The sequence below is a fragment of the Corylus avellana genome, chromosome 1 (assembly GCF_965113065.1).
Source record: "Corylus avellana chromosome 1, dhCorAvel1.hap1.2, whole genome shotgun sequence".
Classification (NCBI taxonomy): domain Eukaryota; kingdom Viridiplantae; phylum Streptophyta; class Magnoliopsida; order Fagales; family Betulaceae; genus Corylus; species Corylus avellana.
The window spans coordinates 45625618-45864511 of record NC_142490.1 but is presented as its reverse complement, the minus strand read 5'-3'; the positions used below and the strand labels follow the sequence as shown (position 1 = coordinate 45864511).

Sequence of the window (238894 nt, the reverse complement as noted above, 5' to 3'; positions counted from 1 at the left end):
GATACAAAGGAGATACATTCATGCCTCACGGAGAATTTAATTGGGCCCAAGATGTCCAAAAAGATAAGGATTTTTTATTATTAAATAATTCGAATTTTATAAAAATTTCAGTAGCTTAAGAGAAAGAGGTTGAAGGGTCTACTTGCCTCTGACAGCTCAAAATGTAAGACCCACTTGCTCAAATCCCACAACTCCCTTTTTTACGCTACTCGAATTTTTGGCCTAATAACAAGAAATTCCAGTTCAAAGTGAAATCCTCAAAGTGTCCTGCATTTAAGGATGTAAACGAGTCAAGCTTGAACAAACTTTTTTTGTTTGGGCTCGGCTTATTTAAATTTTACTCGAACTCGAGCCGAGTTTAAGAATAAGCAAAAAAATTGAACTCAAGCTCATAATAAGTCAAGCCGAGCCGAGCTAATTCACGAGCTAGCTCTTATATTTAATTTAATTTATTAATTTATTTTTTTATTATAAATTTAAACTTTAAGTGCTCTTAAACGGCTCAAGAAGCCAGCTTACATATGAGCATTTGCTTAGTCTAGCTAGTAGAGTATGGAGCCTGAGTCAATACAGCAAGGCACTTAGTTTCGAAAAGAAAGGATATGCATCATTTTATAATAAAATGATGCTATTAGAAAAAAAAAAAAAAAAAAAAAAAAAATATATATATATATATATATATATATATATATATATATATATATCAATTTTTAATAAGGAATTGTGTGAATAACTACCAATTCGAGCCTTATACGAACTGCTCACAAGCTTAGCCGAATCAAGCCTAACTTCGTTTAATATTCGAGCCAGGATTCGTATTCACGAAACGCTTCATTTAATATTCGAGTCGAGCACGAGCCAAGCTTATGCGAGCTGAGCTTGAGCTCACTCGCGAGTGGCTTGCTCTCTTAACAGCCCTACTGCATCCAAGATGGATGGATTCAAAGTAAGCTTGACTATCATAACGTGAAATTTAGATTCAATGCAATACCTATTACACCAGTTCTCAATCCATTGGGTCTAATAGGCTTTTTGACCTAAGATCCATTGGATGGAGGCTGTTTTAGTCATTATGGAAATTTTACATTAAGATCAAAATAAAAAGAAATAGGGACAAATGTAAAATTAACCCCGTGGTTGCACCGATCTACAATTAGCTTCAAAATTGGCTAACATAGAGTTTTCTATTTGCTTTTTTTGCTTACCTTCCAACTAATTTTTATACGACAATGAGTTAATTACAAATTGGTCATATCACAATGACTAATTTTATATTTATACCTAAAAAAGAAAAAGAAAAATTTGCCTTGTTTATAATGTAGAGAAATTCTATACTTATTATTATTATTATTATTATTTTTTTTTTTTTCAAATAATGTGCCATCATCTCATAAAATCTATTATTTTAGTAACCGAAACATTTCTCTTTGTTGCCTCGGCAATGGAAGGAAGTTGAGAAGGTAGTAAATTAGTTATAGTTAGTTAGGGAAACAGCCTAAACTACCACCTCTGTGTCTCTGGAACACAAAGAAAGACAACTAAATTAAGCTTGGATGCATCAATCAGATTGGTTTCAGAAACTAACCCGAACAGAACTAACAGTCTAACAATTGTATTGTCCCCGACAAACCCGGAAAACTTGTTCAGTTTCTCATCTCTCTCAAAAATGCCATAATATTCTCTCACACACCATTTCTCTTTAATTCTGAGTACATTATTAATTTTGGGTTTGATTTGGAGTTCTTTTCCAGAGAGGGTTGATTAAGAGTTTGTACAAATGGGTTTGCCGGAGATTAACTGCCTCTCTTGTTGCAGCTCTGACTGGCCGGAGGTCCCTTTTAAGAGGAGAAAACATAGATATGCGGATGGTCGGGACACGTTTGCCTCCGTTGTTGCTAGTTTCTCGATGAAATCAGGTATAATAAAAACGCTTCTTATTAATCCATATAAAAGGATTTAACATTGGATGCAACTTTTTATCGATCATATTACTTTCATTGTATCTGTAAAGCTATTCATTTGTCATATTTATAATCAGCAATGTGGCTGCTGAAGTTTTGGAAATATGGATGGTGGTTTCAGTTATGGGGATTTTACTTTTGTTTGTGGAAACTGATTAGACGTTCTTGGAAATTTTCTAGGAGGGAAAGGTAGAGGGATTTTTGTATGGATAAAGTTGTGATTTTGAAAAGTCTTACAACAATGCTTGGTGATGCATACATTTATAATTAAGCAACTTTCTTGTTGCAGTAGCTTAGAATTACTTTTCAGCTGAATTCTTGATTTGAAACTCTTACACAGGCATGTTATCAATGTGCAGGAAGCAGCAAGTATAGGAATCTGGCTGAAGAGATACTAAAAGTTGGGCATGCACAAATTTCTGCTCAGGTTTTCAGATTCTTTGAATTGGCCTCTTCAACTGACAACTTCAATACTGAATGTCTGGTGGGCGAGGGTGGATTTGGAAGGGTGTACAAAGGGTACATAGAGAGCATTGAAAAGGTCTCTCTCTCTCTCTCTCTCTGTGTACCAGACTTGTGCAATTTCATGATCTGATTTACTGTATTTCAGGTTGTGGCTGTGAAGCAACTCGACAGGAAAGGATTGCAAGGAAGTAGAGAATTCTTTGCAGAGGTTCTGATGTTGAGTCTGGTTCATCACCCCAATCTTGTTAATTTGGTTGGCTATTGTGCAGAAGGGGATCAAAGAATATTAGTTTATGAATTCATGTCCAATGGATCTTTGGAAAACCATCTTCTAGGTATTCCCGAACATAGATTAGTTCCTTTAACTAATCACGTGGGACTTCATAGACTAGTAGCAAATATGGTAAAACAAAAGCTTTTGGGATAACGGGTGATTTAGATAACAATACCAATCGATTTCTTTGATTCTGCAGATTTACCTCCAGATCATGAGGAGCCTCTGGATTGGTATACCAGGATGAGAATAGCTGAAGGAGCAGCCAAAGGGCTTGAATACTTGCATGACTTTGCCAACCCGCCAGTGATTTATCGTGACTTTAAAGCATCAAACATATTATTAGATGAGGAATTCACTCCCAAGCTCTCTGATTTTGGACTTGCTAAGATTGGTCCAACAGGAGGCAAGGACCATGTGTCTACTAGGGTGATGGGGACCTATGGCTACTGTGCACCAGAGTATGCTTCCACAGGTCAGCTGACAAAAAAGTCTGATGTTTATAGTTTTGGCGTCGTGTTTCTGGAATTAATCACTGGTAGGAGAGCTATTGATACTTCAAGACACACTGAGGAGCAGAACCTAATTACTTGGGTATGTTTATAAGTGGAACTCAACTCCCCCAAATCTTTAACCTAACTACTTGTGTATGCGACTAAGCTTCATTTGTTAATACTTTTTAGATAGTATTTCTTGATTTTTGTTTGAAAAACTGTTGTGACGTGACATAAATATGAAAGTAATTTTGAGTGTTTTGTGTTTTGGGTTGTTTGTTAATGTTTTTATTTTGAAAACATAAAACAAAAGTGAGAATAAAAAAGCGTTAACAAACAAAGCATTTCCCACTGGGTTAGAAGAAGTAAATGTTTCATTTAATCATTTATCATAAATGACTAAAATTCAATTAGCTTAAGATTTTGTGATGAGTGGTAAATTATCAATGTTTAAAATGTTCAATAAAATGTTGTGATTAATTTTTTAGATTTTTGAGGGGGTTCATTGCTGACAACAGCTTGTTAAAAAGTCTCATTTTCATCTTGCAGGCACAGCCACTGTTTAGGGACAGAAAGAAGTTCACATTAATCGCAGACCCTTTGCTAAGAGGAGAGTACCCTGTAAAGGGTCTCTATCAAGCTCTTGCAGTTGCTGCAATGTGCATCCAAGAGGAAGCTGACACCCGACCATTGATGGGTGATGTTGTAACTGCTCTTGAGTATCTGGCCATGCCAAGAAACAATGAGAAAGGTGCCACAGATCCATCACAAAACAGTGGGGGACATGTTGAACTTGTGACCGGAGAATGTGGCACCAGAGAGAGAGAGATCAGCTGTAGTATCAAAGTGACTGAAGTTCTGGAAACTGAGGTGCAATGAGAAAACGTACGCCCTAAACTTGATATGTAGAGATAAGACCCCTTGTAAAGATCCAACAATCATGCATATTATGTGTATCACCCCATAGCTATACATAATTTTGCAAGCTATACCTAATTTAGCAGTTCAATTGATTGAACTGAAATTATACCTCTTATATTTTACCATGTTGGGTTTATCTAAGTTGTGGTTTGCGCCACTCGTAGCATTGAGACTATTTGCATGGTAAAAATGTTATATACTACACTCTTATCCTATCTTTATTTCATTGAGCTGATTTGGTAATGTTAATCGGCCCTTATTTATTTTTATTTTTTTTAATTAGAGCTAATCTAAAAGTTGATCTGATGGGTACAGTCACATTAGCTCAGTATGATAAGGATGTAATATATGCAATATATAGCATTACTCTTTGCACGGAGTGCAGAAGTGCAAGCACCAGAAAAGCAACAGTGGGATAACCTTGGTTTTAGAGGATTGGCTGTAATTTATCAGCTTTGTTTTTTTTTCTTTTCTTTCACAGGATCTTTGTTAGGCAGTTTCCGAGGCAATCTTCAGGACCTCCTCAAGAACAACCAATCTCTTCAAGCTGGAATTCATTTATTTAATCCTTGATATTATCCCAATGGCCAAACGTTTGCTTACTATTGCAAACAAGTTGTTGACAGCAAAAGTGCAGCTCTGATTCTTTATTCCATGTAATGTTACTTGTTCAAGAGAAGGCAAGAAAGAAGCAAATAAGCAACTGGTGAGATGCAAAATGCTCTGTGCAACATTCCTCTGTTTATCTCAAGGGAAAGTGTGAATTTACCAGAAAAAATTATAGTTTAAATGCCGAGCCTGGTCAGTATGGCAGCAATTTCAGCTATTCTTCATCCTTGTTAACTGATATTGTGCAAACTAAAACAGAACTTAAATAAACCTCTACTTCTATTTCTGCTTTTTTTTTTTTTGATACATGTAAACCTTCTGCAGCAATAAAAATAAATACAAACTGAGTGTCATTCCTGTATATGAGGTTCACAATCTTTTCTTTTGGCTATTGTTCACAACTCCTTTGAACACTGTCTATAGCAATCTTCATTGATCCAATCCTTCTTTCTTGTGTGGGAAGATTCTGCCGATCGCTGGACTGGTTCACCAAAATCTCCAAGAGAAAAAAATAAAATAAAATAAAATAAATCTGCAGAATTCTGTGCCACAACTCCATAAAATCAACTCTAGGAAAGCATAATCTTGATGATTAAGCCATCACCAGTCTTGAAGCATCAGAAACAGCATAACTTTCAAAAAGCTACAATCTGATAACATTATTCAAAAAGATGACACATAATGTAGAGAAATCTACCATCATAGAAGCTTTGTACTTGAAACAAACTGGCTGGCTTAGGAAGCATCATCATCTAGAGGTGCAAGTCATTCTTAAGGATCCTGTAATTGTAACCAGGGATTCTATTTAGCCTACTGCTGTCTGCAACTTCCACAGCAGAGCAAATGCTTGGGAGGATCCCACTACTGCTTCTCTGCTTCTTCCTTTTCCATGTCATCATCAAGAACCAGAAACTAGGCCTGGCGGCTGAGCGACCACTGGTGGAAGCCATGTCCACAATCTGTCCCTGAGGCTTCCGGGAGCTTCCACATCTGTCTACTTCAATCTTTCTGAAGTATTCAATTTCCTTTCTGACAAGTGATCCTACGGTGCCCCGTGTGCCTATTGCAACTGGAGCAATTGCAGGCATTTTCTCAGGAAACTTGGTGGTTGTGTGGCTGGCTTTATACTGCATTTTGTAAAAAAGTTTATGGAGGCTTGTGGTTGAAGAAAGATCGGTCCTGGGTCTTTATCAAGGTGGAAATTGCTTTGAAATTTTTTTCTTTTTTGGTCTCTTAGACATGCACAGATGCACTCATTCAACTGCTTTATTTTAGAGTGGACAGCATGAGAGTTTGCATAATTGAAGCTTTAAATGGGGCATGGCATCATTACCCTCCTTTGTTTGCAATTAAAGCATGCGTATTTTACGGATAAATTACATAAATTACTAAATCCTTTTTGACTTCTTTGTGCACAACTTTGGGGTTGGAAGCTTGGTTTATGATTGATCATGGTACGAACCAGGCAGGTTTACGCAATGTCACTCTATATAAGAAAAAATTATATACAGACAGAATTGGGGCTAATTCGTTTTCGTGTCAGATTTAGATCGTATCGAAACATAGTTATAGAATTATATATAGGTCAACACCAACTTGAAGGCGATGCTCTCCAAGTGGTGCAAGTGCTGAAAACAAAGGGAGAAAATTGAAGTCGGTATGTACATCTAATTGACAAAACTAGAGGGGTTTTGAACTCTCTACAACACTGGAAGGTCAATCATGTCAATCGAACTCTAAATGGCATGGCCCACCAGCTTGCAAAGGAAGCGTTAGCCATATGGGAGGAATATGTTCTTGTAGAAGAATTTCCCTAATGTATTTATGATATTATTTTAACTGAGGGTTGTACTTAAGTTGATTTCATATATATAAATTAGCTGGACTTCTTTCAAAAAAAAAAAACCGTCCCATTTAATTAAATGGGTCATATCACTCAACATTAACTTCCTAATTTTGTATTGAGTTTATGTCAAAATTGCAAGTCGTGTCAAAAATTGATAATCCTAAACGGAATAGAATTTCCACATGCCTTTGATTGCTTGTCATCAACTTTGGTGGGCAAACTTCTTTTCTTATGATGGCTGATTGGCTGTTAGGTAGAACTTCTTTTACTTTTTCTCTTGCCTTGAATCTTTCACCGTCTTGCTTTGCTTTATAGGTGTATGAGGTCCAAGCGTTGCTCATATGTAGATTTAGACTATCAACTGATTGAACTCGTTAAGTGAAGTGACAGAAATCATTTTCTTCATTCCGTGATAGAATTGTATTTGAATAGCTTTGGTCGTCCAACCACTGATTATGCTTTGAGCGCCTTAATTGACGAGCGTTCGGAAACACCCATAATGATGGGTCCCATTGTGTTCAAGATCGTAGTTTAAGATAAAATCTCGATGGGGCCATCTCAGACCATTGAAGCCATCGGGGTATATGCTTTAGGTTCCTTGATATAGCCGCTTTGGCTACAATTAGTTTAGCAAATTGTAGCCAATTTGAGCAGCCCCACTAGAACAGATGGCTAAGTGGGTCAGCAAATTGCAGCCAATCTTCGTCCCACGCAGCTTTCTATCCTCAAATACCAAAGTGGGTAGAGTTTTTCGCCAAATTGAATTGGAGCAAATTATTTTGAACATATAAAAAATGCATGCTTTTTTATTAGCATTAACAAAGTTAGAGAAAATACTATTAAAAAAACATATGCTTCTCACAAGGTAAAAGAAAACAATTGTATAGACCAAGTCGAAGGAAAATTCAAAATTCTTTCTTCTCAATCGTCCAAGTACACTCACATAATGACAATTTGGCCTAAGAGATACAAGACTTAAATAAAAATGAATTAGAAGAAAGAATGCATCATTCAAAATGTAGACTGCTACACTTCCATGAAATGAGTACAAACAAAACAATTTCTTTTTTTGGTAAGCCTCAAAATTGGATATTTCCTCTTATTTTCTTATGTACCACTAAATTATATTCCCCTCACTCCCCCTGATTTCATCCATGCTTTAATTTTATTTTTGTTGACTATGACTTTCATTTTTATGTATGGTATTTATTTAAGAAATTATTGTCTACTGGGGAGATGGCAGGAGTACCTTAACCTCCGATGTGAGGCCAGAGCATGTTGCAGAGCAACATCTACACTTGCACCAACCCGGAACAGAGAGTCATACAATTCACAGGCAAACTGCGACAGCTCCTCCTCATCTTCATCCCAAAAACTCTGAGAACGGTCACCATTTCTTTCAGGGTCACTGTCTTCCCAATCACTCACTGGACTGGCAGGTTCAGCTTCTTCATCTTCTGCCTCTTCCTCTCCGATCTCAAACTTACCATTTTCGAAAATATTGAACTCCCCTGATCCATTGAAGGTTGCCAGCTGCGTTTCAGGGGGTTCGGTTGAAGAACATATAACAGCTTTGGCACCAGAGTCGAGAAAGGCCTTAATCAGACTCGGATTAAGCCCATATGTTCCCGTGCAAATTATGATCCTATCCCTCCAAGCTCCAACCTACAATTAAGATGAAAGATAATGAGGAATTCTCATTATTTATCAATGATTCAATGATACATCTACACTTGTTTATATAGAGAAGCAACACACACTAATACAGGATTACAATAAATGAGAAAATGAATGGAAATGAAATCAAATCCCACATGCCTAGCTTGCACAAGGCTAGAGAACACTATTGGACACTCCGTTAAAATATCCGCTGTCTTCACATAAGGTGTACAAATCAACCTTGCACACAACTTTTCCTCAATAAAATGTCTATCAATTTCAATGTATTTAGTTCGATTATGTTGAACTGGATTATGAGCGATATTAATCGAGGCCTTATTTTCGTAGTATAGGCTCATAGGCTCCTTGCGATCATATCTAAGTTATTTCAATAAAATCTTCAACCAGAATAACTCATATGTCATGGGCCATGGCTTGGAACTCAATTTTTACACTAGATCTAACAACTACCGAGTGTTTCTTACTACAAAAACAAGATTTTCTCCCACAACAGTGCAGTATTCCGAAGTAGATCTTTGATCCATGACAACTCAGCCCAATCTGCATATGTATAACCTTATGCTTTTAGATGATAATGTCGGGCAAACAACAACCCTTTCCCAGGAAAAGAATTCAAATATCGATTTTTTTTGTAAACTACTTCCATATGAGATTTCCGGGGTGAATGCATAAACTAGCTCACTACACTTACTGTGTAGGCAATGCCTAGGCAAGTATGTGACAAATATATTAACCTGTTAACCAATCGATGGTACCTTCCTTTATCTACCAGAGAACTCTCATCACTCTCTTCTAACATTTTGTCATAATCTACAGGATTGTCAATGACCATAAAACTGAGCATCCTCATTTCTTAAGTAGATCAAGAGCATATTTACGCTGGGAGAAGAAGATACCACGTCTCAATTTGCTATTTCAATACCCATAAAGTATTCCAAATTGTCCAAGTCTTTTATCTCAAATTCACTAGGCAGAATTTTTTTCATTATGAGCAAACATGTGGTCAGCCACCATAGCATCCCTATCCCTTGCAATGCAAAATAACTCTGGAAAGTTTTCCTTCAGAGAACAATCCCCACACTAAGCATCATGTCAAAACATATCCCAGCCCTTCCTAATATTCTAGACTCACCCAATATCGCCCAGAAACAACAATAGAGCACCAACCACCCGCCAGACTACCATATTTTTTATCCACTACCTGTCGCCAAAAAGCCTCTCACCACAGCATACCTCCATAACCACTTTCCCAAAAGAACCTGATTGAAAAGGAGAAAACTCCTATTTCCCAAGCCTCAAAGTTGAAGGGGAGTACAAACCTTCTTCCAATTAACAAGATGGAACTTGTTAGTAAACTATGAGCTTGCCATCACTTCCCCTTTAATTCAAGGTTATCACTCTCTAAATCTTGTTTATAAGCCCGACAAGAATCTCCTAGAGTAATAGAGAAACACCGCATCATAAAGTATTACGGAATTGCAACATGACATAAACAATTATGCTGATGCAATGGTCCAAAGGACCACATCCAGGACTACTTTTGGAGGTACTAACAGTAGCTAATGGCCACTGACGAAAGGTAAGGTATTCCAATTGAGGAAAGCTACAGAAGTTGAACAGTGAATATATATTAAACGATTTACCATTTCTAAATCTCCTCAAAATTTAGAAGAAAACTTCAAACTATGTAAATGTTTGTGAAAGCCAAGAACATACCATCCAACGAACATCATCAGGAGTTAAGTGCATAGAAGGGACTGTTCTGCGGAACATATATGCCCCAATTTCTTGGCCATCTTCCATGACCTTCAAAAATGTGACCACCGATCAGACCATATTTAGTAGTTTGAAAATTCCTACTAATAACAAAAGAAAACATCAGGAGAGAAAAGTAAATGGCACACACTTGGGTTTGGCGTCCTATATAACGATGGACAATGCATCCAATTTGGAAGTATGGTCTAAATGCGACCAAATCAGAAACAGTTGTGATATTGGTAAGCAGTGACCCCTCCTTTCTGCGACGCCTCCGCATCATGGATAACAAGCTCAATTTAACACTCTGTACAAATTTATCTGCAAGCTCTCCCGGTTCAGCAACCACAAATACGTCATTCTGCCAACTAGAGAAATAAGTAGCCAGCAGGTTAGGAAATTATAGCTTGAACCAAATCAACATGCACAAATTGCAACTGAAACAACAGGGGCATGTTTACCTTAATATTGAACCAATCGAATCGTTTTGAAGGGACAAATGTATAATGCCCACTTGCGGTGAGTTCTGTAATTTCCCATGCAGTGATCGAACAGGTAAAGAAAGCTGCCTGGGCCCGGGAGGAGACATCGGTGGTGATGCAGCTGCTTTTCCAGATTGGCCATCTAAGCTTAAAGGTGGGACCATATCAATTCGGCCAAGCCTCTGTGGACCAAAATCAGGACTGTACAGAAGTGGGCTTGATGGGAAACTTCCAGTGAATAGCGGTGACGTAAATGGGGTTGCGAATGTTGTTGCTGGCACTGTCTTCACAGTCCCTGAAATCTCTTGCATATGGGCTAGCCGTATTCCACTACGGGAACAAAATGACTCAAGTTCTCGAGCATGGTGCATGGTTCTTCCTGAATCTGGACTATGTGAAGCTTGAACAAGTAGTACATTACGCCTCCAACCTAGCGATGGGCCATTCATATCTAGAACAGCAGAATACCAGAAGAACTTAAAGGATTATTTATTCATCCAAAAAAAAAAACTTCAAAGGACTAGAGAAAATAAATTCCTACAGAAACCAATTACAGAAATATCAGTGCCAGTACCTACAGTTGACCCCTTTGACTTGGGGTAATGCTGAATTCTCAAATTCTCTGACCACTTCTCATTTTGGTAAGGAAGAAGAAGTCTCTCACAGACATTCTTCAAGGCCTGAGAATTGTTTTGGATGTATTCCTCTACTGCAGCTTCCAACTTTAGCCAGACAGCTGGATCAGTCTCATCCAATTCCATATCACAACGTTCATCAACTACAATGGTAAAACATGTAGACTACTTCAAAACTTAAAAAAAAAATAAAAAATAAAAAACACTAAACTATTTAAGGATGATATAGGAACAAAGGAGAACATATTTTACATCCATGCATAGGCTGGATAGCTGTGTCACGTATCTGACAGCTCAAGCTCAGCTCCGTCAAAATTGAGGGAGCTCGTGCTGAGCTCCAACTCAACTCAAAGCCATAAAACTCTAGCTTGATTTTGGCTCAGCGTACACTCGCTAGAATCAATAGCTTTTATGGCTCAGGTGGCACAACATGTGCCTTTTTTCCTTCTTTTTTTTTTTTTTTTTTTTTTTTTTTTTTTTTTTCCATACATATTAAAACACAACAGAGTAGTATTTAAAGCAATAACATGGCAGAATAATGAGCTTCTCAAAAAAAAAAAAAAAAAAAAAAAAAAAGGGTCTAACCCAATTGTTGAAAAAATGCAAAGCTACACTTTCATTGAGCCTCACAAGCCAATGAGCCAGGTCAATATGGCTTGAGCTTAGCTAATTCAATGAATTAACAAAGCCAACTAAGGCTCCGGGCAAGCCAAGCCCATTTACAGAACCACCCTTTCTTTTTGTCATTATATGTAACTCCAAAGTCAACAACATACCTGGATTAAATCGAAAATATTGTATTTCAGGGAGCATAGGCAACAATGTGCTTAAAGCTTCCTCTACCCGATCCACAGAGCATGCACTCTCAATCAACACTTGTCCAGTATCCAGATAACGCCAACCACCTTTCCGTACCTACAACAGTAAAGATTTTTATGAATCAATAAAATAAAGCAACAATTATGAAGTTCAGTGACAATATAAAATTCTTTCATAGATTAGAATCACTAGTTTTTTTTTTTTTTTTGATGACGGGGAACCTCGACAAGGAAGAGCCCTTCGGACTCACCCCTGCAGAGTAAACCTTAAACCCGTGCACCGCACCCTTGGAAGTTTAGATTAGAATCACTAGTGTTCACAGTGTTGTTTGTAATGGAAATAGCTTTACAATCCCTCTTATTCTTTGAGTATGTCTAGATATTCCAGTATAGCTGTCCTTTTCAATGTCTTTTGCCAAAGGGGGGAAGAAAGTCATGCATAACTGAGTAATCCTAATAATCTAGAAGATATTTACAAATAACATGGTACTTTTGAGATACATAAGTGCATAACAGCCCACATCTCCCTATAGTATATGCACAAATGATAAATTAATGGCCACGAAAGCATGGGTTGTTCAGGTTCTCACTGTCAGGAATAGTAAAAGCAACATGGAAATCTACATCCAAGACCCTCACCCCCTCCTGAAAATGCCTCTCCACAAGATCTTGCCCAACAGGGAGTCTTCAACAAGATCTCTATAAAATTTGACTAAACGTTTGTTGTTATAAACGTTCATCACAAATACAAGACACCAGAAAGAGAAGGGCAAAAGAAAAATGTCAAAAATATAACAAAGAAACATTTTTCATCACGAACAAGCAGTCGCTCAATAGTATAGTAGGGCTTCCCAAGTAAACTCTGACTAGAGGCTATAAAAGTTTCTCTTTTATCTTTTCCTTTTTATTTGATTTTGTTATTTAGAATATCACAGTGTTGGAAGTTCAAGCGTAATAGGCATAACTTTCTGGTCTTTTTATATGAGTTGGGTGAAGAGAAAAATAAAGTCTAAATAAGATTAGGGTTCTCATAGAACAAAATTTTGCTCACCATTTCATGTTCACAAAATTATTGTGATTACTCTGAAAAAGTTGATATATAACCGATAAAGCAATAATTTCATAGCTGGCCCTTATAAAAAAAAAAAAAAAAAGAAAAAAAAAGCAGTTTGCAGTTACCTTTGTCGGAACAGAACCACACCCAATGGAAACTAAGCAGTCAATTCTTGTATCAGGCCAAAGAAGCTGTGCTTCTCTTATGGCAAAAATTGTAGGATTGTTCGCCACTATTGCACCATCTTGCCACCGGTGTACATCTAGAGAAATTGTAGGAGAAAATTACAAATTCAAGAGAAAATAGAACAAGAAAAAGGGTCCCAATACGCCCATCTTAATTAAGAAAAGAATGGTGACAATAACCAAAAGAGGAGTCTGTTTAAACAAGTACAAGAAAAGAATACCATCTGAGTAATCATCAAGATAATAAGGAGCAGCAGAAGATGCTCTTATAGCTTGCCATACTTCATGCTTACAACTTCCAATAAAAGCACTGCGCTTGTAGCCAACTTGAGCACCTGTAGTAGGTGACCCTATCGCAGAAATTCCTGAACTTTCTGAAATTGCAAGAGGCAACTCTAGAGTTCCAGCAGGGTACTGAAATTTGAAACAAAAAAAGATGATTCAAAGAAATTGCCAAAAACACACAGTTAACATGATGACCATAACTGTCATACACCTATGCAACAGTATGCCAAGCTTAAATGCCAATATTAGGGTGATAATGTGTTAGAATGAAATAACAACAGGAACTCTTGGGATCGAACCTGATAATTACGAAATATGAAAGGCTGAGCCGGCATCAAGCTCACCAAGGTTGATACAACAAACACTTTAGGAATGTTTTTCACTGCAGACTCTATTAAAAGGTCCCCATCATCATCAGCACACATTTCCTTTAATAACGTCTGAAACTGATCTGCGCTGTGCTGCAAGATAATATATTATAGTCTGTGTGCCCAAGGTGTAGGGAGCAATAAAAACACTAGATACAAAAGAACAGACGTCTTATAATATAATGAGTAGACCAATTTCAAATAAAAACATTGCTTCATCCACTAAAATTACAACCTTCTGAGAATCTAGGTGATTCACAGAAGATAAAATAATCATAGATACAATACATAATGCAAATTACTTAGATAGTTAGCAGCTTGCTGGATTAGATTTAAAAAAAGAAGAAGTTATCCTCCAACTCCCTCCCCCACCCCCAAAAGAAAAGGAATGTTGTTAAAACGAAGACAATATTGTGAAAGATATTAATTTTCTTCCAAGAAGTCTTAACCTATGCACACCTCCACATAACAACAATATCATGAAACTTTTTATTTATTTATTTATTAATTTATTTTTTGGTTGAATGAATACAAAGAAAGTAAAGCACACTTGAAATAGGAATAATCCATACTTTTGATCCATGTACAACAACTCTAAAACTCTGTGATGAACTCTTATAAAGCTGATCCAACTTTTCTCTCCAAGTTGCAGCTTCATTGTCCTTTGGCACAGGTTCAGCAAAGACAAGTTTTCCTACAATTGCCATAAATTCAGAACGAGATAACTAATTTGATAGATAAATATAAAGTTCATGTATGCTATTTCCATGTGTAGCATACCCACCAAGATTTTTGTATATTTCTTCACACTCTTCCAAGGACATTAGCTTGATACCAAGGGCAACAGCAAGCATGCCACCCGTTGATGTTCCGCATATAAGGTCAAACATCTCATGTATCTGCTTTCCAGTTCCCTTCTCAATTTCTTTAAGAATCTGAACAGTTGCCAGACCTTTCATGCCACCTCCATCCATTGAGAGTATGCGCAGTCCTTGCTTCGCTACTGGTCTCCCTCTTATTGCGCGCCGTAGATTTTCATTCTCCCCTAAACAGGCACAAAATAAACAATCCTTATCAGAATAAACAAGCTCAAAACAGAGATAAATTAGATCCAGAAACATACCAAGAATTCCCAAGGCACGAGCTGCAGCTTTATTCACACGTGGTTCAGAGGCAACTGTCATGCGCAAGAGAAGTTCCCGCAAACTTTCAGAAGTAACCAGAATACGGCGGTTCTCCAAACAGAAGGCCAAATTTCCAACAGCTAACAGAGCTAACCTTTGTACCTAATGAAAGATAAACCTTAAACATTACATGTCCATGCAATACCAGGGAACAAATTAGACCCAATATATTATGAGAAGAAGTAGAGAACTTGCCTCAGGGTTTTTATGGGCACATAACGATTTTAACGATTTCAATACATCCTTGGTCAACATCTTCTGAGCTACAGTGTCACATGCAAAAGCTAACTTCACCACAACTTGCAATACAGATATTAGTTCTTCTTCACCTACAGATTTGAGCACTGTTTCAATGGGTTGCATGATGTCAGCTTTCATCAACTGCATTGTGACAGAAACATCAGCAGCAAGAGATGAAAGAGCAGAGCATGCTTGTTCAACCTGTCAGAAGTCATAATTATTAAGACCATTCCCAACAGAGGAATATATAAAACAAATAAAAGTTTAGCCATAAAAGCAAGAATTACCAAAACATACCACATGACGGTTGTCACTACTGATCATACTTATAAGCTGCCGCACTGCATTCTCATCTTTACCAACAACCACACGATTTCCTTGGTCTTGCATTATCTTGGCTAGTGCAGATGCTAGTAAAGGGTGGTGACAAGAAGAAAAACGGAATATAAGAGAGAAGAAGGCACTTAGCTTATGTCTAGATGCAACAAAATAAGAACTGTTTTCCATCTGCAATTACCAAAAGAAGGTATTCATATTCAACTTGATATGTTATCTACACTTGAAAAGATATATCCAAAAAACTGGTACTAGTGCTGCATCATTGATACCTCTATTTGCACATTCACCGATCTTAAATTATCATCTGCTACAATCCTGATATTTGCAAGAGACAAATGGCGTAGTTTGTGCAATGGCAAAATTTCAGGAAGGAATTCAAGAGGATTACCAAAAAGCCTTAGAACCTGTAACTCGGCCATTGCCCTACCATACAAAGTTATAATAAAAAGAAGGAAGGAAGAAAAAAAAAAAATTAAACTCAGAAAGATTTATAGACTTTACAAGCTTGTGGAAACAAGAAGTAGAAAAAAGTATAGACTAAAATATGCTGATTTTATCGTAAAATGACCTGAAGTCCAGGAGAGGCCGAACAAGCTTGTTATGCTCCAATGATAATTCCACGAGTTCTACACACTGCCTCAGTTCTACTGCTTGCAATTCCAACCAAAATCAGATGAATGTGAATATTCCATGAAAACTTACTAGCCTAACCTCAATACCATGAGGTCAATTTTGTTTATTCTATGTAAAATTGACATAATTTATGATGCCGACCAGGTGGCTAACAGATTCATGCAAAAAACTGGAGAAGAGATTCTCATTCAACCAAGGTACAAGACACGATCGAGCAAGAATGCAGGGTGAGCATCAGTGTTAATTCCTGAGAGCCTTGGTAGATAGCTCGGTCGAATCTCGATCGACCGAGATGATCAGGTCCTTTCAATACTAATTCCCAAGAACTCCGGTCGATGTCTCGACCAAAGTTCGATCGACCGAGATTGGTTTAGTAGGAATTTTGCCGTGCGATTTCTATCTCGATCGACTGAGTTGTGGCAAATTATTTTTGGCTTTTTCTTCTTCTCAGGGTTGCGACCCTGTTTCTATTTAAGTTTAATAAGAACGGCTTGGCCGCCAGTTTATGATTTTTTTATTCTCAGTTTTTCAATAAGAAACTTCCTAAGGGTGGTTTTTCTTCTATTATCCTACAAATGCTTGAATTTTCTTGGTTTGGTGGAGGATATGTAAGTAGTGTGTTTTTTAATTTTGCAACCCATTACACCATGCTGCATTAATTTTAACAAGTCAATAAAGGATTCTAGTAAGATATATAAAATAATTCCATGCTTACCAGGTACTGAAACCAGCATGTTGTAATCAACCCTAAGCACTTTTAAGCTTTTTAGCTCACCAAGCTCTGATGGCAAAAGTGTTAGCTTGTTGTTATCAAGGTATAGTTTCTCAAGATGTGGTAAACGAGTTACCTCTACTGGGAATACCTGTCAATAATACACAACTAAGAGACAGTAAAATGACTAATTCAAATCAACCAAGTCTCAGTCCCAACTAACCAATACAGATTAAAAAAAAAACACACAGCTTGACATCAGCAATATTTACAAGCAGCACAAGGATTCAATTAAAATATTGAAAATAGTTAGAACCACACCATTGCCTAATAACTGCAGACTAGAAACTATCTAGCAACTTTCAGTTGCTGTTGCACCAAAGCTGAAGTGAGAAACAAGAGGAACCACAGAATCCCATTATTTACAAAAATCCCCACTTCCGCAAAGTTCACATTGCCAATTCATTTCAAGAGAAAGAAATAACAGAATCTTATTCATCAAAAAAACAACAGAATCTGTTCTTTTGCCATCTTAAACAACCCTCCCCTCCACCGCACTGCAAAAAAGTCTATGCAAGAAAATTCCATAGCAAACAAAAGAGTGTATCTTGCTATAGCATGCTGGTTTTGCTTTCCCAAAAAATGAACAAAACTAAGCCAAACATTTTATGAAGCCTGGGTCTCTCAACCCAAACATAGCAAAAAGACATCAAATCATATCATATGAATAAAACCCCACATTCCCACTTATACTGAAGCAGATACCTCTCAAAGGAAAAGATAGAAAAGAAAAAAAAAAAAAAAAAAAAAAAAATTAAGACTCACCGACAAACCACAGCCACAGAGACTGAGCAAAGTGACGCTCTTCCAATGCTCGCCGCAGTCGGAGACACCGTCGGTGACTGCGAGACCCGACCTCAGCAAGCGTGTCAACACCCCCGCCCCATCGCTCTGCTGACCCGACCCGACCGACCTGCTCATCGTCACGGCCCTCAGAGGCTCCCTCCTCTTCACCACCCTCATCTCCACGCCTACATTCGCCTCCGACGCCTCATCGGGTCGGAGGTCCACCACCACCGTGTCCTGCGGCATCGGCAGCGCCACCATGAGTTGCGACTGGAGCCTCAGCGCCACCTGGTCCTCATCGTCCCCAGCCGACCAGTCCAGCTCGATACGAAACCCTAGCTCCTGATCCTGCAACACCATCGTCGACACCGACGAAGACGAAGACGAGCTCGCCGACGACGATGAGGACATCCGACCGGGATTCTCCGCCGGCTCCTCATTGCCGTAGTTCAGCGAGAGGTGGAAGATCTCCGAGGGCCGCTTCCAGCCCAATCCCCAAGACATTGTGTAATCGGATTTGGAAATTAGCGTTTCTCGACGATCTGATCCAGCGGCTGGGAATTGAGGTTGACTGGCATTCGGGTCATACTAAAATGACATGCCGTTTATCAATTTATCATTTCTGTGTCTGAGAGAGAAGAAATTTGGGATTTTTGAATTGCAATTTGAGAAAATGGAATGTAAATTAGGGTTAGGGGTTTGAGACGAAGAGGACGCGCTAAATGGCGGGAGAGAGAGCGCCGGTGTTGAAGTTTACACAGACAAATGTAATTAAAGCTGAAACAAACCGAAGGTGTTGGTGTTTGTATAGTCGCGGCTGGTTTGTGAAACGGCCTCGTTTTATATGATACAGACACACACTTTCTCCTTATTAGTTATTACGATGTGCTTGTATTTTATCTAACCATAAACACCACATAGCAAATTTTTTTTTTTTTTTTTTTTTTAAAGATTTATTAGTTAAATGTCCTATAAATAAATTTTAATTTAATGGATCGAATTATTTTTTTAATTTAAACTTTTGAGTTAAATGATATTTTATATTTATTTTCTCAATATTAAGTATGTTCTGCTCATGCTGAATTTTTTTTTTTTTTTTTTTACTCATGCTATGGGCTTTTAGATCAAGCACTAAGATCTAATCATAAGATTGAAAGTATTTATGCTTAGAAAAAAAATAAAAATGTTTATCCATTAGTGCCTTGATTAGCATTGCTCTTTTCTAAATTTTGATTGTTTCTCCATTTCTTTTTGTTTTGTTAAAATTAGCAGAAGCATGTTTTGTTAGTCAATGCACTTGGACATAGAAATTACCCAATCACGACTTTGTTAGATTGTGTACAAGAATGGATAAATACATATTTATAGAGCTCTTATGAACAAATTTATTTACATATTTTGCTGTCCAGGTGGCCGTTGTTAGATGGACAATCCTTCGGGTTTCGGTTCGTTAGAGGAAGTCGAGCCTAAAATTCTCACCTTCCATCGAATACGATCGTACCTAGTAGACGACTAGACGTACATATTGAGTCATCGACAACATGAGTTTATTTTTTCAGTCAAAATTTAAAAACAGATAAAATCATTAAAAAAAAAAACAACAACAAATTTCACTTCTGGCGTATTTAAAGAAATAAAATTTTGAATTGATAAGTCATTAATATCAATAGTAACAACATTATATATAGAAAAGAACAAGAGAGATCACGAGTATTTCCTCTTTGCAAAATTGCATCTGAATCTCATCAAAGTTCTCTACTCATCACGTCACGTCACGTCGTACAATGGTTTATCTCACCTTTTTTTTTTTTTTTTTTTGTTGGTTCAGACCCTAAAAAAAAAGAAAAATGATTAAAAAAAAAATGGGGGAGCAGAAAAACAGAATCCAAGGGGGTTGATGTCACTAATCGGATTGAATAACAGGAGGCAGAACTAAAATGGGAATGCTTTTACTTGGATCAAAGCGAAATTATGTGCAGACTAATTGGCGTTGCAATGAACTTGACAAAATTCCCAAACTGGGATGGTTTGTAGAAGCTATGGAGATGAACAGTTCTAATTGCCGCTCGAGCGGTTGGTCCAGGTAAAGAACAGCAAACACTACAACTTGCAAAATGCAAATCACCCTACAAAAATGACACTTCTCACTTGCAAAGAATCAAAAATTTAATAAGAAAATTTTATAATTTTTTACTTGCTGAACAAGAAACAAACAAAAAATCTATAGAGAATGAGCGAAAACGTTTAACTTTTTAAGCTTGCTTCGCTATAAAACATGTACCACAAGCCACAGGACCACTAAAGGGGCTCACTAGTCTTCTAAGTCTTGGTTGTTGTAAATGTAGGGCCAACAAAGTAGATTGAAAATATTACATTGGAAGTACCTACATCATTTCATGTGGCAGCATTTTATTTTGGCTCCATTTTTGGGCCCTCCTACTAATATGGCATAAAAAGTTATCAATGTACGAAAAGGAGGTCATGCTTTATTTTCTTACGGAATATTTGGCTCCGATTGTTAAAATTATTGTTTTTTTGTCGTTTGTTTTCTCTTCTTAAAACAAAAAACATTAACAAACAACTTAAACTCAAAACACAAAAATTATTTTTCAAACTTAAAAAGCAATTCAAAACACATTAACAAACAAGGCCTGATTTTTCTAGCATAGCATAAGAAGTTATCAAGGTGGCCCGAAGAGGGCTTGATCAATGTTTCACCTGAAGGGTGGTATCCTTCTCTTTAGAGTGCCAAAACCCAAGAACAGAGCATGGATTGAAAAGAAAAATCAAGATGAATATATTAGAAATCTTGACCATGAAAATGCATGGCCATGGTCTAACTGCCAATCCTTGCTTCCTAGATCACTGAGTTACATGCTGTTCATACAGCTACTTGTAATCCCAAAAATGATCTAGCAAATCATCCAAAGACAGGGAATGACTACTTGACAAGATCAAGCTAAGGTTTCAAAGTCAAATATCATCATGATTACAAATTAAACATCTTTGCAGCTTCAACTAAGTCAAAAGGTTCTGATACCTGGCTACCTGAACCAGCAGGCTTTATTATATGCCCTCAAGGGCAATGTAATCATAAATCCATCTTATTAGAGGCCAAATCAAAAGTCCTTCTCAAATCCTGCTTAACTCCATCACTAGCAAATATATATTCAATTGCATTTTTTGCTAGCAGAAACAGTTCCCTCTTTCCAAGACCTGGGTAGTTAACAAATGAAACAAAGCAGTCAGTGAGGGTAGCTATTAAATCCAAATCCTGTTACCAGCACCACCAGATTAATACCTACCAAATGCAGAAGCAGCGAGATTATACTCGCTGGAAAGATTGGTGGAGAACACCCCAGCGTCATCGGTGCAGAGGACTAATGGATGTTTTCCACTATACAGATTAGCTGCATAATTAAATGTACTGTTATAAGAGAGAGATTTCAAATTCTATCACTAGCAAAGAAGTAAGTATGCTTTAATAACTTATGGATAAGGCTTATTTAGAAAAATTAGTCGGGCGATATTTTTAGTCTGTTTATTATTCTTCTGATTTAGAGCTTGAAGTTAACAAAGAAGAAGAAGACCTCACCAAAATGGTGAACATCTAATGAGGAAACTGATGCAGTCACGATGTTGGAAGTCAGACAAATTTCAACCTGAAGAAATGTGAATAGACACAGCGACCAGATAAGTTAGCTAGCCAAATAATTTAAAACTAAGAAATTTGTCAATGGTCCTTGAATCATGCGGCATGCCCTTCCTCCATCAGCAGGTAGAAGGTGAGATGTAAAAAAAAAAACACTTAACTTTTTAGGCCATCATCATTTAAAATCATTTTTGCAGAAAACAATGAAAATTAAGCCAATGAACTTAAAATAAAGACAACATAGATGACATGTATTCCATCATATACAGGAGTACTAAATGAAGATGTCTTTGGTTCCACACAGTGCAAACATTCTGGAGATGGCATCAAATAGAAACTCTTTAAACTCATTGGCCTAACTACAATAAGTTTCAAAACCTTTGATTGACCTAATCTCATCAATCAATCATCTATAAAAAGTTTCCAAATTGGACTGGCAAACTAATTGAACCAATGAGGCTTTTGCCTCTCTACTCCTTTGCATCCATTCAACGAAAGTTACAAGAAGGTATTATTTATCATCCTAGGGTACTGAACATCGTGATCAAACAAAGAATTAATTTCACAGACGAACTAACCGGGATATTATTGGATTTCAACTTCTTCCAATCATCCTCTTCAAAGTAACAAGCATGGCCAATCCTCCGGGGAATAAAGTCTAGCATTGCTTGTATCTCTTTCGGATTAGGTACCTACAAGCACTAAGTTACGAAAATAAGCTAGTAGGGGTAACTTCAGTAATAAAGCTGCAGGCATTAGAAAGACAAACATACCTCCCCGCAGTGAAGAGTTATATAAAGACCATGTTCTCTAGCAAACTGTAATGCTGGCAAAAATGTGTTCCTGCCTCAGACACAACGAGAACTTAAGATTATGACATCTCTGTAACAAGTAAAAGACAATGCTCATCTACTACAAAAAAACCCAGGGCAATGACTAGTGAGTATGTACCATTCACCCACAACAGGATTTCCAGAAAGGTCAATACCAACTACTCCTAAATCTTTCATTTCCAGTGCAAGCTTAACCTACAACAAGTGGAAAAGATACTTAAGCACATCGCCTGTCAACCATATGAGCTTAAAAAGAACCTCACAAACCATATATCCAGACATACAGTTTCCATTGCAGCTGCAGTGGATTCCCGACGGTCAATACTCAAAAGAAGCCTAACATATATCTTTTTTCTTGTTGGTCCATTACACATATCATTTACAGGTGGAGATTTAGTAGGACTTCCAGCATCCACGTTATGAGCAGGAAAAGCAACATCAACCGTACTAACAGCCCTTAGACCTTCCATTACTGCTTCCAAGTAAGAGCGTTTGGTCATTCCTATAGAATCATTTTTCTGTGAAAAATAAAACCCATTATTTTCTTAATCAATCAAAGACATACATCATCTTAGTAGGAATAAATCACAAGGAATATAAAGACTCAAAATTCCATTAAAGTACCTTGGGAGTGGTTCTTAACTCCAGGTATACAACATTTTCAGAGGCAAAATCTTCAATAACCTGTCTTCCAGGGGGGAGAAAAAATATATCAATGTAAAAGCATTGGAGTTAAAGAACTTTATGCATAGGGAAGTTGCCATACTTCTTTGGTAATTCTAGTAACAGTCGTGTGATCAGTAGTAAGAATGTGGATCAGGTCAAACAATTTGAACACTTCGCGTAAAGAACGGTCATCTGAACCGAAGAACGTGTAGAGTTACCAATGTCAAGATTCAATAAAATCAAAGTAACACTTCCAAGTGAGACTGAGAAGTAAGACAACTAAAAGCGAAAAGGAAGCAAAAGAAAATCATACTTTTCATCGTACATTTTTTGGCATCTGAGAAATGCAACCCCACCTCAACTAAGCCAAATGGGCTGGTACTTGGCACAATTGAGTTGAGGCTTTCCATTTCTTGGGTACCAATAATGAAAATTTAGAGATTGTAAAGTCAAAGTTCTGTTCTTTCCTAAATTTTCTCAGCAACCAAGGAGAATGAAGAACAATGGACATACTTTTCAAGATAACATGCTCCACATCTGAGAAAACTATGACACCCTTTTCACCCAGTACTCTTGCAAGTTCACTGTAGCAAAAGAAGGCCTCAGAATAAAGAAATACATAGGACTAAATGCTCTGCAGCCTAAAAACAAAGCCAAAGCTAAATACTTTAGCCACAAAAGAGAGTCGAGAGAGAGAGAGAGTAGGGAGTGCTTACAGCAGTGTGGAGTCTCTGATGGATCCATTGAGGTGAGCGTGTAGTTCCACCTTTGGCATTGAAACACACCACTCCATGTTTGTCTCTCCTTCGCTCATTTTTTCCTCTGCCTTTTTCTTCCTCTGCCTTTTGTCCTTATGCAATACAGGAAAGGTAAAAGATAGAAGGGGTCTTTCCTACCAAATCCGAACAGACGAAAGAAAAGGCGAATAGATGAGAATACTTCCAAAAAAATTTTGGATGTGACCCATTTAACAAGATGGTGTGCTTTGAAATTAGTACTCTTCAATGTCTTTGAAGTGGGTCTCCAATAATTTGATAAAAGAATTTTTGCTTCGCTTCCCCAAGGGCCCCCAACATATACAAATCTCGCTGGTGCGCGTGTAGTAGTTTGCAGTTTCTTGCAATAATAGAATTTGTGTTTGGTCATCTCTTTGAGTGTTTGGGCTAAAACTCTCTTCTGGCCCAATAAACATTTTAGAATGGGCTCCGAGATAATGGTTTTATACTTTAGGTTAAAAACTTTTTTTTTTGTACATGAGTTTTAATATTTTTTTTTTTCCTCTATATTTTAAAATATAACAAATCTAGTACCTCAAATTTTGAAAAATACCAAATTATTACCTTTATTAATTTTCATCTATCTCAATTAACGGCAGTACACATCATCTGCTCTTATATCACAACACGTGTCCCAAAAATAATAAAAAATAATAATAAACCTAAAAAAAAAATATTCTATAAGGGTGGCCGAACCACCCCCAGTTTGACCTTAGGGGTGGCTGAGCCACCTCCAAGGCCTGTCTGGGGGTGATTGAACCACCCCCAAGTCCAAAGGGGGTGGTTCGGGGGATGGCTGAACCACCCCCTTTGGCCTTGGGGGTGGTTTGGCCACCCCTAGAGGGGCCGCAGGGGGTGGTTTCGGCCACCCCCAGACCGGCCTTGGGGGTGGCTCAGTCACCCCCAAAGAATTTTTAATTTTTTTAGGTTTATTAATTTTTTATTATTTTTAGGACACGTGTCGCGATATAAGAGCATATGACGTGGACAGCCGTTAATTGGGATGGACGGAAATTAATGGAGGTGGTGATTCAGTCTTTTCCAAAATCTGTGGTACTAGATTTGTTATGTTTTAAAACCTAAGGAAAAAAAATAAAAACATTAAAACCCAGATACTAAAAAAGTTATTAACCCTTATACTTTTACTACTAAATTTAAGAAAAATAATAAACAAAAATTTATATGAAAATATGTCCTGAAATTTTCACATTTTAGGATTTGGTCTAAAAAATATACATAAAGTTTTAGTTTGTGTCTTATTTCAATGCAAACAAAACACTTTAGTGTTTGTTAAATAACACTCCATTACCATATACTATTCACTTCATTTTTTTCTTTCAAAAAAATTAACATCAAAACATTTTTACTTTTATATTACATTATTCATTTTTTATATCACATCATTTATTTTTTACTACTATTCAAATAAAAAAATAACTACAAAACAATTTTTTTTTTTTTTTCAATACCACTTTTTTACATCAATCATTATTTTATTTTTTAATTTTTTTTATTGTGAGCAGTGTCTTGAAATTCCCTTCTTGTTTAAAAAACAAGGCCCTTGGGTGTCACGCGTCTCCAAATTAACATCCTAATTTATATTTTGTGGGCACACGATATAGGAGGAAGGCTTAACTCTTCTTTCAAATTATGTTAGAGTTTTAAGAATAAACGTTAGTTTAATAGATTGGGTTGGAAGAATCCGGTCTATTAATATATTGAGTTTAATTTTGATAGGAGCCAAATTTAAGTTTTAGGCTGAAAAATATATATCTACTTAAATATGTATAAATATTTTAAGAATTTTGTTTACCTATATATAAATATTTAACCATAAATACATAAAATATTTTAATTATATATAAATTTGTAAGTAAAAGAAAAAAAGGAGACATAGCCCTTTCCCTCCTCCTCTAATTCCGTCCCTTACCACCGGCACCTTTTACATCCTTCTCCTTATTCCTTTGTCACCTTTGCCCTACCCATCATCAAAATTAACTAAATAAGAGAAGAAAAAATTAATTTCCCAAAAAATTAGTATTCATTGATGACATTTCCCAGGCTTAATTTGTTTGTTTTGATGTAAATGTTTTCGTCGAAAAATATTTTCAATGAAATTATTATTTTTTTCTTTTAAAATATTTGTTGATGTTTGGCTCATATGAAAAATAATCAACGAGAGAAAACGACGATATGCTTTTGGCCGTTTGGTAACAAAATTCAAAACTCTTTGGTAACAAAATTTATATAGTGAATATGATTAGATAAAATAGTCTTAAATCAGTCTGTTAAAATGATAAATTCAAAACTCTTTGGTAAAAAATCATGGGTGCCAGGTGGGCTCACAACACAAAGGTCTATTGTATGAAATGTCATTGATTGCATCCTCTGTTATAAACTTAACACCATTAACTCCCAACATAAATTAACTCACCTACCAATCCAAGTTGTCATATTCAAATGGAAAGTTTTTTTTTTTTTTTTAGATATCAGTTGTAACTTGTATTAATTGGTCATAGAGCATTTTGCTCCATCAAGATTATATCATAGGTGTAGTTGGGAATATCTCCCATCCAAATAGTATCAATGACATGTTGAATGGCCATTCGAGCCAACCAGTGAGCAGCATGTGAGCCAAATGGAAAGAATACTAATTTCCTTATAAATGATTTACACAAGAGCTGATCAAATTGGCTTCATTTTTCCACACCTAGTGTGCCAATCACTTCCTAGTTTTTTTTTCCTTAATAAAAGACTATTCAATGGTTGACTCGTACGGTCATGTTAGGAAGATAAGATAATAGTGAGATATAATTGTGGTTTCTAACATTACTATTTCTCAAATTATAAACTGTAAAAAAAATGCTATATACTCTACATTTAACTTAACTTGTTGATATGCCACTGCTAATCAACTTCTGAATAATTTATTTAAAAATTAACGGCTAATTGGCAATTTCACATCAACAAAATAAAATAAAAACTTAATTTATAACATTACTCTAAATTTTATAAATAATTTAATGGTAAAAATTTATAATAATCTAAACACTCTTAAATAAATCCATTTATGAATTGCAGCATAGCTAGGTAGGGGTCCGTGGGGATTTGATATAACATTACTCTAATGTTTTTTTTTTTTTTTTTTTGGAAGTTTTTGTTTTAAAAATGGAAAGAAAAGGGAGAAGGCATATTTGCCAAGTGTTGTTAAGTCTGTAGACACCATCAACCAAATTGTGTGCATTTATGAAGAATAGACTTATAGAGATTGTTCATATATGAGACTTAATACCAACTTTAAACTCTCGTTGAAAGTTGTTCATTCCAGATAGCAGATAGCTACTAAAAAAGGAAAATGAAAAAAACAAATGCTTTAAATATCAGTTTATTCAAAAAATATATCTCTTGATTGCTTGATACCATGTTTTAAGAATTTAATGTATGGACCCTGGAATACACCTGTATTCAAACCCAAGGGAGCTGCCATGCATGGCCCATTGACTTTCAAAATTATATATTTGCCCCCAAAAGGGTCTGCTCATTATTTCCAATGCAAATTACTATTATTTTAATGGCTAGTAATTTTATTTGGTAAATAAACTTTGTTCATATCTAACACAACTGTATATAACACAATTGCAACGTAATATGTGTAGATGACGTAAGAGTAAAAGCTAAGGATGACGATCACAATGAAATCCAACACCAGACGCCAGCTGGACAGAAGTCTCATTTGTCAAGACATTATACCCGTCGTTCAGCAACCCCGTGAGTATATATATCGAGTAGCTTATATATATACTTAACTCAAAATAATCTATTTTAATTTGTTGTTCTTGGTTGGTTTGGTTGTGGTTGGACCTTTGCATATTTAATCTTACCATATTTGTTGAAGTCGACTCATTGAATAAATGTATATGTATATGTATATGTGTTTGTGCATAAGTCGTGCAAATATATATGTTGAGGTTGTTTATGTGACAATCATTCGATTTTTTCTCATTTACTTGGACGTTGCTCATTTCTTAGGACTTAATAAGATTCCATCACAAGTGTCAATTTGCTGATTGATTGTTTATTTTATTATTTGCAGTTAGTGCGGAGAAGTCGGGAGATAGTGATCATGATGATATGTTCACTCGGATTTTGTCGGACTAGTGTTTCTTTGATAGTTTTTTGTGTATAATTTAAGGTTTAAGTTTTTTGTATTCGTATATAACGTAAGTTGTATTGTATTTTACTATTTCCTACGTTGATGTGTATATATTTAGAGTTAGATTATTTGTGGTAGTTGAATTATTTATATATATAGTTGAATTATTATATTTAGATTGATGTTGGATTGATAGATTATTTATATATAGATTATTGGATTTTGGATTAGTTGGATTATATAATGTAACTCGTATATCAAGTGCCGACCTGATAAAATTCTACTATAACGACCGGAGAAAATGAGAAAAAAAAAAAAATCCTGCCACAAATGGTGACGTGCCAATTATTGACACATTACCAAATGGTAACGTGTCATAATTGACACGTTACAAAACTTTTGTAACATGTCAATTATGACACGTTACTAAATTTGAAGTAGTTACGACCAATTTTTTAACCCGTCAAACACGTTACTAAATTTTAGTAACATGTTAACACCATATACACGTTACTATCGGTCCGTGACCAAAAAATATATTCTTGTAATGATAGGTCAATTACAATGGCGTATGAAATGACTAATTTTTCCCGAACAAAAGAATAATGTCCATTGAGTTGAAGAAGAGTTCGTTTGGATTTGAAAAATGTGATTTTCAAAGACAAAGTGTTTGACAAAATTGTTACTTGGCCTTTAAAATCATACATTTTAGTTTAAAAACACACGTGTTACTTGTAATTTGAAAACGCAAATTGCAATAATGGAGTTTATAGGGTTTTGCTTAAGTCAAATTTTAATTAGAATTGGGTTTGTTGAGATTGGGACACGTGTCCCATTACAATAACATAAGAGACGCTTATCCCAATTGCAACTGGTCAAGTTTCAACTAAAAATTTAACCAATTATTAGGTATAAAGATCGTCTCAATTTCACTTCAAATGAAATTTGAAAATTCTAAAAAAATATCACATCAATGAGTCCTTGAAATGGAGTAAACCTTGTCCAACTAATAATTCCCGGGTTGGTGAGGAAATTAAATAACAGCAACTAGCAATGGTTCGGGCATTAATGGCCTGTGGTATATATATATATATATATATATATATATATATATATATATGGACCTACCAACATCCCAATTATACATTTATGTGCTAACAAAATAAGGAATCGGCATCTACCACCTTAAGTTAATTATGATAACATATAGTTTGGTGATGATTTTCATGTCATGCATGAGCTAGCTAGGAGGTCTAAAGTCCGGCCATGCCCTATGTGTTTTTTTCTTTTCAATCCCTTTCCAAGTTAAGAAAGCTCATCCAAGAGATTATTCCAATATTAGTAGGTAAGTTTACTTTATAATGCATTTAATTTTTCGATTGTTTTCAGGTTGCAATAAAATTCTCTTAATTTAATTTGAAATGAATGGGGTCGATTTCTTTTTTAATAGATTTTGTCCCTATTAAATAAAAAACCGACTTCTCTCTATTTGACATGGCATGAAAACAACCGGTAGCCCAATTGAATATGATTTTGCTTTCTTGATTCTTTTTTTTTTGGTTATTATACAAATCCACGGTACAAAAAACAAAGTCAATTTAGATACATGGTATGTAGGGGTATACGAGTGTATTAACTCGATTATTGAAGTCGAATTAAGAGAAATAGGTGGCACGTGTGCTTGTGCTTGTACTTTTTGTTAACAATAAGTATATTACAAACTCAATGAATTGGGAAAGAGTTATCTCTATTTCAAATGAATGAATATTATATATATTGCTTTGGGGCACACAAACCAATGACAATTAAACCAGCCAATACATACATTTTGAAACCCACATAACAAGGATATATAGGAAAACCCAAGTAACAAGGGACATATATATGTTTGTTAATGTTAATGTGCTTGGTACTACAAAATAGAGAGAAACTTATTTATTTTTATTTTTTTATTGTTTGTGTTTTAAGTTTTTTGTTTTTGTTTTGAAGTCAAAAAACAAAAGAGTCGGAAAACAAAATCTTTAACAAGCAATACATTCTCCTCACAAAAAACAAACAAGCTAGATTAATGCACTTAAGAGCTTTCAAAATAAGGAAATAAATAAAGTTCCACTGTGTATAATTCAACCACTTATATATAAGCAAACTAGCCTAGCCCCATGGTTCTCTTTTCTTGGCCAAGCAAATGGTAGCCAACTAGCTTTCCCCTAAAAAAAAGAAGTTAATTAAGCTTATTTAACACATCCCATACCAGTAGACCAAAATTACCTCTCCCAACAACATTACCTTCAATTCATACATAGGTTTACAGTAGTTTGTTTTTTTTGTTTTTTTTTTGTTTTTTTTTGTTTTTTCTAAATTACTAGTAATTTAGATAATAAATATAAGAATTTATACGAAACTCGCTACCCTAGCAAGTAAGCGACCTCCAAAACTTAATTGGACAAGCGTGCACATATAAACTCTTACAATTATTAAAATGCTAGCAATTCGGTCGTGTCTTTGGAGTTTCATACCCTTGGCAAGATCACAGCCTTGAGAGGGTCCTTCATCACAACAGTGAAAGCAAAAGTCTCAGCCAGGTTGGGTGGGGCTCCGGGAACCGGCAACCACTTGAAAGTATGCACCATCTTTGCGAGCAGCATGAGCACATGCAGAGTCCCCAGCGTCATCGCCGGACAAATCCTCCGGCCTGCCCCGAACGGCAGCATTCTGACCCCCCTCGTCCCCGTCACATCCGTGTCGACCCCATCACCGACCAAGAACCTCTCGGGTCGGAACTCATCCGGGTCCTTCCACACAGCCGGGTCCTCGGCCACCCACGCAGTGTAGAACTCCACGCTCGCGTTTTCGGGGATGGTGTATCCTCCGAGCTCCGTCTCCTTCGTGACCGCGTGCGAGAGCGCGAAATGGCCCGGTGGGTGTCGCCGGAAAGTCTCCTTGATCACCGCATTAAGGTAGCTCATTTTCTCAACGCCGCTCTCCGTGATGACCCCATCTTTTCCGACGTGCTCCACGATTTCCCTGTACAGCTTTTCTTGAATCTCTTGATCCAGCACCAAGTGAAGCAAAGCCCACTCCAAAGTAGTCGCGCTCGTGTCGGTTCCGGCGATGATCGCCTCCGAGCAGAGAGTCACGAGCTCTTCTTCTCCCAACTTGCCCCGACCCGGCGCTTCCAGCCCGTAAAGCGAGTCGATATAGGCGGCGCCGACGGGGCTCGCCATCTCCGGACCGCCATTTCCACCGCTCTCCACGAAAGCCCTTCTGTTTCTCACGAGCGGAACCAAGCACTCCAGCTGTTTGTTTCTCAGCGCTTTCGCTTCTTTGAGTTGCTTGTGGAACAAGGGAGTGAGGACTGGCAAGAAGTCCGGGAGCTGCGGTGACGTGATCAACATCACGTCCTTCAGCACGCGTTCGATCTTTTTTATCTCATCTTCGGAGATCTTTGCGCCGAAGCAAAGGCAGATGAGGATGCTGCATATGGTGAGACGACAGTTGCTTATCGCCTCGACGAACCCTTTTTCCGACGCCTCTCTCTGGAGCCTATTTATGTGGTTTTCCATCGCCCATTTCCGTATCCAACTGCATTGCTTCACTCTCGTCGGATTTATCAGCTCCGTCACGAAGTTACGGCGTAGAGTCCTCCAGAGCGGCCCGTACTGGGCGGAGTTAATGGCGCATTTCCCGACGCTAAAAACTAACCGGATCGGGGAGTCCTCCGGCCGGCTCGCGAACGCCGGGCCTCTCTGGACCATGGCTTCGTGGATGAGCTCGGCGCTGGTGACTATCACGAGCGTGCGTTGGCCCATTTGCATGGTGAAGATTGGGCCGTATTTTTTACGTAAATCGCGTACTACAAAGACGAAATGACGGCGTTGGAGAATGACTTGGCCGAGATTACCCAAAATAGGCCATCCGGGCGGCCCCGGCGGGAGGTTTTTGGACCCACCGCCGGTGACGGACCAGCGGCGCCACCAGAAGCGGAGAAAGAGAAAAGCTAAGAAGAGGATAAGGAGGTCCATGAACGCCATATTCTCTGAGAGGAGATCGAGGAAAGCTGGAAGACGCTGAAAGCTAGGAAAATCAAAGGGAATGGTAGTTTTATGGAGTAGTGTTAAGAGAGTTTGGTATACGGAAACGGGAGGAATTGAATGATTTGATAATTGGGATGATTTAGTTTAATTTAGAGTGAGAATATGTGGCTTTAATCCCATTGTATGTATTGGCAAAATATGTTTTGGAGGAATCTTCAAATAGGGATTTGGAGTTCTAATGTGTTTTGGCTCGTATTTATGGTACAGAAAGCATGAAATGGAAAATTAATGGACCGGTGGGACTGGTCGTGGTTGAGATGCATTAACTAAAGCTTTCCCATGTTTTAACCATAACAACTACTATTCACACTTTTACCCCCATTTTGAAGTAATAAGAGTAACATTATTATTATTATTATTATTATTATTATTATGATGGAGTTTAAGAGTGGTCAAGTAAGATTCAACTTAGCGGGAGACCATGCCTAGCAGTTTTGAGGGCGGGAACATCCCTTTGGCAATTGGCCACAACAAAAATCTTAAACATAGCGGCGCATTGGTTGGTTAGCTTGCTTTACCATTTTTTTTGGCTAATCTTAATGCCGACACGTACTGATACCCAACAACAAAATTAAAGGCTACCAATGCTGTCTCTCTCCCCCTAACCATTATCCATCCATTGCTTTGGTCGTGTGACGTACTCTTGTACTCAACTATTTTCAGGTTGATTAATGCTAGCTATTCATATTTCCACTCAAATTTATTGATTTATAAACATCTCAATTTCTAATTATCATTTCTCTTTAGTTTTTAGAGGTTGATATGATCTGCAGAAAGGCAGGTAAAAGAGCATCGATTACGGTTGCAAAGTTTTATGGGGACGACGAAAAGTCAGATATATATTCTTGTGAGTTTCTAAAAACTTTATCAGGATCACGTCATTTTTTTTTTTTCATTCTGTAAATATGCTGAAGCCATGCATGTTCTGCATTTATTATTGTTGATTTCTGTCAACTGAACTAGAGTCCCACCGGCTGGCATTTAAGCGTAGCTGCCAGCTGGTGGAGCAGTTAGATCAGTGCGCCGCCCCTACCCATCAATGCCTTTCGTTGAGCATTATTGTGGCTGGTGAGCATTCACTATGCTCTATGGTGGCTACCCTCTTCTTTTATTTCCTTTATTTTGTGTCGAGAAATGTTGAGATAGTAAAAATAATCATTAAATTAAAAAAATATGCATTAAAATAACGAAAATGTAGATAATAATATTTTTTATTTTTTATTTTTGAGGGCTTAAGAGTGTGTTTGCCAAAGGACTCTACTATTCATCCCAAAATTAATCTTAATTTTTTTACTATCTACATCACATCAATAAATTTTTATTATTATTTAAATAAAAAAAATTTTATAAATTTTTTTTTTTTTTACATCAATCAAATCTACTACAATTGTATCTACTTATTTCGTCAAGTCTTTTACCAAACACATTAAGAGGAAGTTTGCCAAAAGCAACTACCTAAACACTAGGCCGTCTCAAGGAGTTCATCATAAAGGATTCCCAACCGTTTCATGCAATTTTTTCACGGAGTGTCAGGATATGCGTGTCTCTATTCTCATTGTTTTAATTCAATATTACAACCATGTAGGGCCGTAGCGCACCGGATCATAATGGTACCTAACAAGGCACATCCTTGTGAGAGTCAATAACCCAACGACATATCCAATTAGAATACTGCTTAATCATATAGGGCAACATCTGGCGAGGCTTGTCCAATAAAAAAACTATATAAAAACCTTTGAACCCAAGAACGACCAACCCCATATTGGTAATTTTATTTTCCCGGAAGGTGACTCTCAATTTGTAATGCTGGCTCTTCAACAACTCAGCATTTCATATGATTGGCAGATTTCATCTATTATCTTAAATACTCTGGATTCTATTTCAACATCTTCATTCTGGGAAGGTAGGAAGGTCACTAAAAATGCAAACTTTTGTACCCATTATGTGGCATAATGGGCCGCGACCATAAATTTTTTTGGCCGCATTTCGTGTTACCCCCTACTTTCTCTCTCGGTTCCTATTACTAGTGGGAAGGATCCTCCAATCCCTTTTATCACTTTCTTAGTTTGTGTTTTTTTTTTTTACTCAATAAAACAAATAAACAAATAAACAAAAACAAAAATAAAAATACTTCATTTCCATCTTTCTTTCTAAAAGATTACTAATTTAACTAGGCATTGGAAAGGTCCCCACCGACACACCCAATAAGTTTCCATGCTTGAGCTATCTTGAGCTCAGGGTGATCCTCTGCATCAACATATGTATCTAAACAACATTTGGCTTTGCAAATGAAATGAGGTACAATATGCAATTGTTGCTCTTTCAGCTCTTGTCTGGAAAGGGACCATTTTGATGGAGACCTTCTCTAGCACTTGACAACTATGCCTCTCCTTTCAACTGAAAACCTATCCACCCTTTTTGTTTTCTTCTCTCTCAAGAGAAAGTGTTAATTTGCTGGGATTTGGTAAGGCAAAAATTAGTTACAAATTGTTTTGTAGCTAAAAGTCTAGCAAATTTATATCTGAAAACAATTCAAGTACAACACTCAGCTGAGATAATATCATAAATACATTGTAAAAATGAAAATTCCTTTAGAATAACAAGTCATCTCTGATAGCTAACGCTTCCTTTGCAAGCCGATGAGTAGCACTATTTAGAGTTTACCATACATGCCTGCCTTTCTATTGGCGTAAAGAGTTTAAAACTCCTTTATTGCTTTCTTCTTAATACACTAAAAAAAAAAAAAAAAACATGTTATTAAAAAATATGAGGGACATGTGTTAATTTATTAGATTAATTTGTAACTAATTAATGTCAGATTTGATGTATGCGAATTTTGGTCTTCTGTCTAGACTGTCTAGTAATCTTTTCCTCACGTATTGGGGGCGGAATTAATTAACTCCTTTCACTTGAGTATCCCAACTCATTTTTTGTCGGTAGGAAAATAAATGGGAAAATTTTACTTTGCCTCTCTGAATTTTCACTCGATTTTATAAACCCCCCTGAACTTCAAAATCTCTCATTTTGAACTCATAAACTTTTAATTAATCTCAATGTGGACCCCTTCATCAGATTTTAAATGTTATATGACGTTTATACTCCTGACTTTTGTATAAAATTTCAACTTCCAAAACATTTTTTTCTTTTTTAAAAAATGAAAATCAAGAACATTTTGGTCTTTTTTTTTGTATTTTTAACTGCTAAAATTAACAGAAGGGTTGTAATTGAGAGTAATTGAAAGTTCAAAGACCTAAAATGAGAGATTTGAAAATTCAAGGAGCCAAAGTGAAGTTTTCCCAAAATAAATTTATTAAAGAACTTTATTTAGGGAGAGAATAAATTTCTCTTAAATCAATTGGAAAACAATAAATAGCATGCGTGATGTACGTGGGATGACATGATTGTTGCTATCTAGCCCCCGAACCTATATATTTTAACCCCAAAACAATTTCTTCTTAGTCATTGCACTAACATTAATTGCATATTAGACCCTATGCATCCCCAATATTCGTGGGCCTGTATCGTTAAGTTGTGGCCCTTAACGAAACAGGCCCACAAATTTTGAATGCCGTCAATCGTGGTCTTTATGAGGCCCTTTGTCGTGTGTCCAGTCGCACAAAAAGCCCTGTACACTAACCCGTCCCGGACCCGAAAAACCAACACAATCAAAATCTGTGTTAAACCTCAAACGCACGCGCGCACACACACCACAAGGATCCCAATGAAGACGGGCTCACTGAGTTTGGCTTCAATCTTAGCCAATGGCTGCCGGAGTTCCAGCTCGCGTGTGGCCCTCTTACGCACCTTATCAACCACCCATGCTGCTCTCACTAAGCACTCCAACAAGCACGTGGTGGCTTGCTCTTCTGGCTCTTCACAAAGCAAGCTGTTTGCATGTGAATCCTCAATCCCAGATGTTACCCACAACGCTCTTGTTAAAGGGTACGTGCTATTTCACATTTTTATTGCTTATATGTTGTTGGGTGCTTGTAATATTGGCTTTCTATGGGTTGCCATAAATTCTGCTTGCACTTTGGTTGGTTGCTGATAAAGCTTTGGTAAAGCACATGGATACGGACTTCTCAGTGTTATTATTTCACATTTTCATAAAAATCACTTCTTTTGTTAATGGGTAATTCAAAATTCACATCTTTACTGCTTTAAGTTCGTTTGGTGTCTGAAATTTTGGCTTGTTTCTTAGTGTGAAAGTAGATTTTTTTTTAGCTAAATTCTTGTAGAGTTAAGGTTGCACTTTTTTTTTTTTTTTTTTCGATGGTTAATCCGAGGGAAAGCTGGAGAAATGAGGTTTTGAACCTTTATATATTTTGTAATACCGTCTTTTGACTCTCTTAGTCGATGGTTGGTTTAAGAGTTTGAAATGAATTACTTTTAATTAAAGAATTTAGTAAACTCATTCTTCTTTCCTTAATCAATGTGAAAATCTTAACTTGTTTTTGTTAGATACGTTTTAGTGCCTGTTCATTGGCTTGCTGACTCTAAGACGTAAGTTTTTTTGTTGAAGATACCCTGACTATCATCGATTGCTTCCATGTCCCTCGCAAAATGGCCCGCCAAGAGTAGAACACTTGGTTGTTTCAGAAGGAGGGCCTGCTCTGGAATTTATCTGTAAAGCTCTTGATCTTCCTCCTCTGTAAGTGCTGCTCTGTCCTTTCGCTACATTAGAATTGATGGTGTGGTGTATGATTCTTCTTTATTATCTCCTATCAATCAGGATGAAGTGATAAAAAGAGAATTTCATTCTTTGAAGGTTTGTTGCAGATCTCATCCATTTTGGAGCTGTATATTATGCCCTTGTATGTCCAAAGCCTCCTCCAAGTGCCACCCCTGAGCAAATTAGGGCATTTGAAGAAGTTACAGCACCATCAGTACTGAAAAAGAGAGTTTCCATCAAAGGGAAAACAATACGAGAAGCACAAAAAACTTTTAGGATAACTCATGTAGACCAATTTATTGAAGCTGGAACATACTTACGAGTGCATGTACACCCAAAACGCTTCCCTAGGTAAAGCAAAATGTTTGGCAGAGTTTATTGTCATTTTTACTAGCATGATACTTGTTGATTTTTGAATTTTAATCAGGTGCTATGAAATTGACTGGAAATCAAGAATTATAGCTGTGGCTGAGTCCTATGTGGTTTTGGACAAACCTGCTGGTACATCAGTATGTAATCTAATTATTAATATCGCAGTTGTGTTTTTGTGACATCATCCAAGTTGTGCCTAATATTGTAGTCAGTCAATTCCAATTATATGGCACTTTTGAATTTTTTGATTAGTTCATTGATTGCTTAAGGCTCATATGATTCTATGTTAATGTTGATTAGGTGGGAGGAACTACGGACAACATTGAAGAAAGTTGTGCAACCTTTGCCACTCGCGCCTTGGGCTTGACAACCCCTTTGATGACTACCCACCAGATTGATAATTGCACAGAAGGCTGGTACTGTATCTTGCAGTCTTTATTATCTTATGGAATTTATTGTTATTGATTGCTATTGCTATTGATAAATAGGGATTAATGGCTGGTAATTTACTTGCAGTGTCGTGTTAGCAAGGACCAAGGAGTATTGTTCAGTTTTTCATGGTAAAATCAGAGTAAGTTAATATCATTCTGGTCATAGCCTGGAGTGAGCCAACCCTAATTAAACTGAGGGCAAACTCCAATTACCCTGGAGCTGCAAGTGCCTGGCACTTGGTGTCCATCACTCTGTGAGGCACCATCCTCACAGAGTAAATGCACAAAATGAAATGTATCTATATTTTCGCTTCATATTTATTTATTTAATTTCAGCTTCTTCTTTGGCTGTTGTTCTTAACTATATGATTTTTCTTGTCATCAGGAGAAAAAAGTGAAGAAGCTTTATCTTGCTCTTGCTGCTGCTCCTGTGCCAATTGGAATAATTACCCACTACATGCGTCCCATAAACATGGCTCCAAGACTCATTTCAGAAGGTAACCATCTCAATCAAGCATCACCATGGTTGTCGGAAATCTGTTCGAACCTTTGATGAGTTGCATTTTGTTATTTTGATGAAGACAGACATGCACTGTAGAGATATGTATTACTCAGTTGGCCTTCTGATGCTGGAGCATCCAAGAGGCAAGGCCACGCAGGCCCACCTATCAGCTTAGCTTGATCGCTAGTGGCATGGGGTCCGCACTTAATTTTTCTTTATTCTTGTTTGCCGCGGATGTTGACCAAGTAGTTGAAATGAATGATATGAAAAAGGAAACGTAGATCTTTGTATTCTCATTACAATGTTGTTCATATGGTATTCCTTTTATTGTTCTCCTCTTTTTGGTTCAAAATAGTGTTCTTAGTATGTTCATGAAGCTACTCTTGGTTTTAGCCAAAAAGTCAAAGAAATTTTTCTTGGAAGTTACTATGTGGCAATTAGAAAATGATAACATTTTTATCGTACTCTTGGTGAGCTTTCTAATTGATGATGATACTGATCTAATTACTTGTCCGTGTTTGGGAAAGATGAATCGCTTCCCAAAATGTATTGATTCTTTCCCTATTGTTGGACTGTAAGACTTACTTCAGAGGCAAGATATCTCTGGTTTAAGCCCAGGATGGTCCAGCTGTGCAAAAGTAAAAGAATAGAAGAAGCATTTGACTTCTTCATGCATTCTTCATTTTTTACCTTCTGTAACACAACAACTAGATTTATGAGGATTTCCTTGACAAACTCCAGTTCTTGAAACATTATTTCCAATTTCTGGGTTTGGCAAGTTCATTCTTAAAACACTTATTTCTGCATATTCTGTGTTAAGAAAGTATTCTTTGTGTTCAAAATGGCTTATGTGGTGTGGATTGACTCTAAAGATTTTGTGGCATGCAGATTTTGTTAAAGGATGGTGCATGTGTCTACTTGAGGTCTTGGAATGCAAGGAGGTTCCATGGCCAAATGCTGTCGTTGAAAAGAAATATTATATTGAAGATTGTGGCTGGCCCTCCAAACATATTGCATATGAGTGCAAAATCAACCTTCTGACTGGTCGGACACATCAGGTTCCTGACTTGTCCTTTCTTTTCTTTGTGTCCCTAACTTGATTTTTATTTTTATTTTATTTTTATAAATTTATTATTTATTTTATCAATCCTGTGGTCTAAACCATGACATTTTATAAGGAGTAGATGTTTACTCAATAATGTCAAATTTTCCTGCTCTCTTGTGAGAGTAATGGTCATTATTGCCTCTGCAATTTATTTCCAGCACTCCCAGAAATATTCTTCTTAGTGTAGCCTATTAATGAAATTGCCCTTTGGTTCTATAGGAAACGTTCAAGTTTAACTGAAAAGCAGAAATTTTCAGGGAGTGTAGGGTTTGAGATTTAGAGGATATCTACTCGAAAGGATTTCAATTATTTCAAATTCTAATTGAGCTTTTCAAGGAATTGACTCAGAATATCTGATTATGTTTACTTGGTAAAATCAATTCATGTTGGTAGGCTACTTGTTCACTTTGACTTTATGGTGCTTTGGTTTAATAATTGTTAAGGATAGAGATTTGCAAAAGAGAGGCTCAGAAATTGTTTTCTGGCCCTCACAATATATATATATAGATAGGAACAGTTGGTACATTTTTCTAGAAATAGGGACATTTGGCCATTGCCTTTTTGTTACAATATTATCATTTTTTAACTTTCTAACACTCCCCCCTTCAAGCTGAAGTTGATATATCATATAAGTTCATCTTGGAACAAATAAACTCCAACTGATTACGTACAGATTTTGAAAACACATTAGCAAGTTGGTCTCTAGACTTCACGACTGACATAGTCATATCGTCACCCAGTATCTTGAAAGGGAGTGAATCCAACAACTGCAAGAATCAAATTGAAATTGTACTGAACTGACCAAAGAACAACATAAACCAGCTGAAACTCTACAAAACTGACCAAAAACACATTGACCTGGCTGAAAAATTCAGAATTGGCTGCATCAATGCTGGACCACAACTTTATGGCAGTTAAATTTATTTTCAGGTAGCTTTATCATGTTGTTAGATGCTATCACAGTCAGAGGGAGTATACGCATCTGCAAATTTCCTTATCCTTTGGTAATATAAGTGAGAGAAGACTAGATCTATTATTTTGATAATAACTAGAATTGTGATGCAGATTCGAGCACAACTGGCTGCCTGTGGTGCACCATTAGTGGGTGACTCGATGTACATGCCAGCTACAATTGCAGAGATGACAAGTCCTGGGCTTAACCCGTTTGGCAAATGCAAGAAAGATTATACATCTGAGACTGATAAGGCAATGGCTGTTACAGAGTGGATTGCACAGCATGGAAAGGAACCAAAGGTTGCTATTGGTCTTCAAGCATCTCAGATTTCATGGGATGATGGTGAACACATGTTTGAGGCTCGGTCTCCTTGGTGGAGGTGTGAAATAGCTTAGAATAGGTACCTGAGGACAAGGATCAACTACAGGGTCCAGTAATTTCCTTCAGCTAAAACTGAGGTTCATGTCCTTGTCACTCTTACTTGAAAGTTCCAGACTTAGGCATTGCTACTGATTTTAACTCTTTTGTGATTGAATTCATTCACTGTTTTGACAATATATAAAACACGTTTAATGTGCAGGTATGGATTATTGAAGCATGAGTCAATTCAAGGAGGGTGAAAACTGAATGGCCCCTCTGGTATGTCTTGTCGTTCACTTTTGCATCTCATGAAAGCAATTTTGATGGGGTTGTAAGGAGGAAAGAGAAAGTGGTTAGCGCTCAGCTGAAAACTTACCTTGTGGCACAAGATTGTGATATTACTAGAGAGAAAGAGATCGTGCTTTGTAAGACCACCGCCCAAACCCCCCCCCTTCTCACACCAGATTTATGGATATTGCCATATGGGGATCCATTTTTATGTTCACTCTTACATTTTTACAACTAATTTTTTATTTGTGGCATGATGTTTAACCATAAATGTTTTAAAATGTAGGAACTTGGCCTTCAGATATATTGTTCTCTTTATGTAATATATGACGGATATTTGTGTTGGGATCAAGTGCCATTGCATATTTATCGAATTATCCTTATTTTTCTGGGTTTCTTTAGTTTTATACTTATTTGTTCCTTAGTAGGATCTGCAATAGAGGTTGGGTTTAATGTTTTAGATATCATCTATTTCTCGATATGCCATGTTTGTAGACTGTATTTATTGACAATATTTTCCTTTGTTTTCTTTATTTCCAACTTTTTATTTTTTATTTTATAGGTATAATTGTATTGAAGTGTTGTCTCAAAGATGCCTACGTTTATAAACCACTGGACCTGGAACCAGATTCAGCTGTTAATTAACTCAAAGTGCCAACATTAACCCACAAGTCTCAGAACCTGTTACTTTTATTTTCTATCTCAGTTTAGTAACGCTTTTTTTTTTTTTTTTTTTTTTTTTTTTTTTAATTTAATTTAATTTTTTTTTCTACAACATTTCCACTAAAGGCCTAAAGCCTTTGATAGATATGGCTGTCAAAAGGTATAGAGGAGAGTTGCATCCATTTTTATATACTTGTATCTATATGTATACTTGATTATATCAGTATGATTTTCTGTCTTACTTTCCGGTTAAGAATTCTCAATGCATGAAATATATTATACTTGCATATTTTGTATAAGGTTTTCTCATGCGTAACTTATTCATTAAGCCGTGAACTTACACATTTCTACTTATAAAACAACCATTTTACGAAGGAGAAGACTTTGAAGGACTTGGAGGTAGATGCATCTACCTAGAGACTTAATTTGATTTACACTATGCTTGATGATATTCCTGATAGGCACTCTTACATCTGTCTAGTGGGATGAGATCGAATAGAGTCTGCAGCATTTCTCATAGAAAAACAGCTTGCCATTTCTGGTTATATTAAAACTACATATAAGCGTTTATTAATTCTGCTTATAAATTGCTATAAAGGTGTCCCACCTATTTACTTTCTTGATTACAATTTGGAGCACTCAAATTTTGTACATTATGTTTAGCAATAAACTCTTTGTACCAAGTCGCTGAGAGTCTTGGAGTTCTCTTGAGAGTTGGGTAATCAACAAGATGAAGGCCAAACTGAGTGGTATATCCACTTGTCCATTCAAAGTTGTCAAGCAAGGACCACACAAAGTACCCTCTAACATCTGCTCCTTTCCTGATCATATCACCAAATTCCATACAAAAACTTCACTCATATATAGCTCAAAACATAATCAATGCAAGATCGACTTAATCAGGTTGTTATTAAATGATAGAATATTAATTTAAATGATTAAATTCACATATAGATAAGTAGTTATTTAACAATTAAGACCAGTAGTAGCTTTGTCTTTTAGTACCTCATTGCTGTTGCTAGAGTATCTAAGTAGCTGTTCATGTACTCCACTCTCTTGATATCATGAAGGAGAGTTTCCATGGTAGAATTGGGATTCTCCTGCTCACCAAACCCTATAAGATCCACCAGAACTATATAAGAATTTTTCAAACACATGGAGCCAATATTCATTTGGGATTCTGTAACCTTTGTTTGCACTCACCATTTTCTGATATAAACATTGGAATGTTATTATATCTCTCTTTTATGTATGTCACTATATTTTCCATTCCTCGAGGATAGACAAATAGCCAGTCAACCGTCGTCTGCATCAATATGATCAAGCCTTAGTAATTTGGCAAAAGGAAAGTTGTGGTGATGTTGATAAGTGAGATTACATACTGGCTCTCCAATGAAGATGCCATTCTTTTGAGCAGTTCGTAAAGCAAAACCTTCTGTTCTAGATGCTCCTGGCCCTGGTTCACACACAGAAAACATGCAGTCTTTTATGTAGAAACTGGTGTAGTGGTTGATGCCAATAAAGTCTAACCCATTCTTCAACATCTCCAAATCTTGCTTTGAAAATACAGGCAAATCAGATTGAAGAATTTCAAGCATTTCTATTGGATATTTCCCGAGTATAATTGGGTCTAAGAACCTGCATGCATTGAACTTTTGGATTAAGTAAGAGCATGGCTCTATTATGAATGCAGGAAATTTTATAGCAATCAATTTATCAGAAAGGACTTAAATTGTGGATGATTTGCTTACCAGTTCATGTAGAAAGACTGACCTCTCTCAACTGCTAACTTGTCTTCTAAGGAATTGCTAATAGGTTCGTACCATAAAGCATTCATAACAATTCCAATGCTACCTCCTTGTTTTTTCTGCATGTTGAAAGCATAGGAAACATCTTAATTTAGATTAAAGCTCGCTTTAGTGTTTCACTAATATACCTGCTGAAGAGTTTCATATCTAGAAATGTGTCATTTTGTCGTCGCTAATAAGGTCCGTCGAGAAAGATTATAAGCGGCGACCTTATAGTCATTGATGATAAAGTTTGAGGTCATCATAGATAGCGTAAAAAACTAAACCGGCATGTTGTCGCTGATGTTACGTTATCAGTGTCGACGGAAGCTGGTGGTTCTAGGATTTGAAGACATTGACTAGTATACCTGGTACTTGGTTCGGTAAATACTGACAGCAGCAGCATGAGATAGTATCATGTTATGGGCCACAATGAAAGGCTCTTTCTCTGAATCCCCTCTACTACAATTCCCAAATGGCCTGGAGCAGTGAGATGGTGGGTAAATCCCTGACCTGTACCCTCGAATGGCTACTACATTCGGTTCATTCAAAGTGACCCAATACTTAACCCGGTCTCCAAAGAATCTAAAACATGTATCTGCATAATATCTGAAATCCTCCCTGAACAAATCATGCTTAGTCCATATTAGAGGCATCCATTCCAGAAAAACCAATATACGTGTGGCCTAAAATGCTAAAACTGTTTTAGGACTACAGTAAGAGAGTATTGCCAACTTACTGCACTTTGGAACTCAGCCAAGATCCATATTTGTCTTCAAGTTTCTGAGGAATGTCATAGTGAGTCAATGTCACAAAGGGTTGGATCCCTGGAAACAGAAAAATGGAAAATGAGAATATGTTTTCCAATGACACAAAGAAAACTTCAAGAGCAGATTAATTATGAAGTGAAAATGACTTGGAAAAGCATACAAATCATGGAAGTTGAAATGACCTTTAAGCAGAAGAGCGTTTATGAAGTTGTTATAATGATCAATGCCAGCTCTATTCACGTTTCCAAACCTTCCCTCTGGTTCGAACATGGGATGGAAGTGAGTGAGATGTAAATACCAACCCCTTCAATCAACTTCGAAGGCCATCCTTTTGAAAAAATTGAATAAAGAAACTTACTGGGTAAAATTCTTGACCATGATATAGAGAAACGGTAGCTGTTGACTCCTATAGAGTCCATGAGATCTCGATCTTCCTGTTTCCTCATATCAATGCAAAGCAATTTGATCAATTTCATATTTTGATTTATATAGCTACTTAGGATTATTAGAACAAAAGCCGTAGCAGATCACTGATGACAAGTCTCATTTCAATATGAGACACCCTAGTTCTGATAACAACAGCAAAAATACCCTCTACTTCTTATGTTAGCCATATTCCTAGCTTGCTACATTGTGTTGGAAACTAAGGTTTTTGTTTATAGAAAAAGCCTGAAAGTTTTTTTTTTTTTTTTTTTTTTTTTTTTAAGTCTCATTTTCAAGCTTTTCCCAAAATGCAGGAACAAAAAAGTCAAAAAAGTGTTTTTTGACTTTTTTTTTTTGGTTTTAATCTACAACTTTTTATGTACTAAAAACCTTTTTTATACTCCTTAACGTAATTTCAAACAGACTTTGCTTTTAGGCAAAAATTGCTTAAAAGCAGATGCAGAGTTCTCTTTGATGGAATCATGACTAGTTTCATTTTGCATGCCTTCACTGTGTGAAACATTTTCTAGCTCTTTCAAACAAGTCCTGATGTATTTTTCTCTTACATGTGGTGAAATCACTTTGGCAGTGTTCAGGGGCGGAACCAGGATTTTGAGTGTGGGGGGACGATTTTTTTTTTTTTTTAATTGAAAGAGTAGGCCGGAGAGACTAATTATGGCTATCCTACCTGGACGTGACCATAATAGCACTTACCGAATACGTAGATATAATTTCATAGTAAATTACAAGTCATTTTTGTTAAAATTTTATTATAGTTACTTATTACCACTAACAAGTGAAAGAATGCCAAATAAATTAATGAATCCAAACTCATCAAATATTTAAGTTAATTAACAACAATGAAAGCTAAAAACAAAGTCTTGTTGCAGACAAACACAAGGGAGTAAAAAATTAATTTGGGGGGACAAATTTCTAAATTTGGAGAGACAAATTTCTAAATTTAAGAACCAAATATATAAATATACCTATTTTAATGAAAATTTCAAAAAATTTGGGGGGACGAATGTTGTATGTAGTTCCGCCCTTGGCAGTGTTTGCCAATATCCTGAGCTGATACTGTACCAGGGCCGGTATTGTAGCATTTTTTTAGGAATATGTGTTTGATTAGTTTTAGTGAAAATGTTTGGTGGGGAAAAGTGAAAAAATATATTTTATATGGAAAAATGTAAAAAATTTGTTTTGTAGTAATTTTTTTATTTGAATAATAATAAAAAAAAAATGATTGATGTGGTATAAAAAGTAGAGATGTTGAAATTAATTTTGAAGTAAAAATATTTTTTTTTGGGGATTGAGGGAGGGCCTGGTACAGTACTAGCCCAGGCCATTGGCAAACAATGCCTTTATGAGCCCATCATGAACTATAAAAATAAAAAATAAAAGACCTCTAATGCCAAGAAAATAAAATGAGACTGGAAAGTATATGACAAAGACATGTGGGGTTCATAATTTGTCAATCAATTATACTAGGTATATGCTTCTAGAGGTGGGCTCAAGACCACAAATTAGCTGTCTTTGTTGAAAATTTGGAAGGAACCAGATGTATCAATTAGCAGCCATGGCGGAACTAGAATTTTAGATGTGAAGGAAAAAATTAAAAAATAAAAATAAAATTAGGGGGTAAAACTTGATTTTAAAAGAATTATAGAGGTATTTTAAAAATAAAAAAAAAATATTGAAGAAAATTTTGAGACTTGGGTCTTACTAGCTCTGCCCCTGCTAGCAGCTCTTTGCACCTATATATATATTATGATTATTTTATATAGATATATACAAGCATGCATGTGTATATATGTATTTCTATTAGGATTTTTTGATTACTTGTAAAAAAAATCATGTCCATAAAATTCTCCCTAAATAATTTGAAGTCACTTAGAGAATACTCGGAGTGTCAGGTGAGTTACCAGATATCGATGGTAATGATCATCAGCAACATCTCCATTACTTCCATCTGTGATCTTATCTGCAAAAAACAACTCAGACCATCAGGGGAAAAGACTGGAGACAGGGGAAGAAAGTTGGGAAGTTGAAGAGCATCAGAGCAGTAAGATGTTTGCTAATTAACCAGGCTCATGAGTGAAAACATCCCAGTTGCTGGGGCCTTTACCATCGCTCGAGAAAGCTCCTTCAAACTGCAAGAAATAGAACATGACAATAAATATTGATAACTAAAACAATATGATTCTTAAGTGTGTTTGAATGAACTTGAGAGAGAAGGGAGAGAAAGGCAAAAAAACCTGATAAGAAGAAGAAGCTGTTCCGAAGAGGAAGCTGCTTGGGAATGGAGATGAGTCCATGCTTCCTTTTAGAGATATGGGATCATGTGATGCCATCAGAATTGAAAAGCACAGCTGAAACACAAAGAGAGCGTGCCATACTAATGAAAGCTCCATGGCAATGATGATAAGTCCTCTGCTCCAGATAGAATGAAACCTCTCTGAGGGAAGAGGAAGAAGTTACACTAGAGAACTTAAGTTCTATTCTTTGATAAATAAGAGCTTATATGGTTCAGATGGGAACAATCTAAACTCCAAGTATTAGGCGAAACTGCCATCTAGATAGCCAGGGGCAGAACTAGGATTTATAGTGTTGGGGGACAAATTTTTTTTGTTTTTTGGTTGGAGAGATAGACCAATTTATATAAATATAAAATCACATAGATACATATAATATTTTTATATGTGTTTGTGTATGTTTATATAAAATAAAGTATATAAATCTTAAGTAGAAACCCCTGTAGATGACCCGGAAGAATCAATTAATCACACGCCAAATCCTAAATTGAAATAATCTGCGAAGATAATGAATATCAAGTTCTGCCATAAGTATCAGCTAGAAAGTCGTTATAAACTAAATAAGTTAGACATTCTAACACGTATATGGATAAGCATGATAACTATAGTTAACAAGATGTTTCATTATTTCTTCATCTTCAATCAATATGAGACTAGTATAACATACAAAGTCAATAGCCCACCATTAAGGCTACAGAAGCAACTAGCAAAGCCATGCGGTAATCAACAGAAGTTGTGTAGCTTGTGTGACTACTGGCTAGGTGTTGAACTCTGTGATTTCCTGCAAATAATGTAGGTGTGGGGATCACATACATCTTAGACAAGACAAAATGATTGAGAGATGCGATGTCAACGAATGAGAGAAAACGAAATGGTTGCCTAGACTGACAAGAAAAAAAGGCTGCGTTTGGCAAAGAGTTGAACGGACCAAAAACCTCAAAAAATTCTTCTCAAAATCAACCATAACATTATTATTTTATTCTTCATATCAATCACTTTTTATTACTATTCAAATAAAGAAATACTACAAAATAAATTTTTTTCACTTTTTTATACAAAACATTCTTACTTTTTTCTTTTGTATCAATCAAATCTGCTACAGTATTGTTTCACTCCATTTTTCCATTCCATTGCGAAACACGGTCAAAAGGTTTGCAACATAAGCGATAGCGTGATGAAATATACCATGATGTCACTCTGCAATAACTGAGGGCAGTTCTTGGCTCTTATGTACCGCAAAGTCCCATCAATTAGATTTTCAAATCGTTCTAATTGGGGGCATAGACCAATGACTACCCAATAATGTAATAGTAGAGAAGTGATTATAATGATAGGAGAAATCACTAGTCATATTTGTGTTAATCAAAAAAACTAGTTAATTTAGAATATTTTTAGCAGTTTTACTAAATTTTATATACCAAAATAACTAAAAGTATTTTTTTTTCTTTCTATTTTAACAATTTACTTTTTTTAGAGCACTTTAGTAGCCTCACTATTTTAACAATCAACTGTCACTATTTTATTTAAATATTATTTTTTAAAGATTTGTTTATTATTTTTTAATTATTAAAGGAAGAGAGAGAAACGAAAAACAAAAAGAAATAGAAAAAAATGAGTTGTTTAATCAATATGTGAGTAAATAGTACTTTTAATATTTGGTGAGTATTGTTCACTTCACTATTTTTTTATTGTTGTTAAAATAGTGAGTCTAAGAAGTGGAAATTTAAGCCACTTTTGTTAAATTGCTTCACCAAAATAACCAAAAAATGGTTTTGGTGAAGTTGCAAGTAGTGCTCTTAGAGCATTCTTAGCAGTCTCACCAAATTTTACTCACCAAAATAACCAAAAGTATACTTTTAGTTATTTTAACAACTCACATCTTTAGAACACTCACAGTAATCCCACTACTTTAACAATCAACTTTCACTATTTCATTTAAATATTATTTTTCAAATATTTGTTTATTCTTTCTCTAACTTTTATATTTTTGAATGGTTGTTAATGGTCTATTTTAAGAATGTTTGTCTTATTCTAATGGTAATATTTTTAAAAATTTGTAATATTTCCTTCATTTTCTTAGTTTTAATTTCTATTGGAAGAAGATAATGTTTTTCATGATTGATTTTGGATTGCTAGTAACGTCGGCTTATTTCCACTCCCATATCAATTCTAGAAAGTTTTTTTTTTTTTTTTTTTTTGACAAAAAATTTTCGTCTTTACTATCAGTTAGCAGTAATAATATTTAATACAACTATATGGTGTAATATATACTTTGATTTCATTGAAGAGGGAGAGAGAAGGAAAGAGAAGGGAGAGAGGCTACTGAGAAAAGGGAAAGAAAAAGAAAAAAAAAAAAAAAGAGAAATGAGTTGTTTAATCAATAGGTGAGTGAATAATATACATTTTATATATGATGAGACTGATGAATACTGTTTACTTCACTATTTTTTTTAATTTTTTTTAGTTAAAATAGTGAGTCTGAAAAATTGAGATTTAGATCATTTTTGTTAAATTGTCTCACCAAAATAATCGAAAAATAATTTTGATGAAGCTTCAAGACTTCAAGTAGTGCTCTTACCATTAAAGTTTCTTTGAAATTATTTATAACTTATCCAATGAGAATCTTTATAACTCACCTACTTAATGAAAGCAATCTACGCACCTGATAAAGTACTGCTAGCTTTTTGAAGTTTCACAAAATTTCTGACACTTACTTGACATGACAGATTCCAAATGGTCTGCCCATAAAGCTCAAAATATCACTAACATTCCAAACAATGTCAAGGTTATCATTGAGTAGGAGTTTGCTGTCTTCACAAATGGAGATAAAATAAAATTGCAGGAAGAAATTATTGCACTTCCTGGGCTAGAATTCCTTACAATTTTCTTTTTTTTTTTTGTTTGTTTGGATTGTAGGGTTCTCTTACAATTGTAAGTGAGAGGTCCCAAGGAGGCTCATCTGCTCAAACAAGGAGATGGGTTGCTCGAGCACTTGCTTGGACGAATGGGCCCTTTGCTCGAGTAGATGGACCTTATTAAGAGCCTCTCACTGTTAACCACCCAATTATAGGGGGCAAACAATTATAAGGAGTAAAGAATTCATATCTATGCTATCTCGTGAGTTTCAAGTGCATGTTGAGAGACCTTAACTCTAGGCCTAATTTTGTTTTATAGAACAATCTCTAATTTGTGGTTCAGGTTTAAAGTCCAGACTGATAAATACATGTTGGCCCAATTCAAAGACCATAGGTCCAGTGGCAAGTTTAAACCAAGACCACAAAGCCAAGAAGCTAGGGATAAGATATGTTGTGTTTCTTTATGTTAAATCACTAGTTGATAGGAAACAATGAACTTAGTTGTTTAGTTTAACATTATGTTAAATCACCAGTTATTTCAAAAGCTGTAATTGATAATAATCTTTATTAATACGAAATCCCCATGAAATGATAACAAAGCAAGCCTCAACATTACTATGCCTCAAAACATAACAGGTCTCGAACATTGACCTTATTTACTACAATAAATTTTCTCACTTGTGAACAGAGGAAAGGAATATAATCATCTACAGTCACCCATGTTATAATATGATCAAATACGTCATTCCCTATGATCTTGAAGAAGAAAAGCCATGAAGTCCAATTGACCAAAAATAATGTTAGTGACTCTTAATCAACTGTCATCGCCCATGCTTGCAGCTCCAGCCCTTCTATCATCAGCTATCTTCTCTCATCCATGTTGCACGATTACCATGAAATCCTTAACTCCCTCACAGCTTGGCCTGCTCACAAATATAATGGAAAATTTTCAGCATATGCAGACAATTTAGCATAACACTAATTCAACTATATATAAAATGATTCGATCATTGGTCACTATGGGAGCCTTGCACTTACAAAGTAAATGTTCTTAAGGCTTGTAAGGATATTAATTAAATAGCTAAATTCATCAATTCCTATCAATTTAAGCTTTTGGAATAAGTGGTGATTTCACATAATATTATAGCCAAAAGTTATAAGCTTGAACCTTGACTCTATAAAACATTCCACATGTTGGGCCTCATTTGTTAATGGAGAGTATTAATTAAATAGTTAAATTCATCATTTTCTATTAGTTTAAGCTTTTGAGATAAATGGTGGTTTAACAAGAGAGTTCAATAAGCAAGAAAGATGATCATTCTGGCTCTTCCCCAATTGTTTAGTGGCCCTTCACGACAAGGGAAGGCTGTTCTGCAGTGTTTTTTTTGTCTCCATACAAGCAAGTGGCACATGAAGAATGCAAACAAAAAGCAACTTTGTCCATACATTATGCATTTTGGTCCCAAGAGCAATCTCAAGATCTCTAAACTATCTAACTTAATCTATAAGGAGAGGATAATGTACCTGTGAGTAGAGGAAGGTGCCAAGAATTGCAATGGCAGCTCCAACAGCATTGATGGGTTGGACGGGTGTATGGAAGATTATGATGGAGGAGACTATGACAGATATCCGCTTCATTGTGTTTCCTATGCTGAATGTCAAGGGAGAAATCTGATCGAGTGACATGTATGAAACTTGGTTATACAAGTGGTAGAAGACACTTTGGGCAGCCACCCACCTGCAAAAATTCAGAGCCACATACTCTTTTCTTAGTCAAACATCGACGATGAAAGCACGTTAATCATGTCGAACAGATCAGTACTGTATAAACAAAACCATCACGCTATGATTGCTACTTCAATCATCCAAAACCAAAGTAAATAAGGGGAGAATAGAAACATGCCCACTTATGAGCTGACAGAAAAGAAGATCCAAGATATCGAGTTATTTTGTATCTAGTAATCAGTTTGTAGTCATGATATCAGATATTCTACCACTGGCTAGGATGTCATTCAAATTTCACCAGCATGTATTTGATCTAAAAGCAATAATAATGACAACAAAAAGAAATGAAAAAAAAATAAAAATTACTTCATATATTTGAAAAGCGTCATACTCAAAGACTATTATTTGGATCATCAGATAATTTTACCCATTCAATGTGGACTTTTTTATTCAAACTGCTTCTATGCACCTATAAGCTAACGAAATCAGGCTTGGTTTTAGGGCACACAGAAAATCAGACCACCCATACCGCAACTTCATCATCTCATGCTTCATATATAATTTAAGTTGAAGTTAGTTCTCCATATTTAGGGTCTTCTAAACTGATAATAGATTTACAGCTAAAACAAGTTAATTGTGTCCATGACTTGTATCTATTCGGTTTGCCAAAGACGAGGTAAAGTAACTCTAAAAAGGAAGTTAAGGGCCTATTTGGGATTGTGTTTGAGGGGTGTAAAAATGTTTTTAACACTCAAAAAGTTAAAAAGTACTCGTTTGGTAAAAAAAATTAAAACGCTTTTCAGGTTACAAGAAGCCTACAAACAGCCAAAACGCACTTTGGGCAAAAGTTTTACCAAAAACTCTTTTTGACTTAAAAGCTCTATTTCTCAAACGCCATCCCAAACATGCTCTAATTCTCTCTTGAAGACTGATCAAATGAGATGAAAACAATCAGACAATTGAAAAGTGCAATGTCTTAGATAAGAAAAATGGTGACAGTTCAATGAGATTAGTATGCAATTGTGATTACCATATGAAATGTGGTCCAATCTGAGAGATGGCGTTTTCCCAGCCAGCAGCCCACATCTTGGGGCCCTCCACGGCAATGGCAAAAGGTGTAAGAATCAATAGAGACAACATAGACAGACAAGCATAGTAATTCATCCCACTAACAGATTTCCCCTTCATCCCTTTCTTTGAGAATATGTTCCGAAACACAAATGCCAAATTCGATATCATAGCCCCCATAAACCCTGAAACATGTCGCAGAAACATATTAAACTACATTGACATCAATCAAGATTTTCCTCAAATTCCAGTGTGAAATCGGGTAAGTTTTCTTACCAATCATGTTGAAATTGAGCTCGGTCACCGCGGCAAGCGCACATCCTCCGATAATTGGCAAGAGAGACAAATAAACCGACGCCGGAAACATCTCACCTAACAAAAACCTTGAAACCAAAACACTGAAAGCAGGCTCACCACTCTTGATGATATGGGTGAACGAAACCGCAACTTTCGACATACTCACAGTGGCTGCTACATGCCCAATTGTATGTGCCACCGCAACCTACACATATCACCCACTCAGTAAATACTAAATCAGAATCCCAAACCCACAAAATGCTCTGTTTGCTGCCAAGAAAACTAAGAAAAATCCCAGAAAAAGTAACAAGTTTTATTATGTTTATTGAACTCATCTAACAAATGGATATTCAAAATTCATTTCATTTCTGATATTTTTCTTTTTCCTACACTTTCTAAGCACACAAACAGAGGAAAGTTGTGAAACCTTTTACTGATTCAAAAGTTACAAGCTTTCTTACCGGAAAGAGAGCCTTCCAGAACTCCAAATCGGTCTTAGGAGCATCAGCGATCCTCGTGGCCCACGATATCAACATCATGAGCGACCCAGCTGCGAGCGAGAGCGTGGAAGTGAGCCACGGGTAAGGAAAAGCATTCAGAACCTTCTTGTTGTATATATTGAAAACTACGTTCAGAGCCCACCACGTCGCGAAATATATTCCAATTTTGAGCCTCTGAGCAGCCTCGATCCGAGCCTGATCGTCCGGTAGCTCAATGTTGATCTCCAGCGGCTGAGACCGGTCGGCTTCGTAGGCCTTGCACTCTGTTCCGCGCTTCTGGGTTTTCGTTGGTAGCGCGAAATTCTCAATGGAGGAAATGTAAATTGGTTTCTGGGAACAGAGTGAGTTGTTAAGGCTCTGCTTGGCATTCTGAGTAGTGGGTAGTGAAGGAAACTGAGGCTTCAGAAGAGGAAGCTTTCGGTTTGAGAAGTCTGAGGACGTGAAGGGTGAGGCTGTGAGCTTCACCGAAGAGGTCATGATGTTTGCGTATGCAAACTAAACTGAGTATGGAAAAATTTAGAGGGGAGTTTGGATATGTATCGGAAGTGAAGGTGTTGAACAGTTCAAGAAACTTTCTTGGGGTTGTTTGGTTAGTGGCAAAACTGAGAAAATGTGAGAGTTCTGAGAGGGGAAGCTGAGAAAATCACTGAGAAAGTGAATGAACGTAGGATATGGAGGAAAGTTTTGAAAATGTTTTTCCTAGGGAAGAAGTGGGAAGCAGAGAAGTCTATATATAGGTGGACTGAGGATGAGTTGGTAATTTTGACTTTTCTTATTTATATATTTTAATTATTACTACAATTATTATTATTATTATTATTATTATTATTATATTCCTTGGGAATATACTTAAACCTTACCATTCCTTTTTCTTCTTCTTCTTCTTAACCTTTATGTTTTGTTCTTTGATTAACATGTTTTCAGCTCTAGACCTAATTAACATGTTTTGGGAATATGCTTAAATTAGTAAGTAAATCCTTGGACAGTTAGCATCATGAGAACAATAATCAGGAGTTTAGTTATGACAATACCTGTGGTATTACTGCCATAATGTGATATATATCATGTGAATTATCACGTTAATTTGTAAATACAACATACGTAGTAGAAGTATTTGCCTTGTAGCAAACCAATTTGCAAATTTCAACTTTGTTTTTGAGTAAATGGTTACTGCAAATCTGAATCAATTTTCGATTGATTTGCCAATATCTAGGTGCAATAATTATAATACTGAATTTCTTTGAACTTTCTAACAAAAAATTCTTCTTGATCTTGGTCAAGTTTTCCGTGTCCAAGTTTTGTCGCAAGTGGGTTGATCAATTCGGGTTTGCTGGGGGAAGAAATGCACTCCTGTTTGATATCTCCTTCTCCCTCCTCGTCCTCCTACCCCCACCACGACATTCTCCACCGTTGTAATTCAAGTCAGTCCAAAAATGATTGATCAAAATCCCAATAATTTGTAAATATCAAGGTTGTCTTTTCGAGCCACCGAGATTGATGTTAACCACAGAAGGCATGCCTTTAGCCGTGCTTAATTCTTCACCGCAAATTCCTTGCACCAACTCCGAAGGCTGCATATAATCGACAAAACTATATAATTGAGAAAGACAGACATGTCGATGCTGGTTTCCAATGTTTCTCGCACTGAAATTATTTTCATGTTTTTATTTTGGACGGATGAAGATTTTTCAATTCAAAGTATGTTCTGACGGCCAGTTGTTGCTGAAAACAACACTAATTTGTTTCCACTTGAGAAGGGTGTGTACGTATTGCATAGGCATGAGTGATTGTGTCTGAGTTGTGACTCCAACGCAGTCCAAGGAGACCTTGATTTTGATATCTAGTTTAATTAGGGCAACAAAGTTTCCCATCATGGTGTGATTGGCTGCTCACATTCTCTAACTGGGACATGGATCTGTTCTTTCGTTTTCCTTTTTTGTCTCCAAACATATAAAATAAACATAAGCTTACAAGTTTGGAGGATTCAAAACTAATTATCACAAACTACATAAACCAACATTAATCTATAACAGCAAGTTGCCTAGGTAGAGTAAAGGCTAAAAGGTCATACTTTTATTACATCTTGCAAAAGCTTTTATTGGAGAGTGTAAGAGTTCAAGAAAAGCTTATTTTAAAACAATTTTACAATTTTCTGATCTTTTGGGGAAATTTGTCAACTGTCCGTAGAGAGTTTCTTGCATCTTTAACTTCTCTTCGAGTCCTGCTATTCGGCTGTCAAATTGCAGTCGACATATATTAAAAAAATAATTTTTAAAAAAAATGTTGTTAGTTAAATTTCTATGAGTTAATATTTAGTTTCTAATGCCTCAAAACTTGTTTTTGGATTTAAAACTAAAATTTAAGGATGAAAAGTTAACTTTTTAAGGATGGTATTACCTAAAAGGGATTTAATCATCTAAATTTGGTGCTAATGCCTCAAATTTGATGCTAATACCTCACATTTAGTACTAATACCTCAAATTTGAATTTTCTTTTAGTATCTCTCTTCTTCAATTAAAAAAAAAAAAATTAGTAAAATGTTTGATGCTTGGCAGCCAGAAATCTCTATTCCTTCTCTTCACCATCACCTTTAACAGTTATAACCATTTCATCCAATGCAACATGTTTGAGTAAAACCGCACATTTGGGCTGACTTAGGCATCAGAGACTGCCGGCTCACTCTGGTCTCTTTGATCCCTTTGTTTTTCTTTATTGTGCAGTCAAAGTTCTTTCTTGACGCTTGACCCGAACTCGGCAAGTATGCCACGTCACCAATCGAAAATTGTGCTTCAACACATTTCATTAAATACAACAACTTAAGCATTGGCAAACCAGAAAAAAAGGTGATGTGCTGTGTGATGATTCGAAAATGTAACACTTGCGAGTATTAACACCGTCAGATTTTAGAAACAGTTTATAGGAGGGAATTGGAGGATATATGGAATATCAAGGACTACGGTTTTCAGTGTGTCACAAGTAAAAACACTATGAGGCAATGAAAATTCTCCTTCCAAGTACTACGGTTTTCAGTGTGTCACAAGTAAAAACACTATGAGGCAATGAAAATTCTCCTTCCAAGTACTACGGTTTTCAGTGTGTCACAGGCAATGAAAATTCTCCTTCCAAGTCCCTAAGGCAGATACGCAAATGTTGAGCTTTACGCCTTATTGCAGCAGTGATCCATGAGTTACCAAGAGATCCATCACATTGCACATCATATTGGAGAACGAATCCTCTTATATCAGCTCTTATATCAGTGTTGTCCCGAAGACAGATGCAGTCACCGGAGATCCCGAAGACGGATGCAGTCACTGTATATCAGTATTGTCCCGAAGACGGATGCAGTCACTGGAGATGGGGAGAAGATAACTTCTACATATGCATCACATCTGCATCTGTTGAGACGTGATGCAGTCGTAGATGATTATTATTATTATTTTTTTTTAATACAAACTCAAAAAGAAATCAAGAACATGAAGTAATTGAAATTGTTAGTTCTTGTGTTGGCTTAATTCAGTTCCAAAATGCAGATGCTACTGTTCACGGCTCAAACACTGATATAGAATACTCAGAATCCAATCTCCACCGTTCATAATGTAGATTCATGTGTTATGAACGTCCCTGCAAAATTTCAGCTCAATCGGACCACAAACGCCCATCGATCGGAGTTGTTGATGAAGACTGGACAGTCCGGGTCCGGACCTCCAGAAGCCGGGTCCGGACCCCATTTCCAGAAACTTGATTTTTCAAGCAGGGTCCGGACCTCAATTCCCCGGGTCCGGACCCCAGTTCCAGAAAGTGATGCTTGAAGGAGATGTCCGGACCTCCAGAAGTTGGGTCCGGACATCAGTTCCAGAGAACACGTTTTTGTTGAGATGTCCGGACACACGAATTGGAGGTCCGGACATCACTAGGTTACGAATAAGTAATCCTAGCCATGTCCGGACCTCAGATCTACCATGTCCGGACACGGCAGTCTTATGTTGTGTATTTTTCTATTTAAGCTACGTGAGTTTGCCATTGTAACCTACGTATTTTTGGAGAGCAAAATCAGAGAGCTTAGAGAGAGATATTGTTCTAGATTATTTGAGAAGGGATTAAATACGTGAAGCCAATCGGAGTTCCGGTGAAAGGAAATCTTATAGAAGAATTGTGCCAGATGTTCTGGAAAGGGCTACTGCGGTAGAAGTCAAGTGGGTCGCTTGTCGTGTACAAGGAAGAGTAAATTGCAAAGGTTTTGTAATTCTTCTTGTATTCCTTATTCTTCTTATAGTGGATTGATTTCCTGGGTTTGGCTGCCCCGGAGAGGTTTTACATTTAGAGAGTTCTCTAAATGGTTTCCTCTTCGTAACCAAATATCTGTGTTCTTGATTTTCATTACATATCTGTATTTGGTTGATTATTGATTGTTAGGTCAGATCTTATTCCGCTTAATATTTGTGAATCACCTAGACATTTGAATAGGTGTCGTTTGGAGTCGTTTTAGAATTTTCAATTGGTATCAGAGCAGGTTCACTCTGTCAAAGGATTAAATTCCTGAGTGTGATCCTATATACTTTCTAGATGTCCCAAACTCTTGATTGTTTTGAAGCTATTATGTCTTCTGATAAACAGTATTATTCTGATTATGATTCTGATAATGAAATTGATCTTCAGGAGACTTATAATTTGTTGTTTGTGAAATTCTCTGAGCTACAAGTTATTAATTCCAAGAATCTAAAGAAACTCAGAGAGGCTAAACATGATAAAGATGAGCTAATTGGTGAATTGAGTGATTCTCTTGATTTGTGTAAAACATTGAAATCTGAAAATCATGATCTTGCTAATAAAGTTGAGTCATTAGAGAATGAATTAAAGGAGTCCAAAACTCTATTGGAAAAATTCTCTAAAGATAATCTTGAAAAAATTTTGCATACCCAAAAATCTACTTGTGATAAACCTGGGATTGATTTTGACAAGATTATTGCTCCTCCCTCTAACCTTGCTTCTTCTTCCAAGAAAGTTTTTGTTGAAACAGAAAACTTGGAAGAGTCATTGGATAAAGATAAGCTAGTTGCTGTTCACTCTTCAAGAAGAAGAGGAAAAGAAGTCTTAAAGAAAAAGAAGAAAACAGCCACTGCGACTTCAAGAGATAAGAGGGGTAAGAAAGGTAAGTACCATTGTGCTGAGAACTTTTTACCTAGAAGCAATTCCAACATTGTTTACCTTACAAGGAACCAACCTTCTCAAAGGTTCATTCCTACATGCCACCATTGTGGGATTATTGGTCATATTAGACCAAATTGTTCTAAGTTGAAATTCCAAAGACCTTGGAATAAAAAGGCTGCTCCTAAGAAAGAAAAAGGTGGTGTAGAGTCATGTTTGTCTAGATCTAAGTATATGTATATCCCTCCTCATATGAGACAAGCTTCTCCGAAATTTGTCCATACCTGCCATCATTGTGGCAAAGTTGGTCATATTCGACCTAACTGTTTTAAGTTGAGACCTCGTGAGCATAAGAGTGAGAATTCATATTCTAGGAAAGGTTTTGAGGGGCTATGCATAATGATGAAAGGAGTGTTATCTAGGTTAGATGAGTTTGACAAGAGTCACAAATCTGTACCTAGGGTTAAGAAGGTTTGGGTTAGGAAGGTCGATACCATTCACCCATTGAGGGGGAGTGGTAGTGATCTCACCTAAATTTAGGTGAGTAAATAACATGTCTAGGAATTGTTGTTTTGCTTATTTTTGAAAATCCTAGAGCATGTTGTTTTTCTTTGCTTTGCATTTTTTTTTTTTCGCTTTCTAGTTTATGCATTGCATTTTTGTTTGTTTTGCATTTGTTCTCGTTCATGTGCATTTCTTTTGTGAAAAATTTCAAAAAGACAAAAATATGTTACTTTGATTGTTTTCTTTTCTTTCTTTTGTCTTATGCACCTAGATAGTCCATTAATTTCTCATGTTGCTTTTTATGGATTTAATTCCTTGCGTCTTGGAATGTTCTTAATATGCATGAGATGAAAATTTGTGTCAATGAACTTGTGTTTGTGGTTACCTAAAGCCTGAGCTTATGTGGTACATTTTGCCTATGCTTTATCTCTTGTGCACAATTAAGCTTAAATTGAGGTTCTGTTTCACTTTAGTTGTGAGGTCTGTTAGGTAACCATATGAGGTTTTTGACTAGTCATATTTTTCAAATTGACCATATGCTAGTTGAACCTAGGGCTTAAAAATTCCTGCTTTCTCTTTTGTAATAAGCACCAAAAGTTTAAGGACACTTTCTCAAAGAGAAAAATAAACAAGATAGTGAAACAAATAAAATCAAAAGATCATATTCCAAAAGGAATTTATTTCACTGTGTCAAACTTATGCAAAATGTATTACAAAGAGAAATGTATAGGATGAGAGTGGCTAGGTCCTAGTATGATAAGGTTTGACTTTTGATTTGATACACTTGTCAAAACCTCATGGTGGTGAAACTTTCTCTTCATTTTGTAAGTTGAAAATTTTTCTCTTTGGATGGCTTACACACACACTACACAAGCATGGGTTGAATGAAACATTTTTCTTTGCTTGGGTTAGGCAATATGAGTTTCTTGCCATTTCTAGTCTCATGTATATTTTGCATATTTGGAGCATGTTTGGGATATTCATTGTGCAACACATGAGTCATTGATGTGTGTATCATGTGTGTTCATTTGACTTTTGAGGGGGAGAAACATGTTTTGTTTTGTTTTGTTTTGTTTTTTTTTTGTGCTTCTTGTTGATTATTGAATCATATGTTGAGGGGGAGTTTTTAGTGATGTGTGTTCATGATCTTGCATTCTACGTCATTTTTTTTATCATGAGTTTTATTTCTGTACTCCTGTTCCACATATGCCTTGATGTATTTTGTGAAGTGTTTCAGGAAATATGAAGACCTTTTGTCATTCTGTGACAAAAAGGGGGAGTAAATATGGGGAGATGATGGGATTGGCTCGACATTTTGGTTTTGTCACTGAATTGCCAAAGGGGGAGTTTGTTAGTTCTTGTGTTGGCTTAATTCAGTTCCAAAATGCAGATGCTACTGTTCACGGCTCAAACACTGATATAGAATACTCAGAATCCAATCTCCACCGTTCATAATGTAGATTCATGTGTTATGAACGTCCCTGCAAAATTTCAGCTCAATCGGACCACAAACGCCCATCGATCGGAGTTGTTGATGAAGACTGGACAGTCCGGGTCCGGACCTCCAGAAGCCGGGTCCGGACCCCATTTCCAGAAACTTGATTTTTCAAGCAGGGTCCGGACCTCAATTCCCCGGGTCCGGACCCCAGTTCCAGAAAGTGATGCTTGAAGGAGATGTCCGGACCTCCAGAAGTTGGGTCCGGACATCAGTTCCAGAGAACACGTTTTTGTTGAGATGTCCGGACACACGAATTGGAGGTCCGGACATCACTAGGTTACGAATAAGTAATCCTAGCCATGTCCGGACCTCAGATCTACCATGTCCGGACACGGCAGTCTTATGTTGTGTATTTTTCTATTTAAGCTACGTGAGTTTGCCATTGTAACCTACGTATTTTTGGAGAGCAAAATCAGAGAGCTTAGAGAGAGATATTGTTCTAGATTATTTGAGAAGGGATTAAATACGTGAAGCCAATCGGAGTTCCGGTGAAAGGAAATCTTATAGAAGAATTGTGCCAGATGTTCTGGAAAGGGCTACTGCGGTAGAAGTCAAGTGGGTCGCTTGTCGTGTACAAGGAAGAGTAAATTGCAAAGGTTTTGTAATTCTTCTTGTATTCCTTATTCTTCTTATAGTGGATTGATTTCCTGGGTTTGGCTGCCCCGGAGAGGTTTTACATTTAGAGAGTTCTCTAAATGGTTTCCTCTTCGTAACCAAATATCTGTGTTCTTGATTTTCATTACATATCTGTATTTGGTTGATTATTGATTGTTAGGTCAGATCTTATTCCGCTTAATATTTGTGAATCACCTAGACATTTGAATAGGTGTCGTTTGGAGTCGTTTTAGAATTTTCAATTGGTATCAGAGCAGGTTCACTCTGTCAAAGGATTAAATTCCTGAGTGTGATCCTATATACTTTCTAGATGTCCCAAACTCTTGATTGTTTTGAAGCTATTATGTCTTCTGATAAACAGTATTATTCTGATTATGATTCTGATAATGAAATTGATCTTCAGGAGACTTATAATTTGTTGTTTGTGAAATTCTCTGAGCTACAAGTTATTAATTCCAAGAATCTAAAGAAACTCAGAGAGGCTAAACATGATAAAGATGAGCTAATTGGTGAATTGAGTGATTCTCTTGATTTGTGTAAAACATTGAAATCTGAAAATCATGATCTTGCTAATAAAGTTGAGTCATTAGAGAATGAATTAAAGGAGTCCAAAACTCTATTGGAAAAATTCTCTAAAGATAATCTTGAAAAAATTTTGCATACCCAAAAATCTACTTGTGATAAACCTGGGATTGATTTTGACAAGATTATTGCTCCTCCCTCTAACCTTGCTTCTTCTTCCAAGAAAGTTTTTGTTGAAACAAAAAACTTGGAAGAGTCATTGGATAAAGATAAGCTAGTTGCTGTTCACTCTTCAAGAAGAAGAGGAAAAGAAGTCTTAAAGAAAAAGAAGAAAACAGCCACTGCGACTTCAAGAGATAAGAGGGGTAAGAAAGGTAAGTACCATTGTGCTGAGAACTTTTTACCTAGAAGCAATTCCAACATTGTTTACCTTACAAGGAACCAACCTTCTCAAAGGTTCATTCCTACATGCCACCATTGTGGGATTATTGGTCATATTAGACCAAATTGTTCTAAGTTGAAATTCCAAAGACCTTGGAATAAAAAGGCTGCTCCTAAGAAAGAAAAAGGTGGTGTAGAGTCATGTTTGTCTAGATCTAAGTATATGTATATCCCTCCTCATATGAGACAAGCTTCTCCGAAATTTGTCCATACCTGCCATCATTGTGGCAAAGTTGGTCATATTCGACCTAACTGTTTTAAGTTGAGACCTCGTGAGCATAAGAGTGAGAATTCATATTCTAGGAAAGGTTTTGAGGGGCTATGCATAATGATGAAAGGAGTGTTATCTAGGTTAGATGAGTTTGACAAGAGTCACAAATCTGTACCTAGGGTTAAGAAGGTTTGGGTTAGGAAGGTCGATACCATTCACCCATTGAGGGGGAGTGGTAGTGATCTCACCTAAATTTAGGTGAGTAAATAACATGTCTAGGAATTGTTGTTTTGCTTATTTTTGAAAATCCTAGAGCATGTTGTTTTTCTTTGCTTTGCATTTTTTTTTTTTCGCTTTCTAGTTTATGCATTGCATTTTTGTTTGTTTTGCATTTGTTCTCGTTCATGTGCATTTCTTTTGTGAAAAATTTCAAAAAGACAAAAATATGTTACTTTGATTGTTTTCTTTTCTTTCTTTTGTCTTATGCACCTAGATAGTCCATTAATTTCTCATGTTGCTTTTTATGGATTTAATTCCTTGCGTCTTGGAATGTTCTTAATATGCATGAGATGAAAATTTGTGTCAATGAACTTGTGTTTGTGGTTACCTAAAGCCTGAGCTTATGTGGTACATTTTGCCTATGCTTTATCTCTTGTGCACAATTAAGCTTAAATTGAGGTTCTGTTTCACTTTAGTTGTGAGGTCTGTTAGGTAACCATATGAGGTTTTTGACTAGTCATATTTTTCAAATTGACCATATGCTAGTTGAACCTAGGGCTTAAAAATTCCTGCTTTCTCTTTTGTAATAAGCACCAAAAGTTTAAGGACACTTTCTCAAAGAGAAAAATAAACAAGATAGTGAAACAAATAAAATCAAAAGATCATATTCCAAAAGGAATTTATTTCACTGTGTCAAACTTATGCAAAATGTATTACAAAGAGAAATGTATAGGATGAGAGTGGCTAGGTCCTAGTATGATAAGGTTTGACTTTTGATTTGATACACTTGTCAAAACCTCATGGTGGTGAAACTTTCTCTTCATTTTGTAAGTTGAAAATTTTTCTCTTTGGATGGCTTACACACACACTACACAAGCATGGGTTGAATGAAACATTTTTCTTTGCTTGGGTTAGGCAATATGAGTTTCTTGCCATTTCTAGTCTCATGTATATTTTGCATATTTGGAGCATGTTTGGGATATTCATTGTGCAACACATGAGTCATTGATGTGTGTATCATGTGTGTTCATTTGACTTTTGAGGGGGAGAAACATGTTTTGTTTTGTTTTGTTTTGTTTTTTTTTTGTGCTTCTTGTTGATTATTGAATCATATGTTGAGGGGGAGTTTTTAGTGATGTGTGTTCATGATCTTGCATTCTACGTCATTTTTTTTATCATGAGTTTTATTTCTGTACTCCTGTTCCACATATGCCTTGATGTATTTTGTGAAGTGTTTCAGGAAATATGAAGACCTTTTGTCATTCTGTGACAAAAAGGGGGAGTAAATATGGGGAGATGATGGGATTGGCTCGACATTTTGGTTTTGTCACTGAATTGCCAAAGGGGGAGTTTGTTAGTTCTTGTGTTGGCTTAATTCAGTTCCAAAATGCAGATGCTACTGTTCACGGCTCAAACACTGATATAGAATACTCAGAATCCAATCTCCACCGTTCATAATGTAGATTCATGTGTTATGAACGTCCCTGCAAAATTTCAGCTCAATCGGACCACAAACGCCCATCGATCGGAGTTGTTGATGAAGACTGGACAGTCCGGGTCCGGACCTCCAGAAGCCGGGTCCGGACCCCATTTCCAGAAACTTGATTTTTCAAGCAGGGTCCGGACCTCAATTCCCCGGGTCCGGACCCCAGTTCCAGAAAGTGATGCTTGAAGGAGATGTCCGGACCTCCAGAAGTTGGGTCCGGACATCAGTTCCAGAGAACACGTTTTTGTTGAGATGTCCGGACACACGAATTGGAGGTCCGGACATCACTAGGTTACGAATAAGTAATCCTAGCCATGTCCGGACCTCAGATCTACCATGTCCGGACACGGCAGTCTTATGTTGTGTATTTTTCTATTTAAGCTACGTGAGTTTGCCATTGTAACCTACGTATTTTTGGAGAGCAAAATCAGAGAGCTTAGAGAGAGATATTGTTCTAGATTATTTGAGAAGGGATTAAATACGTGAAGCCAATCGGAGTTCCGGTGAAAGGAAATCTTATAGAAGAATTGTGCCAGATGTTCTGGAAAGGGCTACTGCGGTAGAAGTCAAGTGGGTCGCTTGTCGTGTACAAGGAAGAGTAAATTGCAAAGGTTTTGTAATTCTTCTTGTATTCCTTATTCTTCTTATAGTGGATTGATTTCCTGGGTTTGGCTGCCCCGGAGAGGTTTTACATTTAGAGAGTTCTCTAAATGGTTTCCTCTTCGTAACCAAATATCTGTGTTCTTGATTTTCATTACATATCTGTATTTGGTTGATTATTGATTGTTAGGTCAGATCTTATTCCGCTTAATATTTGTGAATCACCTAGACATTTGAATAGGTGTCGTTTGGAGTCGTTTTAGAATTTTCAGAAATCAATAAGAAAAAGAAGAATATCACTGAATTTCAGTTGAATAGTTAAAGACTATCACTTACCTAACTAAGTTAGAGTAGAAGTCTATTTGTATCCAACATGATTCTCCAAAAAATAAGAACATATTATATTGTAAATATTATTCAGAGAAATAAGAGCTTAATGCAACCTTAGAGCTTAATCTTGTGGATGTAAGTTATATACCCAACCACGTATACTTCTATGTTACTATCTTATTATTTCTGCATTATAAATTCATGGTATTAGAGCTAATAGGCTAACGCCATTTATTCAATCTAGGATTTCAATCTTGAATTTCAATTTCTTATTCCATGGTATAATCTAACAAACTTGAGTTCTTGTGAAAATTTTGGCCAATCAAAATTACATGTCCTAATAAACAAATCTACAAGATTTGTAGATTTAATTAATGTTAGTGTGATAAATCCGCACAAAATCTTAGCATTTGTGACCAGTTCTTTAGCATTTATAATAAAATAAAATAAACTAAAATAAAATAAGATAATAATTATTGAGTGACTTGATTTTAAAATTTTACCGCACAAATTTGAATAAAAAGAGGATTATGGTAAGAAAAATAAATAAATCTAAGATCAATATGAAAAGCATCTTACATTATTCTAACAATGTCTAACAATGTCAATGACAAATAATCCATGAGTAAAATAAGGCAAGATTGTCATGTGAGTAAAGCACGTAAGCAAAGTAATTATAGAACATAGAACGATGGTTTAAGGATGATAAAAACAAAGGCTTGATAATTACCGCTTATGCCACTGGCGGGAACTAAACGACGGCGTTTCCCATAGATGGGGGTTCGAGGGCAGCGAAAGAGAATGGAGGGAATGTGTTTCTGCTCTGTGTCTCTTGGGCAGGGGAAGAGGAGAAGTGGAACAGACGAGGATGTTTTGGGGTTTTCATGGCTGAGATTCGAATCTCAACAAGCTGGAAAATGTCATTAAATGGACGAAATTGCACAATGTTTACTGTTTAGCACGGTCGAGGTGTATCACCTGATAAGGGCAAGATGGACACTTTAAAAAACAGAAAATAAAGGATGGATAATTACCGCTTATGTCATTGGCGCGGGTACCAGACGACTGCGTTTCTCATGGGTGGGCTTTTCGGTCGGAGGGAAGAGGAGCAAGAAGCGATAAGATTCGAATATTAGGGCGGGAAAAAGGATCAAAACTCCCTCCAAAACTTTCTAACCATTTAAATATGAAAATAATGATTGAGATTTAAGAAGATCTATACAATAAAATACCTTAAGAATTCAATAACTCTGATCAGCAACAAGCATCTCTATTGCTAAACTATAAATTAATATCCAATCATCTCTATGTAGATTTTCATTTAATTTTTTTGGAGTAATGTTAGGGACAATTTTTTGATCCTTTCAAATTTAGTGTGACTTTTAAGGGTTAAATACTAAATACTCCCCTGGGGTTTAGTAACTTTATTTTTATCCCCCTGAGGTTTCATTTTTATCACAGGACCCTCTTGGGTTTTGATAAAAGACCAAGTTAGTCCATTCGTTAGTTGACCGTTAGGACTGACACGTGGACCAATCAGATGTTGACACGTGGCACCAATTTAATTTTTTTTAATTAAAAAAAATGTTTTTTTTTTTAAATACTTTTTTTTTTAAATTTAAAAAAATATATATTTTTTTAATTTTTTAAAAAAAAAATTAAAAAATTAATATATGTGCCACGTGTCGACGTCTGATTAGTCCACATGTCAGTCCTAACGGTCAACTAACGGATGGACTAATTTGGTCACTTATCAAAACCACAGGGACCTCCTATGATAAAAATGAAACTCCAGGAAGGAAAAAATAAAGTTACCAAACCCCAGGGGGGTTTGAAGTATTTAACCCGACTTTTAAAATCGTCGTTATATCAAAATTAAGTAATAATCAATTGCAAATTTAATAGTAATTTTAAAAGTTATATCAACTTTGATATAATTAAAAAATGATAAAAAGATGGTTCATCACATTATTCATTTTTTTTTTTTTTTTTTTGGGTACAAAAACTATTGAATGTCACGTCAGCATCAATCCGTTTATGACACGTGCCACTGATAAAAATATATATTACACGTAAAAATAAAAACTAAAACTAAAATAGTTAGTAAATTTGGTTTGAAGCTGGATCCATAGAACTTTGCGAGCATGTAATTTTATTCCCTCTTTTTCAAAAAAACCAAAAGAAAAATGTTTTACTCTCATCCAATTTCATCTAGTTCATTATGTTAACATAACAGTTGTTGAGTTATTTGGACTCAACAATTACCATCTCAGATTCTCTAATTTCTATCTTTTCGTCCATGCAAACAAACAAATAAAGGTAGAATAAAAAATGGATTTAAGTGAGTTGAAGGGGGTAGCCGAACTACTCCTATCCTTTAGCGGGTGGTTCGGCCACCCTTATTTGGAAAAAGGGATGGCTCGACCACTTCTTATTACATTTTTTAAAAATACATTTTATACTTGTATATCTATAATACTTAGCATTTGATGATTTAGATGAAAGTTAAGTGCATGGACTTATTTATTATTATTGCATATCACACCGAGCTTATTGTATATTGATGTAGCCAAAAGAACTAATTTTACATTTTTACCTTATATAAAACCAAGCATTAATAAGCATCTCATTGTATAGCGCCATCATCATTTTCGGTCTATTCAAACTGGGAACATTGTTTTGAAACGAGTGGAATTAAAAACTACCAATACAGCCTACACTCAAAGACTGGATTCGATTTTCCAAAGACAGCATCACAAATAACACTGAATCAAGACCAAATCAGAGAGAAACGAAAAGAAATAAAATAAAACATTGAACACAAAATTAACATAAGCTTACAAGCTTGGAGGATTCAAAACTAATTATCACAAATAACATAAACCAACATTCTATAACAGCAAGTTGCCTAGCTAGGGTAAAATGCTAACAAGCCATAACCGAAATTAATGGCGTTTTTTTTTTTTACGAGTAAGAGTTCAAGAAAAGCTCATTTCAAAGTGATTTCACAATTCTGTGACCCTTTAGGTAGCTTTATCAACTGTTTGTAGAGATTTTCTTGCATCTCTAAGTTCTTTTCAACAGACTCTTCAAAAGAAATAACTATTTCGTCCAAAGCAATTGCCTTCTTGAGCAAAATCTTTACCGCATTAAGGGCCTTTCCATCATAACGACAAAATTTAATGCGCGTGAGATGAGACAAGAAACATGAAGGCAGTGGATCCAATATTAGATCAACTTTCTCAGGATCGGAAATTGGATCGATCTGCAAAATTATCATTGGAAATTAAATGTTTAGCCATCATGCTATATATGCAACAATATGGAAAGATTGATTATGGTAAACATTGTAGCCCAGTGAAGTTTACCTTTAAAAATTTCAGAGTCTCAAGACACGGAGAATTTTGCAATATCTTCAATAGTGATTCACATTCAAGATTTAATGCCCCCAGTTTCAAATACCACAGATTATTGAAGATAGGCATCTTAGGTAGGAGTTCTGGTGCATATGCTAAAACCTAAAAACAAGATAAAACAATGCATCATAATTAAAGACTTAAGTGGGACAAAGCAAATGAAAAATGACAAACACATAATAAAAGCATGCTGGTATAGTAGTGAAACTTAATTAATGATTACGAGATAAGCAACAAGAAAAATAGCTTGGAATTAGAGTCAAATCTAATGAATAATTTCCAACCATTTTCTAATATAGGTAAAAAGTTACTTGGGGTCAGGTAAGACTTAGCTTCAAGTCTTGACCAAGCAAGAAGAAGACGACATTTACTGTCAATGACACAAAGCCTACATTAGAACATAGACAATACACAGAATCTCTCACCATGCAAATAGAAACCATGAGTAGAACATATCCTCCAATGGTTTTCCCATTCCCATATAGAAACTAACCCATTTAGTCTCATTACTTACATAAAAAGAAGAAAATAAAATGAGCAAATGTATTAATTAGTGTAGATCATCCTTTGATCTGTTTTACTAAATCAAGTATTACATGATTGTACTTCCATTTTAACCATCTGATGCACCACAAAAAGTAAACAACTAAAGATCTCATTATGCAAATTTTCTTGACAACTGAATCACCAAAATAAAAACTTATTTGAAACTAAAGGTATAGTGGGATCCATAACACAATTGTTCTTTGAAGTTGGTATAGAAATCTGAAATTTTTTTATAAGAGTGGCACTTGTTAGGAAATGAAATACATTGCAGATTTTGTCAAAGTGAGGCCATGATACACATATTGAGACACTACCTTGTCACAAAAACTTAAACCAATAGGTTTGTACCCAACAATGTAATATCAACCACACACTTTCACTGCTATATTACTTGGAGCAGGGTTTCATTACACGTAAAAAGTCCAAAAGTTTTTCCACCATTAAATACACAAATTATAATGAGAGAAGCAAACATACCTCATATGCATTACTGTATAGTCTTAGGTCTTTTACATTAGGGATCGCTATAAGCAACTTAAACCAGCGGTAAGCAACTTGTCTTGCCCTCTCATCACTTGCCCACTCACCATAGCAAGTAACATCAAAATCTGCGCTTTCTATTGAGAATGAGTCATATAAGAAATATTCATTGAATAACTCACCACTATAAACAAAATATTTGAGAGCAGCACCAAAAATCATAAACTGACAATCACTCGGTTTATTCATATCAGCTTCAATTATGGTTAGAGAATGAAGCTTGGGAGAAGAAATACTCAGAACTTTGCGATACCCCCATCTGCATTTTTCTAAATATAACACCTCAAGGACTGGCAGACGAGAAAGAAGCTGCTCGGTTCTGTAATCATCCGAAAATGTAACATTTTCGATACTCAAGACCTTTAGATTTGAGAAACAGATTATAGGAGGAATTTTGAGGATACACGGCATTGCAAGCTCCAATCTTGTCAGTGTCTCACAAGTAAACACACAACGAGGCAATGAAAATTGTCCTCTCCAGTCACCAATGCGGATATTCAAAATTTGAACATTACGCCTTACTGCAGCAGTGATCCATGACTCGACACGAGATGCATCAAATTGCACATCAAAATCAAGAACTGAAAAACGCTCTTCCGACTCCAAAAACTTGTTTATCACAATTTATGTGGAATTAATATTATGAAGCAATAAACAATTCAATCACCCAAAATATATAAAGCAATAAAGAGGCAGACACAGATATTTTGGTTACGAAGAGGAAACCTTTTAGAAACCGATCTAAAAGTAAAACCTCTCCGGGACAGCCAAACCTAGGAAATCACTATCAAAAGATTATCCAGAGATTACAGACACTAGGAACACTTACAACCCTTTGCAAGACCTTGGCTCTGTAAGATCGACAAGCCTACAACTCGTCTCCTTGCTCACAATCTTCTTTAACGTGATTCTCCTTTACCGGACCCTTCCGATAGACTTCTCAACTGTAGATTTATCAAAGGAATAACTAAAACTCTAAGAGATTTAATTTAACGCTCACCACATATGATCTCTCTTAGCACAGCCTCTGACGAACTCTCTGGGGGTGAAAATTCGTGCTTCTCTCTTCTATAATGATGTATATATACCCCCGACAAAACCCTAGACCTAACCCACTTAAAATCATGTTTTTGGGCCTAAAACTTACGGGGTGTCCGGACATGTTAATGGGCGGTCCGGACACGGCTTCGCGGAGCAAGATTTTAGTTTCTGGAAATGAGGTCCGGACCCGGGGAATTGCGGTCCGGACCCGGCCTGTCCAGTCTTCATCAACAGCTCCGATCGATGGGCGTTTGTGGTCCGATTGAGCTGAAATTTTGCAGGGATGTTCATAACACATGAATCTACATTATGAACGGTGGAGATTGGATTCTGAGCATTCTATATCAGTGTTTGAGCCGTGAACAGTAACATCTATATTTTGGAACTGAATTAAGCCAACACAAGAACTAACAAACTCCCCCTTTGGCAATTCAGTGACAAAACCAAAATGTCGAGCCAATCCCATTATCTCCCCATATTTACTCCCCCTTTTTTTTCACAGAATGACAAAAGGTCTTCATGTTTCCTGAAACACTTCACAAAATACATCAAGGCATATGTGGAACAAGAAGACATAAATAAAACTCATGATAAAAAAATGACGTAGAATGCGTGATTATAAAGAAACATCAGCAAAACTCCCCTTCAATGTATGACTCAATTAACAACAGGAAACTGGAAATGCAAAGCATGTTTCTCTCTCTTAAAAATTAAATGAACTCACATGATAACACATCAATGACTCATGTATTGCACAATGAATATCCAAACATGCTCCAAATATGCAAAATATACATGAGACTAGAAATGGCTAGAAACTCATATTGCTTAACCCAAGCCAAGAAAATGTTCCATTCAACCTATGCTTGTGTGGTGAGTGGGTAAGCCATCCAAAGAGAAAAAATTTCAATTTACAAAATGAGGAGAAAGTTTCACCACCATGAGGTTTTGACAAATATATCAAATCAAAAGTCAAACCTTATCATACTAGGGCCTAGCCACTCTCATCCTATACAATTCTCTTTGTAAAATATTTTGCACAAGTTTGACATAGTGAAATAAATTCCTTTTGGAATATGATCTTTTGATTTTATTTGTTTCACCATTTTGTTTATTTTTCTCTTTGAGAAAGTGTCCTTAAACTTTTGGTGCTTATCACAACAGAGAAAGTAGGAATTTTTAAGCCCTAGGTTCAACTAGCATATGGTCAATTTGAAAAATATGACTAGTCAAAAACCTCATATGGCTACCTAACAGACCTCACAAATAAAGTGAAACAAAACCTCAATTTAAGCTTAAATGTGCACAAAAGATAAAGCATAGGCAAAATGTACCACATAAGCTCAGGCTTTAGGTAACCACAAAAACAAGTCCATTAACACAAATTTTCATCTCATGCATATTAAGAACATTCCAAGACGTAAGGAATTACATCCATAAAACGTAACATGAGAAATTAATGGACTATCTAGGTGCATAAGACAAAAGAAAGAAAAAGAAACAATCAAAGTAACATATTTTTGTCTTTTTGAAATTTTTCACAAAAGAAATGCACATAAAAGAAAAAAAAAATGCAAAACAAAGAAAAATGCAATGCAAAACAAAACAACATGCTTGAATTGAGATTACAACAGGCAAGACATGAATGTCCTTTAGCATTAAACTTTCATCACATCTTATAGGTCCCACTACAAAATAATGATTTGGTTTAATAACTACTTCTAGGTCTTCACAAGACATTACACATTCCTGAACATTTGATTAGCAAGTAGACAAAAATCTTGGTGGTCCGCACACAATATCTCATCTATAAGCTTTTCAAAAATCATGATATATGAATTTCTTGAAAAATCCTTTATGAATATGCCTCAAAACATGAATCTCAAAACAATCATGTATATACTCTTCATACAGAAAGTGTAACAACAAAAACAATGCAGTGCATAAACAATAAAGCAAAAAAAAAAAAAAAAAAAAAAACGACATGCTCTAGGATATTACAAAATAAGCAAAACAATCAATCCTAGGCATGTTATTGACTCACCTAATTTTAGGTGAGATCACTACCACTCCCCCTCAATGGGTGAATGGTATCATCCTTCCTAACCCATACTTGAGAAATCTTAGGTCTAGACTTATGACTTTGCTCAAACTTATCTAGCCTAGATAGCACTTCTCTCATCATTATGACCAAACCCTCACTTTCTTTCCTAGAATAGAAATTTTCACTTTTATGCTTATGGGATTTCAAATCAAAACACTTTGGTCGAATATGACCAACCTTTCCACAATGATGACAAGTGGGCACAAACCTTTTAGAAGGTAATTTTCTATGAGGATGCATGACTCTAAGCTTAGGGTAAGATGCATGATGCTTAACATAAATTTTCTTACCTTTCTTACTATGGAGAGTCGGAGCAGCTGCATGATTTTCTTTCTTTGGAGCAGCTTTGAATTTCCAACAGTTTGGTCTAATGTGACCAACAATCCCACAATGATGGCATGTAGGAAAAAACTTACCTTGAGTTTGTTTAACTGAAAGAGTCTTAGAAAAATTAGCCTTGGTTTCTTTAACATTCACAAGCTCAACATTCAAGGACTCATTAGAAACATGTGAAGTAGATGCACCAACATTATCAACAATCATACTAGGCTTGTTAGGAACAAATTCTTTAGTACAAAGAAAACTTTTCAAATTATCACTAGAGAAATTTCGTGAGAGTTCCTTAGAAACATTTAATTCATTCTCAAGTGATAAAGACATTTCAACAAGCACAGAAATCTCAGATTTCAAAGAATCAATCAAGATATGTGATTTAGACAATTCATTAACAATAGATTCATTCACATGTTTAAGATCTTGAAAATCCCCCAAACAATTTGTGTATTGATGTCTCAAAAGAGTGAATTTTTCCAACAAATTGTTGAAGGAGTTTATAAGATCATATTCCCCTTGAGAAGTATTCATAGCAAACAGGAGTCAACAAATCTCACTCAAGAATTTAATCCAAACAGAGTGAACCCGCTCTGATACCAATTGAAAAACGCTCTTCCGACTCCAAAAACTTGTTTATCACAATTTATGTGGAATTAATATTATGAAGCAATAAACAATTCAATCACCCAAAATATATAAAGCAATAAAGAGGCAGACACAGATATTTTGGTTACGAAGAGGAAACCTTTTAGAAACCGATCTAAAATTAAAACCTCTCCGGGGAAGCCAAACCCAGGAAATCACTATCAAAAGATTATTCAGAGATTACAGACACTAGGAACACTTACAACCCTTTGCAAGACCTTGGCTCTGTAAGATCGACAAGCCTACAACTCGTCTCCTTGCTCACAATCTTCTTCAACGTGATTCTCCTTTACCGGACCCTTCCGATAGACTTCTCAACTGTAGATTTATCAAAGGAATAACTAAAACTCTAAGAGATTTAATTTAACGCTCACCACATATGATCTCTCTTAGCACAGCCTCTGACGAACTCTCTGGGGGTGAAAATTCGTACTTCTCTCTTCTATAATGATGTATATATACCCCCGACAAAATCCTAGACCTAACCCACTTAAAATCATGTTTTTGGGCCTAAAACTTACGGGGTGTCCGGACATGTTAATGGGTGGTCCGGACACGGCTTCGCGGAGCAAGATTTTAGTTTCTGGAAATGAGGTCCGGACCCGGGGAATTGCGGTCCGGACCCGGCCTGTCCAATCTTCATCAACAGCTCCGATCGATCGGCGTTTGTGGTCCGATTGAGCTGAAATTTTGCAAGGATGTTCATAACACATGAATCTACATTATGAACGGTGGAGATTGGATTTTGAGCATTCTATATCAGTGTTTGAGCCGTGAACAGTAACATCTACATTTTGGAACTGAATTAAGTCAACACAAGAACTAACAAGAACGAATTCTTTTATATCAGAGGAGTCCCGAAGATAAAGCACTCTTTCCACAAAATCCATGAGAAGCATTCTCTTACCAGCCAAATGTTCTCCAAAATCAAGATTGGGATTACTAGTCCAGAGGAATTCCCACCTTTTAGAAAGTACACTCGTCTTAACAGCATCTTTTATGGGAAGAAAGGAAAGAATGTGTCGAAGAAGCACCTCGGGTAAGTTACCAAAGCATTTTGTGTTCCCATCAATGCCTTGTTCTTCATTCAGTTTCTGCTTTTTGGGTTTTTGAATGAGAGAATTTGCCTCCATGTTCAGACGGTTCACCTATATCCCCACTACTTCGTCAGAAAAAATCCCAGAGCTATCTATAAGCATGAACTATAACAAAATTTTCAACGTTACAGAATTTTGGCCAGATTGAAAGATCCTAGTTACGAAAAAAAAAAAGAAAAAAAAAGTAATAATCATTGAATGACTTGATTTTACAATTGTACCACATAAATTTGAATAAAAACAGAGGATTATAGTAAGAAAAAAAAAATCTAAGACTAATATGAAAAACATCTTACACATTCTAACAATACCTATCCATGGGTAAAATAATGCAAGATGGTCATGAGTCTCATGACAATCCTAAAGAAATGATTGCGGAGATAAAATTACAAAACGTGTAGAAATCAGATAACAAAGACTGAAATCTTAAAGAATGATAAAAACAAAGGCTGGATAGTTACCGCTAATGCCACCGGCAGGAACTAAACGACGGCGCTTCACGTGGGCGGATTGGTGTTTCGGTGGAGGGAACCGAAGAGAATCAAGAAAGGGCTGGGATTTAACGGAGGGGTTTTTATAGGTCTATTTTTTGGCGGGTAATAACGACAAGAATTCCCTCCAAAACCTGAGCATTTGCTGTTGCTATTGGTCCAAGGATGAAGTAAAACGTCAGCGTTTGGAGAAAAAAATGTTGAAGAAAGTTCTGTTGGGATGTTGTCGTTTTGCTATTTATCCTTTAAACTTAGAGTGCATGTAGGGTTGCGATTTTGTAAGAATAATTTGTGTCTTTAAAAAATATTGGAAAACGTAAAATATTTTGTATTGCTATTTAAAAAACACATAATCTAAATAGAAAAAAAAAATTTGTAATTTTTGTAAGCAGGCTAAGAGGTGGCGATCATGAATTTGCATAACAAATATTTGATAAAAAAAAAAAATTAACATATTTTACCGGACGCCTTTACGATTTTAAAAAGTATCAATTTAAAAATGTAATTTTTAAACATCTAATTTTTAAAATTACACTTATTGAAACCGTAATCCCAAATGGACCTTTAATATGTATGTTTGTATTTTAAAAAATGTATTTTTCTTTTCTAGAGTTGCGTCAGTCAGCACCTTTCTTTAACGCAAGAAGTTCATCGAAATCTCCTGTATAGCTAGTGACTTCAATATACTTGACATTCATTTCAAAAAATATATATATATATATATATATACTTGACATTGGAGAAGAAACATGGAGTCGGATCAAATATTAGATCCTGTTCCGCTATGCCAAGAAAAACTTGTTCTCCAGCCACCCCATTTTGGCCAAGGGGGTGGCTCCGATTTGGTTTTCCTTTTTTTTCTTTTTTTTTTTTTTTTTAAATATTAATGCTTAAAACGACGTCATTTTGGACTGAGTAGGTGTTGTAGTTTTAAGGCACAAAACGATGTAGTTTTAGGGTAAGAGTAAATTGGGCATAAAAAGTCAAATTGATTGACTTTAAAGTTAAAAACGAATGGAATTGTCCAAAGTGAGAGCAAACCAAAGTTCAGGAGGCCTAAGTGAGAGTTTTGGTAATTCAAAGAGTGCTTGTCAAATCGACTGAAAGTTTAAGAGGGCTTACTGAAGTTTTTTTTTTTTTTTTTTTCTTTCTGTCCCTGCCCTGCACTGTCGCTGCGCCGCACTCTTTCTTTCTTCTCCTTATTTTTCTCTTCTTTTTGTCTCTTAGTCTCCAAGTCTCACGTGAACACCAAAAGCACTTTTGTGCTTTTGCCTTTTATATTGCACAACCCTTTGCGCTTATCCACGTGGGTTGGTCCCCACGTAAAAAGGGACCACCCCAACGCCAATATCAATATCAATTGGTGCCTACATACAAGAACACCAACTACCACGGAAATACTCAATCTTATGGGCAGATGCATTCAATTATAAGGGACTTGGTCAAGGTGGGTGGGGCAATGTTCATCGACTGGTTCACGATGAAACATATATAGTACATATATAGTACATATATATATATATAGTAGATATGAATCAGAATATCATACACTTGCATTCATTACTAGACATGATCATGTATTTTGCAAAGCGATTTCTCTTTCTACAAACGTTGCTTCATTTCCTCTTCCGGTCTGGCACATCATCACTAGACGCCATAACTACCAGCCAAAACATCAGAGATGGTACTGGTGAGGTTCTAGTCTCTACCAAAAAAACCTTTGCGTTTGGTTTCTTTACTCCCGGTGAGTCCACCCACCGTTATGTTGGGATTTGGTATCATAGCGATCCAGGAAAAACCGTGGTGTGGGTTGCAAACAGAGACAATCCTATTAAAGACAAGACTGGAGTTCTCTCAATTGGTGTTCATGGAAACCTCGTACTCCAAGCCGACAATCGGCGCAACACACCCATCTGGTCCACAAATCATGTTTCGAAATCAAGCCGCAACAACAATAATACTCTCGTTCAGCTCGAGGATTCTGGAAATCTTGTCTTGAAGAGTGAGAATGAAACAGGGGAGGTATTATTACTGTGGCAAAGCTTTGACTATCCAACACACATCCAGCTTGCAAATATGAAAATTGGGATTGACCGAAAGACGGGCATGAACCGGTTCCTAACATCTTGGAAGTCCAAAGATGACCCAGGAACCGGGAATTGGTCGTTCAAGATCCACACCAATGGCTCCCCTCAGTTGTTCTTGTACAATGGCGATATTCCGCGGTGGCGCTCCGGTCACTGGACTGGCGTTGGATGGAGCGGCATACCCCCCTTAGCAAGTAATCAACTCTTCAATTATAGCTTGGTGGACAACCAGAACGAGACTACCACAACCTGGAGTGCCAATTTGGGCTATCAAGTAGTCTTATCAATGGATGCCTTAGATGAATCCGGGACGATGCGAAAGTATATGTTGATTGAGGGACAGAATAAATGGACTATTCTTGGCTCAATACCTTATACGGATGGGTGCGACACATACGGCGAGTGCGGTGCGTTTGGCAACTGTGATATAAACACTACTAATGATTCCAAGTGCTCGTGTCTACCGGGGTTCCTGAGAAATGTGTCAGGCGGGTGCGCGAGGAAGCGGGGAGAGGCATCCATTTGCCGGAGCGGTGAAGGTTTCAAGAAGGTGGTCGGCGTGAAGGTTCCGGATACTTCAATAGCAAGAGTAAACACGAGTGTAAGTTTTGGAGCGTGTAAAGAAGTGTGCTTGCAGAATTGTTCTTGCTTGGCTTATGCAAGCGTGGATGTGAAACAGGAAGGCGGGTGCATAACGTGGCATGGTGATTTGGTAGATATACGTGTGTTTAAAGAAGGTGGCCAAGACTTGTACGTGCGTGTTGATGCGATGGAGTTAGGTACTGAGCAATAATTTTCCTACCATTTTTTTATTATATAGTAATAACATATAAAATTAATTCTTAGATTAGTAATTAAAAAAAAAAAAAAAAAAAAAACCAAAAGATTAAGTAATGCACGATTATTTGTATAGTTACGTGTGTCTATTGTTGCATGACAGGGAAAGTAATTTCCGCCTCTACAGTAAAGAAATCAAAGGGGTTCTTTGCAAATAAGAGGAGGCTGGCAATTGTGGTGGTGACCATACTTTTTACTTCATTTCTTCTTTTCCTATTTGCAAGCTGGTTGATAAAGAGGAAGAGAAAAGGCAAGTAGATTTTTATACTGATTTTTCTTTTTATTTTATTTTGCACTTTATTATTATTATTTTTTATTTTTTATGAGAAGGAATATCTTCCTTATCCTTTTTCTACCAGTGGTGGTGGCCACACTTATAGATAATTAACTTTTAAAATTACTACATAAATATCACAAATTTAATTCTAAAAATCACCTTGTGTCACTACAAAGAAACAATTTTTTTTCGCACCGGAGTTTTCTGACGTGTCAGGGTGTCTGACACGTACGTGGCATTTCTGACGTATGTTGAATGTTAGGTACATAGGAGTCAGTATTTTTTATTTTTTTTTAATTTTTTTTTTTTTTTCTGACGTGTTACTGTTTAGCACATCAGAAAATTTATTGACGTGTTAAAATATAACACGTCAGAAAAATTGACACCTCAGGAAATTTAAAAAATTAATTAAAAATAATATTTTTTTTTAAAAAAAAAAATTTGGAATTTTTTTTCAATTAAAAAATTTATTAATTTAAATTAATTTTCAATTATTATTATTTTTTTTGGAATTTCTCTACACGGCAGTGAGGGAGCTGCCGTGCAGAGAAATTCGTTTCTCTGCACCACGGCCACTCCCTCTCTTCTTTTCTCAATTTTCTCTCTCTCTCTCTCTCTCTTCTTTTCTCCAGCTCTCCCTTTTCTCCATTTTCTCACTCTCTCTCTTCTTTTCTCCATTTTGAAAATCCAAATCCAAATTGAAACTGAAAAAATCTTCAAAAAATCAAAAACCTAAACGTCAAACCCAACAAATCTTCAAAAACCCAAAAAATCTTCTTAATCTTCTCTTATCCGTTTTTTTTTTTCTTTCTTCTGCTCCTCTTCTCCTTTTCTTTTTCTTCTTCTCTTCTCTTCTCCTTTTCTTTTTCTCCTTCTTCTTCTCCTTTTCCTTTGCTTTCTTCAATCTGCTGCTTCTCAATTTTTTCTCTTCACCTTTTCTTTTTCTTCTTCCTCTAGAGGGAGCTGCCGTGCAGATATGGAGAATGGAGATTGAGAGAGGAGAGAGAGTATATGGGGAAATAAATGAAGAGGGAAAAAGTTGAGGGGAAATAAAATGAGGGAAAAAAAGTTCAAAATCCCACCCATTTTTTAATGACGTGTCAATATTTCACACGTCATAATTTTCTGACATGTGAAAAATAGAATGTCAGAAGAAAAATATTTTCTGACGTGGCATTTTTTGCCACGTCAGTAATTGGTGACGTGGCAAAAATTATGTATTGTTTGCCACATCAGAAAATTGTATTTTTTTTGTAGTACATTACTACTGTATATAATTGCTTCAAAATTTTTACAACAATGATTTGTAATGATGTGCTTGCATGAATGGATAGGGAGCAATCGAGAAGTCTCGTTGTTTGATGTTGGTACAAATGGCTCACAATCCTTTCTTCAAGATTCTACGAAGCTTGATGAAACTAGAAGAAAACTAGATGTGCAATTTTTCGATCTGGGCACCATAATTGTTGCCACAGATAATTTCTCCCCGTCTAAATGGCTTGGACAAGGTGGTTTTGGCCCGGTCTATAAGGTTAGTTTCTTGCACACATTAAATGTAAATATTTACCCATATTACTATTCCTATTTCACTACAAGTTGAGAAATGGTAGAGCATCTATCTCGACCCTTCTTTTATCCTTTTTCATAATTTTTTTTTTAAATAAATTAATAATTAGATTTGGAAGATATAAGAGATAATTTATGGATACACAGAATAACAAAGGGATCGAGCCTTACATGCTAATGTGGCATTAGTTATGTAGTTAAACAAATTCACGCTCATATTCAACTAAGAAATAACAAAATTTATTCTTTCAACCATTTTCATATAATGAATGGATGAATCTACAATTGAATTTGTGTAAGACCCACAATGATTTCTGAATTTTTTCCCCATTATAATTGCAGGGTCAACTAGCCAATGGACAGGAAATAGCGGTGAAAACACACTCAAAAAGTTCAAAACAGGGAATTGAAGAATTTAAGAACGAAGTTAAGCTGATAGCAAAACTCCAACATAGGAATCTTGTGAGGCTTTTTGGTTGTTGCATTCACGAAGAAGAGAAGATGTTGATCTATGAATACATGCCAAACAAAAGCCTTGACTTTTTCATCTTCGGTATGCATTCTCTTTAATCACCACTCAATTTTCCACTATATATATAAAATCTGAGACTAAAATTTGATATTTTAGCATGGAAGTATTGTTTTCACTATGTATTATTGATGGAAGCTTAATTTCATGTTTTGGGTTAGACAAAATACAAAGGAAATTGTTAGATTGGAGAAAGCGATTTGACATTATTTCTGGAATTGCTCGAGGAGTCTTATATCTTCACCAAGATTCAAGGTTAAAAATCATCCATAGAGACCTAAAAGCAAGTAACGTTCTATTGGATGATGCAATGAATCCAAAAATTTCAGATTTTGGGTTGGCTAGAATGTTTGGTGATAATCAAGATGAAGCAAATACAAGAAAAGTTGTTGGCACATAGTATGTCTCTTTCACACATGGACCTACAATACTACTAAAAGCAAAACTTAGACGACCATAATTTTTTGTTTTTTGGTGCAATTGCAGTGGATACATGTCTCCAGAGTATGCAATGGAAGGATTATATTCTATAAAATCAGACGTCTTCAGTTATGGCGTCTTGACACTAGAGATAATTAGTGGCAAGAGAAACAATTATTATCACATCGGAAGTCCCTCCCTAAATTTGATTGGATATGTAAGCAAAAGCCTAAATTCGATTAAACTTCACCCCAAGTGGCAATTACTCTAAAGATAAAAACTCTTAAATTTATTGCAGGTATGGGACCTATGGATGGATGCCAAAGCCATGGATGTAGTCGATCCATCATTGGGTAAGGAATATCCTACGCATGAAGTTCTGAGATGCATTCAAATTGGGCTCTTATGTGTGCAAGAACAAGCCACAGATCGGCCAACCATGCTTGAAATTGTCTTCATGCTTGGAAATGAAGCAACTGTTCCATCTCCTAACAAGCCAGCATTTATCAACAGAACCATAAATTCTGGTTTGGATTCCTCAAGCTCTAAAGGACCACCTACTTCCATAAATAAGCTGACCATCACCATGCCTGAAGGTCGTTAAACTTGTGTACAACTATTTGATCTCTACATTTGTAAAAGTTGGTTTGTAAAACTATGAATGTTGAGTAACATGATGCTTCTGAGTTTTATCCTTCAAGTCAACCTTATTTCTTTTGTTGGTTTAATGACCGACATTGGCAGTCGATAACAAGTCAACTATTCAGCTTCTTTAAAAGCTTAGAATTTATTTTCATACACCATGAGTTTTATTTTTAGTAAATGCAGAAGCAATAAAAATGATTCACACTCATTAATACCATCCCATGTACTTAAATAGTTTTATCACTTGTACAACTAAGGATACAAATGCATCGTCATGAAAGGATATTGGTATTTTTTCAGGAAGAAAAATGACAGATATGGAAATTGGGTGGTGATGTAGACTGAGAGAGAACTACGTACAACCCTACTGACCCCATAATTTTAAAAATCTCTTCCAAAATTATAAACTGTTTGTGGAGATTCTCTTCCGAAAATCTCTTCCAAAGTGATTTCGCAATTTTCTGACCCTTTAGGGAGCTTTATCAACTGTTTGTGGAGATTTTCTTGCATCTCTAAGTTCTTTTCAACAGACTTTTCAAAAGATATAACTATTTCATCCAAAGCAATTGCCTTCTTGAGCAAAATCTTTACCGCATTAAAGTCCTTTCCATCATAATGACAAAATTTAATGCACGTGAGATGAGACAAGAAACATGAAGGCGCTGGATCCAATAATAGATCAACTTTCTCACAATTGGAAATCGTATCGATCTGCTAATTATCATTGGAAATTAAATGTTTAGCTATCATGCTATATATGCAACAAGATGGAAAGATTGATTATGATAAACATTGTAGCCCAGTGAAGTTTACCTCTAAAAAGTCCCCAATTTCAAATACCACAGATTATTGAAGATAGGCATCTTAGGTAGAAGTTCTGGTGCATATGCTAAAACCTAAAAACAAGATAAAACAATGCATCATAATTAAGAGACTTAAGTGGGACAAAGCAAGTGAAAATGACAAACACATAATAAAAGGATGATGGTATAGTAGTGAAACCTAATTAATGATTACGAGATAAGCAACAAGAAGAATAGCTTGGAATTAGAGACAAATCTAAAGAATAATTTCCAGCCATTTTCTAATATTGGTAAAAAGTTACTTGGGCTTTGGCTCAAGTTGTAAGAGATTGGATGGGGTCAGGTAAGACTTAGCTTCAAGTCTTGACCAAGCAAGAAGAAGATGACATTTACTGTCAATAACACAAAGCCTACATGAACATAGACAATATACAGAATCTCTCACCGTGCAAATAGAAACCATGAGTAGAACATATCCTCCAATGATTTTCCCATTCCCATACAGAAACTAACCCATTTAGTCTCATTACTTATATAAAAAGAAGAAAATAGAATGAGCAAATGTATTAATTAGTGTAGATCATCCTTTGATCTGTTTTACTAAATCAAGTATTACATGATTGTACTTCCATTTTAACCATCTGATGCACCACAAAAAGTAAACAACTAAAGATCTCATTATGCAAATTTTCTTGACAACTGAATCACCAAATTAAAAACTTATTTGAAACTAAAGGTATAGTGGGATCCATAACACAATTGTTCTTTGAAGTTGGTATAGACATATGAATTTTTTTTATAAGAGTGGCACTTGTTAGGAAATGAAATACATTGCAGATTTTGTCAAAGTGAGGCCATGATACACATATTGAGACACTACCTTGTCACAAAAACTTAAACCAATAGGTTTGTACCCAACAATGTAATATCAACCACACACTTTCACTGCTATATTACTTGGTGCAGGGTTTCATTACACGTAAAAAGTCCAATAGTTTTTCCACCATTAAATACACAAATTATAATGAGAGAAGCAAACATACCTCATATGCATTACCGTATAGTCTTAGGTCTTTTAAATTAGGGATCGCTATAAGCAACTTAAACCCGCGGTAAGCAACTTGTCTTGCCCTCTCATCACTCGCCCACTCACCATAGCAAGTAACATCAAAATCTGCGCTTTCTATTGAGAATGAGTCATATAAGCAATATTCATTGAATAACTCACCACTATAAACAAAATACTTGAGAGCACCAAAAATCATAAACTGACAATCACTCGGTTTATGCATATGAGTTTCAACTATGGTTAGAGAATGAAGCTTGGGAGAAGAAATACTCAGAACTTTGCGATACCCCCATCTGCATGTTTCTAAATATAACACCTCAAGGACTGGAAGACCAGAAAGAAGCTGCTGGGTTGTGTAATCATCCGAAAATGTAACATTTTCGATACTCAAGACCTTTAGATTTGAGAAACAGATTAAAGGAGGAATTTTGAAGATACACGGCATTGCAAGCTCCAAGCTTGTCAGTGTCTCACAAGTAAACACACAACGAAGCAATGAAAATTGTCCTCTCAAGTCCCTAATGCGGATATTCAAAATTTGAACATTACGCCTTACTGCAGCAGTGATCCATGACTGGACACGAGATGCATCCAATTGCACATCAAAATCAAGAACGAATTCTTTTATATCAGAGGAGTCCCGAAGATAAAGCACTCTTTCCACAAAATTCATGAGAAGCATTCTCTTACCAGCCAAATGTTCTCCAAAATCAAGATTGGGATTACTAGTCCAGAGGAATTCCCACCTTTTAGAAAGTACACTCGTCTTAACAGCGTCTTTTATGGGAAGAAAGGAAAGAATGTGTCGAAGAAGCACCTCGGGTAAGTTACCAAAGCATTTTCTGTTCCCATCAATGCCTTGTTCTTCATTCAGTTTCTGCTTTTTGGGTTTTTGAATGAGAGAATTTGCCTCCATGTTCTGACGGTTCACCTATATCCCCACTACTTCGTCAGAAAAAAATCCCAGAGCTATCTATAAGCATGAACTATAACAAAATTTTCAACGTTACAGAATTTTGGCCAGATTGAAAGATCCTAGTTATGAAAAAAAAAAAAAAAAAAAAAGTAATAATTATTGAATGACTTGATTTTACAATTGTACCACATAAATTTGCATATAAACAGAGGATTATAGTAAGAAAAAAAAAATCTAAGACTAATATGAAAAACATCTTACACATTCTAACAATACCTATCCATGGGTAAAATAATGCAAGATGGTCATGACAATCCTAAAGAAATGATTGCGGAGATAAAATTACAAAACGTGTAAAAATCAGATAACAAAGACTGAAATCTTAAAGAATGATAAAAAAGAATGATAAAAACAATGGCTGGATAGTTACCGCTAATGCCACCAGCAGGAACTAAACGACGGCGCTTCACGTGGGGGGATTGGTGTTTCGGTGGAGGGAACCGAAGAGAATCAAGAAAGGGCTGGGATTTAACGGAGGGGTTTTTATAGGTCTATTTTTTGGCGGGTAATAAGGACAAGAATTCCCTCCAAAACCTGAGCATTTGCTGTTGTTGTTGGTCCATCGATGAAGTAAAACGTCAGGGTTTGGAGAAAAAAAATGTTGAAGAAAGTTCTGTTGGGATGTTGTCGTATTACTGTATATCCACTTGGTGCATTTGGAGTTGCGATTTCACATGAGTTTTTAAAAAATATCGCAAAATCTAAGGTATTTGAAATGATGATTTAAAAAGTACATAATTTAAAATAGAAAAAAAAAAATTTGCGATTTTTATAAGCCCGATAGGAGGTGCTTATTTGAAAAACCGCGAATTTAAACAAAAATCACGAATTCGCGTAACAAATATATATATATATATATATATATATATATATATATATATATATATGTTTTACCGGACACCTTTGTGATTTTAAAAAGTATTAATTTCAAAAATACAATTTTTAAAAATGCAGTGATCCGCTTTGTGTGTTTTTCGTTTTTATTTCCATGTATTGTTGTTTTCTGTTCTGTATTTTCTTTTGAGTTCCCCTATAGTTTGTTTTCTTTGCTGTAATTTCTTTTCCTACATTTGTTTTGTTGCTCCCTTTATTTCCTTATATGGTTTTTCTTTTTGCTTGTAATAAGGTTTTCTCCTTATGCTTTGGTGCGCCCGATTGCTACCCGTTATTACTGGTCCAAACCCTTGGATTGTGGATGTGAACTGTATCCTAACTTTCGAGTCAAGGAAGATGAGTATCGGCTGGGAGGTTCTGCTCTCAAAGCCGAGGAATAAGTGCTACCTATGCATTAGATAGTGTCTGTTTGATACAGATCTAATTTTTAAACCTGATAATTAGTCATGGGTTAGCGGATGCTTTTGTTATGGTTGATTTGGTCTGTTGTTGATAACCGTATCTTTAGCTTCGGCTATAATTTACTTCAGAGTTTTTTGCTCTGTTTGTAAGAGCTTTATGCTCGCGACTTTTATCAATGAATGAGTATCGTATGTTTCCTTTTAAAAAAAAAAAAAAAAAAAAAAAAAATCATGTAATATAGAAACTCTATTCAAATAGTTTTTTTTTTTTTTTTTCTTTTTTTTAATGACTAAATTTGGTACCAAGAGAAAAGAAAGGGGTAGAATCAATAAAATGAACAGAGCTTTCTAAACTGGGTTGGAGGAACTTCCTCAAACTCAATATATAAAAATGACATGTATATAACTATAGTTATTGGTAAGGGACTCGTAATGTGTATATATATAGAGTTAAAGTTATACATAATAAAGACTAAGAAAAACATGAAGGAATTTTTATTATTATGTTGTATTAAACAAAATCTCAAGTGCTTAACGTAGCTTTGTTATTATAATCACTCAAAAGAGATATTTTCCAAAAAGATAGGCTCATAATTAGAGGAACAGTAAATTTTATATCTGCAGAGACCGTAGACTCACATATCCACTTAAATAATTATGAAAACTCTGTAATAGTTGATGATGCATGGAGGACCATTATGCTTGCTTAGGGCAATGGTTGAAGTAGCATGATCGCCTCACTTTTTGTTATAGACCAATGCAAATTAGTCTATCTTTCGAGTTGTACACTCCTTTTGCTATGTATATGTAGTGTGCCGCTTGTAGCACTTTTTAATTATGTAACTGAATAATTTGTAACTTACATGTAAATATTTATAGATGTTTATTCAACAGCTTTTGAGTGTTATGGGGAATTCACCTTCGATAAAAATTATATATATATATATATATATTCTTTTAAAAAAAAAGTTGCGAGTTTCAAGACCTTAAGAAATCAGAAAATATGATCAGGCAACAAGCATTTCAATTGCTAAACAATACAATTGGAACATCTTTATGCGTAAATCATTATATAAAACCATGCATTAATACGCATCCCATTGTATTGCCAATTTTCCATGACCAATTTCGGTCTATTCAAATCGGGAATATTGTTTTTAAATGACTTTAAAAACTACCAATACACCCAACAATCAAAGCCTGCAGTTGATTTTCCAAGACCCAATCAAAGAGAAAAACAAAAAGAAACAAAAAACACTGAACATACGAAATTAGCATAAGCTTTACAAGTTTGGAGGATTCAAAACTAATTACCGCAAAGAACGTAAACCAACATTCTATAACAGCAAGTTGCCTAGGTAGGGTAAAAGGCTAACGAGTCATACTTTTACATCTTCCAAAAAAACAGGAATCAAAGGCTTTTCTGAAAAGTACATGTTCAAGAAAAGCTAATTTCAAAATGATTTTACAATTTTGTGACCCTATAGGGAAATCTATTAACTGTTTGTAGAGTTTTTCTTGCATCTCGAAGTTCCCTGCATTATACTCTTTAAAAGTTATAACCATTTCGTCCAAGGCAATTGCATTCTTGAGTAAAATCTTTACAGCAGCAAGTTCAGTCTCACGTCCATCATAATTACCGACTTCAATGCACTCGAGAGAGGACAAGAAACATGGCGGCATAGGATCCAATAGTATATCATCTTTATCATAATAAAAGCACTCATCAATCTGCTAAATTTCAATGCAAATTAAATGTTTTAGTCATCAGGGTATATCTGCAACAGGATGGAAAGATTTGCGATGGTAATAAACATTGTAGTCCAGCGAAATTACCTCTGAAAATTTCAGCATCTCAAGATAGGGAGAGTTTTGCAATATTTTCAATAGTGCTTTAGAATTAATATCTCCCCACTCCAATTCCAAATACTTTAGGTTATTGAAGATAGGCACAGTAGGTAGAAGTTCTGGTGCATATGTTAGAACCTAAGAACATGATAAAGCAATGTATCATAATTGGGAAACTTCAGTGGGACAAAGCAAATAAAAATGATAAACGCATAACAAAAGGATGCTGGAATAGTAGTGAAACATGATTAATAATTATGAAATAAGCAACAAGAAGAATAAACATGGAATTAAAGATATATCTAATATATAATTTCAAACCATTTCCAAATATAGGTAAAAAGTCACTTGGGATTGGGCTCAAGTTGTAAGAGATTGGATGGGGTCATTAAGACTCTTACTAAGCAAAAAGAATAATTTCGCATTTACTATCAATGACACAGCCTACATTATAACAAAGAAAATACACAGAATTTCTCACCATTCAAATAGAAATCACGAGTAGAACTTATCTAATGGTTTTCCCATTCCTATATATTGGTAGCTTTCATTTAATAGAGACAATCGCTGAATATCTGAGTTTATTATGCACTTTAATTGGTTGTTCAGAAGTCAAGACTGTGTCATAATATTTCCTCATCCACAAGAATGTTCTTCTAACATGTGTCACAATAAATGGTAGCTTTCTTTTATATCAGATTAGCTTCACCCTATAGTTTGTGGACAAGTGAAATGGAGAGGATGCTGTCGCTTAGTTTGTCACCCTTTCCAGTTTTACCATTAAATGATACCTCGTTTTCTCTAGAAATGCAAAGGAAAGCTTACTTTTTTCCACCATTAAATACTCAATTATAAAGAGAATGTACTCAATTATAAAGAGAGAAGCAAACGTACCCCATCTGCAAATTGGTATAGTCTTAGGTCTTTTACATTAGCGAGCCCTCTAAGAACCTTAAGCATGCGGTAAGCAACTTGTCTTCTCCTCTTATCACAATAAGAATCACTAGACTGAGTAACATCAATTTTTACCCTTTCTAGTGAGACTGAGTTATAGAACCTATATTCATTTAAGAATTCACCGGTGTAAAAAAACCATTTGATATTAGCTCCAAAAATTATAATACGACAACCTTCAAAATCACGGTGATCATCACAAGCTTCACAATCTTCCTCGTTCCACTTCCCAATATCAGCTTCAGTTATGGTTAGAGAATGAAGCTTGGGGGCAGAAATCCTCAGAACTTTGAGACACCCCCATCTGCATTCCATTAAATGCAACACCTCAAGGACTGGCAGACCAGAAAAAAGCTGCTGGGTTGTGTAATCATCCGGAAATGTAACATGTTCGATACCCAAGAGCTTTAGATTTGAGAAACAGATTATAGGAGGAATTTTGAGGATACATGGCATTGAAAGCACCAAGCTTGTCAGTGTCTCACAAGTAAACACACAACGAGGCAATGAAAATTGACCTCTCAAGTCCATACCCAAAATTTGAACATTACACCTTACTGCAGCAGTTATCCATGACTGGACACGAGATGCATCAAATTGCACATCAAAATCGAGAAAGAATTCTTTTATATCAGAGGAGTCCCGAAGATAAAGCACTCTTTCCACAAAATTCATGAGAAGCATTCTCTTACCAGGCAAATGTTCTCCAAAATCAAGATTGGGATTACTAGTCCAGAGGAATTCCCACCTTCTAGAAAGTACACTCGTCTTAACAGCATCTTTTATGGGAACAAAGGAAAGAATGTGTCGAAGAAGCACCTCGGGTAAGTTACCAAAGCATTTTCTGTTCCCATCAATGCCTTGTTCTTCATTCAGTTTCTGCTTTTTGGGTTTTTGAATGAGAGAATTTGCCTCCATGTTCAGACGGTTCACCTATATCCCACTACTTCGTTAGAAAAAAATCAGCAAAATACAGGAGCTTTTGGGAGGGAAAAAAAATCCCAGAGCTATCAATAAGCATGAACTATAACAAAATTTTCAACGTTACAGAATTTTGGCCAGATTGAAAGATCCTAGTTATGAAAATAATAATAATAATAATAATAATAATAATAATAATAATAATTATTATTATTATTATTATTGAATAACTTGATTTTACAATTGTACCACATAAATTTGAATAAAAACAGAGGATTATGGTAAGAAAAGAAAAAATCTAAGACTAATATGAAAAACATCTTACACATTCAAACAATACCTATCCATGGGTAAAATAAAGCAAGATGGTCATGAGTCTCATGACAATCCTAAAGAAATGATTGCGGAGATAAAATTACAAAACGTGTAGAAATCAGATAACAAAGACTGAAATCTTAAAGAATGATAAAAACAATGGCTGGATAGTTACCGCTAATGCCACCGGCAGGAACTAAACGACGGCGCTTCACGTGGGCGGATTGGTGTTTCGGTGGAGGGAACCGAAGAGAATCAAGAAAGGGCTGGGATTTAACGAAGGGATTTTTATACGTCTATTTTTTGGCGGGCAATAAGGACAAGAATTCCCTCCAAAACCTGAGCATTTGCTGTTGCTATTGGTCCATGGATAAAGTAAAAAATAAACCCTATATATATATTTTTTAATATATTTTACTAAACACTTTTGTGATTTTAAAAAGTATCAATTTCAAAAATTTAATTTTTAAAATGCAATTTTTAAAATCGTACTTATTGAAACTTCAATTCCAAACGTTATTAATGTTAGTATTTTCAATGTTTCATTGTGTTTTAAAAGTGATAAAGGTTGATATAGCACAATTCTAATAATTTAATTTGAAAACAATTATTGAGACTTGGGACTTAAAAAGGAAAATCTCCATAATAAAATACTTTTAAGCATTTTAGAGAATCTTTATTTGCAACAAACATTTCTATAATTAAACTGTACCTATTAAAATATCTTTCTTCATATGGTCATAAATCATGTAATATAGAAACTCTATTCAAATAGGATTTTTTTTTTTTTTTTTTTTTAATGACTAAATTTGGTACCAAGAGAAAAGAAAGGGGTAGAATCAATAAAATGAACAAAATTTTCCTTCAAATTAGGCTGGAGGAACTTCCTCAAACTCAATATATAAAAATAACATGTATATAGCTAAAGTTATTGGTAAGGGACTCAAAACATATATATATAGAGCTAAAGTTATACGTAATAAAGATTAAGGGTGCGTTTGGGAGTGCGTTTTTTAAAAAATAGTCTGCGATTTTAAACCAAATCGCAATTTTATGGTGTTTGAGATTGCTATTTTAAAAACGTAAATTTTAAAATCGCAAAAAAATCTACGATTTCCATAAGCTAATTAGAGGGTGCTTATTTGAAAAATTGCGAATTTAAAACAAAATCACGATTTCTATTAAAAAGATATTTGGCGCAATAGTTACCTTTTATTGAGCGGAAATAAAAAAAAAAATCAAGAATACCCCCTAAAATATATTAAAACCCTTATTTTCTCTTTTTTTTCTTCATCCTCTCTGTCTCGTTCATCCTTTTTCCGCCCTGTAGCAGTGTGCGTCGATGTTGTCCATCTCTCCACCCCTCTACCAGGTAATAATCTCACCTTAATATTTTCTTTCTCTCCATATAATTCTTTTGCTTTTATAAAACTTTCCATTGTTTGGTGTTTGGTGTTATTTTATGTGATTTGTATGATTATTGTGTTTTTTTATATATGCGTTTATGTTCTTCGACAATTTCTACAGAGTAAAGTTGTGATTTTTTTTTTTTTTTCAAAATTTTATTTAAATTACCATGCATGCATAGTGATCTGCAATCCATCATAGTATATAGTGATAAATCATTGTACACGCACAGTAATGTGATAGTGCGTGTACAATAACCGTGTGAAGCTTTTTCTTAAAAAAAGAAATACTGTACAGTGACCAAGATGATGATTTTTCTTAGGTCACTGTGTACTGCATAGTGATGTGCACAGTGACGATTTTTTATAGCTTTTTTTTTTTTTTTTTTTTTTTTTTAAAGGTACTGTATAGTAACAATTTGTGATGGATTTTTATTTTTATTTTTTAATGGGTATTGCACTGTAATAGTCGGTGATATATATATAGAAACAAGTAATATAACAATATAATTGCCTAAACAGAAAACTCAAAGTTAATGTCAAATTATAAGCCATACTTTTGTTTGCATATGAGTTAAAAATGGAGGCTTATAGACAATGTTAGTTATTTTACTATTATAAAGAAATGTCCTTATTGGTAATTTGGTCATGAAACCGCAATTATATGTTAATGTTATCAAAACACTAAATTGATAAAAAAAAAGTACTTTTTAGCATGTTTTACCAATCGCCTGTGCGATTTTAAAAACACAATTTTTAAAATCTCACTTATTGAAATCGCACTTCCAAACGGGCCCTAAGAAAAACATGAAGGAATTTTTATTATTATGTTGAATTAAACAAAATCTCAAGTGCTTATTTATCAGCTATAATTTTTACGTAAGAGCCAACTCGTTTTATAAAATTTAACGTAGCTTTTGTTATTTTAATCACTCAAAAGAGATATTTTCCAAAAAGATAGGCTCATAATTAGAGGAACAGTAAATTTTATATTTGCAGAGACCATAGACTCACCTATCCACCTAAATAATTACGAAAACTCTGTAATAGTTGATCATGCATGGATGACCATTATTCTTGCTTAGGCAACGGTTGAAGCAGCATGATCGCCTCACTTTCTGTTATAGACTAATGCGAATTAGTCTATCTTTCGAGTTGTATAGTTCTTTTGCAATGTATATGTAATGTGCCGCCTGTGGCACCTTTTAATTATGTAACTGAATAATTTGTAACTTTCATGTAAATATTTATAGATGTTTGTTCAACAGTTTTTGAGTGTTATGGGAAATTCACCTTTGATAAAAATTTAAAAAAAAAAAAAAAAACTTTGCGACTTTCAAGTCCTTAAGAAATCAGAAAATATGATCGGGCAACAAGCATTTCAATTGCTAAACTATACTATTGGAACATCTTTACGTGTAAATCATTATATAAAACCATGCATTAATACGCATCCCATTGTGTTGCGAATTTTCCATGACCAATTTCGGTCTATTCAAATCGGGAATATTGTTTTTAAATGACTTTAAAAACTACCAATACACCCAACAATCAAAGCCTGCAGTTGATTTTCCAAGATCCAATCGGAGAGAAACATAAAGAAACAAAAAACACTGAACATATGAAATTAGCATAAGCTTTACAAGTTTGGAGGATTCAAAACTAATTATCACAAAGAACATAAACCAACATTCTATAACAGCAAGTTGCCTAGGTAGGGTAAAAGGCTAACGAGTCATACTTTTACATCTTCCAAAAAAACAGGAATCAAAGGCTTTTCTGAAGAGTACATGTTCAAGAAAAGCTAATTTCAAAATGATTTTACAATTTTGTGACCCTATAGGGAAATCTATTAACTGTTTGTAGAGTTTTTCTTGCATCTCGAAGTTCCCTGCATTATACTCTTTAAAAGTTATAACCATTTCGTCCAAGGCAATTGCATTCTTGAGTAAAATCTTTACAGATGCAAGTTCAGTCTCAAGTCCATGATAATTACCGACTTCAATGTACTCGAGAGAGGACAAGAAACATGGCGGCATAGGATCCAATAGTATATCATCTTTATCACAATCAAAGCACTCATCAATCTGCTAAATTTCAATGCAAATTAAATGTTTTAGTCATCAGGGTGTATCTGCAACAGGATGGAAAGATTTGTGATAGTAATAAACATTGTAGTCCAGCGAAATTACCTCTAAAAATTTCAGCATCTCAAGATAGGGAGAATTTTGCAATATCTTCAATAGTGCTTTAGAATTAATATCTCCCCACAGTCCCACTCCAATTCCAAGTACTTTAGGTTATTGAAGATAGGCACAGTAGGTAGAAGTTCTGGTGCATATGTTAGAACCTAAGAACATGATAAAGCAATGTATCATAATTGGGAAACTTCAGCGGGACAAAGCAAATAAAAATGATAAACGCATAACAAAAGGATGCTGGAATAGTAGTGAAACGTGATTAATAATTATGAAATAAGCAACAAGAAGAATAAACATGGAATTAAAGATATATCTAATATATAATTTCAAACCATTTCCTAATATAGGTAAAAAGTCACTTGGGATTGGGCTCAAGTTGTAAGAGATTGGATGGGGTCAGTAAGACTTAGATTCAAGTCTTACTAAGCAAAAAGAATAATTTCTCATTTACTATCAATGACACAGCCTACATTATAACATAGAAAATACACAGAATTTCTCACCATTCAAATAGAAATCACGATTAGAACTTATCTAATGGTTTTCCCATTCCTATACATTGGTAGCTTTCATTTAATAGAGACAATCGCTGAATATCTGAGTTTATTATGCACTTTAATTGGTTGTTCAGAAGTCGAGACTTTGTGTCATAATATTTCCTCATCCACAAGAATGTTCTTCTAACATGTGTCACAATGAATGGCAGCTTTCTTTTATATCAGATTAGCTTGACCCTATAGTTTGTGGACAAGTGAAATGGCGAGGATGCTGTTGCTTTGTTTGTCACCCTTTCCACTTTTACCATTAAATGATACCTCGTTTTCTCTAGAAATGCAAAGGAGAGCTTACTTTTTTCCACCATTAAATACTCAATTATAAAGAGAGAAGCAAACGTACCCCATCTGCAAATTGGTATAGTCTTAGGTCTTTTACATTAGCGAGCCCTCTAAGGACCTTAAGCATGCGGTAAGCAACTTGTCTTCTCCTCTTCTCACAATAAGAATCACTAGACTGAGTAACATCAATTTTTGCCCTTTCTAGTGAGAATGAGTTATAGAACCTATATTCATTGAAGAATTCACCGGTGTAAAAAAAACATTTGATATTAGCTCCAAAAATTGTAATACGACAACCTTCAAAATCACGGTGATCAGCACAATCAATCAGACCTTCACAATATTCCTCGTTCCCCGTCCACATATTAGCTTCAGTTATGGTTAGAGAATGGAGCTTGGGGGCAGAAATCCTCAGAACTTTGAGACACCCCCATCTGCATTCCATTAAATACAACACCTCAAGGACTGGCAGACCAGAAAAAAGCTGCTGGGTTGTGTAATCATCCGAAAATGTAACATTTTCGATACCCAAGACCTTTAGATTTGAGAAACAGATTATAGGAGGAATTTTGAGGATACATGGCATTGCAAGAACCAAGCTTGTCAGTGTCTCACAAGTAAACACACAACGAGGCAATGAAAATTCACCTCTCAAGTCCCTAATGTGGATACTCAAAATTTGAACATTACACCTTACTGCAGCAGTTATCCATGACTGGACACGAGATGCATCAAGTTGCACATCAAAATCGAGAAAGAACTCTTTTATATCAGAGGAGTCCCGAAGATAAAGCACTCTTTCCACAAAATTCATGAGAAGCATTCTCTTACCAGCCAAATGTTCTCCAAAATCAAGATTGGGATTACTAGTCCAGAGGAATTCCCACCTTTTAGAAAGTACACTCGTCTTAACAGCATCTTTTATGGGAACAAAGGAAAGAATGTGTCGAAGAAGCACCTCGGGTAAGTTACCAAAGCATTTTCCGTTCCCATCAATGCCTTGTTCTTCATTCAGTTTCTGCTTTTTGGGTTTTTGAATGAGAGAATTTGCCTCCATGTTCAGACGGTTCACCTATATCCCCACTAGTTCGTCAGAAAAAAAAAAAAAAAAATCAGCAAAATACAGGAGCTTTTGGGAGGGAAAAAATCCCAGAGCTATAAGCATGAACTATACCAAAATTTTCAACGTTACAGAATTTTGGCCAGATTGAAAGATCCTCGTTATGAAAAAAAAAAAAAAAAAAAAGAAGAAAAAAAGAAGAAGATAGTAATCATTGAATGACTTGATTTTACAATTGTACCACATAAATTTGAATAAAAACAGAGGATTATAGTAAGAAAAAAAAAATCTAAGACTAATATGGAAAACATCTTACACATTCTAACAATACCTATCCATGGGTGAAATAATGCAAGATGGTCATGACAATCCTAAAGAAATGATTGCGGAGATAAAATTCAAAACGTGTGGAAATCAGATAACAAAGACTGAAATCTTAATGAATGATAAAAACAAAGGCTGGATAGTTACCGCTAATGCCACCGGCAGGAACGAAACGACTGCGCTTCACGTGGGCGGATTGGTGTTTCGATGGAGGGAACCGAAGAGTATCAAGAAAGGACTGGGATTTAACGGAGGGGTTTTTATAGGTCTATTTTTTGGCGGGAAATAAGGACAAGAATTCCCTCCAAAACGTGAGCATTTGCTGTTGCCGTTGGTCCATGGATGAAGTAAAACGTCAGCGTTTGGGGAAAAAAATGTTGAAGAAAGTTCTGTTGGGATGTTGTCGTATTACTATTTATCCTTTAAACTTGGAGTGCATTTAGATTTGTGATTTTGTAAGAATAATATATATTTTTGAAAGATATTGTAAAATATAAGGTATTTGGTATTGCGATTTAAAAAGCACATAATCTAACTAGGAAAAAAAATATATAATTTTTATAAGCAGGTTAAGAGATACTTATTTGAAAATGCACGAATTTAAATCAAAATCATGAATTTGCATAACAAATATTTAATAAAAAAAAAAAACAAAATTTAACATATTTTATCATACGCCTTTGCAATTTTAAAAAAGTATCAATTTCAAAAATACAATTTTTAAACTCGTAATTTTTAAAATTACATTTATTGTAATCGCAAACCGACCCTTAATATTTACGTTAGTATTTTCAAAAATGTATTTTTCTTTTCTAGAGTTAGGTGTCGGTCAGCATTTTCTTTAACGCAAAAAGTTCATCAAATATTTTCCTGTATAGCTAGTGACTTCAATATACTTGACATTGGAGAAGAAACATGGAGTCGGATCAAATATTACATCCTGTTCCGCCAGTGAGGATAACTCAAGAAGCTGCTAAATATCATGGTATATCTGCAACAAGATCGAAAGATTCGTGGTGGTAATAAACATTGCAGTCCAACGAAATTACCTCTGCAAATTTCAGCCTCTCTACATACTACATGTAGCATGCATTTCACATATCCATACAATTTATTTACTTTTTCTCTCTCTCCCTCTCTCTTTCTTTAATTTTTTTTTTCCTCCCTCCAACGATTTTTGCATCTCCCGCCTCTTGAAAGGATTTTTTGTCATTGATTAACATACTTATTTGCAGATACATAGCCATCATGGTATACGTAATTGGGCGTGGGAAGATAAGTTAGATTCTCTTTGAATCTGGATCATCGACCCAAGAACGTATTTTAGCTACGGTTAAAGGGTTGGAACTGTTTACGACGCCTTCATCGGCGACGTGAAGTCTTCGAACTGTGGACTTTCCCGCTATGCCAAGAAAAACTTGTTCTCTATGGTGGGATTAGAAAAGGGTAATCCATATGACTATGAAGTGACAAAGTATTTCTATGCTACAACAGATATCTCAAGCAGTCACGGCTACATCAAGAACTCCATATATGCTGATCCACCGGCTGGGAATTCGAATTGGATTGGGTACGTTGCGGTGACAACAAATCCAGGCAAATTGAAGAAAAAATTTGCACAAATAATAAAGCACATGAGGTATTCTTTCTGACATGATGGGTGGGAATACAAAGGCCTATTTTTGGATGAAGCACCAGCTAGACAACAAGCTATACAGCCTTTCAATCACATTGCCAAATGTCATTTTCAACAAATGTGGTAGCAAATTAATATGCATTAGCAGTTGTAACAGCTATTTATTTTCCCATTTTTCTTTTCTAAATCTAAAGCAACTCCTAAAATAACAAGGCTCCAAAATAGAGTCAAATAGTTTTCAGCATCACAATTCACAAGTAGGCCCTTTGCCATTGGTAACGCAACAAGCAAGCATGCTTCCACAAAAGATATGTAGCACCAGTGGTTTTCCAAAGACAACAAAGTAAATGACTCTGAATTATAACCAATAAGGAGAGAGAATCAAAAAGGCAAACACTGAAAACACAAAATTGAGTATAAGCTTATAACTTGGAGGATTCAAAACTAATTATCACCAAATAGCACGAACGAACATTCCATAATAGCAAGTTGCCAAGATAGGGTAGAAGGCCAACAAGCCATACTTTTACATCTTCCAAGAAACAGGAATTAATTCAATAGCTTTTTCTAGAGTAAGAGCTCAATAAAAGCTCATTTCAAAACGATTTTACAATTTTGTGATCCTTTAGGGAGTTCTATCAACTGTTTGTAGAAATTTTTTTGCTTCACTAAGTTCCCTGCACAATCCTTTGAGCAAGTTATAACTATTTCATCCAGGACAATTGCATTCTTGAGCAAAATCTTTACCGCAAAAAGCTCATTCTCATCTCCATCACAATTACCGACTTGAATGCACTTGATATGGGACAAGAAACATGGAGGCACATGATCCAATATTATATCATCCTTCTCATAATCGGAGAACAGATAAATCTGCTTAATTATCATTGCAAATTAAATGTTTTAGCATCATGGTATATATGCAACAAGTTGGAAAAATTTGTGAAGGTAAACATTGTAACCAAGTTAAGTTACCTCAAAAAATTTCAGGGTCTCAAGACAAGGAGAATTTTGAAGTATCTTCAATAGTGCTGCACAATCAAGATTTACGGACCCCACTTCCAAATACATCAAGCTGTTGAAGATGGGCATATTAGGTAGGAGTTCTGCAGCATATGCTAGAGCCTAAAAAAAGAATAAAGCAATGCATCATAATGAAGAGAATTTTTGGGACAAAGCAAATAAGAAAGACAAAAGCATAATAAAAACATGCTGGTATAATGGTGAAACCTCATTAATGATTATGAGATAAGCAACAAGAAGAATAAACTTGGATTTAAAGACAAATCTAATAAATAATTTCTAGCCATTTTCTAATAATAAAGTCACTTGGGCTTTGGCTCAAGTTGTAAGAGATTAGACGGGCCGGTAAGACTTAGATTCAAGTCTTACCAAGCAAGAAGAAGAATAATATGGCATTTACTATCAGTGACACAAAGCCTACATTAGAGCATAGACGATATACAGAATCTTTCACCATTCAAATAGAAATCACGAGTACAACTTATCCAATGGTTTTCCCCTTCCTATACAGAAACTATCTCATTACTTTTTAATAAAAAGAAAGAAAGAAAGAAAAAAAGAAAGAAAAAAGAAAAAAGAATGAGCAAATGTATTAGTGTAGATCCTCCTTTGATCTCTTTTACTAAATCAAGTATTACATGATTATACTTCAATTTAAACCATTTGACCCACCACAAAAAGTAAACAACGAAATATTTCATTATGTAAATTTTCTCAACAATCGAATCCCCAAATTAAAAACTTATTTGAAATGTATAGTGGGATTCATAACATGACTGTTCTTTGAAGTATGGTATAGCAATGTAATTTTTTTTTACTTATTCTTTGGAGTTACACTTGTTAGGGAAGTGAAACTGTAACCACCCAGGAAAAAATGCTAGCAACATTTGCGCTATCATTCCAAAAAGACTTTTCATTTTGAAGCTTCCTTATAATTCCTTATAAAATTCAGTTTCACCTGGTAATAGACAATGTAGGACTTAACACTTATGATTATCTTTATAAACCATCTACCCTATGTCATATTATCAATGCGAGATTAAGGTGTTACAGAAACACATTGCATTTTTATATCACAGCTCCAACAAGAAAGAAATCATAAATGGTAGCCTTAATTTATATCAGATTAGCTTTACCCTTTAGTTTGTGGACAAGGATCTTCTCCATTTCAAATATGTTCCTTAGTTTGTTACAATTAAATTATATCACGTTTTTGCAAGAAATGCAAAGGAGGGCTTAGTTTTTCCACCATAATGTAGATACAGAGTACATTAAATACTCAAATTATAAAGAGAGAAGCAAACGTACCTCAACTGCAGAACGGCATAGTTTTAGGTCTTTTACATTTGGGAGCCCTATAAGAACCTTAAATATGTGGTAAGCAACTTGCCTTGCCCTCTCATCAGAGCAACTAACATTAATTGCTGCCATTTCTAGTGAGAAAGAGTTATATAGCCAATATTCATTGAAGAAATCACCAGTGTAAGAAAAATATTTGAGACTAGCTCCAAAAATCATAACCTCACAACCATCACAATCACTCGGATTCTGCATATCAGCTTCAACAATGGTTAGAGCACGAAGCTTAGGGGCAGAAATACTCAGAAGTTTGAGACAACCCCATCTGCAATTTACTAAAAACAAAACCTCAAGGACTGGCAGACCAGAAAAAAGCTTCTGGGTTGTGTACTCATCCGAAAATGTAACACTTTGGATACTTAACAACTTTAGATTTGAGAAAGAGATTATAGGAGGAACTTTGACGATACGTGGCATATGAAGGAAAATGCATTTCAGTGCCTCACAAGTAAACACGCAGGGGGGCAATGAAAATTGTTCTCTCAAGTCCCAAAGGTGGATACTCAAAATTTGAACATTATGCCTAACTGCAGCAGTGATCCATGACTTGACACGAGATGCATCACATTGCACATCAAATTCAAGAAAGAATCCTTTTATATCAGAAGAGTCCCGAAGACAGAGCACTCTTTCCACGAAATTCATGAGAAGTGTTCTCTAAGCAGGCAAAGGTTTTCCAAAATCAAGATTGGGATTAGAAGTCCAAAGGAATTCCCACCTTTTAGAAAGCACACTCGTTCTAACAGCATCTTTTATGGGAAGAAAGGAAAGAATGTGTCGAAGAACCACCTCGGGTAAGTTACCAAAGCATTTGCTGTTCCCATCAATGCCTTGTTCTTCAGATAACAAAGCGTATGGGAGAAAAAAGTTGAAAATCAGATAACAGAGAATGTAGAACAGTGTTTAAGTATGATAAAAACAAAGGCTTGATACTTACCGCTCATGCCACCGGCGGGAACTAAACGACGGCGCTTCTCGTCGGTTGATTGGTGTTTCGGTTAGAGGGAAACGAAGAGAATCAAGAAGGGTTGGATTTAGTGGAAGGAATGTTTTTTTTATAGGTCTATCTTTGGGCGGGGAACAAGGGTACGAATTCCCTCCAAAACCTGACCATTTTGCTGATTGGTTTTTCTTTTTTAAGTTTTTTTTTTTCTTTAGTGTTTTATTTTTTTTTTTTTTAATAAAAAAAAAAATTAAATAATATTAAGGGATAAATGTATTTTTGATCCATATGTTTTGGAGTTTTCACAAATAGTTTACTGAGTTTTAAAAAGTAGTTAATCACTCTATAGGATAAGCAAGAAATAACAAATTAATATTTGTCGTTAAAATAGTTGACATAATTCATTAACGTGGTCATTAACGTTAATAACGTGGTTGTTTACTTTCAATGAGTGTCAATTATTTTAAGATTGCTTATGTTTTATTAAAGAAATTACATTATGATCATGTCATCACATTTCTGTAAATCGCATTATATAAATACTGGCTTTTTTTTTACGGTATCAGTTTTTTTATAGGTCAGGTTTCCCCTTTGTCTTTATAATTGCGCTATCCCCTTTGTATTTATTGTTTTTGTAATTCTCCCTTCTCCACATTAAAAAATAAAAAATAATAATAATTAAGTCTTTAGCAAGGCCAAGAGAGTCAGAGACAAGTCCCTAAGGATAAGTCATCGAGTACGGTTAACCTACTAATAATTATAATAAGATAGACCAAGCTCCTAGTGCTGAATACATAGAAAGTTAAATAGGGACAAGTCCTCAAGTAGTAAATGAATGACAAGTTATTGAGAAGCAATCTCTCTGAGTGTAAAAAGGAAAGTAAGAATAACAAATTGTATTGCATAGGTTGAGTTTTATGAGATTTATTTATGTGTGTGATGCTTTCTTGCTTTAAATGTACTTGTATGTATGCATTTTTATTGGTAAGGGACTCGAAACGTATATATATATAGCTAAAGTAATATGTAATAAAGACTAAGAAAAACATGAAGGAATTTTTATTATTATGTTGTATTAAACAAAATCTCAAGTGCTTATTTATTGGCTATAATTTTTACATTAGAACGAACTCGTTTTATAAAACTTAACGTAACTTTTGTTATTATAATCACTCAAAAGGGATATTTTCCAGAAAGATAGGCTCATACTTAATGGAACAAGTAAATTTTATATTTACAGAGATCGTAAACTCACTTACTACCTAAATAATTATGAAAACTCCATAATAGTTGATGATGCAAGATAGTAAATGGAGGACCCTTATGCTTGCTTAGGCTACAGTTGAAGCAGGATCGCCTCACTTTTTGTTATAGACAAATGCGAATTAGTCCATCTTTTAAGTTGTATAGTCCTTTTGTTATATATATATATATATATATATATATATATATATATATATATATATATATATATATATGTTGTGTGTCACCTTTGGCACCTTTTAATTATGTAACTGAATAATTTGTAACTTATATGTAAATATTTATAAATGTTTATTCAACAGCTTTTTGAGTGTTATGGGGAATTCGCCTTTGATAAAAGAAGAAAGAAAAAGAAAAAAAAAATCAAACGTTTCAAGTTTCAAGACCTTAAGAAATCGGAAAATATGATCGGGCAACAAGCATTTCTATTGCTAAACTATACTATTGGAACATCTTTCTGTGTAAATCACTATATAAGACCATGCATTAATAAGCATCCCATTGTATTGCCAATTTTCCATGCCCATTTTCGGTCTATTCAAATCGGGAATATTGTTTTTAAATGAATTTAAAAACTACCAAAACACCCAATAATCAAAGCCTGCAGTTGATTTTCCAAGACCCAATCAGAGAGAAAAACAAAAGGGATAACTTCAGAAAACCCCCCTGAAGTTCCAGCCGATTTGAAAAGACCCCCCTGAATTTCCAAAGCTCTCACTTAGACCCCCTGAACTTTGGTTTTCTCTCACTTTGGACCCCTTTAACATTAAACTACGTCGTTTTGGATGTTTTATACCCATTTTACCCTTCCTCAAAACTATGTCGTTTTGTGTCCTAAAATCACAACACATATCCAGCCCAAAACGACGTCGTTTTAAGCATAATTTTTTTTTTTAATTAAAAAAAGTAAAATATATATATAATAAAAAATAAAATTAAAAAAAAAAAAAAAAAAAAAAAAAACGGGGGTGGCTTCAGCCACCCCCTTGGCCAAAATGGGGTGGCCGGACCACCCCATTTTTGGCCAAGGGGGTGGGCCACCCCCTGGCCGATCTGGGGGTGGTCGAGCCACCCCCATGGCCAAGGGGGTGGCCGGACCACCCCCTTGGCCCCAAAAAAAAAAAAAAAAAAAAAAAAAAAGGGATGGGGTGTTTTTGGGGGTGGCCGGACCACCCCCAAGGGGCTGGGGTGGTTTCGGCCACCCCATACCGGCCGTATGGGGTGGCCGAAACCACCCCCAGCCCCTTGGGGGTGGTCCGGCCACCCCATATGCACCCCCCGCCCCCCCGTTTTTTTTTTTTTTTTTTTTTAACCCTTTTGGGGGTGGCCGGACCACCCCCATGGCCAAGGGGGTGGTCCGGCCACCCCCAGACCGTCCAGGGGGTGGCTCTGCCACCCCCTTGGCCAAAAATGGGGTGGTTCGGCCACCCCATTTTGGCCAAGGGGTGGCTGAAGCCACCCCAGTCTTTTTCTTTTTTTTTTTTTTTTTTTTTTTTTTTTTTTTTAATTTTTTTTTTTTTTTAATTTTTAATTTTTTCTTTTTTAAAAAAAATAAAAATTAATGCCTAAAACGACGTCGTTTTAGGCTGGGTAATTTTAGGACACAAAACGACGTAGTTTTGGGGAAGGGTAAAATGGGTATAAAACATTCAAAACGACGTAGTTTAATGTTAAAGGGGTCCAAAGTGAGAGAAAATGGAAGTTCAGAGGGCTTAAATGAGAGTTTTGGAAATTCAGGGGGGTCTTTTCAAATCGGCTGGAACTTCAGGGGGGTTTTCTGAAGTTATCCCAAAACAAAAAGAAACAAAAAGCGCTGAACATATGAAATTAGCATAAGCTTTACAAGTTTGGAGTATTCAAAACTAATTTTCACAAAGAACATAAACCAACATCAAGTTGCCTAGGTAGAGTAAAAGGCTAACAAGTCATACTTTTAAATATTCCAAAAAACCAGGAATTAAAGGCTTTTCCGAAGAGTAAGTGTTCAAGAAAAGGTCATTATTTCAAAATGATTTTACAATTTTGTGACCCTATAGGGAACTCTATTAACTGTTTGTTTAGTTTTTCTTGCATCTCGAAGTTTCCTCCATCACACTCTTTAAAAGTTATAACCATTTCATCCAAGGCCATTGCATTCTTGAGTAAAATCTTTACAGCAGCAAGTTCATTCTCAAATCCATCATAATTACCGACTTCAATGCACTCGAGACTGGACAAGAAACATGGCGGCATAGGATCCAATAGTATATCATCGTTATCATAATCAGAGCAGTCATCGATCTGCTAAATTTCAATGCAAATTAAATGTTTTAGACATCATGGTATATCTGCAAGATGGAAAGATTTGTGATAGTAATAAACATTGTAGTCCAGTGAAATTACCTTTGAAACTAATGTTCGTACTCTTAGGCCCCGTTTGCCAACAGTGCGAAATGGCACTGTAGCTAGAACGGTACTGTTCCAGCTACAGTACCATTCTTTAAAAAATGATTTTTTTTTTCTTAAAGAAAAAAAAAAAACACCCCAGCCCAAAACAGTGTCGTTTTGGGCATTAAAATTATTATTATTATTTTTCTTAAAAAAAAAAACGGAGAAACAGATCGGGGTGGCCTTGGCCAAAATGGGTGGCCAGGCCAAGGGGGTGGCAGCCACCCCATGGCCAAGGGAGTGGTCCGGCCACCCCCTTGGCCAAAAAAAAAAGAAAAAAAAAAGAGGACCGGGTGCATTTGGGGGTGGCCGACCACCCCTAAGGGGCTGGGGGTAGTTTCGGCCACCCCATACCGGCCATGGGGGTGGCTGGAGCCACCCCCTTGGCCAAAAATGGGGTGGTTCGGCCACCCCTAGAGCCACCCCAATCTCTTTCTCCGCATTTTTTTTTTTTTAAAGAAAAAATAATAATAATAATTTTAATGCCCAAAACGACACCGTTTTGGGCTGGGGTGTTTTTTTTCTTTTAAGTTTTTTAATATATATATATATATATTAAAGAAAAAAAATCATTTTTTAAAGGATGGTAATGTAACTGAAACAGTACCGTTCCAGCTATATTAAAAAAAAAAAATCATTTTTTAAAGGATAGTAATGTAACTGAAACAGTACCGTTCCAGCTACAGTGTCGCTCCGCACCATTGGCAAACGGGGCGTTAAAAAAAGGTGTTGCCAATGCTCTGGTGCATGCATGCTTGGCCTAAGCCACGACTTATGAGCCTAGCTAGCATTTGTGCTTTGAACGTAGATCATCCTGCACCGAATACAAATCATTTTTTTTTTGGTACAGTAAATAAACACAAATCACGTTTTATGTAGGAATTAGTGCATGCATGCAATGGCGTAAGCCATGACTCATGAGCCTAGCTAGCTAGCATAATGTTGGTAAGTTAGGTTTGTCTTATGAACGTAGATCATCCACGTACCGAATACAAATCACTTTTATTTATTTATTTTTTATTTTTACAGTAAATAAACACAAATCACATTTTATGTAGGAATTAGTGCAAGCATGCAATGGCGTAAGCCATGACTCATGAGCCTAGCTGGCTAGCATAACGATGGTAAGTTAGATTTGTCTTTTGAACGTAGATTTTTTTTTTTTTGACAGTAAATAAATACAAATCACGTTTTATGTACGAATTAAGAGGTGGAAATGTGAATGAGAGGGAGACATTAATTGCTGCATGCCTTTTTAATGCAGCAATGGATATTGGTGAACAAGAAAACAGCAAGTAGAAGGGATAAATGTTCTTAAAATTGTGAGATTATCATAAGAATTAAAGAAACCTTCTCAAATCAATACATACTATCTATGAATTTAAGAAAAATTAGTAAAGAAACTCAACTCTGAGTATTCTTATTGAGAAAACCAAATAATATTCATAAATTGTTTTATCTAGAGGCTATAAGCATATATTTATAGCCTAAAACCCTAAACCTAATAAAATATAACATAAATACCAAAAAATTCTAAACCTAATAAAATAACGAAATAAAGACTCCCAAAACTCTAACCCTAATAAAATAACAACATAAAATCAATTTAGAAAATAAAACAAACTGACCGCTTCGCAATCTACGTGATGTGGTAGACTTTGAACATCGACAGAATAGTACTGTCGATAGTGATGAGGAAGTATTTCTTGTGAGAGACTTTCACCACTGAGGGTGCTGACAAAGGGAAATTAAAGTTTGAATCATACTTTCTCACGTTTACACATAGCAAATAATCGTAAAATAATAACAAACACTACTGATTTTTTATTATTATTATTTTTTCTGTAGACCATCAACCGAATATATACGCATATTACGTTTTTTTTTTTTTTTTTCCTGACAATTAATAAATAGAAATCAATGTTTCGACAGTCCATACAAATCACGTTTTAGTTGCGAATTAACAACTGGAAATCATAAACTATCGCTTATAAATTTGATACGTTTGCATGGGGATGAGAATCAAATATCACAATTGTGATCGAGTTGAGGCAAAGAAAAGAATCATGAGTAACATAGCAACCAATTGGAGGGCTCTCAGCGGTGAGAAGGACTGGGAAGGTCTGTTAGATCCTCTCGATCTTGATCTCCGCCGGTATATCATTCACTACGGTGAACGGGTTGCAGCTGTTTCCGACGCCTTCATTGGCGACAAGGAGTCTCAGAACTGTGGACTTTCCCGCTATGCCAAGAGGCACTTGTTCTCTATGGTGGGCTTAGAAAAGGGTAATCCATATGACTATGAAGTGACAAAATATTTCTATGCTACAACAGATATCTCAAGCAGCGACGGCCTCATCAAAAAGTCCATATCTGCTGATCCACCGGCTGGGGATTCAAATTGGATTGGGTACGTGGGGGTGACGACAGACACAGGAAGCACCGTGCTAGGGAGGAGGGACATTTTGATTTCTTGGAGGGGAACTGAAGGGGAGGCGGAGTGGATAAATGATCTGACGTTCGATTTGGTCTCAGCTTCTGCAATACTTGGAAAGGAACATGATCCTAAGGTGCACCATGGTTGGTACTCCATGTACACTACGTCTCACGAGGCTTCCACGTACAATTCTATTAGTTGCAGAGACCAGGTGATATTTCATATTATTAATTATATGTCCACGTACGTACACACAGCAGGGTGTAGTATTTTTATTAGCTAGATGATTTGATTTTATATTAATGTACTACAACCATTTATCCTTAATTGATTTGATTACCGTACGTATATATCTTACAAGGAGAGAAAACATGTATGTATATATATATATATATATATATATATATATTAATATGGCATATATTGCTTTCAGGTTCTGAGCGAGGTAAGTAGACTTTTAGAGCTTTACAAGGACGAGGAAGTGAGCATTACTGTGGCAGGCCACAGCATGGGCGCTGCAATGGCAACTTTGAATGCCGTGGACATTGTTTACAATGGATATAACCTCAAGCCCTCGGGTGCAGACGATCCAGTCAATCCATGTCTCGTCACAGTCTTTGGGTTTGGTGTGCCCCGCGTCGGGGACAATGGATTTCTCCAAGTATTTTCTGATCTAAAAAATATTCATATCTTACGCGTCAACAACAAGCCAGCAGGCGATATTGTCCCCGACCTGCCACCGTCCGTGCCGGTGCTTTTCCCATACGTAGATGTGGGAGAGGAGTTGATAATTGATACTCGCAAATCGCCCTTCTTAAAAACTAATAATCCTAACGCGCATAATTTGGAAGTTTATCTGCATGGAGTTGCTGGAACACATGGGGACAATGGCGAATTTAATTTGGATGTGAACCGTGAAATTGCACTTGTAAACAAGAAGTCGGCCGCTCTGAACCCTGAGTTGCTTGTACTTGATAATTGGTGGATTACGAAGAACAAGTCTATGGTCCAAAACGATGATGGCTCTTGGGTGTTGCTAGATCATGAGAGTGATGACAGCAAAGAACAAGCTTATGGCCCAAAACGAAGACGTCTCATGGGTGTTAATGGAAAGTGAGAGTGATGATAATTTCATATAATCATGCCTCATTAGAAAATTGTGTGAGGCAGCCGTTGTGCACGTACTAAATAAAGCCATCGGTCCATTTCATTGTATGTTAATCTTAATGCATGTACTAAATAAAAAAAAAGAGATAAGAGTGATGATAATCTTATCTCTCCACAAATAAAAGTGTGAGCTTTGAGTTTTTCGGCTCGATTTGCTAGCTCTTGTTCGCGTCGATCAGTCCTGTTTGGCTGTACCTTTTATGCATGGACGTTTTCTGTGCATTATGCAACTTGTAATAAATTTTATGCATAGGCACACGCACTACTGATACAGAAATGGCTATGCTTCCCAATATTTTAAATATCATTAAATAGCATATATACGGGCTCGTTCGAAAGACGTTTGAACCATATTATCAAGGCACTTCAAAAATCGAGTTCCAAAATAGCTTGATTGCAATCAAAATCGCAAGGCGGTTGCATGAAATACTACATGGTTTCCAATTTCAAGCTTCCGAGAGGCTTGATTGCAAGGGCAATCGTATTTGGTTCAAATGCGGCTGAATCAAATTGTTTCACAAAGATCTAATCGAGAACCCTGCTTGCAGCCACGTTCGAAGATGCATGGTTCAAATACGACGATAATCATCAATCGATCTAGATCTAAGACACTCGATTGTAACGGCTTTTGTACCTCGTTCGAACGACATAAGTGATAAATTGTGAAACCTAATTAGTTACCGTTTGAACGCGACCTCCCCCCTTTTTTTAACATGACAGCCTCGAACTGTTTTATTTTATAACCCAACTTGCACATTAAAACTCAGTTTTCTCACGGCCAATATGAACATCATAAGCCACAACTTTCATTAGACCCTAAGGACGTTATTCTTTGTTATTGGAGAGTGATTTTTCCCTCCCATTCCCTAATTTTCATACCTCTCCTTGACTCCATTTAACCACACAAATTAACCGTTAACCACCAATGTTACGAGTTGTAGTGGAAGCTTTATAGAAGAAATGTTAGAATTCTTGTGCTACTGCGGTAGAAGAAAAATCGGTTGTTTGTTGAGAACAAGTCAAGTTTTTACAATAATAATAAGGGTTAAATACTTAATACCCTCATGAGATTTGAAAACTTTATTTTTACCCCCCTAGAGTTTCATTTTTATCACAGGACCTCCTAAGATTTTGATAAAAGACCAAGTTAGTCCATCCTTAGAACAATTGACATAATTTATTAATGTTGTTGTTTACTTTCAATGAGTGTCAACTATTTTAAGATTGCTTATTTTTGATTAAACAAGTTACAACATGATCATGTCATGACAGTTGCATAAATTGCATCATATAAATACCGCCTTTTATGGCGCGGTATTAGTTTCTCTAATGGGTCAGATTATTTATTTGATCAATTTCTAACTGTTCTTATGATGGCGTTATCCTCTATGTATTTATTGTTTTTGTAATTCTCCCTTCCTCGCATTGAAAAAAAAAAAAAAAAAATTAATAAGTCTTTAGCAAGGCCAAGAGAGTCAGAGACAAGTCTCTAAGGATAAGAGCATTATCGGCAGACTCCCTTTCTCCCTAAAAGGGAGGCTGTTCCCTAAGTTTAGGGAATATGTCTAAAAAATCGCAAAAAAATCCTACAACAGAATCCCTAAATGAACCTTAAACATTAGGATTGCTACAATGGAAGTTATGGAACCCAATGTTTTAGGTTTTACTATTGCAATCCTTATGATTATTAAAATAAAAAAAAAATGATTCTCTCTCCTCTCCTCTCTCCTCTTATGTCTCACAATTTTCTCTCATCTCTCCTCTCATATATATAATATAATTAAAAAAATATATTTTAATAATATAGAGAATGATTAAGGGAAACTGTTGAGGTGTATTTTGATAAAGAAAAGCAAAAAGTAGTTTAGATCTTTAAATGTAAGAAAAATGATGAAGAAGCTAGTAAGAATGCTCTAAGTCATGAAGTATGGTTAACCTAATAATAATTATAATAAGAAGGGACAAGTTCCCCTTTTTCCCCGCTTTGATTAGGAAAAAAAAAAAAAAGGAAAAAGAAAAAAAAGAAGATGGGACAGGTCCCCAATAAGATGGACCAAGCTCCTAGTGCTGAAGACCGAAGAAACGTTAAATAGGGACAAGTCCTCTAGTAGTAAATGAATGACAAGTTATTGAGAAGCAGTCAGAAGCAAACTCCCAGAGTGTAAAAAGGATAGTGAGAGTAAAAAATTGTATTGCATAGGTCGAGTTTTATGGGATTTATTTGGCCCTGTTTGCCAACAGCTCGGGGTTGGCACTGTAGCTGGAACGGTACTGTTCCAGCTACAGGGCCATCTGATGGGTTGCAGGCTGCTTAGTCAAAATGCACACAATTTTTAAAAACAAAACTTAAATTATCCACTTTCCACACCTCAACCACAACCGGATAATCACAACTGAAATTATTATTTTAAAAATAAAAAAGAAAGAAAAAAAAAACGAAGAACCCGATTAGGGTGGCTCCTTGGCCAAAATGGGGTGGCCGAACCACCCCATTTTTGGCCAAAGGGGTGGCTGGTGTGGGGTGGCCAAAACCACCCCAGCCCCTTGGGGGTGGTCCGGCCACCCCCAAATGCAACCGGTCCCCTTTTCTTTTTTCTTTTTTTGGCCAAGGAGGTGGCCGGACCACCCCCTTGGCCAAAAATGGGGTGGTTCGGCCACCCCATTTTGGCCAAGGAGCCACCCCGATCGGGTTCTCCGTTTTTTTTTTTTTATTAATATTTTTCATTTTCATTTTTTTAAAAAAAAATATAATAATAATTTCAGTTATCCGGTTGTGGTTGAGGTGTGGGAAGTGAATAATTTAAGTTTTGTTTTTGAAAATTGTGTGCATTTTGACTGAGCAGCCTGCAACCCATCAGATGGCACTGTAGCTGGAACAATACCGTTCCAGCTACAGTGCCGGCCCCGGGCTGTTGGCAAACGAGGCCTTTATGTTTGTGATGCTTTATTGCTTTAAAGGTACTTGTATCAGTTGTACGTATACATTTCTTAGTAAGGGACTCGAAACGTGTATATATATAGCTAAGGTTAAGAAAAACATGAAGGAATTTTTATTACATTGTATTAAACAAAATTTCAAGTGCTTATTTATCACCTATAATTTTTAGGTAAGAATCAACTCGTTTTTGTAAAACTTTAACATAGCTTTTGTTATTATAAACACTCAAAAGAGATATTTTCCAAAAAAGATAGGCTCATAATTAAAGGAGCAGTAAATTTTATATTTACAAAGATTATAGACTCACCTATCCACCTAAATAATTATGAAAATTCCATAATAGTTGATGATGTAAGATGAGAAATGGAGGACCATTATGCTTGCTTAGGCTACGGTTGAAGCAGTAGGATCGCCTCACTTTCTGTTATAGACTAATGCGAATCAGCCTATCTTTTGAGTTGTATAGTCCTTTTATTATGTATATGTTGTGTGCCGCTTGTGACACCTTTTAATTTTGTAACTTACATATAAATATTTATAGATATTTATTTAACAGCTTTCGAGTGTTATGGGGAATTCACCTACGATAAAATATTTTAAAAAAAATTAATTAAAAAAAAAAAAAAAACGTTGGGAGTTTCAAGACCATAAGAAATCAGAAAATATGATCGGGCAACAAGCATTTCTATTGCTAAACTATACTATTGGAACATCTTTACGTGTAAATCATTATATAAAACCATGCATTAATACGCATCCCATTGTATTGCCAATTTTCCATGACCAATTTCGGTCTATTCAAATCGGGAATATTGTTTTTAAATGACTTTAAAAACTACCAATACACCCAACAATCAAAGCCTGCAGTTGATTTTCCAAGACCCAATCGGAGAGAAAAACAAAAAGAAACAAAAAACACTGAACATATGAAATTAGCATAAGCTTTACAAGTTTGGAGGATTCAAAACTAATTTTCACAAAGAACATAAACCAACATCAAGTTGCCTAGGTAGGGTAAAAGGCTAACAAGTCATACTTTTAAATCTTCCAAAAAACCAGGAATTAAAGGCTTTTCCGAAGAGTAAGTGTTCCAAAAAACAAGTCATTTCAAAATGATTTTACAATTTTGTGACCCTATAGCGAACTCTATTAACTGTTTGTATAGTTTTTCTTGCATCTCGAAGTTTCCTGCATCACACTCTTTAAAAGTTATAACCATTTCATCCAAGGCCATTGCATTCTTGAGTAAAATCTTTACAGCAGCAAGTTCATTCTCAAATCCATCATAATTACCGACTTCAATGCACTCGAGAGTGGACAAGAAACATGGCGGCATAGGATCCAATAGTATATCATCTTTATTATAATCAGAGCACTCATCAATCTACTAAATTTCAATGCAAATTAAATGTTTTAGACATCATGGTATATCTGCAACAGGATGGAAAGATTTGTGATAGTAATAAACATTGTAGTCCAGTGAAATTACCTCTGAAAATTTCAGCCTCTCAAGATTGGGAGAGTTTTGCAATATCTTCAATAGTGCTCCAGAATCAAGATTTCCCCACTCCAATTTCAAATACATTAGGTTATTGAAGATAGGAATAGTCGGTAGGAGTTCTGGTGCATATGTTAGAACCTAAGAACATGATAAAGCAATGTATCATAATTGAGAGACTTTAGCTGGACAAAGCAAATAAAAATGATAAACGCAAAACAAAAGCATGCTGGAATAGTAGTGAAACGTGATTAATGATTATGAAATAAGTAACAAGAAGAATAAACATGGAATTAAAGATATATCCAATAAAGAATTTCAAGCCATTTTCTAATATAGGTATAAAGTCACTTGGGATTGGGCTCAAGTTGTAAGAGATTGGATGGGGTCAGTAAGACTTAGATTCAAGTCTTACCAAGCAAAAAGAATAATTTCGCCTTTACTATCAATGACACAAAGCCTACATTATAACATAAAAAATACACAGAATTTCTCACCATTCAAATAGAAATCACGAGTAGAACTTATCTAATGGTTTTCGCATTCCTATTCGTTGGTAACTTTCATTTAACATAGACAATCGCTGAATATCTGAGTTTATTATGCATTTTAATTGGTTGTTCAGAAGTCAAGACTCTGTGTCATACTATTTCCTCATCCACAAGAATGTTCTTCTAACATGAGTCACAATAAATGGCAGCTTTCTTTTATATCAGATTAGCTTCACCCTTTAGTTTGTTGACAAGTGAAATGGAGAGGATGCCGTTGCTTAGTTTGTCACCCTTTCCAATTTTACCTTTATATGATACCTCTTTTTCGCAAGAAGTGGAAAGGATGGCTTACTTTTCCACCATTAAATACTCTGTTGTGGTGTGACTTGATTTCTCAAGTCAATTCGGTGGGGCCATGCACTATCCCTTTTTCTCTTGGTTTGGTTTTACATGATTTGCCGACTTAGAGCTCCTATTCCATATTGGTGTTGGACTCCTAATACTAGTGGGATTCGGTGTTGTCCTACTCCTAGCCAAGTTTGGCTTCTCTGCAACCAAATTTGCTCCTTACAAAAGCAGTGTTGCCCAACGTGAAGAGGTGTGACATGGGAGAAAAATTAGAAGCCACATATTTCATTAGGGTTTTCTCACTATGTTGTGCCTTATGGCACTTAGAGAAGAAGAGAGTTTTCTTTGTCATTTTTCTCTCTCTTTTGTATGAGAGTGAGATTTGGGTGTATTGGAGTTTTGGGTTTTGAGTGATTTTCACCCCGTTATCTTTGTACTCTATCTTTTGATAGTGAATTTTCTCCGGGTCGTCTCCGTCAGTGAATGTAGGTTTTTTAAGCTGAACCACTTAAATCTTGGTGTCTTATGTGATTGATCTATTTTCTATTCTGCTCTTCTCTGCTCTTCTCTATTTTTAATTTTGTACACAACATAGTCAATTATAAAGAGAATGTACTCAATTATAAAGAGAGAAGCAAACGTACCTCATCTGCGAAATGGTATAGTCTTAGGTCTTTTACATTAGCAATCCCTATAAGAACCTTCAGCATGCGGTAAGCAACTTGTCTTGTCCTCTTATAACAGTAAGAAACATTAGACTGAGTAACATCAATTTCCTTTCTAGTGAGAATGAGTTGTACAACCAATATTCATTTAAGAATTCACCGGTGTAAAAAAAACATTTGATATTAGCTCCAAAAATCATAATACGACAACCTTCAAAATCACGGTGATCATCACAATCACTCAGACCATCACAATCACTCAGTTTCCACAGATCAGCTTCAGTTATGGTTAGAGAATGAAGCTTGGGGGCAGAAATCCTCAAAACTTTGAGACACCCCCATCTGCATTCCATTAAATACAACACCTCAAGGATTGGCAAACCAGAAAAGAGCTGCTGGGTTGTGTAATCATCAACACTTTCAAGTCTTAACACAATTAGATTTGAGAAACAGTTTATAGGAGGAACTTGGAGGATACATGGAATATCAAGGACTAAGCATTTCAGTGTGTCACAAGTAAACACACTCTGAGGCAATGAAAATTGTCCTTCCAAGTCCTGAAGGCGGATATGCAAATTTTGAACATTATGCCTTACTGCAGCAGTGATCCATGACTTAACACGAGATACATCACATTGCACGTCAATGTTGAGAAAGAATCCTTTTATATCAGAGTCGTCCCGAAGATAGAGCGCTCTTTCCACAAAATTCATGTGAAGTGTTCTATTAGCAGGCAAAGGTTTTCCAAAATATAGATTGGGAATAGAAGTCCAAAGGAATTCCCACCTTTTAGAAAGTACACTCGTCCTAATAATACTTTTCGTGGAAAGAAAGGAAAGGATGTGTAGAAGAACATCATCAGGTAATTTACTAATTAAGCTTTCTCTGTTCCCATAAATGCCTTGTTCTTCATTCAGTTTCTGCTTTTTGGGTTTATGAATCAAAGAATTTGCCTCCATATTCAGACGGTTCCCCTATATCCCCAATACTTCTTCAGAAAACTTTGTAGAACCTCAGTGAGTTTCATACACCAACATTCAACAAAATACAGGAGCTTTAGGAAGGGAAAAAATCCCAGCTATAAACATGAGCTATTGCAAAATTTTCAACATTGCAGAATCTTGGCCAGTTTGAAAGGTCCCTGTTATAATAAAATAAGATAATAAAAATTATTGAATTACTTGATTTGACAATTGTACCGCATAAATTTAAATATAAAGAGAGGATTATAGCTTGAAAAAATAAATCTAAGAACAATATGAAAAAATCTCTTACATATTCTAACAATACCTATGCCAAACAATCCATGGGTAAAACAAGGCAAGATGGTATGACAGTCCTAAACAAAGACTCATATCTGGGAATGTGAGTAAAGGCATATAAAAAAGTAATTATAGAATATAGAACGATGGTTTAAGAATCATAAAGACAAAGGTTGGATGATTACCGCTGGTGCGACTGGTGGGAACTAAACGACGGCGTTTCTCATAGATGGGGTTGGAGGGCCGCGAAAGGGAACCACGAAGTGAAAAGATTTGGTGGAGGGTTTTTGTGTCATTAAAGGAGTCCTCTGGTTCTTGGGCAGGGGGCTTTGGGGTTTTCGCTATTAGGTGTAAAGAACGGCTGAGATTGATTGAGGTTTCAAGACATCGAGAGTTTGAAATTCAGAGAATCAAGAGATATTATTGGGAGATAGACGGAAAGATGAGGAACGAGTTTAACGGATCAGATGGCGGAGCGCTATTTGGAGCACACGTAAAATACATCGGCACGAAGTTGGCGCGTTTAACGCGGTTGCGGGAATGAAACGCATATATAGGGAAGTGTAGAGTAAATGCTAGAAGCCTAGAAGTATTTGGAAAAAATATATATATTTTATACATTTATATATACTTGTATATTTAAAATAATTATATAAAATTTGAGTGAGTGCCAAGCTTCTTGTATATCGATCTAATTTTACATTTTGCCCTTATATAAAACCAAGTATTAATAAGCATCTCATTGTAGAGCGCCATCACCATTTGAGTGAGTGACTTTGAAAGCTACCAATACACCCAACACTCAAAGACTGGATTTGATTTTCCAATGACAGCATTATAAATAACACTAAATCAAGAACGAAAAGAAATAAAATAAAACATTGAACACAAAATTAACATAAGCTTACAAGCTTGGAGGATTCAAAACTAATTATCACAAATAACATAAACCAACATTCTATTACAGCAAGTTGCCTAGGTAGGGTAAAATCCTAACAAGCCATTACAGAAATTAATTAATGGCTTTTTTTAGAGCAAGAGTTCAAGAAAAGCTCATTTCAAAGTGATTTCACAATTTTCTGACCCTTTAGGGAGCTTTATCAACTGTTTGAGGAGATTTTCTTGCATCTCTAAGTTCTTTTCAACAGACTTTTCAAAAGATATAACTATTTCATCCAAAGCAATTGCCTTCTTGAGCAAAATCTTTACTGCATTAAAGTCCTTTCCATCATAACGACAAAATTTAATGCGCGTGAGATGAGACAAGAAACATGAAGTGGCTGGATCCAATATTAGATCAACTTTCTCACAATTGGAAATCGGATCGATCTGCTAATTATCATTGGAAATTAAATGTTCAGCTATCATGCTATATATGCAACAAAATGGAAAGATTGATTATGGTAAACATTGTCGCCCAGTGAAGTTTACCTCAAAAAATTTTAGAGTCTCAAGACAGGGAGAATTTTGCAATATCTTCAATAGTGCTGCACATTCAAGATTTAATGTCCCCAATTTCAAATACCACAGATTATTGAAGATAGGCATCTTAGGTAGGAGTTCTGGTGCATATGCTAAAACCTAAAAACAAGATAAAACAATGCATCATAATTAAGAGACTTAAGTGGGACAAATCAAGTGAAAATGACAAACACATAATAAAAGGATAATGGTATAGTAGTGAAACCTAATTAATGATTACGAGATAAGCAACAAGAATAGCTTGGAATTAGAGACAAATCTAATGAATAATTTCCATCCATTTTCTAGTATTGGTAAAAAGTTACTTGGGCTTTGGCTCAAGTTGTAAGAGATTGGATGGGGTCAGGTAAGACTTAGCTTCAAGTCTTGACCAAGCAAGAAGAAGATGGCATTTACTGTCAATAACACAAAGCCTACATGAACATAGACAACATACAGAATCTCTCACCATGCAAAATAGAAACCATGAGTAGAAAATATCCTCAAATGATTTTCCCATTCCCATACAGATCGAAACTAACCCATTTAGTCTCATTACTTATATAAAAAGAAGAAAATAGAATGAGCAAATGTATTAATTAGCGTAGATCATCCTTTGATCTCTTTTACTAAATCAAGTATTACATGATTATACTTCAATTTTAACCATTTGATGCACCACAAAAGGTAAACAACTAAAGATCTCATTATGCAAATTTTCTTGACAACTGAATCACCAAATTAAAAACTTATTAGAAACTAAAGGTATAGTGGGATCCATAACATAATTGTTCTTTGGAGTTGGTATAGAAATATGAAATTTTTTTTACAGTGGCACTTGTTAGGAAGTGAAATACATTGCAGATTTTATCACTGCTACATTACTTGGTGCAGGGTTCCACTACACGTAAAAAGTCAGATATTTTTCCACCATTTAAATTATAATGAGAGAAGTAAACGTACCTCATATCCAATACCATATAGTCTTAGGTCTTTTACATTAGGGATCGATAAAAGCACCTTAAACATGCGGTAAGCAACTTGTCTTGCCCTCTCATTACTTGCCCACTTACCACAGCAAACAACATCAAAATCTGCCCTTTCTAGTGAGAACGAGTCATAAAAGCAATATTCGTTGAAGAATTCACCAGTGTAAAGAAAACATTTAAGAGTAGCTCCCAAAATCTTGAACTGACAATCACTCGGATCCTGCATATGAGCTTCGATTATGGTTAAAGAATGAAGCTTGGGGGCAGAAATACTCAGAACTTTGCGACACCCCCATCTGCAATTCTCTAAATACAACACTTCAAGGGCTGGCAGACCAGAAAAAAGCTGCTGCGTTGTGTTACCATCCAAAAATGTAACACCTGTGATACTCAGTATCTCTAGATTTGAGAAACAGATTCTAGAAGGAATTTTGAGGATAGACGGCATATCAAGGAAGAAGCTTCTCAGTGTCTTACAACTAAACACACAAGGAGGCAAGGAAAAATGTCGTCTCAAGTCCCAAAGGCAGAGACTCAAAGTTTGAACATTACGCCTTACTGCAGCAGTGATCCATGACTTGACAAGAGATGCATCACATTCCACATCAAAATCGAGAAGAAATTCTTTTATATCAGACGATCCCCGAAGATAAAGCACTCTTTCCACAAAATACATGAGCATTCTTCTCATACCAGGCACAGCTTCTCCAAAATTAAGATTGGGATTAGAAGTCCAAAGGAATTCCCACCTTTTAGAAAGTACACTCGTTCTAACAGCATCTTTTATGGGAAGAAAGGAAAGAATGTGTCGAAGAACCACATCTGGTAAGTTACCAAAGCATTTGCTTTGCCCCTCAATGCCTTGTTTTTCATTCAGTTTCTGCCTTTTGGGTTTATGAATAACTGAATTTGCCTCCATATTCAGATGTTCCCCTATATCCCCAATACTTTGTCAGAAAAATTAAACAAAATACAGAGCTTTAGGAAGAAAAAAATTTCAAGCTATAAACATGAACTATTACAGAATTTTTAACGTTACAGAATCTTGGCCAGATTGAAAGATCCCTGTTATAATAAATAAAATACAATAAGATAATATTTGAATGACTTGATTTTACAATTGAACCACAAAAATTTTAATAAAAACAGAGGATTATAGTAAGAAAAAATAAATCTAAGACTAATATGAAAAAGATCTTACATTATTCTAACAAAACCTATGCCAAACAATCCGTGAGTAAAACAAGGCAAGATGGTCATGATAATCCTAAAGAAATGATTGCGAAGAGAAAATTACAAAACGAGTGGGAGAGAAAAGTTGGAAATCAGATAACAAAGACTGAAATCTTAAAGAATGATAAAAACAAAGGCTGGATAGTTATAATGCCACCGGCAGGAACTAGTTACCGCTAATGCCACCGGCAGGAACTAAACGATGGCGCTTCTCGTGGGTGGATTGGTGTTTCAGTAGGGGGAAGCGAAGTGAATCAAGAAAGGGATGGGGGAATATTTTTTTATAGGTCTATTTTTTGGCGGGGAATAAGGATAAGAATTCCCTCCAAAACCTGAGCATTTGCAGTTGCTGATTGGATGAAGTAAAACGTCAGCGTTTGGAGAAAAAAGGTGTTAAAGATTGCTCTGTTGGGATGTTATCATATTACTATATATCCTTTTATTATGTTAGTATGTTCAATATTTCATTGTGTTTCAAAAGTGATAAAGATTGATATAGTAAAATTCTAATAATTTAGTTTGAAAACAATTATTGGGACTTAAAAAGGAAAATCTATACAATAAAATACGTTAAGAATTCAAAAAATCTATTTCTATTACTAAAGTATAAATTAATATCAAAACATCTCTATGTAGATTTTCATCTAATTTTTGTGAAGTAATGGTAGGGACAATTTGTTGATCATCTCAAATTTATTGTGGCTTTTAAAATCACAATTAGATCAAAATCTAATAGTAATCAATCATAAATTCAATGGTAATTTTAAAAGTTACATCAACTTTGAGATAATAAAAAAAAAAGATAAAAAGATAGTTCATAACATTACTCAATTTTTTTTTTTTTTACAAAAACTGTCAAATGCCATGTCAGAATCAATCCGTTATATTGAATAGATTAAAAAAAAACAAAAAACTACGAATACGCCAAAAAATAAAAGAATTAGTATGCAATCAATTTTCCAAAATATCATCACAAATGACACTGAATTAAGACAAAAAAGTAGAGAACCAAAGAGATATAAAAATAATAATAATAAAAAAAAAAAAAGCATTGATCACATAAAATTGAGAATTAGCATATAGAATAAAGGATTTGAGACTAATTATAACGAAATTAGCACAAACCAAATTCCCACACACAAAAATTAGATAAAAGCAACTTACTTAGGTAAGGTAGATGGCGAACAAGCCATACTTTACAATCTTTCAAAAAAAAAAAAAACACATGAATTTAAAGGGTTTTTCCTAGACCAAGCGCTCAAGAAAAGATCATTGCAAAACTATTTCACATGTTTTTGGCCATTCATACCATTTCAAAACAATTTTACAATTTTGTGGTCCTGTAGGGAGCTCCATCAATTGTTCACAAGCCTCGTCTTGCCTCTCTAAGTTCCCTTCAAGATCATTACCTGAGAAAAATATAACTATGTTTTCCAAGACAATTGCCTTGTTGAGGAAAATCCTTAAAGCAGAAAGAAACTTCTTATTAACTCGAAAACTATCGACTCCAATCCACTTGAGATGGGACAAGAAACATGGAGGCACGGGGTCCAATATTGTATCCTCTTCCTCATAATTAAAGGGCAGATTGAATCCCTAAATGATCATTTCAAAATAAATGTTATCCATCATTGTAAATCAACAAATAATAAGATGGAACAAATACAAGATAGTAAACATTGTAGTATTGTGGTTAAGGTGAGGTTACCCCCAAAAATTGCAGTCTCTCAAGACAAGGAGAATTTTGCAAAATCTTCAATAGTGTTGCAGAGTCAAGATCTATTGAGCAACCATGGAATACCAAATCTATCAGGTTATTGAAAATAGGAATATGAGGTAGAAGTTCTTCCGCATTTATCAGAACCTAAGCACAGGATAAAGCAATGCAACATAATTAAAATACTTCCAGGAACAAAGCAAATAAAAATGACATACACATTATATAAGCATGCTGGGATAATGGTGGAGAGACAAGCAACGGAGAAGAAAAACTTAGAATTAAACAAAAACCTAATCGCTAATGTTGTACGATTCAATAGTAAGAGACTGGATGGGATGGGGGTAAGACTTTGGTTCAAGTCTTACAAAGCAAAAGAAGAAAAATATTCTGGGTTTTTTTTTTAATGAATAAAAAAAAGAAAAAAAAAAAAAAGAAAAAAGGGAGAATTCTCATTACTAAAGCAATTAACATGACAAACAAAGGGTTAATCACCAAACTACAACCTTCTTTGAAATTGAAGAGAAAACCTAAATCTATAACATAATTGTTCTTTGAAGTTGGCAAAGAATGACAGGATCTTTAATAGGAGTGTCACATGTTACAAGGGAGCGAAACACCTTGGAAAATCTCTCAAGTGAGATCATAATACATGTTGGGAGACCACCACAACCTAAAAGTTTAAATTAATTGAACATTTTGTCAATTGATATCAGGATACACATGTTGGGAGACCACCGTAACCTAACAGTTTAAACTAATTGATTAAGATCTCATAAAGTAATACCAATTACTCACTATTATTGGTACCACTCAATGTAGGATTCCATCACACGTGGATACTCTAGTTAATCGTTCTCTCATGCGTGAACCTCTAACAGAATGACTATGCTCCCCCTTGAGTAGATGCCTTTTCCAATCCATTTACTAAGTGCCAAGCATTACACTGAGGACCAAACGACTTGATAAACCCTCATAGACAGTGTTTTTGATGAATAATAATTTATTAGAAAGAAAAGTTCATGTACACTAAAAGTATACAAGAGAAGCAACCCTCATAGACTGTTTTGCAAGCAAAAGTTAAAAAGTATTGAATATGATCAAATTGTTTGTCAATTGTTGATGAAATGATTTCAGACTTGCGTTTAATCTGCATTATAATTTATTCATCAGGAATCAAGACTCTTTATGTGAGTCATGACATTTCCCCATCCACAAGAATGCTCGTGTAACATCTATCACAAGTTAAATAGCATGAAAACATAGAATGACATATTACACTATAATTTGAATTTACAAGGAGAGAAGCAGACATACCTCAACCACGTCAGAGGAAAGTCTTAGGGATTTTACGTTGGAGAGCCCTATAAGAAGCTTATACATAGCATGAGTAATTTCTTTTGGTATATAATCATGGTCTGATATATAATCTTCGTTAATATCAATAACTACATTTTCCAGTGAGAATGACTTATATAAGCAATAGTCGCTACACAGAAGACCCATGTAATAAAATTCTTTGAGACTATCTCCAGCAATCATAACCTGACAAACATCACTATAACTCCAAAAATCATCATCTAGCATCTCCGTTTCAATTATGCACAGTGAATGTAGCTTGGGAGCAGAAATACTCAGAGACTTGAGACCCCCCCAGCTACAACCGGATAATGTGAACTTCTCAAGGACTGGCAGACCAGAAAAAAGCTGCTGGGTTAAGTACTCATCCAAAAATGTAACCTTACAAATAGTCAAGATCTTTAGATTTGAGAAGCAAATTGTAGTGGGAAGCTTGAGCATATAGGGCATTTCAAGATGTAAACTTGTCAGTGTCTTACAAGTAAATAAGCAATAAGGCAGTGAAAATACTCCTTCAAAGTTGTCAAGCTCAATACACAACTCTTGAACATTATGTCTTACTACGGCAGAGATCCACGTATTAACACGAGATGCATCACAGAGCACATCACAACAGAGAGTGAATCGTTTTATATCAGAGGAATCACGAAGACAAAGCGCCCTATCCACAAAATTCATCAAAAGCGTTCTCTTGGCAGGTAAGGATTGTTCAAAAACTAGATTGGGAATAGAAGCCCACAGGTAATCCCACCTTTTAGAAAGTACGCTTGTCCTAACGGCGTCTTTTGTTGGAAGAAGAGAAAGGATGTCTAGAAGAACCTCCTCAGGTAAGTTACTTAAGCATTTGCTGTTCCCATCAACGTCATGTTCTTCATTCAGTTTCTGCTGCTTTTGGGGCTTTTGAATAAGAGAAGTTGTCTCCATAACTCAGATGGCACCCCTGATACATCCAATACTTTTTTCTATAAAAGGCTATTTCAGCTAAACACAGTTGATAAGCTAAGAGCATTACTAATAGAATTATTTTCAGCTACAATCAAGAGCTGATGCAGAATTTTTGCTGTTTCAGAATCTTGACCAGATTGACAGATCCTTATACAAAACACCCCATTATTTACTGATTGATTTTTCTCAGCATTTCATATTCACATTTCTAACATTAAACAAAATCAAGAAAGGAACAGAAAACGACCATTAACTTGAGCTCTAGTTTTTTAATTACTTTTTCCTCATTTCGTGAAAATTTTGAGCAATCAAAATTATTTCTAAAGGAACTCCAACATAAAATTATTTAAATACTAAAATTTATTCCTATTGAGTAATTCAGATATTGTTATCTCAGAGCATTTGTCACCATTTCTTTAACTTTTTCTTAATACGATGAAACAAAGTACTAGGAATGTAATAAAAGCACATACGCAAAGCACTTAAGGATCATAAAAATAAAGGCTGGATAGATGATTACCGCTCAGGCCACTGGCCGGAACTCAACGACGGCGTTTCGGTTGGCCTTCAGCAAAAGATAACCACAAAGGGAAAATATTTGGTGGAGGAAACGCGTTTTTGTTTCATGGAAGGGAGTCTCTGGGGAAGAGTGAGCGGGAAAAGGGAGCAAACGAGGAAGTTAAACGGTTTTTGCTATTTGATGCGGAAAGAATCTAAAAGATATTGGGAGAATAGTTTGAAGCCTTTGATCAGTAGGCAGGAGTTTAACGGCTGAGATGGAGGGGACGTGTCAATCCAATGCTGTTGTTGTAATTTATTGCAAAAACTGTTTCAATAATTAAATTTATTTATATTCGACCATCAGTCTAAATAATTGTTAATGAGAAGAAAAAAAATATCCCTTTTCAGGTTGGAAAAAATAGTTTTAACAATTGAAATTGGTTTTTTATGGTTGGTATGTAATGTTTGCAGATGATACAGAACATTGGTAAGCCTGACAAACACTTGTAATAGGGTTTTTGTTGCTGTTATACGACATAAAAGTGAAAATAATTTGAAAGCAATGTTATCAATGGTGGAGCTGGTATACTCATCCATGGGCAAAAAGTTTTTTTTTTTTGGAAAAGCCCAAGGTTCAACAAAAGCCAAATGGCAAGCTATACTCCCTCTCCATTAGAGTATTATTAGTCAGTCTCCTCAAATTTTACTTACTAAAAAACCGAAAGTACAATTTTCTCTATTTTAACTTTTTTTTTTTTTTTTTTGAGAAATTCTCTATTAAACTACCTACTTTTTAAAAGCACTCCAGTAACATCACTATTTTAATGGTCAACTTTCACTATTTTATTGAAATATTATTTTTTAAATATTTCTTTATTTTTTTTTTGAAAAGAACTTTTTTCAAAGAATAGGGAGAGAGAAAAATTATATTTTTTTTTTTTATTCATTTTGTGAGTGAATACCAAACAAAAATCACTATTTTGGTGAGATTATTGGGAAGTGTTTTTTTGCCATTTTTAGTAATTTGGCTCACCTAAATAGTTTTTTTTTTAAAAAAAAAACTAGTCTGGTTAAGCTGCTATGAATGTTCTTACACTGCTAAATTTAATTGTCAATAAATGTGCTAACTATGCATTATTAACATATATTTCTTCATCCCCAAAGGATAGCTCAATCGGCAGTGGACCACGCCAAATCTCCCCTCTCCCTTCTCTTATGTGGACATATAAAAAAAAAACATCTATTTCTTCCTTCATTTTATTTTTAAATCTAAAACAACTCTTTAAAACAGGAAAAGCATCAAAACATAATCAAATAGTTTTCAGAATCACAAATAGACCTTTTTGTAGAACAAACCTATTGCCATTGTTGAAGGAAATAGCATGCATACATCCACAAAAGACGTGACGAATTAGCCAAGAAATACATATAATTACATATCTTCGAAATAACAGTAGTTATAGCCAAGCATTGAGCAACGAGATTTCAATTTGAAAGCAAAAAGTGGTTTCATTCTAAAGGAAAGCTACGGAATGTGCTCTTACCCCCTTTCCCTTTTCCCCTTGTATTGCATAAAACAACACCAATACACCAAAAAATTAAAGGAGAAGATTAATTGAATTAAGACAATGAGAGAACAAGAAATTAAAATAAAAAGCTAATACTAATCACAAAATATTGAGCATAACCTTATACATTGAGGGATTTAAAACTAGTTATTTCAAAACAATTTTACAATTTTGTGACACTCTAGGAAACTCAATCAATTGTTTACGAGCCTTAGCCTTCAGTTGCTTATCTGAGTTCCATCCACGATGCTTTAAACAAAATATAATTATTTCTTCCAAGACAAATGCCTTCTTGAGCAAAATTTTTATGGCAGAAAGCATCTTCTCTACTTCATCATTACAATTGACTTTACTCAACTTGAGAGGAAACGAAAAACAATTGACTTTAATCCACTTGAGTTGAGACGAAAAACATGAAGGCACGGGATACAATATCCCATTAGCTTCTTCAGAATCTGACGACAGACTGATCCCCTAAATGACCATTTCAAAATAAATGTTTTATTCATCATTGTAAATGTAAATCAACACTTCTTTAAGATAGTAGACATTGTGCATCAAGATCAAGAGAGGTTACCGACAAAAATTCCAAATTCTCAAGACAAGGAGTTCTTTGTAATATCTTCAGCAGTGCTTCATTGTCAAGATCTACTGACAATCCATCGAACGACAAATTCTTCAAGTTATTGTACATTGGCAAATGAGGTAGTAGTTCTGCTCCACGTATCAAAACCTAAGCAAAAGATAAAAGCAATGCATACATGATCTAAAATCATGGTGGAGAATGATTAATAATTATGAGATTAGCAAACAAGAAACATAAATTAGAATTAAGATTTTTTTTTTTTTCATTTTTCTTGGGCAGAAGAATTTTTTACCCTCAGCACAGCAGAGGAAAGTCTTAGGAATTCAACATTGGAGAGCCCTGTAAGAAGGTTATACATGCGATGGACTTCTTGTTCTGATGCGTTATAACGAGTAGTAGAAATCTCTGCCTTTTCCAGTTTGATTGACTCATATAAGCAATATTCGTTGAACAGAAGACCACTGTAATGAAATTCTTTGAGACAAACTCCAAAAATCATAACCTGACAACCTTCCTCCTTAAATTCCTGAATGCTCAGAAAATTAAGGTTGGGAGCAGAAATACGCACAACCTTGAGACTCCCCCACCTGCAATATTGTAACTGCAACTTCTCAAGTACCGGCAGACCAGAGAAAAACTGCTGTGTCAAGCACTCATCCGAAAATGTAACATTTTGGATAGTCAAGATCTTGAGATTTGAGAACCAAATTGTAGTGGGAAGAGTGAGAATACAGCGCATACGAAGGTGCAAGCTTGTGAGTGTCCTACTAGTAAACAAGCAATAAGGCAATGAAAATTCTCCTTTGAAGTTCTCCAGATCAATATGCAACTCTTGAACATTATGCTTTATTGCAGCAGATATCCACGTATGAACACGAGATGCATCATGTAGCACATCACAACAGAGAGTGAATCGTTTTATATCAGAGGAATCACGAAGACATAGCACCCTGTCCACAAAATTCATAAAAAGCGTTCTCTCAAAAAGCGGAGTTCTCTTACGCGTCTTATTACGCGAGATTCGATACACGTTAAAATCTAGATTGGGAATTGAAGCCCATAGGTATTCCCACCTTTTAGAAACTAGGCTTATCCTAACAGCATCTTTTGTTGGAAGAAAGGAAAGGATGTGACGAAGAATCTCCTGAGGTAAGTTTCCTAAGCTTTTACTGTTCTCATCAATGTCCTCTTCTTCATTCAGTTTCTGCTTTTTCTGTTGGGGTTTTTGAATAACAGAAGTAGTCTCCATAACTCAGATGGTGTTACCCTGATATATCCAATACTTTGTCAAAAACAGCAACATGTATAAAAGGCAATATTCCGGTAATGGAAACTTCATAGAAAAGCATTAACATCTGAGATACAAAGTTACAAGCATGCAGCTAAACAAAATGAGCATTACAAAGGGTTTTATTTTCATCTACAAACATTGAGCAAATGCAAAATTTTCGCTTTTACTTGAGCATGATAAAGACAAAGGTTGGAGGGTTACCTCTCATGCCACTGGCGGGAACAATACGACGGCGTTTATCATAGATGGATTGGTGTTTGAGTTGTAGGGCAGCGAAAAAGAACCACAAAGTAGAAAGATTTGGTGGAGGTAAAGTGTTTTATATGTCTGTTTTTGAGTAATGAAAAGGGAAAAGGATGTCTGTTTTTGAGTAATGGTGGAGGTAACGTGTTTTACAAGACTTGGTTCTTGGCCAGAGGAAGCGGAGCAGACGCGGAAGTAAAAATTCATGATGGTATGAGCTTTGGTGCGGTTTTCAAAGCTCAAGAAAGTAGAAAATTCATGGGTGACGCGTGGAACAGACCCAGCAAACCGATGTAAAAAAAAAAAAAAAGGGACGGCTGAGATTGAGGGTGGAGCAATCGAACGCATAAGGAAGTGTAAGGGGAGCTGCTTTGGGGTTCGTGTGGCCGCACGAGTCTCTTCGAATTGAATAGGCCTTTCATTGCGCATGTTATGCTTTAAATGAATTTTGTTAAAAAAAAAAATTGAATTTAAAAAAATTAATAGCATAATTAAAGACTGCAGTCAATTTTCCAAAGACAGCATTACAAATAACACTGAACTGTGCATTTTGATTCTGGAGTCTAGAAATAAGAGTTATCTATGCATTAGTTTGTGTTTGTTTAGCATAGATTTGTTATTTTAACTAAAGATTAGTTATTGATTAGTGAATGTTTGGCGTCTTTGATGTGTAATCTTTTAGTTTCAGCTATGATCTTTCAGAACGTTATGTTATGTGATTATAAGAGTTTTAATGCTCTTAATTTCTCTATTAATGAGATAAGAATGATTTTCCTTAAAAAAATAAAATAAAATAACACTGAATTAATTACAAAAACCAAACACTGAGCACATAAAATTGAGATTTAGCTTACAGATTAAGGAATTTAAAACTAATTAGAAAAAAATTAGCACAAACCAAAATCACACACAAACATCTCATAACAAGAAGTTACCCAGCTAAGATTGACGGCGAACAAATCTTACTTTTACATCTTTAAAAAAAAAAACATGAAATTTAATGGCTTTTTTCTAGAGAGAGTGCTCAAGAAAAGCTCATTACAAAATGATTTTACATTTTTTGACCATTCGTACCATTCCAAAACAATGATACAATTTTGTGACCCTCTAGGCAACTCCATCAACTTGGTTCTTGTATTTTTTTTTCTTAATAATTTTGTTTAGCAAAACCGAAAACAAAATCAGTTTTAGATGATTAATGTCCTTTGAAAACATAAAAAACGTAATGTTTTTGAGAGAAATAAATGTTAAGAGTTAGGATCTAGAGCTATCTGGCGGACTTAGAAGGCTTTAACGGTAACCCCTGCAGAAGAAGAAGAAGAAGAAGTGGAGATGCAGAAGGTGTAGGGACCCAACTTTGGTTGCAGAAGGTGTAAAATAAAATGGGAGGGGGCTGGATCAAAGGTGGTATTTAGTAAATGGGTTGGCCTAGACATTCTAATTAATGTAGATTAATGTAAAAAAAAAAAAAAAATGTTTAGTATAAAAAAAAAATAAAAAAGTGATGCAAAAAGTAAAAAAAAATTTATTTTCTAATAATTTTTTTATTTAAATAATAAAAATAAATAAATAATTTAATATACAAAATTAAAATATTTTAATATTAATTTTTTTAAATAATAGTAATAAATAGAATCTTGGCTTTCAACCCTTTTACCAAAGAAAGGTAAAGAAGAAAGAAGCAACAGCATTCCCAAAACCTGAGTATTTGCTGTTGTTGATCTGACAACACGTTGGATGCAGTAATACGTCAGGATTTGAAAAAAGAAAAAAGATCAATCGATATCACACGTCCTATAATTTTTTTAAGGTATTTTAATTGTATAGCTTTTTCAAATCTTAATATGATTTTGAAATTAAATAGTCTGGAAGTGAAGACGGTGGGGGAGGTGAATGAAGTGAAGCATTCCTCTTCTTATTTACTATTTTTATCTACTCAGTTTTCCCTTCTCTTATTTTATTAAAAAATAATAATAATAATAATGTTAATTTTCACATCTTGTCTAATTTCCCGAGCACTTTTTTTTTTTTACTTTTCTTTTTTTGGTTCAAAGCGTTAAGAATCGAGTGAACAATCCATTTGAGCCCAGGAGTGAAGCCTGAAACTCACTCTAGCTGGGGGAGCTAGAGGCCACTGAGGTACTAGAAGTCTAGAAGTCTGCAAAAGACTCAAGCTCGGACTTCTACAAGAAAGGAAAGCTCAAGGTTCAACAATAGCCAAACGGCAAGCTATACTCCCTATCCATTACACTGCTAAATTTAATTATCAATAAATGTGGTAACAACTATGCATTAATTATTAACATCACAAAGGAAAGCTACTGTGTGAGAGAGAGAGAGAGAGAGAGAGAGCTCTAACCCTCTTTCGCTTGTATTGCATAAAACAACACTACCAATATACCAAAACTTAAAAAGAGTAGCATAATTGAATTAAGACAATGAGAGAACAAGAAATCAAAAGCAAATACTGATCACAAAATATTGAGAATAACCTTATAACTAGTTATTACAAAATTTGCACAAACAATATTTCCAAAAAAAACAGGAATTTCATAGCTTCTCTCTAGAGAGAGAGCTCAAGAGAAGTTCATTACAAAACGAATTCACATTCTTTACCGGCAGGATAGTAAGACCATTTCAAAACAATTTTACAGTTTTGTGACACTCTAGGAAGCTCCTTTAATTGTTTACAAGCCTTCATTCGCTTATCTATGTTCCCTCCACGATGCTTTAAAGAAGATATAATTATTTCTTCCAAGACAACTGCCTTGTTGAGCAAAATTTTTATGGCAGAAAGCATATTCTCTACTCCATAACAATTGACTTTAATCCACTTGAGATGAGACGAAAAACATGAAGGCACTGGATACAATATCCTATCAGCTTCTTCAGAATCCGACGACAGACTGATCCCCTAAATGACCATTTCAAAATAAATGTTTTATTCATCATTGTAAATCAACACTCATAAGAAAGAACAGATACAAGATAATAGACACTGTGCATCAAGATCAAGAGAGGTTACCATAAAAAATTCCAAATTCTCAAGACAAGGAGTTCTTTGTAATATATTCAGCAGTGCTTCACCGTCAAGATCTACGGACGATCCATTGAACGACAAATTCTTCAAGTTATTGAACATTGGCAAATGAGGTAGGAGTTCTGCTCCATGTATCAAAACCTAAGCAAAAGATAAAAGCAATGCATACATGATCTAAAATCATGGTGGAGAATGATTAATAATTATGAGATTAGCAAACAAGAAACATAAGTAAGATTACTTTTTTTCATTTTTCTTGGGCAGAAGAATTTTTTACCTTCACCTCATCATAGGAAAGTCTTAGGAGTTCAACGTTGGAGAGCCCTTTAAGAAGGTTATACATGCAATAGGTTATTTGCTGTGATGGATTATAAGCTCGAGTAGAAATCACTGCCTTTTCCAGTTTGATCGACTCATATAAGCAATATTCGTTGAACAGAAGACCACTGTAATGAAATTTTTTGAGACAAACTCCAAAAATCATAACCTGACAACCTTCCCTATATCTCGAATTTCGATTCACAAATTCATGAATGCGCAGAAAATGAAGGTTGGGAGCAGAAATACGCACAACCTTGAGACTCTCCCAGCAGCAATCGTTTAATTCCAACTTCTCAAGGACTGGTAGACCAGAGAAAAACTGCTGGGTCAAGTACTCATCCGAAAATGTAACCTTATTGATAGTCAAGATCTGGAGTTTGGAGAAACAAACTGCAGAGGGAAGCTTGAGGATGCAGGGAATACAAAGGTGCAAGCTTGTGAGTGCCTTACAGGTAAACAAGCAACAAGGCAGTGAAAATTCTCCTTTGAAGTTATGAAGACCAATATACAACTCTTTAACATTATGCTTTATTGCAGCAGATATCCACGTATGAACACGAGATGCATCATGTAGCTCATCACACCGGAGAGTGAATCGTTTTATATCAGAGGAATCACGAAGACATAGCACCCTGTCCACAAAATTCATAAAAAGCGTGCTCCTCTTGCCCTTTCTCTTACGACGCGAGATTGGACGGTCACTAAAATGTAGATTGGGAATTGAATCCCATAGGTACTCCCACCTTTTAGAAAGTAGGCTTGTCCTAACAGCATCAGTTGTTGGAAGAAAAGAAAGGATGTGTCGAAGAATCTCCTCAGGTAAGTTTCCTAAGCTTTTGCGGTTCTCATCAATGTCTTCTTCATTCAGTTTCTGCTTTTTCTTTTGGGGTTTTTGAATAACACAAGTAGTCTCCATAACTCAGATGGTTACCCTGTTGCATCCAATACTATGTCAGAAACAGCAACATCTATAGAAGGCAATATTCCGGTAATGGAAACTTCATAAAAAAGCATTAACATCTGAGATACAAAGTTACAAGCATTCAGCTAAACAAAATGAGCATTACAAAGGGATTTATTTTCATCTACAAACAATGAGCAAATGCAAAATTTTCGCTTTTACTTTTAAGCATCATAAAGACAAAGGTTGGAGGGTTACGCTCGTGCCACTGGCGGGAACTAAACGACGGCGTTTCTCATAGATGGATTGGTGTTTGTGTTGGTGGGAAGCGATTAAGAGAAGCACAAAGTGGAAAGATATGGTGGAGTTAACGTGTTTTATACGTCTCTTTTTGAGTAAATGGAAGGGGGCCTCTCTGTTCTTGGGCAGAGGAAGCGGAAAAATGGAAAATGCATGGGTGACGCGTGGAACTCATCCAGCAAATCGATGTAAGAAAAAATAAAAAAAGGACGTGTAAGGGGAGCTGCTGCCTTGGGTTCGTGTGGCCGCACGAGTCTATCATAATTGAGTAGGCCTTTCATAGCGCATGTTATATATGGTTTGAAAGGCTTTTTATTTATTTATTTATTTTTTAATTTAAAAAATTAAAAGCAGAAACCAAAATAACACTGAATTAAGACAAAAACTAAACACTGATCACATAAAATTCAGATTTAGCTTATAGATTAAGGAATTTAAAACTAATTAGAAACAAAATTAGCACAAACCAAAATCACACACAAACATCTCATAACAAGAAGTTACCTAGCTACGATTGAAGGTGACCAAGTCTTACTTTTACATCTTTAAAAAAAAAAAAAAATGAAATTTAATAAAGGGTGTTTGGCAAATAACAACAACTCTCACAACACTGCTCATAGTTTAAAAAAATTAAATAATAATTAGTATAGAAAAATGGAAAAATAACAAGTTACCTGGTTAAGATTGAAGGTGAACAAGTCTTACTTTTACATCTTTAAAAAATAATAAAAAAAAAAAACACATGGAATTTAATAGAGGGTGTTTGGCAAACAACAACTCTTATGACACTGCTTATAGTTTCAAAAAATTAAAAAATAAAATAAAATAATGATTAGTATAAGAAAATAAAAAAGTGAAAAAATTTTGTACGACTGTGATGTTAAAAGAGTGTAGAGCGATGGCTTAAGGATGATAAAAACAACGCGGGATACTTACCGCTAATGCCACCGGCAGGAACTAAACGACGGCACTTCTCGTGGATGGAATGGCGTTTCGGTTTGAGGGAAAAAGGGAGGGCATTTAATGGAGGCAATATTTTTTATAGGTGTATTTTTTTTAGGCGGGGAACAAGGAACAGCATTCCCTCCAAAACCTGAGTATTTGCTGCTTCTATGGGACAACACGATGGATGCATTAAAAGTTTAAAACGTCAGGGTTTGGAGGAATTTTTTTTTTTTTAAAAAAAAAAAAGGATTAAGATGCCGTTTGATGGACAGAAATAGATCAGAAATGGAGTACTATTTCATAGTTTGGTTTGTTTATTATTTTTACAAATATCCATTTCATATGAATAAATTTTTTTCTAAAAACAAAACCTTTTTTTTAAAAAAAAAGAAAATGTAATATTAATCAATTATCTACCGTAGATTCGTCAAACTCAAAACCAACTTGAATTTTAGATATGTCCAAAAAAAAAAAAAAAAAAAAAAACTTGAATTTTAGATATGAGTTTTTTTTTTTTTTTTCAAGTCTAATCTGTTATTCTCCGTCAATCTTACCCACCAATGCCCCTCATTAGTCACTACTATCTTTTTCAGCCTCTCCACATTCAATTGTTGAAGATGCTCATATTTGTTATTCAAATTACTCACAATTTAAACAAAAAATTGCCGAGATCTAGGGGTGCAAAGGCGGTTACGGTTAGCGGTTAGTGGCAATAACCGCTAACCGTAACCGCCTTAGTGATTAGTATATTTCACTAACCGCCGGTTAGCAGTTAGCGAAATAAATAATTGCCCGCTAACCGCTTTTTTAAAATTGAGCTTTTTTGGGGCTTTTTCTTTTACCCTCATTTTTTTTTTTTTGTATTTTTAATATCTTCTTGTGCCCAATTGCTATAAAAAGTGCCCATATTAAAAAATCAAAAATATTTGACCAAAAATTTAGGATCACCAATCCTAAATTTGTACATTTGTTCTTGTTTTTGTTTTGACTACAAATTCATATGCAAATGTTTGACCCAAATACAGAAAAATAAAAAATATTTGACCCAAATATTTGGGCTTATTATATAATCATATGATTTAATGATCAAGTCATCATTTGATATAATCATATCAATTATAGTGATAATATATAAATTACTAAAATTATAACGATAATACATTAATACTTAAATTGTGTTTATAAGTAACACATTGGTCATTGTTTAATCCAATGTCAATTACTTAATTTGATATTATATGAATCATATCATCATTGTATATTAATAATATGAAACTTGAAATCTTGAATAAAGTATTTGAATTGTCATTTAATCATATGATTAAGTATTAATATTATACATTTATATTATTCATATGCATATGTAGACTTATATAGACTTATAACATATATAGACTTATAAGTTTATAACATACATTGGAAATAAGTCTCTAGATATTTAATTGTTGTATTAGTATGAATTGGTATACTTATGAGTTATGTCATATTATATATGTATAATTTATTATTATATAATCAAATGATTTAATGATCAATCTCATGGGATATAATCATATAAATCATAGTGATAATATATTAATACTCAAATTGTGATTTAATTATTTCAAAAAAAAAATTGTGATTTAATGATCAAGTGATTATGTTATATGTATAAATATTTTTATAATTATAATTATAAAAATATATTATATAAAAAGGCGGTTAGCGGTTAGCGGTTACGGTTAGTAAACCCAATAACCGCTAACGGCTAGGCGGTTATAACGGTTAGGCAGTTAGCGGTTGATACGGTTAAGCGGTTAGAGCGGTTAATGGTTAGCAGGCGGTTAAAAACCGCCAACCTTTGCACCCCTACCGAGATCCTTTCTTATAAACAAACAGTGAAGTGAGCATCACATATAACATCAAATGGCCTAAAAAAAGCATGCAGTTAGTTAACCTGAGAAACTTTTTCAAACAATAAAATAGTGAGGCTTGCAAGTTTAAGACAAAGATGCAACTCCTTGGACGCCACGGAGTTCCTAAATGTTTTAGGATTGGTACTCCCTGTTAGTCGGTAAAACGACAAAATTACTTCTTAAAAAAAACTAAATAGATCACTTTCATTTTATTTAAAATAGAGAGGATCTAGGTCCAAGATTGAAGGCGAATAAGCCTTACATTTACATTATTTCTTTTGAAAAATAAAAAACAGAATTTAATGTCTTTTTTTTTTCCTACCCACTATAATAAATATCTAGGGTCCTATATAACGTGAAATTCACATATTTCTTTAACATTCTTTAACAGTAATGTATTACTCTTGTACTAACTTGAAAACTCATACAAACATTAATTTTTGAGAACCCAACCATTTATTAAAGTGGATTGAAGGAAACTTCATCTGAAATGATTTGGAGAAAATTTGTATCCAAAAATTAAAAGAGTAGCCTAATTGAACTAAGACAATGAGAGAACAAGAAATAAAAATAAAAAGCAAATACTAAAATATTGAGCAAAACCTTAATCATTGAGGGATTTAAAGGCCAAAAAGACAGGAATTTCATAGCTTCTCTCTAGAGCAAGAGCTCAAGAAAAGTCCATTACAAAACGATCCTACATTGTTTTTTAGCAGAATAATCATAACATTCCAAAACAATTTTACAATTTTGTGACCCTCTAGAAAGCTCCATCAGTTGTGTACAAGCCTTCAGTTGCCTCTCTAAGTTCCCTCCAACATTCACTGAAGATATAACTACTTCTTCCAAGACAATTGCCTTCTTAAGCAAAAATTTTATGGCAGAAAGCTTCTTCTCATCTACATCGTAACGATTGACTTTAATCCACTTGAGATGCGAAAAGAAACATGGAGGCACTGGACACAATATCCTATCATCTTCTTCACAACTTGACAACAGATTGATGTCCTAAATGACCATTTCAAAATAAATGTTTTATCCATCATTGTAAATCAACACTCATAAGAAAGAATAGATACAAGATAAAAGACATTGTAGATCATGTGAGCTTACACGCAAAATTTTCAAATTCTCAAGACAAGGAAAACTTTGCAATATCTTCAGCAGTGCTTCACAGTCAAGATCAAGTGACGTTCCATTCAACTCCAAATCCTTCAGGTTATTGAACGTAGGCATATTAGTTAGGAGTTCTTCTGCATGTATCAAAACCTAAGTGCAGGATAAAGAATGCATCAAAATTAAAATACTCACAAGAACAAAGCAAATTAAAATGACAAACACGTTATAAAACTAATGTAGGACTCAATAGTAAGAGATTGGATGGGATGGGGGTAAATCATAGAAGCAGGCATATATACCATAACCACTTCAGAGGAAAGTTTTAGGAATTGCACGTTGGAGAGCCCTGTAAGAAGCTTATGCATGCGATCATGGGCATCAGCTTGAGACTCATGTAAGTCAATCTCTGCCTTTTCCAGTTTGAATGACTCATATAAGCAATATTCGCCAAACAAAAGACCCCTGTAATGAAATTCTTTGAGCCGAACTCCAGAAATCATAACCTGACAACCTTCCCAATTACTCCAATCTGGCCTCTCAAAGTCCACTACGCTCAGAAATTGAAGCTTGGGAGAGGATATACGCACAACCTTGAGATTCCTCCAGCCGCAAATGTATAATTTCAACTTCTCAAGGACTGGCAGACCAGAGAAAAACTGCTGGGTCAAGTACTCATCCGAAAATGTAACATTTTCCATAGTCAAGACCTTGAGATTGGAGAAACAAATCGTAGTGGGAAGCTTGAGTATACCCGACATATCAAGGTGTAAGCTTATGAGTGTCTCACAAGTAAACAAGCAATAAGGCAGTGAAAATTCTCCGTTGAAGATTTCAAGATTAATATTCAAATCTTGAACATTATGCTTTATTGCAACAGAGATCCACATATGAACACGAGATGCATCATGTAACTCATCAGTGACATCACAACAGAGAGCGAATCGTTTTATATCATAGGAGTCACGAAGACAGAGAACCCTGTCCACAAAATTCATAAAAGGCGTTCTCTTACTCTTTCTCTTACCACGCAAGATTCCATAGAGGTTAAAATCTAGATTGGGAATAGAATCCCATAGGTAGTCCCACCTTTTAGAAAGTAGGCTTGTCCCAACAGCATCTTTTGTTGGAAGAAAGGAAAGGATGTGTCGAAGAATCTCCTCAGGTAAGTTTCCTAAGTTTTTGCTGGTCTCATCAATGTCCTCTTCTTCATTCAGTTTCTGCTTTTTCTTTTGGGATTTTTGGATAACAGAAGTAGTCTCCATAACTCAGATGGTTACCCCGGTTCCTGATACATCCAATACTTTGTCAGAAACAGCAACATCTATAAAAGGCAATATTCCGGCAATGAAAACTTCATAGAAAATCATTAACATCTGAGATACAAAGTTACAAGCATTCAGCTAAACAAAAGAAGCATTACAAAGGGTCTATTTTCATCTACAAACATTGAGCAAATGCAAAACTTTCGCTTTTACTTAAGCATGATACAGACAAAGGTTGGAGGGTTACCGCTCATGCCACTGGCGGGAACTAAACGACGTCGTTTCTCATAGATGGATTGGTGTTTGTATTGGAGTTTAGCGAAAGAGAACCACAACGTGTTTTATAGGTCTGTTTTGAGTAATGGAAGGGGGTCTCTCTGTTCTTGGTTCTTGGGCAGAGGAAGCGGAGCAGACGCGGAAGTTTGGGGGTTTTCGCTATTCGGCGCAAAGACGGCTGAGATTTAGTGAGGTTTTCAAAGCTCAAGAAGGTAGAAAATGCATGGGTGACGCGTGCAACAAATCCAGCAAACCGATGTAAAACAAAAAAAAAGGACGGCTGAGATTGAGCGTGGAGCAATCCAACGGATAGGGAAGTGTAAGGGAAGCTGCTTTGGGATTGATGTGGCCGCGCGAGTCTTCGAATTGAGTAGGCCTTTCATAGCCCATTTAATGCTTTAAATTAATTAATTATTATTATTATTATTTTTTGAATTTAAAAGTTTTTTTTTTTTTTTTTTTTATGCAATACCCCCCCCCCCCAAACATTTAGAGTGTATGCCAAAAGACTTCAAATCAACCTCAACATTCGTACTTTTTACATAACATAAATTACTTTTTATTATTATATAAATAAAAAATCACTACAAAATATATATATATATATATATATATATATATTTTACTTTTTTATATAAAACTTTTTTTTTTTTTTTTTTTTTTTTCACATCAATCAGATCTATTTTCAAGTCTTTTGGCAAACACAACCTTAAAGACCGCAGTCACATTACAAATATCACTGAATTAAGACAACAGCAAAAAAAGAGAATAAAAACCAAACATTTATCACATAAATTTGAGATTTAGCTTATAGGTTTAGGAATTTAAAACTAATTTGCACAAACCAAAATCACACACAAACATCTCATAACAAGAAGTTACCTTGATAAGATTGAAGGCGAACAATAATTTAAAAAATAATTACCTAGATAATTTTTTAATGGCTTTTTTCTAGAGAGAGTGCTCAAGAAAAGCTCATTACAAAATGATTTTACATTTTTTTTACCATTCGTACCATTCCTATATTGTCCATTGCATTATGAGTTCCTTCAAAATTTTATAAATTGTGAAAAAAAAAAAAATTTACTATTGCACTCACAAAAACAATTTGTGGGGTCAATTATGAGAATCGAGATTTCAATTTGAAAATAAAAATTGGTTTCGTTCTCTAAATTTAGAAAGAAAGAAAAAATTAAAGGAAAACCGCTGAGAGAACTCTAATCCTTTTTTCCTTGTATTGCATTAAACAACACTACCTACCAAATACACCAAAAATTAAAAGAGTAGCTTAATTGAATTAAGACAATGAGAGAACCAGAAATAAAAAGCAAATACTGATCACAAAATATTGAGAATAACCTTATAACTAGTTATTACAAAATTTGCACAAACAAATATTTCCAATAAAACAGGAATTTCATAGCTTCTCAATTTCATAGCTTCTCTCTAGAGCAAGAGCTCAAGAGAAGTTCATTACAAAACGGATGTACATTCTTTACCGGCAGGATAATAACACCATTTCAAAACAATTTTACAATTTTGTGACACTATAGGAAGCTCCTTTAATTGTTTACAAGTCTTTACTTGGCTGAGACCACGCTTAATGAAGTGGAGGTTGCCGATTCGAATCTTCATCTCCTATTGTGCAGACATATAAAAAAAAAAAAATAAATAAATAGAGCTTTCATTCGTTTATCTAAGTTCCCTCCACGGTGCTTTAAAGAAGATATAATTATTTCTTCCAAGACAATGGAATATGATCATCTCCAGTCCATAAATATCCAGTTTATGGTTAGAATTTCTTCTTATAAATCTTACAGCCACAAATAGGACACATGTCCTACTACACAAAAAAATAAAAGAAAAAAGAAGCAACTAGCCACTCTCATCTTGGCTATAGGGGGTAGATAGACCACTCCATTTTAGCTGGGATGGCTCTGAAGCCACCCAAACTAATATATATATATATATATCATTTGGCGGACCAACCCCGAGGGCCGAAAGAGTTTTTTTTTTTAAAAAAAAAAAAAAAATCTGACACTTTGGGGTGGTCTACAAGGCCCTTGAGAGTAGCTTGGCCGGCCGGTTTGAGGTGACTTCTTCGGAATAGACTTTAATCCACTTGAGATGAGACGAAAAACATGGAGGCACTCGATACGATAACAATAGACTTTTATGGCAGAAAGCATATTCTCTACTCCATCATAACAATAGACTTTAATCCACTTGAGATGATGAGACGAAAAACATGATGGCACTGGATGCAATTTCTTATCAGCTTCAGAATCTGACGACAGACTAATCCCCTAAATGACGATTTCAAAATAAATGTTTTATTCATCATTGTAAATCAACACTTCTTTCTTTAAGATAGTAGACATTGTGCATCAAGATCAAGAGAGGTTACCAGACATTCAGACAAGGAGATATTTGTAATATCCTTTGCAGTGCTTCACCGTCAAGATCTACTGACGATCCATTGAACGACAAATTATTGGCAAATGAGGGAGGAGTGAAATGATACTTTTTATTGGTTAATCATATTTGTTAAAAACTTTCCATAGGATTAGCCAAAAAAATACAAAATGAATATTTGATTAAATTCGTCAAAAAAAAATCTACATATAGCAACACTTTTCAAGAAAATTATTTTATTTTTTTATTATTTATTTCATCTATTCTTTTTTTTTTTCCAAAACTTTTTCCACTTTTTTAAGAGATCATTATGAGAATATTATTTCACAATTTTTAATAAAAAAATATTTCATAAATATGATTGACATTACTATGAGAATATGGTTTTCATAGTTAACGTTGGCAAATATGATATTCGAAAAATATAACCGTTGAAAAATATAATTATTATAAAATACAACCGTTTCAAAAATATTAGAGTTACAAAAATGATTATTTGAAAATAATTATTATCTATCATGTGAAATGCACATATTTCTTTAACATTCTTAACAGTAATTTATTACTATTTTACTAACTTAGAAACTCAAACAAACATTAATTTTTAAGGACCCAAACATATTAGAAAATACTTTGTCAGGAGTGGATTGAAGGAAACTTTCTTCGAATATGAAGGAAATTTGTGTCAAAAAATTAAAGAAGTAGCTTAATTGGATTAAGACAATGAGAGAACAATAAATAAACATAAAAAGCAATTACTTATCTCAAAATAACAATATTCATTGAGCGATTAAAAACTAGCTATTACAGGATTAGCACAAACCAAAATTTGTACAAACGAACATTGCATAACAAGCTACCACGATAAGGTAGATGGCCCAAAAACCAGGAATTTCATAGCTTCTCTCTAGACCAAGAGCTCAAGAAAAACCCATTACAAAACAATCCTACATTCTTTTTCAGTGGAATAATCATGCCATTCCAAAACAATTTTACAATTTTGTGACGCTCTAGAAAGCTCCATAAGTTGTTTACAAGCCTTCAATTGCTTCTCTAAGTTCCATCCAAGATTCTCTAAAGATATAACTACTTCTTCCAAGGCAATTGCCTTCTTGAGAAAAATTTTTATGACAGAAAGCTTCTTCTCATCTCCATTATAACAATTGACTTTAATCCACTTGAGATGCGACAAAAAACATGGAGGCATTGGACACAACATCCTATCATCTTCTTCAGAACTTGACGACAGATTGATCCCCTAAATGACCATTTCAAAATAAATGTTTTATCTATCATTGCAAATCAACACTCATAACAAAGAATAGATACAAGATAAAAGACATTGTAGATCATGCGAGCTTACCCGCAAAATTTTCAAATTTTCAAGACGAGGAAAACATTGCAATATCTCCAGCAGTGCTTCACAGTCAAGATCTAGTGGCGTTCCATAATAACTTCTATTCAACTCCAAATCCTTCACGTTATTGAACGTAGGCATATTAGTTAGGAGTTTTTCTGCATCTATCAATACCTAAGCAAAGGATAAAGAATGCATCAAAATTAAAATACTTCCAAGAACAAAGCAAATAAAAATGATAAACACGTTATAAAACTAAGGTAGGACTCAATAATTGGGGTAAAAGTTAGAAGCAGGCATATATATTATATACCTTAACCACATCAGAGGAAAGTATTAGGAATTGTACGGGGGAGAGCCGTAAAAGAAGCTTATGCATGCGATGCGCACTTGGTTCTGAAGTGTTTTTAGCTCGAGTACCAATCTTTGCCTTTTTCAGTTTGTATGACGCAAATAAGCGATATTCGTTAAACAGAAGACCACTATAATGAAATTCTTTGAGTCGAGTTCCAAAAATCCTAACCTGACAACCTTCCCCATTTCTCGAATCTGGTCTCTCAAAGTCTTCTACGCTCAGAAAATGAAGTTTGGGAGCAGAAATACGCACAACCTTGAGACCCCCCCAGCTACAACCGTGTAATTGCAACTCCTCAAGGACTGGCAAATCAGAGAAAAGCTTCTCGGTCAAGCACTCATCCGAAAATGTAACATTTTTGATAGTCAAGATCTTTAGATTGGAGAAACAAATTGCAGTGGGAAGCTTGAGGATACAGGGCATACAAAGGTGCAAGCTTTTTAGTGTCTTACAAGTAAACAAAACATAAGGCAGTGAAAATTCTCCTTTGAACTTGTCAAGCTTAATATCCAACATTTGAACATTATGCCTTACTGCGGCAGAGATCCACGTATTAACACGAGATGCATCATGTAGCACATCACAACAGAGAGTGAATCGATTTATAACAGAGGAGTCACGAACACAGAGCACCCTGTCCACAAAATTCATAAAAAGTGTTCGCTTACGCTTTTTCTTAGCAGGCGAGTACATGTCAAAATCTAGATTGGGAATAGAAGCCCATAGGTATTCCCACCTTTTAGAAAGTAGGCTTGTCCCAACAGCATCTTTTGTTGGAAGAAAGGAAAGGATGTGTCGAAGAATCTGCTCAGGTAAGTTTCCTAAGCTTTTGCTGTTCTCATCAATGTCCTCTTCTTCTTTCAGTTTCTGCTTTTTCGTTTGGGGTTTTCGAATTACACAAGTAGTCTCCATAACTCAGATGGTTACCCTGTTACATCCAATACTATGTCAGAAACAGCAACATCCATAGAAGGCAATATTCCGGTGATGGAAACTTCATGAAAAAGCATTAACATCTGAGATACAAAGTTACAAGCATTCAGCAAAACAAAATGAGCATTACGAAGGGATTTATTTTCATCTACAAACAATGAGCAAATGCAAAATTTTCGCTTTCACTTTTAAGCATCATAAAGACAAAGGTTGGAGGGTTACCGCTCATGCCACTGGCGGGAACTAAACGGCGTTTCTCATAGATGGATTGGTGTTTGTGTTGGTGGGCAGCGAAAGAGAAGCACAAAGTGGAAAGATATGGTGGAGGTAACGTGTTTTATAGGTCTCTTTTTGAGTAATGGAAGGGGGTCTCTCTGTTCCTGGGCAGATGAAGCGGAACAGACGCGGAAAATGCATGGGTGACGCGTGGAACTCATCCAGCAAACTGATGTAAGAAAAAAACAAAGGGACGTGTAAGGGGAGCTGCTGCTTTGGGGTTCGTGTGGCCGCACGAGTCTATCCTAATTGAGTAAGCCTTTTATAGCGCATGTTATATATGGTTTGAAAGTCTTTTTATTTATTTATTTTAATTTAAAAAATTAAAAGCAGAAACATGGAATTTAATGGCTTTTTTCTAGAGAGAGTGCTCAAGAAAAAGCCCATTATAAAATGATTTTACATTTTTTTTTTTACCATTCGTACCATTCCAAAACAATTTTACAATTTTGTGACCCACGTAACTCATCAACTGTTTAAAAACATTCATTTGCTTCTCTAAACTCGTTTTATAGAGGGTGTTTGGCAAATAACATCAACTCTTACACGCCGCTCATAATTTAAAAAATAAAGAAAAAAAATAATGATTAGTATAAAAAAAATAATATTAAAAAGTGAAAACTTTTTTGTTATAACACTCTTTTTAGATTGAGATCTCTTAAAGAGTGTATAGCGATGGCTTAAGGATGATAAAAACAAAGGCGAGATACTTACTGCTAATGCCATCCACGGGACCTAAACGACGGCGCTTCTCTTGGATGGAATGGCGTTTCGGTTTGAGGAAAAAAGGGAGGGCATTTTATGGAGGGAATATTTTTAATAGGTGTATTTTTTTTGGCGGGGAACAAGGAACATCATTCCCTCCAAAACCTGAGTATTTGCTGCTTCTATGGGACAACACGATGGATGCATTAAAAGTTTAAAACGTCAGGGTTTGGAGAAAATTAAATTAAAAAAAAAAAAAAAAAAAAAAAAAAAAAAAAAAAAAGATTAAGGGGCCGTTTGGTGGACAGAAATAGATCAAAAATGGAATACTATTTCATAGTTTGGTTTGTCTATTATTTTTACAAATATCCATTTCCTATGAATAAATTTTTTTCTAAAAGAAAAACTTTTTTTTTTCTTAAAAGAAAACACAATATTAACCTATTATCTACAGTAGATTCGTCACACTCAAAACTAACTTGAATTTTAGATATGAGTTTTTTTTAAAAAAATCTAATCTATCATTTTCCGTCAGTCTTACCCACCAATGCCCCTCACTAGTCACTGCTATCTTTTTCGGCCTCTCCACATTTAATTGTTAAAGATGCTCATATTTGTTATTCAAATTACTCGCAATCTAAACAAAAAATTGCCAAGATCATTTCTTATAAACAAACAGTGAAGTTAGCATCACATATAACATCAAATGGCCTAAAAAAAGCATGCAGTTAGTTAACCTAAGAAACTTTTTCAAACAATAAAATAGTGAGGCAAAGTGAATATTTAAGCCATTTTAATTAAATTACCTTATCAAAATAACTAAAATATAATTTTGATAAGGCCGCAAAGGAGCCCCTAGTTTGCAAGTTTAAGACAAATATACAACTCCTTGGACACCACGGAAAGCCTTGTTTGGATAGGCTAAATTTCATTTTTGTTTTGGATTTTTTAAGAAACCGATGCAGATGTGTTGTTTGGATGGGTCAAATTTCATTCTTGTTTTGGATTTTTTTAAAAACCGATACATATGTGTTGTGTGATTTTTAGAATATTGGACAAAATTTTGAGTTTGTGAATTTGTGCCAAATCTGTTTACAAAATCAAAAAATATGAATTTGAAAACAAAAACAAAAACATGCCTAGCCAAACAATGAAATGTTTTAGGATTGGTATTCCCCGTTTGAGTCGGCAAAACCACGTGTCAGAAGTAGATCCGGAGTCAGCTGATCCGTTGATAAAGACCGCTGATTGGTCAACTTTTTAAATCCCACCCCATAGAAGAGGTTTTCCTTCCGCGTGATCGAGAACATTATGGGCCAAACCCTGGACCTATAAGGATAGTACGATTGGTCTACTTTTGATCTCTTTTCCCCATGGGAGATTCCGTGGACCCAGGTGCAGCCCTGGCTTCTAATCTTGACCGTTGATTGCGTCATGATCGTGAACAGATAAAAAAGATAATGGTCGTTTTGAGTCATGATTGGGAGCACGCCTGGCGTGCTTCAACAGTGAAGCACGCCAGGCTAAATTTTTTTTTTTTTTTTTTTTTTTTTCAAAAAAATTAAAATAAAAAAATAATAATAATAAAAAAAAATCACGGCCGGCGTGCTTCACTGTTGAAGCACGCCGGGCGTGCTCAATATCTTTACCCGGTCGTTTTTGTTGTATAAAATCCTAAAGAGGAAAGAACCAATCACAAGCCACACCCTAACCCTCTCCCCCTCTCCCCACTCTCCCTACTCTCCCCCTCTCTCTCTCTCTCTCTAATTTTCTGTTCAAGTTCGTCTATGGTGGGAACTAACCCTAATTCAATTATCACCCGTGCTTGGTGGGATAAAACCCTAACCCTAATTCACTGTCCCTGCATTCTCTGATGGGTTCTATGGTCTCGGAAAAGCTCTTAGTTAACCAGTGGCGGAGCCAGACAATTCATATTAAGAGTGCCGCTAAAATTTTTTTCCACCCTAAAAAATTGGTAATTCACACAATATATGCATCATAAAAAAAATATCTATAAAAGTTCATAAATATGTGCTCAAATTGATATATTAGAAATATAGTATGTCGGCACTACATAAAAAAGACATAAATACAAAAAAAAAAATAAAAAAATGTCTAGAACTGTATTTTAAGGTCTCTTAGAGATTTAAGATTTAAGATGACATTCATTAGGATTTGAAGTTTTGGCAGTAAAATCTAACGGTGTATTACTTTTCGAAATGTTGGCTTCTTTCCTTTTTGAATAATGAATTAATAGTTTTAAACTTTGACGATTCATGAACTTAAAATTTTCAAGTTAAATCACAACGTTGTAAGAAACAATCAAAGTTTATAAACATTAAACAACAAAATAAATAATCGTACGGATATTAAAGTTTATTCAATCATTCAAATTAATAGTGAAATTAAATTAATGTTTATCTTACAGCTGTATTGACATATTCAGTAAGGGCTGCAAAATGTCTATTTTCAACCTCCAACAAAGAATAGACACATCAGCTATTTCACCAAATAATAGTATACACGAAAACACATGATCAAAGGCACTTTCTCCATTTCAACCGGCAACAACCCCTTTAGCATTCAATGGGTAGAACAAACCGAGCCAACCTGAGAAGCACCCAAAAGCAATACATATCCAGGAACCCAATTCGATCTCCACCAAAGAAAACCCTTCCCTTGCTACACTTCACAAAGGCTTTTTCCAACAGCGCAAGACTTCAGCCAATTGCTCCAGCAATGCCTTCTTGTCTTCATCTCCTTGTGCAGCCACAAGGACTCTCATAGTCAGAAAGAACTACATCCATTTTGATTTCTTGCTCTAAAGTTTTCTCTTGAAATTTCACACTCTCACTAGTCCCAGAAGCTAATTTTTCTAATTTGGCTAGGAAAACAACAATTTTCTTTTTTTGAAAAAGCTCATGGCACACCCAAATCCTAATGTGGCTCCGCCACTACAGTTAACAGAGAAAACCCAAGAAACCTGACCACCGCCACGACGAGGGCCATGCCCGCCGAGCTCACATCCCAGAATCAAATAATTTTCAGAATCACAAGTAGGCCTTGCCATTTTTAAAGGAACTAGAACATGCATCAACAACAAATATGTAGAATTAGCCAAACAATCCAAATGCACCCAACAATTGAAGATTGTTAGTTGATTTTCCAAAGACAGCATGACAAATGACACTGAATTAAGGCCAAATCGAAGAGAAAAACAAAAGAAATATAAAAAGGCAAACAATGTAAACAAAATTTATCATAAGCTTATAAGCTTGGAGGATTCAAAACTAATTATAATCCAAAAAAAAACAGGAACTAGTGGCTTTTTTTCTAGAGTTAGAACTCAAGAGCTCAAGAATAGCTTGTTCCAAAATGATATTACAATTTTGTGACCCTCTAGAGCATCTCCAGCAGTATTTTTAAACTAGTTTTTTAATTAAATTTAGCTATTTTGTTAACGCTTTTTGTTCCAACAGATACTGTAAAATAGAAGGTTTTCCTACTACAGTGAACTTTCATATTTACAAGTTACTGTAACAACTTATAAGTAATATTTTATTATATTTTCTCTTTTTTTTTTTTTTCTATTTTTTTAATCTTTTTTCCTTCCTTCTCTCCTTATCTCTTTTTACGAGAAAGACAAAGAAATAATAAAAAACTAATAAAATAATATTTAATTATAGTAGATAGTTAAAATAGATGTTCTTGTTAAAATGTGTAGTGAAAAACTAGTAGCTAAAATGAAAAAAGTTGTATTTTGAGTAGTAAAATGAAACTCTTGCTGGAGATGCTCTTAGGGAGCTTTATCAACTGTTTGTAGTGGTTCTCTTGCTTCTCTAAATCCCCTGCAAATTTCTCTGACCAACTTATAACTAATTCATCCAAGATAATTGCACTCTTGAGAAAAATCTTTACCACATAAAGCTCCCGACTTTAATCCTCTTGAGATGGGACAAAAAACATTAAGGTATTGGGTCCAATATCTCACGATCAGAGTACAAATGGATTCCCTAAAAGATCATTGCAAATTAAACGTTTTAGCCATGATAATAAATCAACAATAAGGTGGTAAACATTGAAGCCTAGACGAAGTTACCGTAACAAATTGCAGAGTCTTGAGACAAGATGTATGCAAATGCAATATCCTCAATAGTGCTACATAACCAAGATCTACTGACATACCAACCAAGAATTCCAAACTCCATGAGAAGCTGATTCATGCGATAAAAATTTGCATTTGGTAGAAAAATAGAGCAAGTATCAATCTCTGCCTTTTCCAGTGAGAATGACTCATACAAGCAATAGTTGGTGAACAGAAGACCCGCGTAATAAAATTCTTTGAGACCAACTCCAAAAATCATAACCTGACAACCATTCCCATAATTCGAATTTTGTCTTACAAATTCGGGAAAATTACAGTTTACCCCCAAAAGTTGACAGCGTTTTTTAATTTGAACATCGAAGTTTCAATTTTTGCAATCCACACCCACAAAGTTCCAATTTTTTTTAATTCGACCAATATCATTCCAAAATTCTCATATTGCCCCTGATTTATTTTTTTTATTTTTTATGAAAATGAAACAAATTTGGGGTGCAAAAATGACCAACCGAATTTTTTTAAAAGGAAAAAATGCAGTTTACTCCCCTGAAGTTTCAGGAGTTTTTCAATTTTAACCCCAAAGTTAAAAAATTGACAATTTAAACTTTTCGTTTAATTTTTCTGTTAAATTGGACGAAATTTTTTTAAAAAAAGCCTAAGGGTAATGATGTAATTTTATAGATTTCCATTAATTTTGACAGAAAAATTAAACGGAGAGTTTAAATTGCCAAGTTTTGAAATTTCAAGGGGATAAATTGCCAATTTTTGAATTTTGAGGTTAAAATTGAAAAACTCCTAAAACTTCAGGGGAGTAAATTGCATTTTCCTCTTTTTAAAATTTTTTTTATAAAAAATAAAAAAATAAAAATTAAGGGCAATATAGAAAGTTTTGGATAAAATTGGTCAAATTGCAAAAAATTGAAACATTGGGAAGTGAATTGCAAAAATTGAAACTTTAGTGTTCGAATTGAAAAACGCTGTCAACTTTGAGGGGGTAAACTGTAATTTTCCATACAAATTCCTTTATGCTCAGAAAATGGAGCTTGGGAACAGAAATACGTACAACCTTGAGGATTGCACGATCCACATCAATGCCTTGTTCTTCATTCAGTTTCTGCCTTTTGGGTTTATGAATAAGAGAATTTGCCTCCATATTCAGACGGTTCCCCTATATCCCCAATACTTCTTCAGAAAACTTTTGTAGAACCGAAGTGAGTCTGATATACCAACATTCAGCAAAATACACAAGCTTTAGGAAGGCCTTATCACATAATAATTAGCACAAAACAAATTCGTAAACAAGAACATCCCATAACAGCAAGTTCTGAGTTTAGGTAAAAGGCCAGCTAGCCGTACTTTTACATCTTCCAAAATACAGAAATTTATTTGCTTTTTTATATCGTAAAGAGCTTAATTAAGAAAAGTTGATTTCAAAATGAACTTTACAATTTTGTGACCCTCGAGGGAGCTCTTCCAACTGTTTGCGGAGGTTGCTGTGCTTCTCTAGGTTCTTCTCTACGTTCGAAAAAAAATGCTCAAACTCGTCAAAGCTCCATGTATACTCCGTGCAAGTCATAACCATTTCTTCCAAGACAAGTGAATTTTTGAGCAAAATCTTTATTGCAGAAAACTCCTCCTTATTTCCATCATGCGTATCAACTTTAATGTACTTTAGATGTGACAAGAAACATGAAGGCACTGGGTCCAATACCCAATCATCTTCCTCACAATTTGAGGACAGTGCGATACCCTAAATGATCATTTCAAAATAAATGTTTTATCCATCATTGAAAATCAGCAATAAGATGGAACATATACAAGATAGTAGACAATGTAGATTAGGTGAGATTACCGCCAAAAATTCCAGTTTCTCAAGACAAGGAGATCTTTGCAATATATTCAGGAGTGCCTCACTGTCAAGATCTACTGACAGTCCATCGAACAACAAACTGACCAGGTTATTAAACATAGGCATACGAGGTAGGAGTTTTGTTGCATATATCAAAACCTATGCACAGGATAAATAAATGAATCATTATTAAAATACTTCAATAAAAAAGCAAATAAAAATGACAAACCCGTTAAGAAAAAAAAAAAAAGAAAGCATACTGGGATCATGGTGGAGCGTGATTAAGAATTATGAGATGAGCAACAAGAAGAATAACTTTGAATTAAACAAAAACCTAATCAGTAATTTCCAATTACTAACTAATGTAGATTGAAAGTCATATGAATTTAGTATTATAAAGAGATTGAATGGGATGAGGGCAAGCCTTAGGTTCCAGTCTTAACAAGCAAAAGAAGAGAAATTTTCAGTTTCTTTTTTGATGGGCGGAAGAATGTTGTGTTTAATATCAATAACACATAGCCTAAGAGTATGAACATAAACAACAAATTGAAACCAGAGTAGCACTTATCCAATGATGTTTCAAATGCTCTACAGATACTAATTATGAATAGCATTTTTAATTTTTCAATAGCATACGTTCTCCTTTGATATCTTTATTATATTTTAGTTTTTACCAATTGATTTTGTGAGCATCATAAAAAAATTACAAAACAAGATAATTCTCATCACTGAAGTATTTAACTTGACAATCAAATGGTTAAATCACCAAACTACAACTTTCTTTGAAATTGAACAGAAGACAAAATATATAACATAGTTGTTCATGGACATTGAAATTGGCATAGAATAACAGGATCTTTTATAGGAGAGACACTTGTTACAAGGGAGTGAAACACCTTGGAAAATATCTCAAGTAAGATCATGAAACACATGTTTTGGGAGAACACCATAACCTAAAAGTTTAAACTAATTGACTAAGATCTAATAATGTTATGTGATTATATCTATTACTCACTTTTATTGGTACCACTCAATGTAAGATTCCAACAAACGTGGATACTCTAGTTAATCTTTCACTCGTGTGTGAACCTCTACCATAATGACCATCCTCTCCCTTGAATGGGAGCCTTCTCCAAGCCATTTACTAAGTGCCAAGCATTACACCAAGGATCAAACGACTGGATAAACCCACAGACTGTTTGGAAAGCAAAAGTTAAAAAGTATTGAATATGATTAAATTATTTGTCAATTGTTGATGAAATTATTCGAGACTTGAGTTCTGCATTATAATTGATTCTTCATGAGTAAAAACTCTTTCTGTGTCATGACATTTGCCCATCCACAAGAATGCTCGTTGTAACATCTGTCACAACTTAAATAACATGAAAACATGGAATGGTCACTATCCTTTATATGACATTAGCTTTACCCTTTGGTTTGCTACACTTTCCAATTTTACCACTAAATAATACCACATTTATGCAAGCAATGCAAAGGAGGAGGGCTTAAATTGTCCACCATTATGCAGATATGATACACTATAATTTGAATTTACAAAGAGAGAAGCACGCAAACCTCAAGCACCCCGTTGGAAAGTTTTAGGAATTTTACGTTGGAGAGGCTGGAAAGAAGCTTATACATGCGATAACCATTCTTTTTTGATTTATCAAGGATGAAAGTATCAATCTCTGCCTTTTCCAGTGAGAATGACTCATGTAAGCAATAGTCGTTGAACAGACAACCACTGTAATGAAATTCTTTGAGGCTACCTCCAACAATTATAACCCGACAACCATCCTTAAAACTGGAAGTTTGGACATGACTTTCAACTATGCTCAGAAAATGAAGCTTGGGAGAGGATATACGCATAACCTTGAGATGCCCCCAGCCGCAACGGCATAATTTCAAATTCTCAAGGACTGGCAGGCCAGAGAAAAACTGCTGGGTCAAGTATTCATCCGAAAATGTAACATTTTCAATAGTCAAGATCTTGAGATTGGAGAAACAAATCGTTGTCGGGAGCTTGAGTATACAGGGCATATCAAGGTGTAAGCTTATGAGTGTCTCACAAGTAAACAAGCAATAAGGCAGTGAAAATACTCCTTTGCAATCGTGAAGCTCAATACGCAACTCTTGAACCTTATGTCTTACTGTGGCAGAGATCCACGTACTAACACGAGATGCATCAAGTATCACATAACAACAGAGAGTGAATCGTTTGATAACAGAGGATTTACGAAGACTAAGCACCCTATCCACAAAATTCATAAAAAGCGTTATATCACGCTTTGCGGATCGTAACAGGAGAAAATCTAGATTGGGAATAGAAGCCCATAGGTATTCCCACCTTTTAGAAAGTACGCTTGTCCTAGCAGCGTCTTCTATTGGAAGAAAGGAAAGGATGTGTCGAAGAACCTCCTCAGGTAACTTACCTAAGCTCTTGCTGTTCCCATCAATGTCCTCTTCTTCATTCAGTCGGGGTTTTGGAATTACACAAGTTGTCTCCATAACTAAGTTTCTGCTTTCCCCTGATACATCCAATACTTTGTCAGATACAGTAGCATATATAAAAGGGTATAGTCCTGTAATGGAAACTTTGTAGAAAAAAATTAACACTGAGATACAAAATTTACAAACATTCAGCTAAACACATGAGCATCTACAAAAATGGGCTAATTTTTGCTATTACTTAAGGATCATAAAAACAAAGGTTGGATGATTACCGCTGAAGCCACTGGCAGGAACCAAAGGGAAAAAGATCTGTTGGATGGAACGTGCTTTGAAAGTCTGTTTTAATTTGTGTGATGGAAGGGGAGGGGGTCTCTGGTTCTTGGGCAGGGGAAGCAGACGATGACTTCGAGCAGTGGTGGTGCTAAGTAGTAGCCGACGACTTCAGAGCTGAAGAAAACTGTGGGTAAAACGCGTGGAAAGCATTAAGATTTTCTGATATTGGGATAGAGTGGTGATATAGAGTACACCAGCGTGGGTGAACAGTGCTCACGCTGGTGTACTTTATAATATTAATGAGGGAAGGAATTAATGAGGGAGTTTAACGGCTCAGATGGAAGGGAGCTATTTGGAGCACACGTGCAACTCATCGGTACCAAGTTTAGATAGTTAGTTTTTTTTTTTTTTTTTTTAAATTTTTTTTTATTGTTTTTTTTTTTATGAGAATAATAATATTAATATTTGTTAAAGTAATGATTAAGTGATTAAATTTAGGAGAAACTTCACTTTAGCTTCCTGAAATTTTCGATTTGACAAACCCCCAAACTTTCAAATCTCTTAATTTGGACATCTGAACTTTCAATTGCTCTCAATGTGGACCCCTCCGTTAATTTTAACCGTTAAAAATACCAAAAAAAGACTAAAATATCTTTGATTTTCATTTTTTTTTAAATAAAAAAAGTTTTGGAATTAAGGGTAAAGTTGGAATTTTATACAAAGTCAAGGGTATAAACGTCATGTAACATTTAAAATCTGACATAGAGGTCCACATTGAAAGTAATTGAAAGTTCAAAAATTCAAAGTAAGAAATTTGAAAGTTTGGGGGTTGTCAAATCGCATAAAAGTTCAGGGGGCTAAACTGAAGTTTCTCCTTAAATTTATTTGCTTTTGGGATAAATGGTAATTTAAGATAGTATCATTTGTTGGATTATGCCGTTGACCATCTCATCTGAAAACCAATTGGTGTCTAGTGAAAAAAGCCAAAACCTCTTATAACATTTGAAATCCTGTGACTCGAATCCATGACCTTACTCTAATACCGTGTTAAATTACTATTTATTCTAAAAGCTTAAACTAATAGAAACAAAAACACTAATTCAAGTCTCGGCTCCTATGGTTTCTTTCTTTTCTCTCCAGCGCCTCTTGAGAGCAAAGAAAGACTAAGGCCTATGGGGGTGGGAAGAACGGCTATTCCGGTTCTTCCCACCCCTCCTCCCCTCTTCTATCCCTCTTCCTCTCTCTCTCTCTCTATGTTGCTTCTTAGAGTTCTTACCGGTGATTTCCTTTCTTCGGTTTTATCCATTGCCTTGTGCGATTTATCTTTTCTCTGCCAAAAATCAACCCCAGCCCCTCCTTCGACGATCCACCGCCTCCTCCGAGCCACGTCAACGACTTTTTCGTTCGAATCTATCATGGGTCTACGATCTGGTTTCTTTGAAGCTCGATTTGTCTTCCCACGGTAGCCCTGCCGCCCTTCGCGCCCCTCTTGCCTCTCGCTCATCCCTTCGGCCATCCCAGGCCCCCGCGTCTCAGCCATCTCCCCCGCTGGTTTTGCTGATTTTTGGTCTTGGAGTTTTTATTCTGCTTGTAATTAAGTTGTTCTATTTTCGTTGTAATTTTATGTTTATTGTGTTTCATTTCTTGGCTAGATCCTTGATCTGGCATTTTTTTTTTCTTTCTATTTTTGACAAAGATTTTCCTCTTCTTTCTGACTACTAATGGTCGACGTTGTTTTCCTTTTCCGACTACTGTTGGTCGTGTCGTCTACCCTTTGGAGTTTTGTCCCGTTTACAGAATATTGCCATTTATTACCGTCTCTTTTGGCCGTGGAAGTTCGTTTGATGGGCTAGGTCATTTGATTTCTTTCTTTTCTCTCCAGCGCCTCTTGAGAGAAAAGAAAGACTAAGGCCTATGGGGGTGGGAAGAACGGCTGTTCCGATTCTTCCCACCCCTCCTCCCCTCTTCTATCCCTCTTCTTCTTCTCTCTCTCTCTCTCTCTCTATGTTGCTTCTTAGAGTTCTTACCGGTGATTTCCTTTCTTCGGTTTTATCCATTGCCTTGTGCGATTTATCTTTTCTCTACCAGAAATCACAACCCCAGCCCCTCCTTCGACGATCCACCGCCTCCTCCGAGCCACGTCAACGACTTTTTCGTTCGAATCTATCATGGGTCTACGATCTGGTTTCTTTGAAGCTCGATTTGTCTTCCCACGGTAGCCCCGCCGCCCTTCGCGCCCCTCTTGCCTCTCGCTCATCCCTTCTGCAATCCCAGGCCCCCGCGTCTCAGCCATCTCCCCTGCTAGTTTTGCTGATTTTTGGTCTTTAAGTTTTTATTCTGCTTGTAATTAAGTTGTTCTATTTTCGTTGTAATTTTATGTTCATTGTGTTTCAGTTCTTGGCTAGATCCTTGATCTGGCATTTTTTTTTCTTTTTATTTTTGACAAAGATTTTCCTCTTCTTTCTGACTACTGATGGTCGACGTTGTTTTCCTTTTCCGACTACTGTTGGTCGTGTCGTCTACCCTTTGGAGTTTTGTCCCGTTTACAGAATATTGCCATTTATTACCGTCTCTTTTGGCCGTGGAAGTTCGATTGATGGGCTAGGTCATTTGTTTGACCCATTCCCGATTGTTATTAGGATTTCTCTGTCGTTTTCGTTTGTGATCTTGTAATTTCTCTTTTTCTCTTTCCCCCACTTTGAAAAAAAAAAAAAAAAAAGATTTAAATTTAATCATCTAAAAGCTTAAGCTAATAAGAATAGATAAATTTAACTACTTAAGTCATACAATAATGATGATGTGATAGTTAAACTTAACCTTTGGATTAATAAGAGCTTGTACAAATAAAAATCAATGCTAATATTCATTGCCACATTATTACAATTGTATGGCAGTTCAACGAGAATTTACTAAATATAATTTCTCTTAACTAATCGATTATTTAACTCTAGAAATGGTGAGCGTGAGACAAAAAGAAGGGACATTTGGCCTGTTTGGTATCATTCCTTTCTATTTTCTCATTTCAATTATAATACGACTAGCCATATTTTTTTATTATTTCAAAATCATTACTCAATTTGTAACTCTCTAAAATTACTTATAAATCATAATCTTATATAGTAAAAAATTGGGTAATACAAGAACGTTAAACATTCGGGAAGCAACTTGTCTTGCTCTCTCACCAGGGCAACTAACATCAATTTCTGCCCTTTCTACTAAGAATGAGTTATATAATCAATATTCATTCAAGAATTCACCAATCAGAATCACTGTGAATCAGCACTTCAGCTTCCCTTATGATTAGAGAATGAAATACTCAGAACCTCTATATCAGAGTCTTGAAGACACAGCACTCTTTCCACAAAATTCATGAGAAGTTCTCTTAGCGGGCAAGGTTTTCCAAAAACATATATAGAATAGGATTAGAAGTCCAAAGTACTTCCCACCTTTTAGAAACTACACTTGTCTTAACAGCATCTTTTATGGGAACAAAGGAAAGAATGTGTCGAAGAAATCCTCAGGTAAGTTACTTAAGCATTTTCTGTTCCCATCAATGCCTTGTTCTTCATTCATGCAGACGGTCCCCTATATCCCCAATACTTCTTCAGAAACAATCAGCAAAATACAGGAACTTGAGGAAGGAAAAATTTAAAATTTGAGTGGTTCAGCCTTAAAAGGTGAGTGCTTTTAGTTTGAATACCTAAACACACGAGAGAATGTTTATTATATAGAGTATCTGTACAACTTGAAAGTATATCTCATCTACTGTTTTACAGTTCAAATATCAAAAGATAAGACACGTATGTATTCCAAGAGTTAGAGATTGAAAGCAAGATATCTACAATGTAAATATTATCTCAAAGATTAGAATCTGGAAATCATCTATGTTTTGTAGTCTTTGCACACGTCTCTGTTGGGAGCTTTGAATAATGTGATTGTGGTTGATCAGATGATTGATTATCTCTAACAACGTGTAAATCCAGCGCTAAGAAGAGCCCGATAATTATTGAATCACTTGATTTGATTTCCTTGAGTCAGGGTAAAATAATCCAAAATAAATGATTTTGGGATTTTGAGAAGATAAAATTACAAAGAGAGAAAAAAAGAAAAAAGAAAAAAAACTGGGATCTTAAAGAGTGTAGAGCGATGGCTAATAAGGATGATAAAAACAAAGGCGGGATACTTACCCCTAATGCCACCGGCGGGGAGTAAACGACGGCGCTTCTCGGGGATGGAATGGTGTTTCGGTTTGAGGATAAAAGAGAGAGCATTTTATGGAGGGAATATTTTTTATAGGTGTATTTTTTGGCGGGGAAAACGGAACAGCATTCCCTCCAAAACCTGAGTATGTGCTGCTTCTATGGGACAACACGATGGATGCATTAAAACGTCAGGGTTTGGAGAAAATTTAAAAAAAAAAAAAACAAAACAAAACAAAAGGATTAAGGGGCGTTTTAGGGAAAATTGCAGTTTACTCCCTCAAAGTTGACAACGTTTTTCAATTTGAACGCTAAAGTTTTAATTTTTACAATCCACCCCCCCAAGTTCCAAATTTTTGCAATTTGACCAATTTTATCTAAAACTTCCCATATTACCCATAATTTTTATTTTTTAAAATTCGGGGTGGTTACCGTCATCTGGTCATTTTTGTACCCCAAATTTGTTTTTGTTTTCATTAAAAATAAAAAAAATTAAGGGCAATATAGAAATTTTTTGATGATATTGGTTGAATTGAAAAAAATTGAAACTTTGTGGGGGTAGATTGCAAAAATTGAAACTTTGATGTTCAAATTAAAAAACGCTGACAACTTTAGGGGGGTAAACTGTAATTTTTCCTTATTTTTACAAATATCCATTTCATATGAATAAATTTTTTCCTTAAAAAAAACACCTCTTAAAATAAAACGTAATATTAACCTATTATCACCGTAGATTCATCACACTCAAAACTAACTTAAATTTTATATATGAGTTTTTTTTTTTTTAAAAAAATTTTTAGATATGAGTGTTTTTTTTTTTTTTTTTTTTTTTTCCAAGTCTGATTTGTCATTCTCTGCCGGTCTTATCCACCAATGCCACTCACTAGTCACTACTATCTTTTTCAGCCTCTCCGCATTCAATTGTTGAAGATGCTCATATTTGTTATCCAAATTACTCGCAATCTAAACAAAAAATTACCTAGATCTTTTTTTATAAACAAACAATGAAGTCAGTGTCACATATAACATCAAATGGCCTAAAAAAAAGCATGCAGTTAACTTGAGAAACTTTTTCAAACAATAAACATTATTCGATGATCAAAAGAGAAGCCCATAGAAACGATTCGAACAAAGACATTTCTTATAAGAGATATGCTATAATCTAATAAAAATTTTATATTTTGCCAATAAAAATCTATGTGGTAAGATGTCATATCATCTTCTTTTTTCATCCACCAAAAATATGATATGCATTTTGTCACGTGAACTTTTATAGACAAAATGTGAAATTTTTATTAGATTTTAGGATTTCTCTTCTTATAATTAACCTGGAAAAGGAGCCCTAGTTTGCAAGTTTAAGACAAAGATACAACTCCTTGGACGCCACGGAGTTCCAAATGTTTTAGGATTGGTACTTCCCGTTAGAGTCGGTAAAACCACGTGTCAGAAGCAGATCCGGAGTCAGCTGATCTGTTGATAAGGACCTTTGATTGGTCCACTTTTTAAATCCCACCCCACGGAGGAGGTTTTCCTTCCGCGTGATCGAGAACATTATGGGCCAAAGCCTGGACCTATAAGGATAGTACGATTGGTCTACTTTTGATCTCTTTTCCCCCTTGGAGATTCCGTGGACCCAGGTCCAGCTCTGGCTTCTAATCCTGACCGTTGATCGCGTCATGATCGTGAACAGATAAAAAAGATAACGGTCGTTTTTGTTGTATAAAATCCTAAAGAGGAAAGAACCAATCGCAAGCCACACCCTAACCCTCTCCTCCTCTCCCCCCCCCCCCTCTCTCTCTCTCTCTCTCTCTCTCGCTCGCTCTAATTTGTCTGCTCAAGTTCGTCTATGGTGGGAACTAACCCTAATTCAATTATCACCCGCGCTTGGTGGGATAAAACCCTAACCCTAATTCACTGTCCCTGCATTCTCTGATGGGCTCCATGGTCTCGGAAAAGCTCTCGGTTAACAGAGAAAACCCAAGAAACCTCACCACCGCCACAACGAGGGCCATGCCCGCCGAGCTCGGGGCCCAGAAGCCGCCGCTTACGATTCTCGACCGGTTCAACGCTCTGCTGAAGCAGCGCGGCAAGATTAGGGTTTCAGCCGGAGAAGACGCCGTTTCGCCGCCGAGTGCTGAAGAAATCGTGCAGATTTACGAGCTGCTGTTGTCGGAGCTAACATTCAACTCAAAGCCAATCATCACAGATCTCACCATAATCGCTGGCGAGCAGAGGGAGCACGGCAAGGGCATCGCCGACGCGATTTGCTCTCGGATTATCGAGGTGGGTTTCGGTGCCTGTGGAATCTTAGGGAGGGTGGGAAAGGGCTTCGCTGAATTGTAGGGATATGGGATTTATGATTTCTGTATTTCTCTTGTACTCGACCTATTTTTGTGTAATTCTCGAGTTCTTGGATGTGTGGAGATTAAAATTTTGCTACTTTTATGGTTTCCCCTATTTTTGTCTTTTGTACTGTTTGGTTGCCGAGAAAGGTTGGGAAAAGAGCTCATGGAGAAACTTTGAATTTCGATGATTTGTTCGGGGTCTAAGAGACTAAAACATCCATTGAAGTGAGATTAAAATGTTTAGGACTTCAAATTTTCCCCTTCCCCTTTTCGTGTGTCATCTGATTTGTTGATGGATTCAATTTAATTTTCTTTCGATAGTCTTAATATTAAAAAAGGTAAACTAGTGGGAATTCCCGGCATGTAGTTCTAGAATTGGAAGTATTACTTTCGAGTTCATGGCACTAATATTGTGTTAGAATTTTAAGGAGTGGCGCTGGTTAGTACGAGCACTTGGTCACCAGTCGAAGAATTTCCATGGAAGATTGCGGATGAGAGAAGTGGAGAGGTTGTAGTTTCGGTATCTAATGGAATATTTGACTGTAGTTGAACTGGAACAAATCTGTGATTCCACCCACAAAAGAAGCCAGAATGCTGCTTGTAGTACTTGTTGAGTATCAGGATTTATAGCTCGTTTCATTGCTTCTGTCCTATCAAAATAAGCCTTAGAAATTGATATCTGTGTGATTATTGATACTAATTAATCTGTATACGGTTGGCTGTGCGTTTGACTGCAGTTGAGCTCCCATGTAATTGGTGGCCAGTTCCCTAGGAATATAAATTTTTGGATTTGTAGTGTCAAGGGGTAGAACTTACATGGCATCTCATGCTTAATTTCTGTGCAACAATAATTAAAAATCACCTTGCCTTGATTTGATATTACTTTTGTTGTTGTTGTTGTTGTGTGTGTGTGGAAGGAGAGGGGAGTTGAACCCTGTAATATTATTGTTTAATTTTGAAGCAAACCCTATATTGTTCCAAGTCAATCCTTAACTTGGAGGTTTGTATTTTCTTCGTAGTGTTTGAATGTGCACGAATCATATAGTTTGTGTGTCTGAAGTGCCTATCATATATACCCCTCCAGTGTGTGTGTCCAATTTCTATCTTTATTGGTAAATTTTTTGGGTGGACCTACTTTTGGGAAAGTAGGGGGAATTGTTGTTGTCGTATGATATCCTTATATTATCCTTAATGGCTAATACTTGTCTTCTGCAGGTCCCAGTTGAGCAAAAGCTTCCTTCTTTATATCTTCTAGACAGTATCGTCAAGAATATTGGTCGCGAATATGTTAGTTTCTTCGCATCCAGTCTACCCGAGGTGAGTTTTGCTTTATACTTTGCATATGCTTCATAAGACATTAGTTTGCAAATCATTTGAATCTGATGAACTTTTGGTTTCATCTTTTCCAAGGTTTTCTGTGAGGCATACATGCAAGTTCAACCTAATCAGTATAATGCCATGCGCCACCTCTTTGGCACCTGGTCAGCAGTGTTTCCACCTTCTGTTCTTCGTAAGATTGAGGCACAACTGCAATTTTCTCCTTCAGTAAACCGTCAATCATCTGGTTTGACTCCCTTAAGGGCTTCTGAATCTCCTCGACCAACCCATGGCATACATGTTAATCCAAAGTATCTGCGTCACTTGGAACATTCAACTGTGGATAGTGTAAGCTTTTTGTTGAATTCTCTCTGTTTTTTTTTCCCCTGAAGAAACAAGGGTTAGACTGCTTCCTTTATTAGTGTTGTAGGTGAAATTCTGTTTACTTGCCTCTTTTTAAAGGCTTGCAATGAGATATCTGTGATTAAATGCAATGCTGCATATTCTAAAGGCCTTGTTGCTGGACTAGTGTCAACTTATATATGTCACCAGAAGTAGCCTTATTGGAACATACTAACATTGATATCTTCTATTTTTATAAAGTTCTGCAATTCAGATATCCAGATTTTCTGGAGGGGTTGTTACCAACAATTGAGAATTATCTGGAAATATTTTCTTCTGAAACTGTAGTATGCAATAGTTAATTTCTGGAGGGTTCGCAATAGTTAACATGATACCTGGAGGTTTTCAAAGTTGATATATGTGTTGCTTTCTATTATTGATTTGTGCGTATATGAAGTGGACACCTTTTGTTAAAATATGGTTTTTTTTTTTTTTTTTTTCACTCTTGCAGAATATTCAGGAAGTTAAAGGAACGTCAGATTTAAAAATGTATGGTCAAAAATCTGCCGTTGGATATGATGAGTTTGATTCTGGTCATGCAGAGGTTGTTTCCTCCCAAGGTGGAGCCCAAAGATTGAGCTCAACAGGAAATGCAGGTCATGCACCTTTTGCCTTTGGGGCTAATAAGGTACATCCACTTTCAAATGCCAGACTTGTAAGATCCTCTTCCCCTTCAAGAACTGGGCCTGATAGGTCTTTACCGTTGGGGGTTGAAGAATTTGCAGCAGACCATTCTCCTAGAAGGTTTGTTGATAGGGGCTCTCCATCTCATCCTGTTTTTGAGTATGGACTTGGTAAAACAACTGGTAGAGATGAGAAAATGGGTGGCTGGAAGAAAAAACACTTTTCAGATAATAGTAAAAACTGCTTTGAAACTACTACAGCATACAGCCTTAGTAATGGACATGAGCACCAAAGACCAAGGGCATTAATTGATGCATATGGAAATGACACAGGGAAGAGATCTTTTCATGATAAGCCTCTGCAGGGTCAACGCCTGGACATAAATGGTATGGAAAAAAAGGTTGCTCCAGCATCATGGCAGAATACTGAAGAGGAAGAGTTTGATTGGGAAGATATGAGTCCCACTTTAGTAGACCGTGATAGGAATACTGATTTCTTGTCATCATATGTTCCACCTCTTGGAAGCTTTAGGGCAAGGCCTGCCTTTGGAGTACAGAATGCTTCCTCTTTGGAGCCTGATAACAGGATCAGTTGGTCTAGTCAGGCTCAGCTCCCTGCAGTGGATGATTCTTCTATAATTGCTGAAGACGCAGCCCCCTTACCAAGTGTATGCTTCCTCAACTTGTTTCATTTGCCATTCTTGTTTTTTATGCAGCTTTGTTAGATGATTTGGAATTCAAATGATATTCTTGCTTGCGAAGTATTCCTTAGTTGTGTAGATTGGTGTGTTTTTTCTTAATTCACTGTCACAGCTAGAGTTTTCCTTTATAGGGTATAAGGAGCCTTTTATCTTAATTTAGTCCTTTTCAGCCATTAGTGATGGATATATCCATTTATTTTGGGTCTCCTATTTGAGAAGGAATCACCTATGTTTTCCTTTTAGTATTTTGAATCCCAATATGAACATTTTTTTTTATGCTGCGGATTGGTGGGAGCACTCTTTGAAGTTACGAATGTTAAAAGGGTGATTTGCATGCCTAAGGCCTTTACATTTTTGTGCTGTTTGTTTGTCTTATTCTGGTTTCTGTTAAAACTTTAGGAGTTGATGGTACTTTGTCAAAAAAGACAAAATTGAAAATTCAGCTTGGTAATTTTGGGATATTTTGTATATGTTTCTGGTTATCAGTTATTATGTGTGTCCGCTTGAGAGGATTTTACTAGTTAAGGTTTCCTGGTCCAATAGGTCATAAAATTGTGGTCCCTGTCAAATCTGTTTCTTTCTTTCCTTCTATAATTTCCATGTTTTTGGGCATTTCTACTTCGAATCACGGCTGGAAACTGTTAACTATTCCTCCTATACTGAAAAATTCTACTTTTGATAAGCCATACATGTTTCTCCATCAAACATCAAGTGTCAAAAGAGTTAATACATGTTTCTCCATCAAACATCAAGTGTCAAAAGAGTTAACAGCCTCTATTTCTCTGCAGACAACATTTAATTATTGGTGTTTCACGAATTTGAAAATTTGCCTTTTTTCTTTATCCAAATTCAGAACTCAAAACTGTACTCTCTTCTTTCTTCACAAACCTGAGACCACTGATTTTTCCCAACCTTTAGCCAGTGATAAATTCGTGGAAGAAAACCATATTACATCCTCTTTTAACTGCTGTGCAACATCATTTGATGTTTTTGCTTTCGCATTCAAATTTTTTCTTTTTGATAAGTACATTCAATTTTTATTTTGACTTGGAAACTATTGATTTGTTGTAGGAATTGGTAATACTAAGAAAAAAATGAACTTCCAACCTTAACTTTTGAAATTCTTATATTTTTACTGTAGTTTGGCCGTGTATCATCGGGGAACATATCTGGATTCAGAGCTGAGGGAAATCGGATTCTGGATTCTCGCTATCCTCAGGAGGCCTGGAATATGCCTCCCCATCTCAACAAAGGAAGAGGAAGGAGTTTCCGTATGCCCTTATTAGCAAGTGGTATATCTTCATCAGATGGTAGCAAAATGTCTCCTCTTATTGATAAGCTTCCTGATGCTGACCCACAACTTTACAGACCCTCAACTATTAGAATTGGTTCTTCTGATATTGATTCTGTTAGTGTTGAGGCCCGACCAGCTGTTGTACCAGCATCGGTTGGGGTAAGGCCTGCTCTAAATGTGCAGAACTGTCGCCAACAGCCTCTGCAGCCTAGTTTTCCACAGCAGAAACAGATGAGGAGCCAATTCGAGTCAATAAATGCTAGCAATAATGTCAATAATCTTGATTCAAATGGTTCTTTATATGTGCCTGAGCAGCAGTTGGATAATTTTGGCAATAAGCAGCTGAGTTATACAAAGCTGCCACAATTGCCTAATCAGCGTGCAGGACTAATTCCTCTGAATCATCGAAATCAGGTGCAAGTCACACATTCACAACCACAATTTCCACCTCAGGAGGCACATCAATCTTTAGCAACTGTGGTGCAACCAAATTTAGTGGCACCACCTTTGAGTCATGGATACATTCCACAAGGGCATGGTGCCACTATTAGTACAGTTCTGCCAAATCGTGTACCTGGTGTACAGCGGATGCTACCTATTCAAAATATCGCTAACAGCTCTGTACGTTTACAGGGGGGAGCCTTGCCACCACTACCTCCAGGTCCCCCTCCCACTTCATCACAAATGATACCTATCACACAAAACGTAGTTCCAGTTGTTTCTAATCAACAGACAGGCAGTGCATTTACTGGGTTGATTGGTTCTCTCATGGCTCAGGGTTTGATCTCATTGACCAAACCAACCCCTGTACAGGTACCTACTGCATTGATGTTTCTCTGTATGCTTTCAATGTTCAATAGTTGATATATATTTTTTTTCCCCTTCAAATGCAATTTTTAGATTGTCTCTCAACAAAGTTATTTGATATGTAGGATTCTGTGGGAGTTGAGTTTAATGCGGACCTTCTTAAGGTGCGTCATGAGTCTGCAATTAGTGCCCTATATGCTGATCTCCCAAGACAGTGCACAACCTGTGGCCTCCGGTTCAAATCCAAAGAGGAGCACAGTAGTCATATGGATTGGCATGTAACCAAGAATCGTATGTCTAAGAACCGTAAGCAGAAGCCTTCGCGTAAATGGTTTGTCAGTACGAGTATGTGGCTCAGTGGTGCAGAGGCATTAGGAACTGAAGCAGTTCCTGGGTTTTTGCCTACAGAGACCGTTGTAGAAAAGAAGGATGATGAAGAAATGGCTGTTCCTGCTGATGAGGATCAGAATGCATGTGCATTATGTGGAGAGCCTTTTGACGATTTTTACAGTGATGAGACTGAGGAGTGGATGTATAAGGGGGCAGTCTACTTAAATGCACCCAGTGGCTCAACAGCTGGCATGGATAGGTCTCAGTTAGGTCCTATAGTGCATGCTAAGTGCCGGTCAGAAACTAGCGTGGTTTCCCCTGAAGATTTTAGACAAGACGAAAGGGTATAATTTCTCATTCAACATTTAATTTTTACTTGCATCATTCTTTAGAATGGTATGTCTTTGTTAGACTGTCATTTCCATCAGTATTTTTGAGGTCTTTATTATGCATTTGCATATACAACAGTGAGCAATATGTTACTTTGATATTTTTGTACTTTTGCCTGAAGTCGACTTTTAATTTTTATACTTGATCATTATTTAATTGTCATATGCAGGGAATTACTGCTGAGGGTAGTGAAAGGAAACGTACGCGGCTTAGTTAGATCAACTTCTATGTTGTGTGTAACTTACAGTGATTTTCTTCATGTTAACGGTATGCTCTTAACTTACTTTTACAGTAGAGTTGGAGATTGCGGTACCTTGGCTTGATGCCAGAATATTGTACATGTATAGTTGGACTTGTACCAAGCAACATTGTCTTGCAGCAGAGGTTACAAATTCTCTCACATTATTACCTTTCTGGCATTCTTTTTCTATTTGCTGTCAAAACATCAAGAGGGACATTCGAAATGTTCCTTATTGTCGTTAGCAGGTATTCCTAGCGATCATCCCTTTTATGCCCAAGGAGATAGTAAATTCACCTTTGAACTGTCAAAACAAAAACAGAAGGAAAAAGGGGAAGGGGGGTGCCAAATTATTGGAACTATCTCTTTTGTTTTTCCCTCTGTTTTCTTAAAAAATTCTGCAGGTGGAAGTTATCTGTAAGCGGAGGGCTCCAATGCTTGTTTCTCATCAAACCAATCAGCAATGGAAGTGAAACTACAATCATGGTTGAGACCACCTATAGGCTTCGAGCCTTCATCTTTTTTTTTTTTTTTCGTTCCTGGATTTGGTTTTAGGTTCTTTATAATGCAATTAATAATTCTTTTCTATTTTAGTGGGGTTGTGTAGCGCTTAAGGCTGTTATTGTCACATGGAACTGTTACATTTGAAGAGCTTTTTCTCTTCCCATATAAACAAATGTACTTGCTCTTTTATTAAGTTGAATGAATTTGTTTTCAAGCACCTTTTGCATCTCTTCCCTGTTTGGCTCTCTCTCTCTCTCTCTCTCTCTCTCTCTCTCAAACATATCTGGGATCAGGGCACTAGAGAGATTGAATTAAAGCACTTACATTATCTGAAAGTGATGATATCAATCGAGACTTCTTACTACGGTGCTGTATGAACTACTTCCAAGCATTTCTAGCACTAAAACATACCTAATTATTCAGATTTTCTAAGCTCTAAAACATATGTTCCTAATTATTCATATTTTTTTAATTTTTTTGTTGCATACATTTGCAAGTATTGGGAACAGGCTAGCTACATTGAGTGAAATTTGTGATTGAAGAGCATCTCGACATCCTTATCTCCACGGCCACTGCAATTTACTACAACCTTTGTGCCATCTGGCAAAGTAGGGCAGAGTTTATTAAGAAACGCCAATGCATGAGAGGCCTCCAATGCTGGAATTATGCCTTCCAATCTGCATAACAGTTGGTATGCTGAAAGCAATAGGAACCAAATCAATTTTCAAAAATACTTAAAAAAAATAATAATAAAAATAAAATCTCTTATAGAATAATTGGGACCGGGATCCAAGCAATTTGCTGTCCAAAGGGGAATAGGATCCTCTCCAGTCCATTATGGACTGGAGAATATCCAATTCGTGGTTAGGATTTCTTTTTAAAAATTCTATGGCTACAAATGTGACACATATCCCATTAATAAAAATAATAATAAAATATTATTTTAAATAAAAAAAATTAAAAAACAAATTAATAAAAAAAAAAGAAGGGCCATTTTGGGTAGGGGTGGCTTTAATAAAATATTATTTTAAATAAAAAAAATTAAAAAACAAATTAATAAAAAAATTAAAAAAAAGAAGGGTGTGGTTGGCCACCATAGGGGGTAGCCAAAAAGAAGGGGGTGGCTGGCCACCATAGGGGGTGGCCGGCCACCCCCTTCTATTTTTTCAATTTTTTTTATTAATTTTTTTTTTATTTAAAATAATATTTTATTATTATTTTTATTATGGGGATATGTGTCCCATAAATAGCTATAGGATTTCTGAGAATAAATCTTAGTCATGAACCAAATATTCTCTAGTTCATAATGGATTGGAGAGGGTCCTGTTCCGTCCAAAGGACTTGCAATTTGAGCATTTAATTGTGAGAACCTGTATGAGGCCTATTTGCCCAAATGAATTTTGGGTTGTCCAATTACTTATCCGAACAGATGGATCCTATATAGATTGTCTCAGAATTATGTCTCACAATTACTGTTCAAATTGTTAGAGATCCGTATCCAAATAATTGCGTTGTTGCTTACCATCTAGAGCTTCCTGATCTGTGGCAGTGTAGAACTCTGCACGTCCCGTGTCTTTAAGATAACTCAGCTCTGGGCTAACACCAGGATACTCAAGCCTGCATTAATTTTAACAGTTAAATAAATATAAATGAATTCAGATCCCGTTTAATAGAGTAGCTTCATTTGAGAGGTTATTCAAGTCCTACTAGCTCAAATTGCCCGGACCAGATGTACTCGAATCGATGGAACCATACAACCTCTCACACTGGCTCTTATTGTAGTGCAATAAGATGACCCTAAGCCTTTTTTTTTTTTTTGGGGGGGGGGGGGGGGGGGGAGGGGGGTGTTCGGGGGGGTACTTGATAAAAAGTATAAAATATTTGTAATATGTACTTACCCTACACCAATAGAGTGTGGTCCAACAATTTGGCCTTCCTCGTCTTGCAACAAATAGCTCATGGCTCCATGATAAACTCCTACATCACCTCTAGCCAGAGTGGCAGAATGGCTGCCACTCTCCAGGCCAAACCCAGCACCTTCAACTCCAATCAACCTCACATCCTTATCTTTAACAAATTCATGGAACAAACCCAATGCATTGGAGCCACTCCCTACACAGGCAAGCAACACCTCGGGCTTGTGACCCCACCTCTCCATTGCCTGCCTCCTTGTCTCTTTTCCGATCACTGATTGGAATTCCCGGACCATGCTTGGATGTGGATGGGGCCCGACCACTGTTCCTGTCAGGTAGTAGCTACTTTCCATGGTTCCCATCCAATCCCGGAGCGCCTCGGAGCTTGCATCCTTAAAATTTCCGTCAACGGATTCAACCTACGACAACAGTATCCACATATAAATAATTGATTTTTTTAATTAATTAAGATGTGTTTTGATAGTGACAGTCAATTGAACGTGTGTGATTCACCTTTAATATGGTCCACTTAAATGTCATGAGTTCAAATCCTAATTAACTCCTTTTTGTTAATGAAAAGATTTAAGTGAAGTTCATAAATAAAGGAGAGTTTTGGAGCTAAAAGAAGCAATATATATATACCGTAGCACCCAGAAGCTTCATCAAGCGCAGATTAGAAGACTGTTTCTGCATATCTTTGGTGCCCATGAAGATGGTGCACTCCAAACCAAGTTTGGCACATGCAGCAGCGGTTGCGACACCATGCTGCCCGGCACCGGTGGCCGCCACGACACATTTCCGGCCCATGCGTTTGGCAATCATTGCCTGAGCGATGGCGTTGTTGATCTTGTGTGCTCCACCATGGCTGAGATCCTCCCTTTTTAGGTATATCTCTGGCCCTTCTCCTTTACTATTCTTGTAGTAATTCGTGAGCCGCTCCGCAAAGTATAGAGGCGTCTCCCTCCCAACGTAGTCTCTTAGCGCTGTTGCTAGTTCTGCCTGCAATACATCCATGACCAAAAAATAAAAACTTCATTTTTGCATGAAGAGTCAATTTAGCATTTTCTTTCCCTATATTTAATATGGTATACTCAGTCTCCCCGTCATTTATTTAAATATTTTATGTATTATCTGCTTAAACTTTTAAGATAAGTGATAATTTAATATAAATTAACCTGAAAGGCAGTATCACGTAGAGCCGAGTTGAATTCAGCTTCAAGCTCGGCCAAACAAGTGATCAATGACTCTGGCACGTACTTCCCACCAAACCTCCCAAATCTTCCTTTACTGACATCCATGTCGACAGTTTCAACCTGCGGCTTTGTCAATGTCTTCATGATCAAATTGCTCGACCCCGGGGTGTTCTTAACCAGTATGTTGCGATCAACAACTACTGCACGAACCACCGAGGAATCGCCAGTTCTTCTCTTAACGATCAAGTGTCCAGTAAGAAGATCACGAGTTCGCATGTTACAAGCCATTAGTTTCAAGTTGTATGTGTGTACGAGGGAGAGAGTTTCGTTTGCTTGAAGTTGTTGGAGATGAACATGTGTTTCTTATAGAGGACAGAATATTTCTCTTTCTCAAACGTATACGTACGAACTCCACGAATGAAAGGAAGCATTAGAAAAACGAGGAACACGTTCGACGAGTGTGTTGTAAAACGAAAGCCACTCATTTTTTTTCTTTGACTATTCCAAAGACATGCATAAAGTGTGTGACCTTCTCTTACCTTAGTATGAACGTGATCAAACAAAGTTTTATGTCACGTGCTCGAATATCAAACACTTGACTGAGTAGTTGTTTTCAAGAACTTTTTGACTTTTCTAGTATACCTTAATGACCTCTAACCGTCCATATATAGATGGACTTGTTACAATAACCCACTTATTATTTGAGTGGGCATTATTTTTCTTAAGTTTTTTTTTTTAATTTTTTTTTTTTGCAGTGTAATGAATTGATACTTTTTTTCTATTTTTTCTTCTTTTTCTAATCACTAGTACTTAAATACAATGATGAATTGAGCTTATAATTGTGTCAAATTCTCCAGTTAAATGTTTAAATTCTAACAACCAATATTCTCAATAGTTAATAACAAAAATATTCAAATTACAAGACCACTTAGATTAAGAATTTAACTTAGAGTACTAACCTCAAAAAGTGTGATATGTATTGAGTTATTTTGCACCTCGTTGATTAACATCATATTTTCATATGTGATGACGCAATTTAGGATCAAACTCTAATAAATTAATATCAAATTTACATACCAAAAGCCTTAATTTAATAAAGTCGAAACCTGAGAGAGTATTTGATTTGAGAAATTGAGAGGGACTAAACCACAGTGGGAGAAGAAAAAGGGAGAGAAGAAGCCGGAAGCTTGAGAAAGGGAGTAAAAAAAAAAACAAAAGAAAGAGAGTTGATAGTGGGAGACAAAGAAATAAAGTAAATAATATAAAACAAAGTGAATGGTGGGGAAGGAGAAAATAAAAATAAAACAAAAAAAAACAAAAAAGAGAAAGAGGAAGTTGGCGGAGAAGGTGGGAAAAGAGGAAAAATGAGACAAATAAAGGAAAAAGAAGGCTGAAGCACGAGATTTGAGAAGCCAAGGAGTAATGGAAGAGTTAAAAAAATTTCACGTAGGGGTCGCTTATATATTTTTCTCTTAATAGTTTAAAGGGGTGTAAATTTTTTTTTTTTTAAATCCTACGTAGGGGCCGTGACCACCAATGTGGCTCCGCCGCTAGCTTACAGTATCTTTCCCATATAAAACACGTGGTGCACTATGATTTTGCGTTCTGAAAATACATCTTCACATGTCATTATAGTCCACTTTTTTGGATCTTTGTGAGCTAGGCCAGGGTACCACGAGGTGAGCTGGAGTACCACGTCTACAAGGATGAGAAGGATCTTCCATTATTTCTGTTCTCCTACGTACCTTCGACGGTGGAATGGCGGTCCAAAAATACAAGTGAAACTTTTCTATTTTCTTTGAAACTGAGAGAATCTGGGCCCACAAAGATAAGGGGGGTGACAGTGACACTGGACTTATACTATAGGCTTTATCTTTTTAACGGTAGGTGTTACATTGCACACGTTTAAAACAATATGATTTGGTGGTACAACTTTTTAAAAATCAAGATTATGATTCGAGGATACAACTTTTAAAAATTCAAGATTACGATTGCAAAAAGGAATTGATAAGCGCCGAATGTTGTATATTCAAGTCCTTTAACTCGCATATGTTAATTCCTTAGCAAGGTTATTTGTTTGATTTTGTGTTGTTTTAGTGTTTTCAGGTGTTTAATAAAGATATAAGAAATATCATTAATTTTGGGCTTAAAACACACTTTAAGAAAACCTAGAAGATGTGGTTAAGCTTAAATTAATCAATCATAATTCATCATAGATGACCTATATGATGGGATTAAATTTAATCAAATCAAAGAAATGATTAAATAAGAATTTCTCTAATTGGAGTTAAAATCGGATTTGATTAAATTTTAGATTTTTCATACGTCTTAGTATTTTGCCCACAACTTTCAGCTCAAATATCGGATTAAGGTGAAACTAATAGCATTGGAAAGCTAACTCAAAATGTTACAAATCATTGCGAAATAAGATTTTTTTAATTCAGACGTGGCACTGCAGACAAATATTATAGGGACGGTTTGGCTTTATCTTTTAACGATAGGTGTTACATTGCATACATTTAAAACATAACGATTTGATGATACAATTTTTTAAAAATCAAGATTATGATTGCAAAAAGGAATGAATGGCCAAATATTAAGTGAAGCTTTTCCTGAATTTTTATAGGGACTGTTTGGCTTTATCTTTTAGCAATAGGTGTTACATTGCACATGTTAAAAATATAACGATTTGATGGTACAACTTTTTAAAAATCGGGAAAAATTCACTTTACCTCTTGAAATTTCAGGAGTTTTTTAATTTGAACCCCAAAATTTAAAAATTGGCAATATACCCTTCTAATGTTTCAAAAATTTTCAATTTAAACCTTCTGTTACTAATTTTCGTCAAATTGGACGAAAATATATGAAATTACGTAATTACCCTCAGGCTTTTTTAAAAAAATTTCCGTCCAAGTTAATGGAAATTAGTAATAGAAGGTTTAAATTGAAAATTTTTAAAACAACAGGGGAGTATATTGCAAATTTTTAAATTTTGGGGTTCAAATTGAAAAAACACCTAAAATTTCAGGTGGTGTAAAATGAATTTTCCCCTTAAAAATCAAGATTGTGATTGCAAAAAGGAATGAATGGTCAAATATTAAGTGATGTTTTTCCTGAATTTTTATACGGAAGCAAACCAAATGATTTATTTTATAAAATTTAAATCAGATACAAATATTTTTTTCCTTATTATTATTGTTATTAGTTAATTGACGATCTATTGGTGGTATGGATTAGCAATGGGTTAGAGCACCGCATCGGGCTGGCTAAAATGCCCAAGTGCTCACTGAGAGCTCAACAATTTAAAACTTGGAAAAATTACAATTTACTTCTTTAAAGCTAATAGTATTTTTAATTCGAACATCAAAGTTTCAATTTTTCCAATCCACCCCCACAAAGTTTCAATTTTTTTCAATTTGATCAATATTATCCCAAAATTTTCATAATGCCCCTGATTTTTTTTTTTTTAAAAAAATTTTTATGAAAAAAAAAAAACAAATTTGTGGGTACAAAAATGGCGAGATGGCTTAGCCACCCCGAATTTTTTTTTAAATTTTTTTTTATAAAAAATAAAAAAATAAAATTAGGGACAATATGAGAAGTTTTGGATACAATTGGTCAAATTACAAAAATTTGGAACTTTGGGGAGGGGGTGGATTGCAAAAATTGAAACTTTAGTGTTCGAATTGAAAAACGCTTTCAACTTTAGGGGGAATAAACTGTAATTTTCCCTTAAAACTTAAATTAATTACAAAATTGTTCTATCTACTTTCTTCTAATAAAAAAAAATCACTTTTGTCATAAACATTGGCATCGTCCCTGCCAAAGGTTGTGTGGTTTAATTACCTTGTGACTAGTCTATCGGGGCGTGATCATGGTAGCACTTGCCATCTAGAAATTGTTCAGGTGATGCTTAAACGGCAGGAACCGCAAACACTATTTCAAGACCAATTGAGCTATAGTTTGAAACCATCAAGCGAAACTAGCAATCATAGTTTTTTTTTTTTATGTGGGGGGGGGGGGGTCTGAATAAAAAAATTTCGGGGGGTGGGAGGGGCATATTCTAATTTAAAAAAAAATTCGAAGAGAATTTTTTAAAAATTTGGAGGAAAACATAGTTCCGCCCCTACCCACAAGGACATCAGTAAGATTCAATGCGACAAATACTAATAAGGCATGTTTATAGAGAGTCAAACCCACAACTTAGTACGTGTCCAACTATTTTGAGGATTTCCTTCACCAATGAATTATCGCTGCTGGTGATACCCTAGCTAACGTTGTAATGAGGATCCGTCGGCTTTTGTGTGCTGGACTGCTTTGTAGTTACTGTGAAGTTTTATTAAAATTGGTAATAAATTGCATCAATCACGTATTTTTCATCCTTCTCTAAGTGTTGTTTGGGATCTAAAAAAGAAATTTCAATTTTCTTCTTTCTTGCTAAAAAAGCTAGAACCCCTGATGCCAACAACAAATATCTTACTACAATCAACAGCCAGCCCCAGAAGAAAGAACAGAATAAACCCTCTACATCAACCAACTACTCAGAAAATGAGCAATTAACTTACAAAAACAACAGAAACAATTAAATGCCGAGCACTAACAAAGAACACAAAACAATTCAGCAGCAACTCAACGGTAGTTCTACGCCTCAAACAACAGTCAACAGCAGAAACACAACAGATCCCACTCTCAATCTACTAAGACTAGACGCTCTCCAGCAAAAAACCTGATGCAGAGAGAACCAGGCATTGATCACATGTTACTTGAGCTAGACACTTTTTTACCAGTATTAAGGTCTACTTCTTTGGAAGTTTGTGAGCAATGAGTACTACAAGTAACTCATGTTGTTTGTAATTACTCTGTTTCGCTTTCAAACAATTGAAGAATTCCTAAACTAAGTTAAGTGATGCTCATAGTGCTAAATTAGCAAAAGCTCCAAGCTGTTTCGTACGTCTTCCTTGTTGTTTAGTCGCTTTTATCAAAATTTTCCAGGCACAAAAATTGATATGCAGAGCTAATGTGTTATCTCAAAGATAGCCCTGCTCTGTATTGGGCCATTTAAGAGTAAAACAGAGGAGTAGGGTTGAGAAAGCGCCACATCTTGAGCAGGCCAATTGTATATATCAACTCAAGATCAACCCAAGTATGGAGCAAGCTTCTAAGGCTGTTTCGGTATAAAATATTTTAAAAAATAATTTTCGTATTTTTTAATGTTTGGTATGATCAAAAATAATAGTCAAATTAAAAATATTTTTAGTTAGACCAAAAGAAGATTCTTTAATTTCGAAAAATGGTTTCCCTTTTTAAATGTTGTAATTGAGTTTGTCCTTAAAAATGATTTTGTTAAAACTATTTTCCAATAAAAAAACATTTTACATCGAAAATGGAGCCTTAATTATTGTTTCCATTACGTGCCGAAGATCAAGTTGGGCTTAAGTTTTGTCATCACGTCTGGTGTGGCCAAGGGATGGCTGCCCCAGATGAGGGGCAGCCTCCCTTTAAAGAGAGGGGCCACTCCTCTGTGATGGGGAGGCCAACTGCCAGCCCACCTTTATTTTCTTGCTTTTGAATTTATTTTTTATTCAGTGCCGATTTTTAATTTTAGATTGAATTACAATGTGTCAATATATTATTAGTGTTGATGGAGTAATGCTAGAAGTCACTTTTATGTTTTTTTTGTGTCACTTCAAAAATAATGTGTATTTTAAAATTAATACTGGGTTTATAATTGATTATTATTAAATTTTGATCAAATAGTAATTTTAAAAATTACCGTATTTTTGAAGTGACACAAGATAAACTTTTAACTTTACTCGTGTTGAGGTGTTTAAGTGGACATGTGACATTCACTTCCATTATAAATGTTAAAGAAATGGCTATTTTTATACAAACGCAAAACACATGAGTCTATTCTATAAAATTCAAATAAGAGAGAGACTGATTTTATAAAAATGCAAATTAGAGGAACTGCTTTGACATTTTCTCAATGTCATTGTGATTTGTTCATTGAAGATCTATCTATTGGTGGCATGTATTACGCAATGGGTTAGTCTTCTCTATTCTCTTAAGAGTCCATTCTATTAGGATGTGGTGTAAAACTCATTTTTATAGCTTTGAATAGAAATTTGATACATCATGTTAAAACACCAAATACAATGGAGATAAAAACACCGTACCTTTAATTCAAATCAATCCCATGAACTTTTTCATTAATTCTAACCTAATGACCACTACTCACTACTGAATTCTTACTCACCTCTGAGCCTCAACATAGGAGTCTCAAAATCAACCAAAGCGATGGATCTGATGGTTTTATCAATGTGTATTTTGTCTATGAGGTATTTTGTCAAGAGAATAATAATTATTTAAGGTGAATAGTTATATTTATATTTATATTTTTATTTATTTTTGTTGAGACAGTTATCAACCCTAGTAGCAACTTGATTCAAAGCCTGCTAATAATTAAAAAGGATCAGTAGTGACAGACCACGACCACCTTCGATGCTTGAGTGAGAGTTTGATTATGACAAGAGTAATAAAATAAGAAAATGAATAATAAGAGTAAGAAATGCGTACGTATTTGTAGGGGTGGCAAAATGGGTACCTGACACGACCCGATTACGACCCGCGGGTACCCGTTACACGATTAGCCTATACCCAGACACGACTCGTTTAGCTAAACGGGTAATCGGGTTTGACACGATTATGACATGAAATTAGCCGGGTAACCCGACACGACCCGTTTTACCCGTTTAAAATAACTGGGTCTAATTGGGTAGACATGACCCGTTAAAACTTAAAACCCTAAACTATAAAATTAAAAAAAAATAAAAAAATAAAAAATAAAAATTGTAATATATGAAGAGAACCCATTTATGGAAATGAGGGAAGAGAAAGGAACAAGAGGGCTATGGCTCGTAAGAGCAAGAGGATTAGGGATCTTGGTTTTGGTTTGGGCTTTGTGGGTCTGTGACTTTGTGAAACGCCATTGCAGTTGTAGAGACCGAGAAAGAAGGTCTCTTTCCATACTTTTTCCTTTTTTTTTTTTTTTTTTTTTTTTTTTTTTTTTTTGTGGGGAGGGGGTGGGGGACAAAGCGAGAAAATTTAGTTTAGTGCTCATCCTTACTATGTTTATAAACTAGTAGAAAATCTCCAATTCTCCATACTAGTAATCTCTAAAGCTTTGTTTGTTTGGCAGGAAATATCGGTGAGGACGGCGACTGTGAGGAGGGAGACTTGAGAGAGAGAGAGCCGAGACTCGAGAGGGAGAGTCGGGAGACACCGAGACGGAGGGAGAGGGAGAGTCTGAGAGACCGAGATTGTCACTTGAGAGAGAGAGAGCGAGCAGAGATCAAGTGACGAGTGAGAGAGGCAGAGATCTGCTCTGCCTTATCCTGAAGAAGAAAGAAGAAGAGAAGAAAAAAAAACTCGGGTCTAGCGGGTCGACCTGCCAAACACGAAATTACCGGGTCTTAATCGGGTAGACCCGATTACGACCCGAACCCGATAAGCCCAAACCCAATACCTATTTTTTCGTGTCATGTCCGTGTCGGGTTCGCGTGTCGTGTCAAAATTGTCGGCCCTACGTATCTGTATTATGGGATGACTCTTCCTTTTATAGAGGTTGTGATAAGTGAATGAACTCTAGTGGGACTTTCACTTGACTCCCTTGATTCGTGGGAGTGGTTTGAAATCGATATTATCCTTTGGGATAATATGGGAGGTTTAAATAGATAGGATATTATGTATTTAGACTCATTTTGAGAGATATTCAATTGCTTACTCTCTGATTTGGGTTGTAACTCCCAGATCGGGTTGTTTGGAGAGTGATCATACCCCCTTGATTATAAGGGTACGTGATTTTGCATGCAACCATTTCGATATGGTGCATAACTACACGCTTGAGTGCGGTCAAATACGATGGAGTGATTGTGTTAGGATTTCTTGAGCTTTGGGCTTTAATGCCTTGATGTCCTGGCAAGCCATGGCCCATGGGCCTCTTATTCGAAGTGGGCCTTTGAGTTTGGGCCTTAGGGATATATTTCGTATCAACAATTTTTTTTTTCGTTTTCGTAAACAGGATTTGATTCTATATCTTCTACCGGAGAACAAGACAAATATCTCAGCAAATTAAGATGCATTAATACATATATAATCCCTTATTGGGTTTTCAGTTTTCACTTTGGATAGAAGGAAATTTTCTTCTACGTACCCTAGACCAGAACAATAAATAAATTATAAGTTCGTGTGGACCATGCACTATATAGAATGGGATGCATGAATAAAGTACGGGTGGTCCATGTACTAAGTAAGGAAATTTGATTTTACACATACATGAACGGGTTAGCTGTAATACAAAACTTACAATAATTTAAAAATTGGACCACATATATACAGCATACCAATTTTATTTCAAATAGTTTTTTCTCATAAATATTGGCATCGATCGTCCCTGCCAAAGGGTAATTGGTGGTGTTCAATTAATCTTGGTCACAACCTACGTACGTAGCACGGCACCAAGACAAGACTGTGCGTGATGCAAAAAATTGATTGATCGATTCCTCTGCTCGTGGTTACGTGTGCTGTTTTTAGATTATGTTAATGTTATCTAATCAGTTGGTAGTTAACAATGCATGAGGTGATGTAACGATGTTCTTCATTCTTAATCGGTAGAGATGAGACTTGTCTAGACATTATTGAGACTTCATTGTCACAATTTTCTTGTTGTTTTCCTTACTTTTATTCCCCAACTCGTCATGTGTTGCGTCAGTACGACTCGGTCTCAACACCGTCCGAACGAACTCAAGTTGCAACTGAAGCTATTGACTATGACTCAGTTGCAATGCTGTCCAAACGCGGGTTGCAACCGAATAGTACTAATTGAGCCACTGAGAGACCTCCCAAGAGGCTCTCGATCGGTTGCAACCCGTTCGGACGAGGGTACATTTGAGTCCCACTGAGAGACTTCCCAAGAGGCTCGGACTCGGCCTACACTGGACAAATTTGCAATAGAGTTCGAGTGCTCACAAGTGTGATTAGGCATTTACAGTTTTCATAATTAGTTTATCTTTACATTAGGCAAAAGCCTTTGAGGCATGATATTATTCATCTCACTTTTTTATTTTCTCAATCTTCTTACTTTTATATCACATCAATCATTTTTTTTTTAATTATTCAAATAAAAAAAATTACTACAAACAATTTTTTTTCACATTTTCACACCAAATATTCATACTTTTTCACTTTTCAAATTTTTTTTTTTTTTTTTTTTTTTTCTTCTTCACATCAATCAATTTTTGATATAGTTCTAAACCACAAAAACCTTAAGAAACGGAGCCCAAGAGAGAAGAGAAAATGAAAGAATTAATAATTGAGAATGTTTTCAAACACATAATTAAAAGCGACCCACTTTGCGATCGTGGTGCACACAATAATTACATCAACGATGTAATTAACCGCGATTCGCTTTGGATGAATTTGAGTGGTCCCAAATGCACAATCGAACCCCCTTTACAACAATTATTCACAACAATGAACTTCGCTAGATTTCAGTGGTGTTATCAACTGTTGAACTATAAATAAAGACAAGCCATTTCACAGTCATAATTTAATGTTGTTGTACATCATTTAAATCTTTTGAAAAAACGTGGTGTCAACATATTTATTAGGTGCATGACACGCCCACGTCCTTAGATTCAACATAAAATTCCTCATCTCCTCCTCGATCCACTTTGAAAATTGAAATGAAGTTCCTCTCGATCGGATTCTCTCAATCAATAATTAAAGAAAGAATTGGTCTATCCACTAAAGCCACAAGATGCAGGAACAGGATAGTAAAAGCAAAGCAAAGCCTAACCACCGTAATTCATTTCTCTAACGTACTCAATAAAAGCGCAACGGTACCTTCAACCACCATCATCTATTTCCCTGCCTCTTTCATACTATACAGGACGGAAAGGAAGATGAAGAGGAAGAAGACGAAGAGCAGCAGCTATACAATGCATGCAAATAAACAGATGGTGTTAATTCTCTGGCAATGCCATTAATGCATGATTTGCTCACTCTCAAGCCTTTTGCTCATCCTGTCTTCTCCAGAAATTATTAAAATTAAATTATTAACAAGACAGGTACAGCCGGGAGTTGGGACTACTGTGCTTTTTCTTTCCTTCTTCCCCTTATAATAATAATATATACACTTAATTCCGACAAGTTATAAAACTCCCGGAGGCAAATTTCTTCCACAAATTAATGGCTTTCTGCAATTCACAACGTTCCATCTAAATGAAGTACTCTTTAGTAGTAATCTTTACTATGCCGGCTTAATATTGTTGGGGTGGCACTGAATCAATGGTTCCGTTCCTAAACTATTTCGGTGCCAGTGCACGGCCGTACCAACAGCAGCTTTAGGATTGAGATTCCATCATATTTTCTAAAATATGAGATTCTCATGTTCTAAAATTTAAACCCTTCATTTCATTTTAAAGTTTAAACAAATGCAAAAGTTTATGTATTACCGAGGTAATTAATTTTAGTTTTTAATATGTCAAATCAACTTGTCTCGATAACACAAACTTATGCATGTGTTTAAGCCGTTAGATGAAATGAATGACTTAGGTTTTAAAATATGAGAATCTCATATTTTAAAATTAATTATCTCGATAACACAAACTTACACATTTGTTTAAACCCTTAGATGAAATGAATGGCTCAAATTTTAAAACATGAAAATCTCATATTTTATAAAATATGAGGGGATCCAAATCCACAGCTTTGTCTTCTAAAAAAGTGGTATCGTAAGTTGGTAGCCACAATCATCAACCAGTCTAGTCTACCGATCCCATCCCATTGCTAATTATTTTTCTTCTTCTAATTAATCCCATTGCTAATTAAATTGTCTAATCTTGCTGGACAAGGTCTTTCGATCTACAGCAATTATCCTAGCAATTGGGATAGGAGACATTGCAAATTGCTTAATAATTAGAGGGAATAGGACCATCTCTATTTCAAGTGAAATGAAAATGAGTTATTTTATAGTTTAGATTTAATGTTGTTGTATCTAATGGTATAGATGATGCCACATGATAAATATGTTGTCACATTATTCAAAACATTTAGATAATGCGACATCATTTACACTATTATGGGTCTGTTTGGGTGTGCTTTTTAAATAGCTTGACTCAAAAATTCCGCTTGAAGAAAAAAAAAATGCTAATTTAGTAAAAAAAATTGGGGTAAAGTCCACATACCCCCCTCAAACTACCACCCAATTGACAATATCCCCCCAAACTTTCAATTACGACAATGTACCCTCCAAACTACCAAAATATTGTCAATGTCCCCCTCATTGACGAAACTACCTTTAGTAAATTTTTTTTTTAAAAAAAACTAAAATTTCTGAAAAACCTAAAATAAAATAAAAAATCTTTTTATTAGAAAAAAAATTAAAAAATTTCGATTTTTTATTTTTTATTTTTTTTTATAAAAATTGAAAATTTTTCGTTTGTTTTTTTGTTTGTTTGTTTGTTTGTTTTTTTTTTTAAATGTTTTCTTTTATAATTTTTAAATAAAAATTTCCGTTTTAAAAAAAAATTTAAATATTTTTGTTTCAAAAAATAAAATTTTCGTTTTTTAAAACATATTTAAAAAAAATCTAAAAAAATAAAAAATGATTTTTTTTAATAAAATTTTCGTTTTAATTTTTTTTTTTGAATTTTGGGGGTATTTTTGTCATATTGATAAATATATAGGGGCATTTTAATCTTTTTGCTAGCTTTGGGGGGAACATTGTCAATTGGGTGGTAGTTTGAGGAGGGTATGTGGGCTTTACCAAAAAAATTGAAAGCATTTTTAAGGGTCAAAAAAACCTAAAAATTACCAAAATGCTCTTTTGGCAAAAAAGCTTTATTTAAGCTTTTCTCAAAAATCACTTTTTGACTTAAAAGCTCTATTTCTCAAACGCAATCTCAAACATACTCTAAATACAACAACATTAAATCAAGACCATTGAGTGTCTACTCTCAATTTCAAGTGAAATGGAGAGGATTCTTATCTAATTAGAGGGGGATCATAAATGTACTTTTCCTTAAATTTATTAAATAAAATTGGCACTTCAAAAAAAGCTGAATCTCATATTTCATTTTTGGGTAAGGTAAATATTTTTTATAAAAATAAGAAAACATCACAACATAATCAACCTTAGTACAACTTAGTCAAAAACTTTGAAATTGTTGTGTAGTTGGAATTCTTTATGAAATTAGGCAGAACCACCCAAATTTCCCCCCATATTTTGAAAATCTCCTCTAAATTTTAGGTTATGAGATAGATCCACTAAAATTAATTATTTACTACCCAAAAAGTTTTATTTTTTATTTTTTTTATTTTGCCACCACTTAAAATTCTAACTAGCTAGTTTCGTCCACGTCATCTAGAGTTAGAGTTAGGGTTAATATCTTACATGGTTTCCAGCCATCTCCTTCAACATGTGGCAGTAGACTGTTAGGGCCGGCTTCTTAGAGGATGTCTTTAATTGTGGTAGCTATAGGGGGGGCTTTTTTTTTTTTTTTTTTTTTTTTTTTTTTTTTTTCAATACGTACACCGTAATATTAAATCATAATTTATTTCAAAAATTTAAAAATAAATTAATACGTTATGACTCATGCTCAAGAGGTAGCTTAATTGATTGAGAACCACGAAGCAGTAATCACTAGTTGAAATCTTCATTCCACATTTTGAGTGAACATGTAGTACAAAAAAAAAAAAAAAAAAAAAAAAGGAAAGAATAGGTCACGACTCACGTATAAGTCATAAGGAAACAAACATGTACTATAGACTATAGTCGTCACCTACCATATTTGTTTTTGCCTTGATTTCTGGTTATATTACAGCGGCAGCCTGATACACATAACCAAGCTTCAAGGACGACAATGTTTCTCAGTCCACTGGCTTAGATTGAAAAAATGAAGGGAGTTGAGATAGAATTAATGCAATTCATTTTGTGTCTGCTAATGTTATTCAATTGGTAGCCTCTATATATGACCTCACTGATCTGTACGCCCGCCATAGATGCTCTAGCTCAAACCAGTACTCAGCTACCGGCATAAGTACTAGCCAGTGATCAGAAGCAATGAACACCACAAAACTCCAGGAGTCCTCTCTGGGAAGTTTTTGCTTTATATTCAATGAACGCATGACCAAGATTCAAGGACGACAATGTTTCTCATCCCACTGGCTGCATGCCGCGCTTAGATTGAAAAAAATGAAGGGAGTTAAGATAGAATTAATGCAATTCATTTTGTGTCTGCTAATGTTATTCAATTGGTAGCCTCTATATATGACCTCACTTATCATAGATGCTAGCTCTAGCTCAAACCAGTACTCCTCTACCGGCATAAGTACTAGCCAGTGATCAGAAGCAATGAACACCACAAAACTCCAGGGTCCTCTCTGGGAAGTTTTTGCTTTATATTCATTGGTTTCAACAACCCACATACAGTTTCACCGGATGAAGTTTCCCTTTCGTACAACGTAAAAAAAAAAAAAAAAGTGAGGTTGTAATAGTTTATAATGCTCCCCAGTAGTTATGATTGCTGTTGCCTGCCTCTAATTCCCATGTCACTAGGGATTTCATCCTAAATGTGCTGAAACATAATTTACTGCATCTGACATGAAGTGGGCACGGAATGCTTCAACATAGCTCATACATACGAGTAATTTTAGAAATTACTCCTATTACTTAAAAAATGATGTGACTTTTTAAATTACTATTTGATCAAAATTCAATAATGGTTAATCATAAACTTAATTAATATATATATATATACCATCCTCTCTCGGGGCAACCAATATATATATAAGAGAAATATTACACATACTCCCACTCCAACACTCTCACTCTCACATGTTATAATGATCACCCTTGGATTAGTACTATAGTATTATTGGATTTTTGGATCCAATGCATGCCTTTGTAGCTTGAATTGCAATCTGTATAGAAACTCTTTAGCTAGGGTTAGAGTTCAGCTTGAATTGCAGCATGAATTTTAAGCATGCAGGCCGCATGCAGTAAACCAATTTACCCTTAAAGTTGAGATGTCAATTAATAGTAATATGATAATTGCAGAGAAAAAGAGCTTATTTATTCTAAAATTAAGCTATTAAAATGGGAAAGACAATCCATTTTTTATGTTAACGAAGTCACATTTGAAAGGATTAGACATTACAAAATAACCAGTACTCCTACAAGAAAACTATTATTAATCTAGCTAACCCCAACAGAAAATCAGCAAAAGCTGAATGGGGGGGACTTCTTCCATCTAATAAGTTCTGGTTTTACTTTCACCTCTGTTAGGTTAAGTCAATACCCGAACCTATTACCCTTGCAGGGTGGTGGTTTGCTGATCTTTTTGCTTCTCTGCCCCAGACAAACACCACGAGGCAAGGATATATATTGTAAGGTGCGTTCTTGACTTCTTCCCCTGTTTCCCTGGCTTTAGACTACAAATTAAATCACCTTCCTAATTTCGTTTCTTCTGATCTTCCCTACTTTTTTCCTGCCTGCATCATAAAGAGGAGCAGAAAGTTAGGTCCTTTCCTACTGTAGTCATTAGATACAAGATGAAATATAGTTGAGGATTCATATATATATATATATATAGTCATTACTCTTCTATTATTGTACTTGCAGCTTTATGCTTTCAAGTATTCTAAGATCAGGGCAAAAAGGGGAAGAAAAAAAAAAAAAAATTAATCCAGTAGACATCTAGCTAACCCAATGGTCAATTGCATGAACCCATTAGCCCCTGGTACGTAAATTGAAGACAAAGTTTGAAGATTTTGCTCACCAAATACAGAGTTAGGGCTTGTAAATCATGCAGTCTCACACATCACAGCTGCCTTGATCCTTTCAACTGTGCATTTTATTAGACTGTTCACTGTTGCAACAGATCCGAGAGAAAGTTTTGCAGTCGGAATTGAATCTACTAAGATCTGGAATGCAACTGTCAATAGAGAGCCACCAGACCCAACCTCTAGAATGCCTCCACCATTAAGGCCAGGCCCATCAGGAAGAATAGCAAAACCTGATGGTAGAAGGGCAACATAATCTGGATCCCCGCCGCTTAAGACAACATTCATGGCAACGATATCAACCGGAGCATAGATTACGTATGAGCCGGTAGAATCACTGCAACTCTCTTGTAGTATCAGCATATTGCTCTGGCTCGAATTAGCACTCTACAATTTGTTTTCAGATAAATATATATACAACATTAGTTTTTATTAATGATACCACAGTTTTTATTAGAAATGTCTGAAAACTTACATTTACTCGCAATAAAGAGACACAGTTGCCTGGATCACGACCATTAGCTATGTGTGCCATTTCTTGAACTAGGCCACCATTAGAAAGGATATCCCACTGCAAACAATATTAAATTTTAAGTAAATCGTTAAATCATCACTTATCTCACGAAGGAAGCCAATATTGAAACTCAAGACTTCTGATGTAAAAAACTAACGAATTTAATCGTTTAATTTGATTAATTGATATACATACGTACCTCGCTTCGCGAGTTCTCGTCCCGAAGGAAATCAAAAACTCTCTTTGTTGGAACTGGAATCCAGAAGGAAGTTGCAGCGCTGAGCACAATACCAGGAGGCCTGCCTGGATCATCCATACTCTTTCTGGTCATCACCCTTACATCATCCGAACCTGTTGCTGATAGTGTCGTCCATGCATGAGCAGTCGAAGCACCCACACCAGTACAAAAGCTCATCACCATTCTTTCTGCCAGCTTCAGCATGCTCTTCCTCCCTTCTGTGCTTGTTATTACTGAAAATAACAATTGAATTAGAAAGGCCAGCGGAATAATAAAAAAAACACACAAGATTAAGGTACTTCGGCATAAACATTAGCAATGTGGGACAAGCCCACATATTCTCTAACAAAAACATCATTTGGGTCAACGAATTTTCTTAAAAAAAAAAAAAAAAAAAAATTGCAAATTTTGTACCACATAGATCTCCTGCTGGAATATTATTGGCCATTGAACTTGCAAGACGTTCACATTGTCGATCCAACGTAGCCACCCAACGCTTTGCTCCAAAAGCAAGACCAGAATTAACAACTGGTCTGTATATATTGTGGACAGCTCTGTCATCCACTTCTACATGTTCGACCCATACAACCTGAAGAATCGTCATGAAATTAAGGATCGATGGCAGAATTAATTAGATTAATTAATCGACTGATTAGTAGTGTAACTTACTTTTGAGTAACCATTTGGCAATTCTTGGATCAAACAACCAGATGGCCTTCGTCGACTACTTGAAAGTGGGGTTGGTGAGCGTAAATTGTCCAAGGAAACATCAACAACCGCCCAAGTTCCATCGGCATGCTGTTTACAGTACCTCACAAAGTAATTCTCACGAGATGGAACAAGCGGTGAAGGGACTTGGAACTCAGCTGTCATCTGTATATATGATAACAAAGTTAGCAATTAACATATAATTAGGCACAAAGAAATTAAGCTGATTAGATTATATATATACCACTTGCAAGGCTCCGTTATAGTTCCCTGCCACTCCGGTTGATAGGACCTCTAAAGTCATTGCTCTTGAAACGATACCGCAGAACACAGTTGACCATCGTTTCTGAAAAAAACAATATCAGTTTAATTAATAAATCTTTCAAATATATTCATAATAAGGCAAAGTAATTTCCCAGACAGAAGTCCGATTTTAAACTAAATTTCGATTTTAAAGTTAAAACTGTAATTTTATCAAATAATTAATTGGGTTTATAAAAAATGTATTTTTTTTGGATCGCAAACTCAAACGGATCCTAATCAAATCAAATCATAGGAGAAGTACCTACCACGTCCATGAGAATCTCAACAAGGTTAATATGATTCATGATAACTACCACAGATTCTCTTGAGGCTTCTGATTTTAATCCCAAGGGTTTGGGGCCTATTCCCCTAGGGAAAGTCCTCAAGTATTCTTCTTCGTTGAGGATTTCAGTTGAGTTGTCATTGGAAACCCACAAGGGGTCTCCAGCCTGAGCCATTCTTATTAGTTCTTCCATTGCTGCAACAGCAAGCTCAACAATCATTGGCTTATCAGCCTCAGTGGGGCCTGAAAATGACCTGAAAAGATCATTCCCTCCTGCATACATCTCCCCTACGAACCCCGTTTGCGCCCCAAAATTCCCAACCCCAAGACCAAGCGAACGGGAAGGTACAAGAGGGGAAAGGTGAGAATACGATGACAATGGCTTCCCAACATACTTAGCCGCAATTCCAGATATCCTATCAATCTGCAACTAAAAAAAAATTAACGGTCACTAAAAATGCAACAACCCCACAAGGCTGCTGAAGGCATAATCCTTATTCCGTAATTACCTCTTCTCTTAGACGAGCATTCTCGATCCTCAAATGCTGCTCGTCAAATGACATCTCACCAAGTGCTGCTGGGCCTCCGCAGTTGGGGCACGTGGCATTGCTCAGGGCTTCCTTGTACCTGTTGTTCTCCAAACGGAGTTTTTCGTTGTCTGCCTTCAAAACTGCATTCTCGTGGCGTTCATGTTGGGCCTGCCATCGAGGAAATCGTGTGAAATCGTAGCCTTTATTTATTTATTTTTAATTTGTAACAGGAGTATTAAGACTTCGTTCCTATTAATAGGTTATTTGAAAAATATAAAATTTTGAATAAAGGTGAAATTTTTTGGGAGATACTGTGCGAAAGGAAAAGTTATACAGTCTTTACGAGACATCAAGACCAAATAATATGCTACGTACCTTCATTTGGGTACGCTTATTTTGGAACCAAAATTTGACTTGAAGAGGCTCCAACCCTAGCTCACGGCTCAGTTCTTTCCTTTGCTTGTCATCTGGGTGAGGGCACTCCTTGAAGAAGCTGAGAAATTTTTTTTTTTTTTAAAAAAAAAATCACTAAAAAACCATGTGAATCATATCTCTCTTTCTGTAATAGTTATGAGAATGCTTACTTTTCCATTTCCTGAATCTGGCGCTGTGTATGGCGGTGGTAACGCTTCCTTTTGGCACGTTGGTTGGGGTCTTGGTCTTCGCCTGAGGGAGCTTCCATGGTTTCGGTCTCGTAATCATCTTCTCTAATCTTTCCCAATTCATTTTCGGGTGATTTGGGTGTCATATCCAGCACATGATGCTGGGTGTCGAACAGGTTTGACTGAAACATTTCTGCACCTCTCTATGGTTTCAATGGATATATGTATATATATGATTTTTAATCTGCCAAGGAAAGAGAAGCTTTAATTAATTTATTAATGTGAACGCATTTGAGACCTTTGTGTGTAGCACAGACACCCAAATTTAAAGTACAGTGGAAAATGGAAATATTAAACCACCCATCCCTAATCCCAACAACAAAAAAAAGAAAGAAAAGAAAAAAGAAAAAGAAACCTAGTAGAGGAAGTGGGAGAAAGAAGAGAACCTAACAACTATGATAAAAAAGAAATGGTGAAATAAACCGAAAGGAACAAATATATACGTGCGGCTTAAAACTTCATTAGTGGTGGGAAATAAACCTAACCTGATTGCTGCTTAGCCAGAAAGATGAGTGGAGATGATGAGCAGCTTATATGTTCCCTTCAACTCACTCACCGGAAGTATTTTCCGGGCTTGCATCATATGTATTGAGAGTAGAGGCAAGTGGGTTTGGTATTAATAGATTCTCTAGACTCTGGCACAGTCTGAGCAAAAGCTAATAGGAATAGTACATGTTTCAAAAGGGCGATGACTACAGTTTTGGGCTTCAAAAAGTCTTCAGCCTTTGGGCTCTTACGTGCCAAAAGACTAGATTTTGACACAAAAAAAGTAGCAGGAAAAGAGTTGACCCTTTTGAAAGGCCTTTGACAATGCAAATTTCAACACTTAAAAAACACAAAGATTACATAACGCTTACTATGATCTCGTTGAACCAAGCCGCGCCCCTCTCTCTCTCTCTCTTGCTAAAATAAAGGAAATACGGAAATTTGAAAATAGAGGTTAAAACAGATATTTATGTTATGGCTGTTTTGAGCTCGAAACGCAAAAGCCCTTTTGAAGTTGTAAGGAAAGAAGGAGGAGAGAAGGATCAGATCTGTTTTTGACACTATTGGGTCACCGGAAAGCTAGGTTTTGGGGGCTGAAGGAGTGGGGTTTTTCAATTTTTTTTGGGGTGTGATGATTGGTACTTGTACTGTAATAAAAAGGGGTTTAAGAAGAACGCAGCGATGCAGATGAGAGAGAAAAAGGGTCACGGAGAGAAAGAAACGGTCGAGGAAAAAGAGGAGATAAAATCAAGAGAGGGTGAGAGAAGGGGAAGAAGCAAAGGAAACAGGTGGAGAGGATGTGGCAGCGAGGAGTTATTGCAGAGCGTATTGATAGGATGTAATAGCATTTATGGTAGGAAGGAGGTGTAATTGCGAGAGAAACACAGAGAGAGAGAGAGAGAGAGAGAGAGAGAGAGAGAGAGAGAGAGAAGGGTATCATGGTGAAACTACGGCTTCCTAACTCCCCGAACTTTCAACAATTTTCACGGCCTCAAAAACTCGGTCATTTTTTCCCATATGTTGCACCAAAGAGAAAAAAAGTAAAACCTAGTTTTGGTCTTTTATTTTATTAAATTTTTAATTCGAATGTCCATTAAAATAAATAATTAAGGTCTTTTCTTCTTCTGCTTCTTCTTCTTAGTTTGGACTCTCCGAGAAATCAATCTTCTTAATATGTATTTTTACTATATTATTAGTCACTTTCATAAATCATAAAACCCTAAATTTTACTTGCTGACCTCCACCATTTGATCGCTGCACAAAGGCAGATATATCGGTTTACATGTATTGTCCGATTGGTGAAGGGTATCGTTCTATCGGGGATTACATATAAATCATATTTTAAGTTTTTTCTCCAACCAAGCTCAAGATTCTTATTAGAGGTGATTTTTAAAATTACTATTTGATCAAAATTCAATAATGATCAATCACAAGATGTCTAATAGTGATTTTAGAAGCCACATCATTTTTAGAGTGACACAAGAGACGAGAGATACAAGAGTGACATCTAACATTACTCAGTGACCATTTGGTCGTCTAGCACCATCAAGAGAGAGAGAGAGAGAGGGAGAGGGAAAAGTGGGTCTTTTCTAGAAGGTTTTGGGGTTGTGTATGCATGCTTGCACGTGATCAAACGGCATTATCAAATGGGGACAGAGTTTTCTTTCAAACTGGGTTGGAGAAACTTCCTCAAACTTAGTTTATAAAATTGACATGTGTCATTTGAATATATGAGATGCACATGTTTTTTTAATAATAAGGACAAAGTTAGAATAAATAATATTAAAAACTTATATACATCTCACATGTTATTAAAAAAAGAGACACATGTCAATTTTATAGACTAGGTTGAAGGAAGTTTTTCCAACCCAGTTTAGAGAAAAATTATGTCCTTCAAACGGTGCCTAGCGATCAAATGGCACACATGCACCATTCTATCAGTACCCTGCTGGCCCAACCTGAAACCCTTTGTGCTGATTCTTCTTTCCTTGTAGTAGGCATTATTAGAGGTGTTCTCAATCTTGAATTCCGCAGAGCAGATTTTAGTTACATACAAACTTATATATATTTGGATGAATGAATTTAATTATCAACCAACAAAAAATTCTGCAAACTCTTCTTTATTGTACTGGCAAAGGACGACATTTGGGTAGGAATTAAAAAGGTCAATTAAATAAATAACACTATATTATATAACCCAAGAGCTAGCTGGCAAGAGAAACAATGAATACAGAAAATAGGGTAAAGTCTATTTAACCCTCTCAAACTACCACTCAAATGACAATCTACCCCAAAAACTATCAATTACGATAATTTACTTCCCAAACTACAAAAACAATGATAATGTACCCTCCAATGCTAGCAAAATGATGAAATTATCCCTATAGAATTTTCAATAAGACAAAAATACTCTTAAAATTTTGAAATTTTTTTTTTTTTAGTATTTTTGTTTTTATTTTAGTAAGGGTAATTTCGTCTTTTTGTTAAAATTGGAGGTACATTGTCATTGTTTTGGTAGTTTGAGGGGTAAATTATCGCAATTGATAGTTTGAGGGATAGATTGTCATTAGTGTGATAGTTTGAAGGGGTTAAGTGAAATTTATCCTAAAAAATATAAAACATAATTTAATGAAAAAATAGCCGTCTTGCATTCTTCTCAACGTTTTGCAGTGAATAACATTAGCTGAAACAGCTAGATTGTCCTTCTATATATATATCCTCAATCATAGTCTCGATCGAAATCAATGGGTGATGTTTATGGCCGCCTTGATTAATGCACCTTTTGTATCGTCTTCCACCACCAAATGTCTTAACCCAATTCTTTTCATCCCAAACAATAATACCAACAAGCATATATATATAGTCGATCTCCTTTATCTCTAGGAGTATAATGCTAAATGATCTGATCATAAGTACTTCACTTCTCCTTCAACTACCTAAATTGTATTTTGAGTACTCATTCATCAGAGTCCATTTGGGTTTGCGATTTTAAAAAATGCGATTAAAAATAGTGACTTTAAAACGTAATTTTTTTTTTTTTTTTGGAGGATTAAAACGTAATTTTTAAGAACATAGTTAAAGCGATTAGCAAAATCGCAGTTTAGTCTTTAAAATTATAGTTTAGCTTTTAAAATTATGTGTTTTCAAATCCAATGCCAAACAATCAATTTTTTGTGATTTGGCTTAAAATCGCATATTTTGTCTATAAAATCGCAATATCAAACGCACTTGTATACTCATTCTACTGGTGTTCATTAGTTTTCATGAATGCAATTTTTGGGAATCAAAATATTTCTAATGGATTTTGTGTAATTCAATCACTACAAAAAAAGGATTTTTTATTGACATAGGTTTACTGACGTGTCAGGCTGTCTGACACGTCAGTAAACCCTCCTGACGGGGCAATCCTGACGTGTTTCAGTCGTGAAGAATGTGGGTGTCAGGAATTGGGAATTTCTGACGTGCCAAATTTGACACGTCAGAAATTCCTGACGTGCCAAATATAGCACGTCAGAAATTCCTGACGTGCTAAATCCAACACGTCAGGAAAATTTTCTGACGTGTCAAATTCTGACACGTCAAAAAATTTTCTGACGTGTCAAATTTGACACGTCAGTAAATTTTTTTAATTAAAAAAAAAATCCAGAAAAAAATTAAAAAAAGAAAAATTAATTTTTTTAATAATTTAAATTTCCTGACGTGCCAAAATTGACACGTCAGGAAATTAAAAAATTAAATATAAAATTATTTTTTTTTTTCTGGATTCTTTTTTTTTTTCAATTAAAATTTTTATTAATTTAAATTATTTTGTATTTTGTAATTTATCATAGAAACGGTGCAGAGAAAATTTCTCTGCACCACTTGGTACCACTCAAGTGGTGCAGATCTGCACCACTTGAGAAACGGTGCAGATCTGCACCACTTGAGAAATTAATTTTTCTGCACTGTGGGCTTTTTTCTTTTCTCAATTTTTTCTTTCTCTCTCTTCTTATCTCCGGCCAGTCTGACTTTTCTCCATCTTCTCTTCTCTTCTCTTCTCTTCTCTTTTTTTTTTTTTTCTTCTGCTTCTCTCCTCGATCCCTTTCTTTCTCTGCTTCATTGAACTCTAGATCTTCTCCTTTTTCTTTTTTTCTTCTGCTTGGATCTCTTCTTCTTCTTCTGTGTTTTTTCCATCTGCCGTGGAGAGAGGAGATAGAGAGAGTGTAGGGAAAATGAATGAGGAGGGAAGAATAAAAAGAGGAAAAAAGTTGGAGGGAAAATAAGAAGAGAGAAAAATTTCAAAAAAAAGGGCGGACTTTTTTTATTTTTTATTTTTTCCTGACGCGTCAAAGTGGCGCGTCAGAAAATGGAGACCATTTCCTGACGTGCCTATGTGGCACGTCAGGAATATATTAATATATATATTTATATATATGTTTATATAGTATTAATTATATATATTAATACTAATATAATTAATATTTTTCTGTTTTGTATGTATATATATACATGTTTATATGTTTATAATTAATATAGCATTAATTATATTAATACTAATATAATTTATGTTTTCCTCTTTTGTATTTCATTTGAGTTCTCATGTATTTGGTTTTATTTTATGTACGTGAATAGTGCAGTTAATCTTACAAACAACAATTTCATTTTAACGTGCATGGCTCAAACCTAAATGATATATAGCGTGCATGATTTATATATATATATATATATATATATGTGTGTGTGTGTGTGTGTGTGTGTGTGTGTGTGTTTGTCAAAACTTTAATTAATATCATCTATCACCAATATTGTTACTTTAATTATTTTAATTAATGAAATACCAAATTTGGTATCTCATAATTAAATGAACGAGATCGAGAAAAATGCATGTTATATATATATATATATATATCCTTTAGTCTAATTTGAACCATGCATGCACGTTAAATAGCCATGTTATATATATATCCTTTTGCATGGTTTTGCTATATATATATATACGGTATCTCGAGTAAAACATGGCTAACAGTTGGGATTTTTTTTTTTTTTTTTTTTTTTTAGTTTTGAATGTTCAAATGGCATGGGTTACGGTATGTGTTATAAAAGAAAAGTATATATTAAAGTACTGGCCGGTGTTTGTTTTCTAAAAATTAATTTTATTGAATGTTAATTGGAATTCCTATTATCTATATATATATATATATATATATATATTATATTTACTGACGTGTCAAATTGACACGTCAAGAAATTTCTTGACGTGTCAAATAGACACGTCAAGAAATATTGACGTGTCAAAGTGACACGTCAATATTTATTGACGTGTCAAATTGACACGTCAATATTTCTTGACGTGTCAAAGTAACACGTCAAGAAATTTCTTGACGTGTCAAATAGACACGTCAAGAAATATTGACGTGTCAATTTGACACGTCAATATTTTTTGACGTGTCACTTTGACACGTCAAGAAATGTTGACGTGTTACTTTGACACGTCAATATTTCTTGACGTGTCATATACTGACACGTCAGTAAATAATCAACCAATTATTTATTAATTTTAAAATGATGTCAGATTAAATTTGGTTCCAATTTACTGACGTGCCAAAGTGACACGTCAGGAAATACTGACGTGTTGTTTTCAACACGTCAGTAAATGTTGACGTGTAACTTTTAACACGTCAGTAAATTATTTGTTGACGTGCTACTTTTAACACGTCAGCATTTACTGACGTGCCAAAAAATATTACTGTTTGACACGTGAAGAAATAGCCTTTTTTTTGTAGTGAATCAATAATTTTTTTTTTGCTTTAGACAAAATTGATTAATATGGCTTGAAAAATAACCACTTATAAACTCATATTTGAGAAAGATGAATTGCAATTATAGTCTTATGTTATTCATTCAACATAACCCGAACCAGATACATACCCTAACACAAAACGGGTACCCCTAATTGTGTGTACATTTAAGTGTGGCAGTGAGATGTGTTTTTTTTGTTTTTTTTTTTAAAAAAAATACTGTGAGCTCTGAGACATAAAATTAAAATAATATTATTATATGGTTTAAATTTTATTTTGTTGTTATTAGTACTAGAGATAGCATTAATAACTCCGTTATATCGTCAGTACGTACGTTTCAGTGCATGCATGCCTTTTTTTTTTTGGGTAGAGCTAACATAATAACAGATAGCTAGCCCTCCTACATCTATACTTTGATACCGACCAATATGCTTAAGGTAGAGTTAATAGAGATATTCTTCTTTTCATTCTCAACACCATCGATCTCCCCACCATCTCTTCCAAGTACATCTTGATTTTTTCAAAATAAAAAAATAAAAAAAATTTAAGAGGAGAGATGGTATGGAGAATGCATAGAAGCATTCCTCGAGTTAATATATATAAGGGAAAATTACAGTTTACCCCTCCAAAATTGATAGCATTTTTCAATTCGAACACAAAAGTTTTAATTTTTGCAATTCATCCCCACAAAGTTTCAATTTTTTTCAATTCAACCAATATTATCCCAAAATTCTCATATTGTCCATAATTTTTATTTTTTTATTTTTATTTTTTATGAAAAAATAAATAAATTTGGGTCTGCAAAAATGGCCAAATGGCCAAAGGGGTGGCTACGGCCATCCCAAATTTTTTTTAAATTTTTTTTATAAAAAAAAAAAAAAAAAAATTAGGGGCAATATGGAAAGTTTTGGGTACAATTGGTCAAATTGCAAAAATTTGAAATTTGAGGGGGTGAATTGCAAAAATTGAAACTTTGATGTTCGAATTAAAAAATGCTATCAACTTTAGGGAGATAAACTGTAATTTTTCCTATATATAATAACATGTTACCCTGTCAAGTATCAATTTAAGTAGTGATACATAATTAAATTCTTGATACATTCAAAGTTGGATCTAAGATCAGCAAAATACCAAACCAATCCATCAAAGCTGCAGTTCTAACGTCTCTTGTCGGCTAATTAATAATGTTTGAGAAGAATAAATTATAGTTGCCAAAAATAAAAATAAAAAAATTCTTCACCCAACCCATATGCACAAAATTCTTGGGTGTGTATATATAATTTTTTTTTTAAAAAAAAATAATTGGAAGGCATAAAATAAAAAGAGTTGTGAGAAATCATTTTAGCATGCCACACAAGATTGTTTCAGAGCACTTTAGGGTAATTGCGGTCCCTCAAGCCCTCCCAGGCCCGTTTAATCGATATTTAAATCGCTGATAGCTAGGATTCATAATATATATATTATCTCGAATAATACCTCTAAGATTCAAAATCTTCTTCCAAGACAAAAGCAATTTCTTAGACTAGTCTTAACATCCCAAAAACTCATATTTTTTTTAGAAGATTTGAATTAATCCTTGACCAGATAGTTTGATAATTTAAGTAGGATAATTTGTAGGAAAATATAAGAAAAATATGGACAAATTACTGACACAAATTATTTTTATTAGAAGTAACTTCACTTTAAACCCCTGAATTACCATCCGATTTGAGAAACCCTCCTCCAAACTTTAAAACCTCTCAATTTGGACCCATGAACTTTCAATTGCAATCAATTTGAACCACTTCGTTAATTTGTAAACGTTAAAAGTGAGACAATGACGTTTATACCATTGAATTTTTTTATAAAATTCTAAATTCCCTTAATTTCAAATTAATATATATATATATATATATATTATAACCAAAAAAAAAATCACAAAAAAAAAATCACAAGGTGACCCACGGTTGGGCCACCTTAATTGTGACCTTTTTTTTTTTTCTTCATTTTTTTCTTTTTTAATAAAAAGAAAATTAAAGGGTAATTTTGTCTTTTTAAGGGTTTTAACGGCAAAAATTGATGAAGGGGGTTAAAATTGATTGCAACTGAAAGTTCAGGGTCTAAATTGAGAGATTTTGAAGTTTTTCAAATTTGGTGGTAATTTAGGAATCTAAAGTGAAGTTACCCATTTTCATTATTTATAACTCTTATATATATATGCTGCAATTTCTTTTACTTTCAATTTTTCTCGTGGTTGAAAAAACTAAAGCAGAAGTTTCTCAACAGTGAAGATTGCATGCTCAGCTGTAGAATTGGCCGAGCAAAGAGGGACCATTGACAATATTATTCATGCAAGTAAAGAAGAGGAATCGACGACATGACCATGCATATATTTTTATTTTTAGAAAGTGGACCTAGCTTGTATTTCTTCTTTTGTTTATTAATTATACTTCATCAGACTAGCTCATCTTCACTACTCATCACCATCACACAGATTTTGTTTGGTGCACCACTCCTTTTTCAAGTTAATTAATTACATTTTGGTCATTTCAGTCATCATGATCGAGCACAGACAAATTGACTCTGTATGTCATTGTGTAGTAATGGCTGCCGATGAAGATGATATATGTTGGCCCACGAACCAGTGCTGCAGGAGCCCTTCAAACGGAGCGCAAACTGCACTTACAAGGTGACCCCACGACCCACCAAAGCTCACCTCCGGCCTTCAATGCGTTCAGATTCCCGACTCAGATTAAAAACAAAAACAATTATATAGTTTGATTTGAACTGTTTATTATTTAAAAATTTATAATAATAGCATGCATGACAACATATATACACAATTAAATCTCTAAAATTTAATATATACCATAAAATAAATCAGTTGGATCTATTTCATTTGAATTTGAGAGGATCCTTGTTTGTTTACATTCGATCTACTAAATCAAACCAATAAATATAGTAATACTTTGGTCTTTGATCTAACATATATATGGCATGTTTCATTTTTTTATTTTAAAAAAGAAAAGAACATGTAGCTAGCACTTGTCATTTCTCATTAACAAATTCCTATTAATTGTTTCAAAAACTTAAAACAACAAATATTCTAACACTAATTGATCTCTAAGTGGGGATTTCATGTGTGAAATTCTTTTGCTAGTTGAAAGGTGAAGAACATGGAATATTCAATAATCAGAATTATAACCCCCACCCAATTATCAAACTAAATTCTTTTCTGAAAGTCTTTCACTGTGTACCCCATCATGCAAAAACACGTGGCTTGTCGCGCTCGCGCAGGTCCTCGATCACCATAGGCGAGCTGTGAAGGTAATGCATGTCCCTTTATGATGTTCCCATTTCAGCATTTTGGTTGCAGAATGCTGGTAAATGCATGTCTCTTCGATCGTGAAGAAGAGAGGGCCAGAAAGAGAAACATAATTAAAACGTCCAAAATAATACAACTTTTTACTTCATTTCAAACATTAATTACTTACCAACTTACTTGACAGCTAGCCATTTCAGATTTGCCTTTCGATCTCCACAGAAATATCCTGGGTGTTTTGAACAGATTGGACATTACAATTTTCAGTTTACAATTAGTACTATTGAATTAAAATTAAGGAACTTTGAAGATAAAATGACGGTGTATATCAATTTTTTTTTTTTTTTTTAATGACAGGAGATTCTTTCAAGGTATGGCTACTTTGTGTACTCATTCCTGTCAAGCAAATTTTAGATCTATTTAAAGCGTCCCTCTACACGGATAGAGTTATAAGACTTCGATTTCGCTGGCAAGTGTGACCTCAATGAATTGTTTAAACTCAAGAATTAAGATGATTCCAACTTTGAACTTGATGAATATGCTATCAAGACCAAAATCATTACCATTTGAGCTAACCCCTTAGGGTTAATGGTGTATATAGCATTGCACAACAACAACTAGCTAGTTTCTCGGGCTTGTTGCCCTTTCGTCATTAATTAAAAAAAAAAAAAAAAAAAGTAAAAAAAAATCTAGCTAGTTCAAGATCTTGTACGTTTGGTACAATGATTAAACACATGGAGCTATATATTTCATAATTTGATAATTTTTTTAGTCTTAGGAATAGCATTTAATTTCTTTAAAATGAGGAATCTATTATTTTATGCTGAAAATAACATGTACGTACACAAATACCCTTGAAAATATCCTGAATGAAACGGTGCGTAAATCAACGTAAAATTTAGTAAATGAAACTGTACCCATTTCATCCTCTTCCGTACCATTTCGTAGTAGAATACCAAATGTGGCCTGTGCTCGGCATATCAAAGTGACGACATACTGCAATCCTTGCCTCCAGTTCTACGAACCTTCTCCCTCAGTACTCACGCTCTTCACAGTAAATTCAGTGTAATTCCTGAAATGATCACTAAGTTACTTGCCGTACACTGCATCACTGTAAGAAGTGTAATACCACTAAAATTATGAAGAAAAAGAAAAACTCAAAGTCATGAGTTTTGAAACTAAGATCTTCTGTACATGTGAGATCTTGTATGCATTTACTAATTGCCATTTTGACATCTACCGTTTGTTTATAGTGCTGAGAAACTCAGTTCAATTGGGTGAAGTGGCGCGCACATAGCCAATTGAACTGAGTTACATTGGCAGCTGACCATAGCTCTGCAGGCTGCCCTTGCCGCATAACCAGAACAATTAAGCAGGAAATTAATCATATCTTCCATCCGAATAGAGATTTCCGGCTGCCAAATTGAGGCAGCCAAGCCTCAGACATTTTGCTTTTTTTTTTTTTTTATTGAATAAGAGAGATATTAAAGATAAATTTAAATTTGAGGCATTAGCACTAAATTTGAGGCATTAGCACCAAATTTGGAATGATCGAATCCCTTTTGGGTGATATCATCCCTAAAGGGTTAACCTTTCACCCCTAGGTTTTAACTCATAGAAATTTAACTAATAAAAAAAAATAACAATTTTTTTTTATTATTTTTTTAATATATGTCTGACGCTAGTTTGGCAGCCGCATAGCAGGACTTGTTCCATCCACACATCCAGTGGCGGAGCCAGGATTTTAGTTTAGACGGGTCAAGATTAAAAAAAAATAAAAAATTAACAAAAATTTATTAAAAAAAATAAAATAAATAGTTAATAAAATAAATAAATAAATAAATAAATAATTAATTATTGTTTAAAACATATATAAATGTAAATTATAATTTATTTTTGCTTTTTATATTCATAAAAAATTAATCTATATTGACCAATTTAAATATAAAAGTGTACTTAGACATTTTGTTATTTAATAATAAATTAGCGTAAAAATTTGATTACATACCTCTCAAAAAATAATGGCTTGAAGAAGAGATATTTGGCTGGTTGAATTTGCAAATCACCAATTTGAAATCGCCAAATCGCAACATAGTTTATGAGTTTAGGTATTATTTTTTATATATATGTAATATATGTCGATTGTTAACATGCTAAACTCAACTCAACTTCACATGCTAAATTATACCTTAAGGTATAATTTATTTTTCTCCTTTCCCTTAATGTATAAGTATAATTATACCTTAAGGTATAATTATACCTCAAAAGTCCCTTGGCTTCGCCCTTGCACACATCGATCGAGATTCCGCTAAGATTTTTACTGTACTTCTACTTCAGCAACCTCTTTATGGTGGTTGTTGTAGCGCCTTACCGGGAGTTTGGGAAGGGTTGTCAATTTCTGTGTATGTTCCTTTTACTTTAGACACCGCTTTATGCGACATTTTCAGAGAGGACGATTGAGTAATTTTTTGACTCATTATAAATATTTAATTACTATTATAATATTCTTTCTGATCACGTGTAGGTTAGAATTTCCTTTTATGAGTGAAACATATCAAGTAGAATATTTAATTAAAATTGATGGTGAATTATGAAGACAAAGTTTAAATTCAAGATCTATATATATGTTATGATATCAAGCATTTGGGATAAGTCATGATAATCTAATATTATGAAACATGATAAATTTTTCTCCAAATTTAATAAAAAATTAAAAATATAATATAATTAATAAAAGAAAGAAAGAAAAATAAATTTATAAATGTAAATGAAATCTGTTGATGTTACTGCTCAAAAAAGATTCCAGGTATGTTTCTCGTCCAAATTTTGTCGTGGCCGGGATAAATCCCTTTCAAGAATTAAATTTTCTTACATATCTGAGGCCATTTTTTTTAAAAAAAATTGATTGGATGAATATTGAAGCTGTTATTTTTATCTTTAGCCCTCATGGGAATTTTGTCTTTTTCCACGGTCCCCCTTGTTGCTATAATTTCTCAAGTGCATTTAACTATATATTAATTTTGTTATATATATATATATATATATATATGGGAATCTATTATGGAGTGTATTTGGATTAAAAAAAGAAAAAGAAAAAAAAAAAGTAGTTAGTTTTGTTCCTTAAAGTTAAGAACAATCAAAGGGAAGCTTCTGAGAGTATTCTAATAGAAAAATGATAAAGACACAACTTTGGTCAAACTTTTTCTTTATGTGGTCATTTTTTTTTTTAAAAAAAAAAAAAAAAAATTCTTAAGCAATAACATCCTATGTGGTCCTTTTTTTTTTATTTGGTATTTAAAAAAAAAAATGGTCTTTTTCTTCATAATAATGACCATTTTTATGATAAAAAAGAAAAAAAAAAGAAGCTCAAATTAGCTAAGGGTTCATTTGGGTTTACAATTTTAAAATATGTGATTTGATAACGTGATTTTTAAAAAACGCAGTTAAACATTTAGTAATATCGCAATTTGACATTTAAAATTTTGCGTTTTAAAAAAAAAAAACCACCTCCTTACTTTGTGATTTGAAAACAAAATTTTTTTACCTTTTTAAATCGCAATTTATGTAAAAATACAGTCTCAAACAATCTATTTTTTTAATTTAGTTTATATATATATATAATCACAATTTCAAACGTATATATTAATTGTACTAAGGTTCTTGTGATGCGCTCATGAGAAGCGACAGCTAGCACTTTACTTACTTAGTTTCCTGTTCAAATATAACGTACCATAAATATAACGATTAGGAACTATTTAGCTACCCAACCCGCCGAGAGATGCTACCATGTTAACCTACATTTGAACAGAAAACTACGTAAGTAAAGTGCTAGCTGTCGCTTCTCATGGGCGCATCACAAGAACCTTAGTACACATGTTAACCTACGTTTGAACATTTCTCATGATCAGTAGGGGCCCAAAACGACGATTGTAATGTAAGGCTGATAATGATGTTTGATGGTCAGTAGGTTCGGGCACGATATTTTGTACAACGTACATTGAATTAGATTGTGTTGAATTTCAATTTTCACCAACCACTTTACCAAAAGTTGACAATCTATATTTATTGTGCTTCTCAAAAACGTGCTTGTCATGGACTACGTACCTACATAAAGTTTCGGACATGTGGTCCTTTTAAAATTAAATAACCCAAAACATTATTATTATTTTTTTAAATTGTTTTGAGATAAATAATAATTTAATATAGTTATTTATAGGGCGCTTTGGCAACCCTTATCCTTCCCTCGTTTACACTTTTTTTTTTATCAAAAAAATAACTGTAAATATTTTTACTTTTTATTACTATTCAAATAAAAAAATCACAACAAAATAAAATTTTTCACTTTTTAATGTAAAAAAGTTAAAACTTTATACTACAACAATCCATGTCAACTACGGTAGTAACAAAGGCAAAAGGGTTTGCGAAACACACCCTTAATCATATTTCAGTTAAAAACTATCATCACGTAAAGAAAGTGTAAGATATTAAGTAAATGATTAGATTCATAATTTTTTACCGGCTAATTAAGAAAGAAGAAGAAAAAAAAAAAAAACCTTAATAAGCCAAGGCCTCGATGGATGGTTACTGCAAATGGTGGCCTTTTCTACAGCTTGCAGACTAATGTTGCATCAATAATGCAGTTGATACATATAATAACTTCCCCATCTCGCTCAAATTTAATAATCTGAAGCAATATCACTCTTGAAGTTTGAGAGAATCAAAATGGGCCAGTTTGGAAGTAGAAATATAAGTGCTTCAATTAAATTTGCACCATACTTCTATCATCTTCTACAACTTTTAATAAATACAATTGAAAGCAACAGAGCAACGACTTTACTTCATAGTGGCAAATACTTGATGATCAACAAAAGAATTTATTGTTTAATTTGTAGTCCTGCTGTTCGATCGTAAGCACTAGTAAATAAGAATATTTCAGGAGAATTAACAAAAAAATATGATACTTGGAATGAGCTTTGGCCTAAGCATGGTGTGCTAAGCACTCATTCATTTCTTGGCTTGCTATAAAGAATGCTCTTAATTACTACTTGTGCAAACCTCCTGCAATATTGGAGTTTCATGGGTACTGCTGTTCTTTGTAGTTTCTGTAGGATTAGTACTATTGAAGATCATGAGCATTTGTTTTTCCAGTGCATGTGGGTATAGTAAACGTGTTTGGTGTAACGGGACGAAGATGTGCAAGATATATATACAATATTCCTGTCACATGGAAGGTATGGTATCCATCAATGGTGTAGGAAGAGTCTTAAAGTTAATTTGTGCAGGCTTATTTTTGGTGCTTTGGTTTATAATATCTGGAGGAATAGGAATAAGATCGGAAATGGGGTTGGCCTAAAACTGAAGAACAAGTAATTCAAAAAAATCTTTGGGAAGTTAAAGGGTGTGTTAGTTTTAAAGGAAATTCCAGTGTACTGCTGGGAATATGGTACTGTTGGGGAGAGAAACACTAAGGAAATCAAACAAGAGTAAGTTAATATACATATTAGGATATTCACCACTTTTAACATATGGATCTTTGTTGCCGTAGATACAAAATACTGGTTTAGTTGTTTTTATTTGTCGGGCTCAATGGGCTAGTATGGTTTGGGGTTGATACTTGTTTAGTGTCAATGTTCTTTATTTTGATTGCTAAAGAGAGATTTGTACATTTTGGTTTGTTGATATGAAATGCTTACTCATTCATCCAAAAAAGAACAGAACCAAAAATAAAAAAAATAAAATAAAAAGCTCTAGAAGGATTACACCCTCTTTTATACCCAGATAAAGTTTGCATCACGGAAAATACAATATGACAATAGTAGAAGAAAATGTATCTAAAATAGATTAACATATTGTGTCCTCTATGTGGGCTTGAAGGCCCCATTCATAGAGTAATATTGGCTCTAAGTTGCAAAAGAGTTAACAATAACAATTAAAACAATGTAAAATAAATAACCTAATTAATTAAGATAATTTGTTACTAATTACCAGCTTATTGAAATCTTAAGGATTTGTAACTTCTCACCCTAATGGTCAAATTCAATAAATGAAAAAAAAAAAAAAAAAAATTACAAATATATAACTTTCCTCCAAATTGGGTTTGAAGAAATTTCCTCTGGCTCAGTCTATAATTTTTAAAAATACACGTGCATTTGGAGCACATGTAAGCTAAATAGATCGAGTTGAAGGAAATTCTTTAAATCCAATTTAAAAGAAAACTTTGTTCATACTGTTTAGTAGAGTATTGAAATCAAATCCGTCATTGATTTCCGTACTTGTAAAAAAAAAAAAAAAAAAAATTCAAATTAATAATTTTCACTGCCATATCATCTTAGTTATATGACAGTCTATCGTATAACAATTTACTAAATATTGCAAATTTATAAGGTGAACTTGGCTTTGCAAACTGAATTAACGGTCTTGGGCATAACAAAGATGGAGATGTCACACGTGCAAAAGCTGGTACCTTTCATCTTGACTAGCTTGAATAAGCTGACTTTCCCATGCAACGTGGTGGTGGAAGTAAAATTCAAGATCCCAGTACCAACTGCGTCAGCCAAAAAATACGGATTCTTTACCAACTTATCTGGTATTAGATTCACGGTGGTGCTTATATTATGCTTCCCACGAGCCGGAATTGTGTCATCCGCTATCGGAGCTTCGGTGACGACTTCTCCACGATAACTGATATAAGCCGTGGTGTTTTGGTACTTGAAGCTTCCATAGTTGCGATTATCAACCGTCACCAATATTCCTAATGTTATGTTTAGCTCCACCGCCGGAAATACTTCAAATTTGAAGCCTGCCATGGTTACAAGCTGAGAGACAATTTTTGGTTCTTTAGGCTTTAAGACGGTGAAGAACAAGACAACTAAAACCACTAAGGAAATGATCAGGAAAATGGTTGTGACACCACAACATATTTTCAGGCTCCTCTTCATGATGATGATGATGTTTTTGCCTTTTTTTTTCTGATTAGAGGGTGATATAAGAATGGAATATTGATTAAGATTGATTGAGATCGAGTAATATTTTAAACGAGGATGCTTTGATATATGGGTGCTGTTTGTTTTGGCTTTCGGTGTGCAATGGAGAAGAAAGCAATGGAGACATTTTTTGATTTTGATTTTTCAATTGATTGTGGAAGACGGTGATCATCAGACGGTGATTTTTCAATTGATTGAGTAATATTTCAATTGATTTTTCAATCCTGTGGTTCTTGTTTTTGCAGATGCATGGCTTGTCGGCTTGTGTTGGGATGTGATCGAGGGAATTAGATGTAAGCCGCATGGCCTGCTTGGTTGATGGACTAGGCCCATTAGGGCCTCCAGATCTGCCTGATCCATAGAATGGCCATTTTCCAGCCCATAAACCACTCGTTGAGAACTATTTCTTTCGTTCTCTGTACATTGAGCAACACAAAATATAGTAATTTTAAAATGTAGTTAATGAAAATGTGATATTTAAAAAGTAATTAAGTGTTTGATAAAATTTGTGGTCTTAAAAAATGGTGCCTTTAACTAACTTTAAAATAGTGCATTTTGAAAATAAAAAATAAAAAATCTTTGCCTACCGTGTGAAAGTGGAAAATCATGTGTAAACTACTATTTTTTTTTTTTAAAAAAATAAAAAATAAAAAATCACTCCAAAACAAGACACTTTTTACAATTTTGCTTTTAAACATGCTTTCACTCTAAAAGGCATTATTGTTTTCAAATGTGGGATAAGTAATGTAGGGGAATCAACGGTTGAGTTTTCAGATACCGAATTAGTGTCGTTGAAATATCTTGACAGAAAAGATTAGCATAAGCATAGGGCATAAGTTTTTACAATTATTTTTGGAATAATAATGTTTTTGCTTTGTTTTCAAGTATTTTGTGTTGTCTACAAGTTTCAAAATTATTTTTTAACTTAGTTTTAAGGTATTAATCAAATTTCAGTCTTTCAAAGTTATTTTCTGTATTTTTTGGGGGCAGCGATTGTGCAAAATTCTCATAAATATGCAGGGAAATCAGTCATACTTATGATTCTGGGAAGACCTTCGTGCAATCAAACACAAGGAATTTGGGACTGGCATGAATTATTTAACTCTAAGATCTGAACTATGAAAAATAAAATATAGAAGCTTGTTTTTCTACGAGTGACTCTAGCTTTTGATGTCTAATTGAGTTGTCTCCTAAAGCGTAAACGATGAGAGAGCTAAAACAAAACCTAAAAACCTTTTCAATGGTGAGTTTGCAACAGCAACAAGGTGACGAGTATAAGAAGAATTACTTCCACCAAATGTACATGACATCGATTCCCATTTCCTATAGGAAATTGTGTCGGAAGCGAGCACTCCTCCCCATTGAAGAACACCCTAGAAGGAAACCCATCTCCTTTTGCTATTTTGATACCTGGAGTTTTCCCTTTTGTAAAGGAGACGACAGATTGTTGCTTACCAGGCACTCTCGGATCATTTCTAGGGTTTGTTCCATTTGTCTCCCCCACCAAAAAATTCAACCCCTTTAAACCTTGAAAGAAGATGGTGTTGTTGAGCCCTGGAATCAACGTCCCATTGAAGGAGTATACATTTTCATAGCCTCGATAAGCTTTCTTCATTTGAATTGCAGTGAACCAATTCTCAAAAATCATTTCTTCCCAATTGAACAGAGTGATCCGCGCCGTCCACCCACTCTTGTAATCAGAGTTGACATGCCAATTTATGCTGACACCACAATTGTCACCACAAGGCAACGGCTTAGGGATGTGCAAATGCTTTATTTTCGCCCAAGCTATGGCCTTCTGTATCCTGTTCTGAAAGGGTACAAGAAGAGCTTCTGCAGGAAGAAACATAGCCGGGGCGGTAGGATTGCACTTGTCGTTGTCGTCGCCACAGCCGCAGGCACATGTGTTGCAGGGTATAACAGAGTTATTGTAATAGGCAGAGAAGGAAACACAGCACCTAGAGTTTCTTTTTGTTGGTCGTGTGATGTTGCAGACTATTTGCCATGTTGCAATTGCTGTGCTTATTGCTTCAAGCCCACTGGGGTCTGGAAATTCGGTCGGATCCACTCTAATCGGAGGTCCGCATTTATAGTCCGGATTAAGAACGCCGGTGATTTTCCATTTCTCCGGCGGATAAAGAGCGGTCCGGTTCAAATCAGGTGGAATTTTAAACACCTGCAATTGAAAAATAGACTTGGATTTGCTTGGATCCATGATGGGTGGTAAAAGACTACCATTTCTGCAGCAGAATGGCAACTTCCCAACTTTCGTGTCGTTAGCTTTCTCGAGGGGCAAGTCGGCGATCACCGGCCTCTTTTGACAATTCATGACCATGGAGAAATCCATGCTCCCATAGTATTTTCCGGCCACCCCATAAATGCATTCTGCATATTCTATCTTGCGTGTGTAAGCTCCTCTCATTGTGGATATAAACTCCCCCCTCATCCACTCCCAGGTCAAGTTCCAATGGTCAAGACGCCCTAAAGGGCTCTTGTTCTCCATAGTCACCTGAGCTAGATAATTGTTTTCATAGGCTTGAATCACATCATAGGCGATGGTAAGATCTCCCTTCTGCCGTGGTAAGAACTTGGTTTTGGTAGTTTTGGCTGCCTTGAATTTCGGATTCCTAACACAGCAAACATGTATAGATTTCTCTGCCGAAAAGAAAAAAAGCCCAAAAATATTGATAATTAGTAAAAGAAAACAAGTGACGAATGAAACATATATGGGAAATAATTAGAGCCATATAAGAAACAAGAACAAGGGGAATCTTCCCTTACTCTTATTCAAGTATCAGCGTTTTTGCAATTATAATCTCGAACAAAATTTTAAGTTTTACCATGTTTGTATCTCAAACATTTTTCCCTTTTAATTTCACCACATTTTGGGTAAAATGCTCCATTTTTTTTATTTTTTATTTTTAAAAGTGAAAATTCTAGTGACCCAAGAGGGCATTTTGGGTATTTTAACAAGACTCTAAAACCGCTAATATTTCGGGGGATAAGTGAAGTTTTTTCCGGGAACAATGAAGCACTTACTACCACGACGACGCGGTGTTGGGCACATGTATCCATCATTGACAAGCCGGATTGTTTTAGGCATTGGAATCCCAGGCGGCTTCACCCCAAACTGAGTGCCACTTATCTGAATTTGCACCTGAATTTGGGTAAGATCTCCGGCGGTGTCAATGGCGGTCTTCAAATCCGCCAGCGGAGACCCTGAAAAATAACTCCCATTCCCAACAGGAGCCGGGAAATCATCCCCATCTATTAGAACCGCTCCACCAGCACCAACAAGAATCTCATCGTGTTGAAACCCGATAAACATCTTCCATGCTTTGAGCTCGAGCGTGCCAGTGTTCAATATCGTTGCGGTGGCATTGAATGCCCAGGCTTGCGCCGTCGCATTCTTCACGCGAGGATATAATTTAGTCCGAGAGTTGAAGTCATAGGACAAGAAAATCCCATTGCAGCTTTCTACTTCTGGTGGTGGAGCAGCAGGTTTTTCATCGTCATAATCCTGGGATTTGCTCAAAGACAACAAGAAAAACACGAATGTTAGCACTCCTAATGCCGTATTCATGTTTTTCTGACCGAAAATCATAGGATCAAAATACTCTGAGGATGTCACATGGGACTCCTTAGAACAAACTTGGCCGCAATTGATGAAACAAATTCCAGATTGATAGCACTGTGACTGATTGAGAAAATGGGTGTAGAGGAAAAATCAAATTGACTTTTGGGATGGTACTCAAAAATTGATGGAGAATAAGTCAGCTGAAACCTCTGCCTCTAAGTCAGCGATGTATTTGGCGGGGGCAACGACCAACGGTCATTTGAATTTTCTAGCTCTGGTTTAATTTAGAATCACAAAAACACCCTCATCATGTACTTTTAATTTCCGATTTGTGAATATTTAAAAAAAAAGAAAAATATAAATCAGCAAAAAATGTTTTATATTCTAACACGAATTGCCCTGGCCCCTACCTATTTTGACCTCTTTCTAATTAATCTTCCACAACACAGCCATATTCACCTTATTGTGACTTGTTTGGTTCAGTTAATGCTAAGTCATCACTCTTTTGTAAATTGATACGAAATGTTAAACTTAATTATTTAATTAATACTTTAACACTCTTCTCATATATGGTACCAAACAATTTGTAAAATTTAGGATAAATTTAATTATTTAATTTAATATTTTAACATTTTTCCTCACATATGTTATCAATTAACACATGCAATATTATGATTAAAAATAGGGAGTGAACGGTAGGGTCAATGTTTGAACCGTATTAAATCTCAACTTATTTTAAAAACTTAAACTCATAGAAAATTATGAATTTAATTAAACCAAACAACACATAGGAGGTGCTATACTTGTAAAAGAAAATAAAAAGTTGAATGCATAATCAAAACTAATATCATTGGCAGAGACGGACCTATGCACAGACCAGTGTGGGCCATGGCCACCCCCAGTTTTACAATTCTTTTATTAATTTTTAGTTTTAAAATTTGCATTTGAGACAAAATCTTTTAGTTTGACCCTTAGCCTCAAAAGAAAGCAGTCAGTCTACAATTTTATGTTTGGCTTAGACCCATAAAAAACAGTCCAAATTTTTTAAGAATACATTGTGCCTCTCAAACAAGAAAATCCATATGACTATAATACCTCAAACCCACGAATTAAAATGCCCTAAGTCTTTCCCCAAAAAAAGAAGATCCTTTTTTGTTTATGTAATTATTTTGGTTAATCATGGCTGCTCCTACAGAAGATACTAGCATGTAAGCCAAATCCATCACTTGAAGGTGATGAGCCGAAACTGCACTCTGCCCCCAAAGCAAAGCGCGTACTGAGAAGTCCCAGGGGCCCATTGTGTAAATCAGACACATGGAGGCATCTCATCTATCTGCAGCATGCTGGGGCTATTTATTTAATTGATACGAAGATCTGATTAAACAATTATGCACGAATATATATTGAATCAAAGAATTTGTTCATATCCCACACCCTATCCAACTTTGATTTGCTTGTAATCAAATCTATAACCTCTAAAGATTTCCTCTTGGTCTGAGGCATGCCGGCATGTCTCCCTTCTGCATAAACCAGTCGTGTGACTGCCGTGCTTTGTTGTCAATGTTGTGCGCTGGTGAACAGTGAGGACCCCCTCCGAGATTGATCAGAAAACGACTTGTATCATAAGCTCGTGGCCAGTTGGCTATGTTGTCATTGTTAGGCTATGTAAAGTCTGATCTGTATCTGACTCGGTTTGCATCCGACCCAATTCGATGTTAGAAGCCCTACGGTTTGAATGAAATTTTTTTCTGAAGCTTGGTTTGCATGTTCGAGGCAGGGCCCTAAGGAAAAAAAAAAAAAATTGGCCCGATTTGGTGTTTTGACCCAATTGTAAGTCGTATTTATAGTTGCTTCTAACTTACAGGTTTTGCACATATGTAATTGACACTTCCAGTATTATTTCTTAAGAAATAGTGAAATCTCGCTGAAAGTTTGAAGACGTAACCCTTAGTGGTCAACTATGATTGCTTGTTTTTTACGTTCTTATTTTTTGCTGCTCACTAGTTTTGAAAATTAGGATAGATTTCTTAGCAATCAGTAAATTTTTTGTTGTCGTCAGGATATATGTATAGCTAGCTATTCATCAGATGAAATTACTTGATTATATGTGCAATATATAACATGTTCACTTGGGAATATATTTCTTAAGCTGTCTAGCGTTTGTTGGGTACGGGAAATCACTACATATTTGGATGAAACAAGATTTAGATCTTGTGAAATAAGTCTGTCTTATTATCATGCAATAGGACATGTGCACCACACCTACTCGGGTTGTTTGGAATTGCATGGGATTCCGGTCCAATGAAACATATTATGATGCTAATGATTTTGAAAGAATGTGCTAAAAATTGAATTTGCAACTTTTGAATTGTACATTCTAGCATCCAAAAGAATTAATCTTACATTCTAGCATCCAGAAAGAACTTTCTAATTCAAGGACCATTCAAAGCTAGATTAAAGAACATTCTAGCATCCCCATGCCAGTACAAACACCATTCCCTTCGTGTTTTTTTTTTTTTGCAAGATCAATCAGCAGAACTTAGGAATCCAACTCTATGCATGATTATTCGTTGAACATTGATTGTTGTTTTCTACTTTTTCGCATATGTTGCCACCACCTAATCAATTTCTATCTTTCCAGAAAACACGATTTTCTAAATCTACACAAGATTGTGTCCAACCTCCCATGTTGTCCTTGAAGACCTGATCAGTAAGAACAGGGGATTTCAAAAACGTTTGCTATGCACATCAACACTAGTTTTCCTTCGTTAGTTCCTCGCACCAATTTCACAATTTTACACCATTTCTAAACTTGTAAGTTTGATGTCGCATCCATATCATTGAATGCAGTCTTTGTCTTTGCTGATCGTGACGATCTGGAGGAAGAAGACTTGGGAGAAGAATTTGATCTCGACTTTTTTCTCTTCGGTTTCTTTGGAACATTAGGAAGATCTGTAGGTGGAACGTCTTTGAACATGTCAAAGGTTGGTTGGTGTCTCATGGAGTGATCAAAATCTGTTACAGGACATCAAAATATAAGGTGAACTCCCATGAACTAGAATGAAATGGCAACACCACCAGAATTCATGAAATATATATATAGAAGAATGGAAAATAGTAGATCAACCAGCTGAATCTTTTACTATAAACGATGATTATTCCAAGCATCTGATTCACTAAAGCAGTAAATTGTCCAATACTTTCTCAATCACAAGCTTTTACTGTTTACACACAGCCCTTGGAGAGTTTTTATCTCCATCTTAAGAATCAGATATTACCATATAAGACAAAATCTTAATCAGGTTTATGCATATAAGAGAAACATTAATTAGAAAAATCAATATAAGCAAAAACTTCCAAATCAATGAGCTTTCTCGGGTGGACCACAAAAAAACAGGTCTTTTTTGGGCCATGAGCTATTAGATTCCCCTTGATAATGAAGTGTTCTCTCGTGACAGAACAGCCAAATTCTTCCCCTTGGGAGCAAGGAATCGTGAAAAAATCTCCACATCTTACAAATCTAGCTCCAATAAACTAAGAAAAATGTTAATCTATATGGATATTTTTCTCTTCAGCTAGTAAACCCGTGAAAAGGCCCTGTTTGTACTTGTCTGCAGATGAGAGCTAGTCCACGTGCTATCACAAGCTATAGAACAAAATTTGGAAGCCTAAAGAACAGCCTGAGCAGTACTCAAAATGCATTAAGATCCTATAAATCCCTTTACATACATACATACACATATATATACATACACATACATACGTGTATTATTTATGTATGTATGTGTTTTGTGATGAAAAGAGCTGAAACATACCGTGAGAGGACCATGTGGAAAGAGCCAAAGAGCTGGAATCTCTAAATTCACCGAAACTGCCGAGCGATTTCGTTGAAAACTCAGATGCTGTCTTGTATTCATTCATCTGCATAATCCCACCCAATAAAACAAATTAGTGGAGAAAATAATTAAAAACACACATACATACATTTAGGCATTAAAATTTAGAGATACATAAAAGGAGGAATAATATTTATGTTGACTACGTACCCAAGTAGGTGCACTGCCAGAAGGGGCATCCAAACCTATGTGCGCCACATGTTTCACGTCTGTTGGGTACCCAATTTCCATCTCACGCTCCTTCACAACTACAACAAGACCCATTTCCCATTTTAGCCCCAAATCATCAAAAACCATCAAAATATTTTCAGAAGTATAAGCAAAGAACTATACATACGTTATACATACAAAAAAAGAATACACATTACATACATATGTAATGAGGGGAGAGAGAGAGAGAGAGAGAGAGAGAGGCAGTACCAAAAATTTGGGAGATGTATTTGAAACTTTTGTAGATCCCTTTCATCTTGGTTGCCATGGTGGAAGCAAGCAAGACAAATGCAACAGACCTTTTAAGGAATGACACAATATGGGGAAGCAAACACCAACAAATGTGGAGAGATGGTTCTTTTGCCTGCCATAAAGCAGAGGACTTAGTATTTTTGAACAATTAATTACCATTTTGGAAAACAGAAAGTGGTGGAGTATCAAAGAAGTTCATTGCATGTGATTTAGGAACATTCTTTTTCCTGTGAACGAAGATTGGTATCAATTATAGGCTCTAATAGGTATGATGCATTAGTGAGGAAGAAGTAATTCTAAATATATGATAATTAACTTAGAAGTCTAATCAAACCAAAAGAGAAAAAAAGAGAGAATATCTTACTAATTAAGATGATTATGATTGTGCAGGAAGTGTGGGAGATTCAGAAAGCAAGCAACTTCTCCACCTCCTCCAACGACTGTTGCAGAGCTCCAGTGTAGAAAGACTCCCTCTGGGATATTCAGGAGGGGTTGGTGCATTCAAAAGGCCATAAAAGCCAGCAAATGAAGACTTGAAAGAAAAAAAGGACAAGAAAGAAAAGATTGTGATGGGTGTGGAGAATGCGGATAGCTAAGAAAAAAATGAGAGGAACAAAAGGGGCCTAAGAGGAAGAGAATAGAAGGTGGGCGGCCATGAAAACCTCACAAACGAAGGGTGAGAGAAGGCTTTGAAGGACGGGACAAGGAAGACAGTGGGACATAATAAATTGAGTGGTTTCTTGTTCCTACCTAAAATAATTCGGATTTCTATATTCTATATGGAAAAAAATATAAAATAAAAATAAATTGGATGATGCTTTGTTTATTTGATTAAAGGGGCATATTAATATATTATGCCATCAAGCTATGCGGATGTGGGTGCTTTATTGTTGAATGAGTAAAGCGATCCGGGCTTCGGATACCTTTCTCTTATTAATTTAAGTTCATCTTTAAAATATGCAGGCAAAAATTCAGAGAGAAACTGAGAGCCATATATATATATTTGTACAGTGTATGACAGTTGGAGCTCCCTGTTACTTTTTCCACCTTAAATTGTTTGCAACGTTGGAATCAAATGTACTTTCAGTTCCTGTTTCTTGAGCCCTTAAAATTGAGGGACTGCCAGTACTTTTGAAACTTACATTACAATGATCACATGATATGAGGGTGAAAAAGATGGTCAATCTTTTGTAACACTACATAAATCAGCCACTTAATCTTAATTTTAATCGGTTAATTTGTATTGGGTTCGTGTCAAATTTACAAATCGTGTCAAAACTTGTCTGTCTTCATGACATACATCGGGTCATGTCGAATTTACAAGTCGTGTTTGTTAAAATATACAAAAAATATATAATATTTTTCGTATATTCTATAATTATGTTGATATCAAACATTTTCTATTTATGGGCAATTATAATCAAATATTGGGATTGTAATCAAATCAAGGGGAAATGAGATTTGATTACCATACTTGTATTTAGACACTACCCTATATATAGGAACCATTGTATTGTAGACAAATTAAGTTAATGTGCACAATATAACCCTTAGGGGTATTCCAAGATGTAGACATAGGTGTCTAATACCGAATCACCCGTAAAATTTTTTAAGTTATTTTCCATATTGCTTCCGCTATTATTTACACATTATCTTTATTTCAATAGTGTCAAAACTTGTATGCCTTCATGACATACATAGGATTCGGATTGTGTCGAAGCACGTGCAATTGTGCATAACATTATAAAATTCAATCACAACCCGACTCATATAATTAAACAAGTCAAATTATTTAATCTTAACTTATAAATTTTATATTGAATTCGTATCATATTGACAAGTGGTGTCAAAAATTGCCATGTTTTATTTAGGTTAACTAAGACCATGATTTGGTCGGGCTCCCCTTTTCTCTAAGACCCCCAATTTTAGGTCACCTAACTAGGCATCACAAAAATCTGTTATTCCAAGTATAAATAGTACAAAGTACAAAAGTCATCATACCTCATTTGGGCTCCTCCTACTTTAACTCAAGGGATTAAAAAATAAATAAATAATAAAGGCTGAACTAAACTAGTTGGGATTGATTTTGTCCCAATAAATTTAAATATATAAAAATGAAAATGGATAGCTGTTAAATCACCATATCTCAAAAACTAAAGTAAATAGAAAATGATTAATTTAAATATATTAATATTCAATTAATAAATTCTTTTCTCCTCACATATGGGACCTGATATGAGGGTTAAAAAAAATTTAATATTCTAAAAGTTTAAATTAATAAATATAATTATTTAATTACTAATTTAACTGGAAAAACCGTTATCCCATATCCATCTTTGAAGTGGTTGACTGATTATATATATATATATATGATTATTTGATAACTTGTTTGCCAGCTTTCATCGATTTCTCATTCAGCTTATCTAAAACTCTTCCTTTAATTTGATTGTGATTTTTATATTGTGTGCCAGAATTGGTGAAAGCTCTTTATAATTTGATCAAAACCCTAATTAATTTTTTAATCAACAAAATATTAGTGGAGTACTAGTTTGTGACATTTGTCAAACACCAAATAAATCTCACCTGGCCTGCTGCAATCCAAATGGATAATCAAATGGCATTTTATTTGAAGATAAAAAATTCGATTTGTCTCCACGTATATGCCTCCTGTTCTTGTTAAGAATTTTCCCCTTTTCTTATTATATTCCCATAAAGCTGCTAGCAAGCAAATCGTCCTACAGTCCATTTTACATTGAATTCCTCTACATTTTCCACGCAAAGCTTCGTGGTTTTCACAATATCTGCTGATCAGGATTTTTTTTTTCTGGTTGGTGGCACGTTGCTTGGTTTGTTTCTTTCTAAGAAACAGCACAGAAATTTCTTCGTTGCTTTTTTTTTTTTTTTTTCCTAAGCAGATTTCTTGATTCCTTAATATATATATATTCCAAATATTACAAAATTCGGGTAAAAAATAAGAGAGAGGTCCCAATATTACAAAATTCGGGTAAAAAATAAGAGAGAGGTCCGGGGAAGCTCAGGTGCTCTGTCCATGTGAATCCCGTACACCTATCTCTCATTCCTTGTTCGAATTCTATAAAATTCGGGAAGAAAATTTAAGAGAATCCCGATGCTTTCAAAACGCCCTAAATGAAGAAAATTAAATTGCATGGAACAATAAATTAGTGAACTATTTTTGTTGGCACTTATATTATTATATTTCAAGTTTGAAATTATGAAAAAGCATAACTGAAAAAAGAAAAAGAAATGATTTGATGGTTGAAGAGAAATTTGCTTAAATTTAATATAATAATTAGTTCACTTATGAGTAAAAAAGGAGATTCATTTCATTGTCAAACAATTTAAAAGTTAGTGTACGTCAAGAAGAAATGTGTCCTTTTCATTTATTTGCTGGAATCTGCTGTACAATTTATTTATTTTTTTGTATGACTTATGAAACTAATTTAAGGGTTTCAAGTGATTATGACTGCTCTTCAAGACTACAATGTCATGTCATTGTTGAATTAATTAAGGCCCTTCCTTATGGGCAATGTCGCAGTCCACAAATTAGACAAACAGGCTGATTATTACACTTTGTGAAATTAAGTAAAACGTTCAAGGAATGATTAACCCACCACCATTTCGGATCAAAGAGCTGATTATTACACTTGTGAAATTAAGTAAAACGTTCAAGGAATGATTAACCCACCACCATTTTGGATCAAAGAAAAAAATGGTGGTCTATGGTCATAGAGCTTTGGGTGGGTGTGAGTCGAATGAGGTAAAAAAAATTTGTGCAGGTTTGGATTGTTGTATGGTTTGCTAAAATGGCTCTATGATATTAATTAATTGATGGCCAGAGATCAACCCTCCTTGCTGTTAAGCTTGCTTCAAGTTTTGGTTACCCCTCTCTTGTTTTAAAGGGGATTCTTTGACAACAATTCTCGCCATCAACTCGCCCCTCATCGCCATCGGCCACCCAATGGGCCTCAGCGTACGCTCTTGTCAACATCAACCAGCAGCTCCACCTCTTTTTTAGTTGGATTGTTTTGATGACTTCTAAACGTGCAAATTTCAATTTGTTAAATGGATAACTTTAAACCGTGTATTTAGAAGTATTCTCAATCACCCTTTGTAATTCCTTTTTCCCTATTTGATTTAAAAAAAAAAAAAAAAAATCACAAGTGTTTGATATAATTTCTCTATGGAGAGTTCTTGTTATTAAGCTTCCTTAAATAAGCAAAGTACTGCAATTCTAATACTTAACCCCAAAGCAACTAATACATCCAAATCATAAGACATAAGAGTAAAAAACGAACATATTGTCTTCTTCATCATACAAGGATTTTTTTTTTTTTTTTTTTTCTCAGCAATTACAAACAAAGAGAAGGGATATTTATTCATCAGACAAGGTTGTTTCAGAAAAAGCCACAACATAATCACTAATTAACGTCGTCATAGTGATCAAACGAACCAAAGCCACCAGATTCACTTACTGAAACAAGACAGAAAAACAGAAGTATGAGCCATATATATATATATATATATATATTCACTAACAAGTCACAACCCTTCTGTATAAGCCACTCCAGTGGACTTCAACCAATACCCTCCTTGTATCAGCTCTGCAACTGTAAATTTTTTGGCTTCCTCTGTTCTGGTGATGACATGATAACCAGGCCATTTCACTCTCTTGCCAGTGCCAGCACCTGGTCCCCTGTTCATATACTCCCCATAATACAATGTTTTTAAGGCAAAATCCCCATCCCACACAGACCACCCGGCCGGATCAATATGGCCGCCTATGTAGGACTGCATGACAACGGTTCTTGAATACTCCTTCCACGGACGGCCCAAATATGATCGGACCGAGCCGTTTAAGGGCTCAAGATCAGGGCTTGCTATTATGTCACAGTTTTGGATCGAAGTCCCGGTGGCTTGGTTTGGGTCGATTCGGCCTTGGGCCGTGACCATGTTGGTCTGTCCACTCATGGGCTTTCGGGCTACTACTTTACAGTTTTGTAACACGACAGCCGCGTTGCCGAAGATGAAATCCACTGTTCCGGTGATGTAGGAGTCTCGGAAGAATTGTCGGTTTGAGTGGGCGTAGAGAGTGTCCTGATAGGCGTCGATGCGGCAGCGATTTATGACGGATTGGTCGGCCCCGACGCGGAGCGCCACCGCTTGGTGCTTCTTCGGCCCTGCTGTGTTTTGGAACCAGATGTCTTGAGCTATGAATCCATCGCCAACAGCAGCTGCAGCATTGGTAGATCATGAATCGGCTATGCTCGGAAACCAACTTTCATGGGCGTAGATTTGAATTAACTATCCCATCCTTCAAATTAACTAAAAATTATAGATTACCTTAAAAGCGGGAAGAAAAAAAAAATGATAAATGTGTACCTACAGTGGCAGATTTGAAAGTAGTGGTTCCGTCGATAAAATTCAAGCTACCGGTGATGATCGTTGAATTCATGCCGTCACCGACGATCATGACGTTCTTTTTTTTCTTCCCTATTTCAACATTCTCTTTATATTTCCCCTTCTTCACATAAATAACGTACCTATTTTTCCCATTATTTGGTGCCGACTCTACAGCTTCTTTCACAGTCTTGTAGTTCCCACTCCCATCCTTGGCCACCACAACATCAGCCTTGATTTCCTCCTTAGCCGAAGCCTGTAAAAGCCTCCGGTCAGCGCTCCTGACCCACGACGGGAATTCCCCGTTTAATGGCTCCATCTCTCTGGTTTTCAAAGGCGAAACTGCAACAAGCATGGCTAGGGAAGCTCTGGCTCTTGATATCAACCCCTTGAGCTCAGGCTCCATCGTCGTCCGGACCGACCCCACTAGCCCGTCCAGGCAGGTGACATGGTTGGTGAGCACGCTACTTAGCCATACATGGGCATCTTCAATAGAATGGCTACTCATATTTTGCAGAGCAACTACACTGCCCAAAATCCTGTCCACGGACAACTCAAACAGCTGCACACAATCAAGCAAACAAGCAAACACTTTAGGATCGTTGATCTTGATCCTGTGGTTGAGATCTTCGGCAGTCTTCATGGCTTTTTGTATTTCGGATGTCGATCTTTCTAAGAACATTTGCAGTAGACAAACATCACCCATTTCCCTGCAGATCGTGTGTGTGTCCTGGACCACTTCTGAGACCATGGCCAAGCATGATTCCCGGAAATTGTGGGCTTGATCACAGATGTGAAGAAGCTGTAGGGGGTGATTGGAGGAGCTGGGTTTTGTGAGATGGGTAGTGAGAAGTGCAGATGAGCTTATGATGGCAGCTATGGAGAGAATTAGGAACAGATGCTTGCAATGGGAAGTTTTGGGGTTCTCTAACAGAGGTTGATGGGTTGCCATGCCAACCTTTCTTTCTCCTCTGTGCCTATCTCTGCTAAAGGAAAAAAGGCCTTGTATATATGGTAGAAAAAGCAGGAGTTTATGCCAATTTGTACCACATGGTCCACATCGATCATAATTATACATCCTGGCTTTACCTCAATTAGTGAACTTTATCTTAGTGTCTTCTAGTCAATTAGAGTCTACTTGATGGCCTTGTTTAATGAATGAGAGCAACTTACATTAGAAAATAAAACCCTTATCTTCCACAAATCATATGCTTTTTTACCCGAATAATGGTAAATGACATCTTCCTATCTTCTTTATGTCCTTTCAAAATTGATGACTTGAAACGAAATAGTAAAAGCTGTTGAAAAAATCAAAGCGGCTTAATTAGATTAAAAATATGATCTTCTATGACCATCAATTCATGCTCTTCTACCCATTTGTGAACTTCATGAAACTTCTGATTAGGAATTATAGCTTATGAGACCAAGCCAGATTGAAGTGGTTCTAGATCCTTGAAGAGTCCACTGAATATCTCATGAGGCTTAGGAAAGCATGGTAGTGGTGTGATTCTATCTCCTACAAATCATTAAATCTACTGTGTAATCTCAGTGGGAACTTTGGCTTTTCTACCTGATAACCATCTTGGTTGTGGTTGAAAGAGAAACAAATGTGGAAATGCATTCTAAAATCCATAGGAAATGTTGTGTTAAGAGCAAAAAAAATTTTAGCCTTCAAAAAATAAAAAATAAAGCCAATGTTTTCAAACTTCAGTAGAAAAAGATATTCAGCAATCCCATACGCATCAAACACAGTAAAATATTGGAGTCACCTTTGTCTAACATGCATGATGCACGCCACCACCTTCCCTTTTCTAATAGTGCTATTTCTTCTCTTAATTTTGGTATCAAAATCAAAGGTGCGGGAATAACTTTAACTGCGTCAATTAATCTTTATTCAAATTTAATATTTCACATGTTAGACTTCATCTATTAAAAAAAATGGAAAATTACAGTTTACTCTTTCAAAGTTGACAGCGTTTTTCAATTCGAATACCAAAGTTTCAATTTTTGCAATCCACCCCCCTAAAGTTCTAAATTTTTGCAATTTGACCAATTGTATCTAAACTTCCCATATTGCCCCTTATTTTTATTTTATTTTTATTTTTTATAAAAAATTTTTAAAAAAAATGCAAGGTCCTTTGCCCATCTGGCCATTTTGCCACCCCCAAATTTTTTTCTTTTTCATAAAAAAAAAAAAAAAAAAAAATCAGGGCAATATGGGAATTTTGGGATAATATTGGTCGAATTGAAACAAATTAAAACTTTGTGGGGGTGGATTGCAAAAATTGAAACTTTGATGTTCGAATTGAAAAACGCTGTCAACTTTGGGGGGGTAAGCTGTAATTTTTCCTAAAAAAAAGTTTGAGCCTACACGTGAGTGGGAGTGTTAAAATGTTAATTAAATTATTAAATTTATCTCTTCCTATCTACTTAAGTTTTTGGGATAATGGGTAATTTAACACTTAATACTTTTTTTCTCTTTTTTTTTTTTTTGGTTAATTTCTTTTTTAAATAGTGGGCTGATATTATTTTAAGAAAAAATCAAAAAATGTAGTCACTAAGTTTTCATGCGATTTAATTTAACGTTTAGATTTTCAATTTCGACAATTAAGTCTTCTAATTTGTCTTTGGTTTCAAATAGGTTTATCTATCAACTTACTATCCAATTAATTAATATTATACTACGTCAAACCAATTAATTAATATTACATGGTTCTCGTTTAATGCACTATGTACCCAATAATTTGTAATTTTAATTTTTTTATTTATGATATATTTATAATTTTAAAGTAATTGAAAAAAAAAAAAAAAAAAAAAACCCTCGTATCAAATGAGAGTCATATATATATTATTAATTGAATGGTTTGAAAAGACATATTGTTTAATTAATTAAACATTAAGTTAACATATAGACCTTTTTAAGGAGTTAATAATTAAAATTAACAAACTAAAATCGTATAAAAACTTAAAAACTAAATTTGATTTTTCCTACTATTTTAAACAAATTAACTGGAGATGGCTGATCAATGTTGAACAATGAAAGCAATATCATAGATTCATAAGGTGGCCGACCAAATTATGAACATGGGACAAAAGGCAAAGACTTTTGTGCATTCTCCCACCCATCTCCCCAACTATCTCCTCTCTGTTAATTTTTTTTGTTTTTTGAAAAAATCAAGATGTTAAAGAGAGAAGATGGTAGGGTGGGAGATCGAATGCATTGTAGCAAACCTCAGGGACAAAAACAGTGGGAACATACCACATCTTTTCAACTTTTAATTATATAGAGAGGGCACAATCTCGAGGAACTGGGCTTGGGTTTTCAGAAATTTCAGTGTAAAGACATACACCAATACACATAATCAGAAAAATATATAATGTTTTGCTTTCTGGATTTATTTTAAATATTTTTAAAACTATGTTGATACATTGGCGCACGTTAGGTACAAACGGAAGGTTGCAAATAGATCAAACAATGAGAGAGATTCATTGAAGGTCCAACATAGCCACCTTCGATGATTAAGTCAGAAAATAGAAATGAAAGCAAATTAACCAAGTGAACGTGTAAGAAATGAGTGTGTTTCACCCTCCTTATTATATATATATAGGGGGGTTGTTCCCGCCTTCCTTTGCTAGGGTTTGAGGGCCTCCGACTCAAATTCACTTAAAAGAATCAATGGTTGTTGAGGTCATGCCCTTTCATGAATATCGGGAGAGGTTTTTTTTACTTAAGAAGGCCGTTATTTGACCTCTTGAGAGAAGGAAATAGGTCGTAGTGCGTTCCTTCGAAATATAGGTGCATCTTAGTCTTTGAGCTAAATTGACCTTAGGCTTAACCAACGGGCCTCTTCCTGGCTCATTGATCTTGGTTCCTTCTAACAAGTCGTCATGCCCTGTAGCATACAAGCCCTTTGGTAGGCGAACTTCATGGGCTCAACTTAGTTATAGGTTGCCCAATGAGAATTGTAGCTTAACTGTGACTTTTCGGTACATAAGTCTTAAGAGCCATTTGGGGCCATTGGGTCAAAATACGAAACACTTTTTATAAAATTATATTCTTATCTTATTATAGGAATAGTTTCACAAAACATGTATTTAACTTTTGCACGAGTAGAAGAAGCTAAGTGGCCATCCTAAACAGAGGAAGGGTGGCCATACACAGTCACCTGGATCTGGTCATTTTACTTGGTTTAATGAAGAATTTCATTGCTATTTGGGTGATCAGAGAACTTGTTAATAAGTTATCCAATTCCTGCAACCCAGAAAACAATGATATAAAAGGCTCTGAAAATTAATAATAGAGAATTGTGAACCATATTTGTTCCCTCAATACAACACCAGAGAGTAGATCACAACAAATTAACCATAATTAAGGCGAAATATGTCATTCTGCACAAAGAAGTTTCCTTGTGGCGTGGGAATCAAGTGGAACATCTGCAGCATTGTAACATTTCAAAGTCAAGTCAGTTTCTAATAAACTCCAGTAGGAGTGAGCAAAAATCTCCAAATTATTGTATATGTTGTGGCCTAGTTAATCAAGGTGAGATCATAAAAACAATCCCATAGCCAACATAAAGAAAAGCGTTATTATGAATGTTATTGTAAAATGTGATATATTTCTAACACTATATTGTTAGAATACATGCGTGTGAACGTGAGAGCTTGTTTGACCAAGCGGGGTTCGATCAGGTTCTCACATGGGTTGTTCTATTACAGTGCAATAAGACAATTATATTAGACAAAATGGGGATCCTAATTAGGGGAGGCAATTTATGTTCGCGTGTCGGGTTGAGATTGTGTCGAGTCGAAGTATGTGTATAAGACTATATAGGTTAAACCTAACCCAACCCATTTAATTAAACGGGTGAAACCCCTCAATCCTAACCCGCTAATTTCATGTTGAATTCGTATCGAGTTTGCAGATCACGTCAAAAATTACAAGCTTAAATGTTGTGTATTGAGGCATCACTATAAGCCTATATAGGTCATCTATAACCTGACTTATTTAATTAAATGGGTTAGACCCGTCAATTCTAACTTGCTAGTTTTATGTTGGGTTTGTGACAAATTTTCAAATTTTGTTAAAAATTGTTAGCCCTCATCCTAATTAATGCATGCCTTTTTCTACCATAAACAGAAAAGATGAAAGCGCTTGGTGGATTTTATGAGGGTGTGCCGACATCCATCCTCATGAGAATTTGTGTGCGCTATGTGTTAGAGAGAGAGATACAAATGACCTGGCTAAACCTCAGATGGTGCTCCTCTCCCGGCAACTGGAGGCTGCCGCTGACGAAGACAACAACGCCACCGGTGAAGGATGAGGGCTGTGAATCAATAGTACTGACAACATGCCGGCATTGATCAAACGACAACTGATTAAGCTTCGAAGATATGTCATCAACCCCGACAATCTTCTGCCCTTCAAAGGTCAGCATGGAGGTTGGCTGGTAGAGAGAAGGGAGAGAAGCTCTTTCATTGTCGAAGAGGTGGTAGTAATGATCCACAAATGCCCTGCCCACCATCTCTACATGTTCTTCCATATTCTCTCCCTCTCTCTCTCTCTCTATCTCTGTAATCTTCTTTCCTCCCTCTCGAATTCCAGAGGCCTGTTAATATAATGGATGTGGGAAATGGTATAAAGTACGTGACATGTGGGCTAAGGCACAAAAAGGGAAAGATGTTACTAGATTTGTCCCCCCTCAATCAGCTCCAGATGACTACTATGCCCTCTTGGGTTTTGCCTATATGCATACAAGGTGCATAAAACGAAAGAGGGTAGTGAGGTAACTGCATAAAGCTATGGTGGAGGAATCAACACCGCTGTGTCCATACGCAAAGACTTTGGAGAAGCATCAAGCTGAAGTAGGTTGAGGCCACCTCACTTGGAAGCCCTTTTTAGCCGTCCAAATGAACCTTTTTTTTCACTAGCTTCTATGAATGTGAAAAAATATTCTACCGATCACGTGCCGTAACAAGAAGTTAGAGAAGTGAATGACTTTAGAGATTGGGATCACAAACTGTTTGAGAATGAAACGCTGTTGTATTGGTTTAGTGGGTCTTCTGCAAGTTTTTGCCGAAAGTAATGGAATATGTCCTTTTTCTAACCCTTTTTTCTAAAGGGAAACTACTATGATCGGCTCGGCCTCCAAAAGGACATGAATGAGATTTGTCAGTTTTGGTTTGTCGGATCTGGAATCCAACCATGTTTGTTAACAGCTTTGTTTTGTGTCTTTTGTTTTATGTTCTCAAGTCAAAAACATTTTGTAACGCCGTTCAGCGTTAGCAACTCTCCATAAGAGATTTGCAAATATGTAGGGTTAGGAACATGGTACTAATTAGCTGACAATGGATCTATGTTATTGAATTGCTACATGCAAAACATACATGGTTGCAGTATTTGCATACGTGAATCCTTGCAATAATTAGGCAGAAAAAACTCTAGAAGAATAGGCATCGGGCATGATCCATCAGTGGCGTGTCGGAGCACAGATATTCGGTACATTTTTTTAACTGAATAAAAATAGCACTGGCCTTTGTACGAAGGCCGTGATAAAAACCTAGTTCCTAATAAAATTACTCCATCATCCATAGTTTATTGCATGTCCATCCAGATTGAAGTTCCTCGTTTGAAAGAGAAAAAGATACTAAAAGAAAAGAAGAGAAAAACCCAACTCTCTCAGTTATTTGGCTCCCCTCTTGTTTTTGATACTCAAGTTATTAAGTTATTGTGTTTGCAATAAGTTCAGACCAAGCCAACATGCGAGGAGTTGATAAAGAACGCAACATCTTATGGGTCTTGACTTAGTACCTCCTAGGCACAAAAGGTTACCAAAAAAGGAGAAAAATAAAGGCACATAACAGCTAGCAATGTCTCTCACTCCAATTTGTTCTACCTAAAAGCATATCATAACCAGCCATCCAAAAGAAAAATTCAACCCAGAAAAAGAATTAAAAACCTTGCAAAATGATAAAAACAAGTTCAAATCAAATCTTCCTACTGATCTAAAAAGTGTCTCCTTGAGGGTCTTTTAACCTCCTTTGACTAAAGCGTCATGCTTCCAGTGAATAGAAGAAATTTTAAAACCCATCCAAACAAATAAATCATTAAACTAAAAATGACAAAACAAAACCTTTAGCATTTCCTCTTCATATATGACCTTTTTCAACAAGAAGATTGAAAACTTGATCTAGAACATGTTCGGGCCAATATGACGTGACCATTATAACGACCTAGGGAAAAGCACTAACTACATCTGTGATATTACTCCAAAAAGAATAGTCAATTTAGAGTTTTCCTAGAATTCATTATAAAGCCCAGTTTTACCTAGTAATTAGGCAATGTAGGACTTAGCACCTATGACTATCTTTATAAATCACCTACTTTATGTGGGCTTTCTTCCCAATATGGGCCCGAGGTGTTACAAACTTCTCCTCTTAAATTCCTGACGTCCTCGTCATGGCCACATCATGCCGACCCAAGGAAAAGCGCTAGTCATATCTGCTCCATTACCCCAAAAGAACTAATCAATTTGGAGCTTCCCTAAACTTCATTATAAAGCCCAGTTTCACCTAGTAACTAGACAATATGGGACTTAGCACTCATGATTATCTTTATAAACCACACACTCTATGTGGGCTTCTTCTTATCTACCCAATATGGGACCAGGGTGTTACAACCATGAACCTCAATCTATTAAATATATAAAGGTAATCCAATCAATCTACATCGACTTTCCTTCTAAGTCTGTTAAGTAAAAGGTCTCCACCCTTAAAATATATTTTTCTAAACACAAGCTAGAAGGGAGGGCTTGTTTCTCAATTCTCAGAACACTAGGGAAAATTTTGGAATAAGGCCTTCCATAAGAAGACCGCCTAGATTAAGTAAGACACCTTTGAGACGGGAAAGTTCCCTTGATATCCAATAAAGTTCCTTACAGTGCTATAGCCTCCACTGGAAAAGGCTATAATACTATTAAGAAAACTACAAGACTATTGAGGAGCTTAAATAAAATTGTAACATAAATAAGAATCAGATGGGGCATCAACTAGATAAGGGAGAATTTCCTGCCCTCAAATTATAATGGGGGTTCCTAAGCCAAGAGTTAGCCTCTTGCACTGTCTGCGTTAAAGCTGAAATCATCTCTTTTTCTGTGACCTAGATCGAGTCCCAATTTTCTTCCAAGCTTGTCCTTCAGCTTAACTCAAGACACTACATCAAATTCCATATACAGTGCAATTTAAACTCAGATGCATAAGCAATTACCCAGAACCTTATTCTCAGGCTGACTCCCCACAGAACACTCAGAAATGTGAATTCAGTTTCCAAGCTTACTATACGTATCATGACAAAAGTAGGGGTCAAAACCGGAATATACATAAGAAACCGAAAGCAGAAAAAGGATCCCCCTACAGAGTGTTTGGAAAGGAGATTTGGCTGGAAAGTAAAGGAGAGGAACAACAGCTAATGTAGGAATTGGTATTTTCTCTTGTTTGGGAGTTTTTAAGAAAGGAAAGGATTTGTGAGGAACACCATACCCCTCCTCAGGTTTTCCGCTTACTGCCCAAAGAAGGACTACCTATCCATTCATTCCCTTTTCTTTCACAATGGATAAAGTATTATTGGTTCCATGATTCATTTTCCTTAGAAACTTACAAACATAGTGTTAGTTTCATAGGAACCCAAAAAAGTTGGTGAAGTAACAAAACGATACCTATAGATGAAGGGACTACCTATCCATTCCATCACTACTACAATTGAATTTACCACAGACTCACACACATACGTTGTGAAACCATCCTGTTAACGACCAGATATAATTGTTTTAATATACAGTTTTCATTCAGGCTCAGTATAAACTGGACAGGTGAAACTAGGCATGCCTAAATGTGAATTATCAACCAAATAGCAAAGATTAAATTTAAGGAACCAGTTTAAATGGACAGGTGCATAGTCCAATGAAAACTTAGAGGTCTGTAGCACAAAGATAACTTCACATCTAAATGAAAAGACCATGACCTAAGCTATTCAAAACTCATAATTTACTCCAAAGAAGCACTATAATTCACACACTGTCACAGCGAAGAGTCTGGGTAATTTTCTTCTGACCATTTGATATCCAAAACAAGCAGCAATAACCACACATTCACATCAAGCAAAGTGACCTGACCTTTCTAGGTTTTTGCCCTCAATAACGCCATTAAACACTAATAACTATTCTACAGCAAATTGAATTTCAAGAATGACCAGCTTTTGAGACGCTTTCACAGATTATGCACATCGATCTTGGTCAACAACTGGGGGACACAAAAATATCTAGCCAAATAAGGATCCTTCATAATGTATTTGGATAAATAATATAGACAAGTGACTCATCCGGAAAAATAGGCAAATACCATTTATGCCATCACAACCAGGACACTCAAACAGAATAAACAGCCTACTAAAAAAACAAGATTAAAATGACGGAGTTATGAAGAGGGGGCATGGCAGCTAGCAATGTCAACGGTAAATGATATTCAGAAATAGCTATCACTACAAATCACTATATTATCGTCAAATGCAAATTATAAATTGATGGAACTCAGCATAACCAATCTATCATACTTTAGACGTCGTGGAGGGATCTCACAGTAACAACTTTACCAAACGCAATATCGCCATTGTTCCATCCAACCCGATAAACCACTGTTAGACTTCCCTAACCTATCTAGCCTCTGAGCATTTAGCCAATTGGTCCACTCCCACCTCAAGTGCTCCCTAGCGTAATTCTTCCAAAGCAAACATGGTGAAGATTATTATAAAGCAAAACCTGCAATCAACATTACGAAATTGATCTACCAAATGGTTTTCAACCAAAAATTTTAAAAAGTAACAATCTACATTGTCTCGATTATCATCAAAAGTTCTACATTAAAACATCAAATTCCAACACCGACTTCAACCACTTTTCACTAATAACCCAAAAAAGTCATTACCTTTTTGTAGCTTATTACCAACTTGAAGGCCAAAATCCATGGATCCCATAACCAGTCTTCCAATTATCCAAATAGACCACCTTCTTGACCGCCCAAAAAGAAACGAACAGCGAAACAATCATCACCGCCCTCTGCACGTTCACATTCTTCACCTTCACGAGAACACGCGTCATGAACGCCAGCAACAGACCCACAATCGTGTACAAGAACCCGATCGCGAACCCCTCCGCCCCGAGCTGCATTCCCGAGCCCTGGTAGAAGAATACCAGCTTGTTTGGGTCGTTCCGGTCCGCCAGGAACATGGGCATCTTCCGAATGATGTTGTGCATCGCGCCCGAGACGCTGAAGAAGTAGACGAACACCGAACCCGCCAGCCAGAGTTTCGGGTCGTGGAGCAGAGTCTCACCCATCACAATCTTCTTCACAGCAAATGGAATCCAAATGAGAATACCCACAATGACCAACGCCAATTGCTTCTTCGAGAGAAACGGTGGGCGGTGGATCGGGCCGACGACGAGATTGGTCTTGGACTCGACGAAATGGGACATCGACTCGGCAAGCCTGGAGAAGTCTCCCTGGTCCATCTGATCGGACTGTTTCGGGGTCTGATTCGGGCCGATGAGCTTGATGTGAGGGAGGGAATTGACGCCGAAGAGCGCGAAGCTGGACTGGGACTCCTTGAACTCAAGGTCGCAGAAGAAGAGCTTGCCGTGGGAGGAGGAATCGGGGTCTTGGTTGTTTGTGATGAAGGATTTGGCGAGGAGCGAGAACTCGGCATGGAGGGTCTTCAGCTGGAGCTCGGCCTTGTCGTGGAGTTGGGTCGCATCGAAGAAGACGAGCAGGGAGTAGGGCCTGGGGGTCTTGGGCGAGGTCAGGAAGCGCGAGACGGAGCGGTCGTCGAGGTGGATAACGCCCGATTTGGAGTGGGACTGGAGGGCCAGGAGTTCTGATACAAGGTCCGAGTCGAAGGACCTGACCGAGACGGAGAAGAGGGTGAGGGAAAACACGGCGATGAGGAGGAAGAGACGGAGAGCCATTTTTGGTTTTTGGGGTCTCGGAGAGCGAGAGAGAGAGAGGGGGGGTTTTGTTTTGTGTAGTTGGGGGAGACCTTGACTTATTTAGCCTGCTATTAAGGCTGTAAATACGATTATATTTGTGGGAAATCAAACACTACTAAGCATTTTCAAGTGTCATTTCACATTTTACATTCACTTGTACCAACAAGAACCATTCAATTAGAAAATATTGATTAGAACTTCCAAAATTATTTTGTAAAGTTATGTTAAGAACTCTACAGGTAAATGATTTATACATATAATGGTGTTTAAGTAAGCGGTTAAAAATTGCTCTGCATTTGCCCGTCTCATGGGTTATGTGTGAATTTTCAACCCCTAATTTCAAGCGGGCGGATATCATATATATTTTCCGCACATATGCAGACAAATACCACTTAAGTTTTGTGTTTTACAAGTATCCATAATCTAGTCTCAACATCCAAAAATTAGACGAAATAAATAAAAACAAAGAATATAATTTGTGATGTTTTTTTTCTAATTCCTATGGTTACGAGCTTCTAGTATATTTCTCGTTCATGTTTGGCTCTTTCTTGGCTCCGCCATGATGATTATGATATCGAGCAAGAGGTAACATTCACATTACTTGGTAATTGGTAGTGCAAACATGGGCAAATAAAGATGGGGGAAATTTTTCATTTTCTTTTGTCACTAGGAAGTCTAGGTTTACAAACTTAAAGCTTCTTTGTATCGCGCATCAAAAGGTGCAGTACATGGCCTGATCATGCCGGCCAATTTACAAGAGATGGTTAAAGCCAAAATGGACTCTTGTCAAACACAACAATCTGTTACTTAAACACAAAAATCAACCGCTTATATGTTCCTTGATCAGGTTTAAGCCCCATGCTCAACATCTCGTCATGAATTTTCATGGCTTTTCTGAGTTCCTTTACGCGACAAAGCCCACGAATCATGCTTGTAAAACTTGCACTGCTCACCAAATTCATTCTTCTCATGTAATCAACACTCTGACGGCTTCTTCAATCGTCCTCCCTGCAACAAGCCTATCGAGAAGTACATTATAAGTTGCTACATCCAAAGTAATATTCCATCTTTCCATCTTATTATGCAATGCAATGGCTGAATCAATGCGTCTGTTGGAACAGTAATGCACCACCAAGGAGCAACAACAAGACGAATCCGGCACTAACCCTTTCTCTAGAATCACATTCAACAAATCCTCTGCTTCTCTCCATCAACCTTTCCTACAGTGTGATGCTATGAATTCAGACAATGCTGATTCACATCGACTGCTTCCTCTTCTTAGGGCATCCCTTAACAATTCACAATCCTCCTCGAACTGATCTTCCTTACGAAGAACATTTACAAATGCGTTATAACTACTATCACTCACTGTAAGAACCCTTTCCGAGATTGAACGATCCTTCGCTCTCCCTTCCTTGGACAATGCCCTTAATATACACCCATAAGTACCATATCAAATTGTAAAGAAAGAAAGAGATTGAAGACAAAACTGTTCTCACTAACTTGCCAAAATACAAAGCAATACATGAGTTTACTCTGTTTTACAACTCAACTAACAGAGTATAGGCTAACAACATAACTAACATAACAGTTTCAACTTACATAACTAACTACCTGATATAACAAACTAAATTAACTTATATACACGTATGTAAGATAAGAAAGAGTAATATGTTGATGATGAGCTGTTGTTACTCCCCCTCAAGATGAAAAATATTGAGTACGTTCATCTTGGACAGCAAAGCACTAAATTGTGCAAAACCAAGAGGCTTGGTAAATATATCAGCTAAGTTGGTAGCAAAAGAAACATGTAAAGTAAAGACCTTGTTGAATCTTTTCCCTGACAAGGTGACAGTCGATTTCTATGTGCTTGGTGCATTCATGGTATACTGGATTGGCTGCAATATGAATTGCAGTCTTGCTGTCGCAGAAAAGAGCTGCAGGCTGTGGATGAAGGATTTGTAAATCCTTGAGTAAACTGAATAGTCAGGTAACCTCACAGCAAGTGGATGCTATAGCCCTATACTCAGGCTTAGTAGATGATCTAGAGATCGTCTGTTGTTTCTTTGACTTCCACGAAACTAAGGCATCACCAATAAAAATACAATAACCAGTGATGGCCCTTCGAGAGTCCAAGCAGCCATCCCAATCAGCATCACAAAAAGCTTTTACATGAAAATCTGATGAAGAAGGAAAGAATAACCCTTGACCAGGAGAAGCCTTTAAGTACCTTAACACCCTTTGAGCAGCATCTAAATGAGGCTGCTAGGGTTGATCCATGAACTGACTGAGAGTATGAACCACATAAGCTAAATCAGGACGTGTGATTGTGAGGTAGGACGTGTGATTGTGAGGTAAATCAATCTGCCAATGAGACGTCTGTAGCTAGTTGGATCTGCCAATAAGGAACCAGCATCCTTAGAAAGTTTGAGGTTCTGTTCCATAGGGAATTTAGATGGTTTAGAAGCCAATAAACCAGAATCTTGAAGGATCTCCAACACATAGTTCCTTTGAGATAAAGAGATTCCTTTGTCTGATCTAGCTACCTCTAAGCCAAGAAAAAACTTCAACTTCCCCAAGTCTTTAAGTTTAAATTTCTCATTGAGAGAAGAAGTAAACTGTTTGATGGCTGCAGAGTTGTTACTAGCCAAGACAATATCATCTACATAAACCAAAAGGGCAATAAAAACCGAACCCTCAGTTCTGGTGAAAAGACTATAATCAGCTTTAGACTAAATGAAGCCTTGAGGAACCAGTGTATTGGAGAACTTAGAAAACCACTGGCGAGAGGCTTGCTTCAATCCATATAGAGACTTTGTCAATTAACACACCTGTGGCTCCCCCTTAATGGAAAAACCAGGTGGAACAGCCATGTACACCTCTTCATCAAGATCTCCATGGAGAAATGCATTGTTGACGTCCAATTGGTGAAGGAACCAATTGTTAGCTGCTGCAATGGCTAAAAGACATCTAACAATAGTAAGTTTGGCAACATGGGAAAATGTTTCATGATAATCTAAACCCTCACTCTGAGTATACCCTTTTGCCACCAACCTAGCCTTGTGTCTCTCTATACTGCCATCAGCCTTGAGCTTTGTTTTATACACCCACTTGCAACCAATAGCTTTCTTACCAGAGGGTAGAGAGGTTAACACCCATGTGTTGTTTACTTGCAAAGCATCAAGATCTGCTTGCATAGCTTCACGCCATTCAGGTAACTTAGCAGCTTGATGAAAGAATTTTGGTTTTTTGTGGGAAATAAGAGATAAACTGAATGCTTTATGAGAAGGGGAAAGATGGCCATAGTTCAAAACAGAAGAAAGGGAATATGGGTACCTGCATTAACATTATCAATTACAGTGTCATCAAAAAATCCAACCATAGAATCAGATGAAGTGGAATTGGAAGAAGCAAGTTGACAATGATAATTCTGCAAGTAACTAGGAGCTTGCCTAGTGCGGCTTGATTTCCTAAGGGTTTTGGTTAGGATGATAGATGATTCTGCTATAGAATCTGATTGATGACTAATGTTGGGAGAAGATAAATGATGATCATGAGAAACTATGTCATGAGTGGAGTGATCATCATGCAACTGATCTTCTGCAATAGGAGATGAATGGTGACAAGTATCATCACTGATATAGGGAAGATTAGTGAACCAAGGAGAATTATTGATTGCATCATTTGAATGAACATCTGAATGGAAAGAAAATATTTTTGATGCAAAAGGAAAAACATGTTCATGAAAGACCACATTTCTAGATACGAAAACAGAATTGGTATGAATGTTTAAAAGTTTATATCCTTTCATACCATGAGGATAACCTAGGAAAACACATGCAATAGCTCTAGGATGGAATTTGTGTCTATCTCGAGATAAGGTGGAGGCAAAAGCTAGACAACCAAAAACCTTTAGATGAGAATAAGAAGGAAGCTCAGAAAACAGCAATTCAAATGGAGATTTATTAGACAACAAAGGAGATGGAATCCTATTAATCAAATGAACTGCTGTTAAGACACAATCTGCCCAAAAAGAAAGAGGCAAATGAGATTGAAACCTTAAAGCCCTAGCAACATTGAGTAAATGTTGGTGTTTTCTTTCAACAATGGAATTTTGTTGAGGTGTCTCTACACAACTAAGTTGATGTAGAGTACCTTGAGAAGAGAAAAAATTTTCCATGTAAAATTCTGCACCATTATTAGATCTCAAGATTTTAATCTTGAGATTAAACTAAGTTGCTACAAGTTTAAAGAAAGATCGAATAAAAGACCTAGCTTGGGACTTTTGATGCATGAGATGAATTCAAGTATATCTACTGAAATCATCCACAATAGTAAGAAAATAATGTGATCCATTTGTGAATTGCTGAGAAAAGGGACCCCAAATGTCAACATGAATGAGATCAAAATGAGCATTTGAAGTTTTATTACTAATAGGAAAATGAAGTTTTTTCTGTTTTGCCAAAGGGCAAATAGTACAAATTTTATTTGAATCAACAAAAATGAAAGCAACTAAATTGTGCAACATGTTTATTTTAGAATTAGACAAATGACCTAGCCTAAAATGCCATAGGTCTGTTGAAGGATTTTTGAGAATAGCAAAATTAACACCATGGTTTGCAAAAAGCTTGCTTGCAGGTTGTATCAAATGGAACAAACCTTCTTTTTCCTCACCCACTCCAATCGTTTTCCAAGTGATCAGATTCTGTATGAAACAATAAGAGTTAATAAAAATGAGGCAGCAACCATGGTGTTTGATGAGCTTTTTGCAGAAATGAGATTGCATGAAAAAGATGGTACACATAAGACATTGGTTAAAATGAAATGTTCTGAAATTCTAACCGTGCCTATGTGTGTAACAGAAACTAAGCCACCATTAGGTAGTTTGACAGATGTGGATATAGTAGATGTAATTGTTGTAAACAAAGAAACACAATTAACCATGTGATCAGTAGCTCCTGTATCAATGATCCAAGGAGCATCTGTCGGATTTGGTTTGAGTTTAGGCAAGTTGAGGTTTGAATGAAAAACAGAATGCTTAACATTGAGGGCAAGGGCATTACCTGACACCTGAGAGAAGAGGTGGTCTTGAGTAGCAGGTAAAGAACCTACTTGATTGGTGGAAGCTTGATGAGGATTAGTCTGCAAGAATTCTAGAAGCCTTTGACACTGTTCTACAGTAATTGGCAGCTGAGGAACTTGTGGAGTTGCAGGAAAATTTTCTCCATGATTCTGAGCAGCATAGTTCACACTTGAAATTGGAGAAAAAGAAGGCCTCTTTGTGAATTTGAATCCAGGGGGGAAGCCATGCAGTTTGTAGCATTTATCAATTGTATGTCCAGAAGTACCACAATGAGTACAGACTGGCTTATCCTTTCGAGTCATCTGCCTAGGAAACCTATTCTGCTATGTGGGGACAGATTTGGTTATGAAGGCTACAGGGTTTGAAGTCATAGATCTTATGAAGATTTGTCTTTGACTTTCTTCTTGAACAACTAGTGAAAACACTTTGTTAATTGGAGGAAGTGGATCCATCAAGAGGATTTGACCTCTGATGTGAGCAAAAGACTCATTGAGCCCCATTAAAAATTGAAAAACGTACTGTTGATCAAAAAATGTTTGGACAGATTTTAGGCTACCACAAGAACATGCAGGAACACAAGTACATGGAGAAAAGGACTTATAGTTGTTAAATTCATCACAAAAAGATTTGAGACGAGTAAAGTAAGAGCTTACAGACATGCTATCCTGCGATAAGCTAGAGATAACTTTCTGAAGCTGGAAGGCTTGTGGTCTGTTTTAATCTGCTTCAGACTCAACCACATATCCTGGCAATTATTGATGTAGATTATACTGGTAGCAATGTCCTTCGATACGATGTTAACAATCCATGAAGATATTGTATCATTGCACCTCTTTCAGGCTCTGAACTCAGATTCATTCAGAGTGGATGAGTGAGGAAGAGTTCCATCAACGAACTGCAACTTGTTCTTCGCAGAGAGAGCCATGGTCATGGATCAGCTCCAAGTGTTATAGTTCTCACCAGTTAATGGTTGAGGAACCAACAATAGCCCTGGATTATCACCATTATGCAGATAGTAATGAATAGAGGCATTGTCATTGAGAGAGAAAGGTAATCAATGAGAAGAAGAAAGGGGAATGGCTTCAGGAATCGAGGAAACTGAGATCGACATTGATGAACTAAACTTTCACAAAGTGAAAGGCTCTGATACCATATCAAATTGTAAAGAAAGAAAGAGATTGAAGACAAAACTGTTCTAATTAACTTGCCAAAATACAAAGCAATACATGAGTTTATTTACTCTGTTTTACAACTCAACTACCAGAGTATAGGCTAACAACATAACTAACATAACAGTTTCAACTTACATAACTAACTAGCTGATATAACAAACTAAACTAACTTATATACACGTATGTAGGATAAGAAAGAGTAATCCGTTGATGATGAGCTGCTGTTATAGCATCCTGTAATTCAATCTTCTCATCACAAGCTCTCCTAAAGAACATCTCTGCAGCATAAGTCTTACCCAGATCACTAAGCTTCTGAACTACCAAATCATATTTAGATAAAGGTGTCTTCGGAAGCAGCTCCTTCTCCACCATAATGCTCATGATGCTCTCAATGACTTCAGCTTTTTCATATTTACAATCCCCATCAAGAACTGAGCTATAAGTAGTAAAACCTGGTTCAATTTTCCTATCACACATCTGATTCAAGGCATCAAATGCAGCTCCAAAATCCCCACCTTTGCTATAATAATCAATGACAAGATTATAAATCACAGAGTTATGAATACCAAAATCTAGCAATCTAGCAACTCTCTCAAATTTCTCATTTTTACACAAAATCTGAGCAAACACTGACCACATAGGCCGGTTCAGCGACACCCCACTACGAAATACAGCACCAAAGAAACACCAAGCCAGTTTAATCTCGTTTTGTTGCTGCAAACCCTCAAGCAGTGCATGGCAGGCACGAACTGAAGGGGTACAACCCTGACCTCTCATTTTCCCGAACACCTCTAACCCCTCCACGAACAAACCCTTTTGCGAATAACATTCAATAACAAAGCTTAACGCATTAGACTGAGAATCTGTACCTCTACAAACTCGAATCAGACACTGTGCAAGCACTGATGCAGGGTGGCTCTGAATCAAGGAATCCAAAAGTGGCTTCACGGGTTGGACAAGACCCGACGCAAGTGAAAGTTAATGATTTTGCAGTGGGACTGGAGGTCTGGTTGAAACCCAAGATTTGTTTTTGCCCAATTGAAGAAGTTGAGAGAGATTTGAGGGTTAGTGTGGGTTTTATGGAGGATTTGGAGGAAGAGAGATGGGGTTAATTTCGAGGCGAGTTTGAGGGTTAGTGTGGGTTTTATGGAGGATTTGGAGGAAGAGAGATGGGGTTAATTTCGAGGAGAGTTTGAGGTTTTGGAGGAGAAGAACCCAGTTGTGCCTTTGCAACAGAGTGGATGAGATTTGGGAGGCTAGCTGGTTCTGTTTGATTTGGTTTCTCCAAGTGAGAGAAGTTGGTGTTGTTGAAGTTGAGAATGGTTTGAGGAGATGGTGAGCTTTCTGCAGCATTTGGGTTCTCGCTAAGAAAATTTTTTCTCATGTGGCTTCAACTGAGATTGTCAAGGACTCAAGATGATGCTGTCAAGGTGAGTGAGTTGGGTTGGGTATGTATGACTGGTCAACCAAAGCTCAGGTCTGGGCTCTAGTTGTCCAACCCATCTAATGTCGGCCCACTCAAAGGTTCAACCCCAGCCTGTATCACCAAAAAAACTCTCAATGTGAAGATTTTATAAAGTAATATAATTTTTTTGCATGTTACTTTCTTCTAATTTTTTCCATTGCTTTAACCAATGTAAGGTATCTCCTTGAAGGTAGCTGCAAGTAATCAAAATTTTTTTATTTTGTCAAAGTATTTTTATAATTTGACATTATAATAGATGGGGAATGGGGATTGGACTGCTTTGTGAAAAGCAGAGAATCCGCAAGCTAGCAACAATAAAAAGAACTTTACTTACGGTTTATTCAAAAGTAAAATAAAGACTAGCATGGCTCATCTAGACATTGTTTTAGTCTAATTTGATATACAAGAAACCAATTGATCCACAATAATATCACTCTTAAAATCCATACCACTTGACAAACAATACAAAAATATGGTTAGAAACCACTTCAGCTTGGCACACTTTGACGTTATCATTCCCATTTCTCCCCACATAGCTGTTGTTGTTGCTGTCCTTGGAGCATTTTTAACAGACTTCTTATAAGGGAGTTTATTTTCTAAGTTTAGAAAATATGTCTAAAAACTAAAAAAAAATCTCACAGCAGATTTCCGTTCCTTAAACCATCAGCTGCCAAGGTTGAACCCAATGTTCAACTGTGGCGATCCTTGTTATTATTATAATCATAAAAAAAACACTCTCTCTCCTCTCACATCTTTTCACGCAGTCATCTCCATTATATTTCTCCATTTTTCTTCTCCGCCCTCTTCTTCTTCTGCACTTTATCTGGACACAAAGCCATTTTCTCACAATAAAAAGAACAACTTAGAGCAATCTTCTGCACTTATGCACTTCATCTGGTTCAAGTAGAGCAAAATTAAATAGAAACCCAGTTGATTTTTGCCCTCAAGAAACCAAATCTCCATCTTCAATACTCCATCTTCACTCTCACGACCACTCAAAGGATTTACACCCAAAATTAACAACAAATAAAACCCACAAAATCAATCATCCCCAAACAACTTAAATCGTTCCAAAACTCAACAAGAACTCAACCACAAGCTCCACAACAACCCAATCAAAAATCATCAAGAACACAATTGATTACCCAAATAAAAATACCCAGAGAATCAACCCCATCACAATCAAATACCCATAACTCTCTCTCTCTCCCTCCCTCACTCTCACGTTTTCTCTCTATTTTCTAACGCTGGTTTCGCTGCAGATAATGATTGAGCGGATAAGAATATAAAGAGGATAACCATTCGGCATAGCAAAAATTCTCCATTTCTGTCTTCGTGAGCAAGAATCTATTGGGGGAAAGTGAGGTAGAGAGTGAGATCATTGAGATCTAGAAAGGGAGAGAGATGCGGCTGGGGGAAAGAAAAGAACGGGCAATTTTTTTTTTTTTAATATTTAAAAATTTAAAAAAAAAAAAAAAAAATTTTGCCTGGCATGCCAGCGTTGTGTGAATCACGGTCCGGGAGATATGACCAGGGAAAGAAGACGGAGATGAGAGATGAAAAAGAAAAATGTTTTTAGAATAAAAGAAAATATTATTTTAATGAAAATGAAAATAATATTTTAATAATAAAGGAAAGCTATTGTAGAATTTTTGTAGGTAGGGAAGTAAAAAATAGTTTGAATCTTTAAATATAGGTAAAATGGCTGGATAGCTACTAAGAATACTCTTAGCAATTTTTAAGGTGTGTTTGTTAAAAAATTTTGGTCCGATATTGTAACAAAAATTAATTGATATAAGAAAAAGTATGAATATTTAAAAAAAAAAATGAAAAACTAAAAATCTTTATGTTGAAATTGGTAGCTCATAATAATAATAATAAGAATAATAATAATAGTAGAAGGCCAAGTAAACAAGACCAGAGGGAATGTCGTGATAGCGATGTCGCCATTGTTCCATCCAACCCGAAAAACCACTGTTAGACTTCCCTAACCTATCTAGCCTCTGAGCATTTAGCCAATTGGTCCACTCCCACCTCAAGTGCTCCCTAACGTAATTCTTCCAAAGCAAACATGGCGAAGATTATATTATAAAGCAAAACCTGCAATCAACATTTCGAAATTGATCTACCAAATGGTTTTCAACCAAAAATTTTATAAGTAACAATCTACATTGTCTCGATTATCATCACCTTTTATAAGTAACAATCTAATAACCCAAAAAAGTCATTACCTTTTTGTAGCTTATTACCAACTTGGAGGCCAAAATCCGTGGATCCCATAACCAGTCTTCCAATTATCCAAATAGACCACCTTCTTGACCGCCCAAAACGAAACGAACAGCGAAACAATCATCACCGCCATCTGCACGTTCACATTCTTCACCTTCACGAGCACACGCGTCATGAACGCCAGCAACAGACCCACAATCGTGTACAAGAACCCGACCGCGAACCCCTCCGCCCCGAGCTGCACTCCCGAGCCCTGGTAAAAGAATACCAGCTTGTTCGGGACGTTCCGGTCCGCCAGGAACATGGGCATCTTCCGAATGATGTTGTGCATCGCGCCCGAGACGCTGAAGAAGTAGACGAACACCGAACCCACCAGCCAGAGTTTCGGGTCGTGGAGCGGAGTCTCACCCATCACAATCTTCTTCACAGCAAATGGAATCCAAATGAGAATACCCACAATGACCAACGCCAATTGCTTCTTCGAGAGAAACGGTGGGCGGTGGATCGGGCCAACGACGAGATTGGTCTTGGACTCGACGAAATGGGACATCGACTCGGCAATCCTGGAGAAGTCTCCCTGGTCCATCTGATCGGACTGTTTCGGGGTCTGATTCGGGCCGATGAGGCTGATGTGAGGGAGGGAATTGACGCCGAAGAGCGCGAAGGTGGACTGGGACTCCTTGAACTCAAGATCGCAGAAGAAGAGCTTGCCGTGGGAGGAGGAATCGGGGTCTTGGTTGTTTGTGATGAAGGATTTGGCGAGGAGCGAGAACTCGGCATGGAGGGTCTTCAGCTGGAGCTCGGCCTTGTCGTGGAGTTGGGCCACGTCGAAGAAGACGAACAGGGAGTAGGGCCTGGGGGTCTTGGGCGAGGTCAGGAAGCGCGAGACGGAGTGGTCGTCGAGGTGGATAACGCCCGATTTGGAGTCGGACTGGAGGGCCAGGAGTTCTGATACAAGGTCCGAGTCGGAGGACCTGACCGAGACGGAGAAGAGGGTGAGGGAAAACACGGCGATGAGGAGGAAGAGACGGGGAGCCATTTTTGGTTTTTGGGGTCTCGGAGAGAGAGAGAGAGAGAGAGAGAGAGAGAGAGAGAGAGAGAGGGGGGGGGTTGTTTTGTGTAGTTGGGGGGAGACCTGAAAAATAGGATCGTCTCCGGTCCATTATGAACGGGAGAATATCCAGTTTATGACTAAGATTTCATCTCAGAAATCTTATAACCACAAATGGATCACATATCCCATTAATAAAAATAATAATAAAATATTATTTTAAATTAATAAAAAAAAAAAGAAAAAAAAAAGAAGGGGTGGCTCAAGGCTCAAGCCACCCCCAATGGCCGGCCAAGGGGTGGCCGAACCACCCCTATTGGCCTATGGGGGTGGCCGAGCCACCCCCTTTTTGCAAGATGGGGTGGCCAAACCACCCCATAGGCCATTGGGGTGGCCAAACCACCCCATAGGCCATTGGGGTGGTTGAGGCACCCCCTTTTTGCAAGATGGGGGTGGCCAAACCACCCCATAGGCCATGGGGGTGGTTCGGCCACCCCTTGGCCGGCCATTGGGGGTGGCTCAAGCCACCCCTTACCCAAAATGGGGGGGGTGGCCGACCACCCTTCTTTTTTCTTTTTCTTTTTTTCTTAAATTTTTTTTAATTTTTTTTTTAATTTAAAATAATATTTTATTATTATTTTTATTAGTGGGATATGTATCACATTTGTGGTCATAAAATTTTTGAGATGAAATCCTAGTCATGAACTGGATATTCTCCAGTCCATAATGGACTAGAGAGAATCCTGTTCCTCACTTATTTAGCCTGCTATTAAGGCTGTAAATACGGTTAAATCAAATACTAATAAGCATTTTCAAGTGTCATTTCACATTTTACATTCACATGTACCAACAAGAACCATTCAATTAGAAAATATTGATTAGAACTTCCAAAATTATATTGTAAAGTTATGTTAAGAACTCTACATGTAAATGATTTATACATATAATGGTGTTCAAGTAAGCGGTTAAAAATTGCTCTGCATTTGCCCGTCTCATGGGTTACGTGTGAATTTTAAACCCCTAATTTCAAGCGGGCGGATATCATATATATTATCCGCATATGTGCGGACAAATACCACTCAAGTTTTGTGTTTTACAAGTATCCATAATCTAGTCTCAACATCCAAAAATTAGACAAAATAAATAAAAACAAAGAATATAATTTGTGATGTTTTTTTTTTTTTTTTTTGTGTTTTTTCTAATTCCTATGGTTATGAGCTTCTAGTATATTTCTCATTCATGTTTGGCTCTTTATTGGCTTCGCCACAATGATTATTGTTGATACACAATTTTCCGAGGT

General features: G+C 35.7%; 33 protein-coding genes and 1 pseudogene across 59 annotated transcripts; 5 read left to right on the top strand and 29 right to left on the bottom strand.

Annotated features, from left to right (window-relative positions):
• The first annotated feature begins 1777 nt into the window (after window positions 1–1777).
• On the top strand, window positions 1778–4835 carry LOC132168775 (putative serine/threonine-protein kinase PBL23). Of its 2 annotated transcripts, XM_059579808.2 has the most exons (6): window positions 1778–1916; window positions 2321–2502; window positions 2572–2761; window positions 2900–3294; window positions 3744–4079; window positions 4597–4835. In XM_059579808.2, the coding sequence occupies exons 1-5, from the start codon at window positions 1778–1780 to the stop codon at window positions 4071–4073; spliced, it is 1236 nt and encodes a 411-aa protein (XP_059435791.2). In that variant the 3' UTR covers window positions 4074–4079; window positions 4597–4835. The 2 variants fall into 2 exon arrangements, with proteins under 2 accessions (XP_059435791.2, XP_059435790.2); XM_059579807.2 differs by lacking the exon at window positions 4597–4835 and having other exon boundaries at window positions 3744–4170.
• Window positions 4836–4994: 159 nt separating this feature from the next.
• Window positions 4995–5865, bottom strand: LOC132170092 (uncharacterized). Its single transcript, XM_088512426.1, has 2 exons — window positions 5422–5865; window positions 4995–5220 (listed from the first exon to the last, which is right to left on the bottom strand). The coding sequence occupies exon 1, from the start codon at window positions 5855–5857 to the stop codon at window positions 5477–5479; it is 381 nt and encodes a 126-aa protein (XP_088368552.1). The 5' UTR covers window positions 5858–5865; the 3' UTR covers window positions 4995–5220; window positions 5422–5476.
• Window positions 5866–7425: 1560 nt separating this feature from the next.
• Window positions 7426–18576, bottom strand: LOC132168773 (phospholipase A I-like protein). The gene is made up of 18 exons (XM_059579806.2): window positions 17766–18576; window positions 16944–17091; window positions 16164–16242; window positions 15865–16018; window positions 15554–15763; window positions 15212–15457; window positions 14956–15118; window positions 14617–14877; window positions 14405–14526; window positions 13764–13925; window positions 13401–13593; window positions 13120–13256; window positions 11899–12037; window positions 11062–11265; window positions 10467–10938; window positions 10157–10373; window positions 9967–10056; window positions 7426–8235 (listed from the first exon to the last, which is right to left on the bottom strand). The coding sequence occupies exons 1-18, from the start codon at window positions 18288–18290 to the stop codon at window positions 7789–7791; spliced, it is 3969 nt and encodes a 1322-aa protein (XP_059435789.2). The 5' UTR covers window positions 18291–18576; the 3' UTR covers window positions 7426–7788.
• A 1983-nt stretch (window positions 18577–20559) lies between these two features.
• On the bottom strand, window positions 20560–23872 carry LOC132170835 (adenosine/AMP deaminase family protein). Its single transcript, XM_059581956.2, has 11 exons — window positions 23654–23872; window positions 23451–23521; window positions 23038–23129; window positions 22896–22955; window positions 22556–22789; window positions 22390–22466; window positions 22212–22281; window positions 22017–22130; window positions 21382–21448; window positions 21092–21196; window positions 20560–21002 (listed from the first exon to the last, which is right to left on the bottom strand). The coding sequence occupies exons 1-11, from the start codon at window positions 23749–23751 to the stop codon at window positions 20878–20880; spliced, it is 1113 nt and encodes a 370-aa protein (XP_059437939.2). The 5' UTR covers window positions 23752–23872; the 3' UTR covers window positions 20560–20877.
• Window positions 23873–30284: 6412 nt separating this feature from the next.
• Window positions 30285–32135, bottom strand: LOC132170567 (cytochrome P450 77A1-like). Its single transcript, XM_059581588.2, has one exon. It carries the CDS (start codon window positions 31895–31897, stop codon window positions 30377–30379), a length of 1521 nt encoding a protein of 506 aa, XP_059437571.2. The 5' UTR covers window positions 31898–32135; the 3' UTR covers window positions 30285–30376.
• Window positions 32136–35649: 3514 nt separating this feature from the next.
• On the top strand, window positions 35650–41369 carry LOC132172580 (Pseudouridine synthase family protein). 4 transcript variants are annotated; one of them, XM_059584099.2, is made up of 11 exons: window positions 35650–35902; window positions 36483–36611; window positions 36729–36983; window positions 37060–37141; window positions 37305–37420; window positions 37521–37575; window positions 37821–37932; window positions 38826–38995; window positions 40108–40455; window positions 40578–40782; window positions 41208–41369. In XM_059584099.2, the coding sequence occupies exons 1-9, from the start codon at window positions 35682–35684 to the stop codon at window positions 40390–40392; spliced, it is 1425 nt and encodes a 474-aa protein (XP_059440082.2). In that variant the 5' UTR covers window positions 35650–35681; the 3' UTR covers window positions 40393–40455; window positions 40578–40782; window positions 41208–41369. The 4 variants fall into 4 exon arrangements, with proteins under 4 accessions (XP_059440082.2, XP_059440081.2, XP_059440083.2 ...); XM_059584098.2 differs by lacking the exon at window positions 41208–41369 and having other exon boundaries at window positions 40578–41032; XM_059584100.2 differs by lacking the exons at window positions 40108–40455; window positions 40578–40782; window positions 41208–41369 and adding an exon at window positions 39973–40101.
• Window positions 41370–41870: 501 nt separating this feature from the next.
• On the bottom strand, window positions 41871–46947 carry BGLU47 (beta-glucosidase 47). 2 transcript variants are annotated; one of them, XM_059581862.2, is made up of 12 exons: window positions 46544–46947; window positions 46372–46438; window positions 46211–46269; window positions 44224–44299; window positions 44048–44122; window positions 43835–43922; window positions 43464–43716; window positions 43060–43175; window positions 42691–42946; window positions 42512–42614; window positions 42314–42422; window positions 41871–42129 (listed from the first exon to the last, which is right to left on the bottom strand). In XM_059581862.2, exons 1-12 carry the CDS (start codon window positions 46697–46699, stop codon window positions 41916–41918), a joined length of 1572 nt encoding a protein of 523 aa, XP_059437845.2. In that variant the 5' UTR covers window positions 46700–46947; the 3' UTR covers window positions 41871–41915. The 2 variants fall into 2 exon arrangements, with proteins under 2 accessions (XP_059437845.2, XP_059437846.2); XM_059581863.2 differs by having other exon boundaries at window positions 46414–46438.
• Window positions 46948–50150: 3203 nt separating this feature from the next.
• Window positions 50151–53732, bottom strand: GPT2 (glucose-6-phosphate/phosphate translocator 2). Its single transcript, XM_059584381.2, has 5 exons — window positions 53007–53732; window positions 52525–52750; window positions 52211–52433; window positions 50980–51193; window positions 50151–50378 (listed from the first exon to the last, which is right to left on the bottom strand). Exons 1-5 carry the CDS (start codon window positions 53520–53522, stop codon window positions 50367–50369), a joined length of 1191 nt encoding a protein of 396 aa, XP_059440364.2. The 5' UTR covers window positions 53523–53732; the 3' UTR covers window positions 50151–50366.
• A 13740-nt stretch (window positions 53733–67472) lies between these two features.
• LOC132171696 (F-box/LRR-repeat protein 13-like) lies at window positions 67473–74908 on the bottom strand. The gene is made up of 5 exons (XM_088513049.1): window positions 74800–74908; window positions 74075–74403; window positions 69056–69727; window positions 67985–68134; window positions 67473–67881 (listed from the first exon to the last, which is right to left on the bottom strand). Exons 2-5 carry the CDS (start codon window positions 74372–74374, stop codon window positions 67606–67608), a joined length of 1398 nt encoding a protein of 465 aa, XP_088369175.1. The 5' UTR covers window positions 74375–74403; window positions 74800–74908; the 3' UTR covers window positions 67473–67605.
• Window positions 74909–76398: 1490 nt separating this feature from the next.
• Window positions 76399–81245, top strand: LOC148589945 (G-type lectin S-receptor-like serine/threonine-protein kinase RKS1). 4 transcript variants are annotated; one of them, XM_088513043.1, is made up of 7 exons: window positions 76399–77695; window positions 77881–78007; window positions 79369–79561; window positions 79939–80149; window positions 80287–80524; window positions 80612–80762; window positions 80844–81245. In XM_088513043.1, the coding sequence occupies exons 1-7, from the start codon at window positions 76399–76401 to the stop codon at window positions 81147–81149; spliced, it is 2523 nt and encodes an 840-aa protein (XP_088369169.1). In that variant the 3' UTR covers window positions 81150–81245. The 4 variants fall into 4 exon arrangements, with proteins under 4 accessions (XP_088369169.1, XP_088369171.1, XP_088369157.1 ...); XM_088513045.1 differs by having other exon boundaries at window positions 77863–78007; XM_088513031.1 differs by having other exon boundaries at window positions 77857–78007.
• A 326-nt stretch (window positions 81246–81571) lies between these two features.
• Window positions 81572–83984, bottom strand: LOC148589944 (F-box/LRR-repeat protein At3g26922-like; annotated as a pseudogene). The gene is made up of 3 exons (XR_015911926.1): window positions 83037–83984; window positions 82017–82086; window positions 81572–81972 (listed from the first exon to the last, which is right to left on the bottom strand). The product of XR_015911926.1 is annotated as an F-box/LRR-repeat protein At3g26922-like (transcript).
• A 2529-nt stretch (window positions 83985–86513) lies between these two features.
• Window positions 86514–89634, bottom strand: LOC148589943 (F-box/LRR-repeat protein At4g14103-like). Its single transcript, XM_088512037.1, has 4 exons — window positions 89547–89634; window positions 88076–89068; window positions 87170–87319; window positions 86514–87064 (listed from the first exon to the last, which is right to left on the bottom strand). The coding sequence occupies exons 2-4, from the start codon at window positions 89051–89053 to the stop codon at window positions 86705–86707; spliced, it is 1488 nt and encodes a 495-aa protein (XP_088368163.1). The 5' UTR covers window positions 89054–89068; window positions 89547–89634; the 3' UTR covers window positions 86514–86704.
• A 2740-nt stretch (window positions 89635–92374) lies between these two features.
• Window positions 92375–95453, bottom strand: LOC132171547 (F-box/LRR-repeat protein At4g14103). The gene is given in 5 exon segments (XM_059582891.2): window positions 92375–92864; window positions 92970–93031; window positions 93034–93127; window positions 93876–94886; window positions 95346–95453. Coding segments are annotated over 4 exon segments (1512 nt in total). The 5' UTR covers window positions 94872–94886; window positions 95346–95453; the 3' UTR covers window positions 92375–92504.
• A 1791-nt stretch (window positions 95454–97244) lies between these two features.
• LOC132172828 (FBD-associated F-box protein At5g22730-like) lies at window positions 97245–99426 on the bottom strand. Of its 2 annotated transcripts, none has more exons than XM_088518575.1 (3): window positions 99166–99426; window positions 97810–97959; window positions 97245–97710 (listed from the first exon to the last, which is right to left on the bottom strand). In XM_088518575.1, the coding sequence occupies exons 1-3, from the start codon at window positions 99409–99411 to the stop codon at window positions 97426–97428; spliced, it is 681 nt and encodes a 226-aa protein (XP_088374701.1). In that variant the 5' UTR covers window positions 99412–99426; the 3' UTR covers window positions 97245–97425. The 2 variants fall into 2 exon arrangements, with proteins under 2 accessions (XP_088374701.1, XP_088374706.1); XM_088518580.1 differs by having other exon boundaries at window positions 97245–97707.
• A 6465-nt stretch (window positions 99427–105891) lies between these two features.
• On the top strand, window positions 105892–107638 carry LOC132172445 (phospholipase A1-IIgamma-like). The gene is made up of 2 exons (XM_059583953.2): window positions 105892–106497; window positions 106720–107638. Exons 1-2 carry the CDS (start codon window positions 105916–105918, stop codon window positions 107401–107403), a joined length of 1266 nt encoding a protein of 421 aa, XP_059439936.2. The 5' UTR covers window positions 105892–105915; the 3' UTR covers window positions 107404–107638.
• Window positions 107639–111292: 3654 nt separating this feature from the next.
• On the bottom strand, window positions 111293–114367 carry LOC132171381 (F-box/LRR-repeat protein At4g14103). Its single transcript, XM_088513157.1, is given in 4 exon segments — window positions 111293–111775; window positions 111881–112030; window positions 113373–113504; window positions 113507–114367. Coding segments are annotated over 4 exon segments (1410 nt in total). The 5' UTR covers window positions 114353–114367; the 3' UTR covers window positions 111293–111493.
• Window positions 114368–114450: 83 nt separating this feature from the next.
• LOC132172453 (F-box/FBD/LRR-repeat protein At5g56420) lies at window positions 114451–118621 on the bottom strand. 2 transcript variants are annotated; one of them, XM_059583962.2, is made up of 4 exons: window positions 118513–118621; window positions 117080–118038; window positions 116087–116236; window positions 114451–114534 (listed from the first exon to the last, which is right to left on the bottom strand). In XM_059583962.2, the coding sequence occupies exons 2-4, from the start codon at window positions 118022–118024 to the stop codon at window positions 114499–114501; spliced, it is 1131 nt and encodes a 376-aa protein (XP_059439945.1). In that variant the 5' UTR covers window positions 118025–118038; window positions 118513–118621; the 3' UTR covers window positions 114451–114498. The 2 variants fall into 2 exon arrangements, with proteins under 2 accessions (XP_059439945.1, XP_059439944.1); XM_059583961.2 differs by lacking the exon at window positions 114451–114534 and adding an exon at window positions 115576–115984.
• An 855-nt stretch (window positions 118622–119476) lies between these two features.
• On the bottom strand, window positions 119477–123031 carry LOC132171933 (F-box protein At4g22280). Its single transcript, XM_059583351.2, has 4 exons — window positions 122880–123031; window positions 121373–122354; window positions 120047–120202; window positions 119477–119934 (listed from the first exon to the last, which is right to left on the bottom strand). Exons 2-4 carry the CDS (start codon window positions 122336–122338, stop codon window positions 119608–119610), a joined length of 1449 nt encoding a protein of 482 aa, XP_059439334.2. The 5' UTR covers window positions 122339–122354; window positions 122880–123031; the 3' UTR covers window positions 119477–119607.
• A 1544-nt stretch (window positions 123032–124575) lies between these two features.
• Window positions 124576–126575, bottom strand: LOC132170089 (F-box/LRR-repeat protein At4g14103-like). Its single transcript, XM_059580997.2, has 4 exons — window positions 126507–126575; window positions 125307–126281; window positions 125006–125161; window positions 124576–124902 (listed from the first exon to the last, which is right to left on the bottom strand). The coding sequence occupies exons 2-4, from the start codon at window positions 126261–126263 to the stop codon at window positions 124576–124578; spliced, it is 1440 nt and encodes a 479-aa protein (XP_059436980.2). The 5' UTR covers window positions 126264–126281; window positions 126507–126575.
• Window positions 126576–129016: 2441 nt separating this feature from the next.
• LOC132170088 (F-box/LRR-repeat protein At4g14103) lies at window positions 129017–131148 on the bottom strand. The gene is made up of 4 exons (XM_059580995.2): window positions 131069–131148; window positions 129866–130841; window positions 129574–129729; window positions 129017–129462 (listed from the first exon to the last, which is right to left on the bottom strand). The coding sequence occupies exons 2-4, from the start codon at window positions 130823–130825 to the stop codon at window positions 129139–129141; spliced, it is 1440 nt and encodes a 479-aa protein (XP_059436978.2). The 5' UTR covers window positions 130826–130841; window positions 131069–131148; the 3' UTR covers window positions 129017–129138.
• A 3486-nt stretch (window positions 131149–134634) lies between these two features.
• Window positions 134635–136331, bottom strand: LOC132170086 (F-box/FBD/LRR-repeat protein At5g56420-like). Its single transcript, XM_088511987.1, has 3 exons — window positions 135369–136331; window positions 135064–135219; window positions 134635–134958 (listed from the first exon to the last, which is right to left on the bottom strand). Exons 1-3 carry the CDS (start codon window positions 136329–136331, stop codon window positions 134635–134637), a joined length of 1443 nt encoding a protein of 480 aa, XP_088368113.1.
• Window positions 136332–139818: 3487 nt separating this feature from the next.
• Window positions 139819–142002, bottom strand: LOC132172441 (putative F-box/FBD/LRR-repeat protein At1g78760). 5 transcript variants are annotated; one of them, XM_088510311.1, is made up of 5 exons: window positions 141890–142002; window positions 140903–141662; window positions 140693–140809; window positions 140386–140553; window positions 139819–140280 (listed from the first exon to the last, which is right to left on the bottom strand). In XM_088510311.1, the coding sequence occupies exons 2-5, from the start codon at window positions 141644–141646 to the stop codon at window positions 139957–139959; spliced, it is 1353 nt and encodes a 450-aa protein (XP_088366437.1). In that variant the 5' UTR covers window positions 141647–141662; window positions 141890–142002; the 3' UTR covers window positions 139819–139956. The 5 variants fall into 5 exon arrangements, with proteins under 5 accessions (XP_088366437.1, XP_088368445.1, XP_059439932.2 ...); XM_088512319.1 differs by having other exon boundaries at window positions 140693–141036; window positions 141187–141662; XM_059583949.2 differs by having other exon boundaries at window positions 140693–141368; window positions 141471–141662.
• Window positions 142003–148018: 6016 nt separating this feature from the next.
• On the bottom strand, window positions 148019–151517 carry LOC132171274 (F-box/FBD/LRR-repeat protein At5g56420). Its single transcript, XM_059582557.2, has 4 exons — window positions 151323–151517; window positions 150175–151127; window positions 148603–148758; window positions 148019–148500 (listed from the first exon to the last, which is right to left on the bottom strand). The coding sequence occupies exons 2-4, from the start codon at window positions 151105–151107 to the stop codon at window positions 148165–148167; spliced, it is 1425 nt and encodes a 474-aa protein (XP_059438540.2). The 5' UTR covers window positions 151108–151127; window positions 151323–151517; the 3' UTR covers window positions 148019–148164.
• Window positions 151518–157304: 5787 nt separating this feature from the next.
• Window positions 157305–164159, top strand: PCFS4 (PCF11P-similar protein 4). Its single transcript, XM_059579656.2, has 7 exons — window positions 157305–157805; window positions 159083–159184; window positions 159278–159532; window positions 160038–160877; window positions 162052–163017; window positions 163137–163685; window positions 163901–164159. Exons 1-7 carry the CDS (start codon window positions 157455–157457, stop codon window positions 163946–163948), a joined length of 3111 nt encoding a protein of 1036 aa, XP_059435639.2. The 5' UTR covers window positions 157305–157454; the 3' UTR covers window positions 163949–164159.
• A 320-nt stretch (window positions 164160–164479) lies between these two features.
• On the bottom strand, window positions 164480–167899 carry LOC132168657 (tryptophan synthase beta chain 1). The gene is made up of 5 exons (XM_059579657.2): window positions 167562–167899; window positions 167029–167385; window positions 166372–166805; window positions 165996–166090; window positions 164480–165169 (listed from the first exon to the last, which is right to left on the bottom strand). Exons 1-5 carry the CDS (start codon window positions 167865–167867, stop codon window positions 164988–164990), a joined length of 1374 nt encoding a protein of 457 aa, XP_059435640.2. The 5' UTR covers window positions 167868–167899; the 3' UTR covers window positions 164480–164987.
• Window positions 167900–181732: 13833 nt separating this feature from the next.
• On the bottom strand, window positions 181733–186938 carry LOC132171744 (homeobox-leucine zipper protein PROTODERMAL FACTOR 2). Of its 3 annotated transcripts, none has more exons than XM_059583135.2 (12): window positions 186147–186938; window positions 185584–185845; window positions 185375–185492; window positions 184979–185167; window positions 184453–184899; window positions 184128–184229; window positions 183845–184048; window positions 183590–183764; window positions 183137–183408; window positions 182899–182994; window positions 182420–182810; window positions 181733–182132 (listed from the first exon to the last, which is right to left on the bottom strand). In XM_059583135.2, exons 2-11 carry the CDS (start codon window positions 185790–185792, stop codon window positions 182445–182447), a joined length of 2178 nt encoding a protein of 725 aa, XP_059439118.1. In that variant the 5' UTR covers window positions 185793–185845; window positions 186147–186938; the 3' UTR covers window positions 181733–182132; window positions 182420–182444. The 3 variants fall into 3 exon arrangements, with proteins under 3 accessions (XP_059439118.1, XP_059439119.1, XP_059439120.1); XM_059583136.2 differs by having other exon boundaries at window positions 186519–186938; XM_059583137.2 differs by having other exon boundaries at window positions 184453–184893; window positions 186147–186937.
• Window positions 186939–201602: 14664 nt separating this feature from the next.
• Window positions 201603–202031, bottom strand: LOC132170084 (uncharacterized). The gene has a single exon (XM_059580992.2). It carries the CDS (start codon window positions 202029–202031, stop codon window positions 201603–201605), a length of 429 nt encoding a protein of 142 aa, XP_059436975.2.
• A 1414-nt stretch (window positions 202032–203445) lies between these two features.
• LOC132172758 (COBRA-like protein 10) lies at window positions 203446–205806 on the bottom strand. The gene is made up of 2 exons (XM_059584322.2): window positions 205251–205806; window positions 203446–204863 (listed from the first exon to the last, which is right to left on the bottom strand). The coding sequence occupies exons 1-2, from the start codon at window positions 205789–205791 to the stop codon at window positions 203446–203448; spliced, it is 1959 nt and encodes a 652-aa protein (XP_059440305.2). The 5' UTR covers window positions 205792–205806.
• Window positions 205807–208239: 2433 nt separating this feature from the next.
• On the bottom strand, window positions 208240–211008 carry LOC132171530 (CRIB domain-containing protein RIC10). Of its 3 annotated transcripts, XM_059582866.2 has the most exons (5): window positions 210508–211008; window positions 210102–210255; window positions 209832–209929; window positions 209601–209706; window positions 208240–208800 (listed from the first exon to the last, which is right to left on the bottom strand). In XM_059582866.2, exons 2-5 carry the CDS (start codon window positions 210157–210159, stop codon window positions 208592–208594), a joined length of 471 nt encoding a protein of 156 aa, XP_059438849.1. In that variant the 5' UTR covers window positions 210160–210255; window positions 210508–211008; the 3' UTR covers window positions 208240–208591. The 3 variants fall into 3 exon arrangements, with proteins under 3 accessions (XP_059438849.1, XP_088368180.1, XP_088368178.1); XM_088512054.1 differs by lacking the exon at window positions 210102–210255 and having other exon boundaries at window positions 210508–211007; XM_088512052.1 differs by lacking the exon at window positions 210508–211008 and having other exon boundaries at window positions 210102–210435.
• A 3483-nt stretch (window positions 211009–214491) lies between these two features.
• Window positions 214492–216581, bottom strand: PMEPCRA (methylesterase PCR A). The gene is made up of 2 exons (XM_059582838.2): window positions 215544–216581; window positions 214492–215395 (listed from the first exon to the last, which is right to left on the bottom strand). Exons 1-2 carry the CDS (start codon window positions 216511–216513, stop codon window positions 214704–214706), a joined length of 1662 nt encoding a protein of 553 aa, XP_059438821.2. The 5' UTR covers window positions 216514–216581; the 3' UTR covers window positions 214492–214703.
• A 3137-nt stretch (window positions 216582–219718) lies between these two features.
• On the bottom strand, window positions 219719–221143 carry NTL (NTF2-like protein). Its single transcript, XM_059580991.2, has 2 exons — window positions 220799–221143; window positions 219719–219995 (listed from the first exon to the last, which is right to left on the bottom strand). Exons 1-2 carry the CDS (start codon window positions 221099–221101, stop codon window positions 219921–219923), a joined length of 378 nt encoding a protein of 125 aa, XP_059436974.2. The 5' UTR covers window positions 221102–221143; the 3' UTR covers window positions 219719–219920.
• Window positions 219908–226644, bottom strand: LOC132171765 (putative dolichyl-diphosphooligosaccharide--protein glycosyltransferase subunit 3B). Of its 3 annotated transcripts, none has more exons than XM_059583161.2 (2): window positions 225537–226644; window positions 219908–219995 (listed from the first exon to the last, which is right to left on the bottom strand). In XM_059583161.2, the coding sequence occupies exon 1, from the start codon at window positions 226571–226573 to the stop codon at window positions 225551–225553; it is 1023 nt and encodes a 340-aa protein (XP_059439144.2). In that variant the 5' UTR covers window positions 226574–226644; the 3' UTR covers window positions 219908–219995; window positions 225537–225550. The 3 variants fall into 3 exon arrangements, with proteins under 3 accessions (XP_059439144.2, XP_088368123.1, XP_088368131.1); XM_088511997.1 differs by lacking the exon at window positions 219908–219995 and adding an exon at window positions 224885–225370; XM_088512005.1 differs by lacking the exon at window positions 219908–219995 and adding an exon at window positions 224886–225329.
• On the bottom strand, window positions 219923–237625 carry LOC132171766 (putative dolichyl-diphosphooligosaccharide--protein glycosyltransferase subunit 3B). 6 transcript variants are annotated; one of them, XM_088512028.1, is made up of 2 exons: window positions 236546–237625; window positions 219923–219995 (listed from the first exon to the last, which is right to left on the bottom strand). In XM_088512028.1, the coding sequence occupies exon 1, from the start codon at window positions 237580–237582 to the stop codon at window positions 236560–236562; it is 1023 nt and encodes a 340-aa protein (XP_088368154.1). In that variant the 5' UTR covers window positions 237583–237625; the 3' UTR covers window positions 219923–219995; window positions 236546–236559. The 6 variants fall into 6 exon arrangements, with proteins under 6 accessions (XP_088368154.1, XP_059439146.1, XP_059439147.1 ...); XM_059583163.2 differs by lacking the exon at window positions 219923–219995 and adding an exon at window positions 227285–227613; XM_059583164.2 differs by lacking the exon at window positions 219923–219995 and adding an exon at window positions 234336–234386.
• LOC132171764 (pentatricopeptide repeat-containing protein At4g21170-like) lies at window positions 232801–233712 on the bottom strand. The gene has a single exon (XM_088512033.1). The coding sequence runs from the start codon at window positions 233624–233626 to the stop codon at window positions 233015–233017; it is 612 nt and encodes a 203-aa protein (XP_088368159.1). The 5' UTR covers window positions 233627–233712; the 3' UTR covers window positions 232801–233014.
• Window positions 237626–238894: the final 1269 nt, after the last annotated feature.

What these genes read in the sequence shown, in the direction of transcription:
- LOC132172580 (XM_059584099.2), top strand. Translation starts at nt 35,682, where the DNA reads ATGAAGACGGGCTCACTGAGTTTGGCTTCAATCTTAGCCAATGGCTGC. An exon ending in GATAATTGCACAGAAGGCTG is followed by an intron (nt 37,421 to 37,520) that starts GTACTGTATCTT and finishes ATTTACTTGCAG; the next exon opens with TGTCGTGTTAGCAAGGACCA. An exon ending in TTTTTCATGGTAAAATCAGA is followed by an intron (nt 37,576 to 37,820) that starts GTAAGTTAATAT and finishes TCTTGTCATCAG; the next exon opens with GAGAAAAAAGTGAAGAAGCT.
- LOC132172453 (XM_059583961.2), bottom strand. Translation starts at nt 118,024, where the DNA reads ATGGAGGCAAATTCAGTTATTCATAAACCCAAAAGGCAGAAACTGAAT. An exon ending in TATATGGTATTGGATATGAG is followed by an intron (nt 116,237 to 117,079) that starts GTACGTTTACTT and finishes TCTTGTTTTTAG; the next exon opens with GTTTTAGCATATGCACCAGA. An exon ending in AGACTCTAAAATTTTTTGAG is followed by an intron (nt 115,985 to 116,086) that starts GTAAACTTCACT and finishes GATAATTAGCAG; the next exon opens with ATCGATCCGATTTCCAATTG.
- LOC132170086 (XM_088511987.1), bottom strand. Translation starts at nt 136,331, where the DNA reads ATGGAGACTACTTCTGTTATCCAAAAATCCCAAAAGAAAAAGCAGAAA. An exon ending in TTTCCTCTGAAGTGGTTATG is followed by an intron (nt 135,220 to 135,368) that starts GTATATATGCCT and finishes TCCTGCACTTAG; the next exon opens with GTTTTGATACATGCAGAAGA. An exon ending in AGAATTTGAAAATTTTGCGT is followed by an intron (nt 134,959 to 135,063) that starts GTAAGCTCACAT and finishes ATGGTCATTTAG; the next exon opens with GACATCAATCTGTTGTCAAG.
- NTL (XM_059580991.2), bottom strand. Translation starts at nt 221,101, where the DNA reads ATGGAAGAACATGTAGAGATGGTGGGCAGGGCATTTGTGGATCATTAC. An exon ending in ACCATCTGAGGTTTAGCCAG is followed by an intron (nt 219,996 to 220,798) that starts GTCATTTGTATC and finishes ACAATGCTGCAG; the next exon opens with ATGTTCCACTTGATTCCCAC.
- LOC132170088 (XM_059580995.2), bottom strand. Translation starts at nt 130,825, where the DNA reads ATGGAGACTACTTGTGTTATTCAAAAACCCCAAAAGAAAAAGCAGAAA. An exon ending in TTTCCTATGATGAGGTGAAG is followed by an intron (nt 129,730 to 129,865) that starts GTAAAAAATTCT and finishes TCTTTTGCTTAG; the next exon opens with GTTTTGATACATGGAGCAGA. An exon ending in AGAATTTGGAATTTTTTATG is followed by an intron (nt 129,463 to 129,573) that starts GTAACCTCTCTT and finishes ATGGTCATTTAG; the next exon opens with GGGATCAGTCTGTCGTCGGA.
- LOC132171764 (XM_088512033.1), bottom strand. Translation starts at nt 233,626, where the DNA reads ATGAGAGGTCAGGGTTGTACCCCTTCAGTTCGTGCCTGCCATGCACTG.
- LOC132171766 (XM_088512028.1), bottom strand. Translation starts at nt 237,582, where the DNA reads ATGGCTCCCCGTCTCTTCCTCCTCATCGCCGTGTTTTCCCTCACCCTC.
- LOC132171530 (XM_059582866.2), bottom strand. Translation starts at nt 210,159, where the DNA reads ATGGCAACCAAGATGAAAGGGATCTACAAAAGTTTCAAATACATCTCC. An exon ending in CTGGCAGTGCACCTACTTGG is followed by an intron (nt 209,707 to 209,831) that starts GTACGTAGTCAA and finishes GGGATTATGCAG; the next exon opens with ATGAATGAATACAAGACAGC. An exon ending in TTCCACATGGTCCTCTCACG is followed by an intron (nt 208,801 to 209,600) that starts GTATGTTTCAGC and finishes GTCCTGTAACAG; the next exon opens with ATTTTGATCACTCCATGAGA.
- LOC132168773 (XM_059579806.2), bottom strand. Translation starts at nt 18,290, where the DNA reads ATGTCTTGGGGATTGGGCTGGAAGCGGCCCTCGGAGATCTTCCACCTC. An exon ending in TCGATTGGTTCAATATTAAG is followed by an intron (nt 10,374 to 10,466) that starts GTAAACATGCCC and finishes TTATTTCTCTAG; the next exon opens with TTGGCAGAATGACGTATTTG. An exon ending in CTGATGATGTTCGTTGGATG is followed by an intron (nt 8,236 to 9,966) that starts GTATGTTCTTGG and finishes TCTTAATTGTAG; the next exon opens with GTTGGAGCTTGGAGGGATAG.
- LOC132170567 (XM_059581588.2), bottom strand. Translation starts at nt 31,897, where the DNA reads ATGGCGTTCATGGACCTCCTTATCCTCTTCTTAGCTTTTCTCTTTCTC.
- PCFS4 (XM_059579656.2), top strand. Translation starts at nt 157,455, where the DNA reads ATGGGCTCCATGGTCTCGGAAAAGCTCTCGGTTAACAGAGAAAACCCA. An exon ending in TTTGCTCTCGGATTATCGAG is followed by an intron (nt 157,806 to 159,082) that starts GTGGGTTTCGGT and finishes TGTCTTCTGCAG; the next exon opens with GTCCCAGTTGAGCAAAAGCT. An exon ending in AACATTCAACTGTGGATAGT is followed by an intron (nt 159,533 to 160,037) that starts GTAAGCTTTTTG and finishes TCACTCTTGCAG; the next exon opens with AATATTCAGGAAGTTAAAGG.
- LOC148589943 (XM_088512037.1), bottom strand. Translation starts at nt 89,053, where the DNA reads ATGGAGGCAAATTCTCTCATTCAAAAACCCAAAAAGCAGAAACTGAAT. An exon ending in TATACCAATTTGCAGATGGG is followed by an intron (nt 87,320 to 88,075) that starts GTACGTTTGCTT and finishes TCATGTTCTTAG; the next exon opens with GTTCTAACATATGCACCAGA. An exon ending in AGATGCTGAAATTTTCAGAG is followed by an intron (nt 87,065 to 87,169) that starts GTAATTTCGCTG and finishes GAAATTTAGCAG; the next exon opens with ATTGATGAGTGCTTTTATTA.
- LOC132168657 (XM_059579657.2), bottom strand. Translation starts at nt 167,867, where the DNA reads ATGGCTTGTAACATGCGAACTCGTGATCTTCTTACTGGACACTTGATC. An exon ending in CCACACTCTATTGGTGTAGG is followed by an intron (nt 166,091 to 166,371) that starts GTAAGTACATAT and finishes AAATTAATGCAG; the next exon opens with GCTTGAGTATCCTGGTGTTA. An exon ending in AGATCAGGAAGCTCTAGATG is followed by an intron (nt 165,170 to 165,995) that starts GTAAGCAACAAC and finishes TATTGCTTTCAG; the next exon opens with CATACCAACTGTTATGCAGA.
- BGLU47 (XM_059581862.2), bottom strand. Translation starts at nt 46,699, where the DNA reads ATGGAGCTTTCATTAGTATGGCACGCTCTCTTTGTGTTTCAGCTGTGC. An exon ending in TGGCTGAGTTCCAAAGTGCA is followed by an intron (nt 43,717 to 43,834) that starts GTAAGTTGGCAA and finishes TGATTTGTTCAG; the next exon opens with GGAGGATTTCAGATATTATG. An exon ending in AATGTTTATATCAGAAAATG is followed by an intron (nt 42,423 to 42,511) that starts GTGAGTGCAAAC and finishes TGGATCTTATAG; the next exon opens with GGTTTGGTGAGCAGGAGAAT.
- LOC132172441 (XM_059583948.2), bottom strand. Translation starts at nt 141,646, where the DNA reads ATGGAGACTACTTGTGTAATTCGAAAACCCCAAACGAAAAAGCAGAAA. An exon ending in TTTCCTCTGATGTGGTTAAG is followed by an intron (nt 140,554 to 140,692) that starts GTATATAATATA and finishes TCCTTTGCTTAG; the next exon opens with GTATTGATAGATGCAGAAAA. An exon ending in AAAATTTGAAAATTTTGCGG is followed by an intron (nt 140,281 to 140,385) that starts GTAAGCTCGCAT and finishes ATGGTCATTTAG; the next exon opens with GGGATCAATCTGTCGTCAAG.
- LOC132172758 (XM_059584322.2), bottom strand. Translation starts at nt 205,791, where the DNA reads ATGAATACGGCATTAGGAGTGCTAACATTCGTGTTTTTCTTGTTGTCT. An exon ending in CCCAACACCGCGTCGTCGTG is followed by an intron (nt 204,864 to 205,250) that starts GTAGTAAGTGCT and finishes TCTTTTCGGCAG; the next exon opens with AGAAATCTATACATGTTTGC.
- LOC132171765 (XM_059583161.2), bottom strand. Translation starts at nt 226,573, where the DNA reads ATGGCTCTCCGTCTCTTCCTCCTCATCGCCGTGTTTTCCCTCACCCTC.
- PMEPCRA (XM_059582838.2), bottom strand. Translation starts at nt 216,513, where the DNA reads ATGGCAACCCATCAACCTCTGTTAGAGAACCCCAAAACTTCCCATTGC. An exon ending in TTTCAAATCTGCCACTGTAG is followed by an intron (nt 215,396 to 215,543) that starts GTACACATTTAT and finishes CCAATGCTGCAG; the next exon opens with CTGCTGTTGGCGATGGATTC.
- LOC132172828 (XM_088518575.1), bottom strand. Translation starts at nt 99,411, where the DNA reads ATGCAGAATCCGAGTGATTGTGATGGTTGTGAGGTTATGATTTTTGGA. An exon ending in TATGCCGTTCTGCAGTTGAG is followed by an intron (nt 97,960 to 99,165) that starts GTACGTTTGCTT and finishes TTCTTTTTTTAG; the next exon opens with GCTCTAGCATATGCTGCAGA. An exon ending in AGACCCTGAAATTTTTTGAG is followed by an intron (nt 97,711 to 97,809) that starts GTAACTTAACTT and finishes ATGATAATTAAG; the next exon opens with CAGATTTATCTGTTCTCCGA.
- LOC148589945 (XM_088513031.1), top strand. Translation starts at nt 76,399, where the DNA reads ATGATCATGTATTTTGCAAAGCGATTTCTCTTTCTACAAACGTTGCTT. An exon ending in AAGAGGAAGAGAAAAGGCAA is followed by an intron (nt 78,008 to 79,368) that starts GTAGATTTTTAT and finishes ATGGATAGGGAG; the next exon opens with CAATCGAGAAGTCTCGTTGT. An exon ending in CCCTAAATTTGATTGGATAT is followed by an intron (nt 80,763 to 80,843) that starts GTAAGCAAAAGC and finishes AATTTATTGCAG; the next exon opens with GTATGGGACCTATGGATGGA.
- LOC132171933 (XM_059583351.2), bottom strand. Translation starts at nt 122,338, where the DNA reads ATGGAGACAACTTCTCTTATTCAAAAGCCCCAAAAGCAGCAGAAACTG. An exon ending in TTTCCTCTGACGTGGTTGAG is followed by an intron (nt 120,203 to 121,372) that starts GTATGTCTGCTT and finishes TCCTGTGCTTAG; the next exon opens with GTTCTGATAAATGCGGAAGA. An exon ending in AGAGACTGCAATTTTTGGGG is followed by an intron (nt 119,935 to 120,046) that starts GTAACCTCACCT and finishes ATGATCATTTAG; the next exon opens with GGATTCAATCTGCCCTTTAA.
- LOC132171744 (XM_059583135.2), bottom strand. Translation starts at nt 185,792, where the DNA reads ATGTTTCAGTCAAACCTGTTCGACACCCAGCATCATGTGCTGGATATG. An exon ending in TGCCAAATGGTTACTCAAAA is followed by an intron (nt 183,765 to 183,844) that starts GTAAGTTACACT and finishes ACGATTCTTCAG; the next exon opens with GTTGTATGGGTCGAACATGT. An exon ending in ACGAGAACTCGCGAAGCGAG is followed by an intron (nt 182,995 to 183,136) that starts GTACGTATGTAT and finishes TATTGTTTGCAG; the next exon opens with TGGGATATCCTTTCTAATGG.
- LOC132170092 (XM_088512426.1), bottom strand. Translation starts at nt 5,857, where the DNA reads ATGCAGTATAAAGCCAGCCACACAACCACCAAGTTTCCTGAGAAAATG.
- LOC132170089 (XM_059580997.2), bottom strand. Translation starts at nt 126,263, where the DNA reads ATGGAGACTACTTCTGTTATTCAAAAACCCCAACAGAAAAAGCAGAAA. An exon ending in TTTCCTCTGCTGTGCTGAGG is followed by an intron (nt 125,162 to 125,306) that starts GTAAAAAATTCT and finishes TCTTTTGCTTAG; the next exon opens with GTTTTGATACGTGGAGCAGA. An exon ending in AGAATTTGGAATTTTTGTCG is followed by an intron (nt 124,903 to 125,005) that starts GTAACCTCTCTT and finishes ATGGTCATTTAG; the next exon opens with GGGATCAGTCTGTCGTCAGA.
- LOC132171274 (XM_059582557.2), bottom strand. Translation starts at nt 151,107, where the DNA reads ATGGAGACAACTTGTGTAATTCCAAAACCCCGACTGAATGAAGAAGAG. An exon ending in TTTCCAACGGGGTGCTTGAG is followed by an intron (nt 148,759 to 150,174) that starts GTTTGCGTGCTT and finishes TCCTGTGCATAG; the next exon opens with GTTTTGATATATGCAACAAA. An exon ending in AGAAACTGGAATTTTTGGCG is followed by an intron (nt 148,501 to 148,602) that starts GTAATCTCACCT and finishes ATGATCATTTAG; the next exon opens with GGTATCGCACTGTCCTCAAA.
- LOC132168775 (XM_059579808.2), top strand. Translation starts at nt 1,778, where the DNA reads ATGGGTTTGCCGGAGATTAACTGCCTCTCTTGTTGCAGCTCTGACTGG. An exon ending in TAGTTTCTCGATGAAATCAG is followed by an intron (nt 1,917 to 2,320) that starts GTATAATAAAAA and finishes ATCAATGTGCAG; the next exon opens with GAAGCAGCAAGTATAGGAAT. An exon ending in TTTGGAAAACCATCTTCTAG is followed by an intron (nt 2,762 to 2,899) that starts GTATTCCCGAAC and finishes TTGATTCTGCAG; the next exon opens with ATTTACCTCCAGATCATGAG.
- LOC132170835 (XM_059581956.2), bottom strand. Translation starts at nt 23,751, where the DNA reads ATGAGCGAAGGAGAGACAAACATGGAGTGGTGTGTTTCAATGCCAAAG. An exon ending in GGAGCATGTTATCTTGAAAA is followed by an intron (nt 23,130 to 23,450) that starts GTATGTCCATTG and finishes TCTTCGGTTCAG; the next exon opens with ATGACCGTTCTTTACGCGAA. An exon ending in TGAAATCCAATAATATCCCG is followed by an intron (nt 21,449 to 22,016) that starts GTTAGTTCGTCT and finishes ACATTTCTTCAG; the next exon opens with GTTGAAATTTGTCTGACTTC.
- LOC132171696 (XM_088513049.1), bottom strand. Translation starts at nt 74,374, where the DNA reads ATGGAGGCAAATTCTCTCATTCAAAAACCCAAAAAGCAGAAACTGAAT. An exon ending in TATACAGTAATGCATATGAG is followed by an intron (nt 68,135 to 69,055) that starts GTATGTTTGCTT and finishes TCTTGTTTTTAG; the next exon opens with GTTTTAGCATATGCACCAGA. An exon ending in AGACTCTGAAATTTTTAAAG is followed by an intron (nt 67,882 to 67,984) that starts GTAAACTTCACT and finishes ATAATTTTGCAG; the next exon opens with ATCGATCCAATTTCCGATCC.
- LOC132172445 (XM_059583953.2), top strand. Translation starts at nt 105,916, where the DNA reads ATGAGTAACATAGCAACCAATTGGAGGGCTCTCAGCGGTGAGAAGGAC. An exon ending in CTATTAGTTGCAGAGACCAG is followed by an intron (nt 106,498 to 106,719) that starts GTGATATTTCAT and finishes TATTGCTTTCAG; the next exon opens with GTTCTGAGCGAGGTAAGTAG.
- LOC132170084 (XM_059580992.2), bottom strand. Translation starts at nt 202,031, where the DNA reads ATGGCAGGCTTCAAATTTGAAGTATTTCCGGCGGTGGAGCTAAACATA.
- GPT2 (XM_059584381.2), bottom strand. Translation starts at nt 53,522, where the DNA reads ATGACCTCTTCGGTGAAGCTCACAGCCTCACCCTTCACGTCCTCAGAC. An exon ending in TCTGGAAGGCTCTCTTTCCG is followed by an intron (nt 52,751 to 53,006) that starts GTAAGAAAGCTT and finishes TGATATGTGTAG; the next exon opens with GTTGCGGTGGCACATACAAT. An exon ending in ATTGGACCACATTTCATATG is followed by an intron (nt 51,194 to 52,210) that starts GTAATCACAATT and finishes GAATTTTTGCAG; the next exon opens with GTGGGTGGCTGCCCAAAGTG.